At 40.3% G+C, this 203126-nt stretch overlaps 1 protein-coding gene across 1 annotated transcript; it reads right to left on the bottom strand.

Annotated features, from left to right (window-relative positions):
- Window positions 1-5513: 5513 nt before the first annotated feature.
- Arhgef38 (Rho guanine nucleotide exchange factor 38) lies at window positions 5514-137931 on the bottom strand. The gene is made up of 14 exons (XM_052178494.1): window positions 137736-137931; window positions 105895-106082; window positions 63302-63425; window positions 46266-46413; window positions 39976-39993; window positions 34889-35088; window positions 33126-33259; window positions 27560-27664; window positions 26060-26176; window positions 22728-23039; window positions 18606-18749; window positions 17528-17726; window positions 17167-17408; window positions 5514-5699 (listed from the first exon to the last, which is right to left on the bottom strand). The coding sequence occupies exons 1-14, from the start codon at window positions 137929-137931 to the stop codon at window positions 5514-5516; spliced, it is 2313 nt and encodes a 770-aa protein (XP_052034454.1).
- Window positions 137932-203126: the final 65195 nt, after the last annotated feature.

Raw genomic sequence — 203126 nt, 5'->3', positions numbered from 1 at the left:
CTGGCTAGTTCTGGCCATAAAAGTGGAGTTATAAAAGGCTATCTCAGAATTGACCCTTAGGTTACTGTCTTAAGGCAAAATCTCTGTCCTCTGAACTCTTGCCATGATGCAAACCTATATAAGGTTGTACAAGTCACTGTCTGGTAAGCTAATGAATTAGCCATTAGTTTACATAGATATCCAAACAGAATGCTTTCTGTATCTGACCAATAAATGTACTATAGCAAAATAACATCCTTTCTTTTTATAACCAATGAATACCTCATTTTTCCCCAAAACTGAAACTTGTGATTTCCTATATTCATTGAGTCAAATTGTTTTAAATCTGATCTCAATGTATCTTTAGCCCTAGGTTTTCTAACATTCTAAAACTGATAATCGTTGTAAAAGATAAACTTTTTAAATTAAGCTTGGTCTTTTTCTATGGAAATATTTTAAACTGTTAAATAGTGACATTAAATTGTTCATAAATTAGAAACCAATATTGAAATAAACCCAAAATTTAGAGATGGAATAAATATCTATTTATATACTTAAAAATCTGCCTGTAGATGTTGTTGCTTTGTGAAACACCTTTCTGTTGATAAACACTGGTTTGGTATAAACTCTAAATCCCCTTTGTAAAGAGTTTAGAACAGTTTGTTGTTTATAGTTCAAATGCAGTCTTGACTTAACAGAATGACCTGACACAAAGTTATATCAATAGCTATTACAGTTGTAAATCACTTCCTTTAAGACAGAGATAATGCTTAGTACAGTTTATACATTAGCTCTGAAGTGAAAACATTTTCATCCCATTACAGAAAGTGTGCTGGAGCTGAGAGAAGCAATTGTTTTGATATTTGTGGCACTAGTTGGAAATTTTAATGAGTTTAGGAAGTAATTTATCTTTCAGTGAATGTGATTCTTTGTATAGGTATTTTGCGTGTGTGTGTGTGTGTGTGTGTGTGTGTGTGTGTGTGTGTGTGTGTGTGTGAAGTAAGAGGCCCTTAATTTGGGTATTTTTAAGATATACATTTAATACTAGAAATAACCTCAAATAGGTCTTAGACCTTTATTTTTTCCTCACCATTGTGCTATAAGAAGCAGTTATTAAGGTAGCGATAGTGTTTCTGTTTGGCTATGTATAACAAGAATTTCTAACACAAGTTACGTGAAGGTTAGAGAGCTTAGTTTTTCTTGAATAGCATTGAAATCTATAGTTCTCCATTGGCTCAGTGATTGAGTGGGCAAGTGTCTTAGTTTTCTCTTCTGTTGGGATAAAATACTCTGACAAAAGCAGCTCAAGGGAGAAAGGATTTATTCCAGCTTACAGCCCTCAAGGGATAGAGTCCATCATGATGGGGAAAGCATGGTGCCAGGACCGTGAGGCCAGTTGAGGAGCTTGTCTCAGCTGACAGGAAACAGGACATAGAGCCAGGACATCAAACAGGGTATCAGAGCCCGCCCAGTGCCCGCTTCCTCTAGTAAGTTTCCACTTCCTCTAGATCCCATAACTTTCCAAAAAGACCACCAGATGGCAACAAAATGATGAAACACAGGAGCCAAGGGGAAACACTGCACATTGCTAAACACAACAGCAAGTGTTCTTGTAGAGATTTAGGATTGATGATTCAAACTATTTTGGTCAGTATCCTTTTTCTGTTTTTCATATTTATGAGATCAACCTTTGAATTTAGTGACTTGAAAAATGAAAGGGACGAAGTGACACGGAAAGAAGGCTGGTCTTGAGATGCAATGACTTAGTCTTCAGCCCTTTTGTGTTAGTTTCCTGCTTTATAAAACACAGTTCAGATAAAAATGAAAGACTTAATACAAAGGGCCCCTGGTTTATAATGCTTTTACTGGAGTTTTGTTTTCATATACATTTAGTTGCGTCTACATTTTAAGTCATCTTCCTGGGCTACTCACACACTCAGTAACACTATTCCATTTCTGGGCAGGGGCAACAGGTTGCAGCTCCCAGCACTTCATGCGATCATGCCACCAAGCAACTGATACTCTACATATAGCACTGACATGCTGAGCTATGATAGTAGATCAGGATGTTTTAAACAAATGGTGAGTGTATCAGGATATAGCTCCACTATAAAAGCACATCTGTAGTTAAAGTTAGATGATTCCAGATCTTGACAAGGGTGTGGTAGTAGTTTTATTAGTTACAATTATAAATTGTTAAGACCCCAGGTCTCACAGGAAATACATCACTTTTAACAAAATGAAATTTTAGTAGTACATCATAAGAAATTAGAAATGCAATGGATACATTCAGATGCCTCAGTGGAATTTTAAGCAAAACAAAACAAATTTAATTTAGGAAAAATATATTCCCAGGATTTCTAAGAACATCTTAATTCCAGTTTTTTCTAAAGTGGTGAGCTATTTCTCAGAATATGTAAATTTCACCTGCATCTAACTATACAACTGTAAAAATGGTAGCTACGTAAAGAGCTTGAGCTCCAGTAGACCTGAAGTGCTGTAGTTTGGACTGGATTAATTTTACATATATGTATGTGTATATGGAGAAGGAAGCTACTACAGAATTAGACTTTTAAGATTTGCATTCTTTACACAGGATCTATTCCTACAGAATTCCGTTGTCTGTCTAGGCAGTGAACTGTAATCACAACCTCACTGACCATGATATAAATGTACAGGATCATTTGGTCTGAATTTTGTAAGGTCTGAATATTTTCACTAGTTAGTAATGCACTGCATATATTAGGAAGCTATAGCTACTACAAACAACTTAAAGGGAGAGGGCTTTATGTCTTATAATTTACTCCTTTTATTCATACAGCTTTGTGAAGTAGATAAAGACCCAAGAAGTGACAATTCCATGTCTTAGTAGCTGAAGCAACCCTTTGTGTAGACCACCCAGACTATGTACATCCCAAATAGCATCAGGCATTTTAAAAGCAGTTTCTCAAAAGCTGATTGTATTTTGGATTGATTTGGAATGTTCCAGCATTTAACATCTGTTAGCCATTGCTTCATTGCTATGACTAAACATGCATTTATTTCCTCCTTACATCTACATCCTTCAAGATACTTTTCTGAAGTATAAAATAAGTTTATAAAGTGGCTTTGTAACTTTTTTCTGATTCTGCACCAATGACAATTTTATATTACTAGACGAATATTTTATACTCTATATTATATATACTAGTAGTTTTAATGTGTGCATTTCAAAATGAAATGTAAATATGAAGCATATATTTTTATTTATTTTTAAAAAGAAAAATAGCTACAAAAGCTTCCTCTTCATCTTGGTAAAAAAAAATATTGCCCACTTCAGAGGATCCTATTCTGTACAATATTAACTTTAAAAGGAATATAACAAGATACCTTAGCATGTTTAGTTGTAATTATACCAATGCAACCAATGATTTAATCTTTTGAACTGTTTATGTGTATATATACATTCTATAAACTATCTTGGAAATTTATTTTTCTGCGGACTATTAAAATAATGTCTAACTTCAGAATTACAAGTTACTTGATTTTAAGTAAAATAAGTAGAAAATGAAGGTATTATATAATTTTTCAGAGCTCATTTATAGTAATGGGCTCATCATGATAGGAAAGTTGCAGTCACTGGTTCATAGCAGTTCTTTCTTGGGAACTAACTCGAGGACTGATTTTCCTGGCAGAGTTTTCAAAGGTCAGACGGGAAGCATCACTCCTAGGACCACATCAGTAGACAAAACTTCTGCATCTAATCACTAATTTCAGCCAGAAAAGCACAACTGTGTTATTTATATAATCCTTCATTTTTATGTAAAACATTGAAGGTCAGTGTGCAGGTGTGCAGATGCACACAGCCATGAATAAATTATGCCTCTTTGGACATTTTCATAGTGTCCTTAAGTAGTAGCAACTTTGGATTTCTTTTTGCTTAACCTCAGGTAAACAAATTCATGCTTTAAAATTGAATTTAAAGATCAATTAATCTTTTAAGTCTCTTAAATCTTTTAGAAAGTCTTTTGTTGCCCTCCTTAAAAAAGAAAGCATTTTATGCAAAATCAATGTCATGAGAACTTTATAAAGCTACTTTAATGCACTTAGTAGTCATATAAACTGTTTCTTTCATATAAGAATCCTACTTCTGCTTTGGGGAGCGAGGTGGTATTCAGTCAGTTACCCTGGAAGAAATAGAACTCTTTATTCTGTTATAGATATTGATTGCTCAGTAATAAATGTAACCATGTATATGGTTATGATATCATATGTATGATATATATAATATATATACACACATATGGAGAGAGAGTGGATCGAATCTTTCAAAGTAACAAATTTTAAAACATATCATTAGGATTTTATGGGCTACTAAAATCTACTGTAATTATAAGAATAACCACTAAAAATCAAACAAAATTAAAGTCTCACTATTCCATGATCCTAAACATACTGTTTTATTGGTAGTAGCCAGTGTGGTTTTGCTTCTAGAATACCTCTGTTGTCCTTATTAGACTAAACTTTGCATGGCTGGGTACTGCACTGATTTGCACTGTACTAAAACCCTCAACTTTATCAGAGTTCCTGATAAACAGCGCTTTTTGATAATGCTGACCAGGTAAACAAACGCATGGCAGACATTTTGGTCTTCGTAACATATTCTCTATGGAGTTGTTACCTCTAGGACTTTAGTTTCCTTCCTTCTGAGCATCGCCCTGGCTCACTTCATCACCACATCTGTCCCGCTTTCTCTATTTTTTAATCCAATAATGACTGAAATTTTGGAGAACAGTTCTCAGAGGAGTAGCCAAATTTAAAGCACAAGGTCCTACCATGGTGTTATAGCTAATGCAATCCTCCACACCTTGGCTGAGCACAAACTGGGCAGTAAAAGTGTTTACATTGGCTCTGAAGTAGAAATCACACTGCTCATGGACCTTCTAAATCAGAGTGATCCAAAATATACACCATTGAGTACACACTTAGCAAATTTTGGATATTATTAACATTTGTGTTTTGCTTCTAATTAATGTATTTAAAATGGAGCTCCTATGTTAAAGACTTATAGTTCCCTGTTATTTTTCTATGTACTTAGTTTATTCTGTGACTTATACATGTATGTATAATCTGTATTGTACTCATACTGTATAAACTGCAGAATATATTGTGTGGATGTAAACACTTATATGTGCAAATAAGAAATGTAAAAGATGTGTTTAAGGCAAAATACAGAAAAAATGTTACAATCAAGTGAAAAACCTTACTCCTAGATCCACTCTTTGGTGATGATAAATGAAAATATCTCTTTTCAAAAGATCTCTACCTTTAAATATATAGTCAGAGCCTAAACTGTTTTACTCTGCTGTTTTTGTTGGTAGTATTTCTGCCAACAATTATTCTTTATGCATCAATGAAATCGTCCTATTAGGAAGCAAGATTGTCCTCAAAACATTCATACAGTTTGGAGATTTCTTTGTTTCCTGGTTTGCAGTTTTGGTGTCAGTTTTTGAGGTAGTCAATAAACAACTTGCCAGGAAATGTTGCTTATTTTCTTAAGCATACGTCATCTTCCCAAGGTAGTTAGCCGGCACATACCCTTTCTGACCTTGGGCTTCAGCTAACCACCACTCTCTGTTCCCACTTAGATCACAGAATCTAAGTATATGGACTCGCTGGTACTCTTGAAGGCTGAGTTCATGGTCACTCCGTGCCTGGAACGCATGGACTGCATAGAAAATCTAGACCAAAAACAAAAAGATATTACTGGTAGCAGAACCTAAGATTCTGGAGAAACTTAACATGTTTTCACCCTTAAGAAGCACTGCTAAGGTGTTCTTGTTTTTACAGTCACACAGCACAGCTCTTCCTGATGGATTTGATAGGATAAGGCCCAGATAGTAAAGAAAACAGGCGTTTGCTTTCCCTCGAAAGGAGTGTAGGCTGTCCATGCTTGAAGGCAATTTGGCAGTTTCTCTAAAAATACTTTTGATTGCTAATCCTTTGAATCAATCTCTTAAGCATATCTTCCACAAAAACAGAAAAACTGACAGACAGATAATACATGTACAACAATATTTCTGTATTTATAGCAAAAAGTGGGAGAGATATGGGAACATACAGAAAGGTTAGAAAAAGTGAATTAAAAACAATCTTATTAAGTTAACTTGTAGTCATTTAAGTGGAATTTCATGAGAATAATAACAAAATATTCATATTAAGTAATTTTTTACTGTAAATATAAAATTACAGGTTGGGAGATGGCTCTGTGGTTAAGGGAATATAACCTCTGCAGAGGACCCAACTGTCGTCTCAGTACCAACTCGTAAGTGTCACAACCAGCTTCCAGGACTCAAGTTCCCAGGTATCTAGACCCTCTTCTGACTCTGTGGATAACTGCAGTCACAAGTACACAGACACACATGTGTAAATTTAGATGAATAATAGACACCTAGAACTACTAAATAATTTATTTGGTTGGTAGGACTGTAAGTAATCTTCACTGTTCCTTTTTTTTTCTTTTTTTTAATTCGATATATTTTTTATTTACATTTCAAATGATTTCCCCTTTTCTAGTCCCCTACTCCCCGAAAGTCCCGTAAGCCCCCTTCTCTCCCCCTGTCCTCCCACCCAACCCTTCCCACTTCCCCGTTCTGGTTTTTCCCTATACTGCTACACTGAGTCTTTCCAGAACCAGGGGCCACTCCTCCTTTCTTCTTGCACCTCATTTGATGTGTGGATTATGTTTTGGGTATTTCAGTTTTCTAGGTTAATATCCACTTATTAGTGAGTGCATACCATGATTTATCTTTTGAGACTGGGTTACCTCACTTAGTATGATGTTCTCTAGCTCCATCCATTTGCCTAAGAATTTCATGAATTCATTGTTTCTAATGGCTGAATAGTACTCCATTGTGTAGATATACCACATTTTTTGCATCCACTCTTCTGTTGAGGGATACCTGGGTTCTTTCCAGCTTCTGGCTATTATAAATAGGGCTGCTATGAACATAGTGGAGCATGTATCCTTATTACATGCTGGGGAATCCTCTGGGTATATGCCCAGGAGTGGTATAGCAGGATCTTCTGGAAGTGAGGTGCCCAGTTTTCTGAGGAACCACCAGACTGATTTCCAGAGTGGTTGTACCAATTTGCAACCCCACCAGCAGTGGAGGAGTGTTCCTCTTTCTCCACATCCTCTCCAACACCTGCTGTCTCCTGAATGAAATCACAGGGTTGTTTTGATTTGCATTTCCCTAATGACTAATGAAGTTGGGCATTTTTTAAGATGCTTCTCCGCCATCCGAAGTTCTTCAGGTGAAAATTCTTTGTTTAACTCTGTACCCCATTTTTTAATAGGGTTATTTGGTTTTCTGGAGTCTGACTTCTTGGGTTCTTTATATATATTGGATATTAGGCCTCTATCTGATGTAGGGTTGGTGAGGATCTTTTCCCAATTTGTTGGTTGCCGATTTGTCCTTTTGATGGTGTCCTTTGCCTTACAGAAACTTTGTAATTTTATGAGGTCCCATTTGTCAATTCTTGATCTTAGAGCATAAGCTATTGGTGATCTGTTCAGAAACTTTCCAGTTCTTTAATTTTCTAAATCTTTATAAGCACATTGAATAAAATGTATAACTTTACAAAATTAACTGGCCTTGAAGAAACTAATAAAATATATTTCAATTAAAACTTTCAGTGACCTCAGAAAAATACTTGATAGTTATAAGTTAGAAGACCTCAAATTGCTGTTTAATTCATCTTCCACTAAAAATCATATGACTGCAAATTTTAAAAAATGTTTCCTTATGATATAAAATTAAGCAACTAACCAACGACATTTATATGGTCATTTAATCAAACTTTGCAAAATACATTACCCGAAACCTTACAACTCAGCTGAAGAAATAACAAATACCGATAAGACAAAGCAACAAACCCTCAGAACTACCACCACCACCAAGCTATACATAAACGCATGAAGATGGATTACTTTGTTTGAAAGTAAAGAAGAGAGCAGAATGGGGAGCTACAAATTACTAATTGAATTTCAGCTGTAACAAATACTTGTCAGAGCCTGTGATAGTTTCCGTCACATAGGCTATAACCTCAGTAACCCTCTCAGCTAAGAGTTAGGAACACTCTTAACCACACTGCTACCCAGGGCAGCTGGACCCACATCTTCCTGTGCTTGATCTTCCTTCTAAGAAGGGGGTGCACAGTGTGGTCCTGGAGAGAGGGTCTGCAGTCTCTCAAGCGTGACCACACTGAATAGATCCACAAGATAAGTGTGTGGTTAATTTGGTTTGCAAAATGACACAGGAGTTCGATGTGTTAAATTATGGTCCCCAAAGAATCTGTAAGAGCTGGAATCAGCAGCTGAAGCCATCCTTGTAATTTGAACTAATAATAAATGTGCTTTCTCAGCGCAGGCTTGGGTTTTTCAGAAGGATAGCATTGCTACTGTCCCATTCCTCAACGCACGTGCAGTCTTTCACTTTGGTACAAATTTCCCCAATGAGAAAATAAACTTTGATTAGATATGTTTATTATTATTATTTGTGTTTTATTGATGTTTTTTGAGACAGAGTCTCACGATGCAACCATTGGCTAGCCTGAAACCACTATGTAGGCCAGGATCTCCTTGAATTCATAGAGATCTACTTGTCTCTGAGTCTAAAGTGTTGGAATTAAAAGTCTGTCACCATGCCTGGATTAAAATATATATTTGAAGCAAATATAAATTCTCTTGAGACCATAAATTTAAAATTCAAAATTACATTTTAGATTTTCATGGTCCAAACTTATTTCAGATCAGTACTTTCCATTTCTCATAGAGCATGCTAACTAAAGGTATACCTTACATGCTCAAAATGGAATTAAGCCTGCTTTGAAAGAAATATATTTTCTCTGGTCTTCTAATTCTTTTTATTTTCATTGTTGTTAGAAGAAAAATGAGAAGTTTACAAATTGTTGTGAACTGAAGAGCTGAGAAATTTCTCATTTTCAAATCTTAGACTACACTTTTCTAATGTTAAAGGTATGTATAATTTTTTCCAGAAATGCTAAAATGTTATTAATATGAATCATAATCATGCATTGCTTTTTACTCTTGTTATTTTAAAAATGTTTCACTGTTTGCTCCTTTGCCTATTGTAAATCTGCATTTCATTTTATGTATGATAACCTGGCCATACAGCTCAGCTCTCCACGCATTTGATTTAACACCACCTATATCATGACTCAGCCAGAGACCTCTGCAGTCTCTTACTCTGCATATTCCTGCATTTAATTTTTATTTCATAACTTCATTGCATTGTGTAATCTCATTTTATGGATTTTATCCCAATTCTCCAGCTATGAACAATAAAACTCATAATGTATTTTAATTTTCCTTTCCAAAACTAAATAGCTTTTAAACCAGCATTTATTGAATTAGTTCCAAAGCAAAACTGATTACATTGCATGAAAAAAATACCCGTTCTTTTCTCTCATCCTATAGAAGCAAGCTTTTATTTTCTTCATTCAATGATTATATATTTTTACCAGTATGTAGCTTTTTATGAAGTAATCTGGCGATTTAATAAAAATATTTTAAGAGGTTTAAACATGAGGATTAAGAAAAGAGTGTTTTTCAGACACTAAAACACACCTGAGAACCTGGGTATGGATTCCCTAAGAGAGTTTCCCATTGTTAACTGTGTGTGTGTGTGTGTGTGTGTGTGAGAATGAATGATTTGGGTGAGTTTGAAGCTACAAAAGGATAGTCAAGAAACCAAATCACACCATAGGGTGCCTTCTGATGCACTTTTGATATAGTTATAACTGATAAGAACCAAGGAAGATCACAGGCATCCTGGGAGGAACAGTATCTTCAGTGTAAACAGTAATTTTAAGGAAAAAGTTTCAAAAGGAAGCAAAGAAAGTCAAGCAAGTGCTGTGTCTTTATTCTTTCTTCTTCTCCATCTTGTCCTCCCTCACTCTGTCTTTGTTCTGAGATTGGAACAAAAATGAAATTGTATATTTTTGTAATCTATTTTGCCCTTCAGAGCATTGTAAAACATCCTTCCATATCAAATAGTCTCTTAATCTTCCTTTTAATAGATTACCTAAATACCTTAGGATCAGCCTGTTAGATTTTTAGTGAACTTGAAAACACACAGCTTATTCAATATGTGGCTATCATTATCATAAGTAATTATAAAATATAAAGGCAAAAACCAGATCACAAGCTTGAAAAAAATCAAACTTGTCAAAAAATGTGCTTTCAAATTATATCTTATGCAAAAGACCACATGCAAAGAAACATATTTCCAAAATAATCGAGGAAACTCTCTGGGATTGTGTGGATGAAATGCCCCCCCCCCAGGCTCATATGTTTAAATACTAGGTCTCCAAGTTAGTGGAATTGTTTGGGAAGGACTAGGAGGTGTGGCCTTGTTGGAGGAGGTTTGTCACAAAATCCCATGCCATTCCCATTCAGGATGGTCAATGGGTTCTAGCATTTTAAAAATGTAAGCTGCAAATAAACTCTTTCTTCCATACGTTGCCTAGGTCATGTTATATTATCACAGCAATAGAAAAGTAATAAGACACCCTCCAAAGCCAATCACAGGTAGGTCCTCTTGGTCCTTAAGGTCATTAACCAGTCTCCAGTGGTCTTCTACCTCAGTGATTCTCAAAGCCTCAGAGATTCCCCTGAATATTAGGTAGAAGCCAAGTCTGCCCATCCACCTGTCCTTGACAGGGTTCATTTGAATCCTCAGCAAGACTATAGGAGAAGGCTACTATAACTCCTCCTTAGAATGCGCTTCTGCAAGTCTGGAGGATGACAGAAAGTATCACCTCTGTAGGAAAGAGCAGAGCAAGAAACAGTGGTATCAAGCAATGCCCAGCTAAGCAGTACAGGCTACAGCTGATTTTTTTTAAAGTTTAAATAGCAAAAAAACAAAAAACAAAAAAACAAAAAACAAAAAAAACCAAAAAACAAACAAACAATTTTTATTGAGGATACATCAGATATGAGATGTGACAACAATATAATTTTCAACCATTTTCAGTCACTTACCTGGACCTCTATGCTATATCATTCTCTTAAACTGTGACCCATAAATATAAGTATTCACATACTGCCTGAGAGCTGATGGAGTAGAAACACCAGCCTGTGGCGAACATGAAACTATAATCCGTTCTCCTTATTTCCAAGTATGAAGAGCAGCTGCATTAGGAGACTGACGACCACCGGCCCATATGCCTTTCTTGTCAGTGGTAAAGCATGAAAGGACTTGCTACTTCCTGTCCCTGGCATTTTCTCCCTCCTCCTGGAGTCTCCACAGGGGTCACTTCTCTTTGCTCTGATGAACTTGGGCATATTCTATGCTTGCAAAGGGGAGACCCTCAATATGAACAAAATCATTTTAATCTAAGGGAAGCTCCAGAGATCCCATGTGACCACTGATCCAAGATTTGCTTCTCAATCTGATGTATTAGTAATAATGCTAGTGTTTAGGCAAGACTAGTTGTCTATGTCAATTATGTTTACAGGTTTCCAAACTCAGGAAACAGAGAACAAAGGATTTTTAAAAAGGTATTTTATCCATTTTTTGAGGTCTTCTTCTATTTCCTTCAGAGTCTTGAAGTTCTTGTCATACAGATCTTTCACATGTTTGGTAAGAGTCACCCCAAGGTACTTTATATTGTTTGTGGCTATTGTGAAGGGTGTCATTTCCCTAATTTCTTTCTCAGCCTGCTTATCCTTTGAGTATAGGAAGGCCACTGATTTGCTTGAGTTGATTTTATAACCAGCCACTTTACTGAAGTTGTTTATCAGCTGTAGGAGTTCTCTGGTGGAGTTTTTTGGGTCACTTAGGTAGACTATCATATCATCTGCAAATAATGATAGCTTGACTTCTTCCTTTCCAGTTTGTATCCCTTTGACCTCCTTATGTTGTCTAATTGCCAGAGCTAGTACCTCAAGTACAATATTGAAAAGATAAGGAGAAAGGGGACAGGCCTGTCTAGTCCCTGATTTTAGTGGGATTGCTTCAAGTTTCTCTCCATTTAGTTTGATGCTGGCTACTGGTTTGCTGTATATTGCTTTTACTATGTTTAGGTATGGGCCTTGAATTCCTGTTCTTTCCAAGACTTTAAGCATGAAAGGATGCTGAATTTTTGTCAAATGCCTTTTCAGCATCCAATGAAATGACCATGTGGTTTTGTTCTTTGAGTTTGTTTATGTGGTGGATTGCATTGATGGATTTCCGTATATTGAACCAACCCTGCATCCCTGGAATAAAGCCTACTTGATCATGGTGGATGATAGTTTTGATGTGTTCTTGGATTCGGTTGGCAAGAATTTTATTGAGTATTTTTGCATCGATGTTTATAAGGGAAACTGGACTGAAGTTTTCTTTGTTGAATCTTTGTGTGGTTTTGGTATCAGCGTAATTGTGGCTTCGTAGAAGGAATTGGGTAGTGTTCCTTCTGTTTCTATTTTGTGGAAGAGCTTGAAGAGTATTGGTGTTAGGTCTTCTTTGAGGGTTTGATAGAATTCTGCACTGAAGCCATCTGGTCCTGTGCTTTTTTTGGTTGGAAGGCTTTCTAAGACCGCTGTACTGGCTAGTTTCATGTGTCAACTTGACACAGGCTGGAGTTATCACAGAGAAAGGAGTTTCAGTTGGGGAAGTGCCTCCATGAGATCCAGTTGTGGGGCATTTTCTCAATTAGTGATCAAGTGGGGAGGGCCCCTCGTGGGTGGTACCACCTTTGGGCTGGTGCTCTTGGGTTCTATAAGAGAGCAGGCTGAGCAAGCCAGGGGAAGCAAGCCAGTAAGAAACATCCCTCCATGCCTCTGCATCAGCTCCTGATTCCTGGCCTGCTTGAGTTCCAGTCCTGACTTCCTTTAGTGATGAACTGCAATGTGGAAGTGTAAGCTCAATAAACCCTTTCCTCCCCAACTTGCTTCTTGGTCATGATGTTTGTGCAGGAATAGAAACCCCGACTAAGACAACCCCTTCTATTTCTTTATGGGTTACGGGACTGTGCTCATGGATCGGCAGGATTAATATAGCTAAAATGGCCACTTTGCCAAAAGCAATATACAGATTCAATGCAATACCCATCAAAATCCTAACTCAATTCTTCATAGAGTTAGAAAGAGCAATTCTCAAATTCATCTGTAATAACAAAAAACCCAGGATAGCTAAAACTATTCTCAACAGTAAAAGAAATTCTGGGGGAAACAGTATCCCTGACCTCAAGCAATACTACTGAGCAATAGTGTTAAAAACTGCTTGGTATTGGTACAGTGACAGGCAGGCAGATCAATGGAACAGGATTGAAGATCCAGAAATGAACCCACACACCTATGGCCACTTGATCCTCGACAAAGGGGTTGAAAACATCCAATGGAAAAAAGATAGCCTTTTCAACAAATGGTGCTGGTTCAATTGGAGGTCAGCATACAGAAGAATGTGAATTGATCCATCTTTGTCTCCTTGTACTAAGCTCAACTCCAAATGAATCAAGGACCTCCACATAAAGCCAGACACTCTGAAGCTAATAGAAAAGAAACTGGGGAAGACCCTTAAGGACATCGGTACAGGGGGAAAGTTCCTGAACAGAACACCAATAGCATATGCTCTAAGATCAAGAATTGACAAATGGGACCTCATAAAATTACAAAGTTTCTGTAAAACAAAGGACACCATCAAAAGGACAAATTGGCAACCAACAAATTGGGAAAAGGTCTTCACCAACCCTACATCAGATAGAGGGCTAATATCTAATATATACAAAGAACTCAAGAAGTTAGACCCCAGAAAACCAAATAACCCTATTAAAAATGGGGTACAGAGTTAAAGAATTCTCACCTGAAGAACTTTGGATGGCGGAGAAACATCTTAAAAATGCTCAACTTCATTAGTTATCAGGGAAATGCAAATCAAAACAACCCTGAGATTTCACCTTACACCAGTCAGAATGGCTAAGATTAAAAACTCAGGAGACAGCAGGTGTTGGCGAGGATGTGGAGAAAGAGGAACACTCCTCCACTGCTGGTGGGGTTGCAAATTGGTACAACCACTCTGGAAATCAGTCTGGTGGTTCCTCAGAAACCGGCGGTTCATAGCAGCCCTATTTATAATAGCCAGAAGCTGGAAAGAACCCAGGTATCCCTCAACAGAAGAATGGATGCAAAAAATGTGGTATATATACACAATGGAGTACTATTCAGCCATTAGAAACAATGAATTCATGAAATTCTTAGGCAAATGGATGGAGCTGGAGAACATCATACTAAGTGAGGTAACCCAGTCTCAGAAGATCAATCATGGTACGTACTCACTAATAAGTGTATATTAGCCTGGAAAACTGGAATACCCAAAACATAATCCACACATCAAATGAGGTACAAGAAGAATGGAGGAGTGGCCCCTGGTTCTGGAAAAACTCAGTGTAGCAGTATAAGGCAAAACCAGAACAGGGAAGTGGGAAGGGGTGGGGGCAGGAACAGGGGGAGGGAAGGGGGCTTATGTGACTTTCAGGGAGTGGGGGGGCCAGAAAAGGGGAAGTCATTTGAAATGTAAATAAAAAATATATCGAATGAAAAAAACATAAAAACCACTTTAATCAAATAAAGAATAGACAGACAGTCACTTAAGATTTTATATTATGTGTGGCATTGAGAAACTTATCAAGACAGATAAACTTTCTGTCTTCAAGGGACAGAAATTATTCATTAAAAGGAAAATTTAAGAGGACATGAAATTTAAAAGAACAAAAACATTTCTATAAGTAAAACATAAACTCATGGCTGCACATGTTCCAAATGCTAGTGCTTTTGTAAAGGGACAATGACAGAATTTAAAATTCTGTCTTGGCAGAAGATAACCTGGATTGTTTTTCAGTGGGGAACATCTTTTCATAATCCTTAAATCAAGTGATCAATAGTATAATAGGAAATATTTTTTTATAATAGGAAAGAACAAATGATATGGATTTCAATTAATTAAGAATGCATATTTGGCTTATAAGTGGAGCTGTAAGTAAAAATAAAATTTCTAAAAAAAGAAAAAGGTATTTTATATTTTGAGAAAGAGAAAATTTCCTCCCTTTTTCTCCACTCTTATTAAAGAAAACATGTAGCATCTAATTCACTTGAAAAATGATTTGGTATTTCCTCTAAAAGTAAAACACATATTTACCATGCCAGGGTGCAAATCCATTACTGGATGTCTGTTTAAGAGAACTGAAATCCACATAGACACACACATTAATGTCTACAGAGACATTCACAATAGCTTCAAATAGACATTGCTCAAATGTATTAACTAGCAAATTGTTAAAATGCTGTATAAATGTCACAGAACATTATTAGGTATTAAAAAAGATGCAAAACCACATATATTTACAGCAGCAATTAATATTAAATACATGCTGAGAGAAAAAAGCCAGCTATAAAACACCATTTAGAATTCCAGCCATGTAAAATATACAGAAAAGATGTAATGAAGAAACGGAAAATAGATTAGTGATTTTCAGAGCTGGATATGGGAAAAAGCAGAGATTGCAAATGAATCTAAAGGATCTTTGGGCATGAAAGAAATGTTCTGAAATTGTTTTGCACAATTCATACTAATTATAGTGTAGTTATACTAAAAGTTACTGGATTTTACATTTAAAATAAGTGAACTCTATAGCATATAAATAAGACTTATATAATGCTATTTATGAAGGGCAGCATGACAAGCTCTGTAAAGATTTTCTATATACCCTGTGACCCATCAATATATTTATTAATTTTCCTTACAAATGTATTTATAAAAGCATAGAAAAGGAGATGAAGAATACTCCTGGAATTATTGTTTTAAGTCTTTAAATATAAAATATTTTCAGTATTTTTGACTGGGTTAGTGATTATGTATATGACTTATTCTATAAAATGGATATGACAATATATGCTCAGAGTTATACCACTTAGGAGGCTGAGGTGAAGGGCCAGCCTGGGCTATACCATGAGATTCTGCCTCAGCAAAACTATAAAAATTTAAAGACACTTCAGAGAATTGTTTTAAGGAATAAATTAGCTATATAAGTAGAGTGGTGTTTAAGTGTTTAAAAGGCAACACATATGTTTTGTATATATATATATATATATACAAAATATATGCATAAAATATATCTGAAAGACATGTCTTTGAGGAGTAGCACTAAAGGGGAAAGGAATAAAGAGCTTGCATTTAGTTTTTGAATATCATTCCATTCCTGTCTTCTGAAAATAAGACATATAACCCAGTGGAAAAGAAATTTAGGCTAATGGAAATTACTGTGTTAAAAAAGGTGGAAAATTAGGTGGTCACTACTTGGAGATGACTAGTTGAAAACACTGAAACTTTATGAGGTAGCAAAAATGAACCTTATGTTACAATTAGCTTACTGATTTATGAGGGGGCTATGTCAGTGATCTTGGCATTGGCACAACTAGTGAAAGGGAAAGCTTTCATGGTTAGCAGATGGCATTAATAAGTGTCCAAATCTTCCCCAGTTTAATGAAGACATTGCTTCTAAAGCAGAGGTTCCCAACCCCCCTAATGCTGCGACCCTTTAATACAGTTCTTCATGTGGTGACCCCTCCACCATAAAACTAATTTTCTTGCTACTTCATGTCTATAATTTTGCTACTGTTATGTACCGTACTGTAAATATTTGCGTTTTTCGATAGTCATAGGTGAGACCTGTAAAAGGGCCATTTGACTCCCACAAAGAGTTGTGACCCACAGGTTGAGAAACACTGTTCTACCAGATTCAGAGATAAGTTCCTAGTTGATATTGATGATCTCAACTAAGCTGCCTTTTTACAGTGGCAGAGCATTAAAAAAGAAATTTCTGACCACCCTGAATATTTTAGTGGCCACTATGATTTGGATGCTTATTCCGTGTCAAGAAATGAAAAGAACATCATTTCTAGTGAACACAACATCTCTGCAGCATAAGAATTTTTTCTTTTCTATTCTTTTCTTTTCTGTTTTGAGGGGAAAGGGTTTAAATTCTTTGCTCAACACTCTGCAGACAGTATGTGCTAATTGGCCTAGGTCTTCTCAACATCCGAGCTCGCAGTTTTCTCTATCCGTACTTCAGCTCAAGGTGAGCTGTTAGAGATCTGTTCGTTTGATTGGCCAAGCATCTTTACATCAAGGATTAAAGCCTTACCTGCTCATCTACCTCTTGAAAATCATCAACATCAGCACCATTTGTTTCAGACTTCCCACAAGAGCCACTAAGCGATGAGCTGCTGTCACTTATGCTGACCCTGTCACCCGCAGTCCGGCAAGACACAAAGAGATTGATGTTCTCGAAATCGTCGTCACAGAATCTGTTCTCTGCGTCCACCTTCTGCCCCTTCCCTGGGTTGTAGGGCTTTAGGAAGGAGGAATACACGTAGCCTTTTACAACTGGTAGAAAGAGAAAGAAAGAAGCACCAGGGTTATGCCAGGACCGTCCCCAAACACGCAGAGACTCCTGGGAAATTCTCAACCGGAAAAGTAGTTAGTCTGTGGGAAAAGAAACTTACATCCATTGTCCACAAGCCACCTGCTTGTACTCCCCAGGGGATCCTTCTGTTCCAGGACTGCTACCAACTCCCCTTCTAGAAGGTTGATGTCATGCTCTTGGGTGGCATTACACTTGCGCTTAGCTCGGTAGAGTTCCTCTGCTCCGTATGTGGACAGAAGTTTGGAGCGGTGAGCGTCCGTTTGATGTGGCACTTCTGGCTGAGAAAAGTAAGAAGTCTATACCAATCTGGATACATGATAAGGTGGATGCTTGGGTAGGGCTGTTAGTATATTCAGCTGAGATTTCCAGTTTAAAAATCTCGAGTAAGCACATGAGGGCAGTGTTGTAGAAAAGAAAGAAAATTCAATCAGGCATAAGAAGGCAGAGGCTCAGGGGCTGGCAAGGTGGCTCAGAGGATAAAACCTGATGACTGGAGCTCAATTTCTAGATCCACAGAGCAGAAGGAGAGAACCAGTCCCATAAGTTATCCTCTTACCTCTAAATGTATTCCTGTGTGTGTGTGTGTGTGTGTGTGTATACAAGCAGATACCCAATAAATAAATACATAGAAATTTTAAAAACAGTTTCAAAGATGACAGAGGTTCTAATAACTCCTGACTGTTGAGTGATATTTTATTATTTTTTATTTAATTTCTTGCAGAATGTAAGTACTTTGTAATTTTAATTTGGTAAATTGCTCGTGTGCATGTTTTTCTGGGTAAACAAGGCAGGAGTCAGGAAAGGACTCTGGCACTAAGTGACTTCGGAAAAAAAAATACTTTATCTCTGGAGGCTGGAAATGAAGTGGGTTGGAAATGAGGGGCTACACTGTATGATTTGTCTCTTTAAAACCCTAGTCAACAAATTTGAGTATCCGTAGTGTATCAAGCAGGTTTTGGCATGTTAGGGAACTGTCATGAATAAAACAGAAACGAACATCACTTTCCTACAGAGCTTATAATATAAAAGGTAGAAACAGTAAAACAAAGGAACAACATGCTATTTGGATGGCACAGACAGTATGGGGATCTATAGGCTATAATTTGGACAAGGCAACAAGATGATGTCTTCACTGCCACGGACAGTGCTAAACTCACCAGAACCTGTGCCGGCTTCTTCTTTTCAAAGCTAAGTTTCCTCTCAATAAAGGTGGCACTGTTGTCCTTTACAAAGCTCAAGTTGTGAACCTCTTCCAGCACTTGATTCTGAATCTCTGAGATGCCCAAGACTGGCAGTGGCACCTGAGGGAGAAACAGCGTGATATTTTCAGATAACCAATCACACTGGGCATTGACTCTGCCGGGGCTTGTGGTGGTGATGATTGGGGTAAAACAGAGCCACAGTGGAGAATCAGAGCAACTGATAGCTTCTAGAAAGATGGGCAGTCTGATACTGCTGAAGTCTCACGAGATGGTCGGGGTACATTTTAAAACTTCAACACTACATAGGAATACAAAGCAGGAAAGAGCCAGGAGTAAAGTTCCGGGGGCTGTGGTGTCACAGCAGCCTAGGTGGAACAGCAGGGGACAGCAGGGGACAGGGGGACAGCAGGGGAGTACAGGGAATGAGGCTGCAAGAGGCAGGGTTAAGAGTCAGCAAGTGTCTGTCTTGTATTTTCAACATGAACTATGTATGGAAGCCAGATGTTAAGACCGAGCAGTTGTTGCAGGGTGCATAGAAGGAAGGCAGTGGCAGAATATAAATGAAATGAGAGTAGAGAGGGGGGAGCTGGGGGTTGAGGCAGGGGGATTTGAGCAAGCCAGGCAAAGGCATAAAATAATAAAGAGGCTATTGGGGACCTGCATTCTTGCAATCTAAGATACACACACACACACACACACACGCACACACACACATCAGAACATAGAAAGCAGGTGATGGTGATTTGGGCAACAGAGAGAGAAGACCAGAAGCTAAGGGGCATGATGGGGGGAAGAATGGATTAACCAAAACTAAGGATATATTAGGAAACTTTACAAAACCCCATTAGCTTGTAAGTTAGCTGAAAATACATTTTTTAAAAAAAAAAATGAGTTTGAGCGAAAGTATTCCACATCTGTGACCGACGCTGCCCCCCCCCCCAAGACCTGAATCACTAAATGAAAATCTCAGAGTTAGGCATGGGCACCTCCCTTTGAGGTTTTGGTCAGAGAGACCCCCAGAAACACCCAAAGCAATGCAGGCAGCTGCTGCTGCTGCTGTTCTTTGGGGCCTTTGATAAGTACACAGTAAGGCTCTATTCCTGAAGATACCATGGACTTTTGTTGCAGAACACAAATAGATAAACCTTGAACTGACCAGGAAATTCTTCTTGATGGCTAACTTTCATAACCCTGAGAAGTACAATACAAGCTGCTGCGAGATAAAAGGCACGGTGGTATTGCCTGGTACTGATACCCCTCCCCCACCATGTTGCAATACTGTCTTGCCACGCAAGATGCACTTACTGGCGAAATAGTGGCAAGAGAGTTTATAGGGTAACCAGTCATTCTCTTGATCATAGCTGAGTCCTACTCCATAGGAGGAAAGTCACACCTACTACCGAAAACACAGTCAGAAAAACATGACTAGGAAAAGTCATAGGCCTGAGAAGAAAACCCATTTATGGTTCGCTAAGTAGTCACATTGTGAAACTGCCTCCTAATTTTCATGTTTACATCTATAGATTTGTGCTCCTTACAACCTGGGTGAGAGGAACATCTAACTGTAAGGTGGGTGTTAAACATGCAGAGACGTGTTACTGTTCAAAGTTTGTGTGTGTGTGTGTGAATATATGTGCATGCATATCTGTCCACCTAAGAAGAACATGCACATATTCATATGTGCACTTGCAGAGGCAGGAGGGTACAGGTATTCCTCAACCCTTTTCCACCTTACTTTATGAAGGGTGTCTCACTCAACCTCGAGCTTACCAAGTGGCCACACTAGTCGGCTGAGCAAGCTCCCAGGGTCATTGTCTCTAACTCTATCACTGAGGTCACAAGTGTGTGCTGTCATGCCTGGCTTTTAGGTGGGTGCTGGGCATATGAACTGAAGTCCTAATGCCTGCATTCTACCCACTAAATCACTGAACATCTCCCCCGCCCCTCCCTGTTCCCTCTGAAATACATAAGCAGTGATTTAGTCAACAGGCAAAGGTCGCCCTGTATGTGAAAGAAGAAGTACGGTGTTCTGTGTGGGTGACTCTAGCCAGGGTTCACGTTGTGAGCTGCCTGTCTGTGGTCACTCTCATGTGCTCCTCCCTTCCCTTCCCGCCTTCCTCAGTACTTCACACATTTGATCAGAAGGACGCATGGTGACAGGACTTGCCCAAACTTCCATTATGGCATCAGGAGAGAGGAATGAGATGAGGGTATTTATTTTATGGTTATTTTTTCTACAGGATAGACTGAATAATACTTCTCTATCATGTTCCCCCCTTCCACGAGTTCCCACACATTCTTGTTAAAATCCTCCCCTCATCCCTCCAACCTGCCTGGCACACGCTCCCTTCTCCTGCCACGTGGAAGGCAGAGTGTCCACCCTTAGGTGCCTTTGTAAGTAGTCATTTTGTTTGTTTGTTTCAAGTGCTCACACTCAATGCATGGCTATTTCTACTGGCATGATGACTCACACAAGTCAAATAGTTTATACTCGGTGTAGGCCTCCAAATTTATGGAGTAACTATAATCAATGGGTGAACAAATATGTTGCAGAGGCATAAAGACAAAAAGGGAGATTTCATATTCATCCAGAATGTGTTGTGCCTAAAGTTAAAAAAACAGTTCAACAAGAATGCCAGCTAGTATGTGAAGTCTAATGCCTAAGATATCTGAGGGGTTGTCCCTCATGAGGGAGAGATGGAGTTCTAGGATTGAAGGGCAATTTTTTCCTTTGGCCAAACATACTTGAATCTTTAAATCAGGTACCTACACAATGCTAATTAAAAACAAAAGGTATAATAGAACTTTGATGTTTCTTTTAAACATTAAAATTAGAGTTATCCTAAGATCCCACAATCCTACTTTCAGGTATATGTCCAAAGTTACTGAAATCAGGATCTTGGAGAATTATTGCCATCATCATAGCATCATTGTCAGTAGCCAAGAGATAGAAATTACCAGAATAGCCATCAAGAGAAATGAGTGAATAGGCAATGTATTCTACATATTCACGAGAACACTATTGACACTTAAAGGAAAAACCATGTCACATGCTACATGGGAAACTGATAGTACTATACTAAGTAATATATGCTAGTCACAATAAGAAAAATGGTGATTTCTCTTACATGGAGGATTCAACATAGTTAAATAGAAACAGAAGAGTGGCCGGGTGGTGGTGGCACACGCCTATAATCCCAGCACTCTGGGAGGCAGAGGCAGGCGGATTTTTGAGTTCCAGGCCAGCCTGGTCTACAGAGTGAGTTCCAGGACATCCGGGGCTATACAGAGAAACCCTGTCTCAAAAAAAAAAAAAAGAGTGAATGGTGGGTGAAGGGACTGGGGACTGGGGAGGGGCAACGGGGCATTTGATATATTTTGTAAGGTAAAAGACTTCTTGCAATCTGCTGTCTGACAATGTAAGTTGTGAGTATACTTACACTTTTTAACTGTTCACTTCAATATAATGCAAAGGACAACATGCTATAAGTTTACCATAAAAGATACACATTTCTCATTGTAGACACAAGAGGAAAATGTAGACGGGCAGGGATAAAGCAGTTAGCCCAAGGGGACATGGTAATGGGTAGGTATTAAGACAAGGTCTCCTCCATGCCAGAGTCTTTGATAATCAGCATTGGATTTTCTCAGAGCCTCATAGTCATGCAAGATATTATCAGGGAATGTGTGAATGATGCACAGTGTCTGTCTTGCTTCCTACAACTACTGCATGTGACCACAGTCACAGCAGAACACACCTGTGGAAGCACACATTATAGAATAGAATCATTTTATTGAAGATAATCTTCCCCAGACTGATTTGACTTTACCATTTTAGTAATTTCTCAAAACCCAAGACTCTCTTTTTCTCTTCTTCTACTGTAAACTACACAGTGGAGGTATTCCTTTTAAGTATTAAAAAAATGCATCTTTTTTTTTTAAAGGCATCTTTAAAACTATATGATTCAAGATGGATAAGCGACTTCATACTTAAACAACAACACACACGGGCCACACACACGCACACTCTGAATGATGAGTAACGCTGAGGTGGCCCGGGGGTAGCAGTTTGCTCACCGTCTTGACTGTGGAATAAACCTGCAGCGCCACCTGCATCAGGTCCCGGAGGAGGGTGATGAAACTACACAAGCAGTTCAGCAAGATCTTCCTGGCAGCCTGGTTGAACGCCTGCAGCTCTTCCACAAGTTGGGCATTGAGCGCCTCATACTCTCGTTTGGCTAAGTCTGACTCAGTGGTGACTGACCGGGGCAGGGAGCTATTATAGTCCAGTAGTTTGTCATAGCGTTTCTGGATGAGCTTCTGAGGTCCAGGGAATACGGACAGCAAAGCTGACAGGGGGCTCAGGATGAGTCTCTGAGAACGAGCAGCCTGCAAAAGAAAAATATAGTCCCATTAGCAAGAGGATAGCTTACTCTGTGACCAACCAGCGCTGCTCGCAGTAGGCCGACCTTCTCTCCTCTAAAGCTCAAAAGGAAGAGAATAGTGCCCAGTTATTTGAAAAGAAGCTCTCATTCTTAGGAGGTCTGCCTAAGCTTATTTATCCAGGCTTAAAGCAACAATACGGAGCCTGAAGATGAGAGAGAAGCCTCTTCTCCCTGATCATAACTCTTCTGTCTGTGGCCAGTGAATCTGTGCTGTGGGCGCCTCCTTCAGGACCCTCCCTCCTTTCTAACCACAGAGCCAAGCTGAAGTCTCATATCACATCAGGACCAGAGGAAATGTCAGTGTGTGACCACGACTGACCAACTCAGTACCTTTGCCTTTGTGGTCAATGAAATTGACACAAACAGTCTAAGGAGAGTCCATCTCACTCTACCACATGGGTTTCAAACCTATTTTTCAATCTCAAGATTTGTGTTTTGGATGGAATTGTGTTTCCCATGCAAACAGTGGTTCTTTAAATATATATCTTTTTCCTGTGGCAGAAATGGCCAGAATGAAATGTATTTATATACATCAGAGGGTTGAGGACTGCTAACTTGGTGTCTGAAACTGCTATTATTGCAGGTCTGAAATATTAATGAAAAACTTTGCAATAGCACCTGACCCCATGACACTACTCCAGAATCCTAGATTTAATTTCTTTTCTTCATGTGTCTTTCCCCTGTATTCAGAAATGTACTTTTATCCTGTGTCTGATGACCACTGGCCTTCTGATAACTTTGTCTGAACTCATGGGAAGTTTAAAAGAGAGGGAACCCTATCTGTTAGTAGTACCAGCAATAGCCAACACAAATTAGATTTGATTTTAGTTTATGAAATAATCAATAGATACCAGCCTACTATTTAATGAGCCCCTGGACTAAGCAAAGAATGTCTTAGATAAGTCACCGTGTTATTACTTGCCTAGAAGCCACAAGTTATTAATTTTAAGATTATGCTATGATTGTAGCATAAGCCCCTCTACCCCATAAATATGAACTTTATTTGCCAGAGGAACAGTAGTTAGAACAGATAAGTATATTATATTTTAAAATGCTGTCCTACACAATATTTGTAGAAAAGTATCATTCATGGCTGGATAGGAATAACTTCTCTGTCCTGGGGTAAATTTTTGAGTTAATATTTCAATTTCAAAGCTTTCAGTATGTCACCCAGCAAAATGCTACTTTTATATCATGCTTTCTGGTGACTCTTTTAACTTGGCAGGTCTAATATTACTTTATCGAGGTAGACAGGACAAGTTCTTCCTTTTTCTGTGAAATGATGGAGCAGACTTGCTATGGGAGAAGCTATGTAGCACATGCTTAGATAGTTTTAATAGTTATCAGTTTAATGGATTTAAATTGGTGTAAAGAGCACACCATTGATGGCTTTCTTAAAATATCCTTCCTACAATTAAACCCTGAAAAAAGACCCAACCCACCCAGACCTCATCATGGCTTCTCATTAAACCCATGGATGTAAAACTTTGGTCTATTGATCTCTCTATGCGCTTATCTTCCTACCTACTTATCTGTCCATTCATGAATGACTTATATCTCTATCACTTTATTTGGGATAATGTGATAATTAATCTTCTTACATTTTAACTTTTATTTATCTTGTGTTCCTGTTAGAGGGCATTCTTGTCATAGAGCACATTGGAGGTCAGAAGACAATTTGTAGGCACTGGTTATTTCTTTGCACTGTATGGATTCTAGGGTTTCAAGGCTCAGTCTTCACAGCAGGTGTCCACTGAGGCATCTCCCAGGCTCTTGAAAGTATTGCATTAAGTTTTTAAATTTTGTGTACATGGGTGAATGCATGGTAATGGTGAATTTTTCTTATCAGCTTGACAGGATTTAGAATTGCCCAGGAGACTAGCTTCTGGGCATGTCTGTGAGGCTTTGGGCACTCATCTTTAGTCCCAGTTCTTAGGAGGCAAGGGAAAGGTATCCTCTGTGAGTTCAAGGCCAGCCTGGTCTGAATAGCAAGGTGAGATCTTGTTTATCAGAAGAATGTAATTCCAGCTTTCCATGTCACAGTGCCCAAAGCAGCTGTGTATTTGGAGTAGTTTTGCAGGAGGATGTGGGCTTGGTTACTTCTTAAGGTTTGGAACTATTTGGGGCATCACTGATTGAAGGTTATTTGAGGTGAATGTGTAGCTGAGATCATGAGATCGTGAACCTCCTAGGCTATGAATGCTAGAACCATCCAAGCCAAGGGCCACTTGGCGAGGACAGTCTGACCCAAGTGCTAACAGAGCCAACACAGAGAGGTGGTCTATTGTGCCTTTTACTCAATAGAATCAATACTGTTATGAAATAATAATATAAGATGCAAAACTAAAATTAGTATTACCCAGGAAAGCTTACCACCTAAACATTTTCTTAGTTAAGAATGTCTTTGTGCTTCCTAATATGTAATTATATAAAACTCTTAAAAGACAAATAGCTTGGGCTGGGGATATAGGACCCTGGACACTGACAGAGTGCTTACTTAGCATGTGTGAGTTCCTAAGTTCTTTAAAAAAAAAAAAAGCCTTACATTGCTTCTGGTGCTTACTGCTAAAAGTCACAGACACTGAGCATCTGTTCTCCCTTCCGTAAGATCTTGGGGCATTCATTTCCATGGACTCCTTTAAGAAAGGCACAGCTTTACAAATGTATATAATCTAAATATCTCATACACTTGCTTAAATGGAGTATTGATTTCTCATCAGACACTGACTATCCCAGAAACACTGTGAGACCATATTAAATTTCCACCCCTTACTAAGCCAGTCTAAACATAATTATTTTAAAACTTATATTTCAAAAGCCTAATTTTGACATTAGCATTTAGTGCATATTTTATACCTAATTCCAGAAAGTAAGTGTGTATGTGTGCATGTGTGTGTGTGCGCGTGTGCGTGTGTGTGTGTGTGTGTGTGTGTGTGTGTGTGTGTGCGTGTGTGTGTAACTTACAAAGTCTTGACAGGGATTTGAAGCTTGACTCTGGGGCTCCACACAGTTTTTCTCTCCATCCTTGTATGAAATCTCACGGAGCTCTGCCACACTCTGCAGAGTAAAGGGCATGGCTTCCTGAAACAGAGAGTTATGTAAAGGTCACTTCTCGGTGAAGTCAGCACAAGTAGTGTCTCCCCAAAGCAAATTTCCTCAATACAGGACTATATTTCCCTTTGAGATAGGAGCCGGACTTCAAAATTACCATGAATTTCTTCAGTCAGGCTACTTGCAGAAATCTATTTTCTTCTTCCCCCCACATAATTTTAGACAGATTCTAGTTCTCTTTGGGGAGAAGGAGCTCATCTTAAATCATCCTCTGCCCCTCCCTGTCACTTCTTAATCCTCAATTCTTACAGCAGCTTTTCTTGGTGGAGTTGACGTACTTTTCTGGCGGGGTGGGGGCAGAGGGGGTGTTCGCACTTTTGTGGATTTAATCTCTGAAAATATCAATGAATGTTCCCATGAGACACTTACTCCCTGAGCAATACCCAGAGGGTGGGGCTCCCACTGCCCTCTTGGGACAACTGTGTTTGGGGGCTTGCTTCGCACAAGACAGATTCGCTAGCCCGCTGTAAAAACAGGCCCTATGTCATGTCAGGCAATAGGGATGCATGGAGCTCACCCCTCTAGACCACAGAACCTTGTCTCCAAAGCAGTGAGCTGGCCATGTTAATGCTCTGTTAGTAAGATATTTAATCTAACTGTACAGGCGCTTACCTCCAGCAACAGATGTCCAAGAGAAAAACTTCTGGGAAAGGAAGGGTGTTCATATTAACTGATTTACATGTAACTGCTAACTCCCTGTCCTTCAAGTCATAGCTGCTGTCAAGTTGCTCTCAAGGACACTGTGTTCTCTCTCAGAGCCATTACAAGAAAGCCTTGACCGGTCTTCCCACCGAGTGTAATTGCTTAGCATCCCACTTCGAGTTTTTGAAAGCAGAGATTCTCAAGTAGGTCAGGACAACCTCCAAAGAGGCTAGAAATTTGTGAGGCGTCTTTTGTGGCCTACTCTATTTGTAGGAGAGCATTTGGTTATTGTAGTTTATCTTGTTTTGGAGTTCAATTTACTTTCCTTTGTTTTTATCCTTATTTTAGGTACTACAAAGGATTATGTCTGTAAAATCAGGCAACCACAGTCTCTACCTCTCATGATGAGCTCATGCCTCACATGCCTCACGGATGAGCTCGTGGGCTCATCTTTATTGTAAGGAAGACAGGATGGGGGCTCTATGTGACATGCATCTAAGCAAAAATCCAACTATATGGTGATTTGGATTGGAGCAGACTGGGACAGGAAACTGGGCAAAGACCAAGCCTTTCTACGGCTTGCTTTATCCAAATGTTGCAGGCTCCCATGTTTGGTACTGTTAGTCTTGCCATACACATGAAGAGTCACATCTCCTCACAACATCCATGGGGACCAATGTACCCCTGCAGAAGCATCTGTCTCTCACCCACCTCTATGTGCTGAAGGCAGGATGAAATGTTCTTCACACAAAGTCTCACAGTCTTTTCTAGTGACCTAAAAAGCTTTTCTTCTCTGTTGAAGGTATTGTCTTTCACCTAAAACACAAAAGAAATCACTTGGTTTCATAGCTAAAAGGCATCTATAAATGGTATGATAACATTGGTCTGGCACATTACAAAAAAAAAAAAAAACTCCTTTGCTGTATGGAAATACTCTGTGATCTGCTGACTTTTATAACAGAACTTTTTGGAGCTGCACATAGCAGTTAATGTTACAGGTCATGTGATGAACTTAATTTGCTGGTTATTTTGTTCCTTTTCGCTGATGTTGAAATAGCCATGGGACTGTAAAACCTTTCCCTGCATCTTCTGTGTGTCTGTGTGACTCTGTGTTTGTATGTGTGTGTGTGTCTGTGTGTGCATGTGTGTGTAGGTACGCATTCCTCCTGTGTCTGTGTCTGTGTGTGTCTGTGTCTGTGTCTGTGTGTGTGTGCATTCCTCCTCTGTGTGTGTGTGTGTGTGTGTGTGTGTGCATGCACATGTGCTAGGGACAGGTCACACACCCCTGTCTTCAGAGAGGACATCAGGTATTCTAGTCTGTCATTCTCTGCCTTCCTCCTTTGGGACAAAATCTCTCACTGAACCTGGAGCTGTTGAGGAAGAAGCAGCACTGATCTTACTGTTTCCTCTTCTCACAGTGCTGAGGTCATAGGCGCAGGTCAACATATGTGGCTTTCATATGGGTGCTGGAGGAATTCAGACTCATGACTGCATGCCTGTACAAGGCCCCTCCTATTTCTTTTAAGACCTCATTTTTATCCTATGTATGTGGGAAGACTGTGAACCCATGTGAACACGAGCCCACAGAGCACAGAAGAATCAGGTCCCCGCCGAAGCTGGAATCCCTGAAGCTAGAGTTACAAGAGCTTGTGAGCCGGCCCCTGTGGGCGACGGGTGCAGAATTAGGGTCTTCTCCATGAGCAGCAAGTGCTCTTAACCACGAGCCATCTCTCCAGAGTCCCTACCCCTGGAGACTTTAGTAACATAAACTGTGCGCTCAAATTATACTGTCTATTGGTTTGCTCATCGAACGCACAGTCTAGTTTATCTCACAAGGACGATTTAGAAACAGCTTTAGGCCTACCATTAAAGAAAGGTGGCAATGTCACCTCAAACGTGAAAGATGATCTATAATCTTAGTTCTTCTACAGGAGCACATTGGCAGAGTTGAGATGGTTGTCACATGTGTTCATGTGACATCTTACATGTAATATCTCGAGCATCCAGAGAACATGGTTTTACACATACCTAGTAATTTTTAGAGATAAACACATCACTATTGATGGTGAACTTTATTTATTGCAATGAAAATGTCTACCAGAACCAGCCCCATAGTGGCACATGAATGTTACACGGAGCAGAGTGTCTGTAGTTCTTACTATAGTTGGTAACAATTGTACTCTTTTCATGTGCTTCTTAATTTTACATAGTTAACTTCAGAACTCTCTCTCTCTCTCTCTCTCTCTCTCTCTCTCTCTCTCTCTCTCTCTCTCTCTCTCTCTGTGTGTGTGTGTGTGTGTGTGTGTGTGTGTGTGTGTGTTTGGATCCCCTAGTTTTACTTGTGTGGGAAAACAATATAAAATAGGCATAATTCTTTGCAAAATACACATAGCCCAGAAGCCTTGGCCTATGTCTCTGCTTTAACCCTGTGTATGCTTTGGCAGACTTATTTTTAATGATGTTTTTAAAGATCCCACCTCCTCATATTTTACTTGTGGACCTAACTGTGACCCAGATAATTTTGAAGTCGGTGCTTAGGATTGCATTATGAGAAATGTTGCCCAAGCCTGCATCCCTGTAAATAAATCTTTCTCATGCCATTTTGCTGGAACATTTCTCTTTTACTGTTTTAGAATTTTATTCTAGGGGATTAGACTCAGGACCCACTTCTTCTGTGAATCCTACTTTCATTACTATTTTTCACATTGAACAAAATTAATTTCTCCTTCTTATGTGTTTTTATAATCTCAGTTAATTATTTAAGCAATTTCCTCCACTGACACATTCTAAGTATTAAAGATTAAGATGAGATTCCACCTCACACCAGTCATAATGGTTAAGATCAAAAACTCAGGTGACAGCAGATGTTGGCGAGGAAGTGGAGAAAGAGGAATGCTCCTCTATTGTTGGTGGGATTGCAAGTTGGTACAACCACTCTGGAAATCAGTTTGGCATTTCTTCAGACATAGTATTACCTGAGGATACAGCTATACCACTCCTAGGCATATACCCAAAAGATGCTCCAACATGTAACAAGGATACATGCTCCACTATGTTTACAGCAGCCATATTTATAATAGCCAGAAACTGGAAAGAACCCAGATGTGCCTCAACAGAAAAATGGATACAGAAAATGTGGTACATTTACACAATGGAATACTACTCAGCTATTAAAAACAATGATTTCATGAAATTCTTAGGCAAATAGATGGAACTAGGAAGTAGCATCCTGAGTGAGGTAACCCAGTCAGAAAAGAACACACATGGTATGCACTCACTGATAAGTGGATATTAGCCCAAAAGTTAGAAATACCCAAGATAACAATTTGCAGACCACATGAAGCTCAAGAAGAAGGAAGACCAAAATGTGGATGCTTCAGTCCTTCTCAGAAGGTGGATCAAAATACTCACAGGAGGAAATACGGAGACAAAGTATGGAACAGAGACTGAAGGAAAGGCCATCCAGAGACTGCCCCACCTGGGGATCTATCCCATAATACAGTCACCAAACCTGGACACTATTGTGGATGTCAACAAGTGCTTGCTGACGGGAGCCTTCTATCTTGTCTTCTGAGAGGCTCTGCCAATGCCTGATAAATGTAGAGGTGGATGCTCACAGCTATCCATTGGACTGAGCACAAGGTTCCCAATGGAGGAGCTAGAGAAAGGACTGAAGAAGTGGAAGGGGTTTGCAGCCCCATAAGAGTAACAACAATAAGAACCAACAGGCATCCCCAGAGCTCCCTGGGGCTAAACCACCAACCAATGAGTACACATGGAGGGACCCATGGCTCCAGCTGCATATGTAGCAGAGGATAGCCTTGTCAGACATCAGTGGGAGGTAAGGCACTTGGTCCTATGAAGAGTAGATGGCCCAGTGTAGAGGAATGGCAGGACATGGAAGCGGGAGTAAGTGGGTTGGTGAGCAGGGGAAGGGGCATGGGGATAGGGTGTTTTTGGAGGGGAAACAAGGAAAGAGGATAACATTTGAAATGTAAATAAAGAAAATGTCTCATAAAAATGAAGTTTGTCTTAAAAATAACAATAGCTAATATTTATTAAGCATTAATTATATTCAGACACTGTGCAAAAACCTTTCATTCACTTTATCACTGTAATTCTTACACAGCTCTATGGGAGCAAGAATTATGACTAATCCCATTTTAGAGATAAAGAAACATATGCTTTGGGGGATGTTAATATTTCCCTGTTGTCCTTCCAATAGTAGAGCTGGCAATACTAGATTAAGTTAGCAATATGGCTGCCCTGCCAGGGACACATTTCCCAGATTCCATTGCAGATAACTTGGCCCCATAACTAGATGTGAGAAAACAGAGTGTAAAGGAAGTGTCTTTCATGTCTAAGTCTTAGCCTTGTGACACTGTCTGTCAGACTTGGATAGAGACACAATAATGACCTAGTTTCCATCAAGCAGCTGAAGACAATATGTTTATGGAAAACACTACACAACATTTGGCAAGCTAGGTTCCTGGAAGACTTTTATGACACAGACCCCATCTGCTCCCATCTTGGCTTATCATTAGAGATGGAACAAGTGGTAATTTGGCTGGTATCCTCGGCACTATTCGCTCTGTTATGCTGTGCTGTGGTGCGCTACGCTTGAGACTGGCTCTCTTATGACAGATGCATAGCCTTTGCCCTAAAGTAGCAAGTTCAAGAAACTTGTATTTATAGATATTATTGGGATTAAAACTAAGCAGTCTGAGTTCCAAATCTATACCTGCTCATCTCAGTAGTCCCAATCTCTCACACAGTGCCTAGTATACGAGAATTCAATACATACGTGATGGATTGAATGGAATCTTCCTCCTGGGTAATAGCTTTACACCCTAACTCCACTAATATTTCACCTGAGCTGCTGACAAGTACAAAATTGATTGATTTGAGATTTATCTCTTCTCCAGTCCGGCCTATGCAGCTGATTTTCTGATTAACAGTGAAATGCTTCATAGCTGACAGGCCATCCTCTATAAAGATGAAGAGGAAAAATCTAATTAATATCGCTTCAGGCTATTTTAGCTACAATTCACTTTTAGTTCACAGTTTTTAAAAAAATAAAAAGCTGATGATAAATATGGGAAAGAATATAATGGCCCCACACAAGTCTGCCCTAGATTAGAAGCTGTCTGCTCTATTCGACCGGACTGTCTTGACCAAGAAGCAAAATTGCAAAGCCTGGAAGAGAATTTCTGGAGCACATTTATAGACGCCTATAGGGGGGTTACTGTCTCCTTAAGCTCATTTCCAATTTGATTTTATTACTGTTGTCTTTAGATGAGACATCCTAATTACCCATTTCATGATCAGTTACCACTAACGTCCCAAACTTTCCCCATTATACCTCCACATCAAGCCTCTTTGGGGGATGGACCTGGTGAATCCCTAGAAAGTTATAAAGAAATAAATACAATGATGCTACTGGCTATGTGTTCCATGATCGGTAAAGTCAGTGCAGCCACAGGGAAAATGGGAAGAAAAGGAAAATATAAGCTGTCACATCACCAGGCCAGGAACTTTCTGTCTTTCATTCTTAATATACATACTCCTGATTGCCTACTTCAGATTCATTAACCTCAAAACTACTGGGATGTCTGTATAAATACAGGGTTCTAGGTTGAATCCTTGAGCTAGGTGGAACCTGTCTTTTGAAAATATCTCATGTGGATCTCCTTAAGAAGATTCCCATTGAGAAGTCTTTGAAATGAATCTGTTATGTATAAGAGGTTGAGATTAAGATGTAAGAAATGTTAGTGAACTGACTAAGGATAGCACCCAGTAATATACTGTGCATCGAGGGGATCTGGGAGAGAGAACCGGGTTAGAGTGCCAAAACCATCACACTGAATTATGCACCTAAATAGTACTTTATATTTAGATTAAACAAAGAAAATCCCAGGGGAAATAAAAAAACCCTTGAAGCAGAAATAAAACTGTGATGGAAGATGCAGTTCGAAGGACACTTGGAAGAGAGAGATTGTGTGCTGCTGAGTGCCCAGGTCTCCCTTGGTCGGCACAGGCCGTGCAATCTCATCTCTTGTCTGCCTTCCCAGTGGACGCTGGGATGGCATTAAAACCTCTAGGCCCCCAGTTACCCCTCAAAGTAAGATCTTGGGGGCACAAGCTTGGTTTTGTGTTCCAGATAGATTCACGAGAAGAGCAAAGACAAGCCCCGCCCCCACCCACCCATCCACCCACCCAAGAATGGCAGTGTTAATGCTCCCTGAGGAAATGAAGGTGGTCTGAGAAGAAAAATTACCTGTGACTCTCCTCTGGTCAGGATCTTCAGATGATTTGTGACTCTTTTTGACTTCTTGCTAATTGAATGAATGCTTAGTTTAGATAGTTTGTCTTTGAGGGATTCCTCCTCCTCGTTCTTCTTATATTTTAGAACTGAAAGGGAAGAGTGCAGTAGGAGATGTGACTGTGTGCAGCCAAGTGCACACTCCACTGGAGTTTCCAAGACCAATATTTACACTGAGGACAGAATGTGTGGGGATTTTAACTCTCTTCCACAGGGGCCACTACCCATTACCCCCATTGCCTAGCCTGTCCAAGAACCCCACTCCTGACCTTCAGAAACTCAGCTCTTCAAGGACATGGCTACTTAAGGCTATTCAAAGGTCAAGATTAACTTACCTCTCATGTTAAAGAAATCCCTAGACAGAGGAAGATGCTGGGTTTTACCCTCAGTACCAGAGAAGAGCAAAAAGAAAAGTCCTTGTATTAGAAATAAGAAAGCATTCCCTTTCCAGCAGTGTATATTAACTTTGGGGTCTCTGGAATAGGGAATCAGGTCCAAGGTAATGAAAAGGCAACTGTGCCCATCACACACCTGACTCAAATCCTAGGCTGGATTTTCATGAGCTCTGTGACTTGAGCTTTAAAACTAATTTTGAACATTTTCCTGCCTTTTGTCTAAGACCAAGTAGGGAAATGTTTTTGAATGGTACTGGCCAGTGGCGTGCATTCTCTGGCTCAAGTGATTAAGCTTGCCAATGTAATTTTTAATTTCCATTCCTCCATTACTGCCAAAGCCTTCTGTGAATTGTTGTTTTTTATTGACTTTTTATTAGAATATTATTATTCTGAAATGATAACAATACCTTCTAGTCATCCTGTGTATACAGTCTTTTCATTTTGTGTAAGGTTATCTTTTACTTTATTACTTATTCTTTTATTCTATTCTTTATAGTTTTAATTTGTTAAAACAAATACATTGCTTTTTACACACTTGAAAATAAAACCAATCAAAAAGGAAGTTGTTACACAATTTATTTTGAAACTCCTGTCATGATTTAAATGTTGTGTTGGCTTTAGTCTCACTGTGTAGCCCAGGCTGGCTTCAGTCTCACTGTATAGCCCAGGCTGGCTTATAATGGAAACACAGACCAGGCTGAGAGCTTTGTGAGCACTAAGTTCACTGAGAGGATGCAGGCCTACTATCCCTGGGACACGGGGGGTCCATGGAATTAGAACTTGTATATTGAAACTACACTTAATACTGAGCATTAATTGTAGTATCTTATCTTAAAATAGTTAGGAACCAGTTGTTAACTGTAGAAACCATTAGCCCTGCCCCTCCACCCGCTCTTCATGTGTCTCAGGATCAAATGGGTCAAATGGTCCAGATGAAGCCCCTCCCACGGCTCTGGCCCTGGTCCCGCCCCTTTTCTGTACGAGCCTCCCAGGGCTGCAGATCCTGAGCCACATCTCCTCCTTTCTCTTCAGATATTTAGTGGCAGGACTGTTTGCCCACAGTATATCACCGAGAACACAATGACCAGGTGAGATTAAAGAACTTGAGCACACTGTTGCATTGGTTTTAATGACCAGTTTTGTGTCTATTTTATGGTCTTTTTCTGAACCTTGCTAATCAGGCAAATTCCACTCTGCTCTAACTCTGGACTTCAAATCATCACATTCGCTGTCGCTGCTGCTTTACAGTTCAAACAGTGTGACTCTCTCTCTCTCTCTCTCTCACACACACACACACACACACACACACATGTTTCCACCTACCTAAGTCTTTTCTTCTTTTCAACTCATTGATGTTAACATTAATGTCCTTCACAGCGGTGAAGGCTTCCTCCAGGGCTCTGTAGTCTGGATGGGAGGGCGGGGTGGAGTTCCGGAGTTCGCACAGCAGGAGGGGGTATTTCATCACCCGCTGAATGGGTTTGATCATCAAAGAGCCCATGTCCAGCAGGTTTGGCTTGCCCCTAAACAGACATAATTGATATGCATTCGTTCGTTTACTAACTTTTTTTTTTTTACTTCCTACTTACCCACAAACACTCATGAATGCGTTACTTACAGGCTAGTGTGTACACCAGGCTTTAACCAGCTTCAGGATGTGATTTTCCACCACAGCCAAGAAAAATGAAAGTTTTCTCATTCTACTTTTGCTATCACCAGTGAGAAAAATCAACTCTTATTGAAGAAATCGGAACAGGTCACCTGAAAAAAACATTGTCAAAACTAAACTCTTTCCTCTCTCTTTCCACCAAGCTGAAAAGCTCTTCTGTCAGGGGTCATATCACAGATTTCAGAAGAAATTTGTAACGAATGGAATAGTCCTCAAGTTGCTACCATCGATTTCCTAATCCCTAACCTCCTCATCCCTGTCTTACAGGTGAGGTTTTACCAACAGCCCTTTACATCACTGCGTCTCTCCATCACTGCCTACGCCAGTGCCTACATCACTGCGTCTCTCCGTCACTGCCTACGCCAGTGCCTACATCACTGCGTCTCTACGTCACTGCCTACGCCAGTGCCTACATCACTGCGTCTCTACGTCACTGCCTACGCCAGTGCCTACATCACTGCGTCTCTACGTCACTGCCTACGCCAGTGCCTACATCACTGCGTCTCTACGTCACTGCCTACGCCAGTGCCTACATCACTGCGTCTCTACGTCACTGCCTACGCCAGTGCCTACATCACTGCGTCACTGTGCAACAGCCAGCATTCACACTTGGCACTTCTACAGGTGCTTTGGCGACAGGATGGGAGCCTTCCCACCGGCCTAGGTTGTACAAGAGAAAGAGAAGCTACCAGTTCAGTCAAGCCATTGTCCAGACCACTGCCTCTGACGATTCATCCCGCAGCGATTTCTAAAAATCAATTTAGGAACAGACGAATAATGATGGAGGAAAATAACAATTCTTTTAAACTCCCAACAGGTGGGTTTTTCATATCTCTACTTAAAAAAATACTAGTATGAATAGACAATAGTCATGTAATTTGAAAAGTAAAGTGAATATAAAATGCTTAATAATATAAAACATGGTCTGAAGGCCTCGTAGAAACCATCTAGCTTAATTCTTCATTTGACAAATGAGAAACTAGGGGACTTTACTTGCTGTGGGTATGTGAACATATGCAGGTGCATGCATGCTCTCTCTCTCGCTCTCTCTCGCTCTCTCTCTCTCTCTCTCACAGCTCTCTATCCCATCTCCCTATTTTATGTCCATCATTTCTTTTACCATTGTCTGCAATCATTTCATTCCCCAATTTTCCAGTTTACGACCAATTTCTCTGTCACTACTGTATCTCCACCGTGATTACATCTTATTAATGTTCATATTTAGACCAAGGAATTACTGAGTTTTCAGGTTTTCTGCCATGAACATTAGTTTTCTTTTGAAAAATCCACCCCCCTAAATTTCAAAATGGATAAATCAATAGCAAAGGGGGGGGAGCTTATTTATATCCCGAAAAAAATATACTAGCCTAATCAATACAAATATTACAACAAACAGAAAACTAAAGATTTTAAAGGAAAAGCAAAATAAATAATAAAGGTTTGCAAAACAGCAGAATTGCTTTAATAGACTTTCTCTTGTACTTGCAGTCTATAAGAAACAGGAAGATAAAAGAGAGGGGAGCGGAGACAGGAAAGATCAGGGATGGGAGGACAGAAACACCACTGGTTTCTAGGAGAACTGCATGAAGTAGATGAAAGATGGTCAGTTTACACTAAAAACCCAACTAAAAGCATTTTAATTCCTGGGGTGTCAGTAATAAGCAGCATTTTTTTTTAGTATATCAAAGCAGAGATTATCCCTTCACAATAGTTTATACTTTTATGGAGAAAATTCAGTGAAAGAAGAAACAACTTAGGAACAGCATCTAGGTGACTCTAGTCAGAATTTCTTGTGAGCTTGTTCTTTAATTATTTCCAAACATAATTTATCTAATCATTCAAAAACTACTAAAAATAGCACCCAAGATAAGTCCAAATACTTAAAAAATATTAATCATTTATTTACATAATCATATATATATGTATATGTATATATATATGTATATATATATATATATGTATATACAGAGAGAGAGAGAGAGAGAGAGAGAGAGAGAGAGAGAGCCAACATCAAGAAGCACAGGCATTTGAACTGGTAAAGTCGTTTTGTGAGCTGTCCCCTCCTCCTGTATCTAGATCTGTCATACGCCAGTCTGAGTCAGTAATTGAGTTCAAGTGCTATTCTTCCTCCTTTTCCCATCAGTCTCTGGCATCAAATTTCTAGTGCATTTGTTTTAAGTTTCAAATGATAATTAGAAACGACTGTTGTTTCTTGAAAGTATCATAAATAGAACTCTGAGAAGTGGCTGACAGGAAGAGAGTTCCCAGACGCTTCTGCTTCAGTTGTCCCTTTTTTTTTTTTTCCAGTAGCTCAAATGATCGATAACATTCTGGTATCTGCATCGGGCAGACTACAATATGGAAGAAAAGATACAGGATGCATTGAAAGATAACAGTGCTCCAGGCGCTTAGTGTCACAAAGTTCACTGCCATCTCTAATTAATCCCTCCTAGTGAGATTAAATCTTGCTCACAGTGAAGGCAGAGTCTTGTGTATGATGTCCCCAGGCCAGCCAGTTGTCACCTGCTTGGCTGTGAGGAACCAAATGTATAACAGTATGCCACAGTACTGCGACAAACTGAATGCAGTCATTAATACATGATACTGTTTCAGCTTCCTCTTGCATCATGAATTGCTTTGCAAGTGTTTAGTTACAGACAGAGCTACACTAAGCTCATAACACATTACTATTGGGCTTTACCAGGTTAAGCAAACACAGCTTTATCTTTTAACAGTATCCAGTTTTACTGCAAAGTGGTTCCAATAAAATGTACAAAAAGTTAACATTTAGACAATGTAAAAACTAGAGTGGAAAGTAGAAAAAAATATTCTACATGAAAATGCCTGCATATTTTAAGTGGATAGAAAATACAAGGAAAAATATACCTTCATGACTGTCTGTAATTTTTTGAATTTCCTCTATTTCATGTCCACAAATATCCTAAATCTTATTTTTTTTATAGAAACCATTTTTAAAAAGCTCTTAAAGATTTCATCTCCTTATGGAACCTTTAAGTCAATAATAAAACTCTAGAGAGCTATATAACAAATAGCATTTGCAATAAAAAAATCTGAACTCAAAATAAATACAAAACTATTAAGTTTTAGAAGAATAAAGGAGAGTGAATTATAACTCATGTAGCTGAGGACAGAGAAGCAGTAACGATGGGGAAAGCACATTTAATCATTCCAGAAATTTTATCATTAACAGTTTCTGGATATTTGAAGGACTAGGGAGCAGAGGCGACTGGGAATCAAAACCAGAAGAATCAGTTGAAACAACTGTTTTTTTTTTTTTGAGTGACTGAATGAAAGAATAGATATTGTTCTTTTATTTGAATTTGCTCTATAATTTGATTTTTTACATTTTTATTGTTATTTATTTACTTTACTTCTTGATCCCAGCTTCCTATCCCTCCTCTTCTCCCAGTCCCTCCCTCTCATCTCCCCTTCCTCACACCCCCTTTTCCCTTCTCTTCAGAAAAGCAGAGGGTGGGGGAGGCGCCCATGAATATCAACCAGCCTTGTCATATCAAGTTGCAATATGACTAGGCACATCTTCTACTGAGGCTGGACAAGGCAGCCCAGTTGGGGAAAGGGATCCAAAGGCAGGCAACAGAGCCAGAGACAGCCCCTGCTCCCAGATGAAGACCCAGCTGCACAACTGTTACATATATGCACAGGGCCCAGGCCCATCCCATGCATGCTTTTTGGAAAATATCCTTTCAAAAACTAATTGCGGGGGCAGGGGGGTGCAGAGTTAAAAAAAAAAACTCCAAACTAGGACAGGTCATCTGAAGAATTCAGAACTCTCGGAAATTAAAAGACTAAAAGCAGAAGTAAAAAATAAGTCAGTAACTAGTGATAAAATTCCTGGAATCAAACATCAGAAGACACCTGGAGGAGGGAATCACCACGTAGATAATCTCTTGTGTATTGTGTGGAAGCATCACCTGTCAATAAAGATCTGATGGCCAATAAGCTGAGGCAGGATTGGAAGGTGGGGCCTCCAGCAGAAAGAGAGGCACTCTGGGAAAGAGTCAGGCCTGAGAAGATTGCCTGCCCAGACTCAGAGGAAGTCAGGCTTATGAAATTGAGGAGAGGTAAGTAGGCACGTGGCAGACATAGAACAGTTTAAATGGCTTAATATACGTTATAAGCTAGTGGAACAGGCTTAGCTTATGACCTAGTCATTGTTAATGAACCTCCGAGGTGTTTATTCAGGAACCGGGATACAGAATGTTCCAACACTAAACGGAACATTGACATCACACTCTTCCTCCTAAGACTCAAGAATCATTGCTTAAACAGAGACATAAAGAATGTAAGAGGCATAGACACAGGAAGGGAGCTGTACATAGGAGCTCACACAACTGTGACAGCATTGACAAGTCCCATGCAAGTTCAAGCCACACTACATATCAGAACAAAGAGGAGAAGTAGATATGGAGTGCTACTCCTAGCCAAGGAGATGCTGTCATCGATAAGCGTTGGAGAGGAAGAATCAGTATTCTTTACAAATGTTGCCTATGGCAAGTCAACCATGCTCCAGGGAAAAGCCACACCACCATGAATATATTGCAGCACGAGCTGGACTTGATGGGTGGAGAAAGGCGATAGATACATGGTGGATGGAAAGATGGAGGATCTGGGGGAGGACACAAATAAGATCAACGTATACTTCACGAAAGTCTCAAAGATCTAATAAAGTCAAAAATTGAAAAGAAAAAGGAGTACTTACTCTTGCATATATATATTCCTGTAAAAGAAGGGGAGAGAGTAAATCAATAAAAATCCTCATATGTGGATGGGATAGTATGCCACATTACAAATGCTTCAAATTTTACTATCTCAAGGAGTGAGTGGGTTTCATGAATGCTCCCACAAAGTGTCTTTGTTTAATCAACTGTTCTAAAATGACACTTTAATGTAATTACCATTCTTGCTGGTTACCATATATAAAATCCAAACTAGTGGTTCAGTTAGTACATTTTAACAATTTAAAATTGTATTTAAATGCTTGTGTTTACATTTTGAAAAATCTATCATGCAATCATGAGGGAAACCAGGATTATGAGATTACAAAGTAACACTTAAACTGACCTGTAGAATAATGCTACCAAGTCCTCTGTACTTTACATAGATTTAGGAAAGTATTTTTTTTACAAGGGTGTCACCATGTATCCTCAGCGGACCTTGAACTTTCCTTATAGACAAAGTTAACCATAAACTGGCGATTTCACAGGCTTAGCCTTCCCAGGGCTGAGAGCCCTATGGTTGGCTTATGCATGGTACTAATTCAATTAATGTTCTCAAAGGCAGCCTTCACGCAGGCCCTGCTGGCTTTGGTGACTGCCCCTTTGCTTGTGTAAAGCAAATCCTTCCATGGAAAAGCACAGGTCGGTCCGTGTCTGCTCCCACTGCCTCTCTTCCCCATTTCCTAGCATGAGTTTTTCTCCCGGGGTGCTATGGCAACCACAGACTTCACCCTCCTAGTAAAGTCAGGCAGGCATGCACCAGCCTCCAGGATCTTTTTATTTTTTCTTTATCAAAAATTATTTTAATGCTCTCCATTTTTGTGTATACACTTTTCCTGTATTCTTTGTTGTTTACATCCCAAATGAGTTCCCCTTTCCTGGTTCCCCCCTCCCCATAAGTCCCATAAGCCCTCTTCCCTCCGCCCATTCTCCTATCAACCCCCTCCCACTTCTCTGTCCTGGTAATTTCTTACATTGCTGCATCAAGCCTTTCCAGGACCAGGGCCCTCTCCTTCCTTCTTCTTGGGAATGATTTGATATGTGAGTTGTGTCTTGGGTATTCAGAGCTTCTGGGCTAATATCCATTTCTCAGTGATTATATTCCATGTGTGTTCTTTTGTGATTGGGTTACCTCACTTAGGATGGTATTTTCCAGTTCCAACCATTTGCCTAAGAATTTCATGAATTCATTGTTTTTAATAGCTGAGTAGTATTCCATTGTATATATATACCACATTTTCTGTATCCATTCCTCCATTGAGGGACATCTGGGTTCTTTCCAGCTTCTGGCTATTATAAATAAGGCTGCTATGAACATAGTGGAGCATGCGTCCTTATTGCATGCTGGGGAATCCTTTGGGTATATGCCCAGGAATAGTATAACAGGGTCCTCCGGAAGTGTCATGCCCAGTTTTCTGAGGAACCGTCAGACTGATTTCCAGAGTGGTTTTGCCTGCTTGCAATCCCACCAGCAGTGGAGGAGTGTTCCGCTTTCTCCACATCCTCGCCAACACCTGCTGTCTCCTTAAGCCTGCTATTTCATCTGTGCAGATTGCCCTCTATCTAGATCTCTATCCACCTCCCTCCTTTATCCCTTTCAGGCCTTTTCTCAGATGCCCCTTGCTGAGAAGTCTTCTCTGACAAACTTTTGCAAAGTTCACCATGCTTCACACTGCCTGGTTGTTCCTGTTCTCTGTCTCTTTCTGTCTCTCTCTGTCTCTGTCTGTCTGTCTGTCTGTCTGTCTGTCTCTCTCCCTTCTCTTCCTCCCTCCATCCATCCATCCTTCCCTTTCTCTTTTCTCTTTCTCCTCTCTCTCCCTCCCTCCTTCTCTCTCCCTCCCCTTCTCATCCTTCCTCCCCCTCTCTCTTCCCCCTCTCTCTCCCTCCCTCTCTCTCTCCCTCCCTCTCTCTCTCTTCTCTTCCTCCCTCCCTTCCTACCTCTCTCTTTTCTTTCTCTCTCTGTCTCTCTCTCTGTCTCTCTCTCTCCATAATGGTTGTTAATGTATCATATTATATATCATACTACCATACTTCTTTAGTTATTGTCTTTCTCTCCAACTTGGGCAAGGATTTATATATGACTTGTTTATTTCTATGGCACCAATCTAAAAAGTGACAAGTTTGTGTCAGGGGCTCAAAGTACGTGTGAAACTACTTAGTCCTAAAAAACAGTGGAAATTAGTCAGCCAAAACTTAAGAAATAAAAGAGACAGAAGTTTTCTCCTAAATGTAGCAGGTAACTATTACAAAATATCTTGCTGAAGTCCATTTATCATATGATGCACATGGTCTCCCTGAGCCTTTTAATCTTATGGAATTCACGGAGCATTTTTAATATAAAAATTGCATGACCTTATTCTTCAGCAGTAGATGGTCTTTTGTTTGTTTGTTTGACTGGTTGGTTGGTTGGTTGGTTGTGACAATGTAGTCCTGTACCTCCCTCTTCTGCTGGGCACATTATAATTTGACTCACTAATTAAAGGTTTTATATGACTATTCCTTAAAGTTTATGGTCTGTTCTCGAACAACGTCATACTGCAAGGAGCTGGAAGAATTTCTGAAAGTGGTTTTGATTTTTTACCTGGGACCTTTGTTTAGAATAAAAACAGAAGACAGCAAATGAATAAGGGTGCCGGCCTTTACTTAGCCTGTCCACCACATGAGTTTTTCACTGCTACTCTAGATGGGAAGGCTGCAGGAACCACGTGGGCAGCCTGCCTAGAGATCTAAAAGGTCAGCAGCTTCCTCCTGAGGATAGGATCTTTGTTACAAAAAGATAAATACAGATTGATTTGTAGTACTAAGACATGGTGCTAGAAATATGGACTCTAGCCACCAAAACACTTAGAAAAAAAAAGTTTCTTTGTTCTTATTTTATTACAAACTAAACAGACCCATTGGGGTCACTGACATACAACAGTGGCCTTAGTAACATTTCTAATTAGAAAAACTGAAAAAGGCTATTCTAATTATACCTACGCTTATTAAATAACTGTCCAGTTTGCACATCTTCACATTGGTCAGAAATCATAGTAACTCCAAAGAGGCAAAATGATGACGTCCTCAGAAAACAACTTCTAGACCCTTAGAGACACATTCATATAGCATTGCAGGTAATCAAGGAGTCATGCCTGCTACCCCACTAAACACTCCTTGCTGAATAAAAAGAGCTTGAAAATGTATAGTTTTTAGGTTACCCACTGCATTTTTGAATAATTTTAATTGTTTAAAAAGATTTAATTTGTATGTATGAGTATTTTGCCTGGTGTGTGTATGTGTGGCATGAAAGTGTGAATCCCAGGTGCCCAAGAAGGTCAGAAGAGGTCATCAGACTCCCTGGAATTGCAGTACAGATGGTTGTGAGCCACCATGTAGGCACTGGAAGGCACACCCAGGTCTTCTATAAGAGCAGGCAGTATTCTTAAGTCTGGAACCATCTTTCCCTACTTTTTAAAAAAAAGTTGCTCACTGCTAATACACATTCTTGGTGTATCTCGCATTTGGGGATCTTACACACCAAGAAATACTGCCCCAACACTTCAAAACTAAATTTCTGGGTACAAAGATAATTTTCTCTTTTGAAAGATAATGGGCTTCAAAGAATTACCAAGGTCCCTAAGCTTGAATCTCACACAGACCTAGGCAGTATCACTGCCATCCTGTTAGAGGTTCGTCTTGAACTGAACCTACTGAGATAGGCAGTAAATCAACTTCGTTTTGCTGGTAAGCTTTCCAGCTGGTGTTTATCTCTGACTAGAGTTTATGTTCCTGGGGGGGGGGGCGCAAGAACCATGCTTATATATTAAAAAATATTTTCAGTGTTATCTAGTATTCATGATAAATATTTATGAGGCCCTCAATAAAGCTACTTTAATTTTTGCTAAAATGTAACTTAAGTCGCTTTAAAAATCCGCTTTAGCATCTGAGGCATGAAACCGCCTCTCCCATGGATGTTTTGCTTCAAACCGACTCATTTCAGTATCCCTTACACTGCTGAAAATGGAGGTGGCGGCTAATGTTCATTAGAAATGGCAGCCGCTCCTTTATTTAGCCAGTAGGAAAAGGCAGGGCGACAGTAATAGCTTTGACTGATTGCTTGGCGAGGGAAACCAAGCCCTGAGGGTGCTCGGGACTCTCTTTGGCCTATAAACCTGTTTGGAAACCTGTTTCTCAGAATTTAAAGCTTTATCTCAGCTGAGGTCAGTATTATAGTGATGTCAATAACGCTTCTGCACTCAGCCCCTAGGCAGACCTGCACGATTCACCATTAACGTTATTTCCATGGAAAGGCTACATTGGGGGAAAATAGCTCTAACTTAAACTATTTTATTTTGATTTTTCGTTCCCTTAAGAAATAGCTGTGCCAATACTACTTCATTTGGATTTTGCACATTCTACACCTTAACAGCTTTTGGCGGGTCAAATTATTTCTAAAAGTCAAATTGGTTCGGGGTACGCAAAATTGGACACATCAAGGGACAGTGATTTTGAAGGTCAAAAGAAAAAAAAACAAAAAGTTATTAGGTCTGAAGGTAAATTTGAGAATCTAAAATTACTCCTATCTTTAACTGCTTCTAAAGAATACAGTATTGAGCTGTGCTACATAGAGAATTCTGTAGCAGGCTCTGTTCTCTTAGGAATCAAAAGTTTATCAAAGGCACACATGTGTACCGGCTCCAGAACAGCTTCTGAGAGGCAGGCAGGAGGATTATGGGATCGAGCTCACATCCTGACCAGGTCCCTTGGGCCTTGGGGTTAGACTGAAGGTAATTGAGGGAGCCAGTTTTTTGTGTGTTATTTGATTTCTTTCCCCCTACCATTTCCAGAACCTTAAGGAAAGTGTCATCTATTGGATTAGATCTTGCCTCTTATTTAAGGTGAGAAGGCTTTTTGCATGCAGGACACCCTTATCTTATGTGAGGACAAAAATACATGTCTGTGGAGAGGACTTTTTCTTCATATGTTAACTTCATACATGCATGAGTTATCTGTGCATGTCGATCTCCTTGGAGAGTATAAAGTTTTATTTATTTACTTATTTTCGGCACATAGATGTATACACATCACAGCACACAGCTTCAATAAATGCTCTTTTTCTTTTCTTTTCTTTTCTTCTCTTCTCTTTTCTTTTCTTTTTTTTTTTTCTCTCTCAGTATGGAAAAAATGTTAAAGACCTGCAGCTTTTGCCTGGCAGAGAACAATAAAGTTGAAATTGTATCAAAGGGTCTTGTGGTTTGTTTGGTTTTGGTTTTGTCTTGTTTTGTTTTAAGCCACAAGGGCCAAATTAAACCCATTTTCAGTTCTGAAGCCTGGACAGTCTTCCAGCGGTCTCCCCATTGCATCTCAATTCTGCTATCGACTTCTCCTATGAAAGCAGGGCTCCCATTCATTCCCCACTACAGACCATGCTAAGGGGTGCTAGACTTTCAGACTGCTGCACCTTGACTGGAACACCTCAGCTTCTTGAAACCAGCCAATCCCTGACCTGACACAGCCTAGGACACAAAACGCAGCCTGTCTGACAGTATAGAGTCATTAACAGGCAAAGTCCATAGAAAAACTCGATAAGATGAGAAAAAGGAGAGTGAGTTTAGGTTTAAATGCCACACACTAGGAAGCAATATGTGTAATAGGATGCCGGTTTCATCTGAAAAGTCAGATCACATGAGCACAGGCTCATGGTCCCCTGTTTACAAAAGAAAATATTGGCAATTATTGACTGGGGATAAGCAAGAGTTTTAAGACTCTATTCAAATGTATAGGTTCAGATTTTATAGTGAATGGGTATTTTTTTTTAAGAAAACAGTACCTCTGATGCCTCCTTATGAATTGTGGGCGAGGACGGCAGTGTCTAATTGTCTGGAAGCTCAGTTTTCAAGGGTCTTAATGATCCTTGAAATTTCTCCATGGTGAACTGGGCAGCAAGGAAGGAAGACTATTCAGGAATACCTCGAATGTAACCAACTTGCTACCCACCAGCCCTTGAGAATGCATGAATATCAGGTTTATTTTATAATCATTGTTTGATAATATAGCATCCCCACCCATCTCTACAAGGCCTTGAATCTTTGTCTCCCATGCTATTTTTAATCATGATGTCGAGGAGGAATAAAAGTTGATCTTGGCTTGTAGCATGTCAACGTTTCATCACGCAGCTGTCCGAGCAAGCACTGTAAAATGTTGATTACATGTGACCTTTCATTCTGGTCCATTGCATAAGACCCCTGCTAAGCAACCACAGTGAATGGGAATCGCCTGCTGGAGAAGACCTTACTTTAGGGACTGGATACAGTGGCTGAGTTGTTGCTTCAGCTCCTCTTCCTTCTCATAGGACTCCAGGACACTGTGCGCTTCATCGTGGTGATAGCAATAGATTTTATAAGTCTCCTCCAGCGGTCCTTTAATCTGCAAGAATACCTCTCCTGAGCAATATAAACAAAGATAAAATGATCTCATCAGACCAGAGTGACATTTCACATGTTATTACTCAGTGTTGACTACTGCAAAACCTCATGTCTGTCCCCCCGATGCCCCAATTGTTTGGAAAGGGTGCTAGATTGAGTGCATAGTTCCTTTTCCCTTTCCTCCCTCCCCTTTCTCTTTCTCTCCTTCCCTTTCTTCTTTTCTGCCTTTTATAAAGCAAATGGCAAAGAGCTAGCAGGTTGGTGTCCAGAATCCCAGATAAGAGCAGACTAGATAAGAATTGTCTGCTCAAGTTTAAATCAAGTTGTGCTGTTGACTGCCTTTGAGACTTAAGAAAATGATTTCATTGCTCTGTTCCCTCATGTATAAACTACCAGCTAGAAGAGATTCAATTTAGTTGAGATATAATTACAATGAAGACATGTAGTGTGTGCAGAACTCAGAACACATACATACTAAATGTTCAAAATGGAAAAAGGGTGTTGTTGACTTATCAAAATGATAGGAGATATAAGGTATGTGGAATTATTGATATTTAATCTACTAATAACATTTTCTTAGATTCTCTGGAAGGTAAACAGAATTTAGAGATAAGAATAGGGGTGTGGACAGAGAAATGGTTCAACAGTGCCTGCCGCCCTTCCAGAGGACCCAAATTTGGTTCTCAGCCCCCATACTGCACATGGCTCACAAGGACCTCTAACTCCAAGTCAGGAGATATGATGCCCTCTTCTGGCCTATGTAGGCCTTTGCATACATGTGATATAAAACTAAATTTTAAAATGAGTTCAGACAAATAGAGCATTTCTCTACATATGAAAGAAGAAAGGATGGTTAATTGTTCCTTGTAAAGTTCCAGTGGATAATATTGTGAAGCTATGTTAGGAGAGCACCTTCATAAAACAGCTTAGCTCAATTGTGTCCAGACATTTAATGATCCTCTTCGATATTGTGATATAATTAGAAATATAGGAGGCCTAGACATACCAAATACTAGTCTGACTAATAACCCATAAAACTGAGTGTAGGCATCAGATGTTAAGGGCAATGCCCAGGAAACATGAGACAGGATCTCTTCCCCCAAAGCATTTTAAGCTTGAGTTCGGTAACTGAAGCTGAATTGACTTCAATAGCTAAGTTGATTGGCAGTAATGTAGACTTGCTATCTATAGTATAGGAGAAAGTCAATCTTCCCTACAGAGATAGGATTGTCTTGAGCATGTTAAACATGTTTTATACGTGGAGCTGCTTCTTTCTCTACATACATGAAGAGATAAGGGGCTATTTATCTATATAGATTCGAAATGAATAAATCTGAGTTGGAAACAAATAAATGATTTTTCTCAAGTCCTGCAAGGAGGTGACAAAACCAGATTTACAGTTCAGATACTGTTCTTGATTTTCAGCCCTCACACATCAGAGCTTTGCTGAACACAGGCTGAGGTGGGAAGACTGCTACAGTTAGGATCAGAAGCCAGGGCTTGAATGGTGATTAGGGGGAAAGTTTTGTTGTTCTATTTATTCATTTGCTTCCTCATTTTAAGGGATTTCTTCTCTACTTATAGCTAGATTCTGAGGAGGGAGAGATGGGGAGGGGAGAAAGAAGGAGAGGGAGAGGGAGAGGGAGAGGGAGAGGGAGAGGGAGAGGGAGAGGGAGAGGGAGAGGGAGAGAGAGAGAGAGGGAGAGGGAGAGGGAGAGGGAGAGAGAGAGAGAGAGAGAGAGAGAGAGAGAGAGAGAGAGAGAGAGAGAGAGAGAGAGAGAGAGAGAGAGAGAGATTTGGGCGATCTGGAATTAACCCAGTGAATTGTATATTTTAACAGATGGGATGAAGGATTCTTGCTATTTCTGGGATTTAACTGGGCTTATGATCCTTCTCCTAGCATAACTTTGGAAGATCTGCCCTTTAAGATAGCAGTACACACAGAAAGAAACAGTTAGCATCAGAAAAGAGAGGAAAGGAAGTAAATTTATGGATGGTTATAAAGAGAAGAGACTCCAAGTAGTATAACCTGTAGCCATGGGTGTTTGGGACAGACCCAAGTCCTGGAAACAAGATCAGTGCTGGTCCCTGGCATCCATACACATCTCCACAAAAGATGCAGTTACAAATATATGTGTTCATAACAAAGAAGGTCAGGGTAGAAATAAAAGAGGGAGGAGAAGAGAGAAGCAGGAGGAGAAGGAGGAGGAGGAGAAGGAGGAGGGGGAGGAGGAGGAGGAGGAGGAGAGACAGCATGACAAATACATATAGCTAAATCAGAAAGTTGAAAAACAAAGAGAATACTTGCTTTACGTGCAAGTAAACCATCACTTGCAGTTTCCCTTGCACGTTCTTTAACAGAAGCGTCCCAGAATTGCTAGGTCTTCCCTTAACAGTGAAAGCTTAAAAAAAAATCTCCCAGTAAAATTCTGTTGGGGCTCTGATAATAATTATTGAAGTTAAAATATATTTAAGTACACTAATTGAAAGTCATTTATTCACCCAGAGGCCAGCTATGACACTGGTGGGCAGAATATTTGATTTCCCTCCCAGCCCATCCTGCTTCCTAAATAGTGCTGGTGGAGGGAGTTGTCTCGCAGTCAAAAGTGATTCTGTTTCCACGGTAACGTCAAGTCTCCGGCTGCATTTCTTCAGTGGTGAAAGACGACTGCTCAGGCTAATATATGTGTGCTGGGGAGATGATTAAGAGTGGAGAAAGGAGTGAACCATGACCGGGGAAGGTAATCTCACTCTGGCTGCCTGACACAACGGCACCAGAAGCCTATGAAACAAAACTACCATCCTTTGAAAAATTCTACAACCGAAGCCTTTTTTTTTTCAGTGACATCTCCCCCAAAGCAACTATCCTGCAAAGGAGAGAAACACACAAAACAAATATAAACAAACAAGACCCAACCCAAAACCAACTCTGCTTTAAAGTATTTAGTCATTGTCTTTAGAAGCAAGTTTCCAAACACAGTCTGTACCCTGGTGTAATTGTTTCTGATAGGCAGATGCCTGTCCCTGATGGATGTAAATGCACTGAGGTTCTTCTAATTTAACGTTCTTGTTGATGTGTCTCTTCTCTTCCGTCACACACCCACGCCTACCCATGAGATGGGTCATTCTGTGTGGTGTGGAGTCCATCTGCTTCTGTATTTCCTCTGTCAGTGAGCAACCTCGGGGGAAAGCCATGATATTCCAGGAAGCCACTCGTCCTACGTTGTGTATGAAAAGGTAAAAGCAAGGGGTTGTGGGAGGGGTAAAGCCCACAGGAAACCTTTGACTGCCTAGGACGGAAGAGATTGAAATTTGGAGTTCTGAATTGTCTTCCCCTCCCCCACCTAGTTGCATTCCGTTTTTTTTTTTCCCCCCAAAGCAATAGAAAGTTTGGCTGCTCCGAATACTTTTGGTATAAGAAGATGTGCTTTATGTCTCTGTGATGCAAAAACTGAGGAAGATGCAAAGCTGCCACCAGCTTGTGAAGCTAGGCCCCCCTCACCGTGCCCCCCCCCCCAGAGGCTTTTGTATCACAGAGAAATAAGGATGTCTTCTTATGCCACAAGCCTTTTGTTTTTGTTTTATCTTTTCTCCTGATAGCTCAACGCTAAACAATATACTATATTTATTTTCCTATTTTGAAGGAAATATTTTAGGAGAGATACCGATTGATAATGTTTTGTTTTAAAACTGTGTGAAATGTGATACTGTTACTCATGGAAAGCCTAAAGCAGGAAGTGAATTGTATATAACAATTATTTTTTTTTTTTACAAGTTCAGCTCTATGATCCAGCTGAGATGATGTTTTAAAACAACTGCAGTTGAAAATTAAAGGTATGACCCCATCCCTGGAAACAGAGCTACAGGCTCTGTATGAGAGCTGTATGAGAGAGAAGCAATCTTCTACAGGCTCAAGCTCCCTGATAGCTTTGGATGATATTTTACAAGCTGAGCTGCAACCGCTGCAATGAAGTATATTTCTCGACACATTTTTGGTAAAAGAATCCTTACATATATGTAAAAAGTGTTAGGCGGGCAGTGGTGGCGCACGTCTGTAATCCCAGCACTTGGGAGGCAGAGGCAGGCAGATTTCTGAGTTCGAGGCCAGCCTGGTCTACAAAGTGAGTTCCAGGATAGCCAGGGCTACACAGAGAAACCCTGTCTCAAAAAAACAAAAAACAAAAAACACAAAACACAAAACACAAAAAACAAAGTGTTTTTTTCTTTAATCACTGAATTGTCATGAAATTATTTTTAGAGAAAAAAAATTAAAGGTCTGAGTTTTATCTCAGAATTTTTTCTGAGGTTCTAAACAAAACTTGTTTGTCGAACCTGAATATTCAGAATATAGAGGAAGAGACCAGGAAGGCTCCCAGAGTAAGGACAGTTGTAGCCACTGTCTGAAAAAGAGATCGGCAGTCTGGGTGTGACAGGTATCACTTTCCTGGGTGACAAAGCCTAGACTTGGCATTCCCAACAGAAAGAGCCTTGCCTGCAGCATGCGGAAGATCCGCAGTGTGCTTCCTGTAGCCTGGTTATCCTCCTTTGGGTGGCAGCCCAGCTGCTTGGACTAAATAAGGCAGGTTAGCCAGCAAGTGCCAACCCATTCATATGGGTCCTGTGTTTCCCCAGAGCTAGTCTGTTCTCTGAGACTGGCGAGTGGGGAGGAACAGGGAGACCAGCTGGATGAGTAATCCACAGTCCTTTGCCTTAGCCCGGCCTCCCCTGAAGACTGCTGAGGGTATCCAGGGCTCCCGGTCATAGTGCAGAGGTCAAAACCAATACGGGTAGCAAGTAAGATGTGCTTCCTCGGGATTAAAATAGATGCATCCCTTGAGTATCAGCTTTATTACAATATTTGAAGAAAAACACTGTTTTCTGGAGAACAAGCCGGGAAACTTTATATGAATTCTTAAAAGTAACACTTAAGTGTTTGGTTGGTTTGCTTGCCCGGAGCAATTTTTATTTTTTATTTTATTTTATCTTATTTCTTTAAATTTTATTGGTCATTTTATTTAATTACATTTCAAATGTTATCCCCCTTCCCAGATAAACCCCCTATACCCTCCCCTGTCTCATTGTTTCTATGATGGTGCTCCCCCCATATCCACCCACCCCCTCCTGCCTCACTGCTCTGGCAGTCCCCTACACTGGGTCATCGAGCCTCCACAGGACCAAGGGCCTCCCCTCCCACTGATGCCAGATAAGGCCATCCTCTGCTACATATGCAGCTGGAGCCATGGGTCCCTCTATGTGTACTCTTTTCTTGCCTGGAGCTATGACTTCAGGTTATTTCCTGGAGCTCGTGATAAGTCTCTTCTGATTTCAAAAGTATTTTAGTAAAAGCTTTTCAAATGTAACAGCGTACGAGACATTCAGAAAAACGTATTCCTTTTGGCTTATGATTCTGAAGCCTTGGTGGAGAAGGAACCTCATTTGCAGGTGAATGGTTTTAGGTGTCAGAGATTGGGACCAGTGATGGACACTGGACCATGAGGAGGAAAACAGAAGAAAGGAGATGGGAGATGCATCCTAGCTGTGGCATCACCACATCCGTAGCTGTGGAAAACTGGCATGTGTGGTGGGGCTGGGCTCTCAAGGAAGAGCCTTTCTGCAACTGAGGTGGCATCTTCCCACAATTCCCAACCATGGGAGACAGCCTACAGCTGGGCAGGACAAACTGGGGTGCATTCATACGGCGTACAGAGAGACAGAAAATGGAATGGGAAGGAACTTTGCCCTGGGTTCCTTTTTGCTTGTATCTAGAGTTTATAATATAATGTGGGCAAATCAAATACTTACCCATTTTTGTCTCAACAATGGGATGCATGCTTTTTAAGTACTAGCCTTGCTCTGACATCCAAGACATTGATTCTGGTGGTAACTCAGGATCATGTTGTGAAACCTGCTTGCTTTCTGCAGATTTTAATGCCGGGATGAGCATCCTCACAGTTGATGTAAATCAAAATCCTTTCTCTCCTCAAAGAAAATCCTTTCTACACAGAGGATGCCCCCATACTCAGTTCGATCTGTGATGATTTCCATACAGCTGTCTTTAGTAAATATCTGTGATACTTATCTGCCTCTAACAATAACGCTGACCCAAGCTATAGGTTGACTTGGGAACAACGTAACTTTCTTATCTCTATATTTCATTCATCCAGTGAGGGCTTGTTGAGTACAGTGCTCTCGATCCCTGGGGACATAGCAGTTACACAGGAGACAAAAACTCTTCTAAGGGAGCTTGCATGCTGAGGGAGTAGGTAGTGTGCCTAAAATACCGTACCCATCAACTGGAGGGTTTGCAGGTTCCACTTATAATACAAACAATGGATGCAGTGTCTATTGCTAGGGGTGAACCTGTTCTTCTGAGTTCTTCTTCCAAATGTATAGAACTTGGATTGACAATACACCCAGTCGAAAATACAGGCCTGGTAGTTCTCAAATGTCTAGTAGCTGTGAGTGGCAAAGTGCACCTTCAGAAGTATGTTTGCATGTGTTTTTATGAAATAAAGCTGTGGGTAAAGGACTCCCCTGCAGTGAAAAATGCTCACAAGGAAGTAGTTTTTCTACTTCTTACTGGGAGTGGTTCCTGAATTGGAACAGCAATCATGGGGACAAGATTTCAAAGCTATAAGCTGTAGGGTTTGTAGAAAAAAAGCTACAAAGAGCTACATAGATCCTGGGCGACAACAATGGGGAGATTCAGGATAAAGTTTCTGTGTGTACCCTGTGTAGTGTCTGACTTCTTACAAGTTTGCTCAAATTTGCCTTCAACCTTCCAGCGTTCCTCTTATAGTTCAGCAATCACTCCACTTAGCCACCAGTACAGCATCCTACATTTACACTTCTCAGAGACAAGAATCATAGGACATTTGTTTTATAAATCCAATTTCATTTATTATCATTACAGGAAATAAGCCCTAGCATCCTCCAAACCTATCCTGACCCCCTTTTGAGACTGGGGGCCCAACTCTAACACTTCAACCTAGCAACCGACTTCTGCACAAGTCTTGCTTTTTTTGTGTGGAGTTTTGAATCCTTGACCACGAACCCTCCATATTTTCATCATTTTCTCTGGAACTGACAGCTTTCCTGTCACTGCTTATGTGTGAGAAAAATTGTATGATATTTCAACTCTCCATCTGGATCTCTCACAACACTGGCTATAGATACTCCAGTAAGCTGCTGGCCTGGATACGGATACATATGTATATGCGTATGTGTATGTGTATGCATGTGATGTATAGGCATGTGTACATGTATGTGTGTGTATGTATGTATGTATGTATGTATGTATGTATACACACACACACACACACACACACAGACATATCCTTCTTTCCTCTTCCCCCCTCCTCCCTCTCCCTCTCCATCTCTCTCTCTCTTTTGGAAAATTTAGTTGAGCCATAGTTACTGCCCAGAGACAGATTCTTTTGTGTTAGGAGACAAAGCTTTAAGAGAACCCAGAATTGCGATAGAACAACAGTAGCTAACCCATGATGTTCAGATACAGGAAACTCTAAATTATTTTCCTCTGAGTATAAACTCACCCTCAGGAAAGAGTATATGAGGAACTACAGTTTCCTTTTCCTGAGCTTCTTCCAGTCTTTTTCTATACATTCTATGTGTGAGGTGGGTATGTAATGCAGACCGCAGTATTGTCTTGACAGTCTTATTTAAATTACTTTGAAGCATCACAGCATGCAAACATCTCTAAGACAACACAATCACTAGGTGCATTCTCTAATGCTATGTAACAAACCAGGGTTTTGATGTTCAGTTATGGTTTTATGTCTCACTGGGCTCAGCTGAATGATTCTTTGTGCTCTCTGGGGATACAGTTGTAAAAGGGTATCACTGGACAGCGGTAGCCAAAATGGCTCATTGATAAGTCTGGTCCCTTGACAGATTAGTGGTCACATGGCTTTGCTAGAATACTGGGATGGCTGACTGGATCTCTCTCTCTCTCTCTCTCTCTCTCTCTCTCTCTCTCTTTCTCTCTCCCTCCTTCCCTCCTTTCTTCCTTTCCTCCCTTCTTCCTTTCCCATGTGTTTCCCCCACATTATCTTTTTTTTGATTTTTCTTTTTATTATTATTTTCTAAATTCTTTGTTTACATTCCCAATGCTTTCCCCTTCCCTGGTTCCCCCTTCTCCATATGTCTCATAAGCCTTCTCTCCACCCATTCTCCAATCACCTCCCTCCTTTTTCTCTGTCCTGGTACTCCCCTACAATGCTGGATCAGGCCTTTCCAGAATCAGGACCCTCTTCTTACTTCTTCACGGGAGTCATTTGATATGCTACTTATGTCTTGGATATTCAGAGTCTGGGCTAATTAATATACACTTATCAGTGATTGCATTCCATGTGTATTCTTCTGTGGTTGGGTTACCTCACTTAGGATGATATTTTCCAATTCCAATCATTGCCTAAAAATTTCATGAATTCATTGTTTTTAATTGCTAAGTAGTATTCCATTGTGTAACTATACCACATTTTCTGTATCCATTCCTCCATTGAGGGACATCTGGGTTCTTTCCAGCTTCTGGCTATTATAAATAAGGCTGCTATGAACATAGTGGAGCATGTGTCCTTATTGCTTGCTGGGGAATCCTCTGGGTATATGCCCAGGAGTGGTATAGCAGGGTCCTCCGGAAATGTCATGTTCAGTTTTCTGAGGAACCGCTTGTTTTTTGAGACAGGGTTTCTTTGTATAGCCCTGGCTGTCCTGGAACTCACTCTGTAGACCAGGCTGGCCTCAAACTCAGAAATCCGCCTGCCTCTGCCTCCCAAGTGCTGGGATTAAAGGCATGCACCCACACTGCCCAGCTCCCCATATTATCTTTGCATCAAGAAGAAAAGACCTTTTAATTGGCATCATTACCAAAGCAGACATTATTCTACATTCTTGGGGCTTAGCCCAGTTACTATTCTAGTGTCATTTCCATTGCAGAGTATGAGTCAGAGTCTTGTAGGTCTAGGCTACCGGGCAGTGTGAAAGCTAGGAGTCACGGCTCATTGGCAGCAGACACTGGGAAACCAGCTTCTGAAGTTACTGATTGCCAAACATAGAAGTGGCACATGATAGGTTAAACCTCCCTTCTTAACGTAAAATGTATCATTGTGTATATGAATTATAAAGATGCCTAGATATGAGGAGGAACAGGGAAACTACACAATCCAAATCTTTTTTGTTTCTAAAACTTCAGAAAAGAAGTTTCATTATACCCACTTGTTACACAAAAGAAACCAAACTTTATAAGCTCATGTGTACAATTAGCATGGCTAGGATGGTAGCAATTTAGTCTCACGTATTAAGTAATAAGAATAAGCCCTGCATCGTCTTTACACGTGGTTTTATTGACTCTTCATAAAACTCATATGAGGTAAATACCACTGCCTTCAATTTCCTGATATGAAGCTGAACTCCAATGAGCTTTCATAACTTGCCTGATATCTAGCAATAGGAAAGACAGATCCAATTCAATCTGATATTAAGACACTTTATTATGCCCTTAAATTCTGTGTCATCTTTTATTTTCCTTGTGCTTATTTACTATTTTCAAATTTTATCATAGAATATATTTCATCTAAATATAAATAAGAACCAAAGCTCGTATAGTTCTCTCTAGAGATTTTTAAACACCTTCTGTACCTAGACTTAGTCTAGGTTTTCAAATCCACTTTCTGTTTTGGCACCGAGATCCAGAACACGCCTTCAGAGCTTTCAGATCTGCAAGCATATGCATGCAGCTATTTATAAGCTTGAAAGTCATCCAAACACCAAGGTTTGTTGAGTAAATTTCTCCTCTTCATTTATCGAGGCATCTAGTGGATCTGGCACTGCATCTGCGACTCACAAGCTCTTAATCCTGCTGCCTGAAGACACAGAGACGGGGCACCTGTGCTTTTCTTCCCCTTTGTGATGACATGAATTTGCAAACACCTTGCCCAATCAGTTTATCTTATGAAATCTAGGTGATCAAAGATTTAGGGATAGGAACCACCCTTGAACTCTTTATTGATGTGTATACTGTGGTGAATGATTGTATAAGCATTTCCCATACTGTCCTAATGTGGGGCTTTTAACCCTTTTCTCATCAAGACTGTTTTTGTTGTTGTTTTGTTTTGTTTTTGAGACAGAGTTTCTCTTTGTGTAGCCCTGGCTGTTCTGGAAGTCACTCTGTAGACCAGGCTGTCCTCAAACTCACAGAGATACATCAGCCTCTGCCTTCCAAATGCTAAGATTAAAGGTGTGCACCACCATTGACTGACTATCAAGACTGTCTTTTGTGTGTAATTGCTACCATTCTAAATTAGTCAAGTCCAAGCTCAAAATCCACATTCCAAATCAAGTTTTCCTTAACATTTAGATTGAAGTGGGGTTTTCCCCCTTTGTGATTTTGTAGGAGTTAACTCTTGTTAGGTAAAAACATCATCCCAAAATCTCAAAGACTGAAAGCAACTGTTTGCTCTCTAGCCTTGGGTTGATGATTGGGCAGGGTTGCACAAAGATGACTTGTCTCCCTGTGGCTCTGTGGACTACAGGTTTGTGGTCATCTGGGTCAGCAGTGTCTGGACAGTTAGCCAAGAAAGACTGCACTCACCAGTCAGTTTAAGGCCATTTCTGTGTTTCTTGGAATGGTTGGGTGGCTTGGGCCATTGGTCTCGATGACCATAGAGAAGCACTCCTCATGCAGTTATGAAACAGCACTTTGCCTCCATGTTTTAGAGTCACAAGGCCAACTCAGAACCAATGGCGATGCCATGAAAACAAAGCTCCAACTGACCCTTGTTAAATTAGAGCCTTTATTGTTTTGATTTTCTGAAATATGTCTCGTAATCTTTGCGGTTATAATTCATGACTAGCAACCTTTAAATCTTAAGCACCTTTTAATAGTGTTCTCTGTAAACTATAAGTTTTTTTTTTAATTTTAAAACTTGTAGTGATTTCATACTAATAAAGGAAAATACAGAGGTAAAACAGTTTTCAAACATTCTGTGCACCACACAGCTCTCCTATGTTAATATAGCAAATAACTACACTATAACTGTCAGTAGCTGACTTGTTTCTATCTAAGGACGTGTCCCTGACTTATATTTTTACTTTTGATATGTTGAATTCTTTCTTCTGATTGGATGTGTCTATGCACATTGGAGGCGAAATACCACAGATATATGTGACAGTCTACACTGGTCACACTGCAGGTGGTTTGCGATGTGGGACTGATATCGCCCACTGTTCTTGACCTTGACTAATTAGTCAAAGTAGATTTCTTGTTGTAAGGCTGCCATGCTTGCTTTCTATGTCTGAAATTACTTGTAAAGGAACTTTGAGAAGTGGGAATCTGTGCTCTCTTAACTTTTACCCTGCATATAATAGATTTATTAGTGAATTTTTATATGAAACCGTTATTATAATGATGGTTGCCTACTAGTAGGTTTTTCTATTTTCCTCTACTCTGTCTTTATAAACTGAAATCAACTAGAGAGTTGTCCTTATTCCCATTTATCTATATTGATGTTTGCTGCTATTCATTTTGTTGTGTCAGTTATAATTCAATACTAGTTTTATGTGTTCATTCACTCATGCACTCATTTACTTAGTGTGTGCGGTGTGTGTGTGTGTGTGTGTGTGTGTGTGTGTGCATGTTTACAAGTGTATACACAGATGTGTGACCCTGTACATGTGCATGTAGAGGTCAGAGGTAGAGGATTCTGAGCATCTTTTATTGCTCTCTGCCTAATTCCTTTGAGACGATCTTTTACTGAACCTGGTCCTGCCTGTTTTCTGCCGGCCTGGTAGCCAGCTACCCTCACGAGTGCCCCGTTTCTCTGCTTAGCACACAGCACTTGTGTGCACTGCCATGCGTGGCTTTGTCCATGGGTCCTTGGGATTCCCAACTCTGTGCCTCACGTGTAGCACACATGCTCTTAACCACAGAGCCATCTCAAATCACGCTTGTTAAATTTATGAACCATAGGAAAATAATCTATAAATACAGAAACATCCAATAAGCTCAGAAGATTCTGTTAAATTGAAGATATTAAAAGTCTCATTACAGGAGTCTAAATAACTGCTCTTCTGAAAGTTCTGAGTTCAAATCCCAGCAACGACATGGTGGCTTACAACCATCTCTAACTGGATCTGATGCCTTCTTCTGGTGTGTCTGAAAACAGCTACAGTGTACTTACATATAATCATAAATAAATCTTTGGGCTGGAGCAAGCAGAGGTCCTGAGTTCAATTCCCAGCAACCACATGATGGCTCACAACCATCTGTACAGCTACAGTGTACTCATATACATAAAATGAATAAATAAATTTTTAAAAAAATTTAAAAGTCTAATTACACATATCAGCATTAAAAGATACATTTATTTGAGCTGAAATACTATCAAATTTTCTGTCCTTTAGCCTTTGTTTGGGTAATTTCTTCCTTTTTACAAGTAAAAAAATATCTTACCAAGATATTTCTGTTTATAACTTTAATATTTTCCAAAATGTGACATTGTAAAATCAAGTAAAAACATAATTTTATCATCCTGAAGAAGAGCACCAAACATGGTGGTTCCTGACTGTGATCCCAGCAACCAGGAGATGAGGCAGGGGGATTTGTAATGATTATCAGGCCAGGCTGGGCTACACAGAATGAGATACAATTTCATAAAATGAAATAAAATAAGGCCATATAATTGCTCCATTAGCAGCTTCTTTCCACAACCCAAATGTATGAAATTTCAATTACAGAATTTAAAAATATTTTATGCAACATGAGCTCTTCTTCTTTAATTTTAATTTCATAATATGTTTCAGTAAGGATAAATCCCAATGTCTTCTTGTTTATAATCTATTTTCCATGACTGCAACCTATAACCATCAAAAATCTGAAGATAATTTTTTTTGAGACAGGGTTTCTCTTTGTAGCCCTGGTAGCCCTGGCTGTCCTGGAACTCACTCTGTAGACCAGGCTGGCCTCGAACTCAGAAATCCACCTGCCTCTGCCTCCCAAGTGCTGGGATTAAAGGCGTGTGCCACCACTGCCCAGCTCTGAAGATAATTCTTCTTTGCTAAGTCGCTCAGCTGCTTCACCTGCTTCTGAAGACACTGCAAGGCCATCCCATAGGCCTCTTCAAAACTTTGCATTTCTAAATCCTCAGTGAGCAGCAGCAAAGAACGGGTTGGCTGCCATGCATATGAAGATCTGATAGTTTAACAGCAATTTATCTTGAAATATCACCTGTCACATGCATGCTATTTTCATGTATGGGGAAGAGTACATACATTTTGACTAGTTCTTATCTGAATAAAATGCCAGCTTCGTTATCTTTACACTATAATCAAGTTCTTTATAATCAAGTTTAAAATGAAAATAGATTTCATTTTAATAAAAAAACTTTCTTTTCCTGTGTTCCATTGCTTTTCCTATGTATATTCATACTGTCACTTGCAGGCAGAAGATCATATTTTTGATGATTTATTTTATTTTTAATTATCTGTGTGTGCAAATGAGTGTAGGTGCCCACAGGGGCCAGAAGAGTGTGTTGGGACCCCTGATGTTGTGAAGTTGGCTGTGAGCCGCTGAACAGGAGTAGAACTTAAGTCATCTGCAAGAACAGTTTGTGCTCTTGACCACTGGGCCATCTCTTTGGCCCCTACAATACTGAATTCTTAAGTCTTGGTGACAGTAACATTTACCATCAGATGGGATAATCAATTTTTGAATAATAAATTTCCCCCAAATTAGTTCCTGATTCTGCAATTTTGATCTAAAATTTGAACTGTTATTAGAATAAGCTCGTACTTAATTTGCTTTATCAACAGATAGATGCACCCATCATTTAACTGCAAAACCTCAATTATCGGTGCCACCTCATTAATAGCCATTGTTTCATGTTTTAGAGATTCACAGGAGGTTGGAAATGAGGTTGAGTGAAATTGATGGGGGCAACCGGTATCTGGTGTACATGAGCAATCTTGCTGTTTGGAGTGGTTCACAGACACATTCAAGGCAGCTATGTGTCTGTGTCTAATCGCCAGCTTTGAGCAACCTTTTGAAAACAATGACTAACAGTGTTTTCTGATAGCACTGTTGCTGCTTCTTCAGCAGATTTCTGTCTTCTGGTTGGTCTGTGGTCACTGATGGCAATGTTAAGGTCCCTATGGTATGTGGAGGAAATACACTGATTTTCATATCTTTAACCATCAACTTTCGTGAGAAGCAGGAAATTAGTCCTTACATTATACCAATACATTAAGCCTTTATTTTTGAAGACTTTATGGCAAAACATAATATGCATAACCAAATAATAACAAGAGTTGTGGATATACAGTATGCAACCATGGCCTGTCTATAGCTACAGGAACATGCAGATGCTCCCAAGTAGAGCTGCCTGCCTCTTTTTGCCCACATGTGTTTTATGTCCATCTAATCTATAAATCCCTGCAGGTCCCACCAGCTCCACTGACTGACATCCTGGTGGCCGCATGGGCCTCGTAGACCATAGTGCGTGTCACCTAGCATAAGCCATGACACAACTGGCTGCTGTACCCGGGGATGCTGGAAGAGTTTGCAGCCTCAAATATACGTTCCAGGGCCACCAGCACAATGAGGGGCCATTTACACCTGGTGCATAGTGCCAGTGTCCTCACTGTATCAGTCAGTGCCCTGCTCAGGGCACTCCAAAGTGCTAGGAAAGGAAACAGGCTTCACTTCCATTTCCTGTGTGCTACACTGCTTAGCTCAGTTAATGGCCAGGCCTCTCATGGCTTACCATCAAAGAGAATGCATCAGGGCTGGACTGCTATGACTTTCTGCGTTGTTTTCAGCATCATCTGTCCTTATTCTGTATCCACAGATATATTCTGCACTCCTTCTTTACAGAACCCTTCACACCAGTTTAATCCCTCCCCATTTTCTAAACATACCCGTTATTCTCTTAATGCTAAATGGATAAAAAAAAATATCCAAACATCTCTTGCCCAATCTGTAACATACTTGTCAAAATATTGCTGATGCCTTTATACCTACACAGAATCTTGTAGTCTTTCCTTGACCTTTATCCAAAATGTTCTCATTAATAGTTTGCAGTAGGGTAAAGGCACTCTGGGGTTGTTTCCAACACACCTTTGCTTTAAGGAGCGATTTTACTTCAAGCTTTGGAAGGTCAGAGATGGTCTCTCTGTCTCACTCTGACCAATGGTGCCAAGAGCATCTTCCTTTTAAAGCATGCTGTTTATAACTACTCATGGGATGGATGGAGTAATGGCTAGCGATCCCTGCCAAAGTGAAAACCTGCACAGTCTTACAAAGAAAGGAAACACCACCACAGCTAATTGCAGAGGTTAAATGACAAGAAAAGGTGGACTTTTTGTTTTTGGTTTTGGTTTTTTAGGTTTTTTTGCTTTTTGGATTTGCTTCCCCGCCCCCCCTCCCCCAGACAGGGTTTCTCTGTATAGCCCTGATTGTCCTGGAACTCACTCTGTAGACCAGGCTGGCCTCAAACTTAGAAATCCGCCTGCCTCTGCCTCCCAGAGTGCTGGGATTACAGGTGTGCGCCACCACGGCCCGGCGAAAAAATGGACTTTAAGCCTGACTGAATCCTCCCCTTCACCTTCCCACAGGAGTAGCTTGCTCTCTACGTTGTGGACCCGTAGAGGTTAAATAAGATCAGTTTTGTCCCTTTCTACAGTTCTAATGCCCACTACAAAAGAGGATTGGACAAAGATAGAAAGTGTGTGTGTATGTGCGTGTGTGTGTGTGTGTGTGTGTGTGTGTGTGTGTGTATGTGTGTGTGTATGTGCATTTGTGTGTGTGTTTGTGTGTGCATGTATATGTGTGTTTATATGTGCATGTGTATGTATTTGTGTGTGTATGTGTGTGTGTATATGTATGTGTGTGTTTGTGTTTCTGTGTTTGTGTGTGTTTCTGTGTATGTGTGTTTTTTGTATGTGGGTATGTGTGTGTTTCTGTGTTTGTATGTTTGTGTTTCTGTGTGTTTCTGTGTATGTGTGTTTTGTGTGTGCATGTTTTATGTGTGTGTGTGTGCATGTGTACACACTCATAAGCATGCACATGCTTCAAAGAGATGTTCCACAGAAATTAACAGCAATAGTCACTGGCAGGAGAGACAGTGGACTTGGAGAAGTATAGAAACAATCGTTCTATCTTTGCCCTGTAGATCCTCAATTGTTCTAATATTTTTATAGCATATAATATATGTAAAATTGTGAAATGATCATTTTAAAAGAATTCTTTGGATATACAGCACTATGTGCAGATACATAAACCTCCTTCAAGACTTTATTTGCAATGCTGAAGACATGAAGAGAACAGAATACTTTCTGAATACTTTTCATGTGATATTCTCTGTGGTCATTTTATAAAACTTTGTCATAGCGAAAAATACATGTATACACATATATGGCTATTAAAAGTGAAGTGGAAAACATTGAAAATATAGATGTCTAAATTCTTTGGAGATCATATACTTCTCATGTAAGATATTTACAATTTAAAAATCAATCAATTCATAGATTTAAGATAAAAAATACATTGTGACTGAAATTAAAATAGTTAATTTATGAAGGACTAAGGAAGGAAGTATTAGCCATAAAATAAAATGAAAGCTCATCTGGAAAGCAGAGAGTCTGAAAATTACAAAGCAAATTCTGTCTGCTTAGTGCTACTGAGGGACCTCAGCACACGGCTATAAACCCATTTGGAGATAAATGGAGAGTTTGTATGATTACAGTGAGCCTTAAGATGGATTCAGCATTTATATATCTCCTGGGAAGCATTGTGAGTCAGAAACATAAAACCAAAGAACGGGGGGGGGGGGGGAGCGGTATTAAAATACTATTTCCTGTTGCGCGGTGGAGCTCAGGAAGAGAGTAAACATACCGATTACTTGCATGGCCGGTTCCACGTCTGCTGTGGCCTCCTCCAGCAAGGACAGTAGCTTAGCTGATATTTGATGCACAGATTCAATGTTGCTGAACAAGGCCTCCACGTCCAGCCTGTCGATCTGAAGAAGCAGAAACACGGAGCTGAGCGCCAGCTGATGGGAAGAGGACTACTGTGTGTACTGCGCTTCCTCCTGCTAAACAGCAAGGATTTGACCTGCCTCACCCTGCTCTCTGGAGATGCTCAATCTAAATGTAAACGTATAGCTTAAATGCGTAGATTTTCATCATGGATGAAATTGTGTGGATGGTGTGTTATAACTCTGTATTAAACAACAACACAAACGTTTGACTTGTGTGTATAGCTGTATTTCTCGATACAAACCTGAGTGGGAAGATTTAGACCTAGTAGTGTTTTTATTAACTGCCCACTACGTACCACTGAAATTGGCTGAAGTGACGGTTCAGGGGTTACGAGCACTTGCTGCTGTTCCAGAAGACCTAAGTTCAAATCCAAGAACCCACACCAGACTGCTCTTAACTTCCTGTAAGTCCAGATTCAAGGGGACTGACATCTTCTGTCTTCTGTGGGTACCTGAATACACATCTCATAACATACACACTACAGAAAAAATTTAAAAATAGAACATCTTACTGCTTCCACAGTAGAAATCAGACCGTATCTTTTTCAAATAACTATCTCAAAGCTGTTTTAAACAACAGATGTTCTAAAAGTGATGACAAATAAATCTTCTGGGCAACTTCTTGCTCCTTTTCTTTGATATAAAAAAAAAACTAATTAAGAATTTGTCATATGTTATAATTTCACGCCTATTCTAAAAAAATCAGTGTGATTTTATACTCTATTATATGTTCCTCATAAAATCTTACATACTCATCTTTCATCAAATATTTCCTGATTACCTTCCATGTCCTCAGAAATTCGACAGACAAGAAATAACATCATTAAGAGTGATTAATAGAGAGGGGGTAGGCAAGTATGTTCAATAATCTGAGTGTTCTGAGAAATGCACTTTGATTTGGTCTTAAAAATATTTTACCTTTTATAATCAAATTATGTTTATACGGCTACATTGATGTAGGATCAGCTGAGATCAGTATACAACAAAGAACAAGAGTTGGCGCCGTTTGTCCATCGTTTATTGTGCTGTAAGTCATGGATGGGTAGACAGGTGATTAGTAGACTTGCCTTGGAGGAGCTCCAATGAGCTCCAAGAGCAGAGTTGTTGAAGGAGGTCAGCAAAATCAGACAAGTCCACCAAGACAAGTCAATCAGACAAGCCACCAAGTCCAGCATGGTGGACATTAGGAACAACGAACATAGGCAAGAGCTAGATCTGGGGCCCAGAAAAGATGGCTCAGCGGGTAAAGTGCTGGATCTGAAAGCATGAAGTCTTGTGCTTGCATCGGTCCACTTAAATAGCAAAGTGTGGTGATGGACGCTTGCAATTCCAGCACAGGTATAGCAAAGACAGGAGACTCTCCGGGCTCACTGACCAGCGAGTATAACCTGATAGGATCCATGAGGTTCAGGTTGTGAACCTTCTTAATGCTGCAACCCTTTAATACCATTCCTCAAGTTGTGCTGACCCCAATCATAAAATTATTATCACTGCTATTTCATAACTGTCATTTTGCTGTTATGAATTTTAATATAAATATTTGTATTTTTGATGGTCTTAGGTGACCCCTGTGAAAGGGTCATTTGACCCACAAAAGGAGTCTTGACCAACTGGTTAAGAACAGCTGTACTATAGAATTTGTCTTTTAAAAAAAGGTAAAGAGCTATCAAGGAAGACACCTGCAACTACCTCTGACTTCCATTCACCCTGTACTATATGATAACACACACAGACAACACACACACACACACACACACACACACACACACAGAGAGAGAGAGAGAGAGAGAGAGAGAGAGAGAGAGAGAGAGAGAGAGAGAGAGAGAATTTTTGAAGAGGAGAGACAAATGGAGGAAGAGAGGATGGAGGGAGAGAGACAGAGATGGCTGATGGGATTCTTCAGGTGAAGGATGGAGCTTTTGTCATCAAAGTCTATTAGAGCAGAGTCTAGTACGCTCCATTTTGGAGCTTTGTCAGTCTATTTTCCATATTGTATCTGCATGTTATTTTGATAAGCACATTCTCTCACTGAAGTTGGAAAAATGGCTTTACACCGACATTTGCCAAACTCCATGATGACTGTGTCAGTTATTTCTTATGCTACCCAGATATAATTCATATATTTGTCCCAACCAGCCCTGGGAAATTCCTCAGTCTATGTCACCAGCACTGTCCTCAAAACACCTCTAATGGTGGCGTAGGCCCAGAGTGAAGCCCATGTGCTAGAAGGAGACCATTGTGCCCCCTCCCATTTAACCAATTTTGTATTAGTAGCCATTTAACTTGCCAAATTTTGGCTAAGGTTTTCTATCAGTCTAATTGGGAACAACTAATAATTTTCTTAAACAGAAATCCAAAAGGTCAACCCCAGAATCATTTGCCATCAAATTCATATGATCACTTATTTTGATCTAAAAGTAGAGATCCTTTTTCTAACTACCTTTGTTTTGTTTTGCGACGTGGTCTCCCTATACACAGCCCTGGCTGTTCTGGAACTCCAATGTAGACCAGGCTGCCACTGAACTCAGAGATCTGTTTGCCTCTGCATCTAGAATATGGGGCCGAGTGCCAGGATGGCAGCTTCTCCAACTACTTTTATGTGTTTATTAGAACTGAGGATGTAGTTCAGTGGCAAAGTGCTTACATCAGTGAGTGTAAAGCCCTGAATTTGGTTCCTAGAATTGAGAAAAACATTGCAGAAGTTATGTGCATCTGCGTACTAATTACTACATTGCAATTGCAATCAATACTGGCTTTTAGGGTCTTTAACCCAGGGTCTCCAAGAATATACCTTCATTAAGCATTCAAGAAGAAAAGATTTGTGTGGCTCTTTTGCATAGAATCTAGGAATATTTGGAGTTTATGTTTTCTACCATAAGAAGTATATTTAATATAATATAAAATTTGTGGAAGAACATAACAGCTATTCACTCTTTTGTTAGTTAACATATAAGGAATTATTATTTAATAATTATTATCAACTGGTCAAAATTATATTGGCCTATTATACTAGTTGTCTTCAAGATTTACCTACTTATGTCAGGTAGAAATAAAATGTGACTTATTTTAAATGTACTGGTTGCTATTTACTTGAGAGATATCTTTAGGGGCATAACATTTTTATTTCCTCATTTACCTGTTTATAGAGTAGTGTTTAGATATGATTCATACCCTACCCATATTATTTTATTGTGCTGTGCAATCTTGGTTTGAAGTACTTTAATTCTTTTCTTTCACCTGCCCTCCATCTTCTCTGTAAAGTATGATACATCTTGAAGACATGCATAGTAAAGCAAGGTGCTGTGTGTGAAGTCATACATGGAAATTAAGACCGATGTGGCACCGTGACTTTGCAGTTCTCCATTGTCATGAAGGTCATCAAATACCACTCACAAGCAAGCCACCATTTCTAAACTTCTTCAGTTTCTGCTGACTTTCCCCCAAGTTGTCACTTCTACCTTTACCTGCCAAGGTCACTATCCTGTATATCTAATTTAGATTATAAATCCATTAGCAAGAATCTAATATTACCTTCTATCTATAATCTTAGCTCAGTGCAACAAATTCTGAACAACAGAAACTCAGTTTTTAATTCCATTTCTTCCTGAAGGACAGAAAGGATTAAAACATCAATTGGCCCGGTTTCAATCCTATCACCACGGACCCTTGGGGATTCTGTGAATCATAAAATGAATTCACATCCAGGCACGGCTGTGCCAAGGAACAAACAAACATCTGGTCCAAATCGGCTTTTAAAAGTGATAGATGGTTTTATGATTACTGTTATAAATTCATGGAAACATCCACATATATTTATTAATCATTTACTCAAAACAGGCAATGCTCTAAGAGCTTAAAATCAAATTCCACTTTTAAAGTGGATTAAAATTTACTTTTGAAAAAAGTTTAAGCAAACACTATTTTGAGAAAAAAATCAATAAATAGTAATTCAGAGCTACAAAGCATAGACACCAAAGGTCACTGTTTACAGTGACAATTTAATGTGTTGTTTATACAGGAGTGTTCATGGTGGGCTACATATCAGATGGAATGTTCCCATCACATCCAAATCATTACGAGGTCTCAAACCAGGCAGTGTGATAACTCTATTTGTTCTTCTTGGTTGTTTGTTCATTTGTTTAAGGCTATTTGGCTATCCATGGTATTTTAGTTTCATAAAAATTTTGACATTGTTTTTTTTATTTTTTGAGAAAAATATCTCTGGAGTTTTGATAAATATTTCTTTGTGCTGCATAGACATTTTAAGGGTAGCATTTTTCTATCTCAGGGATACTCAATGCCTTTCTATTTATCTCTGCCATCTTCAGATTCTTATTAATATTTTAGAGTTTTCAGTGATTTTTAAATATATCATAACATTTTAGTAAGCCAACCAGTGTAGTGCCACTATAAATCTAGACACATAACCCAAGAAGCAAAGCAGGAAGCTCAGAAACAGACCTCATGTTTATGGGCAATTGATTTTAAGAAGCAGTGGAAGAGAGGCAATTTCATTAATGTGCTAAGAAAACCAACCAATCACTATGAAAAAAATCAACATAAAATAGTCTAAAGGCTCAAAAGTAGAACCTTAGTTAAAAATGAACAAAAGAGTAGACACTACTCCAAAGGAAAAAAACTAATATCCAAAAGGTGTTTGTAAAAATGCTCAACCTAACAAATCATTACAAAAAATGCAGAATAAGATTCCAGTGATAAATCAGTTATATCTGTTAGGATAGTCATAGGATAAGGGATACAGGTACAAGTATTGATGAAGATGTAGAGGGAAGGAGGTCCCATACACTGGTGGTGGGAATACAAATTAACTTATCCAGAGAGAACTGTGGGAGGGGAGGTCATATGATCCAGGATCTCACTTCTAAATTATATCCAAAAGAACTGAGAACATAATGCTAAACAAATACAATATCATGTTCCCTGTATCATTCACAATAATTAAGAAATATATGTCCAATAGACATGTCTATGCAATGGATAAATGGATAAATAAATCATCTATGCATTTGCCTGGTGGTATACTACTCATTCTTTGAAACATGAAATCTGTCATTTGTGACAATGTGGATAAACTTGGATCTTAGGATAGATAACTGAAATAAATCTGTTGCAGCACAAGTGCCACATGGTTTAGTTAGAAAGTGTAACAATGTCAAATTTACAGAATACAGAGTAAAACTATCCTGGTTAACTTTTGAGAATTCCTTGTCAAAGTCATAAAGTTTTATGTAGAAAGAACAAGTTGAAGAGATTCGCTGGTTATCATATATATTATGATATATACCTGAAAACTGCTGAGAGAGTGCATTTTCAGTATTCTTATTGAATACAAAGATACATAGTTACAGTAATATAGCCATTTCACAATGTAAGCATATATAGAGATAGTGAGTTTCTAACCATAAATATACATAATGTCTTGATTTTTAATTTTCAGTTAAAAAGTAAAACATTGACAGCTACAATATAGTTATATATAATTAATCTTTAAAAAGGTGCCTGGACAAGATCCCTTAAGGCAAGGCACATAAAGTTTGTATCCCAAACAGGTTATATAGAAACAATCGAATGTACAAACATATTATTTACATCATCAAAAGGGTAATGGCTTAAAAAATAATTTTCTACTTTTGTGCACATCAAATTATAAAGATTTGTTCTTGATTTCCTCAATTTCTACTTCTACCACATGATGGTCTTGATTCTAGGGGACTTAATTAATTTTTACAGATAAATGATACTCATATTTCTAATTTAGAAAATCAAAATACGTGCATATAACTATGATTCATTTTGGGGCATTCTAGTTGCAACTGCTCTAGCAAAAACCAACTGGAAATGCTACATTTATTTTCTATAATTACATAGTTATTGCCTATGTTATGGTATATGCTTGGTGTTTCAACTTTGATTGGAACAAACAATTGAACTGGCCATTTAATAAACAAAGGTTATTCATTTGAGATATCTTTGACAATTTGATTCTTTGTTATCCTCAAAGATGAGGTAATATAAAACATTTTTTAAAAAAACAAATAATATCTTCTTAAAAAATAAAAAGAGAAGGAAATGGTATTCCCGTGCATATCATTTGAATTATGCTTATATATTTTTAAGAAAATTTTAAAATTTGGATGCTAAGGAAATTTTTGCTAAATATATATGGCATACTATCACTAGGCATGCTGATGCCTAAATAAAATGGAAGAATTCACTTATTGGCATTGCTGTTGTCCTCAAGATAAATTAATAATGTTTTTTAGATATGCATGAGGTTGTATTCCCTAATAAGATCTTTACAGCCATTGCATAATGCTCTTTTGATTTTCATAGATGGCTCTTCTGAAGGAAGAGCTAGATATCTTATTTATAATCAACAGATGCTTATAGAAACACCTGGACTCAGCTCAGTTAGTAGAGCTGACAATGGTATTAAATGTTTTTCAACCTATAAATAATACTTTTAATCTTTTTACATTTAGCTTGTATGTTGCAAAATTTGTCCTTTTATTAGACACCTATGGCACATTTAATTTTAATATGCCATCAGGATCTTTGTTTTCACTATTGCAAACATCATTTTTGGTAGAAATAATCCCTTCTATATTGGCTTTTTAAAACAAAGAAGGGGAAACTATACCCCTCCAGATCACCCAAAGCACACCTTGCTTTTATTTGTTTTAAATTTCTTGCAAACTGATGCTAAAGGTCAGTCTGCAGCAGATTGCCATTGGCATCTTACCACTTCTAATTCTTATGTCATGGTTAAATGGCGGGACTCTTTAATACATGGAACTGTCCAGATCCTGTTTTAATATAGAGAAGATGTTCTCTTTATATTTTCTCTCAAAAAGAAGACAGAGCCAAATGGCTGCCAAAAAGATTGGTATGGCAGGTAACTAGAGATGAATCAGCTGGCAAGTATGACTAATTCAATAATGTTCTTAAAGCTGCTTCTCCCATATTGGGAAGGTAGGCTCCTTTTCCTCTAGCCATTAATTTGCAAGCCAGGTTTTATTCCTGAGATACTAATTTACAACCAAATTAAATACATGGGCCTTCCAGAGAAACATTCCAAGCAGTTTTTCCTTTTAATCTCTTCTTTTGTGTTTCAAGCAGGTATCTCTCAGATACAGCACTCGAAGGTGGGCTGCTACAACAATGGCTTCCAGGACTGAAAGGTGGGCTGCTATGAAAGCCAGCCAACTCATATTCACAGGGCATTTATTTTACCAGTGGATCTCCAAAAATGGAGCTACATAGAACTCAGATCTATGCGTGTTTGTTAATTAAACAAACATGGGCACCAGCAGGAGATGTGGGGCAAAGCTCTGCAAGGGAAGGACCCTGTTTTCTGGCTCTGAGTTCCCTGAAAGCACACCTGACTGCATAGGGGTTGATGTAGAGAGACTAACCTCATAGTAATAATAAGGAAGTCTATTCCCCTTCTCTGCAAAAGACGTCTTATAATATTTAAGGGGGTCACGGTCAATTCTTTCTCCCTCTGGTCAAAGCCCACCATCTTTTGACGGATAATTATCCACTGGTTTTTCTTAAAATTAATAAAACGGGAGGAGTTATGACCTCCCCCAGGCCACTGTTCTAAAAGAATAGCATCCAGCAACCTGATCCACCAGCCTCATTGAAGAACAAGAAGAACCAGTTTCCAGTCTTCAGGGGAGGGGCTTGGCCTGCCTTTGTATCTTGGGAGAGAGGAATTAAAGATGGAGAGAGTTGAACCAGAAGCCATGTTTTTGTGTCTCTCCACATGTTTTCTCTTGCCCCCATTCCTATACCCATCTCTCCTTCCAGGGAACCCACCGTTAGAATGTATGAGTTGGACTCTACAAAATTGTATTAATTCAAAGACTATAGTAACTAATAAAGAATTACTTTGTACTGCACGGGAACATGGCAATTCTTTCTTTAATTTTTCTGCTTTTACATCATGGTTCAAGCTTTTGCATTTACTTAAAAATGCTTTGTCCTCATAGACATGGTAACCATTTAAATGCTTGCAGTCTCTCTGTCCTTTCTTTTGTATTTAAGAGGAGTGATAAGAACCGTAGATTCTTAATTCTATCTGGTTCTGCTGGAATTCTCTGGTCATCTTTTTGCTGTGGTAGGGATGTTACCTAGCTGACCAATCAATCAGGTTATCATTAGATGTATATGTTACCGTCTGAACATTTACAATTCTCCTCTTCCCAATTCATATGTTCAAATCTTACATCCAACGTAAGTGGCATAAGAGATGAAGTCTGTGGTGGGATGAATGAGAAATGTCCCCCATAGGCTCGGGGATTGGAACACTTGGTCCCCTGCTGGTGGCGCTGTTGGAGGAGGCCATGGGACCCTTAGAAGGCAGAGCTTTGCTGGAAGAAGTTCATTACTAGGGGCAGCAGTCTTTAGCTGCTTAGAACCTCACCTCATGTCTCTGCTGTCTGTTTGTGGGTTGAAGATGTAATATCTTAGCTTCCTACTCTGTCATGTCTCACTTGCTATTATGAACTCTCCCTCTGGAACCACAAGGTAAATTCTTTCTTCATAAGTCATTTTCATTCATGCTGTTTTAGTTAGTTTTTGAAAATTAAACATGATAAACTATGGCATAAAATTGCATTTTTTTGTTTTTCTTTCTTTATTTTTTTTGCTGAGAATTTTATATTATATATTGATATATTTCCTCTCTCCTCACTCCTCCCAGAGCCTCCTGCACCTCTGTATCCACCCAACTCTGTGGTCATGATATTTTATCATAGCAATAAAAAGTAACAGTACCAGGCCCTTGTGACATTGCTCAGTCATTAGGGTAGTGCCCCCATGGATGGAATTAACTTTATAAAAAGAGACCTGGGAGAGGCTCCTTATTTTCTTTTACTTTATTTTATTTTGTCATGTAGACTTGTAGATTCAAGGCAGGTGTCTAGTAAAGGTTCTTTCACCAGAGGTTGAATCTACTGGAACTTCAATTCCAGACTTACAAACTTGTAGGCTGTGAGAAAAAAATGTTCTCTTATTTAACCCATTGTTTATGGTATTTTACTAACATAAATGGATCTGGACAGTATGGATCTGAAGTTGAAATGTCTAGTTTCTTTAGGAAGTCAGTAATGTCAAATGATGTTTTACTGGAACACACAGGTGAAAGGATGTTTTGCTGAAGCAAACACGGGAAAGAATGTTTTTGTGAAACAGACACAGGTTAAAGGATGTTTTGCTACAGCAAACACACGAAAGGACCTGAGATGAAGGAGTATAAATATGACTCCATAGACAGTGGGGGATGGGCACTGGGTATTGGTTTGGTTTGCTCTCACTATTCTTCGCTAACAACAAGTGTGTACTGGTTTACCTTACATAGCTTCGTTGAGCTCAACTCGAAGTAACAATGCCATTGAGAGAAATTCACCCAAGAACTGCTCATGAGGTTCCTGTGGCAGCTTGCCATATCCATGGCCTCGCCTCAGGCAAGACAAATGGTTCCTTCAGGATTGAACTACAGCTGCTGGTTTGTGCCTGCTGTCTGCCTGCTGAGAGGACTGGTCTGCAGCTGCTGGTTCAGATTTGGTGTTTGCATTGGGACTGAACTGCTAGCAAAGTAGATCAGACTTGCCTCCAAAGAACTGTCACTAAACAAGTCCACTTCCCCCATAACCTAGTAACTTTTCTCTTTCCGCTACCTCTGCTAGGTGGTGGGCAAGAGGAGAGGTTGAACCACACTAAAAGTAGCTTATGAAAAATTTATGCCTACATGTCTGGGTTTTCTGTTTGTTTTGTTTTTTGTTGTTGTTTTGTTTCCCCTGTTATCTATGTGTAGAACATGGATATGGTAGAAGTTATATAGAGAGGAATGCTACCCCTGACAATGTTATGTTTGCCTATGGATCTATCCTTGCCAAAGGAAGACATTCTTCCCTTATAAACCAACTGGATGTGTTTACTTAATATAGTTTGGATTTTTTAAAATCACATAATAAAACAGGACTAATATAAGTTTAATTCTCAGCCAAAACATATGTCCTCCAAGGAAGATTCCATAGTTGTTAGACTTTTTTCTCACATACCTTTATCAGTCTTTCAAAAATTATTTTAATTGTATAACTTATAGAATAACACAATAATTTAATACATGCATATAGTGTGTATAGAAGGTGCATTAAATTGGGTTTAAAACTTAAAAAGAAATCCTGATCAACAGGTAAGGATTGTACTTCCTCACACTTTGGGGCACAGTATAATACTACACACACACACACACACACACACACACACACACACACACACACGCATGGAATATGTGCGAATCAAATCAGAGAATAATATTGCCATCTCCTTATTCCTTGTATTTGGAGAGTTCAGGCTAATCTCTTATGGGTACTTATAAAACAAATAATGTATTACTGTGAACACAGCTCCCTCCCCACTGCTGTTCCTCGGGAACTAGAATGAACTTGTTCTGATTGCCTGTGGGTACCCATTGTCCTCCTATGAAGCTTGCCTGAACAAGAATGTGCAGAATTGGTCCTTCCATGTCTGACTTATTTCTCTCAACATTACTTCCCCACTCCTGTACATGTTCCTGAAAATAAGAGAATGGCACTCTGTTTTTATGGCTGGATAAAGCCTCTGGGTATATATAAAGTACCATTTCCTACTTGCTGTGGTTTAAGTGGGAATGTCGCTCATAGACTCCTATGTTTCAGCCAGAATATACTCCCTTAAATATATTCTTATCACATATTTGGTCAGAGCAATGAGAAAAGTTAAATTATACACTCTTGGTCTGTGAAGGTTGATTATAAATCTAAGTGATTGCACAAAGTAAAGCAAGGGAAGTAGCCATGCAAATGTTGCTGATATGTTCTTTGACTATATGCCCAGAAGAAAAGTTATGGAGCCTGTGGTAACGGGAGCTTAGTTTCTGGAGGAACTAACTCATTGATGTTCTTATGGTGCCTGCTACCAACAGGGGAAATGAGTCCATTGATATTAAGAAAAAATACGAAATAGTAATTGTGGCTTCCTGTTATTTTTGATGTTATTTTTATGTTTGGGTGGCCATCTCCTTTTGGGTTTGATGAAAAATTACTTTCTTGCTTTTTATAGTGTGTTGTTTCCCTCCTTGTGTTGGCATTTTCCATCTATAATCTTTTGTAGGGCTGGATTTGCCAAAAGATATTGTGTAAATTTGGTTTTGTCATGGAATATCTTGGTTTCTCCATCTATGATAATTGAGAGTTTTTGCTGGGTGTAGTAGTTTGGACTGGTGTTTGTGTTTTCTTAGGGTCTGTATGAGACCTGCACAGGATCTTCTAGCTTTCTTTCATCATCTCTGGTAAGAAGTCTGGTGTAATTCTGATAGGTCTGCCTTTATATGTTATTTGACATTTTCCCCCTACTTAAAAAAAAATAATCTTTCTTTGTTTTGTGCATTTGTTATTTTTATTATTATGTGACAGGAGGAGTTTCTTTTCTGGTTCAGTCTATTTGGAGTTCTGTAGGCTTCTTATATGTTCATAGGCATCTCCTTCTTTAGGATAGAGAAGTTTTCTTCTATAATTTTGTTGAAGATATTTACTGGCCCTTTAAGTTGGGAATCTTCATTTTCTTCTATACCTATTATCCTTAGGTTTGGTCTTCTCATTGTGTCTTGGATTTCCAGGATGTTTTGGGTTAGGAGATTTCTGCATTTTGTATTTTCTTTGACTGTTATGTCATTATTTTCTAGGGTATTTTATGCACCTGAGATTCTCTCTTCTCTCTCTCCTATTCTGTTGGTGATGCTTGCATTTATGACACCCGATCTCTTTCTTGGGTTTTCTATCACCAGAAATCTCCCTTTGTGATTTATTTATTGTTCCTATTTGCATTTTTAGCTCCTGGATGGTTTTGTTCAATTCCTTCAACTGTTTGGTTGTATTTTCCTGTAGTTCTTTAAGGGATTTTTGTGTTTCATCTTTAAGGGCTTCTAGCTGTTTACCTGTGTTCTCCTGTATTTCTTTAAGGGAGTTTATTTATGTCCTTCTTAAAGACCTTCATCATCATTATGAGATGTAATTTTAAGTCATACTCTTGCTTTTTTGGTATGTTGTGGTATACAGGGCTTGATATGGTGGGAGAACTGTGTTCTGATGATGCCAAGTAGCCTTGGTTTCTGTAGTTTATGTTCTTGGCCTTGCCTCTTGCCATCTGGTTATCTCTGGTGTTAGCTGGTCTTGCTGTCTGACTGTGGCTTGACTCTCCTGCAAGCCTGCATGGCAGTCCTTTTGGGAGACAAGTTATCTCCAGGAGGAATTTGGGTATGGAGAGTTGTGATGCAGGGTCAGCTCTGGGGCACAGACGGAAACCAGAAGTATCCTGTCCCCAGCTGTTCCTTGGTTCCTGATAGCTCTGTGAAGGTCCCTGTTGGGCCAGAAATTTGAGTAGAAGTGGTGCTCTTACCTGTCCTCACAGGTATGTCCCCACTCCTGGGAGACCAGCTCTCTCCCGGTGGTATTTGGGTATGGAGCGCTGTGGCACAGGATCAGCTCCAGGTACATATGAAAACCAGAAGGCCTGTCTCTTACTTTTTAATTGTCTCTTGATAGTTCATTATGTAGTCAAAATAACCCAACAATGAGAAGTTGTGAATGGGAAGTAGTACAAGAATCAAGTAGTTACACAGGCCCATGAGGTTAGTTGTTTCAGCTGGTCTTCTGTGTAAGCTGTATCTTAGTCAGGGTCTCTATTCTGCTGGATCTCATGGAGGCATTTCCTCAAGGAAAACTCCTTTCTGTGTGATAACACCAGTTTGTGTCAAGTTGACACACACATCTAGCCAGTACAAGCTAGAATCCTGAAGAATTCCACCCAATTTTAATAGAATTTATACTTTTATTACTGATTTTTAAAAGTTCCCCACACACTTTATATCTCAATCTTCTGTCAGATTGGTATGTTACCTTGATTTTCCTTGTTTTGTGTCTCAACTCCCTTGGTTGTTTCCTTTGCTTGTCTACAACTTTGATTGTATTATTCTCCTGATTATATTATATTGAAGCCTTTATACAGATACACACACACACACACACACACACACATATATATATACTTATACATAGGCTACTAAATATTATATTTATATTGAAGATCATTGCATATATTATAAATGCTATAGTTTATAATTATTAATTTTTGTCTTGCTGACAAAATGGATTTTTCTCAGTATATTTGCCTTTCTTAGTTATTCTAATGTCCCACTGTGTCTAATATAGTGTTGTGTGTGCACAAATTATTCAATAAAAATTTGGTCATTTAAATTAAGTTGAATGTCTACAATTAAAATTTACTGTTGTGAAAGCCCATTCAAATTTTTTTTTATCATCCCTCTGGACTCTGAATAACAAATAGGTAAATATTAAATATAGCTAAGGAAAAAAGTCTAATTTGATTCTTCAAGTGATCATGTTAAGTGACTATTTCATAATGTCTTACTTAGCTCTAGCTACAAATGCAGCTGTGGCACTTAACTTGGCTGTTTGTATTATGTGGGAAATTTACAGACAGAACCAAGCCTCCTCCTTAGTTTACACTTGGCAAGTGTCTATTTGTTCCTTTCTGTTTAATATCAAACACTTGAAATGGGTGACTCAGTTTAAATCAAACAAGTCATAAGAAAGAACAGCTAAGTACTCTCAGGTGTCATATGAACTCTAACCAGTAACACTACAACTGAAGAATGGAAAAAAGTCTAGAAACAGACTCCTGAAATAATATATTAATTGTATTGAAGCAGTTCAGATGCCTTGCAGAAAATTAAAGATGCATAGATAAAGGAAAGAAAATAAGATCACCCATCATTGACCAAAGAGTAAACACTGATATTTTTAGGTACATTCTTCAGAACTCTGTGTGGGGTGGGGTGGCTGCATGTACACATGTATTCAAAGGAAGTGTAGAGTACAATTAGCAATCTCCAAGCTTCACATGAGCATTAGTTCCTACCATCAGTCTCCTCACTCCCACTCTTCAGTGGGAGGATTTTGTGGGAACACTGTGGGCTTCTTTGTCGAGGTTCTACATCTACCGCCATAAGTAGATCTCAGGCATCAAGCCTTGGTCATCTCCATGGTTATTACGTTACGATACAGTTCGTTAGTATTATGACTCAGTTTGGGTTACTAATACCTGTGGGGATTCTGCTGAGTTCTGGGAGGGCTGGAGAGATGGCTTGGTGGTTAAGAACCCTTGCTGTACAGCCATGAAAACTGGAGTTCAGATCCCAGTCCATACATGATGATGACCTTACTGTCCCAAAAGGCCTGTAACTCCAGTTTCTAATGAGGGCAGAGGCAGGGGGATTTTGGGGGGGGGGCTTTCTGACTTCGACTGTAGCTTAACAATAACAATGACAAAGATGTGACCCCCAGAATCAGGGAAAGACCTTGATTCAAAAAAAAAAAAAAAAAACAGGCAGAGAGCGGTAGAGGACACTGCACACTCCATTCTGGGCTCTACATGGCCATATGGGTGTACATACACACACACACCCCACACCCCCATATATCTACATCTATATCTACATCTATCTATCTATCTATCTATCTATCTATATCTATATCTATATCTATATCTACATCTATATCATCTCTATCTATTTATCTCTATCTCTATCTCTATCTCTATCTCTATCTCTATCTCTATATCTATCTGTACTGGTACTGCCCTATATTGCTACACTGAGTCTGGTTTTCTTTCTTTTTTTTTTAATATTTTTATTTTCTATATTCTTTGTTTACATTCCAAATGATTTCCCTTTCCCAGATACCCCCTCCCCATATGTCCCATAAACCTTCTTCTCTCCACCCATTCTCCAATCACCTTCCTTTTTCTCTGTCCTTATATTCCCCTCCAATGCTAGATCAATCCTTTCCAGGATCAGGACCCTCTCCATACTTCTTCATGGGAGTCATTTGTTATGTACTTTGTGCCGTGGGTATTCAGAGCTTCTGGGCTAATTAATATCCACTTATCAGGCATTGCATTCCATGTGTATTCTTTTGTGATTGGGTTACCTCACTTAGGATGATATTTTCCAGATCAAACCATTTGCCTAAAAATTTTGTGAATTCATTGTTTCTAATTGCTGAGTAGTATTCCATTGTGTAAATATACCACATTTTCTGTATCCATTCCTCCTTTGAGGGACATCTGGGTTCTTTCCAGCTTCTGGCTATTATAAATAAGGATGCTATGAACATAATGGAGCATGTGTCTTTAATGCATGCTGGGGAATCCTTTGGGTATATGCCCAGGAGAGGTATAGCAGGGTCCTCTGGAAGTGTTATGTCCAGTTTTCTGAGGAACCACCAGACTGATTTCCAAAGTGGTTGCACTATCTTATAGCCCCACCAGCACTGGAGGAGTGTTCCTCTTTCTCCACACCCTCACCAACACCTGCTGTCTCCTGAGTTTTTGACCTTAGCCATTCTGACTGGTGTAAGGTGAAATCTCAGGGTTGTTTTGATTTGCATTTCCCCAATGACTAATGATGTTGAGAACTTCTTAAGGTGCCTCTCGGCCATCTGAATTTCTTCAGGTGAAAATCCTTTGTTTAGATCTGTACCCCATTTTTAATAGGGTTATTTGGTTCCCTGGGGTCTAACTTCTTGAGTTCTTTTTATATATTGGATATTAGCCCTCTATCGGATGTAGGGTTGGTGAATATCCTTTCCCAATTTGTTGGTTGCCATTTTGTCCTTTTAACAGTGTCCTTTGCCTTACAGAAACTTTGTAATTTTATGAGGTCCCATTTGTCAATTCTTGATCTTAGAGCATAAGCTATTGGTGTTCTGTTCAGGAACATTTCCCCTGTGCCCATGTCCTCAAGGGTTTTTCCCAGTTTTCTTTCTATTAGTGTCAGTGTGTCTGGTTTTACATGGAGGACCTTGATCCACTTGGAGTGGAGTTTAGTACATGGAGATAAGAATGGATCATTTCCCATTCTTCTGCATGCTGACCTCCAATTGAACCAGCACCATTTGTTGAAAAGGCTATCTTTTTTTCCACTGGATGTTTTTGGCTCCTTTGTCAAAGATCAAGTGACCATAGGTGTGTGAATTCATTTCTGGGTCTTCAATTCTATTCCATTGGTCCACTTGTCTGTCACTGTGCCAATACCATGCAATTTTTAACACTATTGCTCTGTAGTATTGCTTGAAGTCAGGGATACTGATTCCCCCAGATTTTCTTTTGTTGTTGAGAATAGTTTTAGCTATCCTGGGTTTTTTGTTATTCCAGATGAATTTGAGAATTGCTTTTTCTAACTCTGTGAAGAACTGAGTTGGGATTTTGATGGGGATTGCATTGAATCTGTAGATTGCTTTTGGCAAGATGGCCATTTTAACTATATTAATCCTGCCAATCCACGAGCATGGAAGATTTTTCCATTTTCTGAGGTCTTCTTCAATTTCCTTCTTCAGAGACCTGAAGTTCTTGTCGTATAGATCTTTCACTTATTTGGTTAGAGTCACACCAAGATACTTTATATTGTTTGTGGCTATTGTGAAGGGTGTCATTTCTCTAACTTCTTTCTCAGCCTTCTTATCCTTTGAGTATAGGAAGGCAACTGATTTGCTTGAGTTGATTTTATAACCAGCCACTTTGCTGAAGTTGTTTATCAGCTGTAGGAGTTCTCCGGTGGAGGTTTTCAGGTCACTTAAGTAGACTATCATGTCATCTGCAAATAGTGATAATTTGACTTCTTCCTTTCCAATTTGTATCCTGTTGACCTTATGTTGTCTAATTGCTCTAGCTAGAACTTCAAGTACTATGTTGAAAAGATATGGAGAGAGAGGACAGCCTTGTCTAGTCCCTGATTTTAGTGGGATTGCTTGAAGTTTCTCTCCATTTAGTTTGATGTTGGCTACTGGTTTGCTGTATATTGCTTTAACGATGTTTAGTTATGGGCCTTCAATTCCTGTTATTTCCAAGACTTTTAGCATGAAAGGATGTTGAATTTTGTCAAATGCTTTTTCTGCATCTAATGAGATGATCATATGGTTTTTTTCCTTTGAGTTTGTTTATGTAGTGGATTACATTGATGGATTTCCTCATTTTATTTTTATTTTTTTATTCGATATATTTTTATTTACATTTCCAATGGTTTCTGCTTTTCTAGCCCCCCACTCCTCAAAAGTCCCATAAGCCCCCTTCTCTCTCCCTGTTCTCCCACCCATCCCTTCCCACTTCCCCGTTCTGGTTTCGCCGAATACTGTTTCACTGAGTCTTTCCAGAACAAGGGGCCACTCCTCCTTTCTTCTTGTACCTCATTTGATGTGTGGATTATGTTTTGGGTATTCCAGTTTTCTAGGTTAATATCCACTTATTAGTGAGTGCATACCATGATTCATCTTTTGAGTCTGGGTTACCTCACTTAGTATGATGTTCTCTAGCTCCATCCATTTGCCTAAGAATTTCATGAATTCATTGTTTCTAATGGCTGAATAGTACTCCATTGTGTATATATACCACATTTTTTGCATCCACTCTTCTGTTGAGGCATACCTGGGTTCTTTCCAGCTTCTGGCAATTATTTTTTTTTTATTTGATATAATTTATTTACATTTCAAATGATTTCCCCTTTTCTAGCCCCCCCCACTCCCCGAAAGTCCCGTAAACCCCCTTCTCTTCCCCTGTCCTCCCTCCCACCCCTTCCCAGTTCCCCGTTCTGGTTTTGCCAAATACTGTTTCACTGAGTCTTTCCAGAACCAGGGACCACTCCTGCTTTCTTCTTGTATCTCATTTGATGTGTGGATTATGTTTTGGGTATTCCAGTTTTCTAGGTTAATAACCACTTATTAGTGAGTGCATACCATGATTCACCTTTTGAGTCTGGGTTACCTCACTTAGTATGATGTTCTCTAGCTCCATCCATTTGCCTAAGAATTTCATGAATTCATTGTTTCTAATGGCTGAATAGTACTCCATTGTGTAGATATACCACATTTTTTGTATCCACTCTTCTGTTGAGGGATACCTGGGTTCTTTCCAGCATCTGGCAATTATAAATAGGGCTGCTATGAACATAGTAGAGCATGTATCCTTATTACATGGTGGGGAATCCTCTGGGTATATGCCCAGGAGTGGTATAGCAGGATCTTCTGGAAGTGAGGTGCCCAGTTTTCGGAGGAACCGCCAGACTGCTTTCCAGAGTGGTTGTACCAATTTGCAACCCCACCAGCAGTGGAGGAGTGTTCCTCTTTCTCCGCACCCTCTCCAACACCTGCTGTCTCCTGAATTTTTAATCTTAGCCATTCTGACTGGTGTAAGATGAAATCTTAGGGTTGTTTTGATTTGCATTTCCCTAATGACTAATGAAGTGGAGCATTTTTTAAGATGCTTCTCCGCCATCCGAAGTTCTTCAGGTGAGAATTCTTTGTTTAACTCTGTACCCCATTTTTTAATAGGGTTGTTCGGTTTTCTGGAGTCTAACTTCTTGAGTTCTTTATATATATTGGATATTAGCCCTCTATCTGATGTAGGATTGGTGAAGATCTTTTCCCAATTTGTTGGTTGCCGATCTGTCCTCTTGATGGTGTCCTTTGCCTTACAGAAACTCTGTAACCTTATGAGGTCCCATTTGTCAATTCTTGCTCTTAGAGCATACGCTATTGGTGTTCTGTTCAGAAACTTTCTCCCTGTACCGATGTCCTCAAGGGTCTTCCCCAGTTTCTTTTCTATTAGCTTCAGAGTGTCTGGCTTTATGTGGAGGTCCTTGATCCATTTGGATTTGAGCTTAGTACAAGGAGACAAGGATGGATCAATTCGCATTCTTCTGCATGCTGACCTCCAGTTGAACCAGCACCATTTGTTGAAAAGGCTATCTTTTTTCCATTGGATGTTTTCAGCCTCTTTGTCGAGGATCAAGTGGCCATAGGTGTGTGGGTTCATTTCTGGATCTTCAATCCTGTTCCATTGATCCTCCTGCCTGTCACTGTACCAATACCATGCAGTTTTTAACACTATTGCTCTGTAGTATTGCTTGAGGTCAGGGATACTGATTCCCCCAGATTTTCTTTTGTTGCTGAGAATAGTTTTAGCTATCCTGGGTTTTTTGTTGTTCCAGATGAATTTGATAATTGCTCTTTCTAACTCTGTGAAGAATTGAGTTGGGATTTTGATGGGTATTGCATTGAATCTGTATAGTGCTTTAGGCAAAATGGCCATTTTAACTATATTGATTCTACCGATCCATGAGCATGGGAGGTTTTCCCATTTTTTGAGGTCTTCTTCCATTTCCTTCTTCAGAGTCTTGAAGTTCTTGCCATACAGATCTTTCGCATGTTTGGTAAGAGTCACCCCAAGATACTTTATACTGTTTGTGGCTATTGTGAAGGGGGTCATTTCCCTAATTTCTTTCTCAGCCTGCTTATCCTTTGAGTATAGGAAGGCCACTGATTTGCTTGAGTTGATTTTGTAACCTGCCACTTTGCTGAAGTTGTTTATCAGCTGTAGGAGCTCTCTAGTGGAGTTCTTTGGGTCACTTAGGTAGACGATCATGTCGTCTGCAAATAATGATAGTTTGACTCCCTCCTTTCCAATTTGTATCCCTTTGACCTCCTTATGTTGTCGAATTGCCCGAGCTAGTACCTCAAGTACAATATTGAAAAGATAAGGAGAAAGGGGGCAGCCTTGTCTGGTCCCTGATTTCAGTGGGATTGCTTCAAGTTTCTCTCCGTTTAGTTTGATGCTGGCTACCGGTTTGCTGTATATTGCTTTTACTATGTTTAGGTATGGGCCTTGAATTCCTGTTCTCTCCAAGACTTTAAGCATGAAAGGATGCTGAATTTTGTCAAATGCTTTTTCAGCATCCAATGAAATGACCATGTGGTTTTGTTCTTTGAGTTTGTTTATGTAGTGGATTGTATTGATGGATTTCCGTATATTGAACCAACCCTGCATTCCCGGGATAAAGCCTACTTGATCATGGTGGATGATCGTTTTGATGTGTTCTTGGATTCGGTTGGCAAGAATTTTGTTGAGTATTTTTGCATCGATGTTCATAAGGGAAATTGGTCTGAAGTTCTCTTTCTTTGTTGGATCTTTGTGTGGCTTTGGTATCAGCGTAATTGTGGCTTCGTAGAAGGAATTGGGTAGTGTTCCTTCTGTTTCTATTTTGTGGAATAGTTTGAAGAGTATTGGTGTTAACTCTTCTTTGAAGGTCTGGTAGAATTCTGCACTGAAACCATCTGGTCCTGTGCTTTTTTTGGTTGGAAGACTTTCTATGACTCCTTCTATTTCTTTAGGCTTTATGGGACTGTTTAGATGGTCTAGTTGGTCCTGATTTAATTTTGGTATTTGGTATCTGTCAAGGAAATTGTCCATTTCCTCCAGATTCTCCAGTTGTGTTGAGTACAGGCTCTTGTAGTAGGATCTGATGATTTTTTGGATTTCCTCAGTTTCCGTTGTTATGTCTCCCTTTTCATTTCTAAGTTTGTTAATTTGGATACTTTCTCTGTGCCCTTTGGTCAGTCTGGCTAAGGGTTTATCTATCTTGTTGATTTTCTCAAAGAACCAGCTCCTAGTTTTGTTGATTTTTTGTATGGTTCTCTTTGTTTCTACTTGATTGATTTCGGCCCTGAGTTTGATGATTTCCTGCCTTCTACTCCTCCTGGGTGAAATAGCTTCTTTTTGTTCTAGGGCTTTCAGGTGTGTCATTAAGTTGGTAATGTATGCTCTCTCCATTTTCTTTTTGGAGGCACTCAGGGCTATGAGTTTTCCTCTTAGCACTGCTTTCATTGTGTCCCATAGATTTGGGTATGTTGTGTTTTCATTTTCATTGTGTTCTAAAAAGTCTTTAATTTCTTTCTTTATTTCTTCCTTGACCAAGGTGTCATTGAGTAGAGTATTGTTCAATCTCCATGTGTTTGTGGGTTTTCTGTTGTTTCTGTTGCTATTGAAGACCACTTTTATTCCATAGTGATCAGATAGGAGGCATGGGATTAGTTCTATCTTTTTATATTTGTTGAGGTCTGTCTTGTGACCAATTATATGGTCGATTTTGGAGAAGGTACCATGAGGTGCTGAAAAAAAGGTATATTCTTTTGTTTTAGGATAGAATGTTCTATATATATCAGTTAAATCTAATTGGTCCAAAGCTTCAATTAGTTTCATTGTGTCCTTGTTTAGTTTCTGTTTTCCTGATCGGTCCATTGAGGAACGTGCAGTGTTGAAGTCACCCACAATTATTGTGTTAGGTGCAATGTGTGCTTTGAGTTTTAATAAAGTTTCTTTTATGAAAGAGGGTGCCCTTGCATTTGGAGCATAGATGTTCAGGATTGAGAGTTCTTCTTGTTGTATTTTTCCTTTGACCAGCAAGAAGTGTCCCTCAGAGTCTCTTTTGATGACTTTGGGTTGAAAGTCAATTTTATCTGATATTAAAATGGCTACTCCAGCTTGTTTCCTGAGACCATTTGCTTGTAAAATTGTCTTCCAGCCTTTTACTCTAAGGTAGTGTTTGTCTTTGACCCTGAGGTGTGTTTCCTGTAAGCAGCAAAATGTAGGGTCCTGTTTACGTATCCAGTCAGTTAGTCTGTGTCTTTTTATTGGGGCATTGAGTCCATTGATGTTAAGAGATATTAAGGAATAGTGATTGTTACTTCCTATCATTTTTGACGTTATTTTTTAAATTTGATTGCTTAACTTATTTGGGTTTGATGAAAGGTTACTATCTTGCTTTTTTCAGGGTGGAGTTTCCCTCCTTGTATTGGTGTTGTCCTCCTATTATCCTTTTTAGGGCTGGGTTTGTGGATAGATATTGGGTGAACTTGGTTTTGTCGTGAAATATCTTAGTTTCTCCATCTATGGTGATTGAGAGTTTTGCTGGATATAGTAGTTTTGGTTGGCATTTGTGTTCTCTTAGAGTCTGCATGAGATCTGCCCAGGACCTTCTAGCCTTCATAGTCTCAGGTGAAAAGTCTGCTGTGATTCTGATAGGTCTTCCTTTATATGTTACTTGGCCTTTTTCTCTTACTGCCTTTAGTATTCTTTCTTTGTTTAGAACATTTGGTGTTTTGATTATTATGTGACGGGAAGTATTTCTGTTCTGGTCCAGTCTGTTTGGAGTTCTGTAGGCTTCTTGTATATTCATGGGCATCTCTCTCTTTAGGTTAGGGAAGTTTTCTTCCATAATTTTATTGAAGATATTTGCTGGCCCTTTAAGTTGTAAATCTTCACTCTCATCTATGCCTATAATCCTTAGGTTTGGTCTTCTCATTGTGTCCTGGATTTCCTGGATATTTTGGGTTACAAGCTTTTTGCACTTTGCATTTTCTTTAACTGTTGAGTCCATGGTTTCTATGGAATCTTCAGCATCTGAGATTCTTTCTTCTATCTCTTGTATTCTGTTGTTGATATTTGCATCTCTGTCCCCTGATTTCTTCCCAAGGCTTTCTATCTCCAAAGTTGTCTCCCTTTGAGTTTTCGTAGTTGTTTCTACTTCTGATTTTAGATCCTGGATGGTTTTGCTTAGCTCCTTCCCTTGCATGTTTGTGTTTTCCTGTAATTCTTTAAGAGATTTTTGTGTTTCCTCTTTCATGAGCTCAGCCTGTTGACCAAAGTTCTCCTGTATTTCTTTAAGAGATTTTTGTGTTTCGTCTTTCATGACCTCAGCCTGTTGAGCAAAGTTCTCCTGTATTTCTTTAAGTGTTTTTTGCATTTCCTCCTTGTTGGCTTTTGTATTCTCCTGGATTTCTTTCAATGATTTTTGTGTTTCCCTTGCAAGGCCTTCTAACTTTTGATCCATTTTCTCCTCAATGTCCTTCATGTGTTCCTGTACCAGCATCATGACCAGTGATTTTAAATCCAAATCTTGTTTTACTGGTGTGATGGGGTATCCAGGACTTGCTGGTAGAGGAGAATTTGGTTCAGATGTTGCCATATTGCCTTGATTTCTGTTAGTGACGTTTCTGCGTTTGCCTTTTGCCATCTAGCTCTCACTGGTGTTACTTGGTCTTGTCAGTGCTGGACTCACCAGTGCAAGCTGCCCCTTCCCCGTTGGCCTCTGGTGCACAGCTTACACTCTGCACTGCCTATAGACAGGGTGCTGTTGTCCAGGCTGTTCAGATCCCGAAGCAGGCACCTGAAGGCTCCCGCTGGGGCCCGCAGGATTTATTGGAGCACACCGACTTCTCCCAGCTGGCCGCCCGGAAGCCCCCACTAGCCTCTTGAGGGACCTGGAGATGTGGCGGCCACCCAGGCTGATCTGAAGTGGAGAGAGTTGAGCTGGGGGCTTCTGCCTGAGGCCTTGCCCCAGATTGTGTCTGTGGACCAGGTGGAACCCGTGTGCACCCCCAGGGAGCTCCGAAGGTGAATGTTGCTGTGACCTCCCCTGTGCTCCGCTCACTCCCCTGGGCAGCCGATTTCCCCAACCGGGCTGGCGCACACTAGGTTAGCCTTGTCGCCTGGGCCCTGAGTCCAGGCAAACGCCTGGGAGGCCAAGGTCCGAGCAAAGTTCCCCTAGGGCTATGTCTGTTATTTGGGTCCGCCAGGTGACCCGGATGGCGGGCGTGCGCGTCCGCGCTCCGCGAAAGCACCGGGAGAGTCTGTTGTGCTAATAACCTCCTGGGCTGGTTGACACACAGATGGCCCACCAAGCCGCCCAGTTCTTAGGGTCAGTCCTGTGCCTTTTGGGGCCTAGACCCCCGTTTTGTTAGCCTCAGGCTACGCTTGTTAGCAGTCTCTGCCCTCCCGAGCACTCTGGCTCCTGTAGGCAAAATGGCGGCGCGTGCACCGGCCGGGGCAAAAAAAAAAAAACTCCTGGCTGGGTTGGCGCCCCGATGGCCACTCGAACAGCCCAGGGCCTGGGTGCAGGCCAACGCCCGTCTGGCTCAGACCCCTGCGGTGTTGGGCCTAGGATTATGTTTGTGTACCTCAGTCTGACCGATCTCTGGAGCCCGGGATCAAGATGGCGGTGAGTCTCTCCTGACTGGCGGGCAGCCGAGTTCTGAAGTGGCTTCCGTGCAGCGAAAGGCTCCGCAGAACCGCAGTTGCTTGCCGCCCGGCTGGTCAGCGAAGGTCAGTGGTCGTGGGCGCAGGGCCTAACTGGACCCTGTGTCGCCTTGGTTCCACTGCTGATGGCCCTTCAGCTGGAGCAGCCACTGCTACCGCCGCCGCCGCCGCCGCCGCCGCCGCCCGCAAAACTCCCGCTTCTGGCAATTATAAATAGGGCTGCTATGAACATAGTGGAACATGTATCCTTATTACATGATGGGGAATCTTTTGGGTATATGCCCAGGAGTGGTATAGCAGGATCTTCTGGAAGTGAGGTCCCAGTTTTCTGAGGAACTGCCAGACTGATTTCCAGAGTGGTTGTACCAATTTGCAACCCCACCAACAGTGGAGGAGTGTTCCTCTTTCTCCACATCCTCGCCAACACCTGCTGTCTCCTGACTTTTTAATCTTAGCCATTCTGACTGGTGTAAGGTGAAATCTCAGGGTTGTTTTGATTTGCATTTCCCTAATGACTAATGAAGTTGGGCATTTTTTAAAGATGTTTGTCTGCCATCCGAAGTTCTTCAGGTGAGAATTCTTTGTTTAACTCTGTACCCCATTTTTAATAGGGTTGTTCGGTTTTCTGGAGTCTAACTTCTTGAGTTCTTTATATATATTGGACATTAGCCCTCTATCTGATGTAGGATTGGTGAAGATCTTTTCCCAATTTGTTGGTTGCTGATTTGTCCTTTTGATGGTGTCCTTTGCCTTACAGAAACTTTGTAATTTTATGAGGTCCCATTTGTCAATTCTTGATCTTAGAGCATACGCTATTGGTGTTCTGTTCAGAAACTTTCTCCCTGTACCGATGTCCTCAAGGGTCTTCCCCAGTTTCTTTTCTATTAGCTTCAGAGTGTCTGGCTTTATGTGGAGGTCCTTGATCCATTTGGATTTGAGCTTAGTACAAGGAGACAAGGATGGATCAATTCACATTCTTCTGCATGCTGACCTCCAGTTGAACCAGCACCATTTGTTGAAAAGGCTCTTTTTTCCATTGGATGTTTTCAGCCTCTTTGTCGAGGATCAAGTGGCCATAGGTGTGTGAGTTCATTTCTGGATCTTCAATCCTGTTCCATTGATCTGCCTGCCTGTCACTGTACCAATACCATGCAGTTTTTAACACTATTGCTCTGTAGTATTGCTTGAAGTCAGGGATACTGATTCCCTCAGTATTTCTTTTGTTGCTGAGAATAGTTTTAGCTATCCTGGGTTTTTTGTTATTCCAGATGAATTTGATAATTGCTCTTTCTAACTCTGTGAAGAATTGAGTTGGGATTTTGATGGGTATTGCATTGAATCTGTATATTGCTTTTGGCAAAATGGCCATTTTAACTATATTGATCCTGCTGATCCGTGAGCATGGGAGGTTTTCCTATTTTTTGAGTTCTTCTCCCATTTCCTTCTTCAGTGTCTTGAAGTTCTTGTCATACAGATCTTTCACATGTTTGGTAAGAGTCACCCCAAGATACTTTATACTTTTGTGGCTATTGTGAAGGGGGTCATTTCCCTAATTTCTTTCTCAGCCTGCTTATCCTTTGAGTATAGGAAGGCCACTGATTTGCTTGAGTTGATTTTATAACCTGCCACTTTGCTGAAGTTGTTTATCAGCTGTAGGAGTTCTCTAGTGGAGTTTTTTGGGTCACTTAGGTAGACTATCATGACATCTGCAAATAATGATAGTTTGACTTCTTCCTTTCCAATTTGTATCTCTTTGACCTCCTTATGTTGTCAAATTGCCCGAGATAGTACTTCAAGTACAATATTGAAAAGATAAGGAGAAAGGGTATAATATTCAAGTATTCAAGGTATAATATTCAAGAAAGGAAAAGATAATATTCAAATAAAATATTGAAAAGATAAGGAGAAAGGGGGCAGCCCTGCCTAGTCCCTGATTTTAGTAGGATTGCTTCAAGCTTCTCTCCATTTAGTTTGATGCTGGCTACCAGTTTGCTGGATATTGCTTTTACTATGTTTAGGTATGGGCCTTGAATTCCTGGTCTTTCCAAGACTTTAAACATGAAAGGATGCTGAATTTTGTCAAATGCTTTTTCAGCATCCAATGAATGACCATGTTGGGTCTGTCAGGTAGCCAGGATGGCAGAGTGCGTGCACTCTCTGAGAGTGATGGGAGAGTCTGCTGGGCTAACAACCTCCTGGCACACAGATGGCCCACCGAGCAGCCCAGGGCCTGGGGGCAGTCCAGGGCCTGACCGTCTTAGACCCCAGCTATGTCAGCCTCGGGCTATGCCTGTTAGCTGGTTTTGCCCGCTAGGACTCTCTGGCTTCCCGTAGGCAAAATGGCGGCAGCGCCCGCACATGTGTGCGCCGGCCCAGGCAAACAACCTCCTGGCAGGGTTTGCATACCAGTGGCCCCCTGACCAGCCCAGGGCCTGGGTGCAGGCCAACGCCCGTCAGGCTTAGACCCCCTCGATGTTGGTCTCGGGTTGTATTTGCGTACCTCAGTCTGTCTGATCTCTCTGGCATCCGAGAACCAAAATGGAGGCCAGTCTCTCGTAACTGACTGGCGGGAGGCAGAGTTCTGAAGTGGCTTCTGTGTGGTGAAAGGTGCTGCTGCTTGCAGCCTGGCTGGCCAGCGATGGCCAGTGGTCGTGGGCACAGGATCTGCCTGGACCCTGTCAGCTTGGTTCCACTGCTCATGGCCCTTCCTCTGGACCAGCTGCTGCTGCTGTTGTTGCTGTAGCAGCCACCGCCAATCTCGATGGATTTCCTTATACTGAAACATCCTTGCATCCCTGGGATGAAGCCTACTTGATCATGGTGGATGATGGTTTTGATGTGTTCTTGGATTCAGTTGGCAAGAATTTTATTAAGTATATTTGCATCAATATTCATAAGGGAAATTGCCCTGAAGTTCTCTTTCTTTGTTGGATATTTGTGTGGTTTGGGGATCAGCGTAATTGTGGCTTCATAGAAGGAATTGGGTAGTGTTCCTTCTGTTTCTATTTTTTGGAATAGTTTGAAGAGTATTGGTGTTACGTCTTCTTTGAAGGTCTGATAGAATTCTGCACTGAAACCATCTGGTCCTGTGCTTTTTTTTGGTTGGAAGACTTTCTATGACTCCTTCTATTTCTTTAGGTGTTATGGGACTGTTTAGATGATCTATTTGGTCCTGATTTAATTTTGGTATTTGGTATCTGTCAAGGAAATTGTCCATTTCCTCCAGATTCTCCAGTTGTGTTGAGTATAGTCTTTTGTAGTAGGATCTAATGATTTTTTGAATTTCCTCAGTTTCTGTTGTTATATCTCCCTTTTCATTTCTAAGTTTGTTAATCTGTATACTGTCTCTGTGCCCTTTGGTTAGTTTGGCTAAGGGTTTAATCTATCTTGTTGATTTTCTCAAAGAACCAGCTCCTGGTTTTGTTGATTCTTTGTATGGTTCTCTTTGTTTCTACTTGATTGATTTCGGCCAAGAGTTTGATGATTTCCTGACTTCTACTCCTCCTGGGTGAAATAGCTTCTTTTTGTTCCAGGGCTTTCAGGTGTGTCATTAAGCTGTTAGTGAATGCTCTCTCCGTTTTCTTTTTGGAGGCACTCAGGGCTATGAGTTTTCCTCTTAGCACTGCTTTCATTGTGTCCCATAGATTTGGGTATGTTGTGTCTTCATTTTCATTAAATTCTAAAAAGTCTTTAATTTCTTTCTTTATTTCTTCCTTGACCAAGGTATCACTGAGTAGAATATTGTTCAGTTTCCACGTGTATGTGGGTTTTCTGTTGCTTTTTGTTGCTATTGAAGACCACTTTTACTCCATAGTGATCTGATAGGAGGCATGGGATTAGTTCAGTCTTCTTATATTTGTTGAGGTCTGTCTTGTGACCAATTATATGGTCGATTTTGGAGAAGGTACCATGAAGTGCTGAGAAAAATGTATATTCTTTTGCTTTAGGATAAAATATTTTCTATATATCTGTTAAATCTAATTGGTCCAAAGCTTCAATTCGTTTCACTGTGTCCCTGTTCCCTTTCTGTTTTCCTGATCGGTCCATTGATGAAAGTGCAGTGTTGAAGTCAACCACAATTATTGTGTTAGGTGTAATGTGTGCTTTGAGCTTTAGTAAAGTTTCTTTTATGAATGAGGGTGCCCTTGCATTTGGAGCATAGATGTTCAGGATTGAGAGTTCTTATTGTTGCATTTTTCCTTTGACCAGCAAGAAATTTCCCTCAAAGTCTCTTTTGATGACTTTGGGTTGAAAGTCAATTTTATCTGATATTAGAATGGCTACTCCAGCTTGTTTCCTGAGACCATTTGCTTGCAAAATTGTCTTCCAGCATTTTACTCTAAGGTAGCGTTTGTCTTTGACCCTGAGGTATGTTTCCTGTATGCAGCAAAATGTAGAGTCCTGTTTACTGATCCATTCAGTTAGTCTATGTCTTTTTATTGGGGCATTTAGCCCATTGATGTTAAGAGATATTAAGAATAGTGATTATTACTTCCTGTCATTTTTGATGTTATTTTTTAAATTTGATTGGTTAACTTCTTTTGGGTTTGATGAAAGAAGGTTACTATCTTGCTTTTTCCAGGGTGAAGTTTCCCTCCTTGTATTTGTGTTTTCCTCCTATTATCCTTTGTAGGGCTGGGTTTGTGGATAGGTATTGGGTAAACTTTGTTTTGTCATGGAATATCTTAGTTTCTCCATCTATGGTGATTGAGAGTTTTGCTGGGTATAGTAGTTTTGGCTGGCATTTGTGTTCTCTTAGAGTCTGCGTGAGATCTGCCCAGGACCTTCTAGCCTTCATAGTCTCAGGTGAAAAGTCTGCTGTGATTCTGATAGGTCTTCCTTTATATGTTACTTGGCCTTTTTCTCTTACTGCCTTTAATATTCTTTCTTTGTTTAGTGCATTTGGGGTTTTGATTATTATGTGATGGGAGGTATTTCTGTTCTGGCCCAGTCTGTTTGGAGTTCTGTAGGCTTCTTGTATATTCATGGGCATCTCTCTCTTTAGGTTAGGGAAGTTTTCTTCCATAATTTTATTGAAGATATTTGCTGGCCCTTTAAGTTGTAAATCTTCACTTTCATCTATGCCTATAATCCTTAGGTTTGGTCTTCTCATTGTGTCCTGGATTTCTTGGATATTTTGGGTTACAAGCTTTTTGCATTTTGCATTTTCTTTAACTGTTGAATCCATGGTTTCTATGGTATCTTCAGCATCTGAGATTCTTTCTTCTATTTCTTGTATTCTGTTGTTGATATTTGCATCTATGTCCACTGATTTCTTCCGAAGGTTTTCTAACTCCAAAGTTGTCTCCCTTTGAGTTTTCGTAGTTGTTTCTACTTTTGATTTTAGATCCTGGATGGTTTTGCTTAGCTCCTTCACTTGCTTGTTTGTGTTTTCCTGTAATTCTTTAAGAGATTTTTGTGTTTCCTCTTTCATGACCTCAGCCTGTTGACCAAAGTGTGCCTGTATTTCTTTAAGTCATTTTTGCGTTTCCTCCATATTGACTTTTGTATTCTCCGGAATTTCTTTCAATGATTTTTGTGTTTCCCTTGTAAGGGCTTCTAACATTTGATCCATTTTCTCCTAAATTTCTTTAAGTATGTCCTTCATGTGTTCCTGTAGCAGCATCATGACCAGTGATTTTAAATCCAAATCTTGTTTTACTGGTGTGATGGGGTATTCAGGACATGCTGTTAAAGGAGAATTGGGTTTAGATGCTGCCATATTGTCCTGATTTCTGTTAGTGACATTCCTGTGTTTGCCTTTTGCCATCTAGTTCTCACTGGTGTTAGTTGGTCTTGTTGTCAATGCTGGATTCACCAGTGCAAGCTGCCTCTTCCCAGCTGGCCTCTGGTGCACAGATGACGTCCTGCGCTGCCTGGAGACAGGGTGCTGTGGCCCAGGCTGTTCATATTCTGAGGCAGAGACCTGAAGGCTCCAGCCCGGGGCCTGCTGGACTCACCAGAGCACACGGACTCCTCCCAGCCAGCCTCCTGGGTGCCCCTCTGGCCATTGCAGGGCCTGGAGATATGTTGTAGCCCAGGTTGTTCTGGATCCCAAAGCAGAGATCTGAAGGTTCCCACCAGAGGCCTCAGGACTGGAACCTAAGCTCTGTGGGGCTGGACCCACTGGAGCATGCTGTGTCCTCCCAGCCTGCCTGGGGTGCACACCCAAGTCTGTTTTTCTTAATGCTTAGTTATTGCAACTCTGACCTCAAGTTTCAGTTTAGGCTTCTAATTTTATTATCAAAATCATGCCACATCACAGCCCCAGATCTGAGCACATGATGTGTACGCAATACTTGTAGAACACAAAACGGAAGGAAATCACATTGCTTTTGAAAATAAATCTGGTCAGTATTTTCAACTGAAATGCTTCTGGAGTCTGGTGTAAGGGAAGCCTCTGTGATTCTATTTGGAGCTATTTGGTAATAAATGTGCAGTTAAATAGAGTCAAATTTGGACATTTTTGGATTTGTTCTAGCCACACTAGCACACACACTAGCACATTCCATTATTAACCCAGAAACTCCAATGGTGTTGCAGCTGAAGTAAGTACAGTGTAAAAAGAACAGAGCAGGAGACATGAAATATAGAGGAGACATTTTAAGCAGGAGGAAGGATCGGAGGAGGGGACTGCTTACGGAACGTAGGAACAGAGGACATTGGCCTGAAGCCCTGGCAAGCACTGTGCTCGGATGACTCTCTAATTACTGTGGCATTTACTTAGGCAGTTGGCTTCTAGATTACAAAGCCTTTTGGGGTAAAGCAACTATTATTTCATCGGGTTTCTCAAAACCGCCAATTTATATGTGTGAAATGTCTTGCGGAGAAACTAGATTCCAAGCGGCTGATTAAGTCATCCTAGGAATCTAGTCATGATCACAGCTACACAGCGAATCTTTCAGCCAGCCTTGTAGCTAATTAGTCAAGTTACCCAACGACCATCAGAAACACTCTGGGACAGAAGTTCAGAAATGGACAGACTGACATTGGACAGACTGACAGAGCACAGGAAAGAGGGAGCTCGGCAGGAGATCTCAGTGAAAGAGAAAGGGTGGAGTCAAGAACATGAAGAAAGACCAGCTGTGAGAGTGGTCAGCTCTGAGACGGGTCAGCCCTGAGACGGGTCAGCCGTGAGATGGGTCAGCTGTGAGACAGGTCAGCTCTAAGAGTGGTCTGCTCTGAGACGGGCCAGCTCTGAGACGGGTCAGCCCTGAGACAGGTCAGCTCTGAGAGTGGTCAGCTCTGAGACAGGCCAGCTCTGAGACGGACCAGCTCTGAGACGGGCCAGCTCTGAGACGGGCCAGCTCTGAGACAGGTCAGCCCTGAGACAGGTCAGCTCTGAGAGTGGTCAGCTCTGAGACAGGCCAGCTCTGAGACGGACCAGCTCTGAGATGGGTCAGCTCTGAGACTGGTCAGCCCTGAGACGGGTCAGCTCTGAGACTGGTCAGCCCTGAGACGGGTCAGCTCTGAGACTGGTCAGCCCTGAGGAGTCCTGAGTGAAGAAGCCCGCTTCAAAATCGTTCGACTCAGAACAGAAAATTAAACTGCTTGCAGTGACATTCTGGAGTGGAGAGGGAGGCGTTGCCTAAGCAACTAGAAGAAAGGTGCTAAAATCTACTGATATGAAATAGGCTCCAAGGCCTGCATTTATTGCTAAAAGTAAATACTGGAAACTGGGCAAATTATAAAGAACAGAGATATATGTATTATAGTTCTGGAGAGCAGGCAAGCTGGTGAGGCTATCAACTTTGTGTCATCCCATGCAAGAAAGTGGAAGAGAAGAGGTAGAAAAGAAGAGGAAAATGCAGCAGAGATATATAAACTTTTTAAAATACCCCCTTCTATCTCACCCAGGAGAGCAGAACCTCTTGTGAAGAATTAGTCTTTCCGACACTGTTGCTTTGAGGAGTAAGCAGCCAACACATGAACTTCAGGGATGTATGTATCTGAAGAAAGGAGAGGTGTTCCAGGGAACCAGGAAATTACTTCTGAGCATGTAATTGAATTTGAGATGCCAGGTAGTCACCAAGCAGTGATTTAAACAAGAGGCTGGGTAAACAGAACAGGACTTCAGGTCAGCATCCGGACTGAGGTTTGCCAAACCATCAGAATATAGCTGAGATTTCTCCCCACAGAACCAGGTCAGATACCACAGGGATGGCTATAGGCTAAGAAAGTCAAATCTGAGCCCTGAACTATACAAGTGTTGAGAGATAAGGTCAATCAATAAAGGGATGGATAACAGCATCTGCAGAGGTGGGGGCTGCAGCAGGCTGTGGTTTCTACCGAGTGAAGCAAATAGGTCAAGAAAGTAAGCATTTTCACTGCTAATGTCTAAAGCAATTGTTTGCTGCATAACTAATTAGCATAATGAATCATGAACTGCCTTCTGTCATGATCATAGCTAATGAAATAAATTGACTATTGCTGTTTGTGGGTCTATGTGCTTAGGAGGCATTTTCTTGATCTCTTATAAACTCCTAGGGCACAATCATGGCACACATTTATGTGATATCCATGCATGGTTCAATAGCAGGCATTAGGCACAATAGAGTCTTGACAAGTGTTAACCATATAGTTTGTATATTCAACTAAAGAGTCACATTGTCTATGAAATATTGCCCAGTCAATCAGGCTAGAAGGGATCTGTTCCTTCTCTGAACGCCAATGTGCCTATCACTCATTGTCTTACTTTATAGCTTCTCATAACTGAAAGAAACCTATCACCTCTAACTACTGCTCCTAAGGGATATTTTTCATACTAGGAATTGAATTTTATATAATTTCATATCCATCAATGAGCTAAAATTAATTCATTCATTGATTCGTGAAGTCATTAACCTTGCCTGCGCCTATAGTGCTGATTTAAAAGTCATTATTAAACACATATTTTTCAGTATGTATTTCTATCTGAACTCCTGATATTTTTGTTCGTTTCCGCTTTTTGTACTAGAGATTGAACTTAGGGCTATGTTCATGTCAGGCAAATGCTCTACCATTGAGGTACATCCCTTATTCTTTTTCTAATGAGACAGGATATCACTATTTTACCAATGCTGAACTTGAACTCATAATGTAGCCTAGGCAAGTCTTAATCTTGCAATCTGCCAGACTCAGGGCTTTATAAATACATTCTGTCACACCCAGATTTCTATTCTTATGTTTAACTGAATATGTGAAGTTTCCTTGTTATTGGTCGAGTGTTACTGTTTGGAATTTGAGATTTGTGGCTCTTGTACTGACACACATGTCTACCCTAATCTACATCCAAGTAAGCCTGCCATCCATTCACGGGCTTTCCATTTGAGAGGTTTATGCACTCATTTTCATAATCATAGCCAGTGGAATTTCATCGCTTATCTTCACAAATAAAAGCACTAGAAATTGTTGTGAGCATCTCAGTTCCAAGAGGTAAAGTAATAAGTACAGGATCAACCATCTTCCCAGTCTGAACAGGATGTTCCTGGGCGTTAAAACAAATCTGTATATCACATCTCTGACTTGGAGTTCTGAGCATGCAAATATCTGCACTGAGTTAGAAAATTTGTTTCTTTATCTCTACACTGGCCCAGCAGGATCTGACTACAGATTTTCACCCTGCATGAAGCTTGGAGGATGCATATAAACAAAGCTGTAGAACGGTCTCTGTCAAACCCCTGCAATGCTGGGAACAAAAAAGATCCTTTTATTTCTGAGAGGAGGCTTCCTGAAGAAGCAAAGATAAGGGCGCTCCCTCCAGGAAAAGACGCTTTGCCCACTAGAGCATCGCAGATCACTTTTATCTTCAACTGATGCTGAATGCAATAGGACAGCAAGCTATGTCTCTTCTGGGATGGCAAGACTGAAATGTCCCTGCTGGGGAGACAGGGAAGGAAGGGAAGCCTGTGGCTTAGTGTCAGTGCTTGAGAGAGGATGACTGGATATGAGTACTAAACAATTCACTTTGTGTAATTTTTCATTTTAAAATTTAATACCCTACAACTGTGGCTTTCTTTTAAAAAACTCTTTGAACTGGCTAGTTTTGTGTGTCAACTTGACACAGGCTGGAGTTATCACAGAGAAGGGAGCTTCAGTTGGGGAAGTGCCTTCATGAGATCCAGCTGTGGGGCATTTTCTCAATTAGTGATCAAGGGGGGAGGGCTCCTTGAGGGTGGTACCACCTTTGGGCTGGTGCTCTTGGGTTCTATAAGAGAGCAGGCTGGGCAAGCCAGGGGAAGCAAGCCAGTAAGAAACATCCCTCCATGTCCTCTGCATCAGCTCCTGCTTCCTGACCTGCTTGAGTTCCAGTCCTGACTTCCTTTAGTGATGAACTGCAACGTGGAAGTGTAAGCTCAATAAATCCTTTCCTCCCCAACTTGCATGTTGGTCATGATGTTTGTGCAGGAATAGAAACCCTGACTAAGACACTCTATTTTAGTTTATGTATTTTAAACTTGTATGTATACACGTGGCTCTTTTTCTGTTTTTCTCTCTCCCTGTTTCTCTCTGTCTCTGTCTGTCTGTCTGTCTGTCTGTCTCTCTCTCTCTCTCTCTCTCTCTCTCTCTCTCTGTGTGTGTGTGTGTAGGTCAGAGAAAACTCCTGGTGTTCATGTGTATCTTCCAGCTTGTTTGAGACAGGGTCTTGGATTCCAGACTGCATACACCAGGATAACTGTCTCTTGAGCCTCCAGGGACTCTTGTGTCTCTGCTTCTTGTCTCTCTTAGGGGCACTGGGACTTCAGATATGTGCTACTATGTACAGCTTTGTGGATCCAAACTCGTCTTCATTTATGTGACAAGTGGGTTTTTGTTTGTTTGCTTTTGTTTGTTTTGTTTTTACCTACTAAGTTAACTTTCCAGTCTATAACTAACTATAGTTTCCAACAAACATAGGATTTTTCTCTTATTAATGAGGTTTTTAAAGGATAGAAATATGGCTCAGCAATTAAAAACATTGACTGCTCTTTCAGAAGGCTGAGGTTATATTCCCAGCATTTGTGTGGATGTTCACTATTATCTGTAAGGCCCAGAGGGGTCTAATGCCTTCTGGCCTCCCTGGGCACCAAGTGTACATGTAGATAAAATGCCAACACACATAAAATATATTTTAAAACTAAAATAAAACTTTAGAAAAGTAAGGAAAAGCCCACTGAGACATTTGAGGTCTCCCTTCCTCCTTCCTGTCTGTCTCCCTGTATCTGTCTTTCAGTCTGCCTCTCTCTGCCTCTCTCTGTCTCTCTATTTCTGACAGCATCTTGAGTATCCCAGGGTGACTTTGAATTATCTACCTATATGGCCTAGGATATCCTTAAACTTTAGATGAACCCGTCTCTCTTTTTTTCTTCTTCTTTTTTTAAATTTGGATATTTTCTTTATTTACATTTCAAATGTTTTCCCTTTTCCTGGTTTCCCCTCCAAACCCGCCCTATCCCATCCTCTCCTGCCCCTGATCACCAACCCACCCACTCCTGCTTCCCTATCCTGGTATTTCCCTATACTGGAGTCTCAGGACCAAGGGCCTCTCCTCTCTTTGATGTCCAACAAGGCCATTCTCTGCTATACATGCAGCTGGAGCCACGGGTCTATGTTCTAAGCACTAGAGTGACAGGTGTGAGCTACCACACCCAGGTTTCCACTGGTGTCTTTGTTTGTTCTTCATTTGGATTGCACCATGGGATTTTAAGAGTCTGGCCTTATCATTGACGATAATGGACTAGATTATGTGATAAGCATTAGATTTTACATTGAAGGGATAGTTAAGTCTTTGCTTAAAAATAAAACAAAGCAAAACAAAAACAAACACCAGACAGACAAAAATCTGAAGCTCTAACCTCATCCTATAAATCACAGGACTCATCACTGTGATCATATATTATGAATGATGAAAATCAGTATTTCTCAAAAAAATATTAAGGGATATCTGTACCAATATTTCAAGGAAATTTCCAACAAGAATACAATACTTAAAATCAGCATAGTCGCTCGAAAGTTCTAGCATAAAGCAGGGTCCGAAACTCAAGCGTGTTTCTTTTGGCCCATTGCTCCACTGACTTAGTGACAGGCACTAAGTGACAGACAGCTGGTGTTAATTTTTAATTTTCTCAGATTTCTAGTGAATGTAATACTCCAGATTCACACTTGGGCTGCTCTCTTGTTTCCTGGACATACTTTGGTTTTGTGTAGCCATCCTGCCTTTGATCTCTGCATTCACTAAAGCCTGTGAGGTCTTGTGATAGAGAAGGAGTCTGGTCTCAGGAGTGACTGGGCTTCACAAGGGAGAGGATAGATTAGAAGGAAGAGATAGGAGAAAGTGAGTTGACCTTTTCATGGTGCAGACAGGATTCTGATTATATCCCCAGAGATACATCAGACACATTGAGAGGTTATTACACACTATAATGTTTCTTCTACATAATCTAATATGTGTCTTTATGCCTAAAAGTTCATTTCAATATCATTTAAAAAATCATGGTACAAGCTGGGTGGGTGGTGGCGCATGCCTATAAATCCCAGCACTCTGGGAGGCAGAGGCAGGTGGATTTCTGAGTTCGAGGCCAGCCTGGTCTACAGAATGAGTTCCAGGACAGCCAGGCTATACAGAGAAACCCTGTCTGGAAAAAAACCAAATCCAAAAAAAAAAAAAAATCACGATACACATGGTTCCAGCCAAAAATGTGGCAGAGGAATGCCTTGTTGGATATCAGTGGGAGGAGTGGTCCTTGGCCAGGTGAAGGCTCAATAGATACCCCAACAAAGGGAAATCAAGGGGGGGGAGGTGGGAGTGGGTGGGGTGGAGGGGCATATACATGAAGGCAGGGAATTGAAGGAGGGGTTGGGGGTCTTTGGGGAGGGAGGAAATAGGGAAAGGTTTTACCATCGGAAATGTAAATGAAGATGATATTCAATAAATAAAATTTAAAAAAATAATCAGAAAACATGAGAGAATGAATATTGTAAAAGATAGTAAAACTGATCCTTTCAAATAAAATTATGCACACATTTACAAGGATGATTTTAGATGAATGAGAGGGAAAGAGATAGAAAAAAAATAAGAGAATTACATTTTAATTAAGCGTTTCCTTTAGAAGTAATTGTAGATTGGCATACAATTGTAAAAAGTAACTCAGCAGTATCGCTATGTTGTTTCCTGGTTTCCCTTAATGGCAATGGTTAGCAGAACTCTAGTTCTGCACACTGGATTTTCATCAGGTGGGGTGCTGAGGTCTAGCCTCAGCGTGAGGAGGGTCCTGAGAAAGGCAGGAATGAGAGCAGCACTGATTCAATGATGACTCGAGTCAGTAGTGGATGCAAGCATTCAGCTCAAGTGCTCGCTCCTTGTCTGAGGATTCTCATCGTTCCTTCCTCTCCTCTCCCCCTTATTCGTTTCCCTTTCCCCTTTCCTTTCTCCTGTGACACCATTCTTTTTTCTTCTCTTGACCAGAGAGCCTGAACCCAGTCTTTTATTTACTAAAGCTATACATCATCAAGGCTTTGATCATTGTTTATAATTGTTCTAGAAGTCCTTACATTTTCGTACATTCTGTGAATCCTGGATCATTAATTCCAACCCCTGCTTCCTTAGGGCAGAAACTAAACACAAGGCAAAAGCACATTTCCTTATAGGTTTTTCCTGTTCTTCACGGGTAGCTGGGCACAGCTCTTACAGTTTCCTGGTACAGCAGACAGCAGTCTTTAGTAACTACTTTCATGTAAGACCAGAAAGGTCACAAACTACTTAAATTACAATAATTCCTTACAAGATTTTTAAATTTATTTAAGTAAAGTGGCTCTCTCTTTCTAGTATCTCTCTAGACCTTATCATCTCCAATTCTTCAAGTAATTAGGAGAATGAAGTGCTCACTTCTTATATACTTATACATCATTGTTTAATTCTCTAATATTAGTTTCCTCATCCTAGTAATTCCATGGCCTCTTACACTCTCCTTCTAGTACTATTTGTTTCTAGATCATATATAAGCCTCTCACCTATAAAATAAACCCCATCTATCATTTGCTTGTTTTCTATAGATTCCTTCCTATCCTATCCATATCTTTTCTTCTCAAGACCACTTTAACTCTTTATCCTTAATGCCTCCAAGTTCACCCTGGCTAATTAATGCATCAGTCATTGAACCAGAGGGTCCATGTGTCTCCTCATGATCCCAAATTCAAGCCCAAGTCTCACAACAAACTGTTTCTACAAAGGAACATGTAGGCTTTTATGACCTTTGTGGTTATGTTATCTAGACCCTTTCCCACGGTCCTAAAGGCCAAGCAGAGGGCCTGTTCCTCATCCTCCACAGCTTCATGACCACCTCCACCCCTCATTAGAGAACCACATCTGTTTCATTTATTATGTCTTGATTAGCTCTGAGTCATAGGAAAAATACATTCTCCAGAAAGAGAGATTGAAAGTAAAATATAAGAGAGAGAAGATCAGTTTCAGGCCAACAGCCATCGTCAGCGCACAAGGGGATCATGGGGATCAATGGCCTGGCAATGTTCCAGGGACAGGAACTGTATCCCATGCTGGACAAAGCAGTGGAGTAGGATACATTATGGGTGAAGTGTAGTGATTGAATAATTAAGACATGTCTAAAATACTCAACTAAATCATTCCACTTAGTTCAGAATGCTATCATGGAACAAATGGGACTTTAAACAGTAACTCACTTTGAGATTAATGTTGTGGTCACTAAACTGAAATGGACAATTTTAGGTCTAGACTACAACTTGAAATTTTTGGAAGTGGACAGAGATGTAAATTGTAGCTGGGCATTAGATAAGAGAGAAAGAAAATATCCCATGGTTGCTTATTAAGCAAAATAAATGCAGTGTCTTTTGAAGGGGCAACAAGAGAAGACAATTTGGACAAGAATTTTTTTTTCTGTGAAACAAAAAACTTCATCACTAAACATTTACCCACACATTATAGTTTCTCTATTGATTATATAGACAAAAGTTTATCAAACACATTTAAGAAAAACAGCTTATCAAACAGTGTCTGCTTCTAAGTGCCACCCTTCTAACTGGAAAAGTTGAATGTGTTTTGGTCATTACTAGTTAAAATATTTCTGCTTGTTCTGTAGGCCTATGTTCTAGCAAGCTAGCATAATAGTAATCTGGTCTTTTGTCCCACAACAGCAGCAAGGTTGCATTATGTGTTAAACTCTGAATTCTTGTTATGAATAATGGGCGGAGAAGATGAGATAGGGAGAGAGGTGGAGAGGGCACCAGAAAGATCTACGAGTTACTTTAGGCATGCATCTGTGTGGCATGTTACATAGAACAACCACTCAACCTAGTCTCTGCCATGGGGGCCTACAGCAACCAACGGTTAATGTACACGTGTCTACACCATTGTAAATTGTGATCCGTGTTTAGATAACATGAATATGATTTTCTTCAAACTCACAATCTCTATTTATAAATTACAAAGAACCATTTTTCCCACTCAATATTTATTGTTTAAGATAAGAATGAATATGAATATATTATCCACAGGGAAAAGGTTCTAACTTGTATCCAAACTTCAGAAAACATTTGCATATGTTTGTGCTAATTTATCATGCATATTTTTACATATAAATATAAATTTTATGCTTGCCATGTTTCTTTCTGAGCAAAAGGACTATAGATGACACTGTATACTATTCATCTTCTTCTATTTTTTACATTCTGTGTGTGTGTGTGTGTGTGTGTGTGCATATGCGCTCACCTGTGTGAGCAGGAGTGGAGGCCGGAGGTTGATGTTAGGCTCCTTCCTCTATTTCTCCCCACATGATTTTTTTTTGTTTGTTTTTTGGATTTGGTTTTTTCGAGACAGGGTTTCTCTGTATAAACCTGGCTGTTCTGGAACTCATTCTGTAGACCAGGCTGGCCTCAAACTCAGAAATCTGCCTGCCTTTCTTTTTTATTATTAGATATTTTTCTTTATTTACATTTCAAATGTTATCACCTTTCCTAGTTTCCCCTCCATAAATGCCCTACCACATGCTCCCCCCCCCCCCCATCACTAACCCAACCGACTTCCGTTTCCCTGTCCTGGCATTCCCCTAAACTGAGGCATCGAGCCTTTACAGGACCAAGGACCTCACCTCCCATTGATATCCAACAAGGCCATCCTCTGCTACATATTTATCTGGGGTCATGGGTCCCTCCATGTGTACTCTTTGGTTGGTGGTTTAGTCCCTGGGAGCTCTTGGGGTACTGGTTAATTCATATTGTTGTTCCCCCTATGGGGCTGCAAACCCCTTCAGCTCCTTGGGTCCTTTCTCTAGCTCCTCCATTGGGGACCCTGTGCTCAGTCCAGTGGTTGGCCGGGAGCATCCACCATCTGTATTTTCAGGCACTGCCAGAGCCTCTCGCTCCTGTCAGCAAGCACTTGTTGGCATCTACAATAGTGTCTGGGTTTTGTAACTGTATATGGGATGGATCCCTAGGTGGGGCAGTCTCTGGATGGCCTGCTAATTTGGTTGGTAGTTAACATTTAGAAACAAACAACCAAACAACATAATTACACTGTTTTTGAGACAGCATCTTCCTATGTTACCTTATCTAGCCTGAAACTCTTGGTAGACCAGGCTGATCTTGAACTGAGAGATCCACCCTCCTCAGCCTCTCAACTGCTGGGATTAAAGGCATGTGCCACCATGCTTAGCCCAAATATGCTTTCTAACAATTCCGCTTCTGAGGATCTACCCTTAAGAAGCAAACAGACAGAAAAACAAAAGAGATGTTTATATAGGGATCAGGAATAGCAGAAAAACACTTAGAAGAATTAGAAGTCATGAAAAAAGATTATAATAAGTTATTGAATGAAAATATATTTGTAAGACTGCACATCTTTGTATGAAAATGTATGTGTCTGTCTGTCTGTGAATGTCTATATGTGACTGTGACACTGTGTGACTGTGACTGTGTCTGTGTTTACCTTTGTCTGTGTCTGTATGTTTCTGTTTGTGACTGTATCTGTTTGTGGCTGTCTCTGTAGGTATGACTATGACTGTGTCTGCACCTATATTTGAAACTATGACTATTTGTGTGTATGTGTCTGTGTCTGTAACTATATATGTGTGTCTCTGTGTGTATTTATATGAGACTGTCTGTGGCTGTGGCTGTCTGTGACAGTATCTGAATGTCTGTGTGTCTGTATGTCTGTCTGTGTCTGTGACTGTGCCTATGACTATGTCCGTGTGTCTGTGTGTATCTGTGCCTGTGACTATGACTGTGTCTGTGAGTGTGTCTATATGTCTATGTGTCTGTATGACTATGTGTGTCTGTGTCTGTGTTTATCTGTGACTAGGTTTGTATGTCTATGTTTGTGACTGTGTATGCATGTCTGTATTTCTGTGTGTCTATGTCTGGGTTTATCTGTCTGTTACTGTGTCTGTATGTTAGTGTCCATTTTTGTGTGGATAAGTCCACAGATATCTGGAAAGTCTCCAGCCACTGTAGGTGATTTTCTTTGAATGCTTTCTCATTTGCTTTCTCTTTGTTGTTGAAGGGTTTGGACTATATACAAGAACCACCTACCAAGCTGCAGAGGATCTTGCTCTGTTCTCTGCCCTCCTTTGACCCTCCCTTACTTCCCTCGCCTGCTCTGATGCATGTGATGATCACCTCACTTGGGATAAAAACGCCACCACCCTGTTCCACACTTCAACCTCTTTCCCCACATTAGTTGGTGTACTTAATTCCACCTAATATAGTTTCATCTTGATTGTTTATTTTTTATTGCATGAGCTGGTCACCTGCACTAAAAAGTAAACCTCACAAGGGCCCAGAGCTGAGAATAATGCCAATGAGCATGCATTTAATAAGTGATGAATTAATCAGTGAAATAACTGTCTGTGTACTCCCATTCTAAGCTGAACATTCTGCAAAATGATTCCCGGAAAAATCCTTTATGGGGAAGAATTATTCATTTATAAACATGGAGTTTTGTTTAGGCTCAACCCTACTAAAAAAGAAATTTTTTTATTAACATCCAGGTTAATTTTATGTTGAATTTTACTTATAGTTTTAAGTATATATATATATATATATATATATATATATATATATATATATATATATATATATACTTATACGATTGCTGAAAGCCCATTTCCAGAATTTTTGGGATTGAATCCCAAAAGGAAGAAGACAAATATTTCATGATAGTGGAAAAAACAAACAAAACAAAACAAAATAAAAAACAAAACTGTCAATTTCTTTCCCACTGTGTTTGAGAATATTGTTTCTCTTGTAAACACAGAGACAGAACTTCTGCTCCTCTGTACCAGAATTACAACCCCTTGATTTCTTTTCTGAATTTAGGACTAGAAGCCCTGAGAAAGAAACACTGGTCACCCCACTGATGTTTGGTGCTTGGACATCACAGTGCTGCTGTGTCTGTTTAGACTGAGAGAAGATACTAGAAAACGAAGAGCAATCTCAAGCTCACATTCACCTGTTTGCTTCTCAGTGGCTGGACCACTTCTCTAAGGCACAGCTCCAGATCCGTGAGGTAATCCCTCTCCGTCTGTATCAGCTCCCTGATGATCTTGGATCGCTTTGCCATCATCCTCCCCACCTGTTGCTCTTCCTCGGCTGTTGGAGTTTCTGCTGAGGAGCACTCGGCCTGTGGGGTCATCTTTTCTGTTAAACAACAACACAACATGGTTGAGTGAGAGGTTAAGCTGGTGAGATGATAGGCTGAGGTTTCTCTTTCCTTCAAAACATGAAATGCAGGGTTGTTGTCAGTCAGAAGAAAGGCTTAGGGATCTTAGCAGTGGCTCCTGAGAAATCGTAAATTAGTTCCCCACTAGACAGGGATCCTTTAAAATCAAGAACAAGAAGAAGACAAGAGAGAACTGCTTAGCATTATCGTGAAATGATATTTAAAGGTCAGGACATCAGACACATCCTGTTGCTAGAATGTCTGTCTACAAAACTGAAATGGGACCCATAAAAACCCAACTCAGAACTTCTGAACATGTTTGCTTTTGAAACCAAGGAAAATATTAATTAGGAATTGAAATATGTCCCAATTCTATTGTCCCTACTACTAAAAACAATTATACAGTAGATAATACTCAGTGGTATGAAAATGGATGGTGTACAATTGGTTTTCTTCTTCTTCTTTGCATTTCTAATCCAACCCATAGTTTGCATATATTTAATTCCATAATGGGGAAATTAAATATATTCCAACTATGATTTCTCATGGGTTATCTTTGACATTGTGTAAATCCTGTTATTGCTTAATTATTGAACCAACTTGACGGTTTCTTGAAAAAAAGTCACAGGATAAAGAGGTTGAGATTTAATGGTACTTCTCATGGAGCAAAGTTTTTGGATGGGACATTAAGGTAAATGACTAAAAACCGTCAAGGAAAACCTTCTCACAACAATGTAAAACTCTAGAAACTTCGAACTAAATGTAAGTTCAGACCAGACCAGGACTTCAAATCATAGTAGTCATAGACATCAGGAGTGTGTGTGTGTGTGTGTGTGTGTGTGCGTGCATGTGTCTGATTCAATATTGAAGTTTAACTTTCATGTTAGTCTCTGCAATTGAAGACATAATTTTATTTCATTTAAGGTTAATACTATTCTTGTAACTGATATTGCGAAATCTTCAACGTTAATAAGACAAACTTTGCAAAAGGATCTTGGAAATTCTGTACAGAAAGTTTTTTTTTTAAATGCATATACCTAAGTGGAAATAAAGAGCCCTTCACCTGGCCAGCCCTGGAAAGAAAGCTACTGGACTCCTGGAGGCGGGAAGGTCCAAGGGAGTTCAATGGTCTGTCATAAGGAGGCTTACCCAAGAATGAGTAGACACTTTAAAAAGCAACGATCCTTCTCTTCCTGCCTGACCAACTCCAGAAATTTGGAAAAGTTCATATTCAAATATTTGTGGAGAATTTTGTAAAAGAAAGTCCAACATCAAATTGGACTAATCTGGCATCAATCTTTCCTTTATTAAGGAAGACAACTGACATATAAAAACATATAGTTTTGCATGCCACTCCGTGTTAAAGACATAATCTTTTGATGAGCTGTATCGAAAGATAGAACCTGTCTAAGGACAGAGACTGAGCATTGGGGTGAGGCGGGGTCTGCGGCCTTTCTGTTTTTACCTGGGGAAATTGGTTATGCTTGCTGGTCAGGCTTTTAATAGCCAATGGAAAAATCCTGTATTTTAGAGCCTCAAATTAAAAAGACAGACTATGTGCTGTGTCATCACTCTTGGTTGTATGCGATTTGAAAGGAGAGTTGTCTCTTCCTGAGGGAAGACACAGCTGCTAGCAGACAATGCACTCAGCTTTTAGAAGCCTTTATTGTTGTGATTGTGTTGTGAGGCTAGGTTGACTTTGAATTCTCTGTGTAGCTGAGGATGATCCGAAACATTTGGTCCTCGTGCTTCTGCCTCCTGTGTGCTAGGATGACAAGTATATACCACACACTAAGTTTGTATACTTATGCAATGTTAGGGATCAAATCCAGGAACTGTACATGTTAAACAAACATTCTAATGACAGTAGCAGCAGCAGCAACAGCAATGAAATAGAGAAGTAGACTTTAAATTTTACATATTATATATATATATATAAAACACATGTATAATATATACATATATTATACATATAATATTACATATTGTATATAATATGTGCAATATAAATTATATATTATTATACGGTTGTCATATATATGAACATGTAATATATTCATATTACATATTAGTATATAATTATATCATATATTACATAATCATTACAATACATTGTATATTATATATTATACAATACATATACTATATAATACATATGATACAATTATATAATACATATATAACATGTGTATGATATATATTATATATGTTATAATATAATATACTATAATATTATGTTACATATTGTACATTATATAATACATATAGAATATATGTGTTATATATGTAATTAATATATCGTATATTATAAAATATATTTGTATCTGTTATATATTATATATTAAAGCATACAATGTTATTTAAAACATATCCATAGGGCAATAACTTGGTGGGAGATGTGAGCAGAGGGAGACTGACAATGTGTAGGGATCTTTAGGGATATATGAAATATAGCACAGAAAATGATGTCACTGGCAGAGAGCTCACAAACCTGTCCAGATAGAGTCCTATTACTTAACATTATCTTGAAAAATAAAAAAAAGTATACCATATACATATAATGTAAGAACCTAATAAGGACCTTTCCCTATCTTTGACAATGAAAAACCCCTAAAACATGCCCCCAGATTTCTTCCAGTTCTAAATTCCAGTCTTACGATTCCATGTTAACTTTCTTCCCCACATGTTCCAGTTGCTGCACTTTGAAACATAGAACAACAGACTTTTTTCAATTAAAAACGACTTAGTTTTTTTTTTCTAGTGTTACTTAGCAACTTGACTGTAAATGTAGACCCTGGGGAGCCCTTTAAGCTGACATAGGGTGTTGGTCAAGATATTCAATTTCAAAAGTGTTTTTTAGGAAGAAAAACCTTTTCATAGAACCCAGAGTTGAACAATCTCCTGGATGTCTTTGTTTGTTCTTCCAACTCAAGTTTATTACAGGAACAAAGATTCATCTTGCATCACTTTATGGTCAGCTCTCCAAACATCTTGATGTTTGCTCCTCTTCTTGAACTAACAAACCCTCCACAGTGTACCTACCATGGACACCAAGTTTTCTTTTACAAGCTCCCTCTCGCCTTCAAAACAAAATAAACTTTGTGTGTATTTGATTTACGCCAAGTTTTTACATAGAAACGTACTTGTAGCCCAGCACAGCCAGAGGCTACCATCACAGTCCGCAAGCAGCTACAAAACCAGCATGCTGCCGCCGAGAGTAAAAGAACCTTTAAGTCTTATCACCAAAGACCTACCCCTGGGTGCTCAAGTAGCAATGTGTGGTGGTTCTCCTTGGCATTCTCCACTTCTGACACCCACAGACATTCTTCTTGGAGTGCAGGTGATGAATTTAAACCATTTTTATCAAATTTAATTGTTAGATTTTGTCAGCCTTCACAGCCAAATTTAAACGACAACTGCTACCGTGTTGCAGGGAATATGGAATGCAGCAAGCAGCTCATGTGTGCACTCTCAAAAACAACACAGGTGTTAGGCTTCCCCATAGGCATGGAAGCCACAGGACTCCTTAGTCTATAGTGTCTAGACCAGGTTCTCCTTAAATCGCTGGCATTTCTAGCATTGAAAGCAAAAACATGCTCTGTTCTGTATTTCACTTCCTATACAATATTCAGTGTATGGTGGCAAATAGCCACACTTTACACTGTCCTTAGGTTACTGTGCCCAAATATGAGTTTGGGATACATGTCCTAAGTTAAGCTGCAATGTTCTATATGTTATCCTTATTACTTGAATTCTCCTTTTACATATCTTTAATTCATGATAGGCTTACTGGGATATAATCATCCTATCTCCAGACACATCCAATTCAGTGTTTGGCCACCCAAGGCAAATGCTTATTCCACTGTTTCATAATTGACAGCTAGACAAGAGAAATGTGTGTTTCGAACATGGACAGGTCAGATGTTAAAGAAAGAGGAAAATAAATATGGACGTCTGGGTGAGGGCTGAGATGAGCTTTGGAATGCTGAGAACTTGCTGGGGTAGGGTCCAGACATGAGGAAGTCCCTGGTCTTTTATGCATTCAAAGGATTTGAAAAGAAGTTCAGTGGTAATGGAGGTTGGGGGATGGGAGACTGAAGGCCTCCTTCACTGGTAGCCAGGTTCTACACAGAATGAGCTATGTGTTTGTTGCTACTAACATTACTGCTCCTGCTGCTATTTGGGTGTAGATTTAAGAAGTGATTTTTTTCAAAATGTAAAGTAATATATATTTGTAATAATAACTATTATCAAAGATAAGTACATAGAGTTCAGAGCCAGAAAAATGTGGTTTCAAACTTTGCTTCTACCATTTATTAGAGCAAAGTCTAACATTTTATATGTAAAATTCCTCATCTATAAATTAAGGACAATAATAGCCAATCTTATAAAACAGTTTGAGATTTAAATGAATTGATGCTTATTAAATACTTGCAAAGTATGATATATATACAGCATATGCCAGGTAAATAGTTATTGTGGGTAGCTGTGTTCTCTTTTGTGGTGGTAATATGATTTTCACTGTATTAATAGCTGTTTTATATTTTAGTGTGTAATCTCTCCCAAAATACTTTCAGGCATAAACAGGTGTATGATTATTATAGCTCATTTATCTTATTTTCAACATTAGAGGCTTATTCATATTTTCTACAACTACCTTTTGCACTTTTAAAGTAAACTATTTTAAAAACCATTTTCTTTAGAAATAGTTTTAAATTGTATTTATTACTATTAGTGTGCATGAAATAGAGGGAGAGGGAGAGACAGACAGACAAACAGAGAGAGGGGGGAAGGGAAGGAGGGAGGAAGGAGAGAGAGAGAGAGAGAGAGAGAGAGAGAGAGAGAGAGAGAGACTTATGGAGATGAGAAGACACACACAACTTTGTGGAATTGTCTCTCCTCTACATGGGTTCCAGGGATGAAGCTCAGGTCATCATGATTGTGTAGCAAGCCCTTTGCCTGCTGAGCCATCTTGTGGGTCCCCTTTCTAAGTTATACAGTACACAGTGGGAGCCTCAAGTATATGCCCAGTGTCGCACAGTGGGATAGTGGTGTCATCTCCTCTGTTGCCAGCTCTGTCCAATCTCTATTCTCATACATGTGTGTACACTCAGGTGTGCATGTGTGAGTGTACACATGTGTGTGCATGTGAACTAAAGTCTAACTAGATTAAAAGACTCATGTCTAGGATTCTCATGTGTAGGACATTTTAAATCAAGACCAGAAAGAGGGCTCACGCTTAGGAGGAAGAGTAGAAATGAAACCATCAAAAATACTTCAAGAGAAGCTCAATAACATCCCTGTTCTCTCTCAGCCTCGGCTCCGGGTGGGCAAAGAGCAAGTTTCCTCTAATAAAACTCTGGCTGCTCCTCTATGAATTTTGGATCTGAGTTCCTTGAATGTTTAACAATTAGTTATTAAGCTCTAAAACTGTTCTGCAATCTGGGACACAGCTAGTTAAAAACATCAAATTAACAAATCTGAGTCCTCATGGCCCTTCTGGTGGAGGAGGAACACGCACAGTTGCAGTGTGTTGCTTAGGATTCTCAAGCTGATAGTGAGTGGCAGTTGGGAGGGGAGGAGTGGGGGACGGGGCAGTGAGGCTGCTAGTAAGAGCTCACATGGCAAAGAGATGTTAAGCAAGAAATGGCAAAGGGTCCAGTGTTGAGCAAGCATTTGCAGGACTGAAAACCCAGGTTAAAGGGTGTTTTTTAGTGGAGAAACTAGTTAGCAGAAAGCTTCGGGCGAGCTTCATCTAGGATATGGAGCGTCTAGGCCAGGAAGGAAGGGAGATAACAGAACCTCAGGGAGGGGTGGCGTGGAAGTGACTGCAGTAGCTTGAAAGAGCTTTAAACGTGTACACGTTATCATAATATAAGATGAAGACATTAATGCTTCAATGTTTTCTAGTTAAGCATATATATTAATTCATTGAGGCCAACCAATCAAATCCGTGACATTTCAAAACCCATAGAGACAAAATGCAATGAAAGGGGAAAGGAGCAGTCTAGACGAATAGACTAACCCTAACCCTAACCCTAACCCTAACCCTAACCCTAACCCAAACAACAAACAAACAAACAAACAAAAATGGTCAGACAGGAACAGGTTCTATGTAGTCTCTCCAGTCATGAGAAGCCAACAGCCAACAAGCAGCTGGGTGTTTATAAATCCATATGCTGTTCATAGGAGAGACCCCAAGCAAGTGGAAAGAGTAGGAGTGAACCTAGTTTTTAATGCTGAGCAAACATCAGAACAGAGGCAATGTGGCTATTTTTGCTCTGGACAAAATAGACGATAGGGTAAACGGGAGAACAGACACTGTATAGCATTAAAGTGTCTCTGTTCCTTGGGAAGATAGAAAAATCCAGGCTCCACATACACTGAGAGGCATGACATAAAACACATGGAACAACACACTTGAAAACTATGTGCAGGATTCGATGAACCATCCTGGTCATGATCTATAGCATTTATAACACAGTGCAGTGACCAAAACTTCTTCCAGGAAAAAACACACTTACAACTGGTAATCAGAGATGTAGATTCTTCTTGAGGCCTCACATAACCTTTCTGAAGATATGCTGTACTTTAAGTCATCAAGTTTCAAACAATAAAAAAAGAACCATAACTGCACAAATTAAGGTAGAAGAAATTAACAAAACTTAATGGCTCATATTAAAAAGTACAACTTACTGATTGTGATAGAAAATTAAAACATAATTCACAGGCTTGGCTCAGTGGGTAAAAAAACCTTGCCTTGTAAGTTTACTGACTTGAGTTTCATCCTCAGAAACTATATAGAGGCATAAAAAAAGAACCTACTCCACAAAGTTGTCCTCTGATCTCCAAATACACACCTTGGTGCATATACCTACACATACATAATACACTACAAACACACACATACATGTTACACATTACACATACACACACACACACACACACACACACATACAAATCACACCTAATAATAAATAAAATATAAATAACTGTGGGCACAAAATTGTTATTTTAAAAAGTAAATACATTGCATGGACATACCAAAACATGCTGGAAGTATTAAAACATCACATATTGAGAATTAATAGACCTAAATACATTTATAGGAAATGAAGCAAAGAGGCCTCCCCTTCACCACACAACTAGAGCAGTGCGTCTCTCAACTGTCACCAGAAAAGGTCCTCTTGCAGTAAATGAGGACTTGTACAGTGGTCCACACTGGTCAGCATGCAAATAAGAGACTGTGGAGCACTCAGACTAAATTGGGCATCTATGCCATACTGTTTGCCCCCAAGGCCTTGGGGACAGAAAGATTGTAAGAGCCCGAGGGAGTGGGCCTCTGACGTGAAACACTACTGGCAGGAGATGACAGTGGTGTCGCACACATGAACTATGACCTGCTCATCAAGCCACACATAGGACGAATGGGGAGGGGCCCATGAAGTCTGACGCGGACCTGAGCACATGAGCAGCTACTGTATTTCCCAAAACACTGTTTCTCAGAGCCAAAGATCATAAGTGAATTATAGACAAGATCAATACACTAGACTTAGGACTAAAACTTTGAGCTTTAATAAAATAAGAATAGAGAATTGTAAAAGTAGTCAAGAAGAAAGGACCTACAAAGAGGTAACAATGACTGATAGGAAAGAAAGACACGCCTTCAGAGGTTAAGAGAAGAGAGTTACTACCCAAGGACTGTGTTTAGCGGGATTCTCTCAAGCATAAAGTTCCAATAAACATTCATTTTATTAACAAATATCTTCATTAAAGGAAATTTGGAAGGTTTTCCCTCACAGAGAGAAATAAGCATTTGCTATCTTAGACAGGAAATATTGAAATGAGAAAGGAATCAGAAAGAACGGAACATGAAGGGAGAAAGACCATAAACAGGAAGAAAGAAGTAAGAGGCGCTTAGTCAGGATTACTGTCACTGTGAGGAAAGCTGTGAGGAAAGCAAGCTGGGGAGGAGAGGGTTTATTCAGCTCCTGCTCCCACATCACAGTGCTCAGCCCTAAGCGGGATGTCTAAATCACACCTTCTCTTCCCAGAGCTGAGGGGTCAGCAGGAAGATGGGAAGGAATGAGTGTCTGAATCAGGGGTAGTGGATGATTACAACAAAAGAATATTTTCTAGGCATAACAGGGCAGTTGCACAATCACAGTGGTTATGACGGTATGCACAAGACCTATGCAACCTCAAGTAAGACAAAATCCTGGCATGCAGTGGGAAGGTAAGCAGGAAGTAAATCCCTATCTGAAGCTCTCAGGATACTTGCTGGAAGAGGGAGAGCTAGCTTTATTTAATGGCGTGGCCCTTGGTAGATAGACCAGTCCAGGGGATAGCCATTCACCAAAGAGTGGATGGGCAACAGAGATTGGAATCAATGGTTTTGCAAAGAACTGGGACACCGATTGGTATGCATGTAAGAGGAGATGGATCTCGGAGGAAGTGAGGGAGAGGGTTAAGTATGTTCAAAATACAATGTATGCAATTCTCAAAGAACTAATCATTTTTTAAAGTATCAAGCAAAGCACCAAAAAGGTTAACATTACTGTAACTTTGACTTACAAATTCATATGATATTTTCCACATAAGTTGAAATGATTTAATTTTGAAAAAAATATTAGTTTTGGAGTGTGCAATGTATAAGGACAACATTTTGTCAAATCAGCTACTACTGAAAGAGTTGGGGACATAATCATAAGAATCAGAATCAAGCTGAGGTCTTGCACTTCAGAACTAATTGAAACTGGGGTAGAAAGACAGACATACAGATAATAAGACAGACTAGAAAGATGGAAATAAACCATCTCTTTTGTGATTAAAGACCTTTTATTTACATTGAGGCCAAGATCAGCCAAGGGTAGAGGACCATTCTTTATGTAACTGGTACTAGACAAAGCAAAAGTGTCATCCAATCTTAACTTAATACTGTATATAAAGTTTTAGCCCCGAGTCCTCAGAGTTAAACCTACAGCTGTGAAACTCTCAGAAGAAAATACAGTGTAAAATTTTCATGATGTATTTGGCAATAACTGCTTGTATATGACACCAAAGGATCAGACGACAACAACAATTTCACAGTTTCATTAGTCAGCCTTCATGAACAATTTTGAAATTTGTGCAAAAAAGAACTTCAGTTCACTAAAAGTGTGACCCATAAGGCAGGAGACAAAATTTACAAATTATTATCAAGACTTTGTGAAGACCTTCTAAACCTCAACAATGACAAATTCTTAAGAGTGGGCAAAGAACTTGAGTAGACATCTCTCCAAAAATAAACAGCTAATGTGTGCCTGAAAAGATGCCCAACACTGATAATCAAGAAAAAAATGCAAATTAAACAGAATAAGACAACACTCCTTAGAATCCTGGGTTGTTAATACAGAGAGAACATAGAAATCCCTTCAAGGATTTGGAGAGACTACTATAATAATAATACACTGTGAAATGCAGTGCGGTAATTCTTCAAGCAATCAGCAGTAGATTACCATATGTCCCAGGGATCCCACTTTGAATGAGCATCTACACTAATGGAAAGCAAGAAATTCAAGAGGTCTGTATACACAGGTTTAGAACAGCGCTGGTCACATCAGCGCTCAGCAATGGATGAAGGAATAAGCAGCGTGGTAAACGCATTAAACAGAACATTACTAAACCTTCGAATGGCAGGAAACATTGGCATCCCTTATGACACATGTGACTATTGAGAACACAATGCATAGAGACACCAACTGGGTACAAAAGCTTAACTAGATATGATGCCATTTAACTGAGGTTTCCGGAACGGTCAGAAGTCCTAGAGACAGCCAGTGCAGTGGTGCATGGTTGTAATTCTACCACTCAGGATGCAGAGGCAGGACTTTGAGGGCACCTTCAGCTATACAGTGAGACCCTGGCTCACAACACCAAACGTGCAAAAAAAAATCACAGAGGAAAGAGAGAAATAGGTGCCAGGACCAGTGATGTATTCTCTTTGCACTTTTTCAAAATACTTATTTTTTATTTGTTGTGCATGTGTGTGTCCGTGTGTCTGCGGGTGCCTGCAGAAGAGAAAGAGGGCACTGGGTGTCCTGCAGCTGAAGCTACACACAGTTTTATGCCACTGGATATGAGTACTGGAAACCAAAGGAGGTCCTCTGGAAGAACAGCAAGCACTCTCAACCTCTGAGTCAGGTTATCACTCTATCCCGCACCTTCAAAGCTGAAAATGGCTGAGAGAGAGAAAGAGAGAGAGAGAGAGAGAGAGAGAGAGAGAGAGAGAGAGAGAGAGAGAGAGAGAGAGAGAGAGAGAGAGAGGAGTTTTGACATACAACAGTATCGAACCATACATTTAAAATGGTTATGATGCTCATTTTTATAGACCTGGTCAGGATTATCTTTAATTAAGAAAACTACCACATAGTATCATAAAACAGAAAGAATACAGAGACATCCAACACTTTCTGGGTATATTAAAAAATTTCCCCAAATTTAACATTACAGTAATTGAAAGGGGAGAGGAGGGAGGAGGTTTTGATGTCAGATGCTGTGTTTCAAAATTCAGAATGATTCTGAGTTGAGTTTGGAGTAGAACAATTTAAACATAATAGACCGTATCTTTTAAAATAACGTCTTACAGGATTTTTAAACACCGCTTGGAGAGGGAGGCTTACAAAAGTGGGAATGTGAGGTGTAAGTGCAGTAGGCCCAGTAACCGAGAGCAGCTTTGTTCCGGATGGCATGCCCGTGAAGAACGACCTTCATAGTTAATTACGTTCTTGCATCTCGGCTCTTCCGACGCACCTTGCGTGCGGTGCACTTGACTGACAGCCTTGAGCTTGGCTTCCTTCTATCGTACACCGTGTGCACGCTGCATCAAATTTCCGGGCAAAAATGTTATTCCAAGGTAATGTGTATAATAAAAATGTTCTCTTGCTGTCCCCGGCAGCGTTACTTGGGATGGCACTGTCAAAATGATAGCCACAGTGATTAATACTCACCTGCCAACTCAAAGACGTGCGTTGTGGGCAAGAGGCGTCTTGCACGCCATCTAATTCTTACAAAATGTAGGGATGTGTGTGGTTTTTGGGTGAAACACAACACAAAATGTCAACCAATTGCTGAGGGTTGGTAGTTGGACCCAAGAGTGACGGTAATTTAACAGGCCCAACAGTTGCTCCCCTCACCCTTACATTACATTGCTTTCCTCCATCTCTTTCATTGTAGCGAAATATGAATAACAGAAAAGCCCTGGTGCTGGCTGTTTTGAAGTGTGTAGTTTGGCAGCATTAAAAGCATCCCACTATGGTGCAATCATCACCACTGTATGTGTCCAGAACCTGTTCATCTTCCCAAAGTGAAACTCTCAACCCCCCATTCTCTTTCCCCTGCCAGGCTGCTTTTTGTCTATCCAAATCTGACGGCTCTGGTTTTAACAGAAGGTTTAACTTAATTTTAACAGAACTATGCGGCTTTTGTCCCTTGATGCCTGACTTCTTTCACTGAGTGCAATTCCCCGAAGGCTTATATCTAAGCTGCAGTGTGTACCAAATGCCTAACTCAAAAGCCTTACTTTTTAAAGGTTTAGTAATATTCCATTGTGTGCACATACCATATTTTATTTATGAAAACAAGCTAAATTACTTGTATTCTATTAAACCATCACACAATGTTATTCCCACTCTACTTATCATAATACACTGTGCGAGCCTGTAATAAGTATACAGTCGCTTTCAAGTATTTGTTAAGGACCAATGCTGTAAATATTCATTATATCTATTCTTCTTTACAACCTAAAAATGGAATATTATTCTAATTTTAGTGATGGAGGAACATCATATAGATGCAAGTAAAAAATTTCTCCAGCTGGGCATGGTGGTGCATGCCTGTAATCCCAGCACTTGGGAGGCAGAGGCAGGCAGATTTCTGAGTTCGAGGCCAGCCTGGTCTACAGAGTGAGTTCCAGGACAGCCAGGGCTATATAGAAAGAAAGAAAGAAAGAAAGAAAGAAAGAAAGAAAGAAAGAAAGAAAGAAAGAAAGAAAGAAAGAAAGAAAGAAAGAAAGAAAGAAAGAAAGAAAGGAAGGAAGGAAGAAAGGAAGGAAGAAAGAAAAGAGAGAGAGAGAGAGAGAGAGAGAGAGAGAGAGAGAGATTGATTACAGGGGTCGAGCAGTGGGGGCACACGCCGGAGGCAGAGGCAGGTGGATTTCTGAGTTCAAGGCCAGGCTGGTCTAGAGTGAGTTCCAGGATAGCCAGGACTACACAGAGGAGAAACCCTGTCTCAAAAAACCAAAAAAATAAAAAAATAAAAAAATAAAAAAATAAAAAATTCTCCAACGACTCACAGATTACACAGAAGAACTTGGGTTCTAACCAGATGTGCTGGGCTGTGCATCTGGAGCTCCCTCACCCCAACCCCTGATTGGAAATACTGCCATTATGGTATACTGCGCATGTGCGATAGGATTTCCCTCGACAGAGATATGCACAGGTCAGTGCTGGCAGCCCCTCACTGGAACAGGGCACTGAACAAGCCATATGGTGTTACTAAATTGTCATCTCTAAAGGAGAAATAAGAAAAGCTAGCAACAGTAACAATAATGAAGTGTCATATTTAAGTACTTCTGAGGCCAGGGGGCTGTAGGACTGGGAGGAACAGGCCTCAAGCAAGAGTCAGGTAGAGGCATATCCAAACCCCAGAAAACTTATCCTGAGATCGGCAGAAGTAGGATTAATACCCCTGTCCAGGGGCCCTGTTGCTCTGGCAGACATAGCCCTGTGCCCTAGACCCTTGCCTCACCAGAGGTGGCTCACTACAGAGTTGTAGCCAGGATAAATGTCCTTTCCCCTTGTAAGGTCATGCCCAGCAGTACCTGGAACTCTTCCTTATGCAAATGAGGCATCCCCAGTAACATGCCCTGCCAATTATGTACACTCACCCAATAGCCCCTATTGACCCCTCCAAAGGTTTAAATAGCCTTTGTGCTTCCAATGAACTGAACCAGTTCTCCAACGCCATTCTGTGCTCTTTACAGAAGACCGAGATCCTGGCTGCACCCACCCATCCCAGATAAGGTTCCCTCCCTCCAGCCCAGCTGGGTGTACAACTGGCCTGGCTACCCAAGGCAGAGAAGCAGACATGAGACCATAAGTAGTAACTCTCCTTGACAGGGTGGACATGCATTCCTTCCTTTTTACCAGGAAGGAGTGGAAACACAGAGGTTAAACAGTTTACCCAAGTTCTCAATGCTTTAAATAGTGGGATCAGGATTCCAACCTGAGCCTTTTCCTTCCTTTTAGCCACTAATAGCTGTCTGGGACTTGTAGAAGGTGAGATAAAGTATGAAAATCACACTGTCCATTTCTGACACAGAGACAGCCTTCCAAAAAGAGCCATTTGTTCTTTGTATTGCTAAGAATTACTTGCCATTGGTTCTGAAGGACCTAGATGGTCCTTCCCCCTACCTCCACCTGGGAAATGTCCCAGGGACAGGAGGTGCTGATTATACATCCATCAGGTCCTTGACCTGACAGCTGGGGAAAAAAGCAGAACTAGCAAGGACCGCTACAAAGGCAGCTCAACAGCAGGCCTCGTGTGCTCATCACCACTCAGACAGAATTCAAATGAGATGGGAATTTGCCTTGACTTATCATCTGCTGTAGCATTACAATGATTGACTTCTGAAACCCCAGCTACCTCCCATTTATCTTAAGGCGTAATCATGGTGCTAAGAAGTTTCTGAGAATCCACTGAATGTCCTGCTTCTTAAGAAAGTGTAACAAGGAAGATGAGGGACACAGCTGCCCCTGCTGAGTCTCATCTACTGCTACTCTTAGTAGCAGGTGGTAATTGATTAATTGATTGACAATAAATAATCACATACTTTTATTTTTATAAGTCTGTTACTTGTCCCTCAGTAAAAAAGAGTTATAACTTATAACTTTATATTCTAACCTTAAGGTTTTGCTCAATGTCTTACATGATAACACCTGCTCTTGCAGTCACCTGTGGTCCCCTGGTACCAAAGATGGTAGGATCATGCATATCTTTCAACAGTTGTTTATCAAACAATGTATAAAGTCACTTGACTGCAGAATAGATGGATGATATATCAAAAGTGCCTAGCCCTGAGCACATTTATAATTTTATCATAACTACAAATATATTCAGAGTTAAATAAAATTGTAAGTATCAGAATTTAAAGTTAATAATTTTATGTTTCCTAGTTAGGGGAGTTAAAGAAATTTTGTATCTCGCTCAATATCAATTTAAAATTATCCATTGGATTTGAGAAGATTCTGTTATATATGCAACAATGAATAATGCGACAGCCCTTACTGTCAGATAATGGGTAATCTAGAGGTAACGGTGGGTTATTAACGTCACTGGATCCGTCAGCATTTTTCTTTTGCTCCCTAAAACATACAGGGATGTCTAGGCACTTCCCTTAAGAATTAATTTGTACACTTTCCACAAATTGGTTGTGTGCAGCAGCAAACCTGCCTGTATTGGCTGCGTTTTTATTGAAATTGCATTAACTTAACTAAACACACACACATTGGCAAAATACGAGAGCGAGAGAACATGTGTGTTTCTATAAAAACTGATTTAATGCTTGGAAACAATTTCATAAAGTCAAGTTGCCAAGCCGTTCCTGTTACATTAGAATTTGGATGAGACAAATAAAAAGAATTAAAAAGAAAATTATTCTAGATTGATCCTAGAAATCAATCCCTTTGAAATTAAGAAAAAAAACAGCCAATATTGAAATATAAAAACAATATAGAGCTTCTAATTACCATATATTGTGACCTAGGCAAAAAGCCTACTGCAGCCTAGAGGTCAGGCTCTTCAGTGGCAGCAGGGAGAAGACAGGCCATTAGGTAAAGGAGTAGTATAGAGAGCTTGATTGCAAAGCTAGGTGGGAAAAGAGCTCCGTGTGAGGGAAGTATAGGTGATCAGGCAGGCATCAGAAGGTACTAAGCTCACAGAGATTGTCATGGGACAGATTCTAAAGGCTTCCTTAAGGAATCTTGAACTTTTAAGAACAATTGAGTGCTAACTCTTTTTTGTTACGCTGACAAAAATGCTTAAGGAAAACATCTTAAAGCAGAATTAACTTATTATGGTTGTAGTTCTATTTCAGCTCATAATTACCTGACTCCCTGGTTTCTGGTTTGTAGGGAGGCTGAGCACTACAGCAGAAGAGCGTAGAAGGGCAGGGATGCTTACCTCAGGACAGCCAGGAAGCAGGGACTAGAAAGAGCCAGGACACTCTTCAGAGGCACACACACCTGCCTGAGTCACCTACAGTCACAACCAGGCACACCTCACCTCCTATTAATAATGGCATATGATAATGAATCAATCAATGGATTAGTTCCACAGTGAGGTCAAAGCATCCAGGACCCAGCAACCTCTTGGTGACTGGTTCTACCAGATGGAGGCCAAGTCTTCAACACTGTCCCTTTTTGATAGACACTTCCTATCCAAACCACAACAATAGGAGATCATTGGAGAAAGCAGTGATGTGATTAGGTTCTTTTTTCAAATTATTATTCTTTATTTCCAAATTAAAATTGACTTATTTTACTTATGATAGATTTTAAATTTTACAATATAGTATTCTTCTTATGATCAATATAAAAGCATCAAAACCAAAAACTAGTAGCTGAGGTAGATTAGAACTCTCCAATGGAACAGTGGCTATAACTTCAAAGAATCTGATTATGTTTATGGACTTACACAGTTATTGGTTGAGATAAATACTCTAAGTCTTACAAATTGTAATTATAATTCCTCTTCTTCATTTATCAAATCATTTATACTTTTTGTATATGCCATTCAATTGTATTTTAACTGATTGTTTTAATTGTAAAACAGTGTTATTGTAAGGTTTATTCATTTTATGTAAATTGACATAAAGATTCTTTGAAATGCTTCTAAATTAAACAAATATTTTATAGCCCTAGTTTAGATTAATTCCTACATGGTTTTAATTTCTTGCTACTGACTGGATATAAACATTTTCAACAATTGTCCTATCTCGTTTTCTTCTTTTTTTTAAAGATATATTCTTTATTTACATTTCAAATGTTGTCCCCTTTCCTGGCTCTCCCCTCCCCCAAAAATCTCATAAGCCATCGCCTCTTCCCCAATCAAACCTTCCCCACTTCCTTGTCCTGGTATTCCTCTATACTACAGGATCAAGTCTTTCCAGGACCAAGGGCCTCCCTTTGGTATCTAACAAGACTATCCTCTGTTGCCTATGTGCTTAGAGCCATGGATAGCTCCATGTGTACTCTTTGATTGATGGTTTTGTACCTGGGAGCTCTGGGAGAACTGGGTGTCTCATATTGTTGTTCCTCCTATGGTGCTGCAAACCCCTTCAGCTCCTTGGGTCCTTTCTCTAGCTCCCTCATTTCGAACCTTGTGCTTAGTTCAATAGTTGGCTGAGAGTGTCCCCCTCTGTATTGGTCATGCACTAGGAGAGCCTCCCAGGTAAACCAATCACAAAAGAACACTCAAGGAATGTACTCACTGATAAGTGGATATTAGCCCAGAAGCTTGGAATATCCAAGACACATATCAAATGATGCCCAAGAAGGAGGAAGAACAAAGTATGGATCCTTGGGTCCTTTGTAAAAAAGGGGGTAAAATACCCACAGAAGGAGATGCAGAGACAAAAAGTAGAACAGAGTCTGAGGGAAAGACCATCCAGAGACTAGCCCACCCAGGGATGCATCCTATATACAGTTACAAAATCCAGACACTATCTCAGATTAGGTTCTTTGGCAAGGCTACTTGGGCTGTGTAGGACCACATTTGGGAGACGTGACAATCGAGCCTTAAGGCAAGAGAGCCAATCAGCTGCACAAAAGGGGAGAAGGAAAACGGTCTTCTCTGTCCACTTGTTGGGACAAAGGTGAGAACTGGGCAAATCAAGAGGAACTTAGAAAAAGGCTTAGCACGGACTGTCAATTGATGCAGGGTAAAGAGAAGGGGAAGCCAAAGCCTCGATCTCTGCGTTGGTTGACTAGGTCGCAGGACTGTAAAACCCAATAACAAAAAATAGAAAAATAGAAAGGGGGAGGTGAGGTAGCAGTTGTACCTAGTTCTATGCTTTATACAGAGAAAAATAAAACCCACTTAATTTCTAGAAAATGTAAGGCCAGAATGGAGAGATGACTCAGTGGTTAAGAGTATTTGTTGCTCCAACAGAGGACCAAGGTTTGATTCCCAACATGTGTCAGGGAGCTGAGAAACACCTTCAACTCCTGATGCAGAGACTCTGATGCTCTCTCCTGCCAGCTTGGACACTAGGCACACATGTGGTGCACATATATGCAGACACTCACATCCACACATGACACAAAAATACTTTTTTTTATAAAAAGAGAGAAAAAGAGTAAGTCATATTAGCCACAGAGCCAGAAACAGACCGGACACTATCTTTTCATTTCCATCAGCATCTGTCCAGTTTTTTCTTCCATATAGAACAGACACTGACTGATTATTGAATATGGAGTTTTATTCCTCCTAGATCTGTTACCCAGATATGATTAGAAATGTTGTTTTAGCATAGGTGATATTTTATAACTTTCCCCATGCTTGCCATACCCCACAAAACACACACACACACACACACACACACACACACACATACACACACAAACTCCACAAAACCAAAACCACAGCAAACAAACCCCACTTGGTTTAGGATTGCATGGAACCCTATGGACATAGATTTCACACGGTGCAATCTTTTATCAGCTAATGGAAATTTGACCTGCACAAAGATGAATAGGGTGAGCTGCCTGTGAAATAGGTTGAAAATAATTGCACGTCAGGCAGGATTTGGAGGGAAGCCAGTGAGGTGCTCAGTGAAATATGGAGGAACTGAACCTCTGCTTCTCCAAATGTGAAAGCTCCAGTCCTGGGTCAGGGAAATACTTTCTCTCCACTCACGAGGCTTCTGATTTATTCCCTCTGGTGGCTAATTGCTGCAGAAGCTGGCAATGAGGGGTTCTAAAGGAAATCAGCAATATTTACCCAGCTTGAATAATACTCAAGTAGCGCTGGTTTGGATTTAGAGACTCCAACTGTGAGTGGCACAGCACAGCCAGGACAATTAGGAGCTAAACAATCAGGTGCTTTCTGGAAATGACTTTATTTAAAGTCCTTAATGGGAAAAGATGAATGAAAAAAGGAAGCTCTCTGTCTGAAGAGAATGAGAGCTCAGGTTGATAAATCTTGCCCGCATTCATTTTTCCCCGTTATAAACATCCTATTGTTAAGAGTACGGAGTTTTGGCTAAATGAGACAATGATTATTTTTTTCATCCACACATTCGTTTATTCAACCAGTATTTATCGAGTGCCCATTGTGCCAGTGAGCGGCTCTTGACAATTTTGCACCTCCTCTCAGGAAACATTTGGGAATACTTAGTGTCCATTTTGGTTGTCATAACCGAGAGATGTGAAGAAGAGTTTCTAGCAGCTGCTGCATAGAAGATGAGGATGCTGTTAATGCCCTGTGTGCAGGAGACCTCGATCTGCCACCGAGAGCGGCCTAGCCCCAAAGGTTAGTGGCGGCACTGTTGAGAACTTTGTCCTAATTGTAGCAGCTCAGCAGTGTAACTAAAGGGCAAACCTTGGTCTTCTGAAACATCTTTCCGTTATGAAACAGTACAACCACTGCTGGGGAGGAATGTGGCATGCAAGGCAGTGAGTGGGGAAGCCCTGTGAGGGAGAGTAAACATGCTGGCCACAGCTGCCTCTACAGAGAGAGGTCACTTAGACCAGAAGTTGGAGGGAGACAGGAGAGGAACTGGATGGGAATAGCCAGGGTGCATTGTGCATATCTATAAAACTGTCAAACACAATTAACACAAATTATAACTTTAAAAAGGAGGGAATGAGCAATGATGGGCCTTAGAAGCTGCGTTGTGAGTAGAAACTTCTAGAGAACCAAGTCAAGGTTTCAGTAATGGCCATAGGAACTCATACCAACTTTACTTTTCTTCCTTTTTCTTTGTTTCTTTGTTCTTCCTTCCTTCCTTCCTCCCTTTTTTCCTTCCTTCCTTCCTTCCTCCCTCGGTTTATCCGTCCCTCCCTCCCTCTCTGTCTTTCTCTCTGTCTTTCTCTTTTTCTCTTTCTTTCTTTCTTTCTTTCTTTCTTTCTTTCTTTCTTTCTTTCTTTCTTTCTTTCTTTCTTTCTTTCTTTCTTTCTTTCTTTCTTTCTCTTCCTTCCCCTCCCTCTTTCCTCCTTCAGTCTTTGTTGCCTATAACACATGAATTCACTCTAAAAGGGATTTGCATAAATTACGAGAAAATCAGCTGAGGATCATCGCTCATTCCCTCTTTTTTAAAGTTATAATTTGTGTTAATTGTGTTTGACAGTTTTATAGATGTGCACAATGCACCCTGGCTATTCCCATCCAGTTCCTCTCCTGTCTCCTTCCCACTTCTGCTCTCTCATAGCCACACAAGTCCAAGTTTTGCATTCGTGTCCTTTTGGTTTGGTTTGTGAAGCATGAGTTTCACCAGGACTGTCTGTCCATCTGTCTGTCTGACAGTGCGTTGGAGCTACCCATTGTACACAACTGGAGCCAGTGACTGCTTCTCCCCAAGGTTCCACTGGTAGCTAAGTGAGGGCTGGAGAGGCAGGGTTCTGGGAGTCCCTCCCCAGTCCATGTTTAACTGATGACACGCCCTTTCCTGTACAGGGCCTGTGCAGGCAACCTCAGCTGCTGTGTTTTCATTTCAATGGCCCTGTCATGACAACAAAACAGCATCATCTCAGAGCCCTCCTCTCTCTCTCTCTCTCTCTCTCTCTCTCTCTCTCTCTCTCTCTCTCTCTCTCTCATTGTCAAAGCCTCGGACACACAAGTGTCCTTCCCTGCCCCTCTTTGAACTCAGGGCTACACATATGAGACAACCATTTTATCCCTGAGCTATATCCCAAGTCTTTCATTATGCATTTAATTATCATTTTAATAGATTTTAGACAATTACAAGACAGAATTTGTTTTCCTCTCAACTAACCAAAATAGATTCTTTTTTTAAAATTACATGTTGGAGGCCGTGGATTCTCAGCACAATCTACAAACAGTGATACCATATCAGTCTATATGCTTATAATATATGCCTACATATGTGTGTATATATCATAGCTTACATTCTCTAACATGACCTTACATGAGGTCCTTACATGTCATAAAGGTTTGAGTACAATATAAATATACAGAAAAACCAAACTACAGTTTGGCTATCTTAAAACAAATTTTCTTGTTTTTAATTTAAACATACTAGAACATACAGCAAAAGCTGCATGACTTGAATTTTTGTGAATAATTTTTCCTCATTCAAAAACTTTTATTAGTGATGTGTAAGTTATATTTTGAATATTCAAAAGCAAATATGGAGAGTGGGTCTAGCTCGGAGTAGGGCATTTGTCTAGCACAGGCCCTAGGTTCAGAGTCTCCAGAACATAAAAAGTGAAATGTGTAAAATTAATCTCTTGTTACTGCACTGTGGTAAAACTTCACTTTTCTCGGAGAATACTGAGTTTCCCCCAAATATTTCTTTATCAAAAGAAAGGTAAGTAAGTTTACAACCTCAATTAACATGACTATGAAGAAATTTAAAAATTAAAAGACTAAAAGATAATATGAACTTATAATTTTAAAAATATTAAGTTTTAACTTTTTAAAAAAACTTTCAGCCTTTTTTTTTCTTTGAAGAGCTGAAGATTGAACACAGGGCCTTGAATCCGATAGGCAAGCTAAATCCCCAACCCAAGTTTTAAAAAAGAGTAACGCCACTGTAAAATGATGACAACCCTAATGTGTGTCATTATCAAGCAACTCAAACTCTTGGAGGGTATTTTCAGATATGTCATTCTTATATTTGAATGGATATATTGGCTTAATACAATGAGATAAGAAAAGGAGACATTTATTCTACTTAGTATCTTTGATCAGTCCATATAATATTAATAATTTTTTATCCATATCTGGTTGTAAATGTGATTTTACATTGAGGGCTACCCTATTGCTGTCCTTCAGTGTATCGTAGATGTAATTTTCCCCCTGGTAATAATGGCAGAATTTTACACGTGACCCAACACAAAAAGAAGAAAAATATGTTTCATGATAGAAACTGATAAGCAATCTCTTCATCTGCCTCATAATCCACACCAGAAGCTGTGACTCTGAAGCTACAGATCAAATGATGAGGAGCTGGGGGCCTGGACTGACCACGGCAGGGGTGGGGCTCCTGTGTCCAGCAGGCCTTTCACTATGCGGCTGCCAAACCCCTGCTCCTCCACCATTAACTTACTCATTAATGCAAAACTCGACTCAGCGAGTCGAGTTACTGAGTGTATGTCAACCCATGCCAGGCCCTGAAGATCAAATGTCCGTGTCTTCATTGAGTGAAGTAAAAGAGAGGAGCGGACACGAGATGTAAGAAATGTACCAACCACGTGATACAGGAACGTGATCTGAGCTCAGGAAGGACAGACTTGAGAAAGATGGGGAGCACGGTGAGGCCTGCCCTTCAAAGCTAAAGGTCAGAGATGTGATTGAGTAGATAGAGACAGGTCAAGGGAGGCCTTAAACATCTTCCTGTTGTGACCCGTGGGTGTCCGAAGATTGAGGCAGGGTATGCATGATGGGAAAGATCCCATATAGATTATTGTTAAGTGTACAGCACAGCTGAGTGTCCTCACATGACTTTACAACCATCCACACAACAACTGTCTTCAGAACTTTCCGACTAAAACTATCACTCAATAGTTACCCTGAGCTCCTCAAAACTGGCCTTTTCCTTTCTATCTCTATTAATTTGCCAGTTTGGGGTACTTTGACAAAACATTCAATATGTGCCTCTTTTTACTTAACATTAAGGTTTCGTTACGTATCTGTACTGCACTCTATATAATTTCAGCCAATTCTGTAATAAGCGTGCATCTCCAGCTTATGCATGCTATTAATATACCATGTGGGTGTTAAACATACACAAAAATAAATATTTTCACAGTGCAAAGCTAAAAATGTTCGCTTTGTTTTTCTTTCTCACCGTGGATGGTCTTGAAAAACCCCAGAAGTATTTTGCCCCTCATTGGAACTATTTACCAACTGTTACAGAAAACAGAAAAACAAAAAAAGAATCTGAAACAACCAGCGTGGATTGACATTCTGGCCCAATCTGTTCACACACGTGCGCGCGCGCGCGCGCACACACACACACACACACACACACACACATACACTGATCTCTGGAAGAGCAGATCTCACCAATTACTGGCTGTACAATCACTGGAAAGGCCCTTCCACCTCTGTGAACTTTGGTTTCATCATCTGTGAACAGATGACATGAACTTCTTCGCAAAGCTAAGTGACAGACACCGGTGTTCAGCTAGTGTCTGGGTACCTTTCATTTATCAATTCTCAAACAAGAAAGTCAGTATTGCGTTATCTCCTTGTTTCAAGTCATAACATACTTAATACTCCAGAATGCCCCGCCTATAATATTTCCTATTAAATACAGGGACAATTGGAATTAGAGAAATATACCAACCATAAAAATCAATACAGTTGCAGTTAACCATTGAATTTTTAAAATAATTGAATGGGCGACAATGGAGCTGGGTGTGTACCAGATGTCATGTATCCCTTAAATGCTGCAGAAGATATAAGTCTCTACTCCCAAGAGAAATTATATCTAAACAGGGGAAGGAGGGGTGGGAAATACAATTATGTAATTTTTTCCTATCAAGCGTTTTGTGTTACATAAAACAAATAGATTTCAAGCAAAATTTGTAGCTTTGCCCCAGCAAATTTGTCCTTTGTCATTTCATTTCACATCCCCATTACATAGACTCTAAGAAGATAGAAGAAGAAATGTCCTTTCTTTCTGTGCTGCTTTAGGCAGGATCCTTCTGGGGAGGAGGGTGGAGGGTGGACAGAGAACTCAGTGACTGGAATCCAGAGCTCCAGAGATTTGAGGGGAGAAACTTTTAGCTTGAGTAAAGGTCTGCTTTTCAATCAGGAAACTGGTGCATGTTTAACTCTAAATTTCTGATTGGAGAGCAGAGTAATTTGCTTGTGCTTGTATAGGAAGACATAGGCGCTAACTCTTCAAGGGACTCCCTGTTTTACCCTGAGGAAAATCAGGCCAGCATTGAGAGGCAAACGACCACTTCACAACCTGCACAGAAGCAAAAATCTCTGACAGTTTTTGTGGTTTTGTTTGTTTGTTGTACTGACATTAGAGACCTAACATCAAGAAGCATATGGGGGTTGGAGGGGGCTGGAGAAGTGGCTCAGCGGTTAAGAGCACTGACTGCTCTTCCAGAGGTCCTGAGTTCAAATCCCAGCAACCACATGGTGGCTCACAACCTTCCCTAATGAAATCTGAATATCTCTTCTGGTTTGAAGACAGCTACACTGTACTTAGATATAATAAATAAATCTTTGGGCCGGAGGAGCAAGCAGAGGCCCTGAATTCAAATTCCCAGCAACCACATGATGGCTCACAACCATCTGTGCAGCTACAATGTACTCATACACATAAAATAAATAAAAATCTTTAAAAAACGAAGATGAAGACGAAGCAAATGAAGAAGAAGAAGAAGGAGGAGGAGGAGGAGGAGGAGGAGAAGCAGCAGCAGCATGCAGGGAAAACAACTTCACATTTAGACTCTTAGACCAGCAGCCAGAAGGATGGCCTTTCAGCTTCTTCAAGTCACAACGGAGGCAAATATAATTTCTTATCATGGCCTCAGTGCAGGTTTCCAAGAAATGGTCTGCTTTATTGCACTAAGAGAGGTATTGGTCACCCTTGGACAAAGGCCGTTAAGCACAACAGTCTATTTTCCTGGTGCATTAATGTTTCCAACTCACCATTCAGGCAGAGTTTGTAGAATTGTACGCAGCATTACCTGCCCAAATGCAGAACTGCTTGTTTCTTTAATCCAGATTGCTTGTTTATTTGTTTCCTTTATTTCAATCTCCTTTGTGAGACAAGGATTCTCTATGTCACCCTGGCTGTCTTAGAACAGTCATACAGGCCAGACTGGGTTTGCACTCATAGAAGTTTGCCTGCCTCTGCCTCCCGTGTGCTAGGATCAAAGATGTGCCCCTGAGACCCAGATATCTGCACACTTCTCATCTGTAATTGTGTTATGTTCTCCACCTTTGGTACAGAGTAGGTCTTTGAGCTCTTCAGATGAGTGTCGTGTTTCATTTAGATGAAAATAAAGGATAACAGATGTAAACAGTAAAAAAGGAGCCTTAAAGTGCTCGATGAAGTGCAAGATAGAGACCATTAAGCGGCTGTTATTATGGGGAAGATTTGCCTGGCCTAACTTTTCCATTTTAGTCCCTGAAAAACAGCAACAACAACAATTATTTTAAAAGCAGCAACACTGGCAAGGACATGGAGTGAAAGAAAGAATGAGTGTTTTTAAATAAAAAAACAAACAACAACAACAAAAAAAACTAGCCAGTTGAGCTTTGTCACCATAGTGGAACGATGTTACTGTGTAATGAAAGGAAACACTAAATTGCTTTAACTTGTTATCAGTAAAATCTATGGCGAGCTAATTACTGGATGTATTCTGTTTTAAGATACTGAAAGCTGCTGTGTCCCAACCCAAGTTTTGCCATCTACATTTTCCCACTACAGAGTCAGAACTGTAAAGATTTGGGATCATGCAGTGGAGTGTGGAAGGAAGTCCTTTGCTGGCGCAAACCCTGGTGGAGGATGATGGTTCTCATTGTTTATCCCTTCCCTCTATTGCGCTTCCTTCTCACTGTGCAGGACCCAGCACAGAAGGAAGTACGGCCCCAAATTCATGCCTGCCTTTTGCTTGCTACCTGGTCCAAGGGTACAAACAATTCTGGCACAGTCCGTATACATATCTAAACGTTATAAACGGCACAGGCTGAATGGAGTGGAGCTGGTAAACGAAAAGTGTGTGCTCTGTTTTGACAAGGCTTCGTAACAATCTGAAGACCAAGTCTAAGCTTGTCTTTCTCAGATCCCTGAGAACATCACGCTGAAATACTGCTCAGTGCTGGGGCACACTCTCCCCTACTTAGCCTCAAGGCTTGTAAAGTTAATTTTCCCCTACTAGGTCTCCCATCTGCAAAGGGCATCCTTTTCATGGTATAAACTCTCCAGTTTGGTAAATACAAGAAAATTTCCATAACCGGTTACCCTGCCCCCAGGCCTAAAAGTCTACCCTTAGGAGAATGGGATAGGTGCAGGCTGGAGCCTATATTGAAGCCTGTGTAACAGAATTCCAAAATTCCAATCACAAATGGGAGAATAAGACGGCTCAACAGGCAGCAACCTTGATCTCAAGGACTCTCACCTACAGGCTAGGAGAGGGCTGCCAGGGATAGCCCAATGCTTCACTAGAGGCTAGTTCTTGCCTGGTTTTCTCTTGCCTGGTTTTAGCCAAGGGTCCATACTCTTTCCCCAGGAAATCAGTGCCTGCAAAGCACTAACATTGGTATGCTGGAGCCAGCAAGGAAACAGGGCTCTCTATAAGCCGCCTTTTAAAATCTCCTAAATTAACAGAAGCAAAGATGACCATAGAATGAGTTTCCTTCTCACTGGTCTTTCCTCCATACTCATGCCTGACATATGCATTCGCTTTCTCAATCTCTCTCCTACTCTCTCCCTCTCCCTCTTCCTCTCCATCTCTCCCTCCCCTGTCTCCTCCCCTTCCCCTTCCTCTACCCCCCTGTCTCCTCCCCTTCCCCTTCCTCTCCCCCTCCCCTGTCTCCTCCCCTCCCCTCCCCTCCCTCTCCCTCCCCCACATCCCTTTCCCTCTCCCTCCCCCTCTCCCTCTCTCCCTCTCCCTCTCCCACCCCCTTTTCGGTCATTCAACTTCCCCACTTAATTCCACACTTTATATGCAGATAAAATTCTACCTTTTATGGATAAGGAAAAACCACACAACCAGACATAATGCCTTCTATCTTTAGGAAACTTTTAAAACAGAAAGGAAGCTACCCCTGCTCTGTTAGCATTTTGTCTAAGCTCCACCCCACAGTTACCTGGCAGGTATGCCGACTTGCTATAAAAGGGGCTGCTTATCCCCCTCCTCTCTCTCCTGCTCTTTCTCTCTCCTGCTCCCTCTCTGTCCCCTTGCCCCATCCCCCCTCGCTCCCCATTCCCTGCCCATCTCCAAGTGCTCATGGCTGGTCCTCCCTTCCCTTCCCTTCCCTCCCCTTCCCTCCCCTCCCCTCCTCTCCTCTCCTCTCCTCTCCCTCTCCCTCTCCCTCTCCCTCTCCCTCTCCCTCTTTCTCCCCCCCTTCCTTTCTCTGCCTCTACTACCCTCTCAACTCCCCTCCCCATGCCCTGAATGAATTCTATTCTATACTAGACTAGTTGTGTGTCTGGTCCCTCAGGGGAAGGGAGAAGGGATGCCTCAGCATGGGCCCTCTGAGGTGTCCTCTTCCCCCATACCTCACCACACATCCACCAAAACATATTTCCCCCTCTCTTCATCTTTATAAGCAGATCCTGGTCAAATCAGGAGGAGTGGCTTGGCCCACCTTACTGTGGTTGTGTAGGGTTTACTGATTTCTTGGCTCGCTATGTGAAACAAATAACTTTTCTAAAGACTGAAAGACATCTTTGCTCTTTACTGTAAAAAAAAAAAAAAAAGAAAAGAAAAGAATTGTAGTGTGCTTTGGTTTGGGTTTTATGCATGACTGAGACAGAAACTACTGAAGCAGTTAGACTTTTTTTAAAGGTTTTCCCTTCAGACAATTACACACCTACTTTTTGCAGGTGTCGTGTTACTGGTTCTGTAGTTTTCTCTTCAGCATAAGGTGTTCGGAGGCGGAAGAAAGGATCAGTTAGATGTGAGAAAGGCTCCAGTTTAGAATCACATAGCAAGTTGAGCCTTTAACCACCATTATTGCATCCTTCATTAGGCCTAAAGCAAAACAGGCACTCAGTCGTCCAGTGTGGACCACTCTCATTCACTGATGTGGTCTCCAGAGTCTTTAAAAAGCACCGAATATTAAACAGATATAATTTGTCCAAGTCCAACTCCTCCATTGAGTCATGTGTCCTCTTATTTTGCAATCTGTTATTGTGTTTGAAGTGTGTGCCTTAGGGCAATTTGTTTTAATAGGAGTACCAACACTTTAGGATTTATAAAACAATCTACCAGATCTTTCTCAATGGTGAGAAAACTTTCTCTTCTACAAAAGAAATAAAATGCAATAAATGAAGAAGGGGGATAAGATGCTATCAACCTAATAAGAATAGGTTTGACCTCTGTTATCAACGATAAGGGCATCTTATCTCCTTACTCCTATCCTTAGTGAGTACTTCATTAGTAAAAAAATATTTACCAACCAAATAATTAACCAGAGGGTGAAAACTACAAGCAGGCCCACTGCATATCAATTCTAGTTTCTCTAAGATATATGAAATGTCTGCGTGTCTTAAATGACAAGCTTTTGTTCCTGACTACTTTATTGGCTGAGAAATCCACCGTCAAAGTCCCAGCAGACACAGTTTCTGTTGAGGTCCTGCTTCCTGGTTTATGAGCATCTCTACCAATGTCAGCAGAGCGAGAAACAAGCTCTTGGGTGTCTTTCAAAGCCACCAATTGTATTCATGATGGTTCTTGTCTAGGATCTAATTACTTCCCAAAGGCCTTATGTCCAAATACCATCATTTTGGGAATTCAGGATTACTGTGTAAACTTGGGAATGTGTATAAAACCGTGTGTGTGGCCCAAGGCATGGAAATAGCATCAATAATATCAGTCATTATGGCTTCAGACAAGACTGCTAAATCTCAGTCACAAACGTTTTCATAAAAAGCTTAATCAGTGCAGGACTATCTTAAGTACACACTCATATCTGTGTATTCTATAGGTGGTCTATATGTGCACATCTACATGTGCAGATATATACACACACGTACATACATACATACTTACATACATACAAACCAAGTCATGCTTAATTCAAATAGGGTTACACATGAAATCACATAGGAAATCCAAAGTTTTCCCAACTCGGCCTTCACCTTTTCCCTGTTCGCTTCTTCCCTAAGGCACTCAGCAGAACGGCAATCGTGAGCTAACTTGGAAGGTACTGTGATGTGATTGTAATGAACGGAGAAGAGCAGACTGCGGCATGGTCACTGGACTCTAGGAGGCGGAGTAAGGAAGGAGATAGAGATGCATTAACATGCAGCCGTTATGTGTGCAATTCTGCACATTCATACTGCTGATGGGTTTTATTTTTATAATCAATCATATTTATTGCTGCATGTATGAACTCTCCCAGATGAAGGCAACCCACATGTACGTGTTATTTTCAGACACTGATGTCTGCTCACATCCCTTCCCTGCATGGGCCAGATCATTCACGTGTTCTATTGAACAGTTACCGGGCACTTGTTGACAGTGTGCTGGCCCTGACAATTAACAACCTAAGTCTCTTTCATGGATAGGTGGGGTGAGAGATTGGAGGGGGAATGAGAGTCAATCAAAAGCAATAAGGAAGAAAAATATTTCAGTTGAAGTACAGTACCGAAGTAGAAATACCCGCTTCCCATCTGTATTTTCTTCCTGTCTCCAGTTTATCATGTCTTAACTACATGGTAACCCCTCCACCCCATGATTGCTTAGGATCCTTGATCCGGCCCCTACTTCCTTTAAGTTGTGCTTTTGTATCTGTTAGCTTACTTTACTTATCTTTCCCAAGTAGATCATAGGCTTTGAGGAGTGAAATGTGTGTGTGTGTGTGTGTGTGTGTGTGTGTATGTTTTCATGACGTTAAACTTGTGACTTCTGGTACATGGGCTGATTTTGCTCAACATTAACCCCTAAGACACAACATACGACATATACAGTCAATGCCAAATCATGCAATAATCTGCTGCAGAAGTAAAGAAAGCCAGTACTACTTTAGCATCCAACTCTCACAGCATGATGATAGAAAGTTTGTCAGGAATAACTTCGGTGAGGAAGACAATCAACTGCAAGGTCATTAGTATATCATCTTTAGAGATGTTTTCTGTTACACTGATCCTGTAGCTCATAAGTGAAGCATCTTTATTTTTTTTGAAAAAAAATATTATTGCAATTTAAAGTTCACTCTGCTAAAATGTTATTTTCACAAATAAGAAAAAAACAAACAAACAGGTAGACAGTCTAGTATGGATTAAAGACAAGGTCACAGACATTGACAAAAGTACTGTTTCTCAGAACCAAAGAGCTGGCTTCCAGTCAGACCTGGATAGAACAGTGAGTTACTCAGATAATAACACAGCACTAAAAAAAAAAAAAAAAAAAAAAAAAAAAAAAAAAAAAAAAGAGAGAGAGAGAGAGAGAGAGAGACCCACTAACTGAGCCTAGAACCCCAGGAGTACTGGAAATTCCAGCCTTCAAAAGCATTCTAACCTTAATCTGGTTTTGGATCAACTTTCTAGGGCTCTAACCAATCCAGGTCATCTTTTTTTTAATGTCTCCTGGAGGGTACCAATTCCCACAAAAAAAATGGAGGCAAAAGCTTTGCCATTTCAATAAGAGACGTAGGAGTCAACTGACCATAGTCTATTGTAGGCATTGAACAAAACAGGTAGCAACCTTTCAAAGCTGGCTGCTTTGACTCTTGTGGTGAGAAGACCTTCCATTGTGCTGTCAACTCATCCCAAAAGCTCCCTTGGCCATTATAACTCAGATTTAGGGGTTTCTGGGTTACAGCTAAACGTGTCTCCCCTCCGGGAGTCCAGCTATGTTACAGCTCCAGTGTGACCATCTATACTCTCTGGTGATATTTTTTCCCCAAGTACTTCTAGGAACATGGGTGAACTCCGAGACCCTCTATTTTCAAAGACAAAGTCTGGCAGAACAGGGAAAGCTCACAGACCAAATGTAGGGTGCAGGCAGGCTGGGAGCTTCTGCAAAGTACCTAACAACTGACTACTGGGTTAGTAAGTTCCAAAATTATTTCGAATTTATTTTGCTGGTGGGAAATCTGAAGCAGAGAGACACTGTATTAGTGAAACTGATGGGGGAAAAACCCATTTTTGGAAATAATGTGATGGGTATCTGAATGCTTGCATGTTGTATCCTTATCAAGGAACAAAAAGAAGCAGAAAAACATAAGGCATATAGTTTTGAATGAATGTCTGGCTTGGCCTCTCTCCTAGTAGGGTACCCATTATTCTTAAAATTGAAAATAACTGCTATTGTTATTTATTGAGCATGTAATATCTGCCATCCAAGGTACTAGAGGTTTGTGTCAGTATCTAATTTAATCCATCACTATATGGTAAATATCATTCAAAAGTAGGAAATCTGAAAATTACATTCAAAAGTAGGAAAATTGGGGCGCAAAAATTTTAAGTGATTTTCTCCAAAGTCTTGTATGTAGTAAATTGAAAAGTCAGAATTGGAAACCAATCGCGTATGACTAAACTTTGCGTTCTTTCCAACAGCTGCCTTGAAGGAAGTTACATTCAAAGACCAAATACCATCTCTTCCTCATTAAAAACAACTTCTTTAAAGATAAAGACTGACACTGTAATTTAGTGCCAAACCATGAAGGATGTTTTTTTAAAGTATTACATCCCAGTTAGAGTTTCAAAACATTTCATTTAAATGCATTTAAGCTGAGTAATTTGCATAACCAAGTCTGAGCTTATTTCTGAGGAAAGTGTTCTGCTAACAAGTCCGTCCCCTTGGACTTTTAATGCCATTGCAGTTTTAAAGTCTACAGTGACACTAGTCACACTAGGATGAGGGGAGCTCATTCACGCTTTGTATACAAAACAGGAGAGACAGGATCTGGAGGCTCACATGACAGGTGCAGCAGCCAAGATAAAACCCTGCCCGCTATCACCCTAAAATCAAGTCTTACTGGAGCAAATGACCTTTAGGGGAAAGGGAAGTGGGAAGGAGATGGAAATCCAGGGCCAGAGATGGAAGAGGTGTTCTAATAACTGTGCCAGAGTCTCCTCCCATGTCACAAAATAAAGTGGTTATTTTCCTTAGTCCTCTGATAGCCTAAGTGTGTGGAGCAGCTCTGCCCTGTCTGGACGCCATTCAGTCCACTCCAACAATCACTGAAGTGATTTTCAGGAATTCCTTCAGAGCATCCCATGGACTGTAACATTACTTATTTTTTTTTTTTACAGACATGATTATAGCTTCACATCCCTGTGTAACCTCAGCCACAGTTCAGTACAGTCTCCTAGCTGGATCTCACAGGGGTTGCATCTCGGAGTCACCATACCAGGAAAAACTGCTTTTTGTACATTTTAAATCACAGGTGTACCAGCCCTTCCCCCTTTCTAAATTGAGTCGGGGAAGGAGAAGGAACAAGGAAGGTAGAGGGGAAAAAAACATTACTCCTGCTGGAGAAAATTGAAGGGTGTTAAGAAAAATTCAGAGGTGGCTCTTTACCCACTGGGTCATATAAAAATCTCTGTACCTCGTGAGTCCTTTTCCACGTCTTTCTCTTGCTTTCTAAGAAGGGAAGGTTGGGTTTGATTTTCTCCTCTCCCTCAAATGGCTCTGCAAATGGGACTCAGCCAAAACCTCAGCTGGACCTAGAAGCCACCTCGGGTAGCTGCTTCCTCCTGGCTTTACCTTGTAGTTTCTGGTTGTATTCGGTCCTGTCAGACTGGCTCCTCCTCAGGGAGCCAGAGTGGTCCCCAGAAACACTGCTGTCCACCACAGTATCCGTCTTCCTCCTCTCTAGCATATACAGCCTGGATCTCAAGAAGGCCAAGTTCTTCCTCTTGCTTCCCATGGTCTCCTTTCCAGCGGCTTCTCTGGGCTCCATCGGAGGCCGAGAGACAAAGTTCTGAGGTTTGCAAGTTGCTTAAGTGTCTCGTGTCTGGGGTGTTCCTCAGCATCTAACTGCCCCCTTCTAACTACACAGCTTCACTGCAGAGTTACCTGACTGTGACTGCTACCTGGAGTCCCCGAGCTCCACCCCTATGAGGTCATTTTCTTTTATACCTACAATCCAACAGGGGAAGTTGCCACCTGTTACCCGAGAGACCTGCAGCGCTGAGTTAGGCAAAGCAGGGACTCTAATGTCACATGCTATGGAGGCAAACAAAAATCTCATTGTGTGGGGCAAGGGCTGGGGGGGGGGGTTGGGGGGGCGGGAAAGTGCTAAAGGTGAGGCTGGGCTGAGAGAAGGGAAGGACACATTAGCTCAACCCTCAGCCTGTGGCTTGAATGTGCGCCCTTGGGCATGTGCAGGTGCACTCTGAACTGTGTGGTGACCGCCGCTGGGAGCCCTGTGTGGCTCTCTGCTCTTCCACCTGTGGCTCTGAAGTCGGTGTGTAGCTATGACAGTTTACATTCGCACAACAATGCAGATGGGGTTATTTTTATTTGGAGCATGTGCCCTCAAAGCAATGCATCTAATTTTTTTTTATTTGATATATTTTAAGTATCGCCATTGGCAATCATCTGCTACAGTCCGACTGGCTAAATAAACCCGGTCAGAGCTCCTGAGAGGTAAAGATTGACGTTTGAGAGAGATTCCCCCTTCCCCCACACGCCCGCGGAGAGTCAAGAACTGGAGGAGAATGAGTGTCCCCAGAGCCCAGAAACTTCTCTTATTCTCCACAGGCTGCCTTTGCCTGGGCTCCATTCTGCTCCCCTACCCCCCCCCAACCCCCCACCCCCGGTTCTAGTGTCTTGGTCCTTAAGAAAATAATAGACGACTCAATGTTAATTTCTTTTAAAAAAAAAACTTCCTGGTGTAGCTTCACAAATGGAGTGTGAAGAGGAAGGACCATGAGAGGAGGAGACAGGAGTGAAAGTGGGGAATTAGGAAGAAGGAGCGCGGGCCAGAAGCAAAGGCTTGGAGGGAGAAGGGCGGAGGGGAAGGGCCTTTCATTGTCTGGAGTTGTTTTTCCTTGTATTTATTGGGCTCTCCCAAGAGAGAGATCTCAGAAGCTCTGGGAATGTGCTGAGTGTTTTGTGCACACCCTTGTTAAGGAAAAGATGCCCTGAGGAAAACAATAGATTCTCTTCTACGGAAAAGGGACCAGCACCGGCTTCCAGCTGCCGGTTTGTAAGGAATCTTGCGCAAACTCCACCTGAACAAGATTATAAACGAGGAGGGAAAAACAAAAAACATTTTCCCAACACAGGATATGGAGGCTGAATGTAATTTGCATGATTATGTTAAGAGATAAATGATAAGTCGTCACTCACTATGGAGACATCTATATAGAGCTTGGTACACTGAATGGCTTTTATTTGAGATAATTGAGAGTTGGTTTTTTTAAACAAGGTCTCCCGAGTATATTGAATAAATACCTTTAAAGCAACTTTTAAAGCTGTAAAATGAAGTTTATCATTTATTAAAATATCCCACTTGTTTTTTTGTTTTTTTGTTTTTTGGGGTTTTTTTGGGGGGCTTGTTTTGGTTTTTTGGTTTTTCAAGACAGGGTTTCTCTGTGTAGCCCTGGCTGTCCTGGAACTCACTCTGTAGACCAGGCTGGCCTTGAACTCAGAAATCCTCCTGCCTCTGCCTCCCAAGTGCTGGGATTAAAGGTACGCAACACCATCACCTGGCTGCCACTTGTTTTTAACATATAATCTATATCTATATCTATCTATATTATATGTTAAAAACAAGTATATATATAAACAAGTATATATATAGAGAGATAGATATAGATAGATATCCACATAGTGACTATCATAGCTATACTCTTTAGTATAATGTTGTAACTGAAAAATTGTGCAATTAAAACTGTAAGATTTTTGGGAAATAGGAGGTTTAGAGACGAAAGAAAGAAAAAAGAAAGAAAGAAAGAAAAAGAGAAAGAAAAAAGAAAACCAATAAAAACAGATAATACATTTTGTATGTTTTCACACATGTTAGAATTTTTGGCTTGCTTTAATATCTTCTATTTTCATGTGTATACAATATGCATACGTGTGTGCATGCAAATTTGTATTTGCCTGGGGAACACATACGTGTGTGCACATGTGCAAGCATGCATGGCACACAAGGTTGTTTGTTGTCAGGACTCATGCTGAGTCGTTCTGCCCTGTTCTCTGAGGCAAGGCCCTCAGTGGAGTGCAGAGCAGGCCTGTGTGGTTAGTCTTGCTAGGCAGCCCTGCCTTCCTGAGGTTTGCTTGAGTTCTGGGGATCCAAATTCTGGTTCTTATGCTTGGGTAGCAGGTGCTTTACCCACTGAGCCAGCTCCTGAGCCCACACTGCTTCTGGGCTTGTTCGATTGTCTAGTCTCACTACAAAGCTTTGGCAGGCCTGGCACTCACTGTGTAGGAGTCCCTGGCCATGAGCTCACGGAGATCTGCCTCTCCCTCTTGATCATTTGAATTAAATGCATACCCCACCAGAGCTGGCTTTGCTTTGGTTTTTGATATAAGGTCTTTGTCTTTGTATATATAGGCTGACCTGGAACTCATCATATAAGCATTTGTGATCTTTCTGCCTCTGTTGAATTACACCTGGGATTACAGATGTGGGGCATGTTTTGTCCAGTTCAAACATCTACGGAATGTGCAAATGCTACGGTAAATGTAGCCCTCTATCCTGGGAAAGTTCTGGCATTTGCTTATGGCCCCGCACCTCAGAAAGCCTGCGGTGTGTGAGTAAGGGAGCGGCAGAGCCTTTGAAGTCACAAAGAAATACCACAGTAGATGAAGGTCAGATGAGGCCCATGACACAGTCAGGGCCTAAGGTCACTGGCAGTGTTTACAGGACACACAGCTGACTTTTGTGTTCTCCTCAGTCATCATTTTATCTACCTATGATTTTTCATTTCATTTCATTAACCTGTTTCGAGTGGACACATTCACACACCCAACAGATATGAAACTGTACTGCATTCAAACAGTTCCTTAACTTGTCAGTCTTTCTGGAACAAATTTGTATTTCTGAAACAAACACATTCCCATTCAGATTCTGGATCTCACAGATTTTTCTTTTAATAATGAAGATATATATCCTATATGTATAGGATACGTATCATAGCTACTATAGATTCTGTGGCAAATGTGTTTCATTTATTCATGGTGGTTTGTTTAAAGCATTTAAAGTTAATTTCATGGAGTGTGTGTGTGTGTGTGTTGGCTCACAAGTGGAGGTCAGAAGACAATTTGCAGGATTCAAGTCTCTTCTCCTTCCTTATGAGATGGGGAAGAAGTCAGGCTGTCAGGCTCGGTGGCAGGCACCTTTATCTACAGAGCCAACTCGCTGGCCCTTGAAGGATTTTCCTATGCAAATGTAAAAACAATCAAAAACTACTTCCATACATTGTTTTAGATGGTCTCCAGACCAGATATTGGAGTTTGGGGGGAATTAGCTACCTAATGAAGGAATCTGGAAAGTGATCACATCCCGAGTGTTCTGACCTAACTCCTGGATCAACCCTGTGATGGATGCATAATACAAAGTCATTCCCAAGGAGCCGTGGGAGGCAGGAAGTGAGGACTGATGGGAGGAAGCAGACACTGAGGTGTGCTTTAATAAGACCATCTTTTCCCTTTGTCCCTCTGACTCCTGACTTCCTCAGTCATGGCCCCTGTCCCAGGATCCTCTGCCTCACACAGACCCGGAAGTATTGGAGGCAGCCAACATGAACTGAAACCTCTGTGGGGCAAGACGAAAGAAACCCTTCCTCTGGTAAGTCACCTATTCTCAGGATTTTGTCACAGTGGCAAAAAACTGACTAACCATAGATTACTCCATCATTGCTGGTGGTTAACTCAGTTTTTATTCACACACCCACTCCCCATTGCCATTCTTAGGACAAGGACCATCAATTTATGCAAGGTAGCACCAGGCTTGGCCAATCACTGGAATTTTTTTTCTTCTCTCTCTCTCTCTCTCTCTCTCTCTCTCTCTCTCTTTTAAAGAAAAAGTGGCTTCCTGCTCTGGTCTCAGACACCCACATCTCAGGGTTAATCTGGAATAAAGAGCAACATATTGATTCTGAGGAAGGCGTTACTTTGTCCAACAAAAGGAGCATGCGCACCTTCTTCCACTGGAGTCAATCGTGTGAAGCAGTCACAGCCACCCTGTGTCTGAGAGCCCAGGATGGATGAATTCTTAAACTGTTACATCGAAGCTGCACTAGCAGTCACATGCCTTACATTTCTGCTTTCCAGATAAAAAAAGACTTACTTTCTCCATTTGTTTTTGGGGTTCCTGTGGGTACATCTCAAGTGTGTTTAGCAGATATTATACAAGCAAATCACGTTTTCTTGTGCTTATCTCGTGTTACCAAGCCGGTATATTTACAATTCCTGGCCTAAAACATGATTTAGTTGTTCCAGAAATGAAAATGGCCAGGACAGAGAAACTCTGAGTCATGTGTCTTATTGGGTCATCAACCAGACAAGAATAAGACACAAAGGCATTTCAATACAAGGAGTTACAAATAATATAATTTGGATAAAATGGTGATGAGGTATCTAATCATGATATCATTTAATATGGATGGATTCTGGCTTGGTCTTAGAAGCAGTACTGGGCAGGAGAACCAAGACTCTGTCTCCACCATGGCTTCAGGACCCCTTGTCCTTGGAGTTGCTCTGGGTTCCCAGTTCCTCATTTGAAAGCTAGAAGAATGCCTTAGTCATAAGTGCTGGTCCCCAAGCAGCTCTGGGTCTTCACTGAGGCACCTGGAGTGCAGCACTGACCTGATCCCTTTGAATCTATCTTAGCAGAAGTAAATCCCTTTGGTCAAAGAAACTAATTGAAAGGGATGTGTGTCGCACCTGGGTAAGTGGTAAAAGCATTGTAGTCTATTATGGATTTCTTTCTGTCACCTATGGAATAGTGACTTCTCCTTTTCTGTTAGTCTGAGAACATAGATAACTCAAGGGGAAAGCCCTGGGTATCTCGTAATATATTGGAGCAGTAAATCATTTTTATTTCTGTAAACTGTTAAAAGTTAGGGCTTGTCATCCAGAAACCACCCCACCTAGGGATCCATTCCATCTGCAGACACAACCCCCCCCCCCCCGCCCCCACTATTGATAATTCCAAGAAGTGCTTGTTCACAGGAGCCCAATGTGGCTTCTCCCTGAGAGGTTCTACCAGCACCTGGCCGATACAGATGCAGATACTCACAGCCAACCGTCAGCCTGAGCCCAGGGACCCCAGTAGAAGACCTAGAGGAAGGACTGAAGGAGCTGAAGGGGGTTGCATCCTCACAAGAACAATATCAACTAACTGGACCACCCAGAGCTCCCAGGGTCTAAAACCACCAACCAAAAAGTATAAATGGGAGCCAGGACTCCAGATACCTAAGAAGCAGAGGATGGACATCAATCTGACATCAGTGGGAGGGGAGGGAGGCTTGATGCCCCAGCAGAGTGGGATGCTGGCGGGATGAGGCAGGAGTGGGTGAATGGTCAGAGAAGCACCCACATAGAGGCAAAGGGGAAGAAGGAGAGGAGGGATGGGATGTGGGTGTTTGTGGATGGGTAATCCGGGAAGGGGAATATCATTTGAAATGTAAATGAATAAAATGATTAATTAAGTAAACGGTAAGGCTTGTGTTGTTGCTTTGAGACAGACTTTCACTGTTTATCTCAGGTTGGCTTGCAGCCCACTCTCTAGCTCACACAGACCTTGAACTTATGATTCTCCTGCCTCTGTTTCCTGCTGAAGTTACAGGTATACACTACCATACCCTGCATATCCTTTTAAAAAATTCTTATCACTGTAGCATAACCTAAACTACAGTTAGGAATGCAGAATATGATACTTGAATCTTTTTAGGTCAAGCATTGTGTGAGTTCGGGGATCTAACTCAGGGTACAATAAAAGGGATACATCCTGATTCCAAAATGGAAATAGCATCTCTTGAACACTGTTAGGAATTAATTGGGCAAGGGAAGGAAAAGGGAGAAAGAAATGTATTACAGATAGCAATGCAAGAAGTGCTTGGTCTGGGGCGATGGGATAGGCTGCGGAGTTCAAATATACTATGAAAGCTGAAATTCCAGAAATGTTAAGTTGCTTTGAGATGGATAAGGAAACCAAGGGAAGAAAGAATTCTCACGTGAAGACTGAGCAATTTGGTGGATGTTAGCTGCATATGGGACAAGCAAGAGAGAGGAATAAAGCAGTAAAGGAACTCTCGTCCTTCCAAGAGTTCTGTTCAGAGTAGTCACAGGCTAGGGCGCGTGAGGAGGTGACTGGCGGGTGTGGCAGACAAGCTGCAGACTTATATGTCTGGGATCAATATATAGATTTTTAAAATTGTGAGTCATTAAAATGTACATATCATTTAAAGGCATAGAATGAGGCCATCAGTTAGGGAGAAAACCTATCCAGAAGAGAAAGAAAAATCAGCTCCTTGGTTTCTCTAAGTCTAGGAGTGGGTCGACGATGACAATTAGAAGACAGAAGCATTTGAGGGGAGAGCGAAGTAATAAAATACCCCCTTGAAAGGGCTAAAAAGCAGATTTTTCTCCAAATGCGAGAGAGTATCCAATGACAAGATGCAATGGAAATCACCCAGTTCCTGTAATTTCATATAATGTTGAGCATCTGTAAGATTTCCAAATGGAATTGAATGGAAAGAGGCAGCTGTGGAGGCTAAAAAACAGGTTATGTTTGAAAAAGATGCAGCTGGTGTGATGGCTCAGACCTTTGACCCCGTCGCTAGGGAGATGGATCTAGAAGAATTAGGAATTCAAAGACATCCTTGGCAACATTTGAGGCCAGTCAGGCCTAGACCACACTGTCTCAAACAAACAAAATCCCAAACAAAAACAAAAGAAAAACTGTGACAATGTCACTTCTAAAAATGAATGAGTTCATCTAGTCATGACAAAGGCTTAAGGGGAAGGCTTGAAAACAGTGCCCAATAATTTCATTATTGATCATATGCTATATGTAAAATAGGTAGAAAACCTAAATATCTGTTCTGCAATTTGAACTTTGTGGTTTTTGTTTTTGTTTTGTTTGGTTTGGTTTTTTTGTTTTGTTTTGTTTTGTTTGTTTTTTGGGGGGGTTTCGAGACAGGGTTTCTCTGTGTAGCCCTGGCTGTCCTGAAACTCACTCTGTAGACCGCCTTCCTCCGCCTCCCAAGTGCTGGGATTAAAGGCGTGCACCACCACTCCCTGGCTCATTTTGAACTTTTTGATTACATTTTCTTCTTCTACCCTGTGAGTCTCTGGGATCACATGACGGTTGGCATGCTTGGCTGTAGGCTTGGAAACCCAACAGTCATGTTTTTCAAGATGTGGGAACAGATTTGGAGAACCTGAAAAATAATCACACTGCTCATAAGTAATGGACTTAGAGATTCAAACTCACCCCCATCTTGCAGGGAAGGCTGTAGCCTTTGACATCCAGCTACATAAAGGGCTCATGGAGCTGCAGTCTGAATGAATAGCCAAGTGCTACTTCCTTGTCTCTGGGCCAGGCTGCCAGGAATGATGCTTTGCAATCTAGAAACAATCCTCCTGTTTAGTTACCCTTCTCACTGAAGGGTGAGCCACTCCCTAAGCCTTAGCTTCTTGAGATAATGATTACCAGTGTATTCTGGTTCACAGTTTGGAGGCTCAGGAGTTTGGGAGAGGCTCACTCAGCTAAGCAGGTCTATCTCATACTTGCCCCGTGGTGGTTGGCGAATGCTGGCTGGAGCAGAGGCAGTAAGCAGCTGTCTTGTAAGCATTAGGTTGACCAAAGAGCTATCTTTCTTTTCTTGTTGATCTGGGGCCTCTCTTTTTGACTTTACAGTGGAACCTCTGTCGGACTTCTTTCAGGCACAGAAGTTTCAGGGATGCAGATGCTCATGCTCCCAGAGCTCGGGGCTCCCAGAGGAAGTGACTTGCCCTTGGAAGTCACCTAGTGTCACTTATATCAAGATCTCAAATGCAAACCCTCTCAGTGATTTGCCCTTGCACCCCTCCCACCTAACAACATGAGGTCAATGAATATTGTTGGGGATCTGGTCTTATAGCCTAAGTGGGCCTTCACTGTATCCTCTTTTTATTATTATTTTTATTAGATATTTTCTTTATTTACATTTCAAATGCTATCCCCTTTTCTCATTTCCCCTCTGAAAACCCTCATCCCCTCCCCCTTCCCCCTGCTCACTAACCTTGTTTCCTAATTCCTATCTCCTAACTCCTGTTTCCCTGACCTGGCATTACCCTACCCTGGGTTAATGAGCCTTCCCAGGTCCAAGGGCCTCTCCTTTCATTGATGCCCAACCAGGCCATCCTCTGCTACCCATGAGGCTGGAGCCATGGGTCCCTTCATGTGTACTCTTTGGTTGGTGGTTAAGTCCCTGGGAGCTCTGGGGGTACTGGTTGGTTCATATTCTTGTTCTTCCAATGGGGCTGCAAACCCCTTCAGTTCCCTGGGTCCTTTCTCTAGCTCCTCTGTTGGGGACCCTGTACTCAGTACAATGGTTGGCTGAGAGCATCACCCTCTGTATTTGTCAGGTACTGGCAAAGCCTCTCTGGAAACAGCTATATCAGGCTCCTGTCAGCAAGCACTTGTTGGAATCCACAATAGTGTCTGGATTTGGTAACTGAATATGGGATGGATCCTTAGTTGGGGCAGTTTCTGGATGGTCCTTCCTTTGGTCTCTGCTCCTCTGTATCCTCTTTATACCAGTATTTTCTTTCCTAGGAGGGAGGGTACAAATCTGAAAAACAAAAATTGGAGAATATTATTTCTTCAAAGATGAGGGGTCATTAATGCATCTGTTAGGAGGCCATGAGGCCAGCTCTATGAACTCCCAGTTTGGCTATTTGCTCACTGTGGCCCTGCTCTCTTGTAGCTGCAGTTTTATATCCTGCAGTATGCTCGCCGGTTCTGTTAATGCTCTGAGCAGGCAGCAGTGTAATAATCCTGTCAGCAACAATGGATGGAGCTGAGGACCAAAGGAGGGAAAGCTTCTCATGTTTTTATCCTCTTGACTGAAGTAATTTTAGCAATGACATATGAGTGGAGTTGGCCCTTTGTCTCAACTGTAATGTATCATCCATTCCAAGAGTCTCAAGGTTGTGTTCAGAAGGTAGGAAGATTTATCTCGAATGGGAAAACATCTTGGCAAGTACAGGGAATGGCCTTTGAGCCAAACCAGCCACACAAGCAAGAAAATACGCCACTGGAATCTTTGAAAACTACTTAGTAATTGCTAGGTCTCAGATAGATCATTGGATTCAATTTCCTTTATAGATGACCTTGCAGAATTCATTCATTAATAAGAGTTGCTCAGCGAAACAGCAACATGGGCCAAAGCAAATAAAACAGGCAATGAACTAGTCTCATTTCCAGGGAGCATTTAAGAGATTTTTGTTGTTATTTGCCCTCGTTCCAATTTCTCTAGCCTTCATTCCCCAAACTCTTTACTAGTTGATAGTATCTGGATTCTAGGCATGAGATAGAAGCATAGGTACATTTACTCTTGTAGTAAATCGCCAACTTCTTTTTATTGCACATATGAATAATTCAGAAATATTTATTATAGAAGAAAATCTTATTACAGTAGAATATTAACTGTGCCGATCACAACACCCCCCCCCATATGCAAGATTAGATGCTGCAGACTCATAAAATACGATCATCAAATGGCTAGGAACTCAAGATAAAGCAAGCAACCATTCTTCTTCTTTGCAGGCATTTTCTTTTTTCATCTTTGGTGCAGAAAACTGTCCATTTGGGGAACTCAATAGAGTGACTCCTGGCAGATGCGTGTGCGTCTCTAGATTGGACGTGAAAAGCTATAATTAGGGCTAACAGGGAGAAGGGGGTGTTTTTAATAAGTGCAGCAAGGACTCGTGTAAGTCACTTGCTCTAAGAAGCATTTCATTTTTTACAGCTTCAGTGACTTTGAAAGACACACTGACCTAGTCTTCATTAGTTCTGATATTTCCCTCTGACTCTTCCAGCAACCCAGTCAGTACAGGATGAAAACCCAAAGCCCCTCTGACTCAGTTTCTTCAGCTTTCAAAGCTGAGCTTCAGATTGATCTCAGTGTTTCTTGCAGGTGTATTGCTACTCCTTTAGAGAATACTATTAAATTCAAAATTACCGTCTCCATGGCAACCGTAACTAGGTCAGTTTGCACTTAGAGGAACACCACTGAAGAATCCTCTATCCTCTTTCAACATCCTCTGTGCCTGCGAGCCTTGTTATGCTGCTGAAAGTGGCTTCCCAAGAAAGGGACCCTGCAGCAGCCAGGGAGTTTATATTCTTATTCATTTGTGATCCATACATTCATAAACTTCCATGCAAATTAGATAATACATATGTAATTTTTACTCCCCCACCCCACACTGTGAATTTGAATAACAGCTTTAAATAGTGAAGGTGCAGTTATTTCTTTTAAAGTAATATGTTTAGTGCTCAGTAAAACTAAAAACTAGGATTCGATGAAAAACAAAACAAAACAGAAAACGTTGTGGCTTTGAGACATCCTTTCAATTTGGTGGCAGTCATTTTTTCCTTCAGCAGAAATGTTAGTTATTGTCTTGTTACTCCAAAAACTATCCCTAGTTCTTTCCTCCTAAATATCTTTAATGGTGTATTCTTCTTGACCCTCTTTTTATCTTATCAATTATAATCATGTACCTGTAACTTCACATACATGGATTATCATAAACTGTCATAGACTGATGGGTCTGATGGTACACACATTTAATTCCAACACTCAGGAGGGAGAGGCAGGCAGAACGCTATGAATTTGACACCAGCCTGGTCTACAAAGCCAGTTCCAGATCCAACTAAGACTACATAGTGAGACCTATGTCAACACTGCCTCGCCTCTTACAGCAAATACCAAAATATCACCGATCAAGTGTGAACAGGGAAACCTCAGAAAAGGCATGGTGGGGAATGTGCTCTTTAATTCAAACATTTATATATTTGTTGTTTTTAAATTACTGAGCAGTTACTAAGTCTTTTTGTGTGTATATGTACTTGTGAGTGGGTGTGTATGTGGTGCGCCTATGGTGTACAAATGGGATATAGGCCTGTGGTGTGTGTATGTGTGTGTGTGTGTAGAAGGCACAACTTAACGATAGCATTCGCAACACCAAACTTGTTAAACATGTGGGCCTCTTTTCTTCAAAGTTGCCTGGTTCCCCATAAAGCTGGAGAAAATGTTCTCTAACAGCCTGGGGACCTTTTTGAAGGAGCCAGACTTCCCTTGAATCCCCCAATATCCTGAGCATTGTCAAAGCCCCTACTCTGAGTTGAGTCTCTCATTGAATAGAACGCATTCTTATGAAAGGAGTCCCATTTGCTTTGCATCTCCCATCAATAGAATTTATCCTTACACTGGTTGCAAATCCTTTTTTGTTGGGCCCTTGGCCTGAGCACTGTTTATCAGCCATTGGAACCCTTTCTCGTTGTAGACATCGCAGTGCTTTGCTGCTTTTGCAGGGGGCTTCCTATGAAGCCATGCCTAGAGCTTTGTAGCAATAACTGTCATGCAATAACTGTCAGCAATAACTTTGTTCCGAAGGTTTTACTGTGCTTAAAAGTACACTAAAAATAAACCATGATGTTGAACTCTGGGAGTCTCGAGCCAGCGCCTGATGAAGTGGCCCTGACCTGAGTCTCACTCGTCACTTCGTGGGGATCGCTCCCTGCCCCCCATGAGGCTTGAGGGGTCCCAGACATGTATCCATGTATGGAGGCCACAGGACGGATGCCAGAGTCCTGCTCCATCACTCCCTTGAGGCAGGGTCTCTCACTCACACTGTATCTGAGTTAGTGGCCATCAAGTCTCAGGAATCCTGTCTCCACTTCCTGCAGCAGGTAACAGGTAGGCATATGGTCATGCCTGGATTTTTATGTAGATGCTTGGAATTCGAACTCGGGCCCTCAGGCCTGTGTAGTAAGAGCTCTTATCTACTGAGTCGTCATTGTCACCCCAGCCTTTTTAATAGCACTAACCTCTTCAAGTCGCCCGTGTGACATTACTATCTCTTCCTTAAGTCAAGTCACATGACAGCACTGAGCATTAAGACGGACCATGATTTATTGAGCATTGACTGTGGGCTGTGATAGGTGTTCATTTGCATAGTCTTTTATTGCTCTAGGATTTTTTTACCGGCTGTTTGTTCATTTTTGAGACAGACCTTATTCTGTAACCTAGCCTTGAATTTGCAGAAATCCTGTCTCAGCTTGAATGCCAGGATTAGAGATACGAGAATAGAAATACTGTTTGAGGATAGTATAAACAGCCCTAGGGGCAAATATTATTGTTCTTGTACAGTTAGAGCACTGAGGTTGAAAGAGGGGCTTCACTCCAGATCATCTGGTGGCAGGCATCATGAGCTCTGAGTGCAGAGAAGCCAGGCTTAAAAAGCTGTGTCCTTCCCATCAAAGAACATTTTCTTTATGAGCAGTAGTCTGTAGTGTGCCTTTCTGTAACACCTTAGGGGTTGACTGCAGAAGATGATGCTTGATGTCTGCAAAGAGCTAGATTTTCAGCTTTAGATTTTAGTAACTGAGGTTCAGGAATCATAAGTGACTATGAGGGTCTTCCAGGGGCTAACTGCCAACCAAGGATGGAAACTGCATCTCTTGATGTGTAAAATTCTTCTCTCCTCCTCGCCACCACACATTGTGGGTCTAGAGAACAGTTTCTCGTTTAACTAATGGCTGCCAGTTGTGACATCATTTGTTCAGATTCTTGAACTGGCTCCCTTAGGAGGTATTCTTTGTGCAGACGTATCCTTCCTCTGTTCCTCATGGCAGTATGAATATGGATTAAGACTCACCCTACAATGGTAGCATACACTTTTAATCCTAGCACTGGGAAGACAGAGGCAAAGAGATTTCTGGCTGTCAGGCCCAGCCTGGTCTATAGAATGTGTTGCAGAATAGCCAGAGCTATACAGAGAAACCCTGTCTTGAAAAAAAACCAATAATAATGATGATGATAATGATGATGATGATGATAATAATATCAATAATAATAATGAATAATAAATAAAATAAGAAAAGAGAAAACAGTGAGATTTTGAAAGATGAAATAGTAGGAGTGGTTAGGTAAGTCTATAGAAGGCAAGAGAAGAGAAACAGCTCAGAGGCCTGGAACCGAAGCTATGTCCAGCCTCAAAGAGGAGTTTATACAGACACATGCCAAGAGCTGACTGTCCCCAGGGCCCTGCTTAGTCAAGCCCTGAGAAGATGTTAGGATAGCAGCATAAGGCAGCTACCAAGAGAAGATAGACCCGAATGGGATCATTAGGTACCTTTACAATTACAAGATCCTGAAAGGCAAAATGAGAAACATTCATTATATAAGCATTGGGAGCTTTGTGGCTATGTATGAACCTGTGAAGAGTGGTGAGGTGGGAACTGTTCAAGGGTAGAGAGAAAGAGTAGCAGTGTGATCTAGAACCGTCGACTTGAGTTTCTGAAAGAAAGCCAAGGGCGAAACTTCAGTGTTGGCTGAGTGTGTTATGTTTTGCAACCCTATAACAATTTATTCTGGGTTAACTTTAGCCTGCCAAATAGCCATCCTTGCCTACCTCTGTATCTGACCTAACATGTTGCTACTAGCCAGGCCCAGCATCTTGACAACAGATGCTTGACAAACCTCTGGAGTGTATAACAGAACTCTACTCTCCACCAACTGAAGGGCTCTGAGTGCCGTCCAACAGCATCTGAGCCCTATTGTAGAGATTCCCTGTCTCTACTGTAACTACCTCCTTACTGTTTCCTCCAGTGTATTTAAAAAATGCATTGACTTATAACTCTCTTTCTTCTTTTCCTATGAAACTCTATGAAATTACTTCCACATTGGAAAACATAGAGGTGAGGTAACCTAAATCTGTGTGTTACTTGGACATAGTCATTCATGCAAGTCCTGGCTCCAGCATGAACTCTTTTTTATTCCCTTTCATCTAAGAACTCTGTCTTTACATTGGCAAAACTCTTGGCTTGATGGGATGCAACTTCTGGCAAGGTGAATTAGCCAACATGTGTTGTCTGCATACTCGAATCATCACTTTTCCTGAAACTCATTCAGATCTTACCCTCAAGAGATGATTTACCAGGCAGTGGGGGTGGACACTTATAACCCTGCACCTGGACGACAGAGGCAGGCAGATCTCTGATTTTGAGACCTGCCAGGGCTACCCAGAGAAACTCTGTCTTGAGAAGCCAAAAGAGAAAGGGAGAGGGGATGGGAAGGGAGAGGCACAGGGACAGGGAGAGAGGAGACATATGCTATTTAATTAATTCGTTCAAAAGATATAACAAGGTGAAAAGAGGTGGCACCAATCAGGTAAAATATTTTATCCAGCCTGGTGTGGTGGCACATGCCTTTAATCTGAGTACTTGGGAGGCAGGAGCAGGTAGATCTCTAAGTTCCAGGCTAGCCTGGTCTACACAGAGAAATCTCGTCCCGAACAAAACAATTTATTCATCGCCCGCTGTGCTCTGTAAACAGTTGTGCTCTCTCCCAGGAATGGAATAAACAATTACTTCTCAGAATTCTGACCTCATCTGGAGTTGGCAGAACGACTTCAGCAGATGACATCGGTGGAATAATCAGGATTTATGCTGACCTCGGTGACACGTGCTAAGTGTTGTGACCTTACTGGCTGGCATGGTTCACCTTGTTTTTCAGAGAAGAATGTATAATCTGTCAAAAGCAAATTGGATCCAGACCATAACGAGGCTTGGCTTTTCATCATTCTCCATAAATTAAGCCTGGAGTGAGGGTTCCAGTCTTGTTACTCAAGAGTGTGCATTGAAAATATGCAATTTACTACTCTAATGTCCTCTCTTGTCTCTAACTGTCCTTCATGCACCAGGGGGCAGATGACCAAGAGCTGCTCCTGCAGCCTGGGCTCTTCTCCACCGACAAGCATTAATTCCCAGAAAATGCACCAGAGCTGAAGAAGAGAGATGATCACATTCACTGTATTATGTAAAGCACCCACACTTGTTCCGGAGCAGGCCCAAGGTGACCTGATGTGTCCATGCTTAGTTTTCTCATTCTGAACCCCTCTGGCCTACTTGAGAATCTGAAGGTTTTCTAAAATTGCCATTTACTCTGTTAAATTTTCTGCCAATGACTTTAATAATATCTTAGATTTCTCTACTGTTTTATGGTATGGGTTATAATTTTATTGAAATTTTTAGTGTTTCTCAATAGCAACCAACCCAACCCACATATTGAATGTTTATGAAAAAACTTACTATCATATCTAATTTTACCCAGCTCATATTGAGTCCTCATGTTTATTTTAGACAGTGCATTAGGCATCTTTACAGTGCTGTGACAGAATGCCTGAGACAATTACTAGCAGAGGAAACAAGTTTCGTTTCAATTCACTCTGTCAGATTTGTAGGAAATGTACTAAGATGTAAATTAAAGAGGGTATGGCGATGCCTACTTTTAATCACAACACTCAAAAGAGGCAGAGGCGGAGGCGGAGGTAGAGGCAGAGGTGCAGAGTTCTGTTGAGTTCCAGACCAACTGTATCTACATAGAGAGTTTCAGGAAACTCAGGGCTATATAGAAATCCTCCCCTAAAAGGGGGGAAATCAAAACTCTGATTAAGAACCTGTCCTCTGTTGACACTTCCTGTGGAATCGCATGCTATCCCTCTCCCATATGGAGCCAGAGTGAGGCACCTGGGTCGAAGTAGACTTTGATTTATCCTCTTTACAGTTTGTGCTTCCTGAGTACAAAAGTCTCCAATGTTATTTCTCAGAATGGGCTTCTTCTTCCAGTTTGTCTTTTCCAGCAACAGCATCTCATCTCGATTTCTTTTTTTTTTTTATTCAATATATTTCTATTTACATTTCAAATGATTTCCCCTTTTCTAGCCCCCCACTCCCCGAAAGTCCCATAAGCCCCCTTTTCTCCCCCTGTACTCCCACCCACCCCTTCCCACTTCCCCGTTCTGGTTTTGCCGAATACTGCTTCACTGAGTCTTTCCAGAACCAGGGGCCACTCCTCCTTTCTTCTTGTATCTCATTTGATGTGTGGATTATGTTTTGGGTATTCCAGTTTTCTAGGTTAATATCCACTTATTAGTGAGTGCATACCATGATTCACCTTTTGAGTCTGGGTTACCTCACTTAGTATGATGTTCTCTAGCTCCATCCATTTGCTTAAGAATTTCATGAATTCATTGTTTCTAATGGCTGAATAGTACTCCATTGTGTAGATATACCACATTTTTTGCATCCACTCTTCTGTTGAGGGATACCTGGGTTCTTTCCAGCATCTGGCAATTATAAATAGGGCTGCTATGAACATAGTAGAGCATGTATCCTTATTACATGGTGGGGAATCCTCTGGGTATATGCCCAGGAGTGGTATAGCAGGATCTTCTGGAAGTGAGGTGCCCAGTTTTCGGAGGAACCGCCAGACTGATTTCCAGAGTTGTACCAATTTGCAACCCCACCAGCAGTGGAGGAGTGTTCCTCTTTCTCCACACCCTCTCCAACACCTGTTGTCTCCTGAATTTTTAATCTTAGCCATTCTGACTGGTGTAAGGTGAAATCTCAGGGTTGTTTTGATTTGCATTTCCCTAATGACTAATGAAGTTGAGCATTTTTTTTAAGATGCTTCTCCGCCATCCGAAGTTCTTCAGGTGAGAATTCTTTGTTTAACTCTGTACCCCATTTTTAATAGGGTTGTTTGGTTTTCTGGGGTCTAACTTCTTGAGTTCTTTATATATATTGGATATTAGCCCTCTATCTGATGTAGGATTGGTGAAGATCTTTTCCCAATTTGTTGGTTGCCGATTTGTCCTTTTGATGGTGTCCTTTGCCTTACAGAAACTTTGTAATTTTATGAGGTCCCATTTGTCAATTCTTGCTCTTAGAGCATACGCTATTGGTGTTCTGTTCAGAAACTTTCTCCCTATACCGATGTCCTCAAGGGTCTTCCCCAGTTTCTTTTCTATTAGCTTCAGAGTGTCTGGCTTTATGTGGAGGTCCTTGATCCATTTGGATTTGAGCTTAGTACAAGGAGACAAGGATAGATCAATTCGCATTCTTCTGCATGTTGACCTCCAGTTGAACCAGCACCATTTGTTGAAAAGGCTATCTTTTTTTCCATTAGATGTTTTCAGCCCCTTTGTCAAGGATCAAGTGGCCATAGGTGTGTGGGTTCTGGATCTTCAATCCTGTTCCATTGATCTGCCTGTCGGTCACTGTACCAATACCATGCAGTTTTTAACACTATTGCTCTGTAGTATTGCTTGAGGTCAGGGATACTGATTCCCCCAGAATTTCTTTTGTTGCTGAGAATAGTTTTGGCTATCCTGGGTTTTTTGTTATTCCAGATGAATTTGTTAATTGCTCTTTCTAACTCTGTGAAGAATTGAGTTGGGATTTTGATGGGTATTGCATTGAATCTGTATAGTGCTTTTGGCAAAATGGCCATTTTAACTATATTGATCCTGCCGATCCATGAGCATGGGAGGTTTTCCCATTTTTTTGAGGTCTTCTTCCATTTCCTTCTTCAGAGTCTTGAAGTTCTTGTCATACAGATCTTTCACATGTTTGGTAAGAGTCACCCCAAGATACTTTATACTGTTTGTGGCTATTGTGAAGAGGGCCATTTCCCTAATTTCTTTCTCAGCCTGCTTATCCTTTGAGTATAGGAAGGCCACTGATTTGCTTGAGTAATGCTATGGCTACTTTTTCCACCATGGCTTGCTATTAAGTACATTGAGCTTTCGGTGACATTTTATTTCTAAATAAAATAATTTTCACCCTTTCAAATATGCTAGTCTTTTAATCAACATAGTATGATGGCTGACCCCACAACTTGACACACTTGGTCAGAGGGACCTTCACTCTAAGAATCGCCCGCACTGGATTGGCCTGTGGGCATGTCCGTGGAGTGTTCTCTTAATTTCTAATTTATGTGGGAGAGCTAAGCCCTGGGCTGTGTGACAAGAGTGGCTATGTGAGTCAGTCCTCAGTGTTTGCCCTGTGGTCTCTGCTTCAGTTTCCGTTTCCCTGTTCCTGCTTTGAGTGCCTGCCTTGGTTTTCTTCAGTGATGCACTGGATGTAACCTGTAAGTTGAAATAAGCCCCTTCTTTTCCAACTTCTGTTTGATCATGGTTTTTTATTACAGCAGTGGAAACCAAACTAGGACAGTTTCCTGTGTTTTTGAGTCCTTTAAAATTTGTGTGTGTGTGTGTGCTTTTAAGTTTACTTATATTTATTTCATCTCAGCTTTATAAGTCCTTATAAAATCCAGAAACTCTCAGTTTAGTGGCTTATTTCCCCAAATACTTTGTATACAACATTCTTCCCCCCCCAGGGGGCAGAGCTTATTGCAGTCTTTCTCACCCTGTGGGCCCCCACATCTTTGGGAATAAATGACCCTATCACAGGATTTGTTTAAGATCAGCAAAAAATAAGAATTATTTACACTCTGATTTATAAAAGTAATTAAAATACAGTTACGAAGTAGCAATGAAATAATTTTATGGTTGGGGTCACCACAGAATGAGGAACTGTATTCAAGGGTCATAGCATTAAGTAGGTTGAGAGCCACTGGTATAAGGGCTGGTAAGATGGGTCAGTGGATAAAGGCATTTGTCACACAAGCCTGTTGACTTAAGTTTGAACTTCTGAACCTCCATAATGGTGGAAGAAGAGAACCACTGTCACAGTGTTGTTGACTGACCTCCACACATGTCATCTGCCTCCTGCAAAGGAGGTGACTTCAGTCCACAGGACTCACATAGGGTAGTTCACAAGTTAATGTAACTCTAGCCTCAGGAGATCAGAAGACCTCTTCTGGCCTCTGTGGGTACCTGTACACACACACAAACACACACAGACAGAGAGAGAGAGACAGAGACAGAAACAGAGACAGAGACAGGAGACAATGAAGGGGGAGAGAAAGAGAGGAAGGGAGGGAAAGAGGAAGTAGGAAAACATTTCTGGATGTATCATGTGATGCAGACAGACTCACATGGTGAGGCAAAACCCATGGGAGGGCACGTGATGTTTGGAGAGAGTATAAATAGGCCTCAACGGACAGTGATGGTGTGCTTGCATAGCTAGCATTGCAACACTTCATTGGTTTCCAGTCTGTGATGATATTCACTTTGTTGAGACAGGCACAGCAGAGAATGTCTCCTGGCATCGCCACTGGTTCTGGTCGCTCTCTCTGACTCTGACTCGTGTTGATTTGGTGGAGGCCTGGCGGTTTCTGTTGCATAGCGCCATTACGGTTGATTCATGTTTGGTTTCCTGACACTACTGAACTGGACTGCTGGTATCCCGATAAAAGAGATTGGAATCACCCCAAAGAACTGCTCCTAAACAAGTCCTCAGCCCCTTGTCCTATTTACTATCTTCTCTTCTTTACCTTTGGACAATGGGCGAGAAGGGAGGGTGGGGTCTAAGCTCTTCAGAGCCCTTATTAAAAGCAGGTTTTGGAAAATGTAAGCCAAGAAGGGGGGGGGGGCAGAGAGGCAGAGAGGCAGAGAAAGAGAGACGGAAACAGAGAGACAGAGACAACAACAGAAACAGTCAGAGACAGAGAAAGAAAATTTAAAGTAATTTTTGAATCTTTAGTTACGGGTTTTTAAAAAGTTGCCAAACAATGTGAACCCTAGTAGTCGAGTCAGAATTTAAGCTTGTGTGTAATTTCAAATTGTGATGCCACATACATGTGTTATCATTAGTAAACACTATTTCTTTCTCATTGTATTGGCTTAATTAGCTTGTTATAATTATAGTGTCTTCCTTCCCGTGTGAAGCCATCTGCAATAAACATGGAGTAAATACAGGATGGTTAGTGTGGCTTTTCAAAGATAAATAAGTCATATCCTCACTGACTACATATTTCTGGCAGCAAGAGAAAAGAACAATTGTTAAAGACCTAAACTTCACACAAAAACTCAGGACATGTACTGATACTAACAAAGAAAAAGTTTTTAAAAAAATCATATTGAAGCAGTATGATTGACAGGTGAGAGTTTGCTTTATTGATCAGAGCTTCACTGTGCCTAGCTGCTAAGCTGCAGTTCGAAAGTAATCCTTAAAGCCATAATAAGTCATCTAAATTATCCATCACAGGAATCTCTTAAAGTTCACCCATTTTAAATTTGCAATATGTGTTAGTTTTAAAAAAGTATTTACTCAAAGTTGAGGGTAGAAAATACTTGAAGTTTGCACAAAAGCAGAAATGGTAGCATCTGCATTCCAGTTTCACCTAGTTAATTGATTATAATGCAATTTTAAATTAAATGTATTCTGAGCTGACACAAAGAAACATAAATGTAATACACATTAATAAAGCCTCTGTGTGTGTGGGGGGGGTGTTGAATAGGAATGGTCCCCATAACCTCATGTGCTTGAATGCCTGGCCTATCCTGAGTGGCACTATTAGGAGGAATGGCCTTGTTGGAGTGGGTGTGGCCTTGTTGGAGTGGGTGTGGCCTTGTTGGAGTGGGTGTGACCTTGTTGGAGTGGGTGTGGCCTTGTTGGAGGAAGTGTGTTACTATGGGGACAGGCTTTGAGGTCTCCTACATTCGAGCCAGTGTGGAGCACAGCCACTTTGCTGCCTGCAGGTCAAGATATAGAACTCTCCGCTTCTTCTCCAGCACCATGTCTGCCTGCATGCTGCCATGCTTCCCGCCATGATGATAATGGACTAAACCCCTGAAACTGTAAGCCAGCCCCAATTAGATGTTTTCCTTTATAAGAATTGACTTGGTCATGTTTTCTCTTCACAGCAGTAAAATTCTAAGACAGTACCATATGACATATTGATATATATACACACACATATATGATATATACATATATAATATATAGTATATATAATGTACATGCACATATATAATGTGTATATATCATATATATATAAATGTATTTGTATGAGAGATGTTCAAACTAGGTTTACTTTGTCCCCTCAAACATTCATTATTTCTTCACAGGGACAATGTTCAGAATCTTTCTGTTTGTTGATCAGTGCAGTGCATAACTGCAGGCCGTCCTCTGCCTACTGGGCAATAGCACGCCAGAGCGTCTTGCTTCTATCTAACTGTAGCTAGCATCCACTATTCATTCTTTCTGCTTTCTCCTCTCTGCCTATGCTGTCAGCTTCTGATAGACATCTTTCTACTCTGAGCTTCCGTGAAATCGTGTTTTTAGAATGCACCTATGCATACATAATAACATCGTGAAGTGTTTTATCTCTATATTTCAAAGTGATTTTTTAAAAATCAAATTACCTGTCTTTTAAAACCAAATCAGCCTGCTCATGTGGTTTATGAATGTCTGTGCTAATTTCAAGTTTACTGTTAACAATGTGCATAGAGAGACCATTGTGGGAAGTCATGAATGTTTATGTCAGATTGCACAGCGGAGAAACCTCAGTGAAGAAGATCAAGGCAATGCTAGAAGAAAAAATGTGTGTGACACACACATAACAGTGTTGTTGCAGGAAATATTAAAAAGATTGGCAAGTTCCCACGCTGTGCTGGGCACCAGTAGGCCACAGGGCTCCAGCGGGGGTTTCTCATCTCCGCAGACTCTCGGACCTGGAGCTCCTGAGATGTCTCTACTCAACTCAGTAAGTTCCCTTGGCAGATTGTTGCCACGCCAACCCCAAGCAATGACCGTCCACCTAGCTGTCACAATTCCCAGTAATCTGGTAAAATCCAAACTCTAGAAGCTTCTGATTAATCAGTGAGAGTTATCTATCAATGAATTCTCAACTCACACAATGGCCACACAATTCCAGAGCCAATTGATAATGATGCAAGCTTCCCCCCCACCCCCAGTTTAGACAAGTTATCCCAATTATTCTATCCCTATATGGTATTATAGCTACACACAGAATCTGAATCGTCCTGTTTGGCCTCCATTTTCCTCCTTCTCTGTCTCTCCCTGTCTCTGCAACTCTTAGCTCCACCTCCCTTTTCCCTGTCCAATCACAGGCTTCTTGTTTTAATAATTGAATTAATTGGACAGGGAAAATCCTGCTACACAGTGTAGGGTTTGTTTTGCTCTTTTTATTTTTCTGATATTTTTTAAAGAGATCATCAAAGTCATTAACATTTGAGGAAATTACAACGCTTAAAAATAAATGCTAATTTATTCATCTGTGTATAAAAAGTAGGCACGTGAGTAGGGCGTGGTATGCATTACATAACGTTTAAGCCGGGCTGAGTGTGCTATCTCTTGCAATCCTAGCGGTTCAGCTCGCATTAAGGAAGCTAACAGGAGCGGGGAGGGGCAAGGGAAGGAGGGATGGTAGGTGTGAGGGCTAGTGTGTTCAACTCTAGTGCATACATGTACAGATATTCAATATTAGTGCATACATGTACAGATATTTAATATCTGTAAAGCAGATATTGAATAGCTGCTTTACAACAGGTATTCAGAGTGGTTCCCACAGTCATCTGCTCAGCAACCACACCATGGTATGCTACTGTGGAAAGCACAGCTCTTGGCAGTAACTGTGCTGATCAGATAAACTTTCTCCTCCCTTCTTTTCCTTTCTGCTTGTTTGGTAGCCCTGGCTATCCTGGAACTCACCATGTGAGCTGGCCTCAGACTCACAGAGATCCACCTGCCTCTGCCTCCCACGTGCTGCAACGAAAGGAGTGCGAACCGAACCTGGCTTCCCCTGTTTCTCCTGACCTCTGGTAACAACCATTCTGCCTTTAATTTCTATCAACTTGAAGAGAACACAGCTGTGATATCACATGTGTCTTTTTTTGTGTCTGATTTATTGCATTTAACACAATAATCTCCAAGTTTACAGGAAAAAAATCTTACCCTACAGATACGTGTAAAGAAAATGGAGGAGCAGGGTGATATCGCCTTAAGATCATTCACTACCCAGAAACAGGTGACCGTTCAGAGATTCTTCTGCCTGCACCTGTATGGAACACATTTTTTATATGATGTGATGTTATATGTTTTTCTATACAAATTTTGTGTTATTTTTTATCGTCTTCAATCCAAACTTCTAATGGTTCTGCAATAGAATTCTCTTTATATCATTTTGTCTTCTGTAAATCTTATTGGAGTTTACCTCATCAAACAAAACCTACACACAGATTTAATACAAAACTAAGCAAAACACCTTTCTCCCCCGAAGGTTCTAATGAGCAAGACTGAGAATCTCTAGTTAAGGGACTGTATCCCGGTGTTGTCTGCAGCCTTTGTAGTCACCCTCTGCTTTATCCTTGGAACACATTTTAAGGAATAACATCTGAGAACTGGGGACTGGAGAGATGGTTCAGCGGTTAAGAGCACTGACCGCTCTTCTGAAGGTCCTGAGTTCAAATCCCAGCAACTCCATGGTGGCTCACAACCATCCATAATGAGATCTGATGCCCTCTTTTGAAGTGTCTGAAGACAGCTACAGTGTACTTACATATAATAAATAAATAAATAAATCTAAAAAAAAAAAAGAATCTGAGTAATGTCTGCCCAGAAGCAAACTCTTGGTTTGGTTTTAACTTTGTATTTTTCCACCACAGCATATCATTAGAAACATCCACTGATCCCACATCACACGTGTTTTTCTCTGTGGACGTATGGATAACTAGCCCTATGGATAGCAAGATTCTCATGCCTTCCTATATCTTACAGAAAAAAAAATTAAAACCGCTTTCATCCTGTAAGCTGATGTTTTATCATTTTCAAGATTATATATTAAGGCAGCCATTTCCGATATTTTTTCCTTTTAAACTACATACGGAGTGAGTGAAGCGTGGTTATTTTTCAGATTTCAGTATTTCCCCCTTAGGCTGTCTTCTGAGATGTAAAATAACTGGGTCAAAGGATATTAATATTTTAATTACTTGATAAATATTACAAAGCCACTTCTCGAAGTTGAATCATTTTCCACCTTGCTATCTTTCTTACTTTAGGCTTATTACTTATCTCATTTTCTCCCTCGTAATCTTCCTACTTTCAGCATTTTGCTAGTCTTCATGCTGTGTTGCCCTTATTTCTAATTAAACATTCAACCACCAGTTTCTTGGTTCCAATATACACATATCGTGGGGAAGCCGATACTCTCATGTGACTTCCTCTTCCTGCAATGGACAACATGCATTACCAATAAAAGATTTTCAAATTGTGGTGTGTGTGTGCGCGCGCGCGCGCGCGCGCGCGTGTGTGTGTGTGTGTGTGTGTGTGTGTGTGTGCATGCATGTGTGTGCATGCATGTGTGCGTGTGTGGTGTGTGCGCGCGCGTGCATGTGTGCGTGTGCGTGTGCGTGTGCGTGTGCGTGTGCTGTGCGTGTGTGTGTGTGTGTGTGCGCTGTGCGCGCATGCACATATATCTCTGTGAGTGTATGCCATATGTGTGCAGGTACCCTCGGGGGCCAGAGAGGACCCTGTTCCCCTGGAGCTGGAGTTGCAGGAAGTGTGTCCCAGAGTGGGTGCTAGGAACTCAACTCCTTTCCTCTGAGAGAACAGGAAGCACTTTCAGCTGCCGAGCCATCTCTGCAGCCCTCTGTTTTCTTCTTTTTATGTTGTTTTCTTTTTTAAGAATTGTACTTTAGTTAAACTTCTTTAATAAAACGGATCATCCTCAGCATGCCATAACACGTGTTCATAAACACGTGCCATTGAAAATGCAACATTTCAGGCTTTAAATAGAACACATTGGTCCTTTTTACACTGATGCTGCAAGCTTTGATTGTAGTCATCTGTGCATTTCTTTGGTGTTTATATGTGTTCCTGTGTGTGCACATCTATGTGCAGATACATGTGCATATGTGTAAGCATGTGTGTGTGAAGGCCAGAGGCTGATGTTTGGTGTCTTTCTCAATTGATCTACACATTATTTGTTTTAGCTGTGGCCTCTCGCCAGCTCTGCAGCTCACTGATTCAGCTGAACTGTAGCCAGTGAGTTCTCCTTTGTCTCCTCTTCTAGTGATTATACGGAATTCTGTGTGTGCCAGTGTGAACGTATGCCAGTGTGTGATGAGTGTGCCTGTGTATGAGTGAGTGTGTCTGCATGTGAGTGAATGAGTTAGCCAGTGTGTAAATGAGTGTGGCAGTATGAGTGTGCCAGTGTGTGAGTGTGCCAGTGTGTGACTGAGTATGCCAGTATATGAGTGTGCCAGTGTGTGAGTGAATGTTGCAGTGTGTGAGTGAATATTGTCAGTGTGTGACTGAGTGTGCCAGGATGTGTGTATGCTAGTGTGTGAGAGTGTAGTAAATATTCCAGTGTGTGAGTGAATATTGTCAGTATGGGACTGAGTGTGCCAGTGTTTGAGTGAGTATGCTGGTGTGTAACCAAGTGTGCCAGTGTGTGATCCAGTGTACCAATATGTGTGTGTGCCAGTGTGTGAGTGTGTAGTGAGTGTGCCAGTGTGTGAATGAGTATGCCAGTGTGCCTAATTTTCTTACAAGGTTCTGAGTGATCAACCTTGGGTTTCTATGCTCCACAGCAAGCATTTCCCCAGCTCTTCTATGCATTTCTTATTAATGTTGCATATGTGGCCAAACAGTCAATTATTAATATATCTACTATAGCATTATGACATCAGGAGTGCTTTGGTCTGAATCTCAAAGATACAGGAGGCATCTGAGCAAACATGCTCAGGCCTTTTGTGGCCAACCTGTGAGAGGACCAGAGACGGGAGACACAGTTTACAGCAGCACTCTTCTTTGGTTATGGACAACAGAAGACGTGAATATCTCTTGTGAGAGATGATAAGGTGACTGGTCTCTAATGTGCTCTTTATATATGCCAAACTTGCTAATAAGAGAGCATATGAAGGCAGGCAAGACAGCTCAGTGGATAAAGGTGAAGGCTACCATGCCTGAATTCAATCCTTGGCATCCACATGGTAGAGAGACCTGACTCCAGCAGGCCGCTCTCTGACCTCAACCCTCGTGCCATGTTGTGTATCCCCCATACACAAGTAAATAAATAAAATGTAATGAAAATTGCGTTTTTATAATAGATTTAAGCATAGAGTATCACTGACACTTGACTTTTGTGCAAATGACCCAAAAGATAAACACAATTATTTCTTCTTAGTAGAAAAGCAACTATTTTTAATTAAAAATATATAATGGTTCTCCGCCCTAACTCTTCTCACACCACCCACTCACACTACCCACCCAACTTCATGTTCTTTCTCTCTCAAAAAAAACCTAACCAAACAAAAATCACTACCACCACTAGCAATAGCCACAAAAAGCAGAGCCTACCAAACCAGAAGAAGCACACAGACCTCCAAAGAGTCTTTTGTGTGTGTCCAGTTTGTGTTGGCCAACTCCTCCTGAGCGTGAGGCCTTCCCTGGAGTGGTGGCTCTTCACATTGCCACCCCACTGGACAACGCTGATGCTCCTTTGCTTCTGTTAGCTTGTCTTGTCAAACTGGTCGTTCTCTTTAAAAAGGGGGTTAGCTAGCACCCTGACTGGAGCTAAATATCTGGAAAGGTGTGAGTTCTATTATAAATATGAGATAAAGGGAGCCTGACTGGAACTTCCCAAGGAATAAGGAACACTCGGCACAGAGCGGGAAGGCTTTCCTTTGACAAAAGTGGCAAAGAATAGTAATATTACATCATAGGGAGCAGACTCTGAGAAAGGAACTGGAAGGGCTCTTGGGAAGGTGACTGGTTCCTGTCAACAATTCCGTTACCAATGAAGAGCTCTGTGCAGGGTACCCACACACAATCAGCACTCAGGACTTTTTCACCCATTGCATGCTCAGATTCCAAACACACCTTGAAGAAATTGAAGCCTTAGCTGCCTTCATGCTGATTTTGGCCTAGAATTTATGCCCATTCTGGAAAATAACATCGGAGGCTAGGTCTGAGTGGTGAAACTCGTGAAGCAGGAAGGAATGAAATACTTGGCGGGATTCCATAACTCCAGGACTCACCGCACAGACTTGTCACACTGAATCTGTTTGCAGCTTTTTCGAGTCCAGCTCTCTTATGTAACTTGAGTCCAATGGTGCCTCAACCCTACCAGACTCACACCGTGAGCCCCTCACCTCCTCACCATCCTGCATGCCCAGGAGGGCCTCACCAGGCCTTGCCTCACCAGCTTAACCCCCACTGTCAGATATTACAACTGGGACACACCATCCCCTCTCTTTGCCATGGTGAGATTCCCTGGACAAAACTGCAGTGCTGGATAAATCTCCATGCTCAAATCCCTCCATTTTCATGTTGTGGCTGAATATGAAAAAGAAAAAAAATACTGTTCCCATCTTGAATTTTGTGACCTTGAACTTCAAAGGACCCCAAAGTACTCAGAAGGAATCAGGCTATACATGTCAGCCCTTTCTGTCTTTATCCTCTTATACTGATGCTCTGAGCCTCTTTCCTCAGACCCTTAGCACCTTCCCTCAGACCATCAGACAGATGCCTCACTTCCTCTTTCTCTGAGAGCTGCAACAGATTTCCACAAACATCTGTCCTTCTATCAACTCACAGTCATGAGATCCTGGATTGATTTTCACTGTAGATGAGATCTTCCTTTGTAAGGCCTTACTGAACTTTGTAATTATTGAACAGGATACCTCTCCCTCCTAACTGTCTGAAAAGATCTGCTTCACTTTGAGTAGAAAATGAGCTGCTATCCTCCCGCCTTCAAACACACACAACACACACACACACACACACACACACACACACACACACACCACACACATACTCACATGCATCCCCTCATAAACATACACATCCATGCATGAACATGCACAGCCTCATATGTCACATAGATACATCTATATCCACATGCATGCGCACCTTCAAACATGCATATATCACACACATACACACATGCATGTTCTCATAAACATACATACATATACATGCACAACCCCATACATACCCTACACATCACACCCTCTCCTACCCATACCCACGTGCATGCTCACTTTCACACACAAGCAGATATGTAGACAGAAAACACATATGCACAGGCCTCGTGCAACATACAAAAAAGTGAATAGCCTTTCTATATGTTAACAGTGGACCAGCCTACAAAGAAATATTTTTTTTAAAAATTTCAAGTTTAATAACTTCAAAAACTGAAAACAAAACAAAACAAAAACAACAAAAACCGCCATGGAATAAGGCTGACAGGAGCAATGACAGGAACGATGTACAAGATCTGCACATCGAAAGCATTAGAACACCAAGAAACTGAAGAAGACCAGACGGGATGGAAAGCCTTCCCATGCTCTTTTGATATTGAGAAATGGCCGCATGTCCACATGTTAAAGAGTGAACCTTGATTCCTATCCCTCATGATGCACAAAAATCAATTCAAAATGGACCAAAGGGCTTAAAACCAGACATAAAACACTGAAATCTCTAGAAAAAAACAGGTAAAATATTTCAATATATAGGAACAGGCAAGACCTTTCTGAAAAGGGCTCTGATAACAAAGGAAATAAACCCAGGAATTGATAGAGGTTTAAAACTTAAACTATTCTGTAAAGCAAAAGAAATAATCACCAAAGTGGAAAGGCCTATAGGATGGGGGAAACTGCTGAGAATACAGTAGATGGGGCTAATACCTACAATATAATAATAACTACCAAAATTAAACACCACCCCACAGCATCTCAGCACTGAATGATCAAAAGAGCTAAATCATGAGCTTCCCAGAGAAGACCCACATGTGGCCAGTAAACATTTGGGAAAGTGTTTGGCATCCTCAGTGATCGGAAAAATGCAAACTAAAACTGCTTTGAGATTTTAACTCATCCAGTCAGGACGACAACTAGGAAAACTGACAGCAAATGCTGGCAAGGATGTGAGGGGAAAGGAACCATTAATCACTGCTGATGGCAATGTGAACTCCAAAGCCACTATAAACGTCCATGTGGAAGGCCTTCAAACACTGAGAAGTACAACTAATACCTAGTTCTAGCCTTACCACTACTCCTGGATAGGCACCCTAACTACTCAGGCAGTTATACCATAGAGAGTCTTGTCTTTCCATGTCTATTGCTGTAATAGTCACAATGGCAGACAAACACAAACAAAACAACAACAGCTACAACAAAAACCCTAAAAAGAATAACAAGAAAAGTGGAACCAACCTAAATATCTATCAGCAGATGGATAGATAAAGTGTGGTAAAGGCTTGGCTCTGATGGTGGAGTTTGAGATAGAGGGTTGCTCAAGTTTGAGGCCAACCTGGTCTACAAACTGCTCTATTTTTCTTCCTGCTGTGAAAAAACACTGACCGGAACCACGTTGGAGAGGAAAGGATTTACTATAGTTTATATAGTCCATCACTGGGGGAAGCCAAGGAAGGAACTCAAGCAGGAACCTGGAGGCAGGAAGTGAGGTAGAAACCACAGAGAAATGCTGCTAACTGGCTCATTCCCACGCTCATGGTCAGCTACATTTTTGGCAGCTTAACCCAACTGACCAGGGATGGCTCTGCCCACTCTTGATCCTCCTACATCAACTAGCAATTAAGAAAATATCCCCACATGTATGCCCAAAGGCCAGTCTGGTAGAGGCAGTTCCTCAGTTGGGTTTCCTTCTTCCCAGGTGACTCCAGTTTATGTCAAGTAGACAAAACTACACAGCACAATTGATCCCTTGTCAATTTGACCTATAGGAACATCAGCATTGAAGGGAGAACAAAACTCTCTCAAGGTGTTCTCTAACTTCTATCAGCACACACATGTACATGCACACATGCATAAACAAAAATGTAATAAAATTATGATTTAAAAATTCCTTTTACTCTGGAAATCAGTTTGGGGGTTCCTCAGAAAACTGGGTATAATACTATCAGAGCACCCTGCTATACCACTTCTGGGCTTATCCCCAGAGGGTTCCCCAGCATATAATGACACATGCTCCACTATGTTAATAGCAGCCCTATGTATAACAGCTAGAAGCTGGAAAGAACCCAGATGTTCCTCAACAGAGGAATGGATACAGAAAATATGGTATATATACACAATATATATATATATATATATATATATATATATTCAGCTTTAAAAAAAATTCATGAAATTCTTAGACAAATGGATGGAACTGGAAAGTATCATCCTGAGTGAGATAACCCAATCACAAAAGAACACACATGGTATGCACTCACTGATAAGTGGATATTAGCCCAGAAGCTTGGAATACCCAAGACACAATTCACATATCAAATGATGTTCAAGAAGGAGGAAGAACAAAGTATGGATACTCTGGCCCTTCATAGAAGGGGGAATAAAATACCCACAGAAGGAGATACAGAGACAAAGTGTGAAGCAGAGTCTGAGGGAAAGACCATCCAGAGATGACCTTACCCAGGGATCCATCTCATAAACAGTTACAAAACCCAGACACTATTATCAATGCCCACAAGTGCTTGCTGACCAGAGCCAGATATAGCTGTCACCTGGGAGGCTCTGCTAGAGTATGAGAAATACAAAGGGGGACCCTCTCAGCCAGACATTGAACTAAGCACAGGGTCCCCAATGGGGGAGCTAGAGAAAGGACCCAAGGAGCTGAAGGGGTTTGCAGCGCCATAGGAGGAACAACAATATGAGTCACCCAGTACTCCCAGAGCTCCCAAGGACAAAACCATCAACTAAAGAGTACACATGGGGCTCCAGATGCACAAGCAAGCAGAGGATGATCTTGTTGGACACCAAAGGAAGGAGAGACCTTTGATCCTGAAAAGACTTGATGCAGTAGTGTAGAGGAATACCAGGACAGGGAAGAGGGAGAGAGTTGATTGGGGAAGGGGAGATGGCTTATGGGATTTTGGGGGAGGGGGAACCAGGAAAGGAAACAACATTTGAAATGTAAATAAAGAATATATCTAATAAAAAAGTAAACAAAAATTCCTTTCAATTAAATAAGGGATAGCAGACGACATGAACAGGCAATGCAGAAAGAAAGCTTAATAACCAAAACCACAGCAGTGCCAGAGCAAACACGGAACACTTTTAAAACTAATGAAGACCGTTCATACTCAACAGACTAGCAAAGTGTGGAACTTTAATCCTGAGCAGTAGCCAAGTGAGATGAGTGACTGGCCCTCAAATTAAACACTGGTATGACTTCAGAAAGAATTTCATAACACTCTGATATTAAAACCGCAACCATTTTCAAAAGAAGGGAAGTTGGCGATATCTGAACTGGATGTCAGGCTTTTGTTTAGTCCTACACTATGGCCTGAGTCTGTTCTCCTAATGTGTTCCTGGGTTGACATCTTGGCCCCCAATGTAACTGTATTAAAGGGTATGGAGCCTTTAAGGAACAGAGTCAAGCAGGAGCTGAGAGGACCCATTGGGTTGCTATGCTTGGAAGGAATTAGTGTGGGGCTCCCAAAGTTACAGAGAAAGTCCCTGTATCCTTCTCTGAATCCCCAGTTGTGACATCTCCATTTCACACCCACTCCTATGAGGAGCCCATAGGATCCTCTCCAGAGACTAAACACATGGGCCACCTGATACTGGGCTTCCAAACTGAAAACCTGCCCTAGATTAACTTCTCTATGAAGTTTCATATATCTTGATATAATGATGCCAAATGGACTGATATAACCTGTTATTGTAGGGGAGCAATCAGGCACACACATTGCTTACAACAGTGAAAACAGGGGGAAATTCCACTATTTAACCAGTTAAAATTAGTAAATGTCATGAATACCTTGAGAGTTTAAACTAAGTTACTAAATATAAAATATACTATAATGTTTTGCCTGCTGTTTGAAAGCCACTCAAAATAGTACTACTTTAAAAATCCTGGCCTACCTACTTGATAAATTATATCCATGATCAGATTTAAAAAGCTATTTTAATTTGGGATTTCTACTGGCTATATTCTGTAAGCAGTTCTTCATTGTGTGGGTCTACGTGATTTTTTTCTATATTTTTATTGTGAAAGGAGAATTGATTTTTACAAAGAATAGTAGAAAATAAATGAAAGTGAACTCAGATGATGTAAGGATCTTTGATAGTAGGCATAGTTTCTTCTCATGCATTCAGCAAACAGCTCGGGTGTCTAATTTCCAGAGGGCATTGTACTGGGTGGAGACAGACTAGCACATGAGGTAGACACAGCTGCGGCTAAAGTCAAACAAAGACAGACAAGTGAAGTGATTCAAATACACGAGAAAGGAACAAACAAGAGAAGTATGTCGTACCCACAGTTATCTAAGACCATCGCAGAGGCTCAGGTGTTTGAGTGTGAGGAAAAAAATGCTAGCTGAAACAACTACAATGATGTATTCATCCAAATAATTGTTACGATGTAAATAAATCAGAATAGGTTTCATTCAAGTTTCCCCTCCCAAAAAAAGAAATGAAGAAAGAAATGGAAGGAAAAGAGGAGAGGAGGGCAGAGGAGAGGAGAGGAGAGGAGAGGAGAGGAGAGGAGAGGAGAGGAGAAAGAGAAAAAGCAATTCCTGAGGGTCAACACAATTTCCATCTGTTGTTGGCGCCCCCTTGTGTTGAGACAGTTACCAAATTCTCAAGTGTTTTTGCTCTTAACATCAGAAAGGACATGAAAAAAAATTACCTAGAAGAAATGATAATACCCCTTTCTTCAAAAGCCCGGACAAATCTCCATCCCACAAGGCTGTCTCCTCCTTAAATTCCCAGCAATATTTCTTAAGGTGTTTCTCAGCCTTCCGAAGTTCTTCATGTGAAAATTCTTTGTTTAGCTCGGTACCCCACTTTTTAATGGGGTTATTTGGTTCTCTGGGTTCTACCTTCTTGCGCTCTTTGTATATATTAGATATTAGCCCTCTGTCAGATTTAGGGTTGGTGAAGATCCTTTCCCAATCTGTTGGTTGACGTTTTGTCCTTTTGACAGTGTCCTTTGCCTTACAGAAACTTTGTAGTTTTATGAGGTCCCATATGTCAATTCTTGATCTTAGAGCATAAGCTATTGGTGTTCTATTCAGGAAGTTTCCCCCTGTGCCCATGTCCTCAAGGGTCTTCCCAAGTTTCTTTTCTATTAGTTTCAGTGTGTCAGGTTTTATGTGGAGGTCCTTGATCCATTTGGAGTTGAGCTTAGTACTAGGAGATAAGAATGGATTGATTCACATTCTTCTGCATGCTGACCTCCAATTGAACCAGCACCATTTGTTGAAAAGACTATCTTTTTTCCACTGGATGCTTTCAGCTCCTTTGTCGAAGATCAAGTGACCATAGGTGCGTGGGTTCATTTCTGGGTCTTCAATCCTATTCCATTGATCTGCTTGCCTGACATTGTACCAATATCATGCAGTTTTTATCACTATTGCTCTGTAGTAAAGTTTGAGGTCTGAGATACTGAATCCCCCTGAAGTTCTTTTACTGTTGAGAATAGTTTTAGCTATCCTGGGTTTTTGGTTATTCCAGATGAATTTGAGAATTGCTCTTTCTAGCTCTATGAAGAACTGGGTTGGGATTTTGATGGGTTCAATATCATTAATCATTAGGGAAATGCAAATCAAAACAACCCTGAGATTTCACCTCACACCAGTCAGAATGGCTAAGGTAAAAAACTCAGGAGACAGCAGGTGCTGGCGAGTATGTGGAGAAAGAGGAACACTCCTCCACTGCTGGTGGGATTGTAAGATGCTGCAACCACTTTGGAAATCAATCTGGAGGTTCCTCAGAAAACTGGGCATGACACTTCTGGAGGACCCTGCTATACCATTCCTGGGCATATACCCAGAGGATTCCCCAGCATGCAATAAGGACACATGCTCCATTATGTTCATAACAGCCTTATTTATAATAGACAGAAGCTGGAAAGAACCCAGATATCCCTCAATGGAGGAATGGATACAAAAAAATGTGGTATATTTATACAACGGAGTACTATTATTTAGTCATTAGAAACAATGAATTCATGAAATTCTTAGACAAATGGATGGAGCTGGAGAACATCATACTAAGTGAGGTAACCCAGTCTCAAAAGATCAATCATGGTATGCACTCACTGATAAGTGGATATTAACCTAGAAACTTGGAATACCCAAGACATAATCCACATATTAAATCATATCCGAAAATATCATAACCAGTAGCCCCTGGTTCTGGAAAGACTCAGTGCAACAGTATAGGGGAATACCAGAACAGGGAAGTGGGAAGGAGTAGATGGAGGAACAGGGGGAAGGAAGAGGGCTTATGGGACTTGCGGGGAGTGAGGACCCAGAAAAGGGGAAATCATTTGAAAGGTAAATAAAGAATACATCGAATTAAAAAAATTCCCAGCAATAGTCAGTGTGGGGACACTTGACTTTCCCTTTCCTTCACTGATAAACTCACAAGCCTTCAGCAGAATCCAAATGAGCTCATTGTAGGAACAAAGTAGCTTTACTTTCATAAACACTAGAAAACGCCTACTACCTCCATTTTGAAATTTGTACCATTGTTTTTCTTCTAGAAATATTGTCTTGGGTTAGGTTTAGTAGTTTTTAAGCATTTCTCTATTATGACATCCAAAAAGACAAATGATATTTTCTATTGAAGTGCTTGAAAATTAAATAATTATTTAATTGAAAATAAGTGTGTAACAAATGCAAGATAAAAGAATAACATATACTGGGGATAAATATAGTATAATAGTTTGAATTATAGTTGGAAAAATTCTACTTAGACCTCATATAAAAATCTTAAACTATGGAGAAAATCACAAGTATCTAGAAATTGAAATAGAGTAAATGAAAGTATATAGAAGATATAGGAACAATAAGCTCGTACTTAATATAATAACACTTGTGATTGACAGATTCACTGTCACAGTTATAAGACCTTTTATAAGAATTACTTTAGAATTAAAAGGGACAAATGTTGCAAAGAGCTACTTACAGGAAATGTTCAAGTAAAACATTTGACTTGGAAGCAACTAATACAACTAATCAGTGTAGTACAAATAAAATAAAATAGACCGTCTAGAGATAAACTTCATTTATAAGAATTTCCCTGAAGAAATAGTTGCAAAAAGTAGGACAAGATATAAAGAATGTTTTGCTGCAAGTTTGTTTTTCTAGTAAAAACAAATTTGGAAACCACTTCATTGTCCATTGGTGGAGAGCTAGTTAAAGAATGTAGAGCATCCATGCATGGAATATATTACATGATTGTTTAAACGTTGACCTACTCACTGTCTGTACACACACACCAGGGATGATTCCCGTGTAATAATGGCTAAAGAAAGTACCATGATATGATCTTGTCAAGTATATTTTCTAGGATGTTAAGTATGCACTAAAAACTCTAAAGGTGTAAATCAAGTAAAATTTGACAATCTCTCTTACAGGTGTCAATGTGAAAAAGTAGCACTTTTTACTTCCAATGTTCTGCATCGTTTAAATTTTGCAATGAGCATGTGATATTTTCATTACAAGAAAATACATCACTTCGTACATTTAAACACAGTTAAATTAATGTGAGTGAATAATTCTTGTTACTGAATTCTATGAATATTACTGGGTTATACTTAAAACGAACAGAGTAACTCCAAACTGCTTAAAAGTTCACGTTGCATAATTAACCAGGCAGAATATTTGGCTGACAATATGTAGGGTATTCCTGAACAACAGTAGAAACTTCTTTTTGAAGGGACAGCCCACAAATGCTGCATATTGAAGAATCCTCATGATTAGGTGTCATGTTTTCTGGTGTTGTTTGGGGATTTTTGTTTTGTCTTGTTTTGTTTTTAAATCAACTTGACACAAGCTAGGGTTGTCTGGGAAGAGAAAATATTGATTGAAAAAAATGCCTCAATTAGATTGGCCTGTAGGAAAGCCTGTGGGAGGATTTTTGTTGATTAATGATTGATGTGGGAGGGCCCAGATCCCTGTGGGTGGCGACACACTTGGCCAGGGGGACCTGGGTTGTCTAAGAAAGTAGGGTGAGCAAGCCTCTGTGGAAAGCAAGCCAGTAAGCAGCATCCCTCCATGGCCTCTGTTGCAGTTCCTGACCCCAGGTTCATGTCTGACGGTTGGGCTCGGATCTCCCTGAATATGGACAGTAACATGGACAGCCATGTATAATCCCTTTCCTGCCCAAGCTGTGTTTGGTCATGGTATTTTATCACAGCATCAGCAAGCAAACTGATGTGTTAGGGAAGCTGAATGGCTGGAGAATGTGGCATGCGGGTAGTGTGTCACCTCTGCTCAACACAGCACAAGCTGCTTTGTAAATGTGATGGTTCCGATGAGCCTCAAACAAGAGGAGAGAGCCAATCAGAGTTTGAGGTTCTCTGTGAACAAATTTCTCTATGCTCATGTTTCTGTATAAAATTAAAAGTTCTCTTTAATGGTTGATTTAGCAGGTAACCTAAATTAGTTAGACCCCTTGTGGTTTCCATATTTCTTTTTAAAAATTTTAACAAGGCTGGAAGCCTCGAGATAAATGTTAGAGAACATGCCTTCAAAGAACTTGAGTCCTAGATGAGAAAACAAATGGGTGAATAGGAAAGAAAAAAAATAGATTATGATCCATTAACTAAGATGGGGATGAAGTCAGAAGTTAAATACAACTCTGTGTGATCACAGTGCTCAGAAATAGAGCCAATGTCTTTTCTATACTGGTAGAAAACAATAGTGTCTGGGTTTGGTGTCTGTATATGGAATGGATCCCCAGGTGGGATAGTCTCTTGATGGTCTTTCCTTCAGTCTCTGCCCCATACTTTGTCTCTGTATTTCCTCCCATGAGCATTTTGTACCCTAAGAAGGACCAAAGTATCCACACTTTGGTCTTCCTTCTTAAAATGCATGTGGTCTGTGAATTGTATTTTGGGTATTCTAAGCTTCTGGGCTAATATTCACTTATCAGGGAGCACATACCATGTGCGTTATTTTGGGATTGGGTTACCTCACTACGGATGATATTTTCTAGTACCATCCATTTGCCTAAGAATTTTATGAATCTTTCAGAATATGTTAACAGTCTCAAGTGATGATATTATAAGGCATAAGAAGAAACATATCTTTTGTTTCTTGCATGTTGTGACTTTTATCTAGTGTATGCCCACTTCAAATGTCCCTGTGCTTTTAAGACCACTGTCTCAAGCTTGGTCCTTGGACAGTAGGTGGCTCTTACCCCAATTAACCTAACCAAGAAAAATCCCTCACAAGCATGCTTATTACATGCCAAAACCAAAAATGCTTCACTAGAGTCTGGTTGAGAACGTTAAAGCAGGTAGCCCGCCGACGTTCATACCCTCTCAGTTTTCACACCTCCAACCTCAACCAGCACTGTCTCCTAAATTCTTGTCTCTGATAGATGGTCCTTCTAGAATATCCCTGAAACTTCCATCTCCAGGTAAGCGCACACTTCCTGCCAGCAACTCTACATGTGTTACAACGCATTTCCTCTGCCTGTTGCTGACTCTGATCCTGGCCATTTTGTTAATTCCTCTCTCTCTCTCTCTCTCTCTCTCTCTCTCTCTCTCACACACACACACACACACACACACACACACGCACATGCACACGCAGCACACACACACACGCGCGCATACACACATACACACCGATTGAATGATCTCCATCCTTTTACTTGACACCTGTTCCAGATCCTGCTAAAGAGTTAGGATTTTTTTTCCATCATTGCAATTTTCAGATATGCAAGCTACTTGCAGATTGTGGCTATTGATAAACTTAAGTGTGACTATTTTGAACTAAGATGTTTTTATATGTGTAAAAAACATCCGCATTTTGAACGATCATAAAGAAATGTCAAAAGAGCATTAGTAATATACAGATTTCACATTGGAATGATTATTTGGGTGTATTGGTTTAAAATAACTGCATTATTAGAGTCAATTTTGCATTCTTTTAGTTTAAAAAATAATTTACATTATGTTATATCACTCATTTTATATTTCTACTGGAAAGAGAAGATAAGAAAAAGTAATGTGAGGTGGCTGGAGAGATGGCTCAGAGGTTAAGAGCACAGGCTGCTTTTCCAGAAGACCTAGGTTCAATTCCAGACATCCACAACCATACATAACTCCAGTTCCAGGGTATCCTATGCCCTCTCTGAGTTTCATGGGCACTAGGCACACATACACATATGTATACAAGATATATACATGTGTGTGTGTTTAAAATAATAAAAAATACATGCTATTTAAAACTTTGTGATTACATATTTCATGTACCCTCTGGTAATTGTATTCCAGGCATTAATCATGGAACAGTGAGTAAAATCTTTATTATGGAAGTTACATTGAGCTCTGGCCTTCACACCACACACACACACACACACACACACACACACACACACACACGTACAACGCAAACACACGCATAATCACAAACACATACACATGGATGCACAAGTACACAAACAAATACACACTCATGCACACACACACACACACACACACCCAAATCAAGAAGGTAATAAGCTCTTTACACTGGACAGTTTTCAGTGATACCTATAGTGTTGCTCTCTCTATCCTTCTCTAACAGTCATGCCCATAAAGGGTGGCTTTATGCATTGTGTAAGCAAACTTCCTTTACCCTTCTATCATCACATAAGAGACATAGAAGAAGAGTTGAAAACAAGTGGGGGGGGTGGAGAAAGAGAGAGACAGAGACAGAGACAGACAGAGAGAGAGAGAGAGAGAGTCTGCTGTTGGCAGCCTCTTTCTGTTAGGACGGACTGCTGAAGTCCATAGCTTCTAAGAGGGCTGCAGACAGCAAGTGGGAAACAATTTTTCTTCCCCTGGTCCCTGCTGTGGGTAAGTGGGATCCTCCACCATCTCTTATTTACTTGCTGTTGCCTGGTGCCCACCTTTGTTATTGTCTCTTTATTAAATGAATGCCAGTGACCTTAAGTCTGTTATTCATTTGCTACTGAAGCCATAATTGTGTGCATCATAGGGGAGAATCCTTCCAATGAGAGAATTTCACCACACTAGAACTGGGCTCCAAGGTAGCCACTGCCACACTGGCTGCTACTTTCCCTCTGAAGGCAGCGACAAGGATAATTGTCATAGGCTCCTGAACTCACATATGCAAAACACACACACACACACACACACACACACAATTAGAAGTAATAAAATACACTGGCCACTCTGAAGCATGCCCACAATCCCAGCACCTGCGAGGCAGGCAGGTGGATCCCAGTGAGTTCAAGACCAGAGAACCAGGGAGACACAGAGAGACCCTGTCTCAAAAAACAAAAGCACTTTAAATCATAATCGTAATTATAATCATAATCATAATAATCATAACAATGAAATAAATAAGGAGATACTGAGAATGGAGAAAATGTGGAAGGTAGGCTGAGTCTGGCTGACAGAGTAGGCATTATCTGCCACTCCCTTTACTGAAACCTGTCTACATTAAGTCTATTAGGAGTTAATGAAATATTTACTTACTTAAATATAATATGTTCTTTAAAAGTACTTGTTGAAGAACTCCAGAAAAAATAACCAGCATAAAAATAAATTCATTTAAATAAGTCAAGACCAAAAGGATCAAATGAACAAAAATATGAAAACCTAAAATGCCAGCCACTTGGGAATGTTGGTTAATTCTGGAGCGCCAGGAAATGGTTTTTCTGTTGACCTAAGTAAACACATGAATCCGGGTGTGCCTAGCTGTTGAATTGTGGTTGTCACACCCATCCCGACAGCAAAGCTCCTAGCTTCCAGGGAGGCAAAGTTCAGCACTAGTGATAAACATTAACGGCTGTCCATGGTCAAGGTCTGAACTTGTGGAAGCATTCTCGGAGAGCTGAGCACTGAAGAAAAACTAAAACTTAGCAGTTTCTGTTTTGGCAAACACACAACATTTACCAGACCTTTACATTTTATTTATTCAAAATTCAAGAAGACTGTATTTTTATGACAGTCCTTAGTTCGTGAGCTATAAAACTATCTCAGGAAATTACAACCTTTCCAAAGTCAAGACTGAATACAGTGCTCTGCTTATCATTGTGTAAGAGAAATGGCCTTCAACTTTAAATACACTTTAATTCATTGTTATTCCTGGTTTCTAAAATAAGAAACAAATTTACAACTGTGTAGAAAAATGTTAATGCAGTCTTGCTTTTTTCTAGTTAAGTAAATCAGCAATCTTGTTAGCTTATAAGTGTTGGACTGGGTATCAGAGATCTAGTTTTCCCATGGGAAAATAACCATCCCTAAATAATTTATTAGAACTAACTTTTAACTGATTCCACATAATCTATCTACTGTGTGCTTTAATTATATATCTATCATTTATAATGTGCATTTAAACTTGGCTTTCCTTTACTATCCATCATGCTTTGTGTTGCTGTTCAAAATTATATTTTTTGTATATCATGTCATCTCTTATATATTTCAAACCTTATCATTCATTTCTTTACCACAGCAAAGTCCTTGTGAGAAGTGTTTATTAACTTCCTACTGCTCCATACTAGAAGCTAGGTGTTCAGCCTTGAGCTGTAGGATGGGTTAGGTTTCTATGGTTGCAGTTTATAGAATGTTATAGAAATGTTTCTTTGTAACTCTATAATTAAAACAATTAAGAGTATCTGTGTGCTTTTTTTCACTTTATTACATTCATGTACTGAATTTCCTAAGCTAATGCATTTACATGAGGAGCAAATTTGAATAACTAAATGTACTGAAAAAGATAAAAGTAATTCCAATTGGAGTGGGCATGGTGTCTCAATGCTTTTAATCCCAGTAACTGGGAGTCAGAGACAGGAGGAATTTAAACTCTGTGAGTTCAAGGTCAGATCTTATCTTAGTTACATAGTTAGACTCTGTCTCTAAATAAAGTGATAGACGATAGATAGATAGATAGATAGATACACAGATAGATAGATACACAGATAGATAGATAGATAGATAGATAGATAGATAGATAGATAGATAGATAGATATACAGATAGATAGATAGATAGATAGATAGATAGATAGATAGATACATACATACATACATATATACATACATAGATAGATAGATAGATAGATAGATACACAGATAGATACACAAATAGATAGATAGATAGATAGATAGATAGATAGATACACAGATAGATAGATAGATACACAGATAGATAGATAGATAGATAGATAGATAGATAGATAGATAGATAGATATACAGATAGATAGATAGATAGATAGATAGATACACAGATAGATACACAAATAGATAGATAGATAGATAGATAGATAGATAGATAGATAGATACATAGATAGATACATAGATACATAGATAGATAGATAGATAGATAGATACATACATACATACATACATACATACATACACACATGCATATATACATACATGGATACATAGTTATACACATAGATAAATGTCATAATTACTGTTGCTAAACATCTTTATAGCTGATGATTGATTCTTAATTAATATAATCATATTAATTCTTAAATATGGATATTAGGGTTTGTTTTATGCCCTCAGTATTTTTCCTATTGTTATACTGTTTTACTATTCTTAGTTTGATGTTTTACTAAAGTTTTAATGATTATATATTTAAATAGTATTCTGGAGGTGGTAATCACTCCTGTTTGATAACTTGCAATATTCTTTATTTTGATTCAGTTCAAATCCATGTAATGTGCATATAGTTTCTAGTCCCTGTCTTGTTTATCCACTTCCAGGAGAATGCACTGGCACTGGTTATTATTCTATTCAATATACACTCGGTAGTTAATCATTTCCTGTAATGGTTTATGCTTTGGTGTTCGTGTTGTTACTTGAGTGCAGGGACCCCAATGGAGGAGTTAGGGGAAGGACTGAAGGAGATGAAGGGGTTTGAAACCTCATAGGAAGAACAATAATATCAAACAACCAGACCACCCCCCCACACACACACCAGAGCTCCCAGAGACTAAACCACCAACAAAAGGGTACACACGGAGGGACCAATGGCTCCAGACACATATGTAGCAGAGGATGGCATTGTTGGACATAAATGGGAGGAGAGGCCCTTGGTCCTGTGGAGGACTACAATGCCCCAGTGTAGAGGAATGCAAGGGCAGAGAGGCAGGAGTGGGTGGGTGGGTAGGGAGCACCCTCATAGAAGCAGGGGGAGGAGGGATGAAACAGGAGGCTTGTGGAGAGGAAACCGGGAAGGGGGACATTTGAAATGTAAATAAATAAAAAAAAAAACAATAAAAAAGGAAAGAAAAAAGAAGAAAATGCCTGTTTTTAATATTTATTCCTTTTATCAGTATTCTTGGTGTAGCACTATAAATCTAGAGCCAGCTTTTCATTTATAACTTCACAGTTTAAAGAGACAAATATCTATCCATTAGTAATCTGTATTTATTTAAACTAATAAATTTCTTTTTAAAAAAGATTTATTTATTATTATATGTAAGTATACTTGTAGCTGTCTTCAGACACACCAGAAGAGGGTGTCAGAGCTCATTACGGATGGTTGTGAGCCACCATGTGATTGCTGGGATTTGAACTCAGGACCTTTGGAAGAGCAGTCAGTGCTCTTAACCACTGAGCAATCTCTCCAGCCCAAAATTTAGTTCTTTATGGTCACAGTTTTATATTATGATTTTCATGCATTTTTAAATACAAATTCTTCATGTCTCTCAGAGTTGTTTTGTTTTTATTTGTGTAACTGCCTTGTCTGGCTAATATCCTGAACTTTTAGCACTGAGTTTATATTCCAGTAACTCTGTATAGCTTTGCAATCATCAGGAAGCAGAGCTATCAGCTGCAACTTTAGATGGATTTAAAAGTACTGATTGAGGCTATTAGCTGTAACTGAACTGGGGAGAGGAAGGAGACAGGCAGTATTGTGGGTTCTGAAGGGATTATCCTCTACAAAATGGTTTGCTATAGAGACCTTATTTTGTCTTCAAATGCAAAACCAGCAAACAAGTCCAGCACATGCAAATGCTCAGAGTCATATGGTAAAGTGTTCTTAGAACAGAGTCGTTTATACCAATTGTCTTGATAGACATCCATTGTGAAAACAGAAATATGATGGAAATCTTCTAAATCTGGGCAGGGAATAAAAGTATATGGAAAGGAAGAATTGATATGTTTACAGTGTATTCTTTTCTTTTTCAATAGATTGAGTTTAGGAACACTTAGTTTAATTGAATCTTGGCAGTAGGCTGAAGAGAATTCATGAGACAGTCTGAACACAAATTAGCCTTTAAGTCATTTCCCACTGGTTGGGATATTTTTCCGTATTACTGTTTTTTTTAATAAGATTTATTTATTTATTATATGTAAGTACACTGTAGCTGTCTTCAGATGCACTAGAAGAGGGCATCAGGTCTCTTTACAGATGGTTGTGAGCCACCATGTGGTTTTGAACTCAGGACCTCCGGAAGAGCAGTCAGTGCTCTTAACTGCTGAGCCATCTCTCCAGGCCCTCTGTATCTCTTAATAGAATCAGCACCTAAATCTGACAGAGTCAGAGACTTTTCAGGGTTGTAATAAACTCTGTAGTGTTAAGTGCTTTATGAGGAAAATGTTCTGAAAATTTTCATCAAATCTGATATCTATCTATCTATCTACGCACATATATATACATATATATTGTTATTGTTGCTGTTTAGGTCTCTAAGGGTAAAATAGTTTTCAGTTGTTAAAGAGTGGGAGAATTTTGACCATAATAAGAACTGCTGTTCAAGGTAAAGGTCTTGAAGAAGAAAAGAGTGAAGGAAATGAAATGAAAGATGAGTCCAGTGCTGTTCGGGAACTAAATAAACAACAACCGCAACATCAGCAAAACCCCCACAGCTCAGTGATTGATTCCGGAAAGAAGGATGAATGCAGTCAGGGTCATTAGGATTCATTCTTGAGCCGTCGTGTGATGGGTGATTCCTGGCTCTCACTGCCACAGAAGACACAAACTGGGGCGAGCCGACACTTCTGAGCCTTGAGGGTGCTTTGAATCAAAGGAAATGATTTGTTTCCCAGAAAATAAGTCTTCATTGCGGAACAGAAATACAGGTAAAGCTAAGGAGTAAGGTGGGTGTGTGGAGAGGCCAAGCAGAAATCCCAGCGTGAAGGCAAGATTTCCTGGTAAAAAGGCAGGGGAAGGGCTGATCCTGGGATTTTTTTTTAATTTAATTAAATCTAATTTTTGTTTATTAGTGTCTGGGTCTCCCTATGTGGCCTTGACTCTCCTGAAACTCATAGAGATCCACCTACCTCTGCCTCCCGAGTGCTGAGATTAAAGTCGTGTGCCAGCACATTTGACCCTGCTTCTGGGATTTTTTTTTAAACATTTTTTTCTTTATTGATATATTTTTTTATTTACATTTCAAATGATTTCCCCTTTTCTGGGTCCCTACTCCCTGCAAGTCCCATAAACCCTCTTCCCTCCCCCTGTTCCTCCATCTACCCCTTCCCGCTTCCCTGTTCTGGAATTCCCCTATACTGCTGCACTGAGTCTTTCCAGAACCAGGGGCCACTCCTCTGTTCTTCGTGGACATCATTTAATATGTGGATTATGTCTTGGGTATTCAAAGTTTCTAAGCTAATAACCACTTATCAGTGAGTGCATACCATGATTGATCTTTTGAGACTGGGTTACCTCACTTAGTATGATGTTCTCCAGCTCCATCCATTTGTCTAAGAATTTCATGAATTCATTGTTTCTAATGGCTGAATAGTACTCCATTGTGTAAATATACCACATTTTTTGTATTCATTCCTCCGTTGAAGGACACCTGGGTTCTTTCCAGCTTCTGGCTACTACAAATAGGGCTACAATGAACATAGTGGAGCATGTGTCCTTATTGCATGCTGAAGAATCCTCTGGGTATATGCCCAGGAGTGGTATAGCAGGGTCCTCAGGAAGTGTCATGCCCAGTTTTCTGAGGAACTGCTAGACTGATTTCCAAAGTGGTTGCACCATCTTGCAATCCCACCAGCAATGGAGGAGTGTTCCTCTTTCTCCACATCCTTGCCAACACCTGCTGTCTCCTGAGTTTTTGACCTTAGCCATTCTGACTGGTGTGAAGTGAAATCTCAGGGTTGTTTTGATTTGCATTTCCCTAATAACGGAAACCAAGGATTTGGATACCCTCAAGACTTTCTCAGATTTGTTCCTTCTGTGACAGGTGGGACATTGCTTCACATAGTCCTAGACTCACATCATTATTACAGTCACTGCTGTTTTGATATGCCCAGGGAGAAAATAAGATATCTTTAGGACAGGAATTACTTTAAATACAGAAATTGATGGTACACAGTCGTAACCACTTACAGAAACCTGTTAGAGGATGTAAATAAACAGCTGTAACTATGGCAACCCACATTCAGAAGAAAGCCCTATGCAGCTCACAGTAAGAATGGAAGGGCAGGACAGGGAAGTGGGAAGGGGTGAATTGGGGAACAGGGGGAGGGTAGAGGGCTTATGGGACTTTCAGGGAGTGGGGATCCAGGAAAGGGGAAATCATTTGAAATGTAAATAAAGAATATATAAAAAAATAAAAAGACAAAAAAAACAAAAAACAAAAAACAAAAGAATAGCAGGGCAGATATTTTTCAGTTCCATCCATTTGTCTAAGAATTTCGTGAATTCATTGTTTCTAATGGCTGAATATACTCCATTGTGTCAATATACCACATCTTTTGTATCCATTCCTCCATTGAGGGACAGCTGGTTTCTTTCCAGCTTCTGACTATTATAAATAAGGCTGCTATGAACATAGTGGAGCATGTGTCCTTACTGCATACTGGGGAATCCTCTGGGTATATGCCCAGGAGTGGTATAACAGGGTCCTCAGGAAGTGAGGTGCCCAGTTTTCTGTGGAACCCTCAGACTGATTTCCAGAGTGGTTGCACCATCTTGCAATCCCACCAGCAATGGAGGAGTGTTCCTCTTTCTCCCATCCTCGCCAACACCTGCTGTCTCCTGAGTTTTTGACCTTAGCCATTCTGACTGGTGTGAGGTGAAATCTCAGGGTTGTTTTGATTTGCATTTCCCTAATGACTAATGATATTGAGCACTTCTTAAGGTGCCTGTTGGCCATCCGAATTTCTTCAGGTGAAAATTCTTTGTTTAGATCTGTACCCCATTTTTAATAGGGTTATTTAATTCTCTGGGGTCTAACTTCTTGATTTCTTTGTATATATTGGATCTTTGTATGCATTAGTCCTCTGTCAGATGTAGGGTTGGTGAAGATCCTTTCCCAATTTGTTGGTTGTCATTTTGTCCTTTGACAGTGTCCTTTGCCTTACAGAAACTTTGTAATATTATGAGGTCCCATTTGTCAATTCTTGATCTTAGAGCATAAACTATTGGTATTCTGTTCAAGAACGTTTCCCCTGTGCCCATGTCCTCAAGGGTCTTCCCCAGTTTCTTTTCTATTAGTGTCAGTGTGTCTGGTTTTATGTGAAGGTCCTTGATCCACTTGAAGTTGAACTTAGTACAAGGAGATTAGAATGTATCAGTTCGCATTCTTCTGCATGCTGACCTCCAGTTGACCCAGCAAAATTTGTTGAAAAGGCTATGTTTTTCCACTGGGTGTTTTCAGCTCCTTTGTCGAAGATCAAGTGACCATAGGTGTGTGGGTTCATGAAATTCTTAGGCAAATGGTTAGAACTGGAAAATATCATCCTAAGTGAGGTAACCCAATAACAAAAGAACACACATGGAATGCAGTCACTTATAAATTGGATATTAGCCCAGAATCTCTGAATACCCAAGACACAACTCACATATCAAATCATTCCCAAGAAGAAGGAAGGAGAGGGCCCTGGTCCTGGAAAGGCTTGATGCTGCATTGTAGAGGATTGCCAGGACAGAGAAGTAGGAGGGGGTTGATTGGGGAACAGGCAGAGGGAAGAGGGCTTATGGGACTTAAGGGAAGGGGGGGAACCGGGAAAGGGAAAATCATTTGGAATGTAATATATCAAAGAATATAGAAAATATAGAATATAGAAAATAATTTTAAAAAAGAAAAAATATGTTAAATTGATTTTAATATTATATACATGTATGCAATTTTCAAATAATAAAAAAGAAAATTATACAAAAATTGGTTCTTTGAAAAGATAGACAATATTGTTAAACAATTAGCCAAATTAATCAAAAGAAATAGAAAACAAATTTACAAAATTGAAAATGAAAATAAAGGAGGGAGATTAAAATCAACACCTGTGAAAACTAAAAAAAGAAGAAGAAGAAGAAGAAGAAGAAGAAGAAGAAGAAGAAGAAGAAGAAGAAGAAGAAGAAGAAGAAGAAGAAGAAGAAAAGAATGGAAGTGCAGGAAACTGGCTCTCAGGGTCTCTTCAGGCCAGAGGTAATCCTCTGCCTTTGCTCACCCTGAAAGGGCAGCCAGGGTGACAGAAATGTTTTGTCAGGTGATGATGTGATGCAGAAGCTGCTTGTGATTTTAACACTGTCCTGAGAAATGAACACAGTCTGGAAGCTTAAAAGCTCTTTAATCCCTCTGCCTTGGTGGTTGGCCCAATAGGAGCTTAGAACTTAAAATTTTCTTCATATTTCTCATACTGTTCATGAGGAAGTAAGATATTTACCTGGCAGAATTTATTCTTCCCTTTCTCCATATAAGTTTCAGAGATCAAACTCAGGGCATCACATTTGGCAGCAAGTGACATTATCCACTACGCCATCTCCCTCACCCTACCCCACAATTTTTGACTAAATGAAAAAAGGGAAATTTCTTTTTTGTGTTTATGTATGTGAGACACATCTTACATGGTTGGCTTATTTATTTCAGATACATAACTTACCTTCTGAGGTGGGGACACGGAGATATTGGTGTTAGTTAAGGGCAACAGACACTGTTCACTAGTTTTATTCATTGCAAGATAAAATGTCTTAAGGCTACGAAGAAGATTTGATCAGAAGTTCTCAGAGAACCAAAAGTCCCATGGTTTTACTGGCTTGCCCAAATTATTCATTGCCAAGAAATGTCTGTTAGTGTGTTACATAATACTTGGGTTCATAATGAATGCCAGTAGGTTATGCTATTAGACTATTCTTCTCTCGTGGGTTCATGAGTTAGTCATATGGTTATATGATGATTAGATAATGTGCTCAGTAATCACATTATAATAAATGCTAGTGCACATTGCACATTTACCACACATTAGCCACCAGGCTTTATAGTATGAACATGCACTGGCCACCTACTGTGCCACTACAATGCTATGCTTACCTTTTGAGGTGTGGTGCCCCTTTCCAGTAAGATCTATAACACCACCACCACCACTACCACCACCACCACCAACAACAACAACAACAACATCATGTGCTTCTTCTTTTCAGAGTAGACTCTTTAGACATGATTAGTTCAAGGGAAGTTGCCCAGCACAAATATAGCCAATTCTTGCCCATCACTGAAAACTAAGTTTACAACTGGAAAGATCACAATGATACCAAGAACAAATTTCAACATCAGGAGTGGTGAGAAGACAAGTTCTGCCTCACACATGCACACACACAGGCACACATACACATGCACACACAGGCATGCACACATATGCACATACATGCACACACACATGAACACACATACACACAGACATACACATACATGTACACACATTCATATACTGGTACACATACATATACTCAGGCACACACATATGTACACATGCACACACATATATGCACATATATGCACACACATGCATACACACTTGCACACATAGGCACATGTACATGCATATACACACATATGCATACACATACACACATGTGCACATACATGCACACAGGCACACATACATACACACATGCACACACATGCACATACACATGTACACATATGCACACACATGCAAAACACACATATACACATACACAGGCACATATACATGTATACATGTAAACACATGCATGTGCATACATGCACACACACATGCACATACACACATACACACATGAACATATATGTACACACATACAAATTCACACACATGTATACATACACACATGTACACACAAACATTTACACACACAGGCATACACACATACACTTGAAAACTGGTGGCCTGGGGTGAATGTTTAGATAGATCTGAAAAAAGAATAAGAAGAAAAGAGCACTGGAATTACATAATGACCTAAGTTTCAAATATTTTTAAGAACCAGCAATATCTCCATAGCTCAATTCTTCAATATTTTCCTCAATTATATCAGATTGTGTTTTCCACTAATTTTTGGTTTTTTTAACTTCAGTTTGTTTTGCATTTTTGTTTCTTGTGACAAAAGCAACAGAAGGTACTATGCAAATTGCTGGATCATGGAAAGAATCAACAGCCTTACCCTGCCATTAATTACAATAATGACTGACAAGACAAGATTTACCCTTGGGTACAATAGTGGCATAAATGTCATGGGGGTCACCATCTTAGTTTTCTTTCTATTTCTGTGATAAAACACCATGGCCAAAAGCTACTTGGGGAGGAAAGGGCATATTTCTGCTTGCCTCTCTGAGGTCACACTCAATCACTAAGGAAAGTCAGGGCAGAAACTCAAGCCAGGAACCTGCAGCTAGGAGTTGGAGCAGAAGCCAGGAAAGAGTATTACTTAGTGGCTTGTTCCATGGCTTGCCCAACTTACTTTCTTACATAACCCAGAACCATCTTCCCAGGGTTGGTACCACCCACAGTGGGCTGAGCCCTCCCACATCAATCATTAATCAATGAAAGGTACTAGACTTCACTACAGGCAACCTGACGAAAATATTTTTTTTCAGTTGAGTTTCCTCTTCCTAGATAACTCTAGCTCATGGCAAACTGTAAACAAAACCAACCAACTGGGAAGGTAACCAGTCACTTTCTTATTGGATTTAAGGCCCTCTTCCTATGAGGAAATACTGCGAATCTGGCCAAGAATTCTCATAGTTGGAGAATTCACAGGCTCCAGGGATGAGAATCTACTGGTGAGTAGAATCTACTACTGAGATTCTAATAGGTGGACAAATCATCAAACTACCATCCCAGTCCCTGTCTTTCTACTGTAGATTACTGCAACTCTCAGGCTTAGAGAAAGGGTTTGGTTTTTTTTTTTTTTTTGTTTTTTCTTTTGTTTTTGTTTGATTGTTTTGTTTTCTTTTTCAGTAAATGGTGGGTAATGTACAAACTCACAGCTGGTCAAAGTGCAGAGAGTACCTGTCAACGAAGTGCTCAGCCACACATGGAACATCTGTATCAACCCCCTCTCCAAGGCCCAGGGACCATTGCAGAAGAGGTGGCAGAAAGACTGTAAGAGCCAGAGATTAGGGAGTGCCACACCAACTCCAGTGTCGTCTGTGTGACATGACAGTACGTCATTAAGGCAGACGGGAGAAAAATGACCCTCAGGGCTAGGCTCCCTGGAGGTCCCTGGCAGTGTGTCCACCTCTGGCCTTAAGAAAGGGCCTTGATGTTCTCTAAGGATATTGTGCTTCCTGGGTTATGGGTTCTGCACTGTGTCTTTCTTCTTCCTATTCTTAATTCTTTATACAGCACGATCCTAGCCTACAAGCTGGTTAATTGATAAAGGAGAACTTGGTATTCTGGTGGAAGGAAAAAGAGGATGTGGCGATTACGCCTACTGCTTCCAGTCCTAAACTCAATGAACTCATGTTGAACCTTAGTGAAAAAAATCTTGGAATGCTTTTTAACAGGGTCTGTCTTTATCACTAGCCTTAGCAAAGGTAATGATGAATAGTTTGTAGCAGGAAGAAAACAGTATGAAAAAGTATAAGACTACTGATGAGCTATTGCTTGATACAGGATAGAAAGTCCTATAATATTCTTTAGATTATAGACACAGATTAGCTTGAGCCAGCCACTCTGGTGTTTGCTGTTCAGGGCAGTATAGAGGGCTCTTGTAGTGTATATGTGTTCATTTTTAAAGCATTTTGACTTTTGATGACAGAAGAAGGCTTTAAGTATACAAATTGGTCTGAAGGCCCAAGTTCCCCTGTTGATTATTAACACAACTTTAATAAGTAACCACAAGTTAGAATCAAACACTATATGTCTGAGGTTCATGATCATAGTTTGCTTTTGATCACAGTTCACAGAGTAAGAGTTTCTGTGGGCGTCATGTCTACTTGCTGTTCTAATTAAGATGGAAATGTACCTTGTTTAGCAATTGTTTGAGCGTTTCTGGAGCTGTGCCAACCTCGATCTGTTCCTCAATATACTAAAAATGTGCCTGACTAAAAAGTAAAGTTGCAGTAGATTCAAACCACTCTCTGGTATGTTTGTCTGTCATCTCACCACACCTGTGCCTTCTTGAATACCAAAAGCCCTGATTTTCCCTCGGTTGTGACTCCCCTGGCTGGGTCAGTCCATGGCAAGGGAGGAAGAAACTGAGTGTTTCAGGACACGACAGGACCACTGCACTCATGAACCCTCAGCAGTTGTGGTTCTTGCACATGATTAAGTCAGTCAACATTCTAGCATGGAATAGGAAGGGGTTCATGAGCTACCCTCCAAACTGAGGAGCTATGAACAATTGATGACTTTTGGGAGCAGGAGAGTTAGTTTTCCTTAAGGGACTAACTCCTGATAGGTCAACCATGCTCCAATGGATGACCCCACATTGAGTTGTTTCAAATGTGCCAAGCTACCACTGGCAAAACCTGCCATTGCTCTGGCTGTAGACAAGATGTCTGTCCAAAATGGAAAGCTGCTTGCTCTGCATATCCTGCATACTCAGGGAATGTTATTGCTTCTCAGTTCTCTGATGGGTTTGAAGAATAGATAATTATAGTCTCACAATGAGGCATAAGTTGTTGAGGATTCAAGGAGATGTTTTTAGGTCTCAGGAAATGTTTTAGGTTAGAGATACAAGGTATGATAGAAAGTTATGATAGAAATGTCAGTTGAACCAGCACCAATGCTCATAGCAGCCCTATTTATAATAGCCAGAAGCTATAACATGTGGAGGTTTTCTGACGCTCATATCTTCTCCCAAGTCAAATCAGGTGCTGTCAGGAGCTGACATGTCTCAATGTTAAATACAAAACCTTTAATAAACCATCTCCTTAAGTGCCATATTCTGTAAGTTTCTGAGGTTTTTGAACACTATCTATCCACAGCATATCTGAATGTTTGTTTGTTTCTAGCTATTTATTATCTGTTTGACATATGAAGCATGTTTTATGGTGAACTAGTGGTGCAATGTCTAACATGACCATGGGTTTGTCTATCAACTTGTATTTCTTAATTATCCTACACAGTTTGTAATAGCAGCATGAAAAGAGACTAGAGCGTTACATCACACCCTCAAAAAACAAGTCTAATACCTATTCAAGAGCTGAAACATAGTATACAGTTTGTCATAACAAAAATATTTTCAAAGTTTGTATCAACATATAAAGACCTATAGCAATGTAACAAAATATATTTATTATGTATCAAAATTCAAAAATGTATATTAATGTAATAATAAGACCTTAATATGTATCAATATGCAAATATCTATACAGCAATGTGACATTATTGGCTATCAAATATTCTTTGGTTTAAGAGTAGATTCAATAGTCATTAGGGAAATGCAAATCAAAACAACCCCGAGATTTCACCTTATATCAGTCAGAATGGCTAAGATTAAAAATTCAGGAGACAGCAGGTGTTGGAGAGGGTGTGGAGAAAGAGGAACACTCCTCCACTGCTAGTGGGGTTGCAAATTGGTACAACCACTCTGGAAATCAGTCTGGCGGTTCCTCCAAAAACTGGGCACCTCACTTCCAGAAGATCCTGCTATACCACTCCTGGGCATATACCCAGAGGATTCCCCAGCATGTAATAAGGATACATGTTCTACTATGTTCATAGCAGCCCTATTTATAATTGCCAGAAGCTGGAAAGAACCCAAGTATCCCTCAACAGAAGAGTGGATGCAAAAAAATGTGGTATATCTACACAATGGAGTACTATTCAGCCATTAAAAGCAATGAATTCATGAAATTCTTAGGCAAATGGATGGAGCTAGAGAACATCATACTAAGTGAGGTAACCCAGACTCAAAAGATGAATCATGGTATGCACTCACTAATAAGTGGATATTAACCTAGGAAACTGGAATACCCAAAATATAATCCACACATCAAATGAAGTACAAGAAGAAAGGAGGAGTGGCCCCTTGTTCTGGAAAGACTCAGTGAAGCAGTATTCGGCAAAACCAGAACGGGGAAGTGGGAAGGGGTGGGTGGGAGGACAGGGGAAGAGAAGGGGGCTTATGGGACTTTCGGGGAGTGGGGGGCTAGAAAAGGGGAAATCATTTGAAATGTAAATAAAAAAAATATATCGAATAAAAAAAGAAAAAAAAGAAATGTAAAAAAAAAGAGTAGATTCAAAGAGTAGTACCACTTTTTCCTATTATTCTTATATTACTGTATCATTCCTTTTACTTTTCAACCTCTCTCCCCCTACATAAGAAAGTAGGATAGAGAAAAAGGAGAGAAATTCCCGAGTCTAACCTTCTATACCCTGTTTTCTCTCTGATCTTGGGAATGGGTATGGTTCTCTTAAAATTTGACGTGAGATATATATTTTGGGGGCCCAAGAAAATTGAGAAAATGACAAGTCTTAAGAAAATTAGTTCTAGCATCCATTGTCCAGTCGCTGTGCACTAAGAAAGTTTAGGCTCATGTGAACTCCTGTAAGACTGGGTAAACCGAAGTCATCTGGGGCCAGCAGCTGTTTTAGAAACTATTCTGGAAGTAGCTCTATTGAGGAAATAGCACTGAGGTGCTAGGGTGGATCTTGTTAGAACTGTTTTTTTTTTTCCTGGTTGTTATTCTCTGTGAACAAATAAGCTCTTACAAGTAATCTATGGCTTTACATGAAAATGTTATGGAATGTTCAAGGTGCACAAATCAGTTAACAGAGATTCTTGTTCACTGTTTGAGCAGGTGAAGGACATCTTTCCTAAGATAGTTTGGATTGTAACCAAAGGGCAATATAAATTTTTATCTATGCCATTAAAAAGAATGGTATGGTAAGTCCTGAGGACTCTATAGCCAAAGAATTATTGGCTAGGAAAGCTGAAAATGTTTCAGAGCTCTTCTCATATGGAAGAATCAGGATACCTGTCCTATTTGGTCCCTTTCTTTCTTTCTTTCTTTCTTTCTTTCTTTCTTTCTTTCTTTCTTTCTTTCTTTCTTTCTTTCTTTTTCTTTCTTTCTTTCTTTCTTTCTTCCTTTCTGTACCCAGGATCTTCAGGAGGCCTCTCTCATTATATCTCATTCTTATCAATTTAAAAGGAACCCATAGTCTCTCCTTTCCTATGGAAACATAGACAAAACCTCTCTCCAACCAGAACACATTCCCTGTTTTTCATTCTGAGGTTAGAACATCTTTAAAATAGATTGGTTTGGTTCAGCGTTTGTTTTTTTTTCCTATAACCCAATGTCTCTCACAACTGTAGCTTTTTGTTCCTTAGCATTTAAAAAATTCAAAGTTAATAAAACATTATGTAATATATCTTTGGGTGTTTTTGTAACCCTTTTTTGTTTGTTAAGCACTTCTTTTAAAGTGCAATTAACTCTCTCCACAATTGCTTGTCCTGCAGGATTTTGTGATATAACCTATAATATGTTTTATATTAAAATATGTAAAAATGCTTGGTTTTATTACAGACATATGCTGAAGCATTGTCAGTCTTAATTAGTACAGGTATTCTCATAATGGCCATAACTTCTAATAAGTGCATAATTACAGAGTCACCCTTTTTAGAAGTTAAAGCAGATGTCCATTGAAAGCCTGAAAATGTGTATATAGTGTGGTGCATATTTTAGTTTACCAAACTCTATAAGATGAAACACATCCACTTGCCAAATCTAATGTTTTTTGGATACCTTTAAGGTTACTTCTTTTATGATGCAAGGAAGAATCCAATTAGTCCTTTTTATAAACTGAAGTTTGGGGATATTTGTTATTAATTTTGCCCCCCAAAATTATTTCAAGCTATTTGTCAATGCTCATCTTGTGACCATAATAAGGCAATCTGAGCATTAGCAAAACGTACCGCAATCTCAGCTGAATCTATTCCAGATAATTGAAGAAGTCTCATTTTTCTTTTTAGAATTGGTTTAGAGATCTTTTCTACATAGATTTTTACTCTGTTGTGTGGTAAAAATATCCATCCTAAAATATAATCTTCCCTCTGCATTAGAATTCCTGTGGATCGCTTCTCGGCCTTTTGGCTAAGATCAAGTGTAGAATTCCTGTGGAAGAATAAGTACCTGAAAGATAATGAAAAACAGGTCATCTTTGGATCTATCTGATCAATATGGGCACTTTGTAAGGTTTTCAGTTGTTGTTTTTGGTTTTTTGTTTGTTTTGTGTTTCCCACCAGAGCCAATTCCTTTTCAGCTTCAACTGATAACCTTCTTGGAGTATTTAATTCTTGTTTAGCTCCTTCACTTGATTGTGTTTTCCTGTATTTCTTTAAGGGATTTTTGTGTTTCCTCTTTAAGGGCTTTTACTTGTTGAACAATGTTCTTCTGTATTTCTTTAAGGGAGTTATTTAAGTCTTTCTTGAAACCTTCTATCAGCATCATGAGATACCGATTTTAAATCCAACTCTTGCTTTTCTGGTGTATTGGGGTATCCAGGACTCGCTGTGGTGGGAGAACTGGGCTCTGATGTTGCCATGTGGCCTTGGTTTCTATTGGTAGAGTTCTTGTGCTTGCCTTTCACCATCTGTTTATCTCTGGTGCTAGTTGGTATTGTTGTCTCTGGCTGGAGGTTGTTCCTCCTGTGGGCCTGTAAGTCTGTGTCCTTACTCCTCTGAGCTCAGAAGTGAAAGCACTGCTGGGAGATCTCTCTCTCCTGGTGGTCTATGTTTTCCGGCTCCCTGGTGCCAATGTCAGCAGGAAGACTTCTGTCCCAGCTGTTCCACTGATCTTATGCCCTGTGTTCTGCTAGCTGGTCCCCTCCAGAGAGAAGGTGGAGGTCTCACCTCTGCACTCAGAACTGAAAGTGCTTCTGGGAGATCACTCTCTCCTGGCAGGCTGTGCACAGAAGGCTGTGGAGTCTCCTGGCTCCCTGGTGCCAATGGTGGCAGGAAGAGTTCTGTCCCAGCTGCTCCACTGATCTTATGCCCTGTGTGCTGCTAGCTGCAGTATTTAATTCTTAATAACCTTGTAAGGTTTGAAACAAATTACTTTGTTCTTCATTAGTCAAACCAATTGTAAGTTGTAGCTAGTTAATATCTCTCTTGAAACTCATTAAGAGTTCTAAATTGGTCTCTTCTGATTTGTACTTTTTGTGGTTGAATTTCTCCCAGACTTATATTTTATCCTAGATAATTAATAAAATATCTTCTTTGTATTTTTCAGGAGCAATTGATAATCCCCAATAAAGCAAACTTCTCTTTGCTTCATTAAACATTTTTTCCTATGATATCTCCATTTGAATCCACTAAGCAAAATAGCATCCATATAATGATAAATTATGGGTTCAGTAAATTATTTATAAATCATTTCCAATGACTGTTGTACAAATTATTGGTCCATAAAGTAGTCCTTATAAGATAGTACTATTCAACATTCCTTGTGGCAGGACTTTCCACTGGTACCTTTTGGTTGGCATACAGTGGTTGAGTGTGGGCAGCATGAAGCAAATCTCTCTCACATCTAATTCTTGCAAAGGAATTGTGAAAAAGCAATCTTTTAAATCAATTACTATGATAGGCCATTCCTTAAACAATGGAATTCTAGGCTGTACAGAATTCATTGGTTGAATAATTTTATTAATCACTCTCAGATCTGTTAACAGCCTCCATTTTTGCCAGATTCCTTTTTAATGACAAATACTGGAGAATTCCGAGGGCTGATGGACCTTCTGTGTGTTGAGTTTCCAGATGCTCTTGGACTAGCTATTCTAGTACCTGTAAGTTTTCCTTTGTCATACACCACTGTTGAATCCAAACAGGTTGATCAGTTAGCCACCTCGGTGGTAGGGCAGTTGGTGTGGTACTCCCAACTAAAGTAGAAGAGTCAGCTTCTACTGTATCCTGTTATCTTGAGGTAACTGGTAACCTTACCTGGAAGACATTTTCAGGAAAAGACTACCTAAAAATGTCCTGAGCAAAGTGAAGGCAACTCGAATAGCTTTGTCACTGTGTTCAACAAAGGCACACAGGCTCAGGTGATGTTTGGTTAAAGGTAAGATGGATTTATCTCTTATCCAGTGTGTGGTGAAGGAGGGAGAGTCAAGCTTCATCTAAAGCAAAATCTAAAGCTGAAATTTTATAGGAATGAGTTGACAGTGGTGATTGGAAAGGTGGTGTAATTACACCCAAGGGCCAATGACAGATTTCTAAAAATTAAAAGGAAAACAATTCAGCTTAGTCCTCTTTATCTTTGTAAGATTGCATTTCTGTTTTGTTTTGTTAGATTTTTTACCATCATTATTGCTTTGAAGTTTTAGAAATTAGGACTATGACATCATTTTAAGTACTTCTTATAAAGTTTTCTTTTACTTATTAATTACAGAAAATAACAAAAAGGAAGAAAAATGCTCCCACCACAGGAAATTAAATTAGTTCTAACCCGCTTTTGTGTAAAAACATATGGCAATTTGTGTTTGTATCTGTTGATTAAGTTGCCTGCACTATGACATTAAATTTAGCCTGGAAAGGTCTGAGAAATGATGAGTTATGTAAATTAATATAATTAATAAAATATACTTCACAAAGGTTATGTTGTAATAGAGTAATTGTATTTTACAAGCATGCATGCTAGAATTTAGTCAGAGCTTTTATACACGTTCATTGTACTGATGTTCTAGCTAATTCCAGACTATTCTAAAATCATGAAAGACCCTTGGCAGCCTCAAGCATTTCTCATCAAACCTGAAAGGTCACACATGATGGATATTTTTAAATTATATTTTTAATGTTCCCTTCTTCCTTCACTTTCTTTTTGTATCTGATTTCTTTTTCTAGGTACTGTCAGATCATGGCGGAGGTTCTTCTTAATGAGTGTCATGGGCTGACAGACAGAAATTGTTCACATTGGGGGTTGGGAGAACCTTTGCAAATGTTAGCTAATGGATGGGTCAGGTAATACTTATCTAATGAAGGCATCATGTGCTGGAGGTTCAAAAAATGCTAAAATTATACATGCGCATCTGGCAATGCCATGTGACCAAATTAAGCTTCATGGGTATTTTTAGATTTTTCTTTGTATCTGTTAACTATATGTGGAATCTGGTAAGTTCCTTTTTAGACAGATAAAATAGTTGTAAATGCTGTAGGAATGGCTATACTCAAAATGGAAGGCTAGAATTTGGGGTGCATTTACGTTCAACACATGTAGTTTCTGTTTGCTTTCAGATTAATTTTTAGAGATAATCCCATGAATTCATCAATGAATATTATATTTACCCATGCTGTGTGGAAATTCCCTCTGGCTATAGTACACTGTAATGAGCCATCTTTGGGGATGCACCTTCACCAAAAGAGTGCGTCATATCTGGAGAGATCATCATCCAGGATCACACAATGAGTAGAAATGCTACTGCCACAGTGATACAGGAAAGATAAAACTAAATCACAAAAGACTTTTCTCCTATCTTCATCTTATTCATTATTGCCAACAATGTTTGAGCATATCTGAACATAGTAGTTGGTGATAATTTGTGACTTTTAAAAAAATGTGTGAATTCCCCACTTTTGTCTTCTATTGCATTTTCTGTTTATTTCTTGCTTATTTGTAAAGGTCTATAAAATTGGACATGGCTGTGGGCATGGAGAGACACCACTCAGCCCCACTATAAGGAAAGATTTATTTTCTCAGCCTAGGTGAATGCGTTTGTGTCAGAGATTGGTTCTAATGCTTTGAATTAATCTGACCCCCAAAATTGGGAATCTGTGTGTCCAAGTGTTGAAGGTTCTGGTTCCCAGTTTGTTTTTGATTGGTCAATAAAGAGCAACAGCCCGTGGCTGGGCAGGCAGATTGAGGGGGGCCTTTAGAGTTCCCCAGGCTAGTAACTGGGAGAAAGAAAGGAGGAAAATCACCATGGTTGAGAGAGAGATGGATAAGATTTAGAGCTGCAGAAGAAAATTCATCCAAAATGTAAGAACAATATAGAAGGGGCTGCCTAGAAGGTAATAGGGCTGCAAAGATAAAACATAGAATTAGGTGTTGAGCCAGGAGTATTAGAGGGAAATGTATGCTAGCCAGGCGGAGGATTAGAACTGTCCAACCTTTGAGCTAGTTAGTCAAGGCATATTAAAATTAATTGGCATGTGTGTGTGTGTGTGTGTGTGTGTGTGTGTGTGTGTGTGTGTGTGTGTCTGTGTGTGTTTCATTCTTGAATCCAGAGGGCTCTGGCAGGTGGCTGGAAGTAAGAGCCACCAGGAGTGGCCCGCAACACCTTTGACCATCACTATGTCCAGAAACACCTGTTAAAGTGTTTACATGCTCAACTGATTGTGAGCAATCATGTTATCCCTAATGTTTACTGTCAGCTACTCGAAGCTGCTTTGGAATCTGTGTTGTTATACACTCCCCCCAGCCCCTTCACCACCCCCTACCCCTTACTCCCCACCTCCCAACCCTCACCTCAGCCCACACTCTAAACTGCATTCTTCCTTCCACTTTCCTCCTGTGTTCTTTACAAGGATGCTGCCTTGGGAGTGATCCTGTCTCAGCACCATCTTCTTTGTAGAAATCCAGGCTGAGGCTATATGTATTTACTGTCACAGATGTTTTATCGGGAAGTAATTTCTCAGTAAGCATTGCCTCAGGACCTTTGTGTCTTCTCTGTCCCGCAGCTGCCTTTCCATTGGCCGACTACTGAAGTGCTATGTCCATACAGAAGCCTCCTTTAATCCAAACTGGATCTGTCAGCTGTTCTATCACAGATCCTGTACCCCCATGGTGACAGTTAGTTCAGTTTTAAGTTCTATCTATAGGCTGAAGTGGTTATTTGTTGAATGCCTGAATCTCACCAGGGGACAGATTTTTCCCCCTATTTTTCCACTGTTTTGTATACATTTGCTGTCCTACTTCTGACCAATAGAAATTTTTTAAAACAAATTTAGTCAAATAAATGAAAATCTGATTATAGGAGGAAAGAAACTGTAGTATTTAAGAAAAATCGTGTTTTTTTTTTAAAATAAAGAAAGCTGCCTAGTTACTTGGTTTTTAAGCCTTCTCTTCATTAAAAAACTAAAAAGAAAAAGAGAAATTTAAGCCATTCTGAACTATTTCAAGGGTGGGGTTGAGGCTTTTTTTGGGTCAGCATGAGGTCTGATGTAAATTAATCCTGTCCACATTTTCTTTTAATGGATTACATAAAATTTATTTGAAAGAACTGCCTTTAGAACCCAGTTCTTCTGAATTCAATTTGAAACCCATTCTTCCATGTAATTAGAATATGTATAAGAAATGGGGGAAAAAAGAAGTCCTGTAGTTAAATCACTTAAAAACAAAATTAATTCCCATTGCTCGAGGCCTAAAGGGAAAACTCTACAGAGTGGGCAGAGAAGATGGGTTGTCTCATTAGATTTTGTTCAGTGCCCATTATTACCAATTTACTGGCTCAGCCCTTGAATTGGATTAAAGTATCACTGTGGTTTCTATATTTATAATATTATAAGGAATTTATAATGTGTCACTGGGCTAAAACTTTTTCATGCTTATGTTAGCTTAAAAGCAGTCATAATACTTCATCAAGCCAAGCCTTCCTGTTTTTCTCATGCCATGTAATAGTGTGTAGTTAGCTCATCTGTGAATCTCATATGGTGGATAAATGTTATTATGTCCAATTTAGTGAGGAGCCAGGAAGGCTGCGTGCTAAACACCAAGTACACTCTGCAAATCCCTGGGACTTGTGTAAAAGTAACGTGTCTGCTCTGTTCGCTTTTTAAGAGGTGTGTGAGCCTCAGGACATGGGCTTGGTATGACCCAGATGAGATCTCTCTGGCAAGAATTTCAGTGTGCTAACAATTCACTTTCTGTCCCCAGACAGGGAGAATTAAACTAAGTTCTCAACTGTCAACCTGCTTTTATTTGCTTTGGTCAGCCTGCTTCTTGGATCATTTGTTTCCTTGAGAGTTGGACTATGATCCTTTTTAGGATCATAAGAAAAATGAATATGAACAAAGGGAAAATCACTGGACTTTTCATTACCATTTTTAGGAAGAAGCCAAGCGTCAGTGGGGCTGCTTCACCTTTTCTGGCTTGTCTCTTCTGTCATTATTCTCCCCTGAGCTCTCCGCCACTCTTACCACAGCACTTCTGGAAGTAGAAGAGAAAGGGCCGGTGTCCCCTTCCTTTAGTTGGTATTTACAATTCTAGGAGGGCTGGACAGGGAACTTAGATTTGAAACAGATGTCATCTTTGTTTTCATTAGGTTCTTCAAAAACTGTAGCATTTACAAATGGAGGTGACCAATCCCATGGTAGTATAGGTGATTCCTATGATTTTCGACTGCATTATACATGTAATATTATCATATCATGTACTCTTTTGTCTCTGGAGTGGTTAGAGGACCCAAATCTTTGGCATTTTTGTTTTCATTTGGACCAATATTAATATTTTTTTTCTTTCAAGTTTTCCAAAGCTATAGGCTAATCATAAGTTGAGCCATTTTTTTTCAAGAATTTTCATGGAACTGAAAGACTTACAAGACTTATGAAGCACAAACCATGTTTACTAATGAATTACTGCCTTAATCAGAAAGATTGTATTTATAATTAAATGCCATAAAGTTGGAGCTAAAATTAGTTGCTACATAATAGCTCTACATTTTAAAAATAAATTTGATATTCTTAAGGTAGGGGTCCAAAGGGGGATTTTAAGAGTTTAGGCTTTGTTATTAAGTTAGGAGAGGTGTGAGAGATGTAGGAGATAAGTAAAGATCTGTGAAATGAAAATATTCACTTTAAAATAAAGCTCAACCAAAAATGCTATTACTACTAATAAAGGATGGCATATTTAAAATCTCCCAAGAGTGGAAGCATGCATGGATGGACGCAGTCATGTGGCTCCATTAACATTCAAGGGGTCATGGTTGCTCTAGGGTCGGCTGTACATACATGTAGGAGTTGGAAGCAAGCATGTTCATGAGTGCACACCTGGCAGTACCCGCAATAGGGGCTGTGAGTCAGGAAGCCACAGAGTGCTGCTTACTAGGTGATAGCGCAGACACAGCAACTAACAATGGGAAAAGACTCAAACCATCTAAACTTAAATTGCTGTGCTTGCTACTGGTAATCCCAGCAGTGTGTGTGTGTGTGTGTGTGTGTGTGTGTGTGTGTGTGTGTGTGTGTTGCGGCCAGCCTAGGCTACATACTGAGGCCCTGTTTGAAGAAGCAACAGAAGAAAAAGAAAGATGATGGGGAAGAGGGAGAAGTCGAGAAAAATGATTCTACAGTGTTCGAGGCAATGATGTCTTTTACCATCCTTGTTCAGTTGTGCCACTTTCTCTAGAAAGTGGGCCTTTAAAAAGAGAGCAGTTTTATGTTCACCAAAAACCGGAGCGGAATGCACAAACATTTCGATTGTATATTAGACACATTTTCTGGTGCTGTGAAATGTGAGACAGGCTACATAAGGAAGGCAGCGCTATTTTGGCTTACCGATTTGGGGTACAGTCCATCATGGAGAGGAAGGCTTGGTACCAGGAGGCGTGTGGTCACACTGAGTCTGATGTCAGCAAGCAGAGAGATGAATACTAATGGTCAGCTCTTCCACCACCACCACCTCCTCCTCCTCCTCCTCCTCCTCCTCCTCCTCCTCCTCCTCCTCCTCTTCCTTCGCCTCCTTCTCCTCTGCCTCCTCCTCCTCCGCCTCCTCCTCCTCTTCCTCCTTCTAGTTCTTCTCCTTCTCCCTCTTTTCTTCTTCCTCCTCCTCCTTCTCTTTTCCTCCTCCTTCTCTTCTCCTTCTCTAATTGAGCATATTTGGAAACAATCTTACAGTTATGATTACACGTGTGTCTCTTTGCTGTTCTAAAACCTAGTCGGCAATGCAGACTGACACGAGTCTGTTCTGTCAACACACCAGACAAGTGTCACTTTGAAATCATGATATTCCACCTCTATCCCAGAAAAAAAAACCTTGTTAATTTTATAACACAAAATGTATTTATTACATTTCATGAGGTACCCAAAGTATAAAAGTTCTCAGAGTATTCAAAAGTATAACCATAAAGTCTCTACTGAGGCAAAATCAATCTCTTATAATGAGACCCGGCCAAAAAAAAAAAAAAGTTACATATTTCTAATACACAATGGTACAAAGTCCAACAGAGAGAAATAAGGGCGTAGTTAGGAATGATGAGACCACAGCAAGACCTAAACCCAGGAGGTGAACACCAAATTCTGCAGCTCCGTATCTGGCATCAGGAGATCATACTGGAATTATCTGGGCCTCGTCTGGGGTGGTAGGGACCCCTGTCCACACACGTCTCCAACCTAGGGTTCACCGTTTCCTTGGACTACCTTCACCCGTGTTTAGTTGGAAAACCGACAGCATCTGCTTCACACATACTTCAGGAAAAGGAAAGCCACTTGATTAGAAATCTGAAAACCTCAAAAGTTGTCTCTGATTTTAGCAACCTGGCATTTTGTTCCTTGTGAAGTGACTGTAAACAAAAATTCTATAGACTAAAAGCTACTCAATAGATTGAGAGTCCTGCATAGTCCACGTTAGAGTTGTCTCCCGGGCTCCACGTTGGACTGGCTCCTGGACATTTCACTACTCCCAGATACAAAATCAGACCGATGGCTAAGTTTGGCTATGTACCAGATACCCCAACCCTCCAATCCTGACCAGTTGTTTTATTTGTAAATTCTGGAGGTGTGCTCAAGAGCTGTTTGCGCATTTGTCTTTACCCTCATCTTGTAAAGTCTTAGAATTAAGAATTAAGACACATACTTGCTTATTTAGGGTTTCATTGCTGTGAAGAGACAACATGACCAGGGCGACTCTTATAAAGGAAGACATTTAATTGGGAGTAGCTTGCAGTTTTAGAGGTATAGTCCATTGTGAGTATGGAGGGAGACATGGCAGCATGCAGGCAGCCATACTAGAGAAGCTGAGAGGTCTACATTTTGATTGGAAGGCAGCCAGGACCCTGGGAGGAGCTTGAATACAGGAGACTTCAAAGCCAGGCCCCCACAGTGACGCACTTCCTCCAACAAGGCCACACCTACTCCACACCTATCTCCTTACAGTGCCACTTCCTATGGATCTCCAAGCATTCAAACACATGAGTGTGTGTGTGGGGGGGGGGGACATACCTATTCAAGCCCCTACACTTGCTACATCATAATGACAGATGTCCACAGAGGAAATTCAAGGAGTTAGGTTCTAATCTCTACATTTGAAATGGGCAAGTATTGTTGAATAAACATCTTCAGAAATTTGATTTTTAAAGTTAACTAAAAGCCAACCTTGTTCTCACAACATGTACTGTATATTCAGTTTTGATCCACATGCATTTCAGTAAATTATAGAAAATGATGGGAATTTACATATTCAAAAACAAGCCATTTTTTTTAATACCATAAAGCAATGCATTCCCAAATCACATTCCTGGAGAATTTGATGTTAATGTTAATAATCTAGACTATTAGACAACCCAGTAGGAATTTCAGTAGGAATTTCCTTCTCAAATATCCAATATTTGAAGTTCAAGTGAAATTTTAAGCTTTCTTTTTTTTTTTTTTACATATAAGCAAAATTATATAAATCAACGAGATAAACACAGGAAGGAAATGTTTCCATTTTTAATAGGATAACATAGCTTGCAGTTCAGCCTAATCAAGTTGACATGTTACAAAGCCACTAATGTCAGTTTTTTTTTTTTAGAGACTAGGCTGAGCAGTGGCTAAGTGGCTAGTGGCATCTCTAAGAGGTCCTTTCTGGAACCTGGGTAAGGCCAGTTTTGGTTTTAACTGTCACAATTTAGATGCAGAAAGAACCTAGTAGGTAAAGATGTGAGCCCTGCTCACTGTTGGGACCGGAAACTGGTAGAGGTCCTGAAGACCTTCCCAGTAAGATCTCCCCAAGCAAATGGTCTACAGAAAAGGAAAATGGCATATGTAGCCCCGCGGCTGGTTCCTTTCTCAGAACCGTAGCTCTCATTGTTAGCTGGACCAAAGACTGCAGAGTAAGACTGCTGTTGTAACCAGTTGTGGCCACTGGATCAGACAGAAATTCTTGTGATGTAGGCAGCTGCAGAGA

This window comes from Apodemus sylvaticus, chromosome 4 (assembly GCF_947179515.1).
Source record: "Apodemus sylvaticus chromosome 4, mApoSyl1.1, whole genome shotgun sequence".
Lineage (NCBI taxonomy): Eukaryota > Metazoa > Chordata > Mammalia > Rodentia > Muridae > Apodemus > Apodemus sylvaticus.
This window is presented reverse-complemented; position numbering and strand designations above follow the sequence as displayed.

Excerpts from the sequence above, each read along its gene's own strand:
- Arhgef38 (XM_052178494.1), bottom strand. The coding sequence starts at position 137,931 with ATGGAGCCCAGAGAAGCCGCTGGAAAGGAGACCATGGGAAGCAAGAGG. Across the intron at positions 17,727-18,605 it reads AGAAGCCGGCACAGGTTCTG|CCAGAAGTGCCACATCAAAC; the intron begins GTGAGTTTAGCA and ends TACTTTTCTCAG. Across the intron at positions 17,409-17,527 it reads GTGGCTTGTGGACAATGGAT|TTGTAAAAGGCTACGTGTAT; the intron begins GTAAGTTTCTTT and ends TCTTTCTACCAG.